The 288,358-nt window shown below is 42.8% G+C and overlaps 1 protein-coding gene across 1 annotated transcript; it reads left to right on the top strand.

The window, feature by feature from the left end:
* Positions 1-168,610: 168,610 nt before the first annotated feature.
* LOC124780500 (SPARC) lies at positions 168,611-268,165 on the top strand. Its single transcript, XM_047253784.1, has 8 exons — positions 168,611-168,683; positions 247,036-247,121; positions 260,698-260,908; positions 261,137-261,252; positions 262,255-262,401; positions 263,096-263,298; positions 267,499-267,646; positions 267,734-268,165. The coding sequence occupies exons 2-8, from the start codon at positions 247,050-247,052 to the stop codon at positions 267,773-267,775; spliced, it is 939 nt and encodes a 312-aa protein (XP_047109740.1). The 5' UTR covers positions 168,611-168,683; positions 247,036-247,049; the 3' UTR covers positions 267,776-268,165.
* Positions 268,166-288,358: the final 20,193 nt, after the last annotated feature.

Genomic DNA, 288,358 nt, shown 5'->3' with positions numbered 1-288,358 from the left:
ATAAGAGAGTACAGCAACAAGTTAGGATGGATTTTTTTTTAAATACGTGATCCTGTTTATGGCATCTTTAGTTGGTTGGTTGATTTGAGGGAGGGGACCAAACAGTGAGGTCATCGGCCACATCGTATTAGGGAAGGATGAGGAAGGAAGTCGGCTGTACCTTTTCAAAGGGACCATTCCGGCATTTGCCTGAAGCGATGTAGGGAAATCACGAACGTGTTTGAAACGTCGTCCTCCCGAATGCGAGTCCAGTGTGCTAACCACTGCGCCACCTCGCTCTGTGTGCGGCATCTTTTCCACATAAATTTTCGGGGTGTCCCACGATGACACTGTGAGTCTATATTGAGGGATACGACAGGAACGACCATTGGAAACAAAAAAAGTCTAGGAAACATGAGCTGTGAAGTACTTCTTACCTTGAGAGCTATGATCACTTGTTCAGTAGAAGAGACTGATGCGTTTGACTGATGTGTCTCACAGTAGCGAAGTGCTTTTTCAATAGAAGAGAGGTGTTTCACAGAAGGGGAGATGAACAAGTGATCATAGCTCGTAATGTACCCATTTTAGAGTTCATGTGTTCGAGACAATTTTTTCTTCTTTTCGACCATACTACCCCGTCCCAAAATGTGCAAAACAAAGAGGCTGCAGTAGAAGAGTTTTGTTTCCCAGTATCGAAGTAGGGTTGTAGGTAAAATATCGATATATCGACATTTTTTCTCAAAGATATCGTTGAATACTGGCGATGTTCTTAACCGCGATACATCGACATCAAAGGGAACATAGAGTTCGGATATATGTATTTTTAATTATACTTTTTTCACAATTTTCAGTACACATTTGAAGTAGTTCTTTTGAAATTGTCGTAGAGCATCATTTTACTTTCACTGTATTAAGGACTCTTACTACGTTTTGAACTTTCATCGCGTCCAGTCTTTCTCTTTGAATGTGCGAAGCAAGTGTATGTGGCACAAAAGAACAAGTCCGATTGCACTGGAGGTTGGCGATGTGAATGGGGAAAACAAGAATTCCGATGCGAAGAAATAGCACAACCGTTGCACTAAAAAATAATTTTTAATGTAGCTAGTGTGGTATTTCTTCACATTGGCATTCTTGAAAAACAGTTGCTGAAAATGATGCACAATAATTTAAATGACGAGATCGGTCTTTCCAGTGGATGGAGACGTGCGAGGGGAAATGCTGACGTAATTGGCCGCTTGGCGCTACCAGCACGCAATTTTCACGTTACTACTGCTAGGTCGGTGGCGTTCGTAGAAGTGAACAAAACAGGGAAGTCGACATGAAGTGTTCCGGACAAATCCGATACATGACGAAATCGACCGATGGACCTTCAGTTGTGCCACTCACACGCAGTTACCATTGTTAGCGAAGTGGTTATCGCCAAGCGTGAACGTGCGTAATTCTCCTTTCAATTCTTGCTCTAAGGCAGGTATGCAGGCTGCTAGTTTGTTGATATACAGAATATCTAACAATAAATTAATAATTAAATATACAGCTCTATAACCGGCAGTATATTTACAAAGTGAAACCAATATTTTTATGGGCCGGTACGTCGGTATCTTTTCCGTCGATACATCTATACATTTTCTCGATACGTCAGGGGCCAATATTGATATTTTTTTAGATATCGATATATCTGATTATATAATGGTAAGACAGAGATTCAGGAACCAGGTTTTAAATTGTAAGACATTTCCAGGGGCAGATGTGGACTCTTACCACAATCTTTTGGTTACGAACTGTAAATTAAAACTGAAGAAACTGCAAAAAGATGGGAATATGAGGAGACGGGACCTGGATAAACTGAAAGAACCAGAGGTTGTAGAGAGCATCAGGGAGAGCATTAGGAAACGATTGACAAGAATGGGAGAAAGAAATACAGTAAAAGAAGAATGGGTAGCTTTGAGAGACGAAATAGTGAAGGTAGCAGAGGATCAAGTAAATAAAAAGACGAGGGCTAATAGAAATCCTTGGGTAACAGAAGAGATATTGAATTTAATTGATGAAAGGAGAAAATATAAAAATGCAGTAAATGAAGCAGGCAAAAAGGAATACAAATGTCTCAAAAATGAGATCGACAGGAAGTGCAAAATGGCTAAGCAGGGATGGCTAGAGGACAAACGTCCGGATGTAGAGGCACATATCACTAGGGGTAAGATAGATACTGCCTACAGGAAAATTAAAGAGACCTTTGGAGATAAGAGAGCCACTTGCATGAATATCAAGAGCTTAGATGGAAACCCAGTTCTAAGCAAAGAAGGGAAAGCAGAAAGGTAGAAGGAGTATACAGAGGGTCTATACAAGGGCGATGTACTTGAGGGCAATATTATAGAAATGAAAGAGAATGTAGATGAAGATGAAATAGGAGATATGATACTGCGTGAAGAGTTTGACAGAGAACTGAAAGACCTAAGTCGAAACAAGGCCCCAGGAGTAGACAACATTCCATTAGAACTACTGACAGCCTTGGGAGAGCCAGGCCTAACAGAACTCTACCATCTAGTGAGCAACACGTATGAGACAGGGGAAATACCCGCAGACTTCAAGAAGAATATAATAATTCCAATCCCAAAGAAAGTAGGTGTTGACAGATGTGAAAATTACCGAACTATCAGTTTAATAAGCCATGGCTGCAAAATGCTAACACAAATTCTTTAGAGACGAATGGAAAAACTGGTAGAAGCCGACCTCGGGGAAGATCAGTTTGGATTCCATAGAAATGTTGGAACACGTGAGGCAATACTGACCCTACGACTTATCTTAGAAGAAAGATTAAGGTAAGGCAAACCTGCGTTTCTAGCACTTGTAGACTTAGAGAAAGCTTTTGACAATGTTGACTGGAATACTCTCTTTCAAATTCTAAAGGTGGCAGGGGTAAAATACAGGGAGCGAAAGGCTATTTACAATTTGTACAGAAACCAGATGGCAGTTATAAGATTCGAGGGGCACGAAAGGGAAGCAGTGGTTGGGAAGGGAGTGAGGCGGGGTTGTAGCCTCTCCCCGATGTTATTCAATCTATATATTGAGCAAGCAGTAAAGGACACAAAAGAAAAATTCGGAGTTGGAATTAAAATCCATGGAGAAGAAATAAAAAACTTTGAGGTTCACCGATGACATTTTAATTCTGTCAGAGACAGCTCTGAGCACTATGGGACTTAACATCTATGGTCATCAGTCCCAGAGACAGCAAAGGACCTGGAAGAGCAGCTGAACGGAATGGACCGTGTCTTGAAAGGGGGATATAAGATGAACATCAACAAACGCAAAACGAGAATAATGGAATGTAATCGAATTAAATCGGGTGATGCTGCGGGAATTAGATTAGGAAATGACACGCTTAAGGTAGTAAATGAGTTTTGCTATTTGGGGAGCAAAGTAACTGATGATGGTCGAAGTAGAGAGGATATAAAATGTAGACTGGAAATGGCAAGGAAAGCGTTTCTGAAAAAGAGAAATTTGTTGACATCGAGTATAGATTTAAGTGTCAGGAAGTCTTTCCTGAAAGTATTTGTGTGGAGTGTAGCCATGTATGGAAGTGAAACGTGGACGATAAGTAGTTTAGACAAGAAGAGAATAGAAGCTTTCGAAATGTGGTGCTACAGAAGAATGCTGAAGATGAGATGGGTAGATCACATAACTAATGAGAAAGTATTGAATAGAACTGGGGAGAAGAGGAGTTTGTGGCACAACTTGACTAGAAGAAGGGATCGGTTGGTAGGGCATATTCTTAGGCATCAAGGGATCACCAATTTAGTATTGGAGGGCAGCGTGGAGGGTAAAAATCGTAGAGGGAGACCAAGAGAGGAACACAGTAAACAGATTCAGAAGGATGTAGGTTACAGTAGGTACTGGGAGATGAAGAACCTTGCACAGGATAGAGTAGCATGGAGAACTGCATCAAACCAGTCTCCGGAATGAAGACCAAAACAAATAACATATCTGATACCCGATAATTTTACAAATATCAACAGTCCTATACCGAAGATGAAATAGTGCTTATAGCTCTCAGGATAGGCGTTTTAAGAGTCCATGTTTGCTAGACTTTTTTTGCTTCGTATGGTCGTTTGTGTCATGTCTCTGAATGTCCCTCCTGGGAAACCTTGTGTAGTCCATTCCGTATGCCACTTTCTACCGCACTGCAGAGAGTACTTCGCCGGTGTAGTGAGCTGGACGTCTGGTGATGGAATGCTGTTAGTTTTCCACCTATTCCACTGCCGAATGCTGCACAGGAAGAAAAAAGCAGCCGTCAGCAATGCCGCTGGTACGTGTCAGGCCGTTTCTAATTTTAGCGGCGCGACTTCTTCGCGATGTTATGTGTCGGCCAGTTATCTCGAGTCCCCTCGGAATGACTTCTTGGAATTTCAAAGTAGCTCTTCTGTGCGATGCGCAAAGTCTTTGTTCTAGTATCGGAGTTTACTGAGCATTGCAATGAAATTTCGGCGCTTCTTAAATAAAAAGTGGGACGAATTGTTCTCTCTTTTCTCTTAAGCCTATTTACCGATGATTCCAGACAAGGCAATAGTTCTGAAGAGTGCCGCAGAAAATAGGGTTAAAGTAGACTCTTTTGAAGCTGTCACTTTCTAAGAATTCTTCTGATGAATCTTAGGCAGCAAGCAGCTACTGCCACAGAATTTATGGACTTGTTCCAAAACTTGAATATTTTACTGAAATGACTGACTGAAAACTTATCGTAATGTCATCTGTCGTAAACGACTTTTTTTTCTTTTTTTGGTAAGATTGCAACTCGATCAATAATAATTTTGAGAATAAAGTTACTGCACCAACTGACAAGCTCCAATGCGAAGACTGGTTCGATGCACCTCTCCATGCTACTTTGTCCTATGCATACCTGCTTATCTCTGTGTAACTACGCGACCTACATCCCTATGGACCTGCTTACTGTATTCAAGACTTGAATTCCCCCCCCCCCTCTTCCCACAACCCCATCATTACCGAACTGAGTATTCCTTGACCTTCAGGATGTATGCTATCAATCATCCCTTCTTTTAGACTTTCTCCAGAGTTTGCTTCATAACCACTTCAGTAGTCATTCGGTCTACACATCTCGTCTTCAACATTCTTCTGTAGCACCACATTTCTCTTCTCACCTGAACTATGCATTATCCGCATTTCATTTACGTACAAGGTACACGGTACACAATCCCAGTTGCAGGCTGCTTATCTAAGGGCTTCCAAGGACAACATAAATTTGATTTTTAGTATTCCATACAATTATTTGTAATCGAATTAAAATTTTTAAATGCTGTAATAATCTACTTATGAAGAGGTATAATCTTACCTTAAAGATTTAACATACGAAGTCAAGGATTAAAGTTACAAACTGTGCACTCGGTTTTTGGTAGTCTGAACCACTGTGTGCAAGTTACTGGGACTATATTCATCCAGTATTCAAGAATGAGAGCAGTTAGTGACTTGCAACAAACCTTGCACATAATTTCGAACCTTTTCGGAACTTTTGTCGCTAACACACCCCACTAAATAATGATAACAAAATAGTATGCAGCTTACTACATTTTTGTTGTTTACGCAGTTTAGCTTCACTAACGGGCATGACGTTTCAGTTTATTTCTTCTCTACTGCTAGCTCTATCCCCAACGCATTTTTCAGTATTTAGATATTTTTGAAATTAACGAGCTTGTCTGTTTTGAGACAGATCAAGCCATTAGAACTAAATTTTATAATTGACAAAAAATTCAATCCCAAAGAATAATGGTTATCCAATCAATACATGAATAAAATCTCTGGAATCCACATTCCACTTGGAGGTGGGTGAAGTGTCCCCTGCCCCCCCCCCCCCCTTGCGGACGCCTGTGACACCGCAGAATGTACCCGCAATACCACTGTACGACACATAGTTCAAGAAGTATGAAGCCATAATCACTGAGATGCGTGAAAAACTGCAAAGTCGTAAACCAGAAAGGTTTTACCTGCTTAACGTCAAAGATAGTAAGAGAAAATGGGCGACAGTTCGAGATGCAGAAGGGATCAGAAAAGAGATGAAAAAATACTTCAACGCATTACTGAATGGCGAGGAGATAATAGAGGAGGAACAGGTAATAAAGACTTTACAAAAACCTGTAGAGGAACAACCACCTGTTACCTGCCCAAAGACAGAATGGCTCGAAGCAGATGAAAGGAAGCAAACCAGTAAGGCCAGATGAATTGACAGCAGACATGAAAACGCAGCAGGCATCCAAAGAATAGAACGGCGACATCGAACACTGGTAGTCATTTGCAAAGAAAATAAAGACCAGATGACTAGAAGAAGGGGATTATAACACCGCTGTCCAAAAAAGGAAGAAGGAGAATATGTTCCAATTATACAGAGTGAAAAGTATTTAAACCGACAAACTCTGGGAGGTTGTAGGGGACATCAAAACAAATATTTTTCCCTAATGTCATTTTGTCCTATGAGGATTATTTAAACCGGTGGAGGCCATATTACGCTCTTCGGTTGTTAGAGGCCGTATTACGATCTTCAGTTGTTAGAGGGCGTATTACGCTCTTCAGTTGTAGGCAACTGCTGTCCACCAGTGTAGTAGTGTACTGTCTCTGTTTACTAATGAAGCGATACACCTGGAGTGAGTACACTGATATGGTTGGTGCGTACTACGTAGCGCACCACAACGGACGAGCTGCACAGCGGGTTTATCAACAACAACATCCTAATCGCCGTATCACGCATCATACGACCTTCGCTGCTGTGTACCAACGTCTGCGTGGGACCGGGTCATTTAGCAGATTACCTGGACAGGGACGCCCTCGCACGGTAAGAACGCTGCAATTTGAGGAAGCTGTCTTGCAGCATGTGGAGCGGGATCCTTCAATCAGCACTCGTGCAATTGCACGTAACATGGGGACGAATCAGACGAATGTAAGAATAGTCCTTCGAGAGCAATTGTTACGTCCATTTCACTTACAGCGTGTCCACAACCTGGAACCAGTTGATTATCCACCCAGAGCACAGTTTTCGCAGTGGTACTTGGAACAATGTGAAATGCATCCTACATTTCCAACCTCTGTGTTGTTTACCGATGAAGCAACGTTCGGGCGTGATGGAGTTTTCAACACGCACAATTTATGTTTGGAGTGTGATAACCCACATGCCACAGTTACTGTGCGGTTCTGTGCGGTTCTTCGTTAATGTGTGGGTCGGTGTTGTTGGGGACTGTTTAATTGGGCTGTATCTGCTACCTAGGCCATTAAATGGCAGGCACTATTACAATTTTCTCGCCAGAATTGCTGGAAGATGTCCCGCTCCCTACAAGACAACACATGTGGTTCCAACATGACGGGGCGCCGGCACATTTCAGTCATTGTGTGCGTCGATTCCTGGACCGACGGTTCCCAGAAACGTGGATTGGCAGAGGTGGTCCTGTACCATGGCCTGCTCGATACCCAGGTATGTCTCCTCTGGACTTTTTTGTGTGGGGAGAGATGCGCAACCTTGTTTACGCAACTCCTGTTGCATCAGAAGAGGATCTGGTTGCCCGGATAGTAGCAGCAGCAGGAACAATTCAGGATACTCCTGGGGTTTTCGCCCGTGTCAGACAGAACATGATCTGACGGTGTAACCTGTGTTTACGTGTCAATGGAGGCATTTTTGAAAATCTACTGTAACTGAAATTGGGTTGTGTTAATGTGTTGTCTCTTGGTCATCAAAAAAAAAATGTAAAAGTTTTTGTTGGTTTAATTAATTTGCTGCCAGAGAAATCTTCCTCTACCGGTTTAAATACTCCTCATAGGAAAAAATGACATCGGGGAAAAATATTTGTTTTGATGTCCCCTACAACCTCCCAGAGTTTGTCGATTTAAATACTTTTCACACTGTAGAGAAATCACCCTGTTCTCACACTGTCTTCAAATACCGGAGAAGTTACTGATAAAAGATTACAATCGTTCAAGGCACAAAGGAATTAAAGTCATTAGCTGCCAGTAGGTACTGATTTACATCAGTGCGGCAAGTTGAAAATTTGTGCCACTTCGGAGTTCAAACCCGGGTCTCTTGCTTACTAGGCAGATGCGCAGACACTACGCCACCCGGAGACAGTGGGCACCAGAACTGCATAACTCCTGTCAGACCCAAATTCTTAACTTACACATCACACTACTGATGTAATGCCCCTGCCTAAGAGTTCGAGCTTGGTTTGCATGTGCACTGAAGGAATCATTAGCCGTCATCGCCAATGATCCCTTCAGTGCAGGTGCACAACAAGCTCGAACCCTTACGGGAAACGGCGAGATGCCGCGAGTAATGACGCTAATGAGCAGGGGCACTAGGTCAGTAACGTGTGGTATAGGTTGAGAATTTGGATGTGACGGGAGGTGTACGGCTGTGCTGACCACTGTGTCCGGATTGTGTAGTGATCAGCGCATCTGTCTCGCTAGCAGGAGACCCGAAAAAAATGGCTCTGAGCACTATGGGACTCAACTGCTGAGGTCATTAGTCCCCTAGAACTTAGAACTACTTAAACCTAACTAACCTAAGGACATCACAAACATCCATGCCCGAGGCAGGATTCGAACCTGCGACCGTAGCGGTCTTGCGGTTCCAGACTGCAGCGCCTTTAACCGCACGGCCACTTCGGCCGGCAGGAGACCCGAGTTTGAACCCCAATCTGGCATAAATTTTCAACTTGCCCCATTGATGTATATCAATGCTCACTGGCAGCTAATGTAATTAATTCCTTTATTTCTTGATTCGTAGTGGCTGCAGGATAAAAATGATGTCCCCCTTCTTTTGGACACGTCTGGAGGAACACACATTCTTTCGGACATGCCTGAAAAAACATAGCCGGCCGGTGTGGCCGAGCGGTTCCAGGCGCTTCAGTCTGGAACCGCGCGACCGCTACGACCGCAGTTTCGAATCCTGCCTCGGGCATGGATGTGTGTGATGTCCTTAGGTTAGTTAGGTTTATGTAGTTCGAAGTTCTAGGGGACTGATGACCTCAGATGTTAAGTTCCATAGTGCTCAGAGCCATTTGAACCATTTGAAAAAACAGACACCACACATATATTGAGATTTTTGTTAGAAAATCAGTTTGAAGAGGAACAATGTGGATTCAGATGCTGCAGACGAACAAGAGACCTCATATTTGCACTAAGACAGTTAACAGAAAAGTACGGGTAACATGATAAAGATCTCATAATCGTATTCCTGGATTTGGAAAAAGCACATTACAATACGCCAGGGTATAAGGTCTGTGAATTTTCAGAAGAACTAATGGTTCCAAACTCCCTGATAAAAAAGGCGCAAATGCCGTATGGAGACTGCAAAAGTTGTGTACAAGTGGGTAATGGCAGATCGGGTAGGTTCAGGGCAGAGAAAGGAGTGCACCAGGGCAGTGCACTTTCCCTCATTACGTTTTATTGCACTTATGGATGAGATTATAAAGGAAATCAACCACATAGGAAATGGTGATCTTCATGCTTTAGTCTTTGTGGAGAAACAGAGCTAGAGGTACAGGGAAGATTAGATGAATGGAAATCCAGGTTTAAAGAGGACCAGCTAGCAGCAAGTAAGAACAAAACTGTAGCAACGACAGTGAGTATGAAACCGCCCAAGGCATAAACACCCTACCTAGCTCGCTGGAGGGATACGAGACTGATGACGATGAACCTCAAATATTTAACACAATAATAAATTTGTAGTGGAACGAGACATTTTAAGCTGTCTTACACATAGGATTCTTTAAAGAATAGGGGATGGCTTTACTGACACTTCCCAACATTTAAATTTATATACGACGTAAACGAAGTTCTGTTTTGTTTGCCACGCTTGCCTTGCTGTTACCGATCTGCATTTCATATCCCCTCTACTTCGGCCATTGCAATCTATTTGGTACCGAAATAGCAAAACACATCTACAACTATTAGTGTCTATTTCCTAATCCAATTCTCTTAGCATCGCCTGTTTTAACTCTATCGCATTCAGTTGTCCTCGTTTTACTTTATTGTTCGTCTTACAACTCTTTTCAAGAATACTATCCACTATCAACTATTCTTGCAAGCCCTTTGCCATCTCTAATACAACTACAATGTTCCTCAAAAGCAAACCTTACATTAATTCTCTTTCCTGATTTCTTCTGGTTTCACTTGAAAAGGTGCGACCTGTGTACGCAAAACCAGTATTTCAGTTTTTAAAATTACGTATTGTTAACTGCAGGCAAAAATATTGCGTTGGGCAAACGCAAGATAACAAAAGGAGTGTAATAACAAAACAAATGTTATTTATACTGTATTTAATTCAACTACAGTATTTTCCCATACAATCAGTATTAAGGGCACCACACACGTCCAAATTCCCAATTTATCGGAACCAATTTGTTGGCCGTCCGATAAACTGAAAGCATGTAGGCACTTCCCGACCAATTTCTCTTGTCGGCCGGTTGGGTGAGGCTGACCATCCGAGAGCAGACCCCCCCCCCCCCCCCCCCCCCCACACACACACACAAATTCACCTAACAAATTGTGTCGTGTGCAGCGCTGTCAGATCAACTTCCCGACCGAGGATCTTCTGCTGTCTGTGCACATGTGAACATACGCTGTTGAAAATGCCTGGCGTAACAAATAGTCAGGCAGATAGACGTGTGATAAGAGAGTTCCTAGACAGAAATCTTATGTTTCTTTCTTTTCTATAAATTATTTCTACTATTTACGATACAAACGAACGATAACAAAATTTAGTTGAAAATCATTTATTTTACTTTTTAATTTATCTTGCATTGCTTTGACTTATATCCTCAGGCAACTATAGCTCATGCTGCAGGATTCAGTAAACATTTTGAACTATAATTGTGGAGTACAACAGTACTGATCTTGAAATCTTCGTAACTTCTTCCTGTGGCTAGAAACATAAATGTAGCTAACAGCCTCTCCTCGCGGATTAAAGCCTCTCTCATTACTATTTCTTTTTGTTGACAACGGTTTACTGATGTTCAGCAGTTCCGAAGAGCATTCTTGCGTAATTACGGAAATCATAAGCTCCCAGCTCTGTAAGTAACGGAGTGTGGGTGAATTTCTCTCTTATGCCACTTCGTTGCCCACAGCATCCTCTCGGCTATTATTGGCCTTGTTACCGCTGACATAGCGAAGGCAAATCCTAGTTTTTGTTTCTGTGTCCAAAAATGCGTCAGCTTGTCGAACACGCCCTTAGTCAATTTATTGTATACAATTCGCAACGAGCGATAGGAGTACGGCGGCGTTGCAGTCGCTGAGGGCAGTGAGAGTTTACGAGGTGCATTCAAGTTCTAAGGCCTCCGATTTTTTTTCTCCGGACTGGAAAGAGATAGAAACATGCGCATTGTTTTAAAATGAGGCCGCGTTCATTGTCAATACGTCCCAGAGATGGCAGCACCGTACGGCAGATGGAATTTTACCGCCAGCGGCTAGAATGAGAACTGTTTTAAATCATTAAAATGACGACGTTTTCCTTACTTGAACAGCGTGCAATCATTCGTTTTCTGAATTTGCGTGGTGTGAAGCCAATTGAAATTCATCGACAGTTGAAAGAGACATGTGATGATGGACTTATGGATGTGTCGAAAGTGCGTTCGTGGGTGCGACAGTTTAATGAAGGCAGAACATCGTGTGACAACAAACCGAAACAACCTCGGGCTCGCACAAGCCGGTCTGACGACATGATCGACAAAGTGGAGAGAATTGTTTTGGGGGATCGCCGAATGACTGTTGAACAGATCGCCTCCAGAGTTGGCATTTCTGTGGGTTCTGTGCACACAATCCTGCATGACGACCTGAAAATGCGAAAAGTGTCATTCAGGTGGGTGGCACGAATGCTGACGAACGACCACATGGCTGCCCGTGTGGCATGTTGCCAAGCAATGTTGACGCGCAACGACAGCATGAATGGGACTTTCTTTTCGTTGGTTGTGACAATGGATGATTCGTGGATGCCATTTTTCAATCCAGAAACAAAGCGCCAGTCAGCTCAATGGAAGCACACAGATTCACCGCCATCAAAAAAATTTCGGGTAACCGCCAGTGCTGAAAAAATGATGGTGTCCATGTTCTGGGACAGCGAGGGCGTAATCCTTACCCATTGCGTTCCAAAGGGCACTACGGTAACAGGTGCATCCTACGAAAATGTTTTGAAGAACAAATTCCTTCCTGCACTGCAACAAAAACGTCCGGGAAGGGCTGCGCGTGTGCTGTTTCACCAAGACAACGCACCCGCACATCGAGCTAACGTTACGCAACAGTTTCTTCGTGATATCAACTTTGAAGTGATTCCTCATGATCCCTACTCACCTGACCTGGTCCTAGTGACTTTTGGCTTTCTCCAACAATGAAAGACACTCTCCGTGGCCGCACATTCACCAGCCGTGCTGCTATTGCCTCAGCGATTTTCCAGTGGTCAAAACAGACTCCTAAAGAAGCCTTCGCCGCTCCATGGAATCATGGCGTCAGCGTTGTGAAAAATGTGTACGTCTGCAGGGCGATTACGTTGAGAAGTAACGCCAGTTTCATCGATTTCGGGTGAGTAGTTAATTAGAAAAAAATCGGAGGCCTTAGAACTTGAATGCACCTCGTATAGTAAGAGTTTCGAATAATCGTGTCGGTTAATTAGGTTGCTCCAACATTTCATACCGATGACGCTACGTACAGTGCCTTCAAAACTAAACGAAGCGAGAATGGTGAGCATGTCTAACACGGAGATTGGAGTGCCAGGTTTGAACAACTTCAATTTTGTAAATGACGTTTTTCCACTGCTGTTTGTGACCATTAGTTAGCGGTACATTCTTAGAGTGCTCGCGATAAAAGGAAACTCCTTGATGTTGTACTGGTCTTTGTGCCGATAAAATGAGCTTTCCGCGAAATCGAACCGATTTCAAACTGTCAAAATTCCGTTAACTGTCTTTTTCAAGTGGCATACCGATTTTGGCAACTGAAGTGACCTTTGACCGGTAGCCACTGGGAATTTGACGCGAAGGAGCGCGCGGTTTGAGAGCTGATGTTGATTTAATCATCTTAGCTGTACACGGAAAAATTCAGATGAATAGACCCACACAAAGTAATTAGGTTGGGTCTTTTATGAGGAGCCCGCAGTGCAGTAAAATGAAGACACTCTTTTTATTTTTGGTGGTGTCGGGCCAGTCTCCGCGTAAAGGCGGTCGGTTTAGCTTTCTCGACAGAAAAGGATCTCGCCTTGCTAAGCAGCGCCTTGCGGAAGTGACGCATATAGCCAGAAGCGCAGCTCGCCTGTCTGTGGTGGGGAGGCGGCGAGCTTCGGCCGCCGGCCACGTGGCGCGCAGCTGCGCCGGGGTCGGTCGCGCCCGTCTTCTGTTCGCCATATCGTCCGTCCGTCCACGTCCAGCCTGTTTGTGCGCGCCGCCAGTCCGCGTGTTTACGGACGTTCCGACAGACGGGGCAAAAAACGGCGTGCACGCGCTGGTTGCCGCTCCCTCGCCCCAGGCTACAGCAGCGGCCATCGCTTCTGAAACAAAGTCTTCTGCTGCAGCCCGTTTCTGACCCGCACACAAAACTGCTTGCACGTTCTCACACTCTGTAGGCTTGTATGGCCAATGCTGTAGGCCGAGTATTAAAATATCTCGTTACCATCACACAGCATACACCGTTGAAAGCACTTCCTAACCTTGTTTTTGTACGAATTGCCATTGGCGTCCTCGGTCCCATTGGAAACTACAGCAACTTGCCCTTTTCACTATTCCTTCCACATTTGCCACGCCGGACATTTGCCACGCCGGACATTTGCCACACTTCCCCCTTCGCCAGGTAGCGATCCCTCAGGTAAGGGACGCCTTTCCTCGTACTAGTTCTGTCCGCTTTCAAACCGCCGTCTCCACATCTTACTCGATACAACCAGTACGTAAGGGACCTTCTTCTTCGACATCTTGGCGAAACACAGCTTCTTTTCCGAAATCGAAATATTTATAACTTTTGGGAAACGAAAGCAATACCGAAGATTATGCCAGTATGTACTTAGTTCTGCCAAGCATAAATATAGATCCTTCTGTCTGTACGGTAGCTTCCTTTCACGCTTACTGATTGCGATAGAAACAGTCCATCGGCATGGGAGCAACAAGAAAGGAACGATGTAAAAAGAATGCGAATGTACGCTAACCATTTCTTTTTGATCACTGCATTTGTGCCTACTTTAATTAATACAACTGCATGCCCAAAAGACAATCAGGAAAGAAGAAATGGGTGTGTGAATGTTTGAAAAGAAGAACGACATACTCCATATTAATTTACTCTCTAAAATCCGATATCCCTTGCGGCGAAACATTAGTTAATAAAGTCAAAACATGACTGAAAATACGTCCACTAAATAGAGATACGAACATCTACGATTAACTTGTCATCTAAAGTCGACGTACAACTTTAAAGTGTTAGAAAGAAGGAAATGAAGTAATGCAGAATGCTATGCTTGTAACGTTCGTTGTTGTTCTATACTGTTTAGCTCTGGTATTTACAGGGACACAGAGAAAGCATCCTAGGTTTTGGAGGGAAAAGCCGTAAGTGTAATGATCTGCACTACAACAGAAACAAGATGCACAACTTAAGGAAAAATAATGTAAAGTGTCTTTCAGCTCACAAACGACATCGAAGCAGATAGTTCCTGTGACTTAGTATGGGCAGAGGTTATATTCGACAAACGGAATAAATTAATAACTGGCTCCTTTTACCGACCCCCGGTCGCTAAACAGTTCAAAGAAAACTTTAGTCTCATCACAAATAGATTACAAAATTACAGTTGGCAGTGACTTCAATCTACCTTCCGTATGTTGACAAAAATACATTTTCAGACCCAATTGTAGATATTAACAACTACCGTGATTGTTCTAAATGCTTTTTATAAATTATTTTTAATAGTCAGTTCACGAGGCCATTCACATTGTACATGGTTACGAAAACACACTTGACCTCTTAGCGACAAATAATCCTGAGCATCACGTCGGATAAAGGGATTAGTGAACAGGCTCAATTCCGTAACAAAGAAATTCACCAAAACTAAACGCGAAATATATCTATTTCTAAAAGCAACTAAAAATTCGGTTGACGTCTTTCTAAGAGACAGTCTCCAATCCTTCCAAAAGTGAAGACCATATGTGGCTTAAGTTCAAAGAAATAGTATCAACAGCACTCGAGAGATTCATACCAAATAATTTAATAAGAGACGTAACTGATCCCCCATGGTACAAAAAACACAACAGAAAGCTGCCGCAGGAGCACCGAAAAAGGCACGTATAATTTAGACGAACGCAAAATCTCCAAGAATGGCGAAGTTTTACTGAGGTTCGAAATTTGGTGCGGATTTCAATGCGAGATGCATTTAAAAGTTTCCACAATGAAAGTCTCTCTAGAAATGTGGCGGAAAATCCAAAGAGATTCTGGTTCTATGTTAAGTAAACCAGCGGAATGGCTCAGTAAGCGATGAGGAGGAGGAGGAGGAGAGGGAGACAAGAGACCCAACCCTTCTGAGCAGGTAAAATCGTGGCAAATGTCCGGCGTGGCAAATGTCCGCACACCCCACATTCAGCTGCACATTCATCCCCTAAATCTTCATCGAAGTGTACCATCTAGAGTACCTACAGGAAATCGGTTGACAACCAGTCTGTAAGTATCTGGCTCAGCTGCCAGTACGTCAACAATAAACCAGCACAACACCTCCCTGCGTATCCATGCAATTTCCAACAACGTGCATCAATCCCATCCGCCCCAAACTATCTCAATTTGCCCTGTTCCTACTCCTTGGGAAGTTATTGTACCGCTTTTCCGGCCATGTGGAAACTGAAACACTGGAGGTAAACCAGGAAAATGACAGCAGAACGTGAGTAACGCCTATAAGACAAATTGGTTTCGGTTAATGGGCTTGTTTCGCTGAATACACCAGTTCTCTTCCGTTTGCCTTTTCGCACGCTCGAATTCACTTGGGTCCGCCATAACGCACGCACAGGCCATTGTTCTGACCACTACTGACATTTAAAATGTATTGACGGCATTGCACACTTGCCCTTCGTGGTCAAATAGAACACCGAAACCTAGGCTAGCACCTGCATTTATGTTCAAGCACGCAGTTTCTCAAGTTATTTCCGTACTTTCGTCCAACACCTGTAAATTGCACGATTTTGGAGCATATACTGTACTCGAACATGATGAATCACCTTGATGAAAATGATTTATTGATACATAACCAACACGGATTCAGAAAATATCGTTCTGGTGCAACACAGCTACCTCTTTATTCCCATGCAGTAATGAGTGCTGTCGACAAGGGATCTCAGATCGATTCCATGTTCCTAGATTACCAGAAGGCTTTTGATACCGTTCCTCACAAGCGACTATTAATCATATTGCGTGCATATGGAGTATCGTCTCAGTTGTATGACTGGATTCTTGATTTCCTCTCAGAGAGGTCACAGTTCGTAGTAATTGACGGTAAATCATCGAGTAGAAAAGAAGTGATATTTAGCGTTCTGCAAGGTAGTGTCATGGGTCCTCTGCTGTTCCTGATTTACATAAATGATCTAGGTGATAATCTGAGCAGCCCTCTTAGATTGTTTGCACATGACGCTGTAATTTACCGTCTAGTAAATTCATCAGACAGTCAATTCCAATTAGAAAATGATCTAGAGAGACTTTCTGCATGGTGCGAAAAGTGGCAATTGATACTAAACAAAGAAAAGTGCGAGGTCATCCACATGGGTACTAAAAGAAATCCGATAAATTTTGGGTATACGATAAATCGCACAAATCTAAGGGCTGTCAATTCGACTAAATACCTAGGAATTACAATTACGAACAACTTAAATTGGAAAGACCACATAGATAATATTGCGGCGAAAGCGAAACAAAGACTGCGCTTTGTTGGCAGAACACTTAGAAGATGCGACAAACCCACTAAAGAGACAGCCTACATTACACTTGTGCGTCCTCTGCTGAATATTGCTGCGCTGTGTGGGGATCCTTACCAGGTAGGAATGACGGAAGAGATCGAAAAAGTACAAAGAAGGGCAGCTCGTTTCGTGTTATCGCGCAGTAGGGGTGAGAATGTCTCTGATATGATACGCTAATTGGGGTGGCACTCACTGAAACAAAGGCGGCTTTCTTTGCGGCGAGATCTATTTACGAAATGTCAATCACCAACTCTTCCGAATGCGAAAATATTTTGTTGACCCCCCCCCCCCCCTACGCAGGGAGAAATGATCATTACAATAAGACAATAAAATAAGAGAAATCAGAGCTCGAACGGAAAGATTTAGGGGTTCCTTTTTCCCACGCGCCATTCGAGAGTGGAATGGTAGAGAAGTTATATGAAAATGGTTCGATGAACCCTCTGCCAGGCACTTAAGTGTGAATTGCAGAGTAACCATGTACATGTAGATGTTACGGTGACACAGTGAGGATAAAGTTATCCAAACTATGTCGGCAGCAGTAGGGTTTTTACTTGATAAGAGCTCTCTCATCGTGCATTTCTAACTCATTTCCGTCCGCGAATGCTCTACCTTACGCCATGACGTCACCTCTAACGGAGAGAACGTGGTGGGCGTTAAGCTATGTTCTGTGGGTTCCTTCAAAAAGATAGGATATGTTTATTCTCAAGTTATCAGGAAAGTTGGAATTTAACGTAGTGTGCATGACGAGTTCATAACAAGCGAAACATGAGCTGGCATAGTGGAATCATATCGCCCGTGTCCTTTACAACGACGCATCTAAGATTATTTAAATTTATTAATGACTTCTGAACTTCACCCATACAGCCATCCTCAGAATGACTGTTATCATGTAACTGTGTTAGCAGCGTGAAACAGCTGAAATGAACATGTGATACAAGTGTCATTATAACAGTAATTAACAATTACATACATTTTACCTGAAATCAAGTCCATGATATCAGAAAATTAAAATAAATTCTTCGCTGTAAAAGGAAGTTTAACACAAAGCGCACTTACACATTTACTATATAAAGTAAAATAAAAAGACGCGCTTTTCCGATATCGTTATTTGTTCTTCTGCTATAGAATCGTATAGGAGTTTATGCACTTTCAGGTCTTCATTCATTGCAGTGTGCACAGAAGAATCGTTAAGCTTTCACAGACGCAGTGGTCGAGTCACAGCACTACTCACCAAGCGCGCGCTTACTCCTCTGTGTTAGCATAAGGGTGTAGCGATCGGTAAGATATTATTTTTGGCGCTGAAAGAGTCAAAAAAGTTGGTAACAGGTGGGTTTTTTAAATTAAAATACAGAACATAGGTTCGTTTGAACATTTTATTTCGCTTGTTCCAATGTGATACATGTACCTTTGTGAACTTATCATTTCTGAGAACGCATGCTGTTACAGCGGGATTACCTGTAAATACCACATTAATGCAATAAATGCTCAAAATAATGTCCGTCAACCTCAATGCATTTGGCAATACGTGTAACGACATTCCTCTCAACAGCGAGTAGCACGCCTTCTGTAATGTTCGCATATGCATTGATAATGCGCTGACGCATGTTGTCAGTCGTCGGCGGATCACGATAGCAAATATCCTTCAACTTTCCCCACAGAAAGAAATCCGGGGACGTCAGATCCGGTGAACGTGCTTCGACGACCAATCCACCTGTCATGAAATATGCTATTCAATACCGCTTCAACCGCACGCGAGCTATGTGCCGGACATCCATCTTGTTGCAAGTACATCGCCATTCTGCCATGCAGTGAAACGTCTTGTAGTGACATCGGTAGAACATTACGTAGGAAATCAGCATACATTGCACCATTTAGATTGCCATCGATAAAATGGGGACCAATTGTCCTTCCTCCCGCAATGCCGCACCATACATTAACCCGCCAAGGTCGCTGATGTTCCACTTGTCGCAGCCATCGTGTATTTTCCGTTGCCCAGTAGCGCATATTATGCCGGTTTACGTTACCGCTGTTGGTGAACGACGCTTCGTCGCTAAATAGAACGCGTGCAAAAAATCTGTCATCGTCCCGTAATTTATCTTGTGCCCAGTGTCAGAACTGTACACGACGTTCAAAGTCGTCGCCATGCAATTCCTGGTGCATAGAAATATGGTAAGGGTGCAATCGATGTGGATGTAGCGTTCTCAACACCGACGTTTTTGACATTCCCGATTCTCACGCAAATTGTCTGCTACTGATGTGCGGATTAGCCGCAACAGCAGCTAAAACACCTACTTGATTATCATCATTTGTTGCAGGTCGTGGTTGACGTTTCACATGGGGCTGAACACTTCCAGTTTCCTTAAATAACGTAACTATCTGGCGAACGGTCCGGACACTTGGATGATGTCGTCCAGGATACCGAGCAGCATACATAGCACACGTCTGTTGGGCATTTTGATCACAATAGCCATACATCAACACGATATCGACCTTTTCCGCAATTGGTAAACGGTCCATTTTAACACGGGTAATGTATCACGAAACAAATAACGTCCGCACTGGCGGAATGTTGCGTGATACCACGTACTTATAAGTCTGACTATTACAGCGCCATCTATCACAAAGCGAAAAAAGTGGTCGAACTAAAACATTCATATTTCTTTACGTACTACACGAATATGTAATAAGAAATGGGGGTTCCTATTTAAAAAAAAAAAAAAAAAAACGCAGTTGATCTGCGTTTGAGCTGTGAAAGCGCCATCTAGCGGGCCAACCATAGCGCCATCTGGTTTCCCTCTTCAAGCTAGACGAGTTTCGTTCTTTGTAATTTTTTTCGTTTGATGCTTATCTCGTGAGATACTTGGCCCGGTCACTATCAATGGACCACCCTGTATAGACGATTGGAAAAGCAAATTTAGGAACTGTTACATGACGATTAATTTGCCGTTCGGAAAACTAAAGACATCAGGGAGGTGTCATCTGCCACCTGATTTTGAGGCAAGTACTTCGGGAGGGAAACAAATGTATGATGGATTTACCCGATTTTGCCTCGTCAGATGCAGTACAAAACAGATCCTATTTCTGAGAAGTTCATAATTTCATTGCAACCTTCGTAACTGCGATTTAAATGAAAGAATGTTGCTGGGGTTGCTTACAACAGATAAGTTAGGGAACACAATGAATAACTTCAAATCGGAATTGTTTATTTATCAAAAACACTATAGTACTAGTGAATTCTGGTAAACTTAAGCAGCCAGCCAAATTCAGTTAGCATATTCCACAGATCATTTGAACGATTATTTTGTCGACACCATGTGGAACGAGTCAGTTTACGGGCGTACATGCTACATAATTAGTGTTAACTTTAATGAAGAGTATATTTTTATCCTATTTATGACACTATATTTAAAAACAATTTTTGCCAGGCTAACTGTTTTTAAATAGGAATTCGTTCATGGAATACAAAGAATTGTCCAGGAGAAATGACTTTGGGTTAGATTTAAAACTTGCTTTACTACCTGTCAGACATTTCGTGTTATTGGGCGATTGACCAAAAATTTTTGTTGCTGCATATTGAACTCCTTTCTGAGCCACTGTCAGATTTAATATCATATAATAAAGGCTACTTGTTTCCTCTAGTGTTGAAGATATAGACATCACTGTTCTCAATTTGTGATGGACTGTTTATGACGAATTTCCTTAGCTAATATATGTTTTGTGATGATGCAGTTAAAATTTCCAACTCATTGAAGAGGTAGTACCTACCTGAAGATTGCCGGTGGACACCAATATTACTCTTAATACTCGCTTTTGTGCAATCAATACTTTCTTTCTAACAATAAGTGATGAGTTACCCCGGATGATTGTTCCATAAGACATTAGTGAACGGAAATATGCTAAACAAGTCAGAAGTTGATTCGTTTGTTGGCAAGACCAGCAATTATACGAAGGGCAAAAGTAGCTGAAATTAACTTTTTGAGAAGCTCAGTAACATGTTTCTTCCAGTTCAAATTTTCATCAATATTTAGACCCAAAAATATGGATCATTCTACCCTATTTACTTACTATGGTTCAAGTGCTACATCAATTGTTGGTATGACTTTATTTATTGAACAGAATTGAATACAGTGTGTTTTCTCAAAATTTAAGGATAGTGCATTTTCAGACAGCCACTTGATAGTTCTTTGTAAAACATCATACTATTGTAACACTAACATCGTCTGCAAAAAGTATCAGTTCTCCTTGTTGAATTTTAAGTGGATGTAATTCACAGAAACAGGAGTGGATCCTAAATTGAACCTTGCAGGAATCCCTTTGTAATTTCTCTCCACTAACTAAAATTTCCTACTTTTGCAACACTGTCTGAATTATTCAGCGCAACGTTAAGTATGATTCAAACCAGTTTGTATTAAGTCATTAGTTCCATAAAACTTCAGTTTTTCTAATACTGTAACATGATCTACACAGTAAAATGCCTCCAACTTGCGGTCTTTTGTTATTTAAGGCTCTTAATATTTTCTGTTTTAACAACGCAGACTCAAAGTATTTCCAGCAATACCCGATTAATGGTTTCAACCGCTCATGTGTGCTAAAACATTACAATCCGTCTATGTCCCAATGTTTGAAAAAATTCGAATTCGCGATGTGCTTGCGAAACAACCACTCCCAACAACTCGGCCGCTTGCCACCCAGTAGTCAATCACAAACTATTCTACTCGCGTCTTGGAGCCAGAGCTCAATACTCTTTCAGCGCTGAATACGAAGTTCCAGACCCCTGCAGTCTAACCCACAGTTCCTCACATCTTCTCATGCAAGCCCTGCTTCCTATTGGCTTGCTCCCACTGCGTATTTAACTTTGCTTCCCATTGGCTGTTGCTATCGTCTCTTCCTTGGCGTGCCATTCTGTCTTCATGATGTTGATTTTATTACATTTTTCACGGCTTAGAATCGCTCGACCAACATTAATACGAGGGTTGCAACTTATATAGTGGCAACTATTCACAACCGATACAAAAGAGTTACATGTTTGTATCTGTTACTGTCCTTCAAAGTAGTCATCAGAGTTGTGTAGAGCCCGTTGCCAGCGATGTGGAAGGCGTGGTACACCGTTAGCAGAGCCTGTTCTGTTGATGGTGATTCTCGTGTACGACTGTGATGGTGTTGTTCTAACGCATTAGTTTCCTCCACAGCAGACCGTCAATGCGCAGTATTCCTGTTCGTTTTTGGAGCATCACCTGCGACCAGCTTTGCGAAAGAAGCGGCGACACCTTCTGCGCAACCCTCTCATCATTTTGCACGACATTGCGCGGGCGCATACAGCGCGAGCTGTGGCTGCTCTGTTCGGTCGATGGGACTGGGAAGTACTGTACCATCCACCATACTCCCCATAGTCCCAGTCTCCAAGAATGGTCGTCGAGCAGATGCGCAAAACTATAGACCTATATCTCTGACGTCGATCTGTTGTAGAATTTTAGAACATGTTTTTTGCTCGAGTATCATGTCGTTTTTGGAAACCCAGAATCTACTCTGTAGGAATCAACGTGGATTCCGGAAACAGCGATCGTGTGAGACCCAACTCGCTTTATTTGTTCATGAGACCCAGAAAATATTAGATACAGGCTCCCAGGTAGATGCTATTTTCCTTGACTTCCGGAAGGCGTTCGATACAGTTCCGCACTGTCGCCTAATAAACAAAGTAAGAGCCTACGGAATATCAGACCAGCTGTGTGGCTGGATTGAAGAGTTTTTAGCAAACAGAACACAACATGTTGTTATCAATGGAGAGACGTCTACAGACGATAAAGTAAACTCTGGAGTGCCACAGGGGAGTGTTATGGGACCATTGCTTTTCACAATATACAGGGTTATTCAAAAAGAATACCACAACTTTAGGAATTTAAAACTCTGCAACGACAAAAGGCAGAGCTAAGCACTATCTGTCGGCGAATTAAGGGAGCTATAAAGTTTCATTTAGTTGTACATTTGTTCGCCATTTCAGCCAATAAAGTTTTTGGTCCCTTTTTCTTCGAAGGTGCTACTGTAACTGGACTACAATATCTGGAGATGTTAGAGAATTGGCTGTTCCCTCAGCTCGAACAAGAAGCACAACAATTCATATTTCAGCATGATGGAGCGCCACCACATTGGCACTTATCTGTCCGTAACTACCTGAACGTCAACTACCCGAGGCGAAGGATCGGCCGCCAGGCAGCCCGTGACAGAGCACTTCATCACTGGCCTCCAAGAAGCCCTGATCTTACCCCCTGCGATTTTTTCTTATGGGGGTATGTTAAGGATATGGTGTTTCGGCCACCTCTCCCAGCCACCATTGATGATTTGAAACGAGAAATAACAGCAGCTATCCAAACTGTTACGCCTGATATGCTACAGAGAGTGTGGAACGAGTTGGAGTATCGGGTTGATATTGCTCGTGTGTCTGGAGGGGGCCATATTGAACATCTCTGAACTTGTTTTTGAGTGAAAAAAAACCTTTTTAAATACTCTTTGTAATGATGTATAACAGAAGGTTATATTATGTTTCTTTCATTAAATACACATTTTTAAAGTTGTGGTATTCTTTTTGAATCACCCTGTATATAAATGACCTAGTAGATAGTGTCGGAAGTTCCATGCGGCTTTTCGCGGATGATGCTGTAGTATACAGAGAAGTTGCAGCATTAGAAAATTGCAGCGAAATGCAGGAAGATCTGCAGCGGATAGGCACTTGGTGCAGGGAGTGGCAACTGACCCTTAACATAGACAAATGTAATGTGTTGCGAATACACTCCTGGAAATGGAAAAAAGAACACATTGACACTGGTGTGTCAGACCCACCATACTTGCTCCGGACACTGCGAGAGGGCTGTACAAGCAATGATCACACGCACGGCACAGCGGACACACCAGGAACCGCGGTGTTGGCCGTCGAATGGCGCTAGCTCCGCAGCATTTGTGCACCGCCGCCGTCAGTGTCAGCCAGTTTGCCGTGGCATACGGAGCTCCATCGCAGTCTTTAACACTGGTAGCATGCCGCGACAGCGTGGACGTGAACCGTATGTGCAGTTGACGGACTTTGAGCGAGGGCGTATAGTGGGCATGCGGGAGGCCGGGTGGACGTACCGCCGAATTGCTCAACACGTGGGGCGTGAGGTCTCCACAGTACATCGATGTTGTCGCCAGTGGTCGGCGGAAGGTGCACGTGCCCGTCGACCTGGGACCGGACCGCAGCGACGCACGGATGCACGCCAAGACCGTAGGATCCTACGCAGTGCCGTAGGGGACCGCACCGCCACTTCCCAGCAAATTAGGGACACTGTTGCTCCTGGGGTATCGGCGAGGACCATTCGCAACCGTCTCCATGAAGCTGGGCTACGGTCCCGCACACCGTTAGGCCGTCTTCCGCTCACGCCCCAACATCGTGCAGCCCGCCTCCAGTGGTGTCGCGACAGGCGTGAATGGAGGGACGAATGGAGACGTGTCGTCTTCAGCGATGAGAGTCGCTTCTGCCTTGGTGCCAATGATGGTCGTATGCGTGTTTGGCGCCATGCAGGTGAGCGCCACAATCAGGACTGCATACGACCGAGGCACACAGGGCCAACACCCGGCATCATGGTGTGGGGAGCGATCTCCTACACTGGCCGTACACCACTGGTGATCGTCGAGGGGACACTGAATAGTGCACGGTACATCCAAACCGTCATCGAACCCATCGTTCTACCATTCCTAGACCGGCAAGGGAACTTGCTGTTCCAACAGGACAATGCACGTCCGCATGTATCCCGTGCCACCCAATGTGCTCTAGAAGGTGTAAGTCAACTACCCTGGCCAGCAAGATCTCCGGATCTGTCCCCCATTGAGCATGTTTGGGACTGGATGAAGCGTCGTCTCACGCGGTCTGCACGTCCAGCACGAACGCTGGTCCAACTGAGGCGCCAGGTGGAAATGGCATGGCAAGCCGTTCCACAGGACTACATCCAGCATCTCTACGATCGTCTCCATGGGAGAATAGCAGCCTGCATTGCTGCGAAAGGTGGATATACACTGTACTAGTGCCGACATTGTGCATGCTCTGTTGCCTGTGTCTATGTGCCTGTGGTTCTGTCAGTGTGATCATGTGATGTATCTGACCCCAGGAATGTGTCAATAAAGTTTCCCCTTCCTGGGACAATGAATTCACGGTGTTCTTATTTCAATTTCCAGGAGTGTACATAGAAAGAAGGATCCTTTATTGTATGATTATATGATAGCGGAACAAACACTGGTAGCAGTTACTTCTGTAAAATATCTGGGAGTATGCGTGCGGAACGATTTGAAGTGGAATGATCATATAAAATTAATTGTTGGTAAGGCGGGTACCAGGTTGAGATTCATTGGGAGAGTCCTTAGAAAATGTAGTCCATCAACAAAGGAGGTGGCTTACAAAACACTCGTTCGACCTATACTTGAGTATTGCTCATCAGTGTGGGATCCGTACCAGATCGGGTTGACGGAGGAGATAGAGAAGATCCAAAGAAGAGCGGCGCGTTTCGTCACAGGGTTATTTGGTAACCGTGATAGCGTTACGGAGATGTTTAGCAAACTCAAGTGGCAGACTCTGCAAGAGAGGCGCTCTGCATCGCGGTGTAGCTTGCTCGCCAGGTTTCAAGAGTGTGCGTTTCTGGATGAGGTATCGAATATATTGCTTCCCCCTACTTATACCTCCGAGGAGATCACGAATGTAAAATTAGAGAGATTCGAGCGCGCACGGAGGCTTTCAGACAGTCGTTCATCCATACGTGACTGGAACAAAAAAAAAATGGTTCAAATGGCTCTGAGCACTATGGGACTCAACTGCTGAGGTCATTAGTCTCCTAGAACTTAGAACTAGTTAAACCTAACTAACCTAAGGACATCACAAACATCCATGCCCGAGGCAGGATTCGAACCTGCGACCGTAGCGGTCTTGCGGCTCCAGACTGCAGCGCCTTTAACCGCACGGCCACTTCGGCCGGCGTGACTGGAACAGAAAAGGGAGGTAATGACAGTGGCACGTAAAGTGCCCTCCGCCACACACCGTTGGGTGGCTTGCGGAGTATAAATGTAGATGTAGATGTATACTTAAGTCCTTCTGACTTTGATTTGATTATGACGGTGATGGAACCGCTCCGTGGCATTCACCTCAGAACTGTTCCAGAGATTCGACAGGCAGTAGACCGCTCCATTCGCACCATCAACAGAACAGGGTTTGCTAACGGTGCACTACGCCTTTCTCATCGCTGGCAACGGGTTCTACACAACTCTGATGACTACTTTGAAGGACAGTAACGGATACAAACATGTAACTCTTTTGTATCGGTTGTGAATAAATGGTTGGCTCTATTTAAGTTCCAACCCTCGTATTAATGTTGGTCGACTGGTTCTAAGCCGTGAAAAATGTGTTAAAATCAACATCATGAAGACAGAATGGCACGCCAAGGAAGAGACGATAGCGACAGCCAATGGGAAGCAAAGTTAAATACGCAGTGGGAGCAAGCCAATAGAAAGCAGGGCTTGCATGAGAAGATGTGAGGAACTGTGGGTTAGACTGCAGGAAGTCCGGAACTTCGTGTTTAGCGCTGAAAGAGTTTTTAGCTCTGGCCCCAAGACGCGAGTAGAATAGTTTGTGATTGACTACTGGGTGGCAAGCGGCCGAGTTGTTGGGACTGATTATTTCGCAAGCACTACTTAAGTTCCAACCATCGTAAAAAAGCGTTAAATAACAGATCGTGCTCAAACTGTCATCAAAAAGACATCAGACACTACATATTAAAAATGAGTTACGGATTATCAGATATTACACTAACACGAATTATTTTGTTACCACCTAAAACGCAAATATTCTTCACATTTTTAATTCCGTATTCAGAACTGTTATTGAAGTTTCGAAAATAAAGTGAATCAAACTGGCTTGCTGTGGTGTGTACATTAAATCTTGGTAAGAGCTGGGAATTCCACCCCAGTCAATGTTGGCTCGCTTTCCGTGCTGAGACCCGCTTGTGCCCGCTAGCTTGACCCTGTGGGTGTGGCCCACACCATTAGACGCTACCTGCTCCAGCCGTTAAGCATCTCGGCCAGAGCTAACGGCACACCAGAATGCGTCCCGGACAAGAGAACCTCTTTCAACTATCCGAACTGAGAATACCTCGCCCATTTGCAAACAGAAACGTCCTTTCCAGCAATAGGCCTACGTCTTAAGAAATTTTACTTTTCTAATGCCTCGCTCGGACCTTACACTTCAGATATGTGGGGGAGACCGGGACACGATGACCAGTTATTATTATTTCGTTAAATTGCCGTCAAATTACACCACCGAGCAAGGAGGTTGCTAGCAACAATGCCGTCGTCTTTCTACGTACACGTCTATGCAGTTAAATTGTCGAGCGGGGAGAGAATGGGTATGCATTTTAATAATTCACCGTCATAATATATTTTTTAAAGTCAGTACTGCTATTAGACTGTTGTTTATTTACTGTGTTACATTTACACTAACACAATCATGATTTCGGCTTCAAAGTGCCATTATCAAGTATTTTCTGAAAGCAGATTAGCCAATAACAATGAAATACATAACAAGTGATATAACCATATAAGAATCCATATTTATAATGCTTACTTACACGTGTTATACACTCACAAGTGTTATACATTGCCTAGCAACAATGCCGTCGTCTTTCTACGTACACGTCAATGCAGTTAAATTGTCGAGTGAGGAGAGAATGGGTATGCGTTTTAATAATTTTTTTCATAATGCGGGCCCACTGTCATAACATATTTCTTTAAAGTCAGTACCGCCATTGGACTGTTGTTTATTTACAGTGTTACATTTACACTTACACAATCATGATTTCGGCTTCAAAGTGCCATTATCAAGTGTTTTCTGAAAGCAGATTAGACAATAACAATGAAATACATAACAAGTGATATAACCATATAAGACTCCATGTTTATAATGCTTACTTACAAGTCTTATACATTGCCTAAGATGACATAGTGTCGTATTAAAATACACTATTAGACACATTGTCTAAGAGCCGATATTCTCGGCAGAGCCTACTGCTCTGTTTCATCACTAAGTATACCATCTTGACTGAGTGATAGTTGGCTAAGTGTCAAATTGTCTTGGTCAAAGAAATTCCTGTTACAAGCAAGTGACTTTTTCTTATCTTTGGGCTCAGTGTCCGGTAGGATAGAAAAGGTCAGGAGCAATTTATTCTCTTTGGTAGTTGTTACATCTTTGAAATACCTGTTTATCTTAGTATACAGTGAAGTTGCATGCTCATAAACATAAACAGTAACAAACGTCTCGATAATATTCGCTGCATCCATAAATATAACAGTCCAGCTAATCATTGACATTGTTTAAAGAACATTGTAATAGGTAAACATACAGCTTCGTACGTGAAATTAACATATGGCCAACTCTAAGTTGTGTAATTTTGCCTCAATTCAGAATTATTACAATACAGTGCAATTACTTATTCTACTCATTCATTAATTAACTAGTGAGGTTTGAAGTGATAGTTACGATGTATGTATCATCAGGCATGTAAATCCTGCCAGAAATATCGACTCTTAGACAATGTGTCTAATACTGTATTTTAATACATTACGACATCTTAGGCAATGTATAACACTTGTAAGTAAGCATTAAAAATATGGAGTCTTATATGGTTATATCACTTGTTATGTATTTCACTGTTATTGTCTAATCTGCTTTCAGAAAACACATGATAATGACACTTTGAAGCCAAAATCATGATTGTGTAAGTGTAAATGTAACACCGTAAATAAAAAAGTCTAATGGAGGTACTGATTTTAAAGAGGTATGCATTTTGTTGTGTATTCTAAGACAATGCTCTCATTAAACACGTAAGTATAACGATTGAAGTCCATAGTTTAAGTATTATTTTGACACTGTTTACGACGATAAATGCTTAAAACGTTTTCATAGGCGAACTGAAATACTTCCGATATGACGATGGGGCATAATGGTACACTTAATTAGGGCGAGCTGGTGAACATGGCTCACCTGACCTGCTATCTTTATGTAAGTGAGTAGTCTTATTTAATAGGTACACTGGTAATCAAAGTCTAAGTCATATCCAATGCAATTTTTACGTAAGCAATTTGTGTCTTGCAGTGATTTTTAAGCCAGTAACATGAATGCGATTTTCAGTTTTATTTCCATTTAATTTTTGATTTTACCAATATCTTCGTACATGACAGAGAGACCTAATCCTAATGCTACTGTTATGGTTTCGTTGCTGAAGCTGGCCCTTCATCTGCTCAAAAACACAATGTTAGACAATTGCTGTCAAAGCAACATCTCTTAAGTTGAACATCACTTTGCTGACCAACAGTGCTACCCAACGCCTGTAGAATCGCCATTTCAGAAGTGGCGACCAAGATAAAGACAGAAAGCTGACGATAAAGAACTTAACCATTACTGACAGACACTCCAGTGAAAGATGCATTACAGTGCGAACAACAAGCCTCCACAGACAGAAAAGAAAACACTTTAAAGGGAAATATGGATGTTGTGTGTAAAAACCTATTTTCTAAAAAAGTGTCTGTGGCCAAGCTAAATCACATGATAAAATTCATCAAATAAAATACAGTAAACAGGTAGACTTTGCTAAGAAGGTTCTTGAAGGTGAAGATAAGGATCCCCTGTGTTGGGTGGCTTCAACCATATTCTCACAGCAATCCAGGTGATGAAAGCATTCAATGGACAATATGTAAGCAGTGGGCACGTCCGTCATGTGTTAAACATGATGCGAAAGAACTTTTTTAAAGAATGTGTTAACTGTGAAGATCATATCGTTCAGACGAAGACTGATAAAAGTTCTGGACATACTTTTCCGTCAAACTGTTATTATAACATTGATAACACGCTTTATAATTATAGTTTTTGTCATAACGCTGTAGGAAGTTATGTTAAAATAAACTGTGAGTATTACAGTCCATATACTTTCATTGAATAAGTAATTTCGTGATAAAATGGACCAACTTGCCCCAACTGCTGGGCCAAATTGCCCTTTGGCTGGGGTAGGATGGCCCAAGTGGTATTACAGTATTATAATTTTTGTTGTAAAGACGCTGAAACAATGTACCAATGTTTCCACGTGAAAAAGATCAATGGGAACGTTTAAAATACGCTCTGGAAAAAATCAAGAAGAAAAAGTGAGCGAACCTGCTCCGGCTTCCGCTGCTCTTTAAGTTCATGCAGCGTCCCTCGCTTGAATTCTGCAACACATTGGAAAACTATAGTAAGGTGTTCACCAGCGAGCATTTACTTGTCATGGAATGCCTGTCCAAGCTGTTCAAACCTCTGTCAGCACATTGTAATACCAGCCCACTCAAAATGAACCCAAGTGTCTACTCCGTTATCTTTCAGAGGCAATTCTGACACTTCGATTGATTATGGGAGCAAGGTTTAAGAAAAATCAAGAAACCTCCATAGGATTTATCGACTGCGAATAAGCGTTCGACAACGTAGAATGGTGCAAAATGTCCGAATTTCCTTGAAAAAATGGGAGGAAGCTATAGGGAAAGACGGGCAATGAACAGTATGTACAAGAACCATGACTTAACAAGAAGAATGGACGATCAAGAACGAAGTGCCCGGATTAAAAAGGGTATAAGCTAAGGAAGTAGTTTTTCTCCCTACTGTTCAAACCTTACAGTGAAGAAGCTGCTGTGACGGATATACGAGGTGCATTCAAGTTCTAAGGCCTCCGATTTTTTTCTAATTAACTACTCACCCGAAATCGATGAAACTGGCGTTACTTCTCGACGTAATCGCCCTGCACACGTACACATTTTTCACAACGCTGACGCCATGATTCCATGGTAGCGGCGAAGGCTTCTTTAGGAGTCTGTTTTGACCACCGGAAAATCGCTGAGGCAATAGCAGCACGGCTGGTGAATGTGCGGCCACGGAGAGTGTCTTTCATTGTTGGAAAAAGCCAAAAGTCACTAGGACCAGGTCAGGTGAGTAGGGAGCATGAGGAATCACTTCAAAGTTGTTATCACGAAGAAACTGTTGCGTAACGTTAGCTCGATGTGCGGGTGCGTTGTCTTGGTGAAACAGCACACACGCAGCCCTTCCCGTATGTTTTTGTTGCAGTGCAGGAAGGAATTTGTTCTTCAAAACATTTTCGTAGGATGCACCTGTTACCGTAGTGCCCTTTGGAACGCAATGGGTAAGGATTACGCCCTCGCTGACCCAGAACATGGACACCATCATTTTTTCAGCACTGGCGGTTACCTGAAATTTTTTTGGTGGCGGTGAATCTGTGTGCTTCCATTGAGCTGACTAGTGGTTTGTTTCTGGTTTGAAAAATGGCATCCACGTCTCATCAATTGTCACAGTCGACGAATAGAAAGTCCCATTCATGCTGTCGTTGCACGTCAACATTGCTTGGCAACATGCCACACGGGCAGCCATGTGGTCATCCGTCAGCATTCGTGCCACCCACCTGGATGACACTTCTCGCATTTTCAGGTCGTAATGCAGGATTGTGTGCACAGAACCCACAGAAATGCCAACTCTGGAGGCGATCTGTTCAACAGTCATTCGGCGATCCCCCAAAACAATTCTCTCCACTTTGTCGATCATGTCGTCAGACCAGCTTGTGCGAGCCCGAGATTGTTTCGGTTTGTTGTCACACGATGTTCTGCCTTCATTAAACAGTCGCACGCACGAGCGCACTTTCGACACATCCATAACTCCATCACCACATGTCTCCTTCAACTGTCGATGAATTTCAATTGGTTTCACACTACGCAAATTCAGAAAACGAATGATTGCACGCTGTTCAAGTAAGGAAAACGTCGCCATTTTAAGTACTTAAAACAGTTCTCATTCTCGCCGCTGGCGGTAAAATTCCAGCTGCCGTATGGTGCTGCCATCTCTGGGACATATTGACAATGAACGCAGCCCCATTTTAAAACAATGCGCATGTTTCTATCTCTTTCCTGCCTGGAGAAAAAAATCAGAGGCCTTAGAACTTGAATGCACCTCGTAAAAGAAAGGTTCAAGAATGGCGTCAAAATTCAGGGTGAAAGGCTATCAGTGATAAGATTCGCTAACGACATTGCTATCCTTGGTGAAAGTGAAGAAGAATTCCAAGACATATTGAATGGAAAGATCATTCTAATGAGTATGGAAGATGGGTAGAAAGTAAATCGAGGAAAGACAGAAGTAATGAGGAGTAGCAGAAATGAGAACAGCGAGAAACTTAACGTCAGAATGGGATCACAAACCAGAGCTGACTTGGAAGCAAAGCAACCCATGATGGATGGAGCAAGGAGGACATAAAAAGCTGTTTGGCACAGACTTTCTGGCCAAAAGAAGTCTACTCGTATCAAACAACAACCTTAACACAAGAAAACAAATTCCTGAGAATGGACGTTTGGAGTGCAGCATTGTATATTAGTGAAACATGGACTGTGGCAAAAGCGGAACAGAAGAGAATCGAAGCGTTTGAAACGTGGAGCTACAGAAGGATGTTGAAAATTAGGTGGACTGATAAAATAAGGAATTAGGAGATTATCAGCAGATCGGCGATGAAAGGAACAAAGAAAACACTGTCAAGAAGGAGGGCCAGGATGACAGGATATGTTCTAGACATCAGCGAATAACCTCCATTATAGTAGATGGGGCTGTAGAGGGTAAAAACTGTAAGGGAAGACGGAGACTGGATACATCCATCAAACAGTTGAGGGCTTATGTTGCAAGTGCTACTCGAAGTTGAAGTGGTTGGCACAGGAGAGGAATTCGTGGCATTTGAATCAAAGACTGATGACTCAAAATAATAATAATAATAATAATAATAATAGTAATTAGAGAAGAGTTGTATCCTATGAACACCTAAAACGGCTAGATGAAAAGAGGATAACAGAAAGACTTTTTAACTTTTTTGGTTGAAACCCAATAACATCAGCGACATGGCTCAAAGAAGTTAAAGCAGACTTGAAAAAATGTAAATAACGGAGGAACAAATAAGGGAAGTTCAGAAAAGAAGCAAAAAGTTTCAAGGTCTTCCAGGCGAAAACAACGAAAATGACATGCGCGGTATGGACGGAAGAAAGAAAGAAGAGAAAAACATGGGGAAAGAATGAAAAACGTTTGGCAAAAAGAAAGAAAACATAAGTTATTTCATGTCGTCCTTAGTAGGCCAAACCAATTTAATAATAATAATAATAATAATAGTAAAGGTCACGTTTATGGTGAGAAGACGGATAACTAGTCGGCATTCACAAATACATGGGCGGAGAAACAACAAATAAACCATTCGGAAAGATAGCTGCGTCGGCACGCGGATTGGCTCCGTGACGGCCTTTCTCTCACTCGCAAACACGCTGTAAGCGTCATGATGCACGAGCGGAGACTAGTATCGCACTTCACGATCACGAAAATACAACTTCAAAAAAAAAAAAAAAAAATGTTTTGCGTCACCTCGGTTCCGAGAGTTCCGGAACCCACATAGAACCTTGGAATAGAGATCAACATAAACATCACATTGCTCTAAGCACTATGGGACTTAACATAAACATCATTTCCGACCGTTTTGTTGCTCATGAAAACCACACGTTGCATGTTGTACCACCATACGGCGGTCCTTCAGAGGTGGTGGTTCAGATTGCTGTACACACCGGTACCTCTAATACCCAGTAGCACACCGAGCGAGGTGGCGCAGTGGTTAGACACTGGACTCGCATTCGGGAGGACGACGGTTCAATCCCGCGTCCGGCCATCCTGATTTAGGTTTTCCGTGATTTCCCTAAATCGCTCCAGGCAAATGCTGGGATGGTTCCTTTCAAAGGGCACGGCCGACTTCCTTCCCCGTCCTTCCCTATTCCGATGAGACCGATGACCTCGCTGTCTGGTCTCCTTCCCCAAAAACAACCAACAACCCAGTAGCACGTCCTCTTGCGTTGATGCATGCCTGTATTCGTCGTGGCATACTATCCAGAAGTTCATCAAGGCATTGTTGGTCCAGATTGTCCCACTCCTCAACGACGATTCGGCGTAGATCCCTCAGGGTTGTTGGCGGGTCACGTCGTCCATAAACAGCCCTTTTCAATCTACCTCAGGCATGTTCGATAGGGTTCATGTCTGGAGAGCATGTTGGCCACTCTAGTCAAGCGATGTCGTTACCATGAAGGAAGTCATTCACAAGATGTGCACGATGGGGGCTCGAACTGTCGTCCATGAAGACAAATGCCTCGCCAATATGCTGCCGATATGTTTGCATTATCGGTCGGAGGATGGCATTCACGTATCGTACAGCCGTTACGACGCCAACCCATGACCACCAACGACGTGGGTTGCCTCCAAACACGTCTCCGACGATTGAAACTTCCTGGCAGATTAAAACTGTGTGCCCGACCGAGACTCGAACTCGGGACCTTTGCCTTTCGCGGGCAAGTGCTCTACATCTCCGACGATTGTCTGATTGAAAGCATATGCAACACTCATCGGTGAAGAGAACGTGATGCCAATCCTTAGCGGTCCATTCGGTATGTTGCTGGGCCCATCTGTACCGCGCTTCATGCTGTCGTGGTTGCAAAGATGGACCTCTCCATGTACGTCGGGAGTGAAGTTGCGCATCATACAGCCTATTGCGCACAGTTTGAGTCGTAACACGATGTCCTGTGGCTGCACAAAAAGCATTATTCAACATGGTGGCGTTGCGCTCAGGGTTCCTCCGAGCCATAATCCATGGGTAGCGGTCATCTACTGGAGTAGAATTCCTCGGGCGGTCTGAACGAGGCATGTCATCGACAGTTCTTGTCTCTCTGCATCTCCTCCATGTACGAACAACATCGCTTTGGTTCACTCCGAGACGCCTGGACAGTACCCTTGTTGAGAGTCATGCTAGCACAAAGTAACAATGCGGACGCGATCGAACCGCGGTATTGACGGTATAGGCACGGTTGAACGACATACAACACGAGCCGTGTACCTCCTTTCTTTTGGAATGACTGGAACTGATTGGCTGCTCAAGCATGGTTGTTTACTTCTTTGGGCGGGTTTTGTGACATCTCTTAACAGTCAAAGGGACTGTGTCTGTGATACAATATCCACAGTCAACGTCTATATTCAGGAGTTCTGGGAACCAGGTGATGCAAAACTTTTTTGATGTCTGTAATTTACTCCTTTTTCCATTTAGTTCCGGGATGGGTACAGCAACCAGTATGTGTAATATAAAGAACAAGCAGTTTGATTGCAGTGCAAAAATTTTTTATTTCATCCCAGTGACGCGTTTCACATTTATTTAGGCATCTTCGGATTGGCCTATAGTGGAAATACAAACTTTCTTAGTTTTGTATTCCAAGTCCGACTAGACAGACTATCGCAAAACTTTTTCCTTTCCTTCCGGGCTTGGTACAGCAACTAGTATGTGTGTCACATTTTGTATTTCTTCCGTAGGCCAATCGAAGATGCCTAAATAAAGGTGAAACGCCTCATTGGGAAGTAATAAAAAAAATTGTGTTGCTTCATAACTTACTCCGCAAAATAAGACAACACTAGCGTTGTTTTGTTGTTGCGAAACCTTGTTGACTAAATTTTGAGTACCAGTATTTTGCAAAGACTATACGACATTTCTGTTGCCAAATTGTATACCTTTCGTAGGGGAAATGAGAATAAGATAGGAGAGTGCACTATCCTATTGTTGTTCTTTTATTTTTAATTACTAATAACAGTGCATTATTTAAAGGCACTGACTGTTGTGCGACCGATAATTGTTGCTCCAAAGAATGAACTGCTAGTCCATTCTTACTTAATTACCACTTGCCTGTGCGGACAACTGTACAGTAACTTTCTCGCATAGGTCGTCCGTATTATTGCACACCGCAACGAAAAATCTATTACTAAATATTTAAATAGGAAATGCATTAAGAACAAAACGTTCAGACTAATAAGCTATAAGTGAAGGCTTCCAGAATGAAACTTTCACTCTGAAGCGGAGTGTGCGCTGATATGAAACTTTAAGGCAGATTAAAAGTGTGTACCGGACCGAGACTCGAACTCGGGACCTTTGCTTTTCGCGAGCAACTGCTCTAGCGACTTTTTAAAAAAAATTTTCGGTATTGTTAGTTTCGTTTGGTGTGGACGGACGTAACATGGCTTTCGTTCAAGTTGATAGTTGATTCCTTTACTCAGTTTTATTATTACAGAAGACAATCGGTCCTCTGCCCGAACACTCGGTGACCAACTGAGCTACCCAAGTACGACGCACAACTCGTCCTCACAGCTTTACTTCAGCGACGCGCAAACCATCCTCACAGCTTTACTTCAGCCAGTACCTCCTGTCCTACCTTCCAGACTTCACAGAAGGTCCCGAGTTCGAGTCTCGGCCTGGCACACAGTCTTAACCTACCAGGAAGTTTCAAGTGAAGACTATTGATTATTATTCTGTCATCGTACAACGGGTACAAATAACAAGCCTTGAGTCAATAGTCCAACCAATGGCAGGATAGAGTATCGTTTCTAGAGGACAGTGTAACTAGGAACACAGGATGTTTATTCGTTGGTACTTCAGTAAAGTGACTGACTTCGGAATCACAGGAAGGAATGACCACCAAATGCAGATTCCACTATTTTCTACAGGTTGGAAATAAAGTTGTATTTTGCGCAGCATTTGTAAATTCTTCGCGTTCTACACAATCAGTGCTGTATAATATATTAAAGCTATTTGGAATATATTGTTAGTTCTTCAGGCACAAAATTTTAAGGTGAGTAAAATGCAATATATTTTTTGAACTATTTATACAGGGTGTTACAAAAAGGTACGGCCAAACTTTCAGGAAACATTCCTCACACACAAAGAAAGAAAATATGTTATGTGGACATGTGTCCGGAAACGCTCACTTTCCATGTTAGAGCTCATTTTATTACTTCTCTTCAAATCACATTAATCATGGAATGGAAACACACAGCAACAGAACGTACCAGCGTGACTTCAAACACTTTGTTACAGGAAATGTTCAAAATGTCCTCCGTTAGCGAGGATACATGCATCCACCCTCCGTCGCATGGAATCCCTGATGCGCTGATGCAGCCCTGGAGAATGGCGTATTGTATCACAGCCGTCCACAATACGAGCACGAAGAGTCTCTACATTTGGTACCGGGGTTGCGTAGACAAGAGCTTTCAAATGCCCCCGTAAATGAAAGTCAAGAGGGTGCAGATCAGGAGAGCGTGGAGGCCATGGAATTGGTCCGCCCCTACCAATCCATCGGTCACCGAATCTGTTGTTGAGAAGCGTACGAACACTTCGACTGAAATGTGCAGGGGCTCCATCGTGCATGAACCACATGTTGTGTCGTACTTGTAAAGGCACATGTTCTAGCAGCACAGGTAGAGTATCCCGTATGAAATCATGATAACGTGCTCCATTGAGCGTAGGTGGAAGAAACTAAAATGAGCTCTAACATGGAAATTAAGCGTTTCCGGACACATGTCCACATAACATCTTTTCTTTATTTGTGTGTGAGGAATGTTTCCTGAAAGTTTGGCCGTACCTTTTTGTAACACCCTGTATAAGATGTAGACAGTTAAAGACATACTTCGTCGGTCGTGGAAGAAACTTGTATCTTGAAACAGAAGAAGATGTGGAACCTGTGATTCTTGCAAATGAACTAAGTTCCTTTAATCTATTAACAATTTCCGCCGGCCGGGGTGGCCGAGCGGTTCTAGGCGCTACAGTCTGGAACCGCGCGCCCTACTACGGTCGCAGGTTCGAATCCTGCCTCGGGCATGGATGTGTGTGGTGTCCTTAGGTTAGTTAGGTTTAAGTAGTTCTAAGTTCTAGGGGACTGATGACCGTAGAAGTTAAGTGCCATAGTGCTCAGAGCCATTTGAACCATTTTATTAACAATTTTCCCTGTCTCGAAAATGGGAATTTGTGTTATTTTGCTGAATTTGATTTCACTTACTGGCTACTGGCGTGTAGTAGTGTAACAGATAGACTATTAAATACGGTATTGGCAAGATTTTTTTCGACTGGAAGGCTTTCAGATTTGTGTAGAATATTTGTTCGTAGGTGCATGACAATGGGACATCTCTAGTACATTTGGAAAAACCTTAATTTTCCGAAGTAATTCTTGCAATTTCAGAAAAAAAGACTGCAGCACATAAAAATTGAATTACGCCATTTAAAAATGGAATAAGAAAATACATTAAACATCTGTTACAGGGCTAGCCAGAGGCAAAAGTATACCAAGGTACAAACAACACTTTCCTCTATAGAAAAATATGTGGAACTACGAGAGCGGCCAAATCCCGTAGCCGGCCGCGGTGGCCGAGCGGTTCTAGGCGCTTCAGTCCGGAACCGCGCGACTGCTACGGTCGCAGGTTCGAATCCTGCCTCGGGCATGGATGTGTGTGATGTCCTTAGGTTAGTTAGGTTTAAGTAGTTCTAAGTTCTAGGGGACTGATGACCTCAGATGTTAAGTCCCATAGCGCTCATAGCCATTTGAACCAAATCCCGTACTCCTCGCCAGCACTTAGAGGCAAGAGAACGTACAGCGACAAAATCCACTGACAAAACAAGCGCTTCGAGGCAAATACGCACCAGTCGATTTAATATCTTCATCGACAAGGATTATATTCATTGTAACCAGTGGTGGATACAGACGTGGGGAGCGCGGGGCGTTCCCCACCCCTTGTGGGGCCAGCCGCATTGCCGCCCCCGCCCCTCAGCCCGCACGCTATTTGTTCGTTTCTTAGGTCAGTCGACTCTACTGAATCGAGTTGTCGAGTAGTTGTACTTTCCTATGTAGCAGGCGCGTCCGCGTCATCGTATTTTATACGTTTCTGTCTGGCACATAGGTAGCTAACAAATACCTTCAAGAAAAGTCGCGGCCCTTCTAGCGATCTCGATACGTTATTCTGTCTGGCATTTGTTCGAGAAAAGTCGCGAATATTCTGCTGTTTTCTTGTACAGAGACCTTCGATATGTAGCGCTAAAAATACGGGATATTCGCCGAATAGGAATCTAGTTTACATTCAGAACCAGAAATATTAAGACTGAAGAATGGAAAATTTGGAAATTTGTCATAAGTTCCTACGGGACCAAGCGGCTGTGGCCATCGGTCCCTAGGCTTACACACTACTCAATCTAACTTACCCTAACTTACACTAAGGACAACACACACACACCCATCGGCGAAGGAAGACTCGAACCTTCTTACAGGGGCAGCCGCGCGAACCGTGGCAAGACGCCTAAGACTTCGCGGCTACACCGCGCGGCACTGAAGAATGAATAATTAAAAAGTCCTAGTTGTAGCAAGTACAAGTGTGAAGATTACTCAAGAATGAGAGTGATCAGCTGATTGTGAAGTATTAATAATAGTAGTTCATTGTAATTTCTCTGTAAAAATACTGTTACGAGACTCGTAACAATATTTCTACTAATAACGTAACAGTAGTTTCCTATACCTAACTAGTAATACGAGTAATATGGGAAACTATTGATGCGTGTATCTCCGGTAATAGTGATTTTCGAGAAGATTCCTCAAAACACATTGTTACTATATAGGCCCTCTATACTAGAAAGGAACGGAATCGACAATAAAAGTTCCACACACATAAATTTCCGGATGACGTCATCATTGGCAACTCGCCTTATACAAACATCAAAAAAAGTTTTGCATCACCCCGGTTCCCAGAACTCCTGAAGATAGACATTGACTGTGGTTATTGTATCACAGACACAGTACCTTTGACTGTTCAGAGATGTCACTAAACCCGCCCAAAGATGTAAACAACCATGCATGAGCAACACCTATTAGACGGAGGGGGTCCGACAGCCGATTAGTTTCAGTCACTCCACCAGGAAGGAGGTACACGGCTCGTATTGTCTGTAGGTCAACCATGCCTAGGAGTCAATATCGCGGTTCGATCGCGTCCGCGTTGTTACTTTGTGCCAGGAAGGCTCTCAACAAGGGAAGTGTCCAGGCGTCTCGGAGTGAACCAAAGCGATGTTGTTCGGACATGGAGGAGATACAGGAAATGTCGATGACATGCCTCGCCGAGGCCGCGCAAGGGCTACTACTGCAGTGGATGACCGCTACCTATGGATTATGGCTTAGAGGAACCCTGACGGCAACGCCACCATGTTGAATAATGCGTTTCGTGCAGCCACAGGACGCCGTGTTACGACTCAAACTTTGCGCAATAGGCTGCATGATGCGCAACTTTACCCCCGACGTCCATGGCGAGGTCCATCTTTGCAACACCATGCAACACGGTATAGATGGGCCCAAGAACATGCCGAATGGACCGCTCAGGACTGGAATCACGTTCTCTTCACCGATTAGTGTCGCATATGCCTTCAACCAGACAATCGTCGGAGACGTGTTTGGAGGCAACCCGCCAGGCTGAACTCCTTAGACACTTTCTACATCTACATCTACATCTATACTCCGCGAGCCACCTTACGGTGTGTGGCGGAGGGTACTTAGTGTACCACTATCTGATCCCCCCTTCCCTGTTCCATTCACGAATTGTGCGTGGGAAGAACGACTGCTTGTAAGTCTCCGTGTTTGCTCTAATTTCTCGGATCTTTTCGTTGTGATCATTACGCGAGATATATGTGGGCGGTAGTAATATGTTGCCCATCTCTTCCCGGAATGTGCTCTCTCGTAATTTCGATAATAAACCTCTCCGTATTGCGTAACGCCTTTCTTGAAGTGTCCGCCACTGGAGCTTGTTCAGCATCTCCGTAACGCTCTCGCGCTGACTAAATGTCCCCATGACGAATCGCGCTGCTTTTCGCTGGATCATGTCTATCTCTTCTATTAATCCAACCTGGTAAGGGTCCCATACTGATGAGCAATACTCAAGAATCGGACGAACAAGCGTTTTGTAAGCTACTTCTTTCGTCGATGAGTCACATTTTCTTAGAATTCTTCCTATGAATCTCAACCTGGCGCCTGCTTTTCCCACTATTTGTTTTATGTGATCATTCCACTTCAGATCGCTCCGGATAGTAACTCCTAAGTATTTTACGGTCGTTACCGCTTCCAATGATTTACCACCTATGGCATAATCGTACTGGAATGGATTTCTGCCCCTATGTATGCGCATTATATTACATTTATCTACGTTTAGGGAAAGCTGCCAGCTGTCGCACCATGCATTAATCCTCTGCAGGTCTTCCTGGAGTACGTACGAGTCTTCTGATGTTGCTACTTTCTTGTAGACAACCGTGTCATCTGCAAATAGCCTCACGGAGCTACCGATGTTGTCAACTAAGTCATTTATGTATATTGTAAACAATAAAGGTCCTATCACGCTTCCTTGCGGTACTCCCGAAATTACCTCTACATCTGAAGATTTTGAACCGTTAAGAATGACATGTTGTGTTCTTTCTTCTAGGAAATCCTGAATCCAATCACAAACCTGGTCCGATATTCCGTAAGCTCGTATTTTTTTCACTAAACGTAAGTGCGGAACCGTATCAAATGCCTTCCTGAAGTCCAGGAATACGGCATCAATCTGCTCGCCAGTGTCTACGGCACTGTGAATTTCTTGGGCAAATAGGGCGAGCTGAGTTTCACATGATCTCTGTTTGCGGAATCCATGTTGGTTATGATGAAGGAGATTAGTATTATCTAAGAACGTCATAATGCGAGAACACAAAACATGTTCCATTATTCTACAACAGATTGACGTAAGCGAAATAGGCCTATAATTATTCGCATCTGATTTATGACCCTTCTTGAAAATGGGAACGACCTGCGCTTTCTTCCAGTCGCTAGGTACTTTACGTTCTTCCAGCGATCTACGATAAATTGCTGATAGAAAGGGGGCAAGTTCTTTAGCATAATCACTGTAGAATCTTAAGGGTATCTCGTCTGGTCCGGATGCTTTTCCGCTACTAAGTGATAGCAGTTGTTTTTCAATTCCGATATCGTTTATTTCAATATTTTCCGTTTTGGCGTCCGTGCGATGGCTGAAGTCAGGGACCGTGTTACGATTTTCCGCAGTGAAACAGTTTCGGAACACTGAATTCAGTATTTCTGCCTTTCTTCGGTCGTCCTCTGTTTCGGTGCCATCGTGGTCAACGAGTGACTGAATAGGGGATTTAGATCCGCTTACCGATTTGTCCAGTCAGTGCAGCAAGGTGGAGGTTCCCTGCTGTTATGGGGTGGCATTATGTGTGGCCGACGTACGCCGTTGGTGGTCATGGAAGGCGCCATAACGGCTGTACGATACATGAATGCTATCCTCCGATATATCGGCAGCATATTGCCGAGGCATTCGTCTTCATGGACGACAATTCGCGCCCCCATAGTGCACATCTTGTGAATGACTTCCTTCAGGATAGCGACATCGCTCGACTAGCGTGGCCAGCATGTTCTCCAGACATGAATCCTATCGAACATGCCTGAGATAGATTGAAAAGGGCTGTTTATGGACGACGTGACCCACAAACCACTCTGAGGGATTTACGCCGAATTGTCGTTGAGGAGTGGGACAATCTGACCACCAGTACCTTGGTGAACTTGTGGATAGTATACCTTGACGAATATAGGCATGCATCAAGGCAAGAGGACGTGCTACTGGATATTAGAGGTACAGCAAACCGGACCACCACCTCCGAAGCTCTGGCTGTACGGCGGTACAACATGAAATGTGTGGTTTTCATGAGCAATAAAAAGGGAGGAAATGATGTTTATGTTGATTTCTACTCCAACTTTCTGTACAGGTTCCGGAACTCTTGGAACCGAGGTGATGAAATTTTTCTTTTATGTATGTATTATACGTCGTAAGGTACATATTGGTTTGTCGCTTTCACAGAAGGTATTTGTTCACACTCCATAAAAGTCTGGAAGTGAACATTCTGGCAGCGAATGTTCTCGAAACAACCGAGCCAGATATATAAGGGAAGCAGAGGCGCTGCTAGATAAGTCAGTTTGAAAGCTACAATCGTCGCGATAACTTGGAACCGATAAAAAGTGAACAACTGCAATTACTGGCTATTTATTTATTCTCGAATCAGAAACATACAAATTTACAGTAGCCATACACATCAATAAATATGTACATATGTATACACAAATTGTATTTATATTACATGTGCCCAGTACTTTGCAACCTCCAAGGCGCTTGGAGTGGCTTGCAGGAGATCAGTCTTCGTGCAGGATGTAGAGCACCAAAGGCACTGGAGCATGTGGCTTGTGGTTTGTTCTTGTCCACAATCACAGAACGTATCTTCTGTTATGAAGCCCCATCTGTCCAAGTTGTCTCTGGATCGTCCAACTCCTGATCGTAATCTGTTTAAAGATTTGCACACCAGCCAGCTACCGTTGTGTCCAGGTGGCAGTTCTTCAGCCTCTGGCGTCTGCAGGTGAGGCGTCGACTTCTTCCATAACTCCAGCCTTGCCTTCTCTGGTGAAATGGTGAGCTTCTCGGATGTTCTCAGGAAGCTCTTTCGCGATCTCAGCCATTGCTGTGGTGGATTATGTCCGTGCAGTGGATGGGCACTGTCCTGTTCCACTTCAGTCTCTCCTTGTTGGCAGCCACTGTTCTGCGTACCCATGGTGACGCTATTCCAGCCAGGCAGTAGAGCTTATCAGTTGGGGTAGGTCTTAAGCAACCTGTGATCAACCTGCAGGTTTCGTTGAGAGCAATGTCTACTCGTCTGGCATGAGATGACCTGTACCAGACTGGAGAAGCATATTCAGCGGTAGAAAAGCACAGTGCCATTGCAGAACAGCGAATAGTTTGTGATCCCCACTGTGTCCCCGCTAGTTTGCGAATTAGGTTGTTTCGAGCGGAGATTTTCATTTTGGTGTTCTTGCAGTGAGTTTTGAATGTCAGAGTTCTATCGAGAGTGACTCACAAGTATTTAGGTGCGTGATGATGCTGGAGTTGGATGCCTGACCATGCAAGCTCACGATTAGCTTCCCTGTTCCTTAAATGAAAGGCACACACATGTGTCTTCGAAGGGTTTGGTCTGAGTTGGTTCCGATTGTAGTAGCTTGACAGTGTTCTAAGTGTTGTTGTAGGTTTCTTTCCACTCTTTCAAACCATGAGCTCTGCGTATCAAGGGCTAGGTCATCTGCATATAAGAATCTCCTTGTGCCTGGGGCCAATGGCTGGTCGTTGGTATAGATGTTGAAGAGAAGTGGAGCCAAGACGCTTCCCTGAGGTAGACCATTTTTCTGCGCTCTCCAGCGACTGCGTTGTCCTTGGAATTCAACAAAAAGACCTGCGGTTTTGGAGGAGGGTGCTGAGTAGTCTAACGAGGTGGGCGTTGTTGATCATATTGTGTAGTTTTGCATGGAGTAACCGATGATGGACAGTATCATACGTTGCTGTGAGATCCACGAAGACCACGCCCGTTACTTGACGGGTTTCGAAGCCATCCTCTATAAACTGAGTGAGATTCAAAAGTTGCCCTGTGCAGCTTCTGTTTGGTCGAAATCCTGCTTGTTCGGGTATGAGAAGAGGGTCTATTACTGGTAGGATTCTATTCAGAATCATACGTCCGAACAGTTTATAAAGGTGACTCAAAAGGCTAACTGGTCTGAAATTCTTGGGATGATTTGCTTCCTTTCCAGGTTTCAGAAGAGCAATCACCCTGCTCTTTCGCCAGATCTTTGGTATTTGGCACTGGTTCATGCAGTTGTTGAAAAGCTGCAGGATACACTTTCTTGTTTCTGGGCCGAAATTCTTGATTTGCTCCATACGGATGTCATCTAGACCAGATGCTTTACCAGTTTTGCTCTCCTTAATAGCCTTGTTTAATTCAGATATCTCGAATGGGAGAGTCATATCCCTCGTTTGTTCTTGGGCCTCTTGCTGTACTTTCGGAACTTTGATTCTATGGCTTCCTTTCCCATTCATGAGCAGTTGGTGTGCTATCTGATCTGCAGTAATGTTGCAGTGTGCTGTGGATCTGGTTGGGTCATTATTGAGGCGTGTCAGTAATCTCCACGCTTTATGACTTTTTCTGATGAGATCAAGTTCTTCCATAGTTTTAACCCAAGAATTCCTTTTGGATTCTTTCAGAGATGCAATAAGTTTATTCCCAGCCGATAGTGTTGTACATGAAAGGAGCCGCCACGAAGATTGCAATGATTTCCGACCAAGATAAGACTTGCAGTCGGGGGTACCCTGGGCGTCAGGTTTCTCTGGCGGCTAATCCTTTCTAACCAGAAATATCATCTTGGTCCTTTCCAGGACCACAGTTGACCATCATATTACTGGCTATTACCACAAACTTCAGTCAGTGTTGTGCTTAGTGATATTAGAAATTCTCACCCCGACACTGATTGTCCTATTGACGATAAATAAACCAATTTCAGGAGGAATAGGCGCATAGAATTCCTCATTTAAAGAAGAGGACCACAATTGTAACTTTTTTTATCATAAGATGGCATTGTCCTTTATATTTGTGTAATCAGTTGAAACAAAACTTTCTTAAACCTCGCATGTGACTTGATTATTTTTTTGTTACGGTAAAAGTAAAGGTAGCTCAAAATATCTTTAGTGCCCCCTCCTTCATGCTTTTCTGTATCCGCCGATGTTTGTAACAGAGATGAAGTAGTCAAGCAAAAATTCCATAAAGTTATGTGGAAATTGCAATGGGTACTACAAGAGGTTATGACGCATACAGAGACACGTGGACTGTCATTCTTTATTTGTGTGGGCACATACTGAAAGGATCCATTTCCCCATACTGTAATGAGTTCGATGTTCTGAATGTCCTGGCTGATCTAGCTGCCAGCTATCACAAACCGGAGCCTGCGCTCGGTTTTTCTCGAGAAAATTTGCTTCCTCTGAAGGAAAGATCATCAAATGGAACTGAAAACACAATGTACGTGAATGAGTCAAATGAAAAACGTTAACACGTCATAAGTAATGAAGAAAGACAGCTTGCGCCGGGATGAGTTTTTATGTTTATTCGGATCATAAGTTCGGGTTTCGTTACAGCTCATTTCCAGATCCGCTTCGATTTACTACAACACGCAATTCATCATCAGAATGGGGCTTCAGTCAATTCTATAGCAGTGTCCTGCTTCTGATTAGTCTCTGAGACTTCGCCCTGATTACGATCTGCGGTTCTCGGTAGTTAGATGTGGATTTGAAGACGAGGTGTAACAAAGATCCAAACCGAGGATCCAAATAAACATAAAAAAGTGAACCAGACGTGGACTATCTTTCTTCGTTCTGCTAAAAGCGGTCACCCTGGCTTCAGACGTCATATCAACTGTTGTGGAATAGTAAGCAAGACAGAGTACTGGAAAACAGTTGTACAACGTATTAACAGAAGTGAAACAAAGGTAATGGAATGTTGTCGAAATAAATAATTAAATTAGGAAATGAGACATTAAAAGTAATGAATGAGTTCGCTGTTTGGGCAGAAAAATCCCTGTGATGACCGAAACTGTTGTTGTTGTGGTCTTCAGACCAAAGTCTAGTCTGATACAGCTCCCTCTGAGCAGTACTCTTCTTCTCTGCATAACTACTGTAACCTACATGCTTTGCTCTCCTTCCACAATTTCGACCTCCCCTCGCCCTTCCAAACTATCTTCCATTACCAAATCGACTTTCTTTCGTGGCACATGGTGTGTGTGTGTGTGTGTGTGTGTGTGTGTGTGTAACCGATCTCTTCTTTTTGTCAAGTTGTGAAATAAATTTCTTTTCTCCACAATTAGATTCAGTATCTGTTCAAGATTCAGTATCTGTTCATTAGTTATCTGATCTTCAACATTTTTCAATAGCACCGCACTTCAAAAGCCTCTGTTCTCTTCTTGTCTGAACTGTTTATCGTCCACGTTTCGCCTGCATACAAGAAAACACTTCCTAAAACTCAAATATATAAAAGATGTTAACAAATTCCTTTTTTTTTCAGGAACCGAAGCGGAGAGGATATAAAAATGCGAGTTGGCTCTACCATGAGAAGTGTTTTGGAAGAACAGGAATTTGTTAATGTCTAATATAAATTTCTGTGTTAGTAAGTCTTTTCTGAAGATATTTGTGTGGAGTGTAGCCTTATACAGAAGCGAAACTTGGACGTTAAGCAGTACAGACAAGAAGAGAATGCTGTAGATTACATAGGTGGGTTGAGTAACTAATGGTGACCGAGCGGGGTGGCGCAGTGGTTAGACACTGGACTCGCATTCGGGAGGACGACGGTTCAATCCCGCGGCCGGCCATCCTGATTTAGGTTTTCCGTGATTTCCCTAAATCATTCCAGGCAACTGCCGGGATGGTTCCTCTGAAAGGGCACGGCCGACTTCCTTCCCAATCCTTCCCTAATCCGATGAGACCGATGACCACGCTGTCTGGTCTCCTTCCCCAAACCAACCAACCAACTAATGGTGAGATACTGAATCGAATTGGGGACAAACGTGTTTTATGGCACAAGTTGAATAAAAGAGGTATCTGTTGATAGTATACGTCCTCAGGCATCAAGGAACAGTTTGGTGCTGGAGTGAAGTGTGGCAGATAAACATTGTAGAGGCAGACCAAAGAATGAACATAGTACAAATGGTTCAAATGGCTCTGAGCACTATGGGACTTAACTTCTGAGGTCATCAGTCCCCTAGAACTTAGAACTACTTAAACCTAACTTACCTAAGGACATCACATACATCCATGCCCGAGGCAGGATTCGAACCTGCGACCGTAGCGGTCGCGCGGTTCCAGACTGTAGCGCCTAGAACCGCTCGGCCACTCTGGCCGGCGAACATAGTACACAGCTTTAGATCGATGATTACTTACAATAGTGGGGCGGAGAGGACGAGGCATGGACTGGATAGTCTAGCTCGGAGAGCCGCATCAAATCAGTCTTCAGACTGAAGACCACAACAACAACAACAAGTAACCAGAGCTGTGCTGAATCTGGAGGTTGGTTTAAATACCGCAATGGTTCACTACACATGATCCTTATGGAGCTGGTATGCAGTTGCCTTCCTCCAATGTCTGAACTAAATTAACCATTAGGTTATTATTTTCAGAGGCGAAAGAAGCAGTAGATCCTAGCACCAAATGAGGATTGAACCCCAGATTTTGAATTTGTAGCCTGATACTTACTGAGTCGCACAAAACTTTAACAAGTTAAAACGATGCCACACCTTATAAATTAGTAAGTATATTCCGAACAGTTTGCCATATGTTCAGTAACTGGCAGCATCGTGTAAATGCACAAACGCTGGCACGGGAACACTGTAAAGATGGCCGCCACATTAGCAACGTGGATCAGTAAGTAACAGTGTTCCGATATCCATTTTCTGCATATTGACAGGTGGAACACCTGAGACCAACAAATATGTTGGATGTAGAGGATGTCAGACCGTTGACAGAAAATGTTTTGACACCGAACAGGCCAGTGGAGAGAATTTCTATGTCACCTGTGTGCTCTCCACTGCCCGATCCATATGCAGCTTTACTACGCAAATTGGAAGAACGTGATAAGGAACGTGATCGGTTACGAGCGGACAGAGATAGGCAGTTGTTGGAAAGAGGTGAAAAGTTAAAACGAGAATTAGAAGAACGTGATCGATTACAAGCTGAGAGGGAAAGGCAACTGTTATCACAGTTAGCTGAGCGAGAACAAACAAATAAAAAAATGCTATCAGATTACCTTGAGAAAATTTCTTCAGAGGTAACTGAATTAAATTATTCCTACCAGGGGCTGCCTGAACTAGTCAGCAACTTAACTTTGGAGGTAAAGGGTATACAGGCAGCACAAACGACTTTGAAGGAGGAGGTAGATTCAATCACGACTCGCATGGAGCAACTAGAAGTTTCACAGCGAGAATGTGTTGAAAATAATTTAGCCGATCAGGCTGACAAAATCGATAAAGAATTCCAGGAATAGCTGGAATCGAAAGAACAAACAATAGTACAACAGGTAGACGATAAAGTAAAAAAAAAATGGTTCAAATGGCTCTGAGCACTATGGGAGGCAACTGCTGAGGTCATTAGTCCCCTAGAACTTAGAACTAGTTAAACCCAACTAACCTAAGGACATCACAAACATCCATGCCCGAGGCAGGATTCGAACCTGCGACCGTAGCGATCTTGCGGTTCCAGACTGCAGCGCCTTTAACCGCACGGCCACTCTTTTTTTTTTTTTTCTTTGCATTTTGTTCGTTGTTGATCGTTGTGTTTGGTCGTTGCGGACGTCACATGACAGCCGGTCAAGTTCGTTTTGTTGATCCTTTCACTCAGTTTTTTTTATTACAGAGGCCAACCGACTCGCTGACCGAACACGCTGAGCTACCGTGCCGGCGCACACTTCGGCCGGCCGAAAAAGTAAACACTGCGAGACAACGTGTCTGGGGGCGTTGACCTTGCGAACAATCGAGTAACGGAAACGATGCAAACAGAAGTCGCACAGCTGAGCGATAAGTTCTGCGCAGAGCTGCCACACTGGCAGCGTGAAGTGACAGAGCGTATAGACAGCTTAGATCGCGAGGCGCTCGGCTGTGAAAACATTGTCAAAACATTAGAGAAAGTACCACGCCTACTCCTAAAGTGTGTGGTATCGCACCGAGTATGGTTACTAATTATGATCAACAACATGACAACGGCCGGAACAGCCACAGTCCTAATAGTGTGCCGACAACGCTTCCTAGCATTTGGGGGCGGCGGTACAGGCACCGAACCTCATGACAGAGGAAAGCCTACTTAAACATGGGCAATTCCAAATTTTTAGTAACGAAAAGAAATCGGTTCAACTAGCCATTTTCATTAAAAGTTTTACGAATATCTTGCCCAGTTTGTGGGCAGAAAAGCAAAAAGTTCAGTTTATTGTATCTCATATACAGGGAGATGCTGGACTACAGGGGAATTATGCAATGAACACGTGTCACAATACTCAGCAATTCGAAAAGCCTTTCTTAGGTAAGTATTAGTCAAATGTTTTTTATTCCGGTCTTTGATCACAATATCAATTCTTTTGACGATGACCAGGTTTCAGTCCGTAATGACCATCCTCAGATCTTTATTAGTCACCGAGTATTCAGGAGAGATCAAGAAATGAAGTCTATTGTTCAGAAATGTCTAATCCCAGACACGGTAGTCTAAGGAAATATTTTGAGAAATGCGTTAGTAAGACCAGGTATTGGGATGAGCCAATGGCTAGTAAAGATGTGATCCGGCTGCTAAAGTTGCGGCTGGGACATATCAAAGATAAGTTAATTAATGTTGCCGAGGAAGATTTAGACAAATACTTATCAGTATTACACCAAAACTGATTTGGCATTAGAGGAGACGAAGGCAGAAAAAAGTGATACAAATCATTTGTCTTCTCTCAGAAATATGGCAACAGAAATAACAAACAAGGCAACAATAATAATAATGGTAAGGGTTATAATCAGCCAACCAGTAATGGAAGGCAAGCGAATGGCGATGGTTACAGCAACTGAATAGGAAAAGAAAGTGGGATGACAGACCCAAACACTGGATACCAAAGCACTTCGAAGGGGCGAAATAGCAACAGTAACAACCGAAACCAGTGGCAGAGTAATTTCTCACCACAGTGGAATCAAAACACCGGGACCGAACATTGAACAAAGAAATGAAAATCGAGGACGAAACGTAAATCAACAACATTGGCCAGCACAGCAGTCCAGCGTTAGGGTTATTTCACATCTGCCAGGTAGCAGACAAGCCTTGGTTTTTGCCGGGCCAACAAGGGGCTTACCGCCTCTTTACATTTAGCCGACAGCCGCACGGCATGCCGTGCCGTCTTTCCGTGCCTTGTGCATATTCAGTTGACCTCGACTACAAAAGGAGCACGACCAGCTATTAGCGTGGTATCTCTTGCACAGACGTTTGAAAAACAGAAGAAGATGAAGAGTGCATTGGGTCCGTCCACTCAATATGAGAAGAGACGAAATGGGTACATTCTTTGTTCTTTTTGAGGAATTAAGTGGAGGTGAAGATAAGTTTTTTAATTATTTTCGGATGAGTTTACGAACCTTTGAAGATCTACATGCAACGCCTTAATACATCCTTCCGAGAATGTATCCAGCCTATACAAATGTAGGCAATTACAATCATGTGAGTGGGAAAGAAATGGAAATGAAGTCCCATGCTTCTTGACAGAGGGGAACGATGCAGGAGACCCGCACCGTCGTACTAGGCAAAGTCCTAATGCAGGTGGTTTGCCGTTGCCTTCCTCCGACCGTAATGGGGATGAATGATGATGATGAAGAAGACACAACAACACCCAGCAGAAAACAATAGCTAAAATTAAAAAAAAATATATTATCCTAAAGAATGTACATTTTTGTTATCACCTTAAAAAATTAAAACATTGGTTAAACATTTCCACAGTCAGTAAAACTGTCAGATGTGTGTGCCAAGCTATTTGGTCTCTGCGTTATGAATGTATGCCTCTCCCCACCAAAGATTACTTTGAAAACATTGCTGGAAAATTTGAGCAAAGAGCAAATTTTCCTCACTGCATTGGAGCTGTAGATGGAAAGTACATTCGTATCGTCCATCCATGATCCATGTAAATCAATGTACTACAATTACAAAGGATATTCATCTACAGTGTTGATGGCTGTGGCTGACTCTGACTATAGATTTATCTACGTAGATATCGGCAGTTATGGCAAAGAGACCTGAAGACAGGTGCCTTCGTAGTACAGTAAGTCCAAAGGTACCTTTTTTTTTATTGGTGATGAAGCGTACGGATTGCATCAACACCTTCTACAACATCCTCTGGGAACTAATTAACAGTTGGTACAAGAGTGTTCAATTATCGCCTGTCAAGAGCCCGGCGGTACATAGAATGTTCATTTGGGATACTGAGTGATAAATGGAGGATTTTCCACAGAGCTATAAATTTAAACCCCGATTTTGCTCTTGACATTGTCAAAGCGTGTGTTGTTTTGCACAATACCAACAAGGCTACAGCCCCGAGGATACTCTGTCCGTAGCGCTCTACTGTTCTGCACGCGCCGGTATTTCCGCAGACACCGATAACGGGCCGACGCAGTGGGGGCCGCCGACATACCACAGCCTCGGCCCGGCTGTCTGCTGTCTGCTGTCTTTTAGCCGTCCCCGTCGACTGTCGGCCTGGTGTGAAACGTCCCGTAAGCGCCTCGCCCTCACAACCGGCTAGCGCGCTAGCCGGTCCCAGCTGCAGGATAGATGTGAAATAAGCCTTAGGATAGTGGAGGTGGCAAACGGCAACCGTCCAGTGCCCTCCCAGACAACAAACTAGTACCAACCGCAATAAGCTCCCTATTGTTGGTCGGCGGGCGAAGTGGGGGCACATCAAAACAGACTCGAGAAACCATTGACATGATGCGATATAATGATGATATCGCAATGCATGATGAATTATTAAACGAACCTAGTAAGTGCAAACGTAACAATCCCGAACAGAAACAGGCTGCAGAATGAGATTTTCACTCTGCAGCGGAGTGTGCGCTGATATGAAACTTCCTGGTAAATTAAAACTGTGTGCCGGACCGAGACTCGAACTCGGGACCTTTGCCTTTCGCGGGCAAGTGCTGTACCAGCTGAGCTACCCAAGCACGACTCAGCCCCGTCCTCACAACTTTACTTCTGCCAGTATCTCGTCTCCTACCTTCCAAACTTTACAAAAGCTCTCCTGTGAGCCTTGCAGATCTAGCACTCCTGAAAGAAAGTATATTGCGGAGACATGGCTTAGCCACAGCCTTGGGCATGTTTCCAGAGTGAGATTTTCTCTCTACAGTGGAGTGTGCGCTGATATGAAACTTCCTGGCAGGTAGGAGACGAGGTACTGGCAGAAGTAAAGCTGCGAGAACGGGGCATGAGTCGTGCTTGGGTAGCTCTAATGGTAGAGCACTTGCCCTAGAAAGGCAAAGGTCCCGAGTTCGAGTCTCGGTCCGGCACACAGTTTTAATTTGCCAGGAAGTTTCATATCAGCGCACACTCCGCTGCAGAGTGAAAATCTCATTCTGGAAACATCCCCAAGGCTGTGGCTAAGCCATGTCTCCGCAATATCCTTTCTTTCATGAGTGCTAGTTCTGCAAGGTTCGCAGGAGAGCTTCTGTAAAGTTTGGAAGGTAGGAGACGAGGTACTGGCAGAAGTAAAGCTGTGAGAACGGGGCGTGGCGTGAGTCGTGCTTGGGTAGCTCAGATGGTAGAGCACTTGCCCGCGAAAGGTAATGGTCCCGAATTCGAATCCAGTACAAAACTGACGGGTGTCTGGAGCTATTTGGACACAGGCACAAATAGTTAAATTCCACGTGCAGGTTGACCTGAAATTTAGGGAAGGAGCGATCAAATGCACTTTCCTACTAGTAAAAGATTTATCAGTAACTTGTATCCTCGGTTGTGATTTCCTGACGAGCACAAAGGCAAATGTTGACCTTTCCACCGAGGAAATTAGTTTAATGTATGGTGGGAGGAGAATTGTACCAGATATGGTCAGAACAAAAGAAGTACATGGCAGAGTATTCAAATCAAACGCCGCGGTTTAAAAAATTTACAAGCTAACTGATTTAAAAGGGAAGGAACACTATTATCCTGAAAAGGGAATAGAGAACACTACGCAAATACAGGAAATGGTTTACAACAAGATCAAGGAACCGGGTTATTTGAACAGTAGCCGGCAACATGAGCTAACCTGTTTGCTGTCAAATCACATAAATGTTTTCTCGGAGAAACCTGGAGTAATAAAGGATTACGAATACAACAAAGAGGTGTTGCCCCATGAAACCTTCTGTCACACCACATATTCTGTAGCGTTATAAAGACATCAGATTGTATATAAAATGATTCATAATGACAATGTAGATATAAGGTTTTCTTTCCGTTTTTGATGTATTTTTCATGTATATAGTAGTATGGAAATGTTTTCCATGGCATATTTTTCTGTATTTAGGACATAGTTTCATCCATCTGAGTGTACTTGACAAAAAAACAATATTACTTGCTTTTCAAAGAAGCATAGGGAAGACATTAGTTACTGAACAGTGTAACTGAGGAAAACAAGTTTGTGAAATTGAAGTACAATAGTGAATATAAAGTGACATCTATTTTTAATGAGAACATTTGATTTAAACCCATACTGTAAAGTTAGGACTATTATTTCATTGGAATGTTCAGCTTGTGAAAGATTTAATAGAGATGTAAGTTCAGTTTTCTTAAGTATATAATACTCATTTATTTGGTAATATTTCAACTACTAGAGTAAGAAAGATGACCATGGGTAAAAACCCATGTTAAAGGGAAACACCATGGGTCATCAGCAAAACAGATTCCGATGAAACAATTTTAGAATCAATCGAGCAGGGATATGTCATGCCATTTTACCGCATGATTTTGCTAGATTTTCGGATCCATGGCTAAACTCAGTTTCGGCTTGAGAAGCGAGTATTAGACACCGTTTAACACAGGAACATGCACAGCAGTCCTGATAAAATATAAAAATATAGGCAATTTGTTGAGTATAATATGCTAAAGCCATTATGATTGTAAGGCCAGGCCAGAGTCTGAGTACAAGTAATGATGATGTGTTGGTCAGACGAACATGACATGGGGTGCAGGAACGTAAGCAATGAATTGTGTATTTACCAAATTGTAACACCTGCCTCTAAACAAAAGACAGATAATGGAAGTGACAGAATCTGTGGTTAATTTGTTCTGCGGAGAAAATTTGTACAGTCGCAGAGGCGATAAAAACCTTAACTTGGTTCAAATGGCTCTAAGCACTATGGGACTTAACTTCTGAGCACTATGGGACTTAACTTCTGAGGTCATCAGTCCCCTAGAACTTAGAACTAGTTAAACCTAACTAACCTAAGGACATCACACACATCCATGCCCGAGGCAGGATTCGAACCTGCGACCGTAGCGGTCGCGCAGTTCCAGACTGAAGCGCCTAGAACCGCTCGGTCACAGCGGCCGGCACCTTAACTTCAACTATATGGAACTGTGTAATTCGCAACCTGTAGTATGAGAAAGTGTTAAGTGAACGATCGCCGTACTTTGTACAGACTTTGGCGGACGTCCTTAATGAACAGATGTTCTTAAGTACATACAGTGCGACGAGTATGGAAAAACTGTATAATTTCGTCTCGTGCAACCTGTGCGAACGATGTATTTGGAACAGACAGCGTTTCACGCGCGACAACAGTCAACATTGCAGCGCGGAGCGGGCACTTGGTCGGCGAGTGACTTCCGGCGTTCAGAGTGACGGTTTTTACAAGAGGCTATAAACAATGAATAGTCATCGTTCTGAGACACGATGAAGTTAGGAGCGTGTGACGACTTTAGGACGCTTATATAGCGCGTAACAGTAAGAATATCATAAAAAGTGAAAAAAGCAACCAGGTTTGCAGTACTATGTAATTAATTGAATTACGCACGTGGGGTGTAATAAACAAGTTACAGAGCTGGCCGTCAACTATACAATAGCAATAACTAATAATGTGTGCATTTTTTCCCATAGCGAATTCCCATCCGTTTATTAAACAAATTATACGGCGTAATCGAACTTGTTTCATGCTCACTCCTTTGCGTTATTGCGTTACGAGCGGTTACGCGGGGGGGGGGGGGGGATGAGGGGGGGCGGTGCCTGTCTCCACGACGACGCTACGTACGTTCACACCGGGCGTATCCATGATGAAGCAGCATCGACTACGCGACGCTGTACCTGCGAAGTCCCACGAACATCCGACGGCGCCTACCAGCTGGCGACACCGTCGACCAACGGCATCGTCATACAACTGTCAAATTATCTAAACAGATAGAGATGAAGGATAGTCTGTTTCGCTTCGCCCACGATTTCTACGGTTTCCCTTAGGGCCCTCGTCAAAATGGAGAGCGATAATAAGTAAATGTCCGCAGCTTCAGTTAATAACAGACTATATCTGGTAAAATAAAATATATTGCTTAAATATATGTACAAATGATGTTGAAATTTTATAAACTAGTTGAACGATGTAAAATGTATTGACGTGAAATCAAGTTATCAGACAATCATAGAAATCTATGACTGGAATTATGTTAAATATTATAATGCGAAATGAAAACTTTAGTGAAAGTGCTTCATGTGACGTAATGTAGAATGCCAGGACATTAGAACATGTGGCCATGGCATTCCAGGGGGCTTTATGACGTCCCATGGCCCACATTAGGCAAACTATAAATTCTTAAATATTTTTCCACGATATTGAGCAATTATATGTGGCATCTATGAAAGAAACTCTACCGAAAGTCAAGGAATAATGCGATTACAAAGAAAAACTATTATCTGTAACGTAAGTATTATTATTATCTTTGTTCTTTTTGGTATCGGCGTGAAACAAGAAGCGCCAGATACTCTCTTGCTTGTTCTTGTTCGGATAGAACGCCGGTGTGAGCAGTATAGATAATGAGGTGTGTACGTGTTTTATTATTTGAGCAGTGAGCTCCAATAGATATCTAAAGTATCGCTGTTGTTAATTTTAACTGTAACCTGCGCCACATATCCCGTCTGCTTGTCCCATCATTTTTAAAAGAATTCCAGACGCCGCGCCGGCAGCAAGCTGAACATCGCTGGACGGCTACAGTTGGCCGCCATTAAGCGGCAATTTCAAACTATCGTAATTATCATCCCGTTCTTTCCACAGGCAACGCTGGAGATCGGCGATATTATTTCTTTCATCCATGATGTGTAGGAAACTGACATTTTCAAAGTACTTAACGATTTAATCAGACGATTTATGCTAGTGCAATAGGACACAGTTTTGGCCTGCACTACGACGTAATTAAATCACACGTAGGTCCTTACGTAATGAAAATGATGAAATACTTTTTTGTATGTGTATATAACCTGTAATTATTAACTGTTTCTGAGCATGGATTCGTTTAAGTAATTTTAGTAACTATTCAGGATACCACGCTACATTTTTGTGTCAGTAAAATCTAAGAACGATCCGTGCTTCGCATATCTTTGCAGTGGAACCCAAAATCAATTTTAAAAATAAATATAAAATATAAATTAAAGTAAATTAAATAATAAAACACACACATTAATAGGTTATAGACAGATACACAACAGGTGGTAGACTTCGATTCATTGGTAGAATACTGGGATGGTTGATATGGGAGAAGGGGCCAAGCAGCGAGGTCATCGGCCCCAAATACTGGGAAAGTGCAGTAAGTCTACAAAGGAGATTACTTGCAAATCATTATTGCGACCTATTCTAGAATACTGTTCATGCGTGTTGGCCTGTACTAAATGGGGCTAACAAGGCATATTGTACATAAACAGAGAAGGGCAGCACGAATAGTCATAGATTTTTTTTTACCTGTGGGAGAGTGTCACAGAGATACAGAAGAAACCGGACTGGCAGACTCGTGAAGATAGACGCAAAATATCCAGAGAAAGCATTATTACAAAGTTACAAGCGCCAATTTTCAGTTTTCGGTTTTGATTCTCCCCATGGGGATCATGAGGACAATATTAGATTAGTTACAGCATGGAAAGAGGCACTTAAAAAACATCATTCTTCCCGCGCACCATACGTGAATAGAACGAGAAAGAACGGGTGCAGTGGGATGCACCCTCTGCCATACACTTCACAGTAGTTTGCAGATTACAGATGTGGATGTAGAGTGTTTGAACTGCGCTTATTGCTACAGCGAGTCCATTGTCACTACCTCTACACCACCTTCCCCGATCTACTATAGTAACAGTTTCCATCGTTGGACTATGATAACAGCTCGACGGTTTTTCACACTTACAAACACGGACTATACGGTTTAAGAACCCCTCGGCGGCTGGCTGTGGCCTCCCCTGCTCCCAACACAACTCACTGAGGTTCTGAATTCGTCACAGTTCCCTGTTCAAACCGTTTAGATTCTCCACGAAGTCCGTGAATTACTTATACTTTTCCCGAACACACCAGTAAACGCCGATAAAACTCTGTCGTTAATTGGGAAGGGTGTAGCAGACAACTTGTACATCCGCGTCGAATCCGGCGATAACGCCGTATGAGGGAGCAACGACCGCGATATCGCCCAGAAGTACTGCCTCCTGCGATGCGGTGTGAAGAAACGTGGCCGTTAGTGGATGCTCCAGCTTCCATTTTCACAAATACAGCTCACAAAACTCGACGGATCAGGCAATCCGACGGTCGTTACATTCTTGCTTACAGTGAATTTCAGAACTAATAGCATTCTAAAGGACGCAGTTGATATATAAAGTGTTCCAAAATTACATAAAAGGTGCCCCACGAAGAGTGGTCAATATTCAGGGATATGACAGGAACGATCATCGAAGCAAAAAGGTCTGGTAAACATGGGCTCTAGAACCTATACCTTAACAGCTATGAGTACTTCTTCAGCCTCGATGCTGTGAAACCAATTCCTCCTACTGCAAGAGAAGTCATACCTAATTTAAAAAAAGGTTCAAATGGCTCTAAGCACTATGGAACTTAACATCTGAGGTCATCAATCCCCTAGACTTAGATCTACTTAAACCTAGCTAACCTAAGGACATCACACACAACCATGCCCGAGGCAGGATTCGAACCTGCGACCGTAGAAGCAGCGCGGTTTCGGACTGAAGCGCGTAGCACCGCTCGGCCACAGCGGCCGGCTTCCTAATTTCCCACACAGCCAGCACAGGCCAGTAATCCTCGATATGGGGCTCTCTTTCCCAATGGCGAGATCTGTAGCACAACCCATATGGAACTTCTGCAGGGCTGATTGGCGGAGTTTTGCAGACAACCTAGATAAATATATCCGTTTTATTCCACTAGAACCTAAAAACTACCCTCGTTCGTCGGGGCTGTTCTTACTGCTGCTAAGAAGTATATCCCTCGTGGGTACAGAAAGAAATATATACCAGGCTGGAATGAACATTGTAAGCAACTTGTGAACAGTATAGCGAAACTGGAGACAGCAACATTGCAGACGACCTCCTCCAAAGTCTTGACGCTGCTAGAAGAGTACGATGGTGTTAGATGATAGAAAATGTAAACTTCAGACATTCAACTAGAAAGGCATGGAGCCTTCTACGCAAGCTTGGCGGAGCCTCCAATAAACCCAGGCAGCAACCTGGTACTTCAGGTAAACAAATCGCTAACCATATAGTTGAAACATCTAGATTATACCGTGGCAAATAACATACTTCTAAATTATAACAAGATCTCACGTCTCTAAAAGCTGTGTACCCAAGCGAATCCAATTTCTCTTCGCTATTTACACTGACTGAAATGGATGAGGCCTTGAAATAAACTAAACATGGAAAAGCACCTGGTCTGGATAATATACACCCGGAATTTCTGATAAACGTAGGTAATGGTGGAAAAAAAGAGCTCCTCCGCTTCTTCTCCAGTATCCTAGGGAGTGGATCACAGCCCAACAAGCTAAAGAGAAGAAAAGTAGTGGCAATTTCGAAACCAGGTAAACCAGCTGACCACCCTCAAAGTTTCAGAGCAATTTCTCTTTTGAGCTGTACTGGTAAACTCTTGTAGGAGTCTCCTTAATATAAATCCTTTCATCGTAAACTAGGGACTCAATTTGCATGCCCTTCGGAGGCATGCTATTTCCTACGCAATGGAACTCGGCCAATCAATGTAAGCGTAGGTTTCAGCGGCCATTATGATAGTCAATAAAATTCTTCTGGGTCTGTGACCACAATGACAATGCAGTCACAGACCTGGAAGAATTTTACTGACCCCGCTAATCAAGTTTGACAGTACATATCAGCTTAAAAACTGTCGGAAGCTATGCACCTCACATTTGTGTAGAAACCCATTGCATATCAAATTACATCCACTGACTTACTGCCCAGACGCTTGATGGTCCACATAGAGCAAACCACAGCTGGTACTACATTCACAATCTTCAGTCTTTCATATGCCTGCAAAAGACGAAATGTAACCTTAACAGTGCTTCAATGTCTCATATTTCATCTCAGAGTGTCACGACTTTTTCCCCGAGGAGGAAACTGTAGCTCATAGGGACGTAATGACGTTCATCCGAGACGATGTCCATAGCCATATCGTTCTGTTGAAGAACCAGATGCAAGCTATTGCTGTTCGTATTCCTCTTCTCGGAATTATATATCCTTCCTAATTGTATGTATCTCTGTCATTCGTTCTTACCTGGGCAGACATGTTACAACTTATCACCGAGCTCCCTACATCTTTCTTGCTACTTGATGACTTCAGTGCCTACCATCCCATCTCAGGCTCTTCTAGAGCCTGTGCAGCGGCGTTCTCCTGACGGATGTTCTGAACCAGCTTGATATCGTTTCCCTCAACGCAGGCGAACCCATATTTTCTTTCGGGTACCATACATCCATCGTCGCTCCTGTATATCTCCTTCGCTCACAGTTTGCTCGCCATCTCGAGTGATTTGTCGTCTCAGACACACAGTCGAGCGACCATTTTCAGTATGTAATTCGCTTCCTAAACTATGCACAATTCATGCGTAAGACGATTTAGTAGCTTTGTAAAGTTGACTGGAGCTTTACTCGTAACTGGAGACCTATGGAAAACAAAAATTCCACAGCAGCAGGATATCTTGCGAATGTCATCCACTCCACTGCCGAACGTTTCATGCCCAGTCCATTGGCGGACAGAGTAATGGCGGGACGCGATTCGCATTCAGAGATGTACTTTCCATGTCTTTGTGCATCACTCCACAATGGAGAACAGTCTGTGTTCGAGATAATCAGATGCATACAAAGAGTTTTAGAATTCTCAGACTTAGCAAAAAAGCCTCCTGAATCTCTGTTGTTAATTTTCTTAACTGTGTTACTCCCCCTTCTGTCGTTTGGTTTCAACATCGTTGTGTTGCTGCCGAAAAAGCCTATATTCCAATACCTGGTCTGACTACTGTAAACGATGTTACAGTGGATTTTGTCGCTATCCCCAATATCCTGGGCTAGCACTCAGCAGAGATCTCAAGCTCTGCTTGTTACCGTCCCACCTCCATACCTCCCTAGCGAGAGGTGGAGCACAGGACGTCTCTTTCAGTTGCCATAATCGTGAACGTTAGACTATTGACTTAACTGCCAAAGGGCTCTATAACGGAATTAGCGGCCTCGTTCTGGAACATAACCCAGTTGAGCACGCAGGTTTCAGGCCACACAGAAGTTTCTGCGACCATGTACTGGACTTTCATAGAGGCTGGTGAAAACATCTGTTGCGCTCGTAGATCTAACCGTGGCATGTGACACAGTCTGGAGAGAAAGAATGATATATAGATTACTAAAAACAATCCGATGCCGAAAAAGTGTAACTCTCTTGAACACAATGATAAACAGTAGAAGTGTTTACTTGGGAGAAAATGTGAGCAAGGACAGGAAATTAAATAATGGTCCACCACAGGGGTCCGTCTTAGCCCCCTCCCCCCCCCCCCCTATTATTCAACCTATACAAGTATATCTCTGATCTCCCCATTACCAAGCCAATAAAATTCTGCTACACGGACGATATCGCTCTTGCTTGTAGAGCCAAGGATCGTGGACGAACGGAGATAATTCTCACAGAAGATCTGACCGTTATGAGGCCTATTTTATAAAGTGGCGACTTAAGCCCAGTACAAGTAAAACTGAAGTATGTACATTCCATCTGACAAACAAACAAGCTAACGCGGAGCTCAGAGTGAAACTTAACGGAAACACTCTTTGCCATGACGAGTACCCGAAGTACCTTGGTGTTACCTTTGACTGCACTCTCTCATATAGAAAACATCTTGAAATTACTGTTGCCAAGATAAAAACTCCTGACAATGTTATTCAAAAATTGTGTGGAATGACACGGGGAGCTTCAGCAGATTCATTGCGCACATCACCCATTGCGCTGGTCTTCTCAGCAGCCGAGTATTGTGCCCCAGTGCGGCTAAACAGCTGTCACACCAACTTGATCGACCCCTCAGTTGAACCACACTATGCGGTTAAAAACGGGGTCAATCCGACCAACACTCATTTATTGGCATCCTCTGCTGAGCAACATCTATCCACCCGCAATCCGCAGAAGCGAGGCCTTGCTTAAGGAATACCGCAAGCTACAGGAGAACCTGGAATTACCCATACAGGAAGACATACCAAGTCAACGACGAAATAGACTCCGTTCAAGAAACCCATCACTACGACAAGCAGAACAGCTAGATGCCAGTAATACGATGGTGAGACATCTGTGGGACCAGAAGAGCCAGAAGAGTGGTTCCGAAAGTATAAGTGTGATATTGCTGGCACACAACTCGACAGGAAACTGTGGGTCAAACTGAACAAGAGCTCGCATTGCGCTTGGCCGACGCGCAGACTCTTTACAAATGGGGTGCTGCAGAGTCTCTGGTTTGTGGCAATGTGGCTCCGATCTAGGCAATCAAGCACGTTGGAGATGAAGGCCCCTTGCGTTCCTGCCAGGGGGGGTTGGAGTAACCTCAAGAAAGCTAATGACACGGCTCTTATATGGATTAGGAAACTAGATATTTACATTTAGTTCATTTTAAATGTAGTTTTGTATTTTTACATTCCTGTTACATATAGCATTACTAATGTCATATACCTGTAATTTTAAACCGCATATGAGACAAACGAATAAATTATAAATAAAAGATTTTTGCTTTCCACATTTTGAGAGGAGATACAATGGACCAAAACAACAAAAACTTGTCCAGTAAGCATGACCTCTAATACTCTTATCTTACAAAGAGCTATGAGCACTTTTCAGTCAGTGGAAGAGATTTGTTTCACGGTAGCAAAGATGAACAAGTGCTTATAGTTTTTTTTTTTTTTGCTTCGAATGATCGTTCCTATTATATCCCTGAATATTGACCATCTCTCGTGGGATTTTCAGCGGATCTACGACTCCACTTTTATCCATAGCATTTCATGTGGTATAGTCAGGCGATCAAAAGGAGTACAGGTAGCAACGCATGACATCGTATCCTGGGGTACCTCCTCATTCAGGAAGACAATGTAAAAAGGGTTAATATGTGGTGTCATGTGTCAAGCTTTGAACAGACGGATATAGATATGCCTGCCGAAGCTGCCATAAAAATGAGTGAATACTTTATTTATTGAAACAAAACATAAAAGAGGTTACTTCTTGAGATAAATCAACGATTCTTCTGGCAGCTGAAGGCTCATTAGAGTGTCATTAAGTATAAGGTCATTAAACACACACCTTATAAAATTCAATGTCCCTTAGAGGCTTAGTGTTAAAATACAAACTGAATGAGCGAAATTTGAATCCTTCAGGAAGCAAACTTGGCTAAGTCCGTTTGACAGGTAAAAACGCAAAAATTTACAAGTCCACAAGTCCGCTGAGATGACAGAGTCCCCAGTCCTCTTCGTCGAGGAGCACACAAGCACTCTAAGCCCACAGGTGGTACCTCCCAGGGTGCGAAGTCAGATGTGAGCAACAGTGACGTCGTGGAAGCGGCTCTCGAGTGAGAGTCCTGATTGATGGGATCCTTGTGAAATTGGCGTCTGGCCCAGGAAACTCACTCGGAGCGAACGGGTCTGGTCTGGTCTATCAGCTGCCCTAAATACCATTCGGCGCTAGGATACAGCCGGGCCTATTTTCGATCACGTGTCTTCTGGAAGATAATAGGTCCATGGGGCCTGCGGCCTCCAGCAGTGCATGGGTCACCTCCTGGTGAATGGTCGGAGCATGGCCGTCGTCTCCCGGAAAACTGTTTACTGAGTCTTAGGTATCCTCCAGGCGTTTGGCTTCTGTACAGCAGATGTACATTTACTACGTCATTAATATCGTTGCCAATAATGAAATCAGCTCGAAAACAACGTTGGCATAAGTGCCCCACAAAGAGAAATGACCTACACTATCCATCGTAAAGTCTTGGTGTGGCACGGAAAGGATGTATATACGGCCATAAAAATTTTGCACTGCCTACCCAGGAATGTGAAAAGCTAATTTGCACATATTATAAATTAATGTCCGCTACAAAGTTTTTTTGTCTGAATGTGAATGCTAATCTCACGATCTACTGTAGGGATTAAGATAGAGTTTTCTCTAAAACGACTGATTCATGAGGAAGGTTCATGTATATAGACTACTACTCGGAGAAAACGAAACACCAAGACCGAGAGAAAAAATTAGAATTATATATTAATACCTTCAGCTGCTGACGGGTGTTGATATATATCAATGGGGACTGGTGAAATCGTGCGCCCCGACCGGAACTCGATCCCGGGGTCTTCTGCTTACATGGCACATGCTCTATCCATCTGAGCCACAGAGGACACAAAGGATAGTGGGACTGCAGGGACTATCTCACGCACACTCCCACGACACCCACATTCTCACCTTATATGTCCACACACTACATTTGTAGTGTCCCTACTCAACACACTCATTCATTACTCGTGGAAGACATTCTTACCAAGTCCCGTAAGAGTTCGGGTAAATATGTGTGCATCTGCACAGAAGAGGACGGTCATGGCCGGTATTGCCAGAGCTATATACTTATATGGATATGGTGTCTGTTCTTTTGGACATGTACGACAGAACAGACACCATATCCGTATAGGTATAAGACCGAGAGATGTGGTCACAATGAAATTTATTGCATGGTTAGGGACATGACTCTAGGCAAATGATGGCATTACACACCTGTACATGCACTGTGACTGTGAAAAGTCAATATGGAGTAGCACGATCATGTACTGCAGTCAGAACTACTAGACGTCGGTGGCATAGAATGAAAGAGCACCTGAATATGCTGCTGGGGAATCTCTGCCACACGGTTTGTAGCCGCATCAAATGGTTCAAATGGCTCTTAGCACTATGCGACTTAACTTCTGATGTCATTAGTCGCCTAGAAGTTAGAACTAATTAAACCTAACTAACCTAAGGGCATCACACACATCCATGCCCGAGCCAGGATTCGAACCTGCGACCGTAGCGGTCGTTCGGTTCCAGACTGTAGCTCCTAGAACCGCACGGCCACTCCGGCTGGCGTAGCCGCATCGACAAAGCATCAGAGTGACTGTAGGAGAATCTGAAGAAACAAGTTGCTGACCGACCACATCCCATATATGCTCGATGGGTGATATGCCAGGTAAACAGACAAGCGTGGCAAGCAGCGCTACCGGTCATTCTTCAAAGGTGGCTTGCACAGTCCTCGCCACATGCGGCTGGGTACCGTCCTATTGAAATACGGCATGTGGAATGGCCTGCAGAGGGGCAGCATCTGTGGCTGTAAAACCACCATGATCTAGTGGTAGCTGTTCAAATTGCCCTTTAGAGGTATGAAGCGAGATCGCTTGTTATAGCTAATGGCATCCTGAAGCTTCACACTTGGTGTCTGCCCACTATGCCGCACACCAATACTGTCTGCCCAACTGTGTTCACCATGGTAGGGTAGAACGTGTATGCGGCCGTCACCGTAGGACAAGCTGCAGTGGGACTCGTCCGAAAACATTACATTTTGCCACTCTGCACGTTGGTGTTGGCGTTCATGAGGCCATTGCGTTGGTGTTGGCGTTCATGTGGCCATTACAGTTTGCGGCGTTGGTGGGCTCTGATCAATAGAAACTGACACAACGGCATGCTTGCCACCAGTCCAGCCCATAGATGACGTCATCGAACTGTCGTCGATGAGGACCAGTTTGCCTCAGAAGAGGATACAACGGCTTGATGACACCCTTCCCAGCAGGATCAGAGTATTCATCCAGGACAGATAGGGTCGAAGCAACGTCATACTGATATGCGGTCAGTTATTTGTAAATTTGGCCCGATATGGTAATCACTGAGACAACATCACATACCCCTCAACCCGCAGAACTTCGTCTCCTCCTCCCCCCCCCCTTCTGTGTGCTTAATTTTTTTGTTAGCCAGTATACAATAGCATCATACACAAACAGCTTCATGGAACTTTTTTCATTCGGTCATTTATAACTTGACGTTAAGAGTCCTGTAACACTTCCTTGAACTTATAACGAGTCACCTCCTATAACATTACCTTTTTTATAGAAATAACTGATACCACGTATATTATCGATTAATGCATAGGTTAAAATTATCTCATCTGTTTCATTAAAAGAATTCATGTGATTTTGCATTTGATGTATTATGTTTCAGGCTAAAATGTATAAAAAGAAATTAATGTGTTACAATCGATATGTACTAACAGTTAATATTACTCTACTTTTAAAAATATTTGAAATTATGAAATTTCTGGCACATTTAAAATTCATATTATTAACTGTACAATGACATAAATTATTAAATTTGTTCTGGACTCACTTACAAAATATTGTTATATCTTGGTGGTGATTTTTCTTTTGTCGATAAAACTTGTAGCCGGTCGGAGTGGCCGAGTGGTTCTAGGCGCTACAGTCCGGAACCGCGCGACCGCTACAGTCGCAGGTTCAAATCCTGCCTCGGGCATGGATGTATGTGATGTCCTTAGGTTAGTTAGGTTTAAGTAGTTCTAGGCTCTAGGGGACTGATGACCTCAGAAGTTAAGTCCCGTAGTGCTCAGAGCCATTTGAACCATTAATGATCACGCTTGTAAACTCTTTTGCTTTGTAAAGTCTTTGGAATATTACGACTACCGCAGAATGTAAGTAGTGGTGGGCATGCCTTTAATGGGAACGCACATATTTTACCAAACTTGTCAACAACAATGTAATTATTGGTTTTTTGAATGAGGAAATTGTAAAGTCAGTGTGATTTAGAAGAATGGGATAAAATGAAAACATATTTATAGCAACTGGCAAATCTTTATCAGTTATTTAGTGCAACAAGAACCCGTAACGTTAAATCAAAATCTCAGCTGCAAAGATTTTGAGCCACCGACGACAACAACAAGATAACGAAGATAAGTAAACAGGTATTATTTTGTATATCTTACACCTCTCGAAGCTTTTAAAAACAGTGAAGATACTAAAACAGTGAATTTAATAGTGATGTGTGGGAAGGTAGGATTACAAACTGTTACATTTAAGTCTGAAGATTTCTGTCCGTCAAGAATAACATGCTGTGTTCGTTTCGCTAGGAATCTTTTCAGTCGAGTCACTAAAGCCTGGATTGCTAAGCAAAATACATAGTTTTTTCAACACTTTTAGAAATAAGCAGGAAGCTTGTACTTCGTTAGGCACACCCAGATAAGCAGTTTTAACTAAGTTTATCTTGCAAGAAAACGTTTTTTTCTTATTTATTTTATCACCTTTAATTGAAACATATTTCACCGAAAACTGTGATTTTAAAAGTGCATATTTCATTGCTAGACATCATTTATCAATCAGCGATTCTCTGTTTTATCGATTTGTAAAAAATAACTTCGGTCGAATACGTAAGAAGGCAATGCTAAGGTATACTCAGCATGTTGGGAAAGAATACTGCAAGAAGAAAAATTGGAGGCGGTTGGGCAGTTATCGCACCGGAATGTCGTCACTGGCATGGGCGGTGACTCCCCGAGTTCCAAGATGCAGTGTGCTGTATAACGCTCTTTAGTTTAAGTGTGCATGATTGCTCGCTGTTTCAGTTGGGAAACTTGAGCGAGTTTGAAAGAAATATTTTATGTGAAGACGGCAGTCTCTTATTTTGTCTGGTGTGCGAAAAGAGTGTTTCTTCAAAGAAAAAAGAAATGATATTGTTCAGCACATTAATGCCGCGTGGCATAAGGGGAGGTTTTCAGAATGAATCTAAGTTAATCCAGCAACAGACTGAAAGCAATGTTGGCGAACAATCGAGTTGCAGTAATACATTTTTCGAAGGCTTGTTCTTAGCATTAATGCCTTGCCATATCCGGTTGTGGAAATTGAATAATGTGTATCTTTGAGTATTTTTAGAAAAAAATACACTAACATAAGGGTACTAGAAGAACACAAATTGCATAAAAATTACATGCTAGAGTATTTGCAAGAAGTAATTTTGTACTATTGGGAATACAATGAAGCACGAAAACATGTGCATTTCTATTGAGGAAACCACAGATGCATCGGGACAGGGCGTGTGTACTGCCTTAGTTGGTCCTATGAAAGCAGCGAGCAAGTCATTTCTTCTTAACATATAAATACTCGACCGAGCAAATCATTCGACAGTTGCCAATTTTTTCAATGACTCGTTAGCTTTATTTTGGCCTGAAGGGATACGGTACGACAGTGTGTTCTAATCTTTCAGTCAAACTGCTCTATATATCGTTAAGCGGAACTGGATTAAAAGTTCTTCACTCTAAATTAGTTCACCTGATGTGCGTTATTCACGACTTACATCGTGTCGCTGAAACTGTCAGAAGTCAGTATAACGACGTGAGTCTTCTTGTTTCTAATGTGAAGGAAGTGTTTGTCAAGTCACCAATCAGACTTCATAAATTCCGTGAACTCCTTCCAAATCTGTCTACACCACATCAGCCAGTTCTAACTCGTTGGGGAACGTGGTTAGAGGCTGTGTCATTCTGCGAGCACCATCTCAGTGAACTGAAAAATGCTTTGAATTCCGTAAATGCAGAAGATGCAGTGAGTATTGCCACAGCCTAAGATTGTTTTTCAAAGAAAGTCATCCAAAAAAGTTACAGTACATCCATAATCGTTTTTCCAAAATATCTGATATTTTAAAACAGCTGGAAGCTCGAAACAATTCGCTGAAACATTCAGTTCCTCTGAAGGACGAGATTTTAGTAACGCTGTCATCAGAAACAGAAGGGGTTGCAAAAATTGGGTTCGAAAAACTGAATCAGGTGCTAGAGAAATATTCCATTTACAAAACACTGTGTCACATTTTTAAAAAATGTTCTAGTTAAGAAACAAATGTTGGATACGAATTCACCAAAGAAGAACTGTGGCGCTTTTCACAAACACGTGTGACGTCATGCGGCGTCGAATGAACGTTCCACTGTATATATCATTTTTCACTGATAGACGCAGGCGGTTTACAAAGCTAAATCTCAGGATGACTGTACCTGTGTACCATAACGACCTTCAGTAATGTAAGAGTTCTGTGAAACTATCATATTTGCACGTATTCATTTACACTTTGTTTGGTGCTTAAAAATGTGTGTGAAATCTTATGGAACTTAGCTGCTAAGGTCATCAGTCCCTAAGCTTACACACTACTTAACCTAAATTATCCTAAGGACAAACACACACACCCGTGCCCGAGGGAGGACTCGAACCTCCGCCGGGACCAGCCGCACAGTCCATGACTGCAGCGCCTACGACCGCTCGGCTAGTTTGGTGATTATTTTCACCATTTTTCCTGCTCATTTGCTTACTTATTTTACTGTCTTATTGTGCTTAGAAATCCGGGCGTTACTTATCTCAAAGAGTAGATACTCCATACTCTCGTATTTTGTTATTAGGATACAGTATCAAACGCCATATGAGACTCAAAGGACACGGTAGCTCCACGGTAAGTTTTCTTAGCCACCAGTGCTAATAACTCTAACGTCGATCAGTTGCAGAATTTTGGAACACGTATTATGTTCGAGTATAATGACTTTTCTGGAGACTAGAAATCTACTCTGTAGGGATCAGCATGGGTTTCGAAAAAGACGATCGTGTGAAACCCAGCTCGCGCTATTCGTCCACGAGACTCAGATGGCCATAGACACGGGATCCCAGGTAGATGCCGTGTTTCTTGACTTCCGCAAGGCGTTCGATACAGTTCCCCACAGTCGTTTAATGAACAAAATAAGAGCATATGGACTATCAGACCAATTGTGTGGTTGGATTGAAGAGTTCCTTGATAACAGAACGCAGCATGTCATTCTCAATGGAGAGAAGTCTTCCGAAGTAAGAGTGATTTCAGGTGTGCCGCAGAGCAGTGTCGTAGGACCATTGCTATTCACAATATATATAAATGACCTTATGGATGACATCGGAAGTTCACTGAGGCTTTTTGAGGATGATGCTGTGGTATATCGAGAGGTTGTAACAATGAAAAATTGTACTGAAATGCAGGAGGATCTGCAGCGAATTGACGCATGGTGCAGGGAATGGCAATTGAATCTCAATGTAGACAAGTGTAATGTGCTGCGAATAGATAGAAAGAAAGATCCCATATCATTTAGCTACAATATAGCGGGTCAGCAACTGGAAGCAGTTAATTCCATAAATTATCTGGGAGTACGCATTAGGAGTGATTTAAAATGGAATGATCAAATAAAGTTGATCGTCGGTAAAGCAGATGCCAGACTGAGTTTCATTGGAAGAATCAGAAGGAAATGCAATCCGAAAACAAAGGAAGTAGGTTACAGTACACTTGTTCACTCACTGCTTGAATACTGCTCAGCAGTGTGGGATCCGTACCAGATAGGGTTGATAAAGGAGATAGAGAAGATTCAACGGAGAGCAGGGCGCTTCGTTACAGGATCATTTAGTAATCGCGAAAGCGTTACGGAGATGATAGATAAACTCCAGTGGAAGACTCTGCCGGAGAGACGCTCAGTAGCTCGGTACGGGCTTTTGTTGAAGTTTCGAGAACATACCTTCACCGAGGAGTCAAGCAGTATATTGCTCCCTCCTACGTATATCTCGCGAAGAGACCATGAGGATAAAATCAGAGAGATTAGAGCCCACACAGAAGCATACCGACAATCCTTCTTTCCACGAACAATACGAGACTGGAATAGAAGGGAGAACCGATAGAGGTACTCATGGTACCCTCCGGCACACACCGTCAGGTGGCTTGCGGAGTATGGAGATAGATGTAGATGTAGAACTCTTCAGTAGATTTACACCACATTCATTCAGAGGTGTTTATCCTTATGAGAAGAAACGCTTGCCGTACCGAGCTCCGGGTCTTCTGTCTCAGAACGCAGTTTTAACTGCTTAATCACAAATCTCTTTTTCTCACTTAAGGATACCCAGTGTAGTGGGCAAGGCAACGACGCATAGTAGCGGAGATCAGCAGAGCGGTGGAAGCCGAGAGCCCGGCACATAGAGACAGCAGGCGGGCACATCTTGCGCCGTTCCCACCACTGTATACAAGCAAGCTGTCTAGAAGTGCACGCCCTCACACCACGCGTTCCATTTTCAGCCCGGCCTGGCGCTGTTGACCGCAGGCAGTGCCTCAAACTCAAACACATGACGTGTTCGCACCATTTTTGTTACTGAGTCGCCTCGCAAAAAGAATCACCGCCTCATATGAGGAGTCTTACAGGTTAGATGTTATAAGCGAGTGCGGCGCTTGTACTAAGTACACCTGTGTTTTGATCTAGAGCTCCTACACTATGTGATCAAAGGTATCCGGACACCCCCAAAAACATACGTTTTTTCATATTAGGTGCATTGTGCTGCCACCTACTGCCAGGTACTCCATATCAGCGACCTCAGTAGTCATTAGACATCGTGTGACTTCGAACGTGGTCAGGTGATTGGGTGTCACTTGAGTCATGCGTCTGTGCGCGAGATTTCCACACTCCTAAAGATACCTAGGTCCACTGTTTCCGATGTGATAGTGAAGTGGAAACGTGAAGGGACACGTACAGCACAAAAGCGTAAAGGTCGATCTCGTCTGTTGACTGACAGAGACCGCCAACAGCCGAAGAGGGTCGTAATGTGTAACAGGCAGACATCTGTCCAGACCATCACACAGAAATTCCAAACTGCATCAGGATCCACTGCAAGTACTATGACAGTTAGGCGGGAGGTGAGAAAACTTGGATTTCATGGTCGAGGTGCTGCTCATGAGCCATACATCACGCCGGTAAGTGCCAAACGACGCTTCACTTGGTGTAAGGAGCGTAAACATTGCACGATTCAACAGTGGAATAACCTGTGTGGAGTAACGAATCACGGTACACGATGCGGCGATCCGATGGCAAAGTGTGAGTATGGCGAATGCGAACGCCCGGTGAATGTCATCTGCCAGCGTGTTTAGTGCCAACAGTAAAATTCGGAGGCGGTGGTGTTATGGTGGGGTCGTGTTCTTCATGGAGGTGGCTTGCACCCCTTGTTGTTTTGCGTGACACTATCTCAGCACATGCCTACGTTGATGTTTTAAGCAACTTCTTCCTTCCCACTGTTGAAGAGCGATTGCATCTTTCACCACGATCAAGCACCTGTTCGTAATGCACGGCCTGTGGTGGAGTCGTTACACGACAATAACATCCCTGTGATGGAGTGGCCTGCACAGAGTCCTGGCCTGAATCCTATAGAACATCTTTGGGATGTTTTGGAATGCCGACTTCGTTCCACTCCTCACCGACCGACATCGATACCTATCCTCAGTGCAGCACTCCGTGAAGAATGGGCTGCCATTCCCCAACAAACCCTCCAGCACCTGACTGAACGTATGCCTGCGAGAGTGGAAGCTGACATCAAGGCTAAGGGTGGGCCAACACCATATTGAATTCCAGCATTACCTCTGGAGGGCGCCACGAACTTTTAAGTCATTTTCAGCCAGGTGTCCGGATACTTCTGATCATATAGTGTATGTAATAGTCTGAATCTTCCGCCATGTTTACTCTAACTCTGAAGATACGGCAATATTTACTTTATAGGTGGTTAACCTATTCACACAACTTTTTACAATATTTCTTATACGTTTTACGTATTATTTGTATGAACTGTACCAAACGGAATTAATGAGTATGGAGATATTTACAAGGGCTGCCCAGAAAGTAATGCACCGCATTTTTTTCAACAGCTCTTTATTGAACATAATGAGAATTACTCACATGAAAGAACGGTGTCTACACACCCTATTTTTCCACTTAATCTCCATCCCATTCTATTACCTTCCTCCAGTGCGGAACAAGGAAGTGTATGCCCTCCCGGTACCAATCCTTGTCCTGGTGGCGGAGCCCGTGCGAAACTGCGTGAGCGACTTCCTCATATCCTAAAAATGTCTTCCACGAATGGTATCCTTCAATGGCCCAAACAAGTGGAAGTCCGAGGAGGCTAGGTCAGACCTGTAGGGTGAATGGGGTAACACTGTCCAACCCTATTTCGCGATGTGTTGAGCAGTTCTCAGACGTGTGTGGGGCCGAGAGTTATCGTGTGCAGCAAAACATCTCCAGGGTTGCTTCGGCGCCGAAGTCACCGGAAGTGTGTCTTGAGGTTTGTTAATGTGTTGACATACGCTTCTGAATTAATGGTATCGGCTCTTGGCATCACATCAATGACAATCACACCTTCACAGTCCCAGAACACAGTGATCATGGCCTTACCGGCGGAAGCAGTAGCCTTGAATTTTATTCTTCTGTGGGGAGTGGGAATGTCGCCACTCCATCGACTGTCGTTTTGTTTCGTGCTCAAAGTGATGAACCAGGTTTCATCAGCTGCCACAACCCGGGACAAGAAGGTCTCCCCATCAGCTTCAAAACGTTGCAACAAATCAAGGCTTTTTTTATCATCTATGTGAATTGTGGTCCACCGTTGACACTACAGGACCCATCTTGCACACACTTTTGAATATCCAAGAGTGCGAGTAATTGCAAAATGGTTCAAATGGCTCTGAGCACTATGGGACTTAACTTCTGAGATCATCAGTCCCCTAGAACTTAGAACTACTTAAACCTAACTAACCTAAGGACATCACACACATCCATGCCCGAGGCAGGATTCGAACCTGCGACCGTAGCGGCCGCGCGGTTCCAGACTTTAGCGCCTAGAACCGCTCGGCCATTCCGGCCGGCGGGTAATTGCATCCACACTACGTTTGCTGAATGATAGAAGCAGCGTCAACTGGCGAGTCATAATGCATCTGTCCTGGCGAATGACATCAGCTCGTTGCAGCATGTCAGATATGACAGCCGTGGATGGTTTTTTTTTTTTTTTTTTTTCATTTATTGAATTTCAATTCCCCCCGAAGGGGGCGGGCTGGCAGCAGCATAGTATGCCGCTCTTCAGCCGACAGATTTTGTGACAAAGATCAAGAGAACAAATAATAAAAAACAGGCGATAAAATCGGAGACTTAGAGAGTAATAAGGCGAAAAGAAATCGTGGAACTTAAAACAACAACACAGGGATGATGACGCTAATAAAAATACATACGAAGCAGACAGGGAAAACAATAGACAATTAAAAAAAAACACGGCGACAGTCTGGATTCTGTTCGCAAAGGACATAAAATTCACACCGAGCGACAGCATGGTTTCTGTTCGCAACACGAGAAAGACAAACAACACTGAATAGTCATTTTTTTTTTTTTACTTTGTTGTTATTTTAAAACCTGTACAACAGGCAGGCTGTCAGCAGCACACTACGCTGCTCTTCAGCCAGAGAAGACACAAGCAGCAAAAACAGTAAGAAGACACATAAGTCACAGAGCGGTGGGCAATAAAACAGGAGACACATAGGGACAATCACGGAGCCGTTCACACTCGTCGATAATCCACACTGCTAGCTGATGAGACGACGCACAACCACTGAAGAAGATGATGGCACTGGTGAACGACGGAGGGGACGGTGACCACTAAACACTAAACACTAAACACACAAAACACTGATGGCGGCGACCTCCGGCGCGCGAATGTCCACGTAACGTGTGCGAGTCCGGGAACCTGCCAAGAGGGGTAGAAGGGGGAGGTGGGGGAGAGGGGAGAAAGAGGATGCCAATGGCTGAGGAGTCGGGGGCAGGAGGAGAGGAACAGGGGAGGGGAGGCCCGGGGGAGGAGGGGGGGAGAAAAGGAGGAGAGAGGGAAAAGGGAGAGGAGGGAGGGAGGGTGCCCGGAGGAATAAGTACAGGAGGAGGGCGGGAGGATCAAAGTTGGTAGGAGGGGTAAATGGAAGGAAGGAGGGCATCATCAGGGAGGGGGAGCTGGCGGAAGCCACCTTGGGAGAGGGTGAGGAGGGTGGAGAGATGGAGACCGGGTGGGACGTGCGAATACAGGCGCGGCAGCGGGCGGGGGTGGGAGAGGATCGGGGAGACGAGCGGGTGAGGAGGATCGAGTTTGCGGGAGGTGTACAGGATCCGTATCCTTTCAAGGAAAAGGAGGAGGTGGGGGAAGGGGATGAGATCGTAGAGGATCCGCGTGGGGGAGGGGAGACGGATGCGATAGGCGAGGCGGAGAGCATGGCGTTCAAGGATTTGGAGGGATTTATAAAAGGTAGGGGGAGCGACTGAATAGTCACTGGAACACTGCACTAAAAAGTTGGCAAATGTGACACCACAGCCGAGAGCAGGTGGGGGACCATGGATGGTTTCCCCGATCGATGCAAACCTTGGAGCCCTGGCGAACCGCCTTCTGATGACCTCACCCACCGAGCCCCAGCGACTAACTAATTCTATCGACAGCAGATACTCCATAGACTTTCCAGAAGCGTTTGTGAATATTCGCCTCTGCTTCTTTCTCTGCAGTGAGAAATTCAATGACGGCACGTTGCTTGTCACGTACATCATCTACAGACGCCAATTTGAAACTGTCCTGCAGCTACGCTATCTGTCGGAAGTAACGGAAACTTGGCGCGCTCACTCAGGAGACTTCAAATAATACTTACGTGAAGTTTCCCATTCGTAGCATTGTTTTCGGCAAAGAAAAAAAAAATCGATGCATTGCTTTCTGGGCAACTCTAGTTAATGGCCTTTCCATGTAACAGAATAACTGAAATGTAATATGCGGCTATATGGTCTCGGAACTTAGGTAGTAGTTTGTAAATATTAAATGTAATGAGTTAAGAATTAATCGGTGCAACGTTTTCAAATATGAGTATTAGACAGTAACAACCTGTGCGTATTTCAGTTCAATTGTGTGTGAAATCTTATGGGACTTAACTGCTAAGGTCATCAGTACCTAAGCTTACACACTACTTAACCTAAATTATCCTAAGGACAAACACACACACCCATGCCCGAGGGAGGATTCGCACCTCCGCCGGGATCAGCCGCACAGTCCATGACTGCAGCGCCTGAGACCGCTCGGCTAATCCCGCGCGGCGCTGTGCGTATTTATTTGTTTTACCCCGCATATACGTACTTGCAAAAGTGGTGTTCATTTTTTGATCATAAGTAGCTACTATAAAAAATGAGACATTTTTATTATACAGAGGGGGGAAAAGATAGTTTCATGTTATAGTGAAACGAATTTTATACAGCTTCATCTATCATTTAACCAGTATTCATTTTATGTACCTCGTGATACGTTTGTTGCTTCTTGAGATGTGGTAAAAACTGTATTCTTTGAAGGCTATGATATTTGGGCAGGTTCCGTCACAATGACCACTCCATTGTGAAAATGTTTCAGTTATCACTCGCCCAAACGTATCTCTGTAAGAAATGAGGGTAAGTATTATTCAGGTTGTGTTTTTATGTTTACGATAAAGATGTACAAATACATCACAATAAATATTCCTCTTCGCTTTGCTAATTGTGAAAATATCTCAGGAATCGAAAAATTTTGAGACGAACTGCTTCAGTATGGTTTTCGACTGGGGAGAGAAACGTAGTTGTATACAGTTAGTTCCATCGTCATTTTTTCTGTTTTCCCGTCTTTCCTTAGTTGCTTCAAAATTGGTGGAGATATATTCCGTCTATGCTACTAATTGAAGGCAGTTTGTTTATTGTCATACGCTTTTCGCTTCTTTTATTAGTGAAGCATCTTAGCGGTGATTTCCAGTGCTGTTAGCCCAATGTGTGGTCCTGGAGATGTGTTCGTTAGTTACCATGCTCCAGATGGCCGATATCCAGCGTTCTTTCACCCACATTTGATTCAATACATCGTATACGTCGCTTGCACTTTATATTTTGTACCTCCATGAAAGTTGGCTTCGTGTTTATAACTACATTTATTAACGTGTAGATACAACGCACAATTGAGCACCAGGTCCTGATTCCAAATGGTTCAAATGGCTCTAAGCACTATGCGACTTTACTTCTGAGGTCATCAGTCTCCTGTACTTATAACTACTTAAACCTAACTAACCTAAGGACATCACATACATCCTGCCCGAGGCAGGATTCGAACCTGCAAACGTAGCAGCAGCGTGGTTGCGGACTGAAGCGCCTAGAACCGCTCGGCCACAGCGGTCGGTTCCTGATTCTCAGTTGTGTCTGCGGCAATTTACGGCCCACCTTTTCCTTCGTTCAGGGTCACTTAAAATGCATAAACCATTGTTGCAATGATTAGTGCAGTCAAAGCTGAGAGCAGCCATCTATATTTACGACGAATTCTTCACTGAATCTAATTGGAAATCTCCTCTCAGATCGTGACTCTCATGTAAACTAATATGAATACCTTACGCTTTACGGAAAACATGGCGGACATTACAGGTTATAGGAGTCTTATTTTGAGCATAAGCGTCACACACGCTTACAACAGCCGAGCTAATCTGAAGCTGAACAAAATTGCCTTGGCATTGGTCATCCTATGGAATACAACAACACAGAAATCCTGGCGTGCACTTCCAGCCGTAAGAATAGTCCTTGATGATTTTTCCTTTATGGGCATTAGGCCGCGGTTCAAGTCATATTTCTCTGCGTAACGTTTCGTCTTCCAATGTTGGAGACTACAGAGGCTACACCGACACAGAAATCGCTCACAGTTTCAAACAAACTCAGCAAGCCGAACATTTTTCACGTACTTACGCTGCTATCGGGTCGTGAAGACATCATACCACTGCGTAAAACCGGGTTGACACAGGTAACTGATGGGTCTTTCTGTGCTTGTGTCGTGAGCTACTATTCACACAAGATGCCAAAAATTCAGTGTTGTTCCACAGCTTTCAGTGCGGCGTCAACTGGAATCTTATGGGTGGATATTGATATCATAGTGCTGGTTATGGGATTATAGCTGAGACATTAGGTAAATGCAAGGAAGACGAAACCCAACAGATTTCGCACAGGAATAATCAGGGGCTACAAACTCATTTATAACACAAATAACACTCTACATCGACATATGTACTCTTCTAGCCACTAAGCGGTGTGTGACGGAGGGCACTATTCGCGTGAAAGTCATATCCCCCCCCAATCTGTTCCACTCGCGGATCGCGCGAGGGAAAAACGACTGAAACTTCCTGGCAGATTAAAACTGTGTGCCCGACCGAGACTCGAACTCGGGACCTTTGCCTTTCGCGGGCAAGTGCTGAAGTAAAGATGTGAGACCTGGCGTGAGTCGTGCTTCGGTAGCTCAGAAAAAAAAGTGGTAGAGCACTTGCCCGCGAAAGGCAAAGGTCCCGAGTTCGAGTCTCGGTCGGGCATTGAGTTTTAATTTGCCAGGAAGGGCACACTCAGCTGCAGAGTGAAAATCTCATTCTGGAAAAACGACTGTCTGAATGCCCCTTATCTTTGAATGGTGATCACTGCGCGATTTGAAAGTTGGTGGTAATAATATATGCTCTACATCGTCGGCGAAGATCGGATTTTGGAATTTAGTGAGCAGCCCCTTCCATTTAGCGCGTCGTCTATCTGCAAGTGTGTCCCACTTCAAACTTTCTATGACATTTGTAACGCTCTCGCGGTGGCTAAATGTACCAGTCACGAATCTTGCCGCTCTTTTTTGGACCTTCTCAATCTCTTGAATCAGATCCAACTGGTAAGGATCCCATACAAACGAACAGTACTCTAAGACTGGACGACTAAAGTACTATAAGAAATTTCCTTTGTTGAAGGACTGCATTGCTTCAGGGTTCTACCAATAAACCGCAATCTAGAGTTGGCCTTACCCGTTACTTGTGTAATATTATCGTTCCATTTGAGATCATTTCGAGTAGTCACACCCAGATACTTGACGGATTTACCGCTTCCAAAGACTGGGCATTTATTTTGTACTCGTATATTAATGGGGATTTTCGCCTTGTTATACGCAATATGTTACACTTACTATTATTGAGAGACAACTGCCAGTCATTACACTACGCATTTATTTTCTGCAAATCCTCACTGATTTGTTCACAATTTTCGTGTGATACTATTTTCCTGTGGGTTACAGTATCATCGATCGGCAACGAAATTTTTGTATGTTGTGGCAAAGTAACCAACAGCTGGCCTGTAAATATCATCCGCACACACGCCACTCTTCCAACATTTTAGAATCTTATTATATTCGCTGATGTAGACATTTCGAATAGCTAATTTTTAGAATGAGATTTTCACTCTGCAGCGGAGTGTGCGCTGATATGAAACTTCCTGGCAGATTAAAACTGTGTGCCCGACCGAGACTCGAACTCGGGACCTTTGCCTTTCGCGGGCAAGTGCTCTGCCAACTGAGCTACCGAAGCACGACTCACGGCCGGTACTCACAGCTTTACTTCTGCCAGTACCTCGTCTCCTACCTTCCATCCCTCAGGCTGTGGCTAAGCCATGTCTCCGCAATATCCTCTCTTTCAGGAGTGCTAGTTCTGCAAGTTTCGCAGGAGAGCTTCTGTAAAGTTTGGAAGGTAGGAGACGAGGTACTGGCAGAAGTAAAGCTGTGAGTACCGGCCGTGAGTCGTGCTTCGGTAGCTCAGTTGGCAGAGCACTTGCCCGCGAAAGGCAAAGGTCCCGAGTTCGAGTCTCGGTCGGGCACACAGTTGTAATCTGCCAGGAAGTTTCATATCAGCGCACACTCCGCTGCAGAGTGAAAATCTCATTCTGGCAACATCCCTCAGGCTGTGGCTAAGCCATGTCTCCGCAATATCCTCTCTTTCAGGAGTGCTAGTTCTGCAAGTTTCGCAGGAGAGCTTCTGTAAAGTTTGGAAGGTAGGAGACGAGGTACTGGCAGAAGTAAAGCTGTGAGTAGCGGCCGTGAGTCGTGCTTCGGTAGCTCAGTTGGCAGAGCACTTGCCCGCGAAAGGCAAAGGTCCCGAGTTCGAGTCTCGGTCGGGCACACAGTTTTAATCTGCCAGGAAGTTTCAGCTAATTTTTAGTTTAACAGCTGCCACATCACACTCGGGGGCTACTTTCCGCATATAACCCACAATTTATACAGTGCTTGGACTAGCAGATCGTGAAGTTTATACGACTCACTTTTTTGGTTTTGTATTAAGTTTATTTATTTACTCAAACAAAAATCTTTCAAGATTGTGAGATAGGCCCTAATCATTGGTTTACACACACACACACACACACACATACATACACATACACACACAGGCGCATACATACACATACACACACAGACACACACACACACACACACACACACACACACACACACACACACACTGCTACAGAAATTTAGTCATAGGTTGTTGTTTCTGTAGTTCCAGAAGCTGCGAAAGTGTACCACTATTTTGAGGCTTTTCAGTTATAAAATGTGAACACACTGGAATCGAATGGAGTACAGCAGCACTTAATTCTACAACTGCGACAGAATGCTCGCGTTTCGACATAGAGCCACGAGGGAGCAGTGGTGGAAGGAAAGTGGCGTAACAAAGTACAAGAAAGTTGAACTTTTTGTGGTATAACTAAACTTGGCAAGTTGCGCCACAGAAAACTGGGAGTTCACACATGCAACTGCAGCATGCTGTTAGCTGTCGCGACACTTTTTTGCGTGTGTGAACCCGGCCTACGGACGCAGAGTCCCGCCGGCGTGCGTTACGCAGCTAATAGCGGGGAAGAGGTCGACCTGTTTGCGATATTTGGCACTAGGATCCACAAATTGTCTAGTTTCAGTCATTCGTATTTTCTGTTAAAGTTGTTTCCGTTCCTTTGAATTTCTATGGCCTCGCTGTACATCCCATCACTGTAATCATTCTATCTTGATAAAAACATATCATGGGAGAAACGAATTTGTTGGTTCACTATACCCAGCACAGTTCAGTAAAAAAGTCACATTTGCTGACACATCACCTCCTGTACGCTCATAAATCGCTTACTCTGCCATGTTTCTAAATTCATCTTAATAATTTCCGGCTTTGTGAATACTAGTTGGCTAATTATAAGTCTAACTTTGTAGAATTTCCCTTTTTTAATCATTTAAAATTCAGCTTGTGCCGAATTACGAAATGCCATTGGCATAGCTCCAGAACACTTAGGTGGTAGCGACCTAGGTTACGGAACAACAAATCAAATGGCTCTGAGCACTATGGGACTTAACTTCTGAGGTCATCAGTCCCCTAGAACTTAGAACTACTTAAAACTAGCCAACCTAAGGACATCACATACATCCATGCCCGAGGCAGGATTCGAACCTGCGACCGTAGCGCCTGCGACCCCAGGCTGAAGCGCCTAGAACCGCTTGGCCACCCCGGCCGGCGTGCGGAACAACAGCTTGTGTGCAAATAAAGAAACTAAAATGATGGAATTATGACGGATAAAGTGCCTCCCCCCCTCCTCCCGCAGAAAAAGTAACATAAAAATAAAAAAATTCTTCCCTTACGTTCATTCCATAATGTCATACGGGATATGTTTTGGGGGTAAATCATTGGCCTAAACTACATTTTTCAGAGACTAAAAGCATGTAATGCTAATTTTTTGTGGTGTGCACTCAACATCATCCCAAACAAGCCTGTTTAAGGAACTCAAAATACTAACTACTGCTTCCCAGATTATACAGGGGTTGAACATATGGGATTGGGTCCCAAGTATGTGAGTGGCTCGAAGACTTCTTAAGTAATAGAACCCAGTACGTTGTCCTCGATGGCGAGTGTTCATCGGAGGTGAGGGTATCATCTGGAGTGCCCCAGGGAAGTGTGGTAGGTCCGCTGTTGTTTTCTATCTGCATAAATGATCTTTTGGATAGGTTGGATAGCAATGTGCGGCTGTTTGCTGGTGATGCTGTGATGTACGGGAAGGTGTCGTCGTTGAGTGACTGGAGGAGGATACAAGATGACTTGGACAGGATTTGTGATTGGTGTTAAGAATGGCAGCTAACTCTAAATATAGATAAACGTAGATTAATGCAGATGAATAGGAAAAAGAATCCCATAATGTTTGAATACTCCATTAGTAGTGTAGCGTTTCACACAGTCACGTCGATTAAATATTTGGGCGTAACATTGCAGAGCGATATGAAGTGGGACAAGCATGTAATGGCAGTTGTGGGGAAGGCGGGTAGTCCTCTTCGGTTCATTGGTAGAATTTTGGTAAGATGTGGTTCACCTGTAAAGAAGATTGCTTATAAAACACTAATAAAACCTATTCTTGAGTACTGCTTGAGCGTTTGGGATCCCTATCAGGTCGGATTGAGGGAGGACATAGAAGTAATTCAGAGGCGGGCTGCTAGATTTGTTACTGGTAGGTTTGATCATCACGCGAGTGTTACGGAAATGCTTCAGGAACTCGGGTGGGAGTCTCTAGAGGAAAGGAGGTGTTCTTTTCGTGAATCGCTAATGAGGAAATTTAGAGAACCAGCATTTGAGGCTGACTGCAGTACAATTATACTGCCGCCAACTTATATTTCGCGGAAAGACCACAAAGATAAGATAAGAGAGATTAGGGCTCGTACAGAGGTATATAGGCAGTCATTTTTCCCTCGTTCTGTTTGGGAGTGGAACAGGGAGAGAAGATGCTAGTTGTGGTACGAGGTACCCTCCGCCACGCACCGTATGGTGGATTGCAGAGTATGTATGTAGATGTAGATGTAGATGAACAGAAATGCATGCTTGAACAGAAATGCATGCTTGAACAGAAATGCATACTCGAACAGAAATGCATACTCGAACTGAAATGCATACTTGAACAAAAACACATACTTGAACAGAAGTGCATACTCGAACAGAAATGCATACTCGAAGAGAAATGCATACTCGAACAGAAATGCATACTTGAACAGAAATGCAGATGCTAGCCATGCGCACATGCTGCGCTTCTGTTACTGACCAGGAACAGGACCTGTGCAATGCCCTCAATTCGTTGCAAGCATCAGTCGTTTTCAGACCATTGTTCTGTGTAGTTGTGAGTGCATTATATCCGAGCTAAGTGAATTCGAACATGGGCAAATTGTTGGTGCTGGTATGGTCAGGCCTTCCATAAACAAAGTAGCCGAAGTCTTTCAAGAGGCACCGTATCGAAGGATAGTACGCATACACGAAAAGTGGAGAAATGTCTTCCGCTAAGTCACAACGCAAACAAAAGTTGTGTTGAGTGACAGTGACAGACCATCATTGAACAGGATTGTAACGGAAAATAAGAGAACGACAGCTGCAAAAGTCACTGCAGGGCTGAATGTCGCTCTTACGAACCCTGCGAGCACCAAAACAGCGCAAAGGGACCTCCATAAGCAGGGAAGTCCAAAACCACACATCAGTGATGAAAATGCCCGTAACAGGAAAAAGTGCTGCAGAATCCATAAAAACTGGACTATGGAGCAACAGAAGAAAGTCATTTGGTCCGATGAGTCTTGTTTCACAGATTTTCCAACTTATGGGGGACTTGACGCCCTAAGAGTGAAACATGCCGGGGCGTTCGGTGACGATATGGGCAACCATACCGTGGTATTCCATGAGACCCACGGGTACTATGCAAGGTCGCATTACTGCCATGGACCATGTGACCGTTTTGGCTTATCAGGTCCATTACACGGTACAGTATTTTTTTCCCAACGGGGACGCTGTGTTCCAAGAAGACAGGGCCGATGCTCAAACAGTTGCATCGCCCAGTACTGGTTTTGTGAGGACCAGGATGAAGCGTAGCGTCTCCCTTGGTCACCGCAGCCGCCAGGTCTAAATACTACTGACCCTTTGTGGTCTACTTTGGAGAGAAGAGTGCGTGATCGCTATTCACCTACGTTTCCGTTACCTGATCCTGTCAGTATTTTCAGGAAGAATGGCATGAGATGCCCTTGAAAACTACGCAGGACCCGTATTTATCCATTCCGAGACGACTAGAAACTGTTTTCAATTCCAACGGCTTTCCTACTACGTATTAGCCAAGGTAATGCGTTGTGTTTTTGGTGTTCCCATATTTTGTCCACCCCATGTACTCGTATTTATGCCTCTATGAAATTTATCATAAATATTAAATCTCTTTTTCAAACCAGCGTATCAGATCATGGAAGCAGTTCTAGAAATAGGAATAATCTACATGGAGATTTAAGTCATTACCTTTTGTCGAGGATAGTGTGCATTATGCAATAAAATTCCAGGAGATATACACTACTGGCCATTAAAATTGCTACACAACGAAGATGACGTCCTACAGACGCGAAATTTAACCGACAGGAAGAAGATGCTGTGGTATGCAAATGATTAGCTTTTCAGAGTATTCACACAAGGTTGGCGTCGGTGGCGTCACCTACAACGTGCTGACATGTGGAAAGTTTCCAACCGATTTCTCAAACGCAAACAGCAGTTGACCGGCGTTGCCTGGTGAAACGTTGTTGTGATGCCTCGTGTAAGAAGGAAAATTCGTACCATCACGTTTCCGACTACGATAAAGGTCGGATTGTAGCCTATCGCGATTGCGGTTTATCGTATCGAGACATTGCTGCTCGCGTTGGTCGAGATCCAATGACTGTTAGCACAATATGGAATCGGTAGGTTCAGGAGGGTAATACGGAACGCCGTGCTGGATCCCAACGGCCTCGTATCACTAGCAGTCGAGATGACAGGCATCTTATCCGCACGGCTGTAACGGATCGTGCAGCCACATCTCGATCCCTGAGTCAACACATGGGGACGTTTGGAAGACAACCACCATCTGCACGGACAGTTCGACGACGTTTGCAGCAGGATGGACTATCAGCTCGCAGACCGTGGCCGCGGCTATCCTTGACGCTGCATCACAGACAGGAGCGCCTGCGATGGTGTACTCAACGACGAACCTGGGTGCACGAATGGCAAAATGCCACTTTTTCGGATGAATCTAGGTTCTGTTTACAGCATCAAGATGGTCGCATCCGTGTTTGGCGGCATCGCGGTGAACGCACATTGGAAGCGTGCATTCGTCATCGCCTTACTGGCGTATCACCCGGCGTGATTGTATGGGGTGCCATTGGTTACACGTCACGGTCACCTCTTGTTTGCATTGACGGCACTTTGAACAGTGGACGCTACATTTCAGATGTGTTACAACCCGTGGCTCTACCCTTCATCCGATCCCTGCGAAACCCTACATTTCAGCAGGATAATGCACGACCGCATGTTACAGGTCCTGTACGGCCCCATCTGGATACCGAAAATGTTCGGCTGCTGCCCTGGCCAGCACATTCTCTAGATCTCTCACCAACTGAAAACATCTGGTCAATGGTGGCCGAGCAACTGGATCGTCACAATACGCCAGTCACTACTCTTGATGAACTGTGGTATCATGTTGAAGCTGCATGGGCAATTGTACCTCTACACGCCATCCAAGCTCTGTTTGACTCAATGCCCAGGCGTATCAAGGCCGTTATTACGGCCAGAGGTGGTTGTTCTGGGTACTGATTTCTCAGGATCTATGCACCCAAATTGCGCGAAAATGTAATCACATGTCAGTTCCAGTATAACATATTTGTCCAATGAATACCCGTTTATCATCTGCATTTCGTCTTGGTGTAGCAATTTTAATGGCCAGTAGTGTAAAAAGGTTAATAAGTTGTACAGTTCAGTTTAAGATGAGCCTAAAAGATTTATTCTTTGTCAGCTCGTTCTACCAGTTTCTTAGTAGAGCCAGGATGTCTCGTAATTAATGGCGTAAACGCAACACTACACTACAAGCAAAAAGGATCTGTAAACACAAGACGGCAAACGAACCGTTCGTGAGGTAATAGTGCCTTTGTGGTTACCAGCCACTACTGATGTGACTGTGTGTAAACACCGCATGCAGGTCTGTGGTGTTCTCTTTGTTTACATTTTCGAGGCACGGATTTGTAAACAGGGTGGATACCACAGCACAGTACACAGCCAGAGAGTCACTCATGTCAGTTGTTTGGGGAGGGTCAGTTGTGTTGCACAGATGTTGGTGGTGACGTGCAACGCTACAGTAACGACGGGTATGCAGATAAGCATTTCATGTGCGGTAGGGCTAGCGGCAATACACGGGAGGCTGCACGCTTAGGCACCGAGATGCATATCCTGCCGAAAGTCGAACGTTTACGAGGGTGCATCGACGTCTCTGTTAATGTGCCAGAATTGGCCAGGAGGGAAAAGCAGTAGGCACCTGTTGAGGTGAAGAATAAAACATAGTTTAACCTGTATGAAGTTTTAACGCTGTAAAGAAAGGCAGGCCTGGAGAAGCCGCCGAGACTGAATGTGTAGGTAGGCTGTTTATGTTTTCTTATTGGCAACGTTACGTAGCGCTCTGTATGAAAATCACTGGATGTGCTGTGTGCAGTCTGTGGCTAGTTTGCATTGTTGTCTGCTATTGTAGTGTTGGGCAGCTGGATGTGAACAGCGCGCAAGAGTTGCGCAGTTGGAGGTGAGCCGCCAGCAGTGGTGGATGTGGGGAGAGAAATGGCGGAATTTTGAAATTTGTAATACTGGATGTCATGAACTGCTATATATATTATGACTTTTGATGACTATTAAGGTAAATACATTGTTTGTTCTCTATAAAAATCTTTCATTTGCTAACTATACCTATCAGTAGTTAGTGCCTTCTGTAGTTTGAATCTTTTATTTAGCTGGCAGTAGTGGCGCTCGCTGTATTGCAGTAGTTCGTGTAACGAAGATTTTTGTGAGGTAAGTGATTTGTGAAAGGTATAGGTTAATGTTAGTCAGGGCCACTCTTTTGTAGGGATTATTGAAAGTCAGATTGCGTTGCGCTAAAAATATTGTGTGTCAGTTTAAGGACAGTCATGTATAATTGTTCAAAGGGAACGTTTCATATGTCGACACTTAGCCGAGGATACCTCACTGGAATCTTCTGATTTTTTTTCTTGTAGTTTGTGTAATTAGTGTAGCTGTTGTTTATTGCTAGCGCGTTATTGTAGAGAGAATCTCCTTTGTAGTTGCAGTCTTTCATTGTTGTTGTGGCATGCATGTAGATTTGCACCAAGTATTTCGCAGCTATGGTTGCAGTTAACTAGATATTATTTTCAGTGCTATGTTAATGTGTTCTCTTATTTTTGCTCTTCAAATTGTGTTTTCCTGTGTTGTCGTGTGAAATACTGTGACAATAATGGCGTGTGAAAAACGTAATACTAGGCTCCAAAGTAAACTGAGAAATGACAGTGAAGACGAAAGCAGTGTGTTAGCGCCACCATGTAATGAATTAACTAATGTTCAAAGTAGTAATTTAGTAATTGTGCATAGGGAAATGGAGCAGGCTGCAAATAATGGTGTAGGCAGTGAAACAATTAGGGAACAGGGTAGCATTATCGATCGATCGGTCGGCAACAGCTCGCCTCAGGATTCCGAAATGACAGGACACAATCTTGCAAATACTGTAGATTCAGGTTTTGCGTCCTCACCGTTTTCTCAAATAAATCAAGACACATTTGCTGCTTTTCAAAATGCGAATATTGCCGGCTCAAATGCACTGCCGAATAGCACTGAGGAACATGTTTCAGACACCAGTGCACTGTTATTACAGTTAGTACAACAAATGGGACAAAGGCTACAAAAGTTAGACACAACGCTTGAACAAAATCAGAAACAAATGGGACAAAATCTTCAAAAGTTAGACACAATGGAACAAAATCAGAGACAAACACAGCAAAAGCTTCAAAAGTTAGACACAATGGAACAAAATCTTCGGAAGTTAGACACCACGCTTGAACAAACATGTGAAGATTTAACTACTGAGTTACATAAAATCGAAGCGAAATGTCAAAAAGTCTGTAATGACGTAAAAACACAAATTTGTGAGCATTTCCAACCTATTTTTTCGCGGCATGAAAATGCATTACAGAATCACGAAGCAGCCATAAAAGAACTGCAAACTATTGTTCATGAAAATCATGAGACCTTGCAAGCTAAAATTGACTCAGTGGCATCTACCGATTCGTTTACGCAACTTGCAAAATCTCAGGAAAACTTAAAAGACACAGTAGAAACTCTGAAAATTGGTTCAGAAAGACACATGGAGGAAATTAGTTCATTATCAGAGGAAGTAGTTGAACTTTCGGGTCAACTAAATAATTTATCTACGAAGGTAGATGATAATCTGAATGACACAAAACCGGTAGTCTTTAATGACACAGAAGAGTGCGAACAAACTAGGAAATTCAAACAAAATCAGAATCAAATTAATACGCAACACCAAAGAGAAATCCGGGAAGTACAAGATCAGCTGACACAGGTAATACAAGAATTACGTATTTCAGAGGACACTCGTGCCCCAATGTGGGAAGAGGGACATAGAAATACGGAACAGCCACAAAATAATAACACAGCGCATTTCGGAAATTATGAAAGAAATGTGCAAGGTGCACCGAATTTTGAAATGGAACCGCCGAAACGACGTAACAATGTATAAAGGCACATTTGCATGCCGATCGTGAGTTTCCTCGGAAACGCGAAATATTAATTAAATAAATAATCAGTGACAAATAAATAAAGCCTATGGCACACAACTGCAGCGCTGTGTCGCTGATAAAACAAAAGCACAATTACGTTACTCTTATGTTTGATTAAGAAAGGGAGAGAGCTCTGGTTGAAGTGGTGCGAGAAGCACGTATTTTATTTTTTTGTCTGGCACACCGCCATATTTCATGTTATAGAAGAATACTGCGAGTTGCAACCACACTAGGCACTCGATTCTGTAAAGAATTTATATTTATAAAAGTAAGTAGGATTATGAACTGTAGGCTTATTCATTGAATATATCTGATTTAACTAACTGTGTAACTTTTTTATGTTTAGTAGACAATCACCTCTGTACGACGTATTGGCATGGCTGGCAAATTATTGTAATATTGAGATTTAGATTATGAGTCCGCACCTACCGCAGCAGTCTTTGGAAACGATTTAATTACGAAGTCCGATTATTCAGTTTTATTTCTCGGTCAACTACGAGTAACATTGCCTTTATGAAAAAGCCATTGTCAAGCGTCTGATATCGAATAATGAAACGTCCACGTTCCAGATAAGCAAATACAATTGCAATCACAATCACCATCATACAGATAGAATAATCAATATCTAAATAACAATATATTTATTTATTTATTTATTTATTTTATTTATTTTATATTGGCGACCATGACAGGACTTGTTATTTTGTCATTTGTTATGTTGTTCTCTTTGTTTCATGTAAAAAAATCAACTTTCTGGACCTGGACGTCAATGTATGAGAGATAACAAAATCTGAAGATATTTTCCAATTCTGAAATTTTGCGGGAAGACGCAATGAAACTTCCAGCAAAATAAGGTAAGACGCAGCATCTTTGCATTGGTGGGCTTGACCAGACGTATAATTCAGTGTATTAGCTTTTCAGTAAATTCTGTAGTGTTTCTTTTCTGCATAACAGTTTCAGTGATAAATTTCATTCTCAGTACTTTTCCTTAAACAATAACGTATGCAACAATACCAATACACGAGTGTACAATATGGCCGACTTCTGTACGATATCATGTAACATGGCTAGCAGCCATTACCAATAATCTCAAATTCAGTTTATATTTTTAAATTAACAGACAGCCATTGTTGCTACGAGCGATTCATGCTCAACTACATTTTATTTTAAAATCAGTGTCAAAAATTTTCTTGAAACATATATCACGTGTGGCATGGTAATAACTAGAAAACAATACGCAAAAATGGAACAGCAAGGACGTACTATTCAGACGCAATCCGACTCGGACGTGAGACAAGTGTTAGAAAATGACTTTACGACAGCAACCGGTAGTGACGATTCATCAAACATTGACGCAAGTGTTGACGAAAATTTTGACGATAGGCCGTCCACTACAAAAATTTCAAAATCTCAATCAGAGCCCATGTTAATGCATGACGTCAGGTCTAATGACGCGGCGGGGGCAGAGACCTTGCAAACGGTAAACATTGCCGACATGTTACAAATGCTAATGAAACAAAACGCAGAAAATATGGCAACCATAAGGAAACAGAACGCCGAAAACATGGCAACCTTAAAGGCACAATTAGAGACACAAAATGAACAGTTAAAAACACAAAATGACGAAATCAAATCTGATCTCATAGCAATCAAGATAGGTAATGACACTTTGTGTAAACGTGTGGAACTTATAGACGCCACACTGACCAAACAGATGACTGAACTCAGTACTAAATTTTCCCAGCTTAATACGAGACAAGAAAAGACTACAACTGACGTAGCACTTTTACAGACACAAGTAAAAAACCTTAATGTCACGTGTGAAGTTCTTACTGAACAAATTCAAACATATCCTTCAGTACATGACAACCTTGAAAAACGAATTACTGACGTACAGAATAAATTTGACAATGTTGAACAACACCTGACTGACATCTTACAATCAGATGCCACAGCTCATTTTCAAAATATTAATAAAGAATTTCATGATTGGGTTGAGAACAAAGACAAACATTTTGATAGATGCTTACGTGAAAATTTACCAACAATTGTGCACGACTCCGTAGCGCAATACATTACTAATAACAAACAGCTGATCAGTGACGCAGTACAATCCGTCACTGCACCCATGAGACAATTCACCGATCAACTACAGTCTGAATGTAACGAAAATATCAGTCAAAATGTACAGTTCAGAAATCAATATACATTCGAGTATGATACACACATTCCGCACACGACAAATACACAAGAACAAAACACACCACGACTACAACACATACCACGATGTGGAAACACAAACACAAGCTATTATCATGGTAAACCACAGCAACATTATCGTAATTACTCGCCAGCTGAACATACCAGTAATTACAGTGGAATAAATCCATATCACAATGCGAAGGAAGATGAAAGCTTAATGAAACACAGGCAATTTCAGATTTTTATCCCAGAAAAACGAACCATTCATCCGGTGATTTTTCTTAAATCTTTTAGTAACGCATTTCCGCGCACTTGGAGTGACCGGAAAAAGATTTCATATATTGTCGGTTACATCCAAGGCGATGCAGCTGTCTGGGCATACAGTCAAGCTGACGTATGTACCACGTACAGTGAGTTTGAGCGTGCTTTTCTGAACAAATTCTGGTCGCAATCCGTCCAGGAGCGACTCAGAAGACAAATTTTAGAACCTGAAACTTTTAACAGTAAAAATGGTAACTTACGCAGATATTTTGAAAAATACTTGAACATGGGACACTTTTTAGAGGAACCAGTCGCAACGCGTGATATACTCCGAGCGTTGAAGGCCAAATTGCCTTTCAACATTAAAGAAAAACTCCTACATATCCCGGATGACGATTCAGATTATTTTTTAACAGCTTTAGATTCGGTTGACATGTTACTTGAAGATCAGCGCTTCGCGCGGCAAAACAGCAGCCACAATGTTTACACTAGTGGTATGCAAAACATGCAGGCTTGCCAACACAATTCTGGCGCGCCCACAGTTGGATACGCGATACAACAAAAACAGCAAACTCACATGCCGTCTCAGTACGGAAATCAAAATCAACACGCGTATTCCAATACAAACAATAGTTACAACAGTAATAACATTTCATGCGGCAATCCATACAAAAGGCACCGCGGTAATAATTACAACGGTAACAACGGATACAAAGGTAATAACAAAAACACAAACAGAAATAGAAATAATAATAACTACGAGCCAAGACAGCATCAAGGTTGGACTCGTAATGATCAGTACTTTCATTCAAACTCTGCTTTACCACAGCAGCCACCAGGTCAAAATTGGAGCATACCTTACGACCGACAGGTAAGTTATAATGCGCAACAGCAACAACAACCGCAAAAGTTTGGAGATCATAATAGGCAATATCCGAATGTGAATATAATAGAAATGACACCTGATGCACAACCTCAATCTGTGTCAGTACCTAGTACAAATGCTAATCCAACAAACTAGAAACAGTCACTACTTTGCCCCAGGTCGTGGCTGAAGAATTCTTGGGGGGCGACTTCAATGTTAATCAGTTATTTGACACCACACTTGAACAACAGAATAATGATATGCCGAGTAATTCTAAACAAAAACTACCTGTTTTATTTATAAGATACAACCACAATAACAATATATCAGATGAACTTTTACAAGACAGTACACAATGTCGTTTAAACACAAATGAAATTGTTTTAGCATCTACTACTGGTGTAGTAGGTGGGATTCCAACTACTATTATCCTAGATACAGGTGCAGCTGTGAGCGTTTTGTCTTTTAATTTCTATAAAAAGATGTGTGAATTGGAACCTGTGCCTGAGTTTCCTGCCCAAAACTGTAAAATAACTACTGCACTAGGTAATAAGTCATGTAGGGTTACGAAGCAAGTTTTTGTATACGTTAAAATAGGTAATGGAACCATACAATGGCCATTCCTGGTTGTACAAAACCTTGTGACAAATTGCATATTAGGAATAGATATTATGAGCGAGAAGGACTGCATTATAGACTTCTCCAAAGGTAAATGTATTTTAAATGATAAAGGCAGTGTAATTATTATTGATTTGGACAGGAGAACTCTAAAGCATGACAAACACTGTACAGGGTACAAGGTTCAGTTAGTACTTGACAATGACATTCAAGACATGCAAACACACTCATCTGACACAGAGATAATGGACTTGAAAACATTGCTTGATCATAAGATAAGTGAAGCTACAGCTCTCAGTGTACATGAACGTATAAAACTACAGGAAGTGTTATCCAAATATTTACAAGTTTTTACCAAACGATTAGGTGTTATCAACACGTATGTGTACAAGATTGAAGTTAAGCCTCACAAGATCTTCTACCATAAGACATATAACGTACCGTTATCTCAACGACCTGCTGTGTGGCAAGAATTAAAACAAATGTTAGACTGGAAGGTCATTGAACCATCCACCTCACCTTATTGTAGTCCTCTACTTGTTGTCAAAAAATCAAATGGAAGCATTAGGTTAGTGTTAGACGCACGAGCTATTAATGAAATAATTTTACCGGTTCACACAAAACCTGAAAATTTAGAAGAGCAATTACAGAAATTTCTAGATGCAAAATATTTTTCCACAGTAGATCTCGCTAATTCGTTTTGGCAGGTGGGTATCACTCCTGATTCTCGGAAATATACTGCATTTATGTTCGGGGGGCGAACCTATCAGTTTTGTGTTCTACCCTTCGGTCTGAATGTCAGCTCTGGGGTATTCATTACAGCCCTGGATACCGTGCTTGGCGACGATTTAGTTGAGACAGTCACACACTATGTAGATGATATACTGATAGCTACACAATCTTGGAATGAACACGTTGACACTCTTCAAAGAATTTTAGAAAAATTTGCACAAGCTGGAGTCACAGCCAACCTAAGAAAATCAAAATTTGGTTGCAGTGAGATAAAGTATTTAGGACATATCATTAATTCACAGGGCATACGTCCGAATCCCAGTAAATTAGATGCTATCAGAAACTTTCCTAGCCCTCGAACTAAAAAGCAGTTAAAATCATTCCTTGGGCTATGTTCATTTTTCAGACGTTTTTTGCCACAACCACTTTTGAACAGTAAACATCTGCTAGATCTACTCAGAAAGAATCAAGTTTGGATCTGGTCGGAACAGTGCCAGAATGACTTTAATACAATTAAACATGCTTTAGTGAATGCTAACATATTGAGCCATCCAGATTTCAATTTAGATTTTTGTGACGCTTCACGTACTGGCTTGGGCTGTTGCTTATTTCAAGTTGTAAAGAATAAAGAGGAGGAACAGATAAGAATTATTGGGTTTGCGAGTCGCACTCTAACTGAATGTGAGCATACATACTCCACTACTGAGTTAGAAACACTTTCCATAGTATGGGCATTCAAGAAATTCAATTATTATTTATTTGGAAAACATACGGTAATTTACACCGATCACCAGGCCCTGACATTTTTGTTAACTTGTAAACTTGTACATCCTAGACTATCACGATGGGCAGTTACACTTCAGAACTACTCTTTTGAAATTAAGTACATAAGAGGTAAGGACAACACCATTGCAGACACTTTGTCTAGACTTCCACAAGGTATGAATGATACCAACAGTGACTTAGAAAATATAAATGACTACGGGATTCTCTTAATGCAAGACAAGCAGTATCTTCAATATTATATTGATATGTGCAGAAACATGGCTGAATTACAAAAATCTGATCCTCACTGGTATAAGATAATAACATTACTGGTAGAAAAACACAATCATCCTTTGACTAAGTATTACAAGTTACACAATGATGTGTTAATTTACCGCCGACATCCAAATGCTACTAACTGGTGTGTATGCATTCCCAAAGAGTCTGAACGTAATCTAATTTGGCACACACACTTAGTTTGGGGTCATTGTGGGACGTAAAAGTGTTTGGCAAAGCTCAGTACATACTGTTATTTTAGCAATATGAGAAGGAAAATTTACAGGGAACTAAAAACATGTGTCATATGTCAAAAATCAAAACCTCAGAATTTATCCACAAAAACAGATTTACATTCTATTTTACCCAGTAAACCCCTGGAAATTCTGTGTACTGACATCAGTGGACCGCATCCAGCAAGCTCTGGAGGCGTCAAATATATCTTAGCTTTTTACGATATATTTTCTAAACATGTAAAACTTTATGCTTTAAAATCCGCCACTGCAAATGCTATAATACGAAGATTCTCAAGTGATTACCTGACGCACGTGGGAAAACCTAAAGCAATTCTATCAGATAATGCAGCATACTACTCTGGGTACAAATGGAGAAATTTCTTGAAGGACAATAACATTAAAAGTATATTTATTTCGAGGTTTAGTCCACAATGTAACGCGACTGAGAGACTTTTCCGAGAATTAAATCGATTCATGAGGACCTATATTTCATCAAAACATACTAATTGGGTGTCCTACCTAAGTCTTTTCGAAGACGTACACAATAACTTAAATATTTACGATACGAATTACACACCTAACGAGATCATGTTCAATTGCAAACAGAACGATCAGTGGATAGAACCATTACCTAAGTTGTCAGACAAGGAAATCACACCTGAACAGAAAATAAAAGAAGTATTGACTACATTGACACATCACGCACAAATACGAAACAAACATCACAGAAACATAATAAAAAAGAAAACAAAAATTCGAGGTAGGAATGCTTGTACTACTTCGTACTCATCATAAATCTGTAGCACTCATACGACGCAACGCTAAGTGGCGTCTGCTATATGAAGGACCTTATATAATTGTTAACATACCGCATCCTGGTGCGTATCTGCTACAACATCCTAGAACTAACAAAATTATTGGGCTATACGCACACCGAGATCTTAGAGCATTTCATGCTGAATAATGTCAAAGTCATACCCATCAAAATATTGCTAAGCAACTCGAAAAACTCTGTTGTTACAACACAGATAATAAGTAGTATAGAAATTTTCATTTCAGCGGTTCCAGTGACGCAGTTGAAGACAGAAGAACTCTTCTTTCAGCGCGCGCCTCCACCTGAAAGACGGAATATTAAAGTAAAATTTATGATTACGTAGCAGTGGATGACATATTAATTTTCACGGAACATTTGTTACTGAAGGTACCACTGACTTGGTGTGACACCTGACGAACTGACAGACGTCATCTGTGAAGCGATCTTTTACTTTGAGAAATAGATTAGACGCACATCTCTCAACACGAAAAGCATCTATCAGTAGTCAAGGCCACACAGACACTCTACACACACGCACAAAACGCGAGGAATCGAACATTTTCTCTCTCTTACTATTTTGAATATTTATTGAGTAGTGAAAACGCCTGGTCTTGCCTACTGATGTAATGAATGTTGTGTCTAACCTATCTTAATTTCAGATGACATCACAAAAAAACATCGATAATATCCCAGCGAAACCGCTAAAGAGGATGTAAATATCTGCAATTCATGTGATCAAATGTGACACAATGTAATAACCTATAGCGATGTAATGATGATGTAAACATGTTTATGTGCAACTATATTATGTTTATGCTAAGAAAATATGTGACGTGTGTATGTATAATTACTTATTTTTTTAACTGATGTATAGTGCAACTGTTACTATGTAAAAATTTGAACAAAACGAGTGCCAAAAAGACATTGCATAGTGAACCACTGTTCACGGACATTAACGAACATTACTAACTCTGCAACTACGCAGAAACCTATGTGAAAGAAACTGTTAATGCCATTCATTATGCAGCGTATCTATGTAAACGCGATGAACGATTTCCTTGATTAATAACTACGAACATTTAGGTGAGCTATATTCAGCAAAAAAAACTGAAAATGTGAAGTGCATAATTCGTGCATCGTCTAGTGACATTACTACAGTACCCGACTTCAAGATGTTAACTGGATTAAATGGACACAAAGTGCCTGTCCAGAAAACAACACGACGGGTGGAAGAATTTTGGTTGGAACTTCAGGGAATGAAATGTTCTCGAAATGTGACGGACACTCTTACCTGGACTGTCCAAGGATCGACGCCAGCTATGTGCCGTCCGAGGTTCTGCAGCCAAGCTTCCACGGAATGTAAAAAACGAACTGCACGTGGACCAATTACTCGACGGGTCACGTCTGATCTGTAATAAGCAATGCTTTTAGTCACAACGAACTGCATCACTACGACTATAATGGAAATGAGAAATGGACACACTTATGTATTAATCACGTTGTTATACAACGATGTTACGGTGATCAAAAAACTTTACCACGACGATACTAACCTGTAAAAAAATTATTGTGCAGCGGATGAATATGAACTGTAATAACGACACGATGTGTATAGGTCAACGCACCTGAAAAATACGGACATTTTTCTTTGAAGTATTTCAAAACAATACTATGTAACTAAGAACATTCAACAATCTAAGTTGTATTGTGTTATAACAAATATTGTAAATTTAAAACTAAATTACCTGTCATAGAATGTAGTCTTCATATGTAATCTTGGTTGAATATTTTCTTTGTGCAACGACTGAAAAACGCGCGCACACGAACAATATGATCTGCAATACTGTGCCGCGTGATCTAACTGTACGATATAACGGCAGTGCCACAGTTACACAGACGCTTCTGCGCATGCGCGCACTCTATCTGCCAACATTAGAACTTTTACGGCGCACCCGCGTCAATCAAATTTTGTATATAATGTGTAATGTAAGTCATGTAAATAGTTGTAGATAACTTAGATTTTCTTGTGCCTTTAGGTGAATTGCTCGCCTGCAGGTGTGTCCTTTCGCCTCGCAATTCAGGGGGCGATATAAAGGCACATTTGCATGCTGAGCGTGAGTTTCCTCGGAAACGCGAAATATTAATTAAATAAATAATCAGTGACAAATAAATAAAGCCTATGGCACACAACTGCAGCGCTGTGTCGCTGATAAAACAAAAGCACAATTACGTTACTCTTATGTTTGATTAAGAAAGGGAGAGAGCTCTGGTTGAAGTGGTGCGAGAAGCACGTATTTTATTTTTTTGTCTGGCACACCGCCATATTTCATGTTATAGAAGAATACTGCGAGTTGCAACCACACTAGGCACTCGATTCTGTAAAGAATTTATATTTATAAAAGTAAGTAGGATTATGAACTGTAGGCTTATTCATTGAATATATCTGATTTAACTAACTGTGTAACTTTTTTATGTTTAGTAGACAATCACCTCTGTACGACGTATTGGCATGGCTGGCAAATTATTGTAATATTGAGATTTAGATTATGAGTCCGCACCTACCGCAGCAGTCTTTGAAAACGATTTAATTACGAAGTCCGATTATTCAGTTTTATTTCTCGGTCAACTACGAGTAACATTGCCTTTACGAAAAAGCCATTGTCAAGCATCTGATATCGAATAATTAAACGTCCACGTTCCAGATAAGCAAATACAATTGCAATCACAATCACCATCATACAGATAGAATAATCAATATCTAAATAACAATATATTTATTTATTTATTTATTTTATTTATTTTATAAATGACCGATATGCGACTCGCCGACATGATGATTTTGACTATAAGCTGTTCATTACTTCACGTAAATTTAAAACATTTAAGAATTCTGGCAACGACATTCATCCACAAGCGTGGCTCCATCAATTCTCTCATTGTTTTCCTCCCAACTGGTCATTAGAGCACAGATTAGAATTTATGTGTGGCTATTTAGAGAATGAACCAGCTGTAAGAATGCGATCGGTCATTCACGATTGTCACTGTGAAAGAGAATTTGACCATGCCTTCCTCTCAGCATATTGGTCTCAAGCTACAAAAGACCGAGTAAAACATAGCATCATAATGATGAAACATTTCAAACAATCTGAATTTTCCAGTCTTGTGAAATATTTTGAAGACATGTTGCATAAGAATCAATATCTTTCAAACCCATACAGCCCTTCAGAACTCACCCGAATTTGCTTAATCACATTGCCTGAACATTTACGACATATTATTTTAGCAGGACATTGCAAAGACGACATTGAAGCTTTTCAGGGACTGTTACAAGAACAGGAAATTGACACTGACAATCACGGAACGCGAAAACAGGAGCACAACAATTACAGGTCACATCTGTCACAATTCCGCGATGACAGAAGTAATACACAACGAGGCTATTCTTACAACATAAATCGTGACCAAAACAGACACCACCCGTATGACAACCGTTGGCAGAGTAGTAATAATTACAGGGAAAGATCACCTCTCCGTGGTAGTGACTATCACAGAGACAATCAGAGAAACAGACAATATGGGAACCAAAATAATTATTATCAAGGGAGACAGAATAACTTTAGACGCAACGGTCGAGCGTGCAGTTACGATTCCCGGAGAAATTCTCCACCAAATGACCGACAAACAAGAAACTATGTAAACTACCAACAAAACGACAGACCTGAATTCCATCAGAACTGGCGGGATTCAAACAGAGCAGGGCACTATCGACAAGGTGAATTTGTAGAAGTTAGGTCTCCTAATCCCAATAACGACGTGCGCCAACAAAAGAACAGACAATGACTCGCACCGCAGGCAGCCGCATGCGCCAGCTGGCTCAGAGAAAAATAACATAGACGCTAACCTTGAGAAAAATTCCAGTATTCCTTACCGATGTACACCGCATGATAATTCCGTTCAAGTTGAACCTCTGCGTACTAGGAAGAGTAAAGGATTGCACCACATTTCACATGTAAAACCATTTATTGAGAGAGAATCTACTTTTTAACTTTGTCTTTGCCATAAAACTTTTCATTTCACGTTACTAGTACTCTTTGTCACACTTACAAACTGTTAACATGCAACTATGTTTTAAAGCTAACTAACTATCCAGTCAAGAACATAGGTAACTTAGAAAAGTAATTGCGAATGCATTGTTATAGTGAACAGACGACACAGTGGTTAGTTTATGTGACAGCTACACGATTTTATCACGACGCTACTAATGAGTGACCATTTACAATGTTGCTTTTGTGGTGTTTCTGTTTTATTTCTGCACAGTTTTTCTGAATTATTCTGGAAAGTAAAACATGTTTTAGTAGTAACTTTTGTGGTATACCTACAATGAGACTGCCTTTTCTGTAGCACAACAATACGTTACAGCACAGTACTTTCTTCATCACGGCAATAAGCGTAATAACTAAGATATCTATACGCATAGCATTTCACTTTTGTTTATCATGAGGTAAGTACATTGGCTTCTGCAGAACTTAGCTTTCAGAGGACGATAACTACGACACTTCCACAGAGATTATCTTACAACAAGACGCACAGTTTAACGCTACAGTATACGTATTTGAGTAATTAATTTTGTACTTAAAACATTTATTTTTAAAGATTTTTGAATTACAATGATACAAAGGTTTTCCCTGATAATTTCATTCCATTGCTGTAATCTGCAACACCTGAGGGTTTAAGTACATTAATCCTCAGGGGGGTACACGCCTACTTTGTGTATCATGTGTTTGGCAAGCACAAGGAGCCCTAGCTAATATGGTATTTGCTTATACAACTTTACACATCGGTACCATATTCCTCTAACACATAAATTACACAGCTATCTGATCATTTAACAGAGAAACAAACTTTTTTTTTTACCACATCAGTGACACATGTTTACGCAATTACACAGTTGGGTAACTTCACACTTATGAAATTGTATTTTGTCTGTACTTTGTGAACTGTTCATATTTTTTCGGAACCATTGTGATACTATGAGAGCTTTGAATGATGTATTTGGTATGGGATCATGATTTTTAAAGTACGTTTGAGGTAGATGACACTATTGAAATGAGCAGAGAATTTGTTTTAGGTTTTGACATTATTGCAGAAAGCTACGACGTTTTTGAGTTTTCACTGAGGTGTTATGATGTTATTATTATGATGACAATGTGTATTATGCTGTTGAGGTATGTTTATGATCAATAAGCTGATGCTGTATGAGGGATTTGATTATGCTACATATTTATTATGGTGAAATATTGAAGAAGTGTCGACAAATATGTATATGTGTAATAAGGTAAGGAATAATGAGTAGGGGTTAGGGACTCTGATTTGTGTAAAAGGTTGTTGGAAACCAAGAATCGTACTTTAAGAGCTATGAAATGTATGTAAATGCGTGAGTATTACAATGACGATAAAAATTTTTTGGACACTGTTATATCACTAGGATTTTGTTTCTACACATTTGTAACGCAAATTCTCAACCTGTGAATTTTTTTATATGAGACTGCCACTGTAGCGGAAACTGCTGTCGTAAATATTTCAGTAAGAAAGGTAAGTGACCTTGACGTAATGCGTTTTGGGCGCCCAGCTGAGAGGTAGTTGTCTGACAAAAGAAAGCCATTAGGTGCAAAAAAAAAAAAAAGAGGCCATTATCGTCGCTATTGACATTTCTTTGTCGAAAGCATCGCAAATATGATACGCTCAAACTTGAAAACATATGATTACACTGTGGAGCTCGTAATTTATGATATTTACTAAAATGCCTAATGAAATGATGAGAAACATTTTATATCTATTGTCTTTGTACTTGAGAGATTGCTCACTTTGTTTAATATCTAGTATCTAGCTCCACGGCAGCATTGGTTAAAATAAAATTTTATAGATGTACTAATATAAATATTTTATGCCTACAGATCCAGTAAATAATTTTATGATCTATTCAAAAAAACGAAGGAGCATAAAAAGACATTTCCCTTCACAGGAATTGCATACGGAATTTTCTTTTCCACTACTTGGTAATTTTTTTGGTAGGATAACTTCTTGTGGTGCACCACTTTAATTACATTAACATTGAGATGTGAATATACATTTCCCTTATATGCATTGTTGTTTTTAGTGTACTATTTTTTCTGCATGTGGGTTTGTCATGTTTAGATATAAGTTAATGCATTTGCTGCTGCTGTTTACCAGGCATAGTGCTACTGAATTTCACTTTGTATTACTCTGTTAAGCCAGTTTTACTACTGATTTATTTTTCTTGTTCCTGCACATTGCCTCATATTAGTTGTAATGTTGCATTTGCTTGGTAATTTAGATTTACTGTAGCTTGCTTTGACAATTTCCATTTTTTTCATTGCTGTTTGTATTAATTGTTTTGTGCTGCTGCATTGCCTCGTCCCTTAGTTTAGCATTTGAGCTCAGTAGATTTAAGTTAGCTTAAGAGGGGGTAGACTATATAAGAGAATGAGTTATGATGAATTGGAAGAAATGCATTGAGAAGCTATAAGAAAATGGTTTGGGCAAAAAAGTAGTGTACAGTGCAGAAAAACTATGTTTGAAAGAGGATATGAACAAAAAAGTAGGGTTTAGTGACAACAGGTTTAGGTAGGATTTTCTTGGAAATAAATGATGAGGTAAGATAATGGAAAATAAATAATGAGGTAAGAAATACGTGAACATATAAATACAGAAAGCATGCTTGGATAGGATTTTTTTGGTGGAAACAAATGTTGAAATAAGACGAAAGATCTATGGAATGAAGTTTTGGGTTGGACTGCAGTATCAAATTTTACACTAAAAACAAACCCTGTCCTTTCCTCCTGTGTTATTCTGCTATGTGTTTGTGTACTCTTGTGTATTTGTGTTTTTCCTGTCTTTATGTGTTTAGCTAATATGATTTATGTTGTATAATTTTTCTGGTACTAAGCTACATTCACTATGACGAGGAATACTGTTATCCTCAAATATAATTTGCATTTGTAATATGTCATTTTCTTTGTAAAGATGTTTACACATTATTAATTCTGTTCTGTTTCAATTCTCATGTGTGAAATTAATGTTTCGAAAACTATTCTCATTATTCTATTTATTTACTTATGTCATAATTCTTGTAACACTGATGTATATGTTTATTTCTATTCTTTTGTAAAGTCTGTGTTACTACAAATGTTATATTTTTAATTATGTATTTTGTACCACTATTATTGTATTCTTATGTTATAAAATTGTAATTGACACCAGTTCATCAAATTAAGTAACTTGTAAGTTACATTTCACTGCACACCTTTCTGTTGGTCATAGTATATGGACAATATGTGAGAATTAGGGACTGATAGTGTTTGCACGTGTGTTAATAATACAGCAAGGGACTGGTTAACAGCATTGCTGGTTCTAAGGACAATTAGAAAAAAAAACTTTGTGAGTGCACAAGTGGTGTTTTATGGACTTGCTATATTGTCCACAAGACTCTTCGATGGTGATTGTGCACCTGCACAGTCGCAACAGATGGCTGCTGGCCGTCTCTACACGGACTACAGTGGGTCTACACCTTTGATGACTCACCAATACCATTATTTCTACAAGGACTGCAGTGGGTCTGCACCTCTGGTGGCCCACCAATACCATACTCTCTACCAGGACTACAGTGGGTCTGCTCTGTGATGACCTACCTACCAATATTCTTCAAAACTTCGACTGACTCCGCTGTGGGTTTGCTCTGTTGTGGCCCATTACCTGTCTGCATGTCAAGAGTCAGCACAGGCTTTCCATTGGAAGGACAACACTACTTCTTCACGACGAAATGGCAGCAAGAGAGGGGAAGAAAACCAATGTGCACTCCGTGTGCATACCGGGGGGAGTCATTCCAGATGTGGAAAGGGTCCTTCCGGATGCAATGAAGGGTACAGGGTGCACCCATCTGCAGGTGGTCGCTCATGTCGGTACCAATGATGTGTGTCGCTATGGATCGGAGGAAATCCTCTCTGGCTTCCGGCGGCTATCTGATTTGGTGAAGACTGCCAGTCTCGCTAGTGGGATGAAAGCAGAGCTCACCATCTGCAGCATTGTCGACAGGACTGACCGCGGACCTTTGGTACAGAGCCGAGTGGAGGGTCTGAATCAGAGGCTGAGACGGTTCTGCGACCGTGTGGGCTGCAGATTCCTCGACTTGCGCCATAGGGTGGTGGGGTTTCGGGTCCGCTGGATAGGTCAGGAGTCCACTACACGCAACAAGCGGCTACACGGGTAGCAGGGGTTGTGTGGCGTGGGCTGGGCGGTTTTTTAGGTTAGATGGCCTTGGGCAAGTACAGAAAGGGCAACAGCCTCAACGGGTGCAGGGCAAAGTCAGGACATGCGGGGACCAAGCAGCAATCGGTATTGTAATTGTCAACTGTCGAAGCTGCGTTGGTAAAGTACCAGAACTTCAAGCGCTGATAGAAAGCACCGAAGCTGAAATCGTTATAGGCACAGAATGCTGGCTTAAGCCAGAGATAAATTCTGCCGAAATTTTTACAAAGGTACAGACGGTGTTTAGAAAGGATAGATTGCATGCAACCGGTGGTGGAGTGTTCGTCGCTGTTAGTAGCAGTTTATCCTGTAGTGAAGTAGAAGTGGATAGTTCCTGTGAATTATTATGGGTGGAGGTTACACTCAGCAACCGAACTAGTTTAATAATTGGCTCCTTTTACCGACCTCCCGACTCAGCAGCATTAGTGGCAGAACAACTGAGAGAAAATTTGGAATACATTTCACATAAATTTTCTCAGCATGTTATAGTCTTAGGTGGAGATTTCAATTTACCAGATATAGACTGGACGGGTGGTAGGGACAGAGCATCGAGTGACATTATACTGAGTGCACTATCCGAAAATTACCTCGAGCAATTAAACAGAGAACCGACTCATGGAGATAACATCTTGGACCTACTGATAACAAACAGACCCGAACTTTTCGACTCTGTAAGTGCATAACAGGGAATCAGTGATCATAAGGTCGTTGCAGCATCCCTGAATATGGAAGTTAATAGGAATATAAAAAAAGGGAGGAAGGTTTATCTGTTTAGCAAGAGTAATAGAAGGCAGATTTCAGACTACCTAACAGATCAAAATGAAAATTTCTGTTCCGACACTGACAATGTTGAGTGTTTATGGAAAAAGTTCAAGGCAATCGTAAAATGCATTTTAGACAGGTACGTGCCGAGTAAAACTGTGAGGGACGCGAAAAACCCACCGTGGTTCAACAACAAAGTTAGGAAACTACTGCGAAAGCAAAGAGAGCTTCACTCCAAGTTTAAATGCAGCAAAAACCTCTCAGACAAACAGAAGCTAAACGATGTCAAAGTTAGTGTAAGGAGGGCTATGCGTGAAGCGTTCAGTGAATTTGAAAGTAAAATTCTATGTACCGACTTGACAGAAAATCCTAGGAAGTTCTGGTCTTACGTTAAATGAGTAAGTGGCTCGAAACAGCATATCCAGACACTCCGGGATGATGATGGCATTGAAACAGAGGATGACACGCGTAAAGCTGAAATACTAAACACCTTTTTCCAAACTGGTTCACAGAGGAAGACCGCACTGCAGTTCCTTCTCTAAATCCTCGCACAAACGAAAAAATGGCTGACATTGAAATAAGTGTCCAAGGAATAGAAAAGCAACTGGAATCACTCAACAGAGGAAAGTCCACTGGACCTGACAGGATACCAATTCGATTCTACACAGAGTACGCAAAAGAACTTGCCCCTCTTCTAACAGCCGTGTACCGCAAGTCTCTAGAGGAACGGAAGGTTCCAAATGATTGGAAAAGAGCACAGGTAGTCCCAGTCTTCAAGAAGGGTCGCCGAGCAGATGCACAAAACTATAGGCCTATATCTCTGACATCGATCTGTTGTAGAATTTTAGAACATATTTTTTGCTCGAGTACCATGTCGTTTTTGGAAACCCAGAATCTACTCTGTATAAATCAACATGGTTTCCGGAAACAGCGATCGTGGGGGACCCAACTCGCTTTATTTGTTCATGAGACCCAGAAAATATTAGATACAGGCTCCCAGGTTGATGCTAGTTTTCTTGACTTCCGGAAGGCGTTCGATACAGTTCCGCACTGTCGCCTGATAAACAAAGTAAGAGCCTACGGAATATCAGACCAGCTGTGTGACTGGATTGAAGAGTTTTTAGCAAACAGAACACAGCATGTTGTTATCAATGGAGAGACGTCTACAGACGTTAAAGTAATCTCTGGCGTGCCACAGGGGAGTGTTATGGGACCATTGCTTTTCACAATATATATAAAAGACCTAGTAGATAGTGTCGGAAGTTCCATGCGGCTTTTCGCGGATGATGCTGTAGTATACAGAGAAGTTGCAGCATTAGAAAATTGTAGCGAAATGCAGGAAGATCTGCAGCGGATAGGCACTTGGTGCAGGGAGTGGCAACTGACCCTTAACATAGACAAATGTAATGTATTGCGAATACATAGAAAGAAGGATCCTTTATTGTATGATTATATGATAGCGGAACAAACACTGGTAGCAGTTACTTCTGTAAAATATCTGGGAGTATGCGTACGGAACGATTTGAAGTGGAATGATCATATAAAATTAATTGTTGGTAAGGCGGGTACCAGGTTGAGATTCATTGGGAGAGTGCTTAGATAATGTAGTCCATCAACAAAGGAGGTGGCTTACAAAACACTCGTTCGACCTATACTTGAGTATTGCTCATCAGTGTGGGATCCGTACCAGATCGGTCTGACGGAGGAGATAGAGAAGATGCAAAGAAGAGCAGCGCGTTTCGTCACAGGGTTATTTGGTAACCGTGATAGTGTTACGGAGATGTTTAATAAACTCAAGTGGCAGACTCTGCAAGAGAGGCGCTCTGCATCGCGGTGTAGCTTGCTCGCCAGGTTTCGAGAGGGTGCGTTTCTGGATGAGGTATCGAATATATTGCTTCCCCCTACTTATACCTCCCGAGGAGATCACGAATGTAAAATTAGAGAGATTAGAGCGCGCACGGAGGCTTTCAGACAGTCGTTCTTCCCGCGAACCATACGCGACTAGAACAGGAAAGGGAGGTAATGACAGTGGCACGTAAAGTGCCCTCCGCCACACACCGTTGGGTGGCTTGCGGAGTATAAATGTAGATGTAGATGTACATGTAGACTGCATGGAAATCCACTACTTCCGTGTGCATTTTCTTGTACTGCTCAGACTTTTGAGAAAAACACTGCAATTTTACTGTGATGAATGATCAGGACTGTCTTTATGGACTGTGAGAAAATTTTAGCTTTTGACCAACATTCTATCAATAAGTGTGTGCATTTGATATCTTTGTTATTGTAATTATGAAAAATTTTATCAAATCATTATTGGCCACTGCCCAAAACAATTTGTAAAATTTTTTGTGGGGAGCATGGGGGCTATGTAAGTAGGCTGTTTATGTTTTCTTATTGGCAACGTTACGTAGCGCTCTGTATGAAAATCACTGGATGTGCTGTGTGCAGTCTGTGGCTAGTTTGCATTGCTGTCTGCTATTGTAGTGTTGGGCAGCTGGATGTGAACAGCGCGTAGCGTTGCGCAGTTGGAGGTGAGCCGCCAGCAGTGGTGGATGTGGGGAGAGAAATGGCGGAGTTTTGAAATTAGTAAGACTGGATGTCCTGAACTGCTATATATATTATGACTTTTGATGACTATTAAGGTAAATACATTGTTTGTTCTCTATAAAAATCTTTCATTTGCTAACTGTGCCTATCAGTAATTAGTGCCTTCCGTAGTTTGAATCTTTTATGTAGCTGGCAGTAGTGGCGCTCGCTGTATTGCAGTAGTTCGAGTAACCAAGATTTTTGTGAGGTAAGTGATTTGCGAAACGTATAGGTTAATGTTAGTCAGGGCCATTCTTTTGTAGGGATTTTTGAAAGTCAGATTGCGTTGCGCTAAAAATATTGTGTGTCACTTTAGTGAATGTTTGAGAACGTTCAGTTTTGCTCAGCTGTTTGAAAAGCAAATAATGTAAGAGGTTTATCAGCATAGTAATTAATTAATTTTTCTAAGGGGACTTTCAAATGGACAGCCGCCCAAGAGAGCAGGTGAGGAGGGCCTCTGATCGGTTTGGAAGCTGCCAGCAGAAGAGAGCGAACGGCGTGTCCGCTCCCGGCAGCCGGCCGCGGTTCCACCCCCACTTGACCACCTCCAAGCCTCCCTATTGGTAGGTCAAATCGTAAGACGCGTAGTTCGGTAGTGTTACATCGTCAGCAACGTGTGAGTTTTGCTGCTGATGGTTCAACACGTGAGTTTCAGGGTGGTTCTATCCGGTTCTGGGCAACGTAACTGAGACGCTGCAACTTACCGCCAGGAACATCAAGTGAAAAAATAAAAATCAAACTTTATACTAATAAATCTATTCAGTATTGGCCCTCACTGTACATCTCTGACAAGGAGGCAGCTTTGTACATGCTGTAGGAGCACGTAGATATGTACAAATCACACCCGTGCTTGAAGGTGGTGGAAACAGTCTAACACTCTCCAGGAATCTGCACAAGGAGACTTGCCACATAAATTCTTGGAGTGGGCTGTAGTAGTGTTTGGAGAATAATGCATCGTGATGTAATGTAGCCGTACCATCTCCAACGAGTTCCGTGTTTCAGTTCTGTCAATTGACACGACAAAAAGGTGTAGTCTACCCTATGTCTTACAATCACGCTTCATTTATGGATGAAGCAGGGTTCATTCGTAATAGTGCGTTCAAATGGTTCAAATGGCTCTGAGCACTTTGGGACTTAACATCTGAGGTCATCAGTCCCCTAGAACTTAGAACTACTTAAACCTAACTAACCTAAGGTCATCACACACATCCATGCACGAGGCAGGATTCGAACCTGCGACCGTAGCGGTCACGCGGTTCCAGACTAAAGCGCCTAGAACCGCTCGGCCACACCGGCTGGCAATAGTGCGTTCAGTTATCATGATTCTCAGGATTGGTGTCATCTGGACTCTAAGCAACTCGTTATGCACGAGTCTCCACATCAGTGACATTTTTCAATGAATGTGTAGTTATGGGTGATCGTCGTATTGGACTGAACGTGCTATCAAACAAATGCAGTGGCCGGAATTACCTTCAGTTTCTGCGGCACGATCTTACAGAATTGCTTAAGAACATTCCATTAGAGTAACACCAGAGGATGCGCTACGTGGATGATGAAGCAGCGGCATATTTTGCTGCTATGGAGAGACGACATCCAACAAGCCTATATGGCCAAAGGTGAATTGGACAAGGAAGACTTGTAAAGTGGCCTAATCTGAACCCCAGGGATCTCTGCGTTTGGGGGCACCTTGAAAGTGTAGCGTACGCCTGTCCGATTAATACGCTTGAAGAATTGGAGCAGAGACTCGTCAGTGCTCGTCAAGAATTTCGAAATGATCCAGGCGTGTTTGAAATGATTCGAAACTCATTGGGACGACGGGTACAGGCGTGCACCTGCGTATAAGACGACACTTAGAACACCTCGTTTGACTACAGTCATGTAAACTACTGTTGTATTTATTCATAACACTTGCACTTCTACCAAGTACTTCTAATAACTTTCCTTAATGTTGTACACTGTAAGTAGGCTGTTTAGGTTTTTGTGTTGGTAACGCCATGTAGCGCTCTGTATGAAAATCACTGACTGTGCTGTGTGCAGTCTGTGGCTGGTTGTGCATTGTTGTAATACTCATTATTGTAATGTTGGGCAGTTGGATGTGAACAGCGCGTAGCGTTGCGCAGTTGGAGCCACCAGCAGTGGTGGATGTGGGGAGAGAGATGGCGGAGTTTTGAAATTTGTAAGACTGGATGTCATGAACTGATATGTATATTATGACATTTGAACACTATTAAGATAAATACAATGTTTGTTCTCCATCAAAACCTTTCATTTGCTAACTATGCCTATCAGTAGTTAGTGCCTTCAGTAGTTATAATCTTTTATTTAGCTGGCAGTATGGGCGCTCGCTGTATTGCAGTAGTTTGAGCAACGAAGATTTTTTTGAGGTAAGCTGTTTGAAAATCAAATAACGTAGAAGTTTTCAAGCACTGTCATTTATAATTTTTCTAAGGGGACCGCTACCTTTTACTGGCTAGATGGCGTGTACCCGGAATCACGTCAGTGGTGGCTGGTAACCACAAAGTTGCAATTTCCTCAGAACGGTTCTGTTGTAGACTCATGTCTGCAAAACCTTTTTGCTTCCATATTGTGCATTTCCTGCTGTATGCGTTTAAGCCATTAGTTATAATACACGTTTCATATTATTAATAACATTAAATAATATGAGTATTATGAAAAACCAGACCTCAGGAAATAGTCAGTGCAATAATGTGATAACTGTAAATAAGTGTTGTAAGCTCTTTTTCTATTTGATGATGCGTAGCTAAAATAAAATTAAAATAAAATGCAACGGGGGGGGGGGGGGGGGGGGTGGATGGAAGAAAATACGGAAACGCCAAAAACTTAACACATTACTATGCCAAAATACGGTGTAGAAAACTTGTTGGCATTCAAAATAGCTTGCAGTCTTGTCAGAATGTTTTCAAATGAATCTCATACGGTTCTTCCTGGAAAATAGTGGCAAGTTCAGATATCGATGATGGGGTGGATAGTAATCACATAATACCCTGAAGTAGACCACGAAGGGTCGATAGTATTCAGACGTGGTAACTACGGGGGCACTCCAAAAGGATTGCACACTATTTTTTAAAAAAAATCCATATTTTATTCTACATGTTTGAAAGTTTTACAGTGTGTAGATAAATCCTTTAGGAAGAATATTTTCATTTCTCCACATAATTTCCATCCCTCTCAACTGCCTTACGCTGTCTTGGAACCAGTGCCTGTATACCAGCACGGTACAATTCTGGACCAACATGTTGGAGCCATTGTTTGGCAGCGTGCACAAAGGAGTCATCATCTTCAAACCTTCTTCCACGAAGAGAATCTTTCAGTTTCCAAAAGAGATGATAGTCACATGGAGCCAGGTCAGGACTGTAAGGCGGGTGTTTCAGTGTTGTCCATCCGAGTTTTGTGATCGCTTCCACGGTTTTTCTACTGACATGTGGCCGTGCATTGTCATGCAACAGCAAAACATCCTGCTTTTGCCGATGTAGTCGAACACGACTCAGTCGAGCTTGAAGTTTCTTCAGTGTCGTCACATATGCATCAGAATTTATGGTGGTTCCACTTGGCATGATGCCCACAAGCAAGAGTCCTCCGGAATCTAAAAACACCGTAGACGTAACTTTTCCAGCAGAAGGTGTGGTTTTGAATTTTTTTTCTTGGGTGAATTTGCATGATGCCACTCCATTGATTGCCTCTTCGTCTCTGGTGAAAAATGATGAAGCCAAGTATCATTACCTGTTCATAATTCTTCCAAGAAATTCATCTCCACCATTCTCGTACTGTTCCAAAAGTTCGCTGCATACCATTTTTCTTGTTTCTTTGTGAGCCACTGTCAACATCCTGAGAACCCACCTCGCACAAACCTTTTTTAACGCCAACACTTTCAGTATTCTGCAAACACTTCCTTCCCCTATCCCAACTTAGTGTGACAATTCGTTCACTGTGATGTGTCTGCCAGCAGTCACCAATTCGTTAACTCTCTGTACATTGTCTGGAGTGTGTGCAGTACGAGGCCTGCCGCTGCGAGGACAATCCTCAATATTGTCGTGCCCGCTTTCATCACGTAACCTGCTTGTCCATCGACTAACTGTACTGCGATCGACAGCAGCATCTCCATACACCTTTTTCAACCTCTTGTGGATGTTTCCCACTGTCTCGTTTTCACAGCACAGGAATTCTATGACAGCATGTTGCTTCTGACGAACGTCAATGTAGCAGCCATCTTGAAGACATGCTGTGACGGCGCCACTCACGGGAACAGGTTGAACTAAGTTTGAAAACAAGCAGGAAGGATGTATCTACACACTAAAAAACTTTCACACATGCAGAATGAAAACTGTATTTTTACAAAAGTAGTGTGCATTTCTTTTGGAGTGACCCTCATATGATGGCCAGGGAAGATGCGACATTTCGTCCTGATGGTCACAAAACAAGTAATGGACGATGCGAACTGTTTGACAAGGGCCCTGTCATATTAGAACACAAATATCACCATTGGGTAACAAATACTGTACCAAAGTATGAACTTGATCGGCAAAGATTGTCACATAACCCTTGGTGGTAATACGTCCTTGCAGAGTAAGAACTGGGCCCATAGAATGCCGCGACATGGCTGACCGAATCATCACCGAACCTACGCCATATTTCTGTTTTGGGACGTAAACTCGCCCATTAAGTTTGGAAACAGTGCGAACCAAGACTCATCAGACCAAACGACCTTCTTACGTTGCTCCACAGATCTTCTTTTAGGGCTTCTGCGGCAAATGATTACCAGTTACAGACATTTGCATCACTGATGTGTGGTTTTGGAATTCCCTACTTACGGAGGAGCCTTCGTGTTGTTCTCGTGCTGTCAGGAATCGCGAGTGCGGCATTCAGCTCTGCAGTGAAATTTGCTGTTGACGTCCTCTCAGTTTTCGTCCCTATCCTTTTCAGTGCCTGTCTGCAACTATCACTCTTTCGTACACATTGTGATTTAGCGGATGATGTTTTCCGGCTTTCCTTCTGTGATTGTAAGTATTCGATACGGTGCCTTTGAAACACCAGACACTTTGGTTATCTTGGTTGTGTAGGGATCAACGATACGAGGACAGAGGATTTGCCCATGTTCGAATATACTTAGCTCCGACATAACGCACTCACAACTACACGAAACATTGTTCTGACCACGACTGACACAACTTATTGAGGACAATGCCCAAGTGCCGTTCGCCGTCAGTTACAGCAACGCAACCTGGAGGTTTGGCTGCTTCTGCATTTATGTTCAAGCATGTATTTCCCCTGGTGTTTCCATATTTTTGTCCAAGCCCTGTATTAATTATCTTATATACCTCACTTTATACAGGGTGTTCCATTGATCGTGACCGGGCCAAATATATCACGAAATAAGCATTTCAGGATCGCAGTTGCCCTGTTTCCGAGTCCCCAGTAGACGGAGCTGATAACGAGACTGCTGTAAGATGTACACGCCGTGACTTATCTCTGAAGTATTCAGGGGTCGTAAACAGAGGAATGCAGATAAACCGCAAAGACGCATCCGCAGGCAGCTCGGTGTCAGAATGGCTGTGACATCTGCGATCGGAATTCTAATGACTCGAGACGGATCTCTGCACACGCAGCCGTTTGTCATCTTTCTTCCAACTTCCGCTCCGGCATCGTTCTGGCGTTGGCGTTTGTGGGGACACCACGAGACAGGAATTTGCTCGTTCTGGATTTGACAGTTTTATCTCTGCTGGCGGAAGCGCTTCCTCTTGCCACGACGTCACCGTAACTGAAGCCAGATAATTTCTGTGGCATTTTGTTCTGAGATGAATGTCTTTGCAGCGGCAGTACGCTGTTTCTGTAGAGTAAGCGTTTCGTTCTTATTTCATTACACGTTTTTTTTTTCATTTAAATTCGGCTGGATATTACTTCACCGGTCGAACTTCAACAATTTAAGTTCGAATCCACTGCACTGCGTTAAATACATCCTTACCTGTTTAATAATGCATTATAATGTATTTAGAAGACACGAATACAATAGAACACTTAAGACTCACAACCGTGCACGAAACAGGACTCATTCCGTGTAGTAGGGCAGGTAACTTAGCCCGACACCGACGGTACGGATAATGTTACTAAGCCCCATGTGTCTCTACAGGGCACTATACCTCATATGTAACAGTAGACCCACATTTAATTCTGAGCCGGCCGGAGTGGCCGAGCGGTTCTAGGCGCTACAGTCTGGAACCGTACGACCGCTACGGTCGCAGGTTCGAATCTTGCCTCCGGCATGGATGTGTGTGACGTCCTTAGGTTAGTTAGGTTTAAGTAGTTCTAAGTTCTAGGGGACTGATGACCTCAGCTGTTAAGTCCCATAGTGCTCAGAGCCAATTGAACCATTTAATTCTGTTTAACTTACCCATGACGCATTCTCGAAATAGAAAGGAGGCTAGAATTTAACGCATGAACGCGTGAATCATGGTCCTTGTCGTGGACGGGTGACTTGCACGCCTCAACGGTACAGATATCTACTATTTTATATGCAGGGCATTCGCAGCTGGTGAGGGTTATGATGACAAAAACACCGCTGACAGCTGCCAAAACTTGGTTTCAGCTGAACGCACTACCGGTTTCACAGCTTACAGTCATCTTCAGGTGCAACCTACATACTTAAGACCGGAAATATAATTATAAACTGTAATTGCAATTTGTGGTATTATGTAAAGCTTATTTGACCTGTGTCATGAGCCAAGCACGTGGATCCTTATAGCGACTGTGACTCCAGTGGATGGGGCTCGTGTGAGAAAGTTTTTCAGATATGTTTAGTGCGATCTGTGACAGGACAGTGTAATTACACCATTCGGAATTTAAAAAAGTGCTGCAATTCCACACACTGCCTTGTAAATTTGGAAATTTGTGGTAAGGTATTACGGGACCAAACTGCTGAGGTCATCAGTCCCTAAGCTTACACACTATTTAGTCTAACTTAAATTAACTTACACTAAGGACGGGGGGGTGGGGGTGGGGGGAGCCGCGCGGACTGTGACAAGACGCCTGAGACCACTCGGTTACTCGGCTAGACTGCGCGGCCACTGCCTTGTATTCCATAAATTGCTGTATCAATATTCCACACATTGTAGTTGATTTCCTGCCAATCAAACAATGTTTCCAACTTCCACCACGGAAAACTAAAAGATATCGATTTAATTAATTAGTCAATCACATTAATAGAGTGGGAGGTGGGCTATTCGAACAAGCTGAAGCACCACGTGAGTAACAAAAGTGGCACAGTAGGCTATTTCCTGCCAATTTTTTTGATCAATTTAATTAGTCAATTAATTTTGTATCAAAAGGGGCCCAGGGTTTCTGGGATCTTCCAGAGGGGTGGATGACAATGAAAGGCGCCCCCGAAACCCCACTCAAAAGCGCGTGAAACTCAAAAAGTGGTGCAGAAACCGGTGGAGGAGGGGGGAGGGGGAAAGCCCATGATGACATCATGGGGGGTGAGGGTGATTAATAAATTAATCTGATATCAATCTGATATAAAGTGGCATATAAAAATAGTTTTACGACCTTTTAGTCAAAAGAGAACAATAGTTTACGGGCAGAACAACAGGTTTGCCCCTGAATGTAAGCTTGCCACCGATGTAGGCAACCCACACTAACAAAACACCCTGATACCCGCTTTGCCCTACTATTACCGTTTTCAACCGCCAGGTAGTTCAGTTACTTCAGCATCTCAGTGACGCTGTCCGATGGGTGAAACACACCGGCAACCATTCCTGCTGCACTTCTCTGTATACGTTCAATATCCACCTTTAGGTATATTCGGTGTTGGTCCCACACACTTGGGCCATATTCTGCGATGTGTGACACAAGTGTTTTGTAAGCAATTTCAGTTGCAGATTGATTGCATTTCCCTAGTATTCTACCCATAAGCTGAAGTCTGCCAACTGATTTACTTCCAACTAAGCCTATTTGATCATTCCATTTCATACCCCCACAAATTGTTGCACCCAGATAGCTGTATGATTTTGCCGATTACAGTTGTAGTCGTAATTTATATTTTAGTCGTAAGACACTAGATTTTTCCTGTTTTGTGTAATACACAATTTTACATTGTTAACATTTCAAGCAAGTTGCTAACCTTAACACCACTTTGAAATCTTGTTAAGATCCGACTGAATATTGGCGCAGATTTTTCCTGACAGAACTTCATTCTACGTAACTGCATGGTCTGTAAAACGTCTGATGGTACTGTTAATATTGTCCGAAACATCATTAATATACAGCATGAACAACAGGAGTCCCAACACACTTTACTGGGACACACCCTAGGTTACTTCTACATCTGTCGACGACGCTCCTATCCTAGATAACGTGCTGTGTCCTCCTTACGAAGAAATCCTCAACCCAGTCACAAAATTTCGTTTGACGCCCTTTACGATCGTACTTTACACATTAGGCATACGAGTGATGCTCAGTCAAATGCTTTTTGGAAGAGAGGAAACACTGTATACCTTGATCCTTAACTTCCAGCGTGTCTTATGAGAAAATGCGCGAGTTGCGTTTCGTGTGACCGAAGTTTTCAGAATCCCTGCTGTGTGGTATGGAGGAGATCATTCAGTTCCAGATGCCTCATTACGTTTGAGCACAGAATATGTTCTAAGATTCTAAAAGAAATGGATGTCAAGGCTATTGGACGGTAGTTTTGCAGATCACTCCTGCTACTCTCTTTGTAGATGGGAGTGACCTGTCATTATGCTTATCCATTACGGATATTTTAGAACCGTGACTGTATATTGAATGTAAATAAGTTATACACAACTGCAACCAGTCACTTTTTTGAATAATAATGCTTTATTCCATAAACCGGTTTTCAAACCTTTTCAGGTTCATCTTCAGATGGTTTCGGGAGGATCCGGGAAGTTACATCATTACTGGTAGTAGCATAATGCTGGGTGCTGGTCACAAACCATCACCCAGCATTATGCTACTACCAGTAATGATGTAACTTCCCGGATCCTCCCGAAACGATCTGAAGATGAACCTGAAAAGGTTTGAAAACCGGTTTATGGAATAAAGCATTATTATTAAAAAAAAGTGACCTGTCATTTCTTCGAATAACTGGACACAGTTATTTGTTCGATTCATGTACTGTATATTACCGTTAAATTGGAGCGACGTGTATACATACCACTAGAAAAAATTATGGAATAAATCCACTGGCACCAAAAATTAAAGCAACAAACGGAAATTTTGCAATGTTGCGTTTATTTTGCTATAAAACAATATAAACAGTTCATAGCAAAGCAGAAACAATGTAAAGAATACAGAACGTAAACAGCTGCAAATGCATAACAGTAGACGAAAATGTTCTTCGTTTTTTCCAATTTGGCAGATTCGCACACACATTCTGACAACTGGTTAATGTGCTCACTATAGAGTGTGACCACCTCTGGCAGCAATACAGGTCTGCCAACGACAGAGCATGCTGTGAATAACGTCACGTTGTGGCAATAACGCCCATTTTTCCTGCAGAGCTGCTCGCAAGTCTTGGAGAGTCATTGCTGGATTCTGAGGTGATGCAAGACGTCTCCCTAGTGCATCCCAGACATGCTCTATTGGATCCAAATCGGGACAGCGAGCAGGCTATGCTGCGCGTGCAAATTCTTCTGTTTCCAAGAAAACGTCAACCACCTGTGCTCTATGAGGTCGAGTATTATGGGCCATCAGTATGAAGTCTAGGCGCACAGCACCTCATCACAACCCTACACGAGGTCCCAAGATCTCGTCACGATACCAGACAGCAGTTGAACCTTGCCGATTCACCTGTATAGTTTCATGAAGAGATGTTCGAGTAGTCAACATAATCCCTCCACTCACCAATAGCGACCCTAATCTATGTCGGTCTGGTTCCACAATGTTCGGGTCTCGAAATCATGTTTCACATTCCCTTCAGATGCGAATCTGTCGAGAACCACTCTCCAGACCAAATCGGGACTCATCTGTGAATATAACATAGCCCACTCTTCGACTATCCAGGTGGCACGTTGACCAGTCCACTCTAGACGTTCCCTTCTGTGAAGACGCGTCAGAGGTACACATACAGCAGGTCTCCGGCAATAAAGGCCACTCTGTCGAAGCCTTCTCTACAACATTTAGATCGATACAACACGTCCAGTGGATGCTGCAGGGTCAAATGCGAGTTGCCAAATAACGGTCCTCTCTTTCTGATGTCACACGTGGTCGGCCCTGCCCTGGTCTTTGGGATACGGTTTTGGTCTCTATAAACTGTCGCCACATCCGAGAAACAACGGAACGATTCGCGTTAAACCATCGAACCACATCAGTTTGCGATTATCCTGCTTCCGTTCTTCCTGTGGCCCTCCACCGCAGATTGTTCGGTAGGCGTCTTCCGTGTGCCATAATGCACTGTGTGTGACTGTGTACACAGCAACTGTGGATGTGGGACTACATCTACATCTACATATATACACCGCTAGCCACTAAGTGATGTGTGACGGAGGGCACAATTCACGCCAAAGTCATATCGCGGATCGCGCGAGGGAAAAACGACTGGCTGAACGCCTCAGTACGAGCTCTAATTTCCCTTAACGTTAATGGTGATCATTGCGCGATTTGAAATTTGGTGGTAATAATATATGCTCTACATCGTCGGCGAAGATCAGATTTTGGAATTTAGTGAGCAGCCCCTTCCGTTTAACGCGTCGTCTATCTGCAAGTGTGTCACACTTCAAACTTTCATTGACATTTGTAACGCTCTCGTAATGGCCACCAGCCACGAATCTTGCCGCTCTTCTTTGGACCTTCTCAATCTTTTGAATCAGATCCAACTGGTAAGGGTCCGATACAGATGAACAATACTCTAAGACAGAACGAACCAACGTATTGTAAGCAATTTACTTTGTTGAAGGACTGCATTCTACCAATAAACCGCAATCTAGAGTTCGACTTGCCCGTTACTTGTGTAATCTGATCGTTCCATTTGAGATCATTTCGAATAGTCACACCCAGATACTTGACGGATTACCACTTTCAAAGACTGGGCATTTATTTTGAAATCGTACATCAATGGGGATTTTCGCCTTGTTACACGCAGTAGGTTACACTTACTAATATTGAGAGATAACTGCTCGTCATTACACCACGCATTTATTTTCTGAAAATACTCACTGATTTCTTCTCAACTTTCGTGTGATACTGCTTTCCTGTAGACTACAGCATCATCAGCAAACAGCCTAATGCCGTTGTCAATACCATCAACCAGATCGTTTATGTAAATCGTAAAAAGCAGCGGAGCTATTACGCTGCCTTGGGGCACACCTGATGTTACGCTTGTTTCTGTTGAAGTCACCCCGTTCAGGACGACATACTGCCCCCTGTCTGTTAAAAAACTTTCTATTCAACCGCATATGTCATCGGATAGACCGTAAGCACGCACTTTTTGGAGTAAGCGACAGTGCGGAACTGAGTCGAACGCCTTTCGAAAGTCGAGAAATATCGCATCAACCTGGGAGCCGGTATCTAGAGCCTGTTGCATATCATGCACAAAGAGGGTCAACTGTGTCTCGCATGACCGCTGTTTCCTAAAACCGTGCTGGTTTCTGCAGATGAGCTTCTCAGAGTCTTGAAAGCTAATTATGTCTAAACACAAAATATGTTCCATGATTCTACAACAAATCGACGTCAGTGAAATTGGCCGGTAATTATGTGTATCCGATTTCCTACCCTTTTTATAGATTGCTATGACCTGGGCCTTCTTCCAGTCCCGTGGAACTTTCCGCTGTTCCAATGATCTCTGATAGATGATGGATAAGAATGGTGCTATATTTGTAGCTTAGTCAACATATAATCTTACGGGGATACCGTCTGGGCCAGATGACTTCCTGGCGTCTACGGATCTTCCCAGATACACTAACGACTATGTCAGCCATCCTTGCGTTTGTTTAACAGTTGAAAGGGGGAATGATGCTGCAGTCCTCACCGTAACTGATTTTTGAAAGCTAGGTTTGGAATTTCGGCCTTCTGTTTATCTTCATCCGTTACATTACCTGTACTGTCCGACTACCCAACAAATACCACTCCGTTTGATAAGTGCCCTCAAATCATCGTTAATGTGGTTGTCCGTGGACCGGGCTGGCCGGAGTGGCCGAGCGGTTCTAGGCGCTACAGTCTGGAACCGCGCGACCGCTACGGTCGCAGGCTCGAAGTGTGTGATGTCCTTAGGTTCGTTTGGTTTAAGTAGTTCTAAGTTCTAGGGGACTGATGACCTCAGAAGTTGAGTCCCAGTAATATCAGAAATTGAGGCCGCCTTGATGCTAAGCACCTTGTTATTCCTTTATTTCTTTATTATCCCAAACTAGTTTCGGCGACAAATATCACCATCATCAGTGTTTTTTTTTAAATCTAAAACATGCAGAAAATGGTATGGTTGTACAAACACAGTAAAACATTATTACATTTTTACAAATCGTCTTTTGAAATATAGTTTTATATTGATACTTTCATACTACCTTAGTTATTGTATGTTACAGCATGTTTTAAGCAAATATTGGCGCTGTTTGTGACATATTTTCTGTGCTCTTTTTATTCTGTTGCCGTCTTTTTACTTAGCGGACATCATGTCATCGGCAGCCATGTGAGCGGCTTAGTAAACAAATACAGGGCTATTACAAATGATTGAAGCGATTTCATAAATTCACTGTAGCTCCATTCATTGACATATGGTCACGGCACACTACAGATACGTAGTAGAAAAACTCATAAAGTTTTGTTCGGCTGAAGCCGCACTTCAGGTTTCTGCCACCAGAGCGTTCGAGAGCGCAGTGAGACAAAATGGGAACAGGAGCCGAGAAAGCGTATGCCGTGCTTGAAATGCACTCACATCAGTCAGTGATAACAGTGCAACGACACTTCAGGACGAAGTTCAACAAAGATCCACCAGCTGCTAACTCCATTCGGCGATGGTATGCGCAGTTTAAAGCTTCTGGATGCCTCTGTAAGGGGAAATCAACGGGTCGGCCTGCAGTGAGCGTGCGGGCAAGTTTCACGCGTAGCCTGCGGAAGTCGACGAATAAAGCAAGCAGGGAGCTAAACGTACCAAGCCGACGGTTTGGAAAATCTTACGGAAAAGGCTAAAGCAGAAGCCTTACCGTTTACAATTGCTACAAGCCCTGACACCCAATGACAAAGTCAAATGCTTTGAATTTTCGGCGCGGTGGAGATCATGATCAGCAATTCATGTCATGGCCTCCACGCTCTCCCGACTTAACCCCATGCGATTTCTTTCTGTGGGGTTACGTGAAAGATTCAGTGTTTAAACCTCCTCTACCAAGAAACGTGCCAGAACTGCGAGCTCGCATCAACGATGCTTTCCAACTCATTCATGGGGACATGCTGCGCCGAGTGTGGGAGGAACTTGATTATCGGCTTGATGTCTGCCGAATCACTAAAGGGGCACATATCGAATATTTGTGAATGCCTAAAAAAAACTTTTTGAGTTTTTGTATGTGTGTGCAATGCATTGTGAAAATATCTCAAATAATAAAGTTATTGTAGAGCTGTGAAATCGCTTCAATCATTTGTAATAACCCTGTACTAAAAGGTGAACTTCGTATGTCAGCTGTATATACTTGTGGTTGTGGTAGTGTTGTGGAAACCAGTTATTTTGGTGGTTTCCACAACACTACCTTCCACAACCACACGTATATACTGCTGACATACGAAGTTCACCTTTTAGTATTTGTTTACTAACAGCCGTTCACATGGCTGCAGATGACATGATGTTCGCTGAGTAAAAAGACGGCAACAGAATAAAAAGAGCACAGAAAATATGTCACAAACAGCGCCAATAATTGCTTAAAACATGCTGTAAAATACAATAGCTAAGGTAGAATGAAAGTATCAATATAAAACTATATTTCAAAAGACGATTTGTAATAATGTTTTACTGTGTCTGTACAACCATACCATTTTCTGCATGTTTTAGATTAAAAAACCCGCTGATGATGGTGATATTTGTCGCCGAAAGTAGTTTGGGATAAAAAAGAAATAAAGGAATAACAAGGTGTTTTGGATCAAGGCAGACTCAATTTCTGATATTTCTGTTTTTCTATGCAAACACGGACCAAATGGAAGAGTTCCAAGATGATATTATTATTATAAGTCCCATAGTGCTCAGAGCCTTTTTTTTTTATTTAACCGTGGACCGGAAGTGCCATCTTCCGTGCAGTACACGATCGTACAGACATCCGATGACAGTTTGTATGATTATATCGTGAATTAGACACAGGAAGGAGAAATAGCGATTTGTTGCTTTAATTTTGGACACCAGTGTAGTTTTTCTCGCTAGATTTTCAGTACACACCTAGTTGCACGTATACTGAATATGTCTGAGGGTTAGGTGTCGGTTATAGCAGCGCGCCAAAAATGAGGCAACGCGCCCTACCTCTGCCACGTTCGCACGGTCTCCCGTGGGGTGGGGGGCAGGTCTCACATCAGCAAAAGATCCCCTCCCTAAACTGCACCTCCCTACTGCCCGAACGTACGTTTGACTGAAAAGCGCTTTTTCACCGCGATTGTGAACTGATCAGGGCACGAGGAAGGGAAAGAAGAAGCAGCTTGCGTTGCGCCAGTTATCACAGCTTACTGTAGCCGTTTCTTGAGCATGCATCGTCAGCTGTTGTAGCAGCGGCGCTGGAGCAGGGCTTAGTAGAGAAATGCATCTGTACTTGTCTGTTGTTCCGCACCTACCAGCCAACAACTGATCACTTCATTCTTCTATTCTTTATTTCAGTACCGCCAGAAAGTTGAGGAAGCGGCTGTCCGATAACAGAACCTCCTCGAAACAGATATGTCAATGGAAAAGGAAGTGACGTAAATGACGTTTTGGGGCATGATTTTCCTACGCTCAATTTGTTCCTCCAGAAAGCCTCTACAATATCTCAGAGTCGTCCAACAATATTTTTAATCATCCTTTATCGATCGCATATCACTTGCAACTTATACCGCTATCTGCCTTCGCAAAACTATAAATTCACATCTACACATACAGGTTGGTCAGAAACAGTCTGAAAAGCTTGTAAGGGTGTTGTAGAAAGGTTGCGCTGAGAAATAATTATTAAGAAAAACATTCGATACCTTGCGCCGTTAATTGTCATTAATGAGCATTGCAGTTAGTCAGTCAGGCCGTTCCGCCCACAAATTCAAGCGGCCCGCCAGAGACTGTCGCGAAACATGTTCTTCGTTTGTTTCCTAAAACCGAACAAGAGAGCGATACAAAAATTGGTCCTGGGCCGATAGTAAGGATCGAACCCGAGCCAAAGGCTGAGCAGTCTCGTGCGCTGTCATTTACGCCAATGGTTCCCAACCCTTCTTGGACCATTACTCCTGAGTGCAATTAGACATTAGCTAGTAACCCCCTCCCCTGCAGTCTGTTGCCCCTCCCCTCTCCCATTTTATCACCAACTTTAGCATCTAACTAAACTGTAGAATCAAAGCCAAGCCTTTTTTGGAACACTTATTTTTAAAATGATGAAAGATGAATAATATTTAATTTGTGCATTTGTATGTGTTAGAATGAATAACGAAGGAATGCGAGGTGCATCAAATGGTTCAAATGGCTCTGAGCACTATGGGACTTAACATCGATGGTCATCAGTCCCCTAGAACTTAGAACTACTTAAACCTAACTAACCTAAGGACAGCACACAACACCCAGCCATCACGAGGCAGAGAAAATCCCTGACCCCGCCGGGAATCGAACCCGGGAACGAGGTGTATCGAAGTGGTACCCACAACTCCTTCTCAGATAACAAAGTTAGCCATCCACAGCGAGGGTAGACACTTGTTGCAAAACGTACCTTTCCTGTATTACTCCTCTCCATGGCGGCAATTGCTTGACCTGCACACAACTCATTTTAAAATCAACCAAGTTAAAACGTGTGCGCTATACTTCCTGTTCGTAAATCACTTGATTGCTGCACTCCTTACTTCTGAATTATCAGAAATTGTAAGACTTCAGCCCGTTAATGCTTAGCCAGCAACAGTAATAACAATAATAATAATAATAATAATAATAATAATAATGTACACAGCCCCACAGTAGCCCTTGTGTAGTTACTGCTGTGTCGTGCTGTCAATTAATTCATTTACCTGTTTCAAAGCGGGTAATGAAACAATTTCTGGACTACTGCACGTGCTATCTACAACTTGGAGAAGAGATTTTCTGGAGATGTTTAGCAATTGTTACGTGTATGCCTCACTTCTATTATCAGTAATGTATGGGACAAAGCACAACATACAGGGTGACAATTACAAACTACAGCGTGCACACACTTTATCCAACATGTAAACGACACTACAGATATTCTGATTTATGTTATGGCATGTTCGATACGCCTGCCATCATTAGCTATGATGCGGCGCAGGCGAATAGCGAAATTCTGCGTGACCTGCTGAGGTGTCGGAACATAGCTCAGCAGTGGTTTTTGGGTTCTTGCTGTACAACTTGTCTTTAATATAGCCCCACAAAAAAGAGTCGCATATATTCTGATCTGGAGAACATGGCGGCCAATCGAGGCCCATGCCAGTGGCCTCTGGGTACCCCATAGCCAGAATGCGGTCTCCAGAGTGCTCTTGCAGGACATTAAACGCTCTCCTTCTCCAGTGGAGTCGAGCTCCGTCTTGCATGAACCATACCTTGTCGAAATGAGGGTCACTTTGGATAATGTGAATGAAATCGTTTTCCAAAACCTTCACGTATCGTTCGGTAGTCACTGTGCAACCAAGGAATATCGCACCGATTATTCTATGTCTGGACACTGCACACCGTACAATCACCTATTAATGGTGAAGACACTTCTCGATCGCGAAATGCGGATTCTCGGTCCCCTAGAAGCGCCAATTTTGGTTATTGACGAACGCATTCAAATGAAAGTGGGCTTCGTCGCTAAACCAAAACCATATTCGCATCAAAGTTCTGTTCGTTAATTCTGTGGAGAATAGTGTTCTCGAAACGCAACCGCTGTTCCACGAACCCGGGGCTTAATGGCTGAGGGGTTTGATTTTTGTATGTGAAGAGATGCATGTCTTCAACAACAATTTGTCGCAGTGTCTCCCAGTTGATTCGCACGTGTTGTGGAGCTCGTCTGGTCGATTTCCTGGGGCTGGTTTGAAACACAGCGCGTATCTTCTCGATGTTTTCAGGCGTTTTCAACCTTTTTGGAAGACCGACATTGCCATCACTGTCATCACGAACACAACCCCTTCTATCAAACTTGCGAATCAAATTCTTGATTGTTAGCACACTTGCAACGGTTGTCTTCAGCTTGGACTCGGTCGAAAATTTCCTTTAAGCCGCAGTTGGGCTGTTATTGCTCGCATAGTTGGCCTTTACAAGCGCTATACGCTCAGGCACGCTGTAACTTTGACATTTTCATGTGCAAATGACCGAAAACAACAAAGCGCATGAGCATGTTAGTATTAATTTCCATCAAATGCCCCAAACGTGCAGTTTGAACGTCCTAACGCAAACCGTTCAGAAGCTACGACGATTTTATTCCATACAATTCAATAATTGTGACCCTGTAAGTGTGTAGTGGGTGGACTATGTGAGGAACTAACCTCCACCGCGTTGTCTTTCGCACCCATCTGAATTAACTTACATCTTTCTACACTTAGCGTAACCTGTGATTCATTGCACAGAATTGAAGCTGTGTCGAAGTCATTCTGTATGCTCCTACAGTAACTAATCGTTCCGCAATCAGCCAAAAATGACGGTTCTCTAAATTTCCTCACTACTGTTTCGCGAAAAGAACGTCGCCTGCCCTCCAGGGATAACCATTTGAGTTCACGGAGCGTCTGTAATATTCGCGCGATGTTCTAACCTACCGGTAGCAAATCTAGCAGCCTTCCATGTTTCCTTTAATATCACCTGTTGGTGTTGTAATACTATTATTCAATCAGTTATTTTATATATATATATATATATATATATATATATATATATATATATATATATATATATATATATATATATATATTGACTTTAAAGTTTGTCGTAATATAACCGATATGCGAAGACTATATGGAAAGTGTGATATATGTGATGTTAGAGCGCTTTGCTAATGTATGTTTGTAACTTATGTAAATATGTAGAATGTATTATTTACTAAGTAATATTTTGTGATGGATTAATGAAATGAAAATGTTCGTGTATGTAATTGTATGAATTTGCAACATCACGCCTAGGTATTTAATCGACGTCAGTGTCAGACTTTGAAACATTGCGGGATTGTCTTTCCTACCCATCTGAATTCGCTTGCATCATTCTACATTTAGCGTAACCTGTGATTCATTGCACAGAACTGAAACTGTGTCCAAGTCATTCTGTATCCTCCTACAGTAACTAATCGACGACACATTCCTGTACACTATAGCGTGCACTTCAGGAACGTCATAACGGGTGAGCTTGGAATGTTCTCGAGGACCCTGCAACAGACGCACTTCAACGATTGGTGCGTCATTCTGTGCATACGATCTTTTACACTTTTTTCTAAACAGTAATGGTATTGTATTGTACGTTAACGAGGGACCTAGAAACGACAGAGAGGCTCCGACCCCGCCGCAGCCGTAGTGGTCCACAACCCCACTTCACCCCTCTGCCGCCCCACACCGAACCCAAGGCTATTGTGCGGATCCCCCCAGGGAACGTCTCACACCAGAGGAGCGTAACCCCTATGTTTGCGTGGTAGAGTAATGGTGGTGTACGCGTACGTGGAGAACTTGTTTGCGCAGCAATCGCCGACATAGTGTAGCCGAGGCGGAATAAGGGGAACCAGCCCGCATTCGCCTCGGCAGACGGAAAACCGCCTAAAAACCATCCACAGACTGGCCGACTCACCGAACCTCGACACAAGTCCGCCCGCTGGGCGGATTCGTAAACAGTAATAATCTGCAATCTTTTCCTCTCATGCGAACACTATCGCTGTGCAAAAGATTCTCGGAAAATATGAGGAAATATGGAGTTAATTCCATGCGGTATTCAGTGTAAAATCTAACTAGTAATCCTGTACGAATAGCGACTTTTTTGCTGTAAACAGCCTTAACTGTTTTTCAGTACCGAGGTCGTAAAAATATCTCACATGTCAGCCTGTTAAGCTGTCAGACTTTGGTATGGTAGTATCCTCGCGCGTTAATACATTTTTAAATCCGGAATTTAATGCAATCTGCTTTCTTTCTGCCGCCGCCTTTCTCCGTTCTAGAGTAAACAGATCCATGAGAAACAGAAAGGAAGGTTGGGATCCGTTCACTGACCTTACATTCGCCAGTTCAAAAATGTTCAAATGCGTGTGAAATCTTATGGGACTTAACTACCAAGGTCATCAGTCCCTAAGCTTACACACTACTTAACCTAAATTATCCTAAGGACAAACACACACCCCCATGCCCGAGGGAGGACTCGAACCTCCGCCGGGATCACCCGCACAGCATTCGCCAGAACTTCCTAGGATTTTCTTATAAATCTTTCAGCAGGACCCGATTGTGAATGTTATTGTAGGCTTCATGCATCTCCCTCGTTACGAATGAACGAGTTTCTATTTTCTTTGTTTCCCTGCAGTCTCTTTTGCAGCGAGAGTGTGGTAGCCTGTTTTCGCAACATTCTCCAATTAGTACCATTACACCAAGGTAAGCCGTATCGGTCTTTTATTTCTTTAGTTGGGACGTACTAACGTAGAAGGTGGTTTAAATGTAACGTATTTCTACTTTTGCCATAATCGTTCTGCGTTTGCCAGATCTGACCCGATTGTTGTCAGTTCGTCCACCTCGTAAGTTGTAGTATCACTTCGACCAAGGTTTTTTGGTAATCCTTTTGCCTTTGGCGACCATGTTTCCCGTAATAAGAACATCGTCGCTAACCCCTCTCTCGTCTCTGGCACACTCGAAAAGATCGCCTCTGTTTATGGCCAGGAGATCTAAAATATTTCTTCAGAACTAAAGCCATTGAAATGTAAAGTACACCAGTGGCAAAAAACAGCCAATACCGTCACTGCGCGATAGCGATGGAAATGTTACCGACGATGGTGCCACTAAAGCGGAGTTACTAAATACAGTTTTCCGTAATTCCTTCACGAAAGAAGACGAGGTAAATATTCCAGAATTCGAAACAAGAACAGCTGTTAGCATGAACGACATAAAAGTAGATATCTTAGGTGTTGCGAAACAACTCAAATCACTTAAGAAAGGCAAGTCTTCCGGTCCAGATGGTATACCAATCAGATTCCTTTCAGAGTATGCAGACACAATAGCGCCTTATTTAGCAATCATATACAACCGCTCACTTGACGAAAGGTCTGTTCCTAAAGACTGCAAAGTAGCACAGGTACACCAATATTTAAGAAAGGAAATAGGAGTAACCCACTGAATTACAGACCCATATTACTGACCTCAATTTGCAGTAGGATTTTGGAGCATATACTGTACTCGAACATTATGAATCACCTTGAAGAAAATGACTTATTGATACATAACCAACACGGATTCAGGAAAAATTGTTCTTGTGCAACACAGCAAGCTCTTTATTCCCATGAAGTAATGAGTGCTGTCGACAAGGGATCTCAGATCGATTTCACGTTCCTAGATTTCCAGAAGGCTTTTGATACCGTTCCTCACAAGCGACTATTAATCAAATTGCGTGCATATCGATTATCGTCTCAGTTGTGCTACTGGATTCGTGATTTCCTCTCAGAGAGGTCACAGTTCGTAGTGATAGACGGTAAATCATCGAGTAGAACAGAAGTGATATCTGGCGTTCCGCAAGGTAGTGTCATGGGCCCTCTGCTATTCCTAATTTAAATACACGATCTAGGTGATAATCTGAGCAGCCCCCTTAGATTGTTTGCAGATGACGCTGTAATTTACCGTCTAGTAAAATTATCAGACGCTCAATTCCAATACAAAATGATGTAGAGAGTAATTCTGTATGGTGCGAAAAGTGGCAAGCAATTGACACTAAACAAAGAAAAGTGCGAGGCCATGCACATGGGTACTAAAAGAAATCCTATAAATTTTGGGTATAAAATAAATCGCACAAATCTAAGGGCTGTCAATTCGACTAAATACCTAGGAATTACAATTACGAGCAACTTAAACTGGAAAGACCACATAGATCATATTGTGGGAAAGGCGAAACAAAGACTGCGCTTTGTTGGCAGAACACTTAGAAGATGCGACAAACCCACTAAAGAGATAGCCTTCATTACACTTGTGCGTCCTCTGCTAGAATATTGCTGCGCAATGTGGGATCCTTACCAGGTAGGATTGACGGAGGACATCGAAAAGTGCAAAGAAGAGCAGCTCATTTCGTGTTGTAGCGCAATAGGGTTGAGAGTGTCGCTGATATGATGCTCGAGTTGGGGTGTCAGTCGCTGAAACAAAGGCGGTTTTCTTTGCGGCGAGATCTATTTACGAAATTTCAATCACCAACTTTCTCTTCCGAATGCGAAAATATTTTGTTAATACCCACCTACGAAGGGAGAAATGCTCATCATAATAAAATAAGAAATCAGAGTTCTAACGGAAAGATTTAGGTGATCCTTTTTCCCACGCGCCATTCGAGAGTGGAATGGTAGAGAAGTAGTATGAAAATGGTTCATTGAACACTCTGCCAGGCACTTAAGTGTGAGTTGCAGAGTAATCATGTAGATGTAGATGTTCCGGTGCGGGGCAGATTTCGTATTACGTAACAGTCATGGGGACTCGCAGTGAAAGGGCATTTTTACCACTGACTTCTGTATTTGCAGTACGGATTCACCGTGATTCAGCACGGTATATCATCAAATAGTAAATTGCGCAATCACTGCCATTGATCATTTTCTCTATTCTGTCGTATAAGTTTGCGAGCAAAGTTAGTAATTTCTGGAACACACGACCCGGGTACAACAGTGAGTCTGTTTCGCGCCCCAGGTATGCGGAAGCAGACTGTTGGGGCACACTGTATTACAAGCGAGCAGTCCGCCCATTGTGTGGCAGGTAACCACCCCGAGACGGAAGTGGGGACCCTCAAGACGAAAACAAACTCTTTACAGACGAGAACATAGGAATGCAGCGGCACAGCACGAAGTCGTAGAAAGCATTTTCATGTGCTCCACGCTGCTCAGGAAGACCAGCATTTAACGTCACACAGGTGACTACAGCGGGAGCGCAGGTTTGGATCCGGCAAAGACGGGAAGGAATCGAGCTGTGTATTTTGAAAACCTAAATATGGATGGGCGGGCTCACCTCGCGTATTCTGAATAAAACAATCTGCCTATTTTCCCCGCTGGCCAGGAAGCTCCTTCCGTGATTTATAGAAAAGTACAGTGTCGCGATCAAATTATAAACGAGAGCAAGCGTTATATCTCAGATGAACTTTGCCCCCATTATCTCTTTGTCAAAGCCACGACAGACACAACAGTACCCAAAACCTCCTAGCGCTCGTTATACTTTCCACACGTTTGGATGAGATTTCTACTGACAACTTTTCAGTTAGTTTTTAACGGTTACGTTGTATCCGTTTATTTCTCCTCTAAAATATTAATTCCAAATTTGACGCTAGGATAATGAGATTCAAACGTTTGCTGAGTGATAGGAGAAAGGTAGCAAGTGCGGAACAACTTTTATTGGTCATCTTGAAAATTTGTGGCATGCAAAGAAAATGCGAGCGCCTACGAAGGAGCACACAACCCAGGGGATGGAACACCCTCAGGGAGACGTTAGGGGTTAGGCCTAGTTTCTGCCGTTTGGGATATCCATCGATTTCTGTGGTCGTATCGAGTTCTGACAAATAAGAACTGTGCGAACATCCGCCGTACCATGATCATGTTGATAGAACGATATTATCTGAGGAAAGTTTTCATAATAGCGGTTTACCGGTTTATACCAAGTATAGCAGGAAAGTAACGTGACTCATCTCTGCCGCGACTTAATGACTCTTACAGATAATGTAACTGGTTGCTGTTTCAATACCTAGTTATTCCCAAGCATAGAAGTAATGTGTGACTAACGAGGTTATCAAACTTCTGGGCAGATTAAAACTGTGTGCCCGACCGAGACTCGAACTCGGGACCTTTGCCTTTCGCAGGCAAGTGCTCTACCAACTGAGCTACCCAAGCACGACTCACGGCCCCTCCTCAAAGCTTTTCTTCTGCCAGTACCTCGTCTCCTACTTTCCAAACTTTACAGAAGCTCTCCTGCGAACCTGCAGAACTAGCACTCCTGAAAGAAAGGATATTGCGGAGACATGGCTTAGCCACAGCCTGGGGGATGTTTCCAGAATGATATTTTCACTCTGCAGCGGAGTGTGCGCTGATGTGAAACTTACTGGCAGATTAAAACTGTGTGCCAGACCATGAAGTTTCATATCAGCGCACACTCCGCTGCAGAGTGAAAATCGCATTCTGGAAACATCCCCCAGGCTGTGGCTAAGTCATGTCTCCGCAATATCCTTTCTTTCTGGAGTGCTAGTTCTGCAGGTTCGCAGGAGAGCTTCTGTAAACTTTGGAAAGTAGGAGACGAGGTACTGGCAGAAGTAAAGCTCTGAGGACGGGGCGTGAGTCGTGCTTGGGTAGCTCTGTTGGTAGAGCACTTGTCCGCGAAAGGCAAAGGTCCCGAGTTCGAGTCTCGGTCTGGCACACAGCTTTAATCTGCCAGGAAGTTTCATATCAGCGCACACTCCACTGCAGAGGGAAAATCTCATTCTGGAAACGAGGTTATGTTCATTTCAGAAATGCTGTCTGCGATGCATAATCATTGTGTGTGCCTCTTTAGTATTAATAAATGGAAATGAATTTATAGATTTAGCATCAACCGATAAGTCATATCTTGCCTCACTTTATTCCATTTGACCTGTTTGTTGACTTCATTTTAATTGATCCACATATCCATTCGAGGGCTATATATATGACGTAATGTCTTTGCCGCCCATGAAAGAATTAAAGAGGTCTTCGGATAAGAGAGAAGCAGGTGTATGAATATCAAGAACTCAGACGGAAAACCGGTCCTACGCAAAAAGGGAAAGCTGTAAGGTGGAAGGAGTATATAGAGGATCTGTACAAGGCAGATGAACTTGAAGCCAATATTATAGAAAGGGAAGTGGACGTAGATGAAGATGAGATGGGAGATATGATACTGATCTAAGTCGAAACAAGGCCCCAGGAGTAGACGACATTCCATCAGAATTACTGAGCTAGCCATGACAAAAATCTTCCATCTGGTGTGCACTATATATGACACATGCGAAATACCCTCACTCTTCAAGAAGAATGTAATAATTGCAATTCCAACGAAAGTAGTTGCTGACAGATGTGAAAATTACCGAACTATCAGTTTCATAAGTCATGGCTGCTAAATACTAAGACGAAATCTTCACAGAAGAATGGAAAAACTAGTAGAAGCCGACCTCGGGGAAGGTTAGTTTGGATCCTGGAAAAATATAGGAAAACGCGAGGCAATATTCATCCCACGTATTATCTTAGAAAATAGATTAAGGAAAGGCAAACCAACGTTCGAAGCATTTGTAGAGTTAGAGAATACTCCCTTTGAAATTCTGAAAGTTGCAGGGTTCAAAAACAGGGAGCGAAAGGCTATTTACAACTTGTACAGAAACCAGGCGGCAGTTATAAGTCGAGGGGTACGAAAGGGAAGCAGTGGTTGAGAAGGGAGTGAGACAGGGTTGTAGACTCTCCAAGATGTTATTCAATCAGTATATTGAGCAAGCAATAAAAAAAAATTTGGAGTAGAAATTACAGTCCAGGGAGAAGAAATAAAACTTTGAGTTTTGCCACTGACATTGTAGTCCTGCCAGAGACAGCTAAGGACTTGAAAGAGCAGTTGAACGGAATGGGCATCGTCTTGCCAGGAGCATACAAGATGAACACCAACAAAAGCAAAACGAGGATAATGGAATGTAGTCTAATTAGATCCGTTAATGCTGAGGATTAGGAAACGAGACACTTAAAGCAGTGGGCGAGTTATGCTGTTTGGGCAGCAAAATAACTGATGATGGCCGAAGTAGAGAGGGTATGTATGTTGACTGAGAATCACAAGAATAGCATTTCTTAAAAAGAGAAATTTGTTAACATCGAGTGTTGACTTAAGTGTTAGGAAGACTCTTCTGAAAGAATTTGTATGGGGTGTACCCATGATTGGAAGTGAAGCATGGACGATAAACAGTCGAGACAGAAGGGAATAGAGGCTTTTTTAATGTGGTGCTGCAGAAGAAGTATACAAAAATAGAAATTATAAGTGCTTTAGACTAGAATAACTTGTTTTACCAAGACACTGATCTGAATATGTAAAAAGATTGTAAATACAGAATATGGTTGTGACTGTGGTATCCATACTTAAACACTAATTAAAGCAACAACTCATTACACTTCAGTTGGTAAATTCGCTGAAATTAGGGAACCTATTGCTGCCTTTTCTTTCTTTGAAAGTGAGAACCTGCCAACTCATACTCGTTATTTATATATGTATTACGAAAAGTATTAACAAGAAGTCGCGGCTCCCCTGCCCCCCCCCCCTCCCAATGTTAAAGATGTGCCGTTTGTGTGAAGCACGTTCTAATTTGTTCTAAAATGATAGTGCAGATGTCACTGGTGATTAGGCAGCCAGTAAGAAGTAATAATGCTGAAACCAACAGCTCTCCTTCGCTAAAGCAATTAAGGCTGACGCATTTTCTGCAGTGGAAAGGATAATGGCGACCTGCTTCACCGTGCTATAGTTGGAGTCACGAACGATAGCGGTCCGGTCCAGTTTAGGCTTGTTCTGCGCACCTACGTCACGCATTCTCCAACAGCCAATGCGCGTTCAGTGGTGTCCTGAGCGCTCTGCTCTGAATACTGCAGCTAATGCGGGCAATAAACGTTAGTCGTAGCGAGTTGTTTAGTGAACTTTTTATTGCATTTGTTGCCACTTATCATGGCTGATGGTGGTGGTATGTGATACTGTCCGCATAAGCGAGCGAGAGACATTTTAATGTGCAGCACACATACTTTCTTCAAGCGGAAAGCATGCGCGTACTGTAACTGTCGCTTGGAATCGGCAACAACGCAATCCTCGTCGGTGCCCCGCCATGATCCGACCGCCATCGTTCGTGAATGGGACTATAGACCAATCCGAGTCTGCGCTCTGTATCTAACGACCGTGCCGTCGACAGAGCGTTGATCCTCATCACATCTGCGATAGCGACTGCCTGAAGCACCCCTGCCCACACCGGCGTGTCACGATCCAAGCGAATGTCCCAGTGTGCAACAAACATGAGCACCATTAATGCTCTTCGTTGTCACTGCACGTACTCTGGGACGGACTAAAGGCTTGCGTCCGGTTCCTCGGGCCGCAGTGGTCTCCATTAACAGCGCTGCCGGCCTTGGCTCGCACTTTCCTTTATTCCTCACGTCGAACGACGATTAGCCAGTGCACGGGGCACGCTCTGAACGCGGAGGTATAAATCACCATCAGCCCCGCCGGCTGCGGCGGGCGGCGACAGCGACAATTGACCCGCCGCGGAGGCGACTGGACTGTCGGGGCAGTGATGCCGCTCCCTATAATAGACTGGCGGCGTCAACACGGCGGGCCAGCGCCGCGTCCGCCACGCAAGCGATTCCTCTGCAGCACGACGAAACCAGGCGTGGTCAGACTGGACATCTTTCTCCAAAAATAAAGCAAGCTGACCAGCAAATTACGCTCATGCCCAGAAAAAAAAATTGAATACCTTGAACGACTAGAGATAGGACGTTCATGTTCTGCAGAAATGATTAGCATCTCAGTCACTTCGGTTCAGAAAATGTCCTATTGGCTAGTAAGCACAGCGTCCCCCATGGGCTCTGATAACTTGTTTCATGTGTGTTGGCACCGACACGTATAAGGCGCGACACCAAGAAGGCACGTGTTGGTGCAGCAACATGTGGACGTGCATTGTCTTGCTGAAAAATGGCGTCCAGGGTGTTGTGCAGAAAGGGTATGGCTATTGGTCGCAGGATGTGATTCACGTAGGTCAAACTGATCACAGCGTCCTGGACATGCACCAGCTGTGATTTGTGGTTGTACCCAATAGCACTCCACACCATGCGGCCTTTAGTTGGCGCCGCATGTCTTGTGCGAATGCAGTGACTGTGATGCCGCTCCCACTGTCTACGGCGAACCAAAATGCGGCCATCATTTTCAAACAAACACGACCTGGATTCATCCGAAAATAACACCTGATGCCATTCCTTTCCCCGGTGACATTGTTCCATATACCACTGCCGTTTATCATGTTTCTGCACATTCGTCAAAGGTAGGTGGAGAAGTGGACGACGCGCATGTAACCCATGCCGGAAAAATTGGCGACGGTTTGTCACCCCTGGTAGTGTACGAAGTTTTAGACTGCTCCACTGTCGCGGAGGAGGACGCAGATCTGTCCTGGAATCCCATTCGGATGAGGTATCGATCCTCTCGGGGATGGTGCGACCTGACCCAATCTCGTCGTGTTCTACGGCCTCCCGTGAACCATTCTGCACACATCCGTTGCACTGTCGAAACACTTCGTCCCACACGAGCAGCAATTTCCCAGATAGATGCAACACATTCTCTTGTGCCAAAAATGCGCCCTCTTTCAAGCTCACTGATTTGACGGTACGGTTCGCACATACGTCTACGAGGCATCCCGCAAGTTTGCTCAAGTCACATTGATCCATTACCTTCGGTTTATAGCGACAACGAGAGACACAGGCTCATTTTCCCAGTAGGTGCTGTTGCGCCCCGAGATAGATGCTGACCTAGAACCCGCGGGGCGACGTGGTTTCAGATGCTAATCATTTCTGCAGAACTCACTAATGTACATGTCCTGTGAACATTAACGTCCCATTTATAGTCGTTCAAGGTATTCTGCTTTTCCTGGACATGAGTGTACTATAGAACGAAATACGAGAAACTTAAGGACGAAAGTAACTTCGGCAGGATGTGTCACTGCCAAGTAACCTAACTCGACGAAACTTGGACCACACATAGGAAGAACTGTTACAATATAGCGCAGAAGATAACTGAAAGAAATACGCAGAGAGACGCACATATCTGACATATTTATTCAAAGATAGTACAAAGGGCATTCAAAAGGTTTTGCACACTCGTCTCTAATTTTTCTATTTTTTCCAGGAGGAGAATGAAAATTTTTGTGAACATACTTGGAACATTTAGCTATACATTGAGCCTACTCAATGTAGCATCCACCAGCTGTGACGCACCTGGCCCAACGTTCTTTCCATGATGTAAATGCACTTCGGTAAAATTCTGGGGATTGTCTTTTACACCATCGCTTGACACAGGAATTACGGTCTTTCTCACAATCGAATGTTTTACCGCGCAGGTGGGCCTTCACACGACCAAAGAGGTAAAAATCAAATGGAGCCAAGTCCGGACTGCAAGGAGGATGAGGAACAATTTTTCAACCCATTTTCCTGATTTTTTCGTGCGCCTAAAGGGCTGTATGGGGTTTAGCATTGTCATGGTGTAGTCTGATGAGCTGACCCTGAAGCTGTGGTCTGTGGGTTCTGATGGCACATCGCAGCTTGTCCAGTGACAAACTGTAACGGTTCCAGTTAACTGTGGGCCAGATTCCAAAAAGTCAACGAAAATGGCACCACACTGATCTCTGAAGGAGGCCGTCACCATTCGGCCTGCAGTTCGTGAAAGTCTTTGTTTCTTCTTCCGAGCGGTATCCGGGTGACGCCACTCCATGGATTGGGTTGGGGTTGGGTTCTTTTGGGGGAGGAGATCAGACAGCGAGGTCATCAGTCTCATCGGATTAGGGAAGGACGGGGAAGGAAGTGGGCCGTGCCCTTTCAAAGGAACCATCCCGGCATTTGCCTGGAGCGATTTAAGGGAATCACGGAGAACCTAAATCAGGATGGCCGGACGCCGGATTGAACCGTCGTCCTCCCGAGTGCGAGTCTAGTGTGCTAGCCACTGCGCCACCTCGCTCGGCCCATGGATTGGGTTTTGCTCCCAGGTTTGGACAAAAACAACCATGTTTCATCTTGGGTAATGATGCCGTCAAAACACTGTTTGCACTCTTCATTAAAGGTCTTCATGAGACCCTCGCACACATTCTTCCTCATCGTTTTCATTTCTCTTGTCAATAATCTAGGCACCCAACGTGCACAGATTTTTCTGCGCCCTAGTGACTGTACCACACTACCCAATGACAAACGAGTCATTTCAGCAAGCTGTCGTGTCGTCACACATCTGTCATTTTGGATGATTTGACCAATGGTCTCCTTATTCACATCACTCACTGCCGTTGATGGTCCACCACGTCGTGGATTGTCCAGTAGAGAGAAATCACCTTTTTTAAACCTCTGAAACTACCGCTGGATACTGCTGCGATCCACTGTATCCTCCCCATAAACAGGGAGCAACTTCCTGCGAATCGATATGGCAGAGACATCGCCGGACAAGAAGAGGAACTCCATCACCGACCGTCGTCGCATCCTGGCATCTACTTCACGGTCCATTATGGCTCACCTGTAAACAAAAGAAAATACTTTTATTCACCAACTTATAGCTAAATGTTACAAGTATGTTCAAAAAAAATTTCATTCTCCTCCTGCAAAAAATTAAAAAAAAGTAGAGACGACTGTGCAAAACTTTTTGAACACCCTTTGTATAAAATGAAACCACCGCGGTTTTTCGACGGTTCTCCGGGCATTGGTACTTAATGGAGTGTGTGATCACCACGGGCGGCAGTGCATGCGCTGGAACGTGCTCCAACGCTGGCCACATGGCTGGTTACGAGTTCTTGTGGCAGGGCTTTCCATTCCTCCACCAGCGCCGTTGACGATTTCTGGACCGTCCTCGGTGCATGTGGAAGTGCAGCATTACGTCTCGCCCAGACATCCCTCGCGTCCTCCATGGAATTTAAGTCGCGGCGACGGGCACGCCAGTCCATTTGCCGAATAACATTTCGTTCCAAGACATCCTCCACCTGCACAGGACGGTGCGGTCGCGCATTGTTATCCATAAAAATCAAGTCACGGCTGAATGCACCCATGAGCAGACGCACATGGGGAAAGACTACAGTGGAACAAGAACGTTGACCAGTGATTGTACGGTTTTCAAAGATCTGAAGTCAGTACGCGCATCCAACGTTATGTCTCCCCACACCATAGCATCTGGACCACCAAAACGATCATCTTCGACAGTCCCCCTGCATCTACACTACTGGCCATTAAAACTGCTACGCCAAGAAGAAATGCAGATGGTAAACGGGTTTTCATTGGACAAATATATTATACTAGAAATGACATGTAATTACATTTTCATGCAATTTGGTTGCATAGATCCTGAGAAACCAGTACCCAGAACAACCACCTCTGGCCTTAATAACGGCCTTGATACGCCTAGGCATTGAGTCAAACAGAGCTTGGATGGCGTATACAGTTACAGCTGCTCATGCAGCTTCAACACGATACCACAGTTCATCAAGAGTAGTGACCGGAGTACTGTGACGAGCCAGTTGCTCGGCCACCATTGACCAGACGTTTTCAGTTGGTGAGAGGTCTGGAGAATGTGCTGGACAGGGCAGCAGTCGCACATTTTCTGTATCAAGAAAGGCCCGTACAGGACCTGCAACATGCGGTCGTGCATTATCCTGCTGAAATGTGGGGTTTAGCAGGGATCGAATGAAGGGTAGAGCCACGGGTCGTAACACATCTCAAATGTAACATCCACTGTTCAAAGTGCCGTCAGAGCGAACAAGAGGTGACCAAGACGTGTAACCAATGGCATCCCATACCATCACGCCGGTGATAAGCCAGTATGGCGATGACGAATACACGCTTCCAATGTGCGTTCACCGCGATTCCGCCAAACACGGATGCGACCATCATGATGCTGTAAACAGAACCTGGATGAACCCGGAAAAATGACGCTTTGCCATTCGTGCATCCAGGTTCGTCGTTGAGTACACCATCGCAGGCGCTCCTGTCTGTGATGCAGCGTCAAGGGTTACCACAGTCATGGTCTCCGAGCTGATAGTCCATGCTGCTGCAAACGTCGTCGAACTGTTCGTGCAGTTGGCTGTTGTCTTGAAAATGTCCCTATCTGTTACCTCAGCGATCGAAACGTGGCTGCACGATCCGTTCCAGCCATGCGGATAAGATGCCTGTCATCTCGACTGCTAGTGATACGAGGCCGTTGGGATCCAGCATGCCGTTCCGTATTACCCTCCTGAACCCACCGATTCCATATTCTGCTAACAGTCATTTGATCTGGACCAACGCGAGCAGTAATGTCGCGATACGATAAACCACAATCGCGATAGGCTACAATCCGACCTTTATCAAAGTCGGAAACGTGATGGTACCCATTTCTCCTCCTTACACGAGGCATCACAACAACGTTTCACCAGACAACGCCGGTCAACTACTGTTTGTGTATGAGAAATCGGTTGGAAACTTTCCTCATTTCAGCACGTTGTAGGTGTGGCCACCGGTGCCAACCTTGTGTGAATGCTCTGAAAAGCTAATCATTTGCATATCACAGCATCTTCTTTCTGTCGGTTAAATTTCGCGTCTGTAGCACGTCAGCATCGTGGTGTAGCAATTTTAATAGCCAGTAGTGTGTGTGTATATATATAAACGCAAAGAAAACTGAATATGTGATACTGGATGGTGGCAAACAGCACGATGTAGACGGTGGGAATTTTAGTACAAACGTTTCTCTTCATTTAATTACCTAGTTGTGACTACACCTGCGTATGAAAGGTGTGCGGAAGATATTAAAAATAAGTCTGGACAGGAAACACATAATTCAGCAAATAAACTCAACATCTTGGAGTAATAACATCACAAATGAAACTAAAAAGATTATTTAAAAGACAACAGTAGTAGCTATACGTATATGTGGGTCAGAAATTTGGAAAATCAGAAAAAGAGGAAAGGATTAACTGCTGTCCATGGAAATAGATTAACGAGGACAAAGTGCTGGAGTCTCGGTAATAGACACCACAAATGATAAAAAATGGAAATGGAAGGGAACATGATGGAAACTATTGAGGAGAAGAGCTTAAAATGGTATAGTCTTTTAGAACGAATGGATGATAACAGACGACCAAAGAAGGTATGGAGTGGGATCCCAAATGGAAATAGTGAAGAAGGTCGACATTCTAGAAAATGTGTAAAAAATTCCGCGTGTCCTTACTTAGAAACCGTCAGGCGTATTTTCGCTGATGTTTCGGTATATATTACTTATTTAGTTGTCCACCCCCGGTAGCTGTGTGGTTTATCCGGTGTGTAAATGCAGTCAGCCTAAACATATACTGCTCGTCACATCTTTCATACCCGGTTCGTTTCCCGTTACGAGCAAAATGCTTTTTTAATTGGAATTTTACGTGCCTATTCGTTAGAGGGTCCCCAAATTAGTCTGCTGCGATATTCGGTTTAACGATACGTATTAACAGCGACAGCAACACGAAGGGTACCAGTACTGCAGCTGCGACAGCAACGACCGGGCCCTCGCTTCGTGCTATCGCCATAAAGCAGCGCTGCTCAGTCGCTGCTAGCGTACTGGTTATTCCTCGTGTTTTGCTGTCCCTGTTAATATACGTCGATAAAAACGTCACACGAGACTATCATTTTGTTTGTAACGGGAAACAAAGATATGTAAACAGGCAGAATACGGCGCTGCGGTTGGCAATGCCTATACAGGGTAGTCCATTGATAGTGACCAGGCCAAATATCTCACGAAATAAGCATCACACGAAAAAACTACAAAGAACGAAACTCGTCTAGCTTGAAGGGGGAAACCAGATGGCGCTATGGTTGGCCCGCTAGATGGCGCTGCCATTGGTCAAACTAATATCAACTGCGTTTTTTTAAATAGCAACCCCCATTTTTATTGTAAGTAGGCTGTTTAGATTTTTATATTGGTAACGCCACGTAACGCTCTGTATGAAAATCACTGGCTGTGCTGTGTGCAGTCTGTGGCTGGTTTGCATTGTTGTTGGCTATTGTAGTGTTGGGCAGTTGGCTGTTAACAGCGCGTAGTGTTGCGCAGTTGGAGGTGAGCCGCCAGCAGTGGTGGATGTGGGGAGTGAGATGGCGGAGTTTTGAGAGCGGATGATCTGGGCAGAGACAGTAAATTTATAAGACTGGATATCATATAATGACTTTTGAACACTACTAAGGTAATTACATTGTTTGTTCTCTATCAAAATCTTTCATTTGCTAACTATGCCTATCAGTAGTTAGTGCCTTCAGTAGTTTGAATCTTTTATTTAGCTGGCAGTAGTGGCACTCGCTGTATTGCAGTAGCTTGGAGCCCTAGCTAATGTGGTATTTGCTTATACAACTTTACACATCGGTACCATATTTCTCCAACACAGAATTACACAGCTACCTGATTATTTAACAGAGAAACAAACATTTTTTTACTACGTCAGTGACAGATGTTTACGCAATTACATAGTTGGATAACTTCACACTTATGAAACTGTATTTTGTATGCACTTTGTGAACTCTTCATACTTTTTCAGAACCATTGTGATACTATGAGAGCTTTGAATGATGTATTTGGTATGAGACCATGATTTTTAAAGTATGTTTGAGGTAGATGACACTATTGAAATGAGCAGAGAATATTTTTTAGGGTTTGAAATTATTGCGGAAAGCTACGACGTTTTTGAGATTTGGCTGAGGTTTTATGATATTATTACGATGACAATGTCTATTATGCTGTTGAGGTATGTTTATGATCAATAAACTGATGCTATATGAGGAATTCGATTATGCTATGTATTTATTATGATGAAATATTGAAGTATCGACGAATATGTATATAGGTAATAAGGTAAGGAATAATGAGTAGTGGTTTGGCACTCTGATTTGAGAAAAAGGATGTTGGAAACCAAGAAGCGTACTTTAACAGTTATGAAATGTGTGTAAATGCGTGAATGTATCACAATGCCGGCGAAAATTTTTTGGACACTGTTATATTTATAGGATTTTGTTTCTACACATCTCTACTGTAATTTCTCGACTTGTGAAATTTTATTTGTGTCAAACTGTCACTGTAGCGGAAACTTCTGTTGTAAATTTCGGTAAGAAAGCTAAGTGACCTCGACGTAATGCGTCGTTGACGCCCAGCTGTGCGTCGCCTGGAGAAAAAGCCATTAGGTGGAGAAAAAAGAGCCCATTAACCTCGATATTGACAGTTCTTTGTAGAAAGCATCGCAAATACGACACGCTCAAACTTGAAAACATGATTACACTGTAGAGTTCTTAATTTATGATATTTACTGAAATGAAATGATGAATAACATTTCACGTCTATTGTCTTGCTAGTTGAAAGATTGCTTACTGCATTATGAAATGCCATATGGCTAGTGAATGACGTTTCACGCCTTGCTTTGCCTCTTTTGTTTAATATCTAGTTTCTAGCTGCACTGCAGCATTGGTTAAAATAAAATTTTATAGGTGTACTAATATAAATATTTTATGCCTACAGATTCAGTAAATAATAACTTTATGATCTACTTAAAAAAAAAAGAAGGAGCACAAAAAGACATTTCCCTTCACAGGAATTGCATGTCATAATTCTTGTAACACTGATGTACGTGTTTATTTCTATTCTTTTGTAAAGTCGGTTTTACTACAAACGTTATCTGTATTGTAATGTTCTTTAATGATGTATTTTGTACCTTTGTTATTGTATTCTTATGTTATAAAATTGTAATTGACACCAGTTCATCAAATTAAGTAACTTGTAAGTTACATTTCACTGCACACGTTTCTGTTGGTCATAGTGCATGGACAATATGTGAGAAGTAGGGACTGCTAGTGTTTGCACGTGTGTTGATAATTCACCAAGGGACTGGTTAACACCATTGCTGGTTCTAAGGATAATTCCATAAACTTTGTGAGTGCACAAGTGGTGGTTTATGGACTTGCTATATAGTACAAGACTCTTCGATGGTGATTGTGCACCTGCACAGTCGCAACAGATGGCTGCTGGCCGTCTCTACAAGGACTGAAGTGGGTCTGCACCTTTGATGATCCACCAATACCATTATTTCTACGAGGACTGCAGTGGGTCTGCATCTCTGGTGGCCCACCAATACCATACTCTCTACCAAGACTATAGTGGGTCTGCTCTGTGATGACCTACCTACCAATATTCTTCAAAACTTCGAATGACTCTGCTGTGGGTTTGCTCTGTTGTGGCCCATTACCTGTCTGCATGTCAAGAGTCAGCACTGTCTTTCCGTTGGAAGGACAACACTACTTCTTCAAGACTGCATGGAAATCCACTACTTCCATGTGCATTTTCTTTTACTGCTCAGACTTTGAGAAAAACACTGCAATTTTACTGTGATGAACGATCAGAACTGTCTTTATGGACTGTGAGAAAATTTTAGCTTTTGACCAAATTGTATCGATAAGTGTGTGCATTTGATTTCTTTGTTATAGTAATTACGAAAATTTTTTTCAAATCTGTATTGGCCACTGCCCAAAACAATTTGTAAAATTTTTTGTGGGGAGCATGGGGGCTATGTAAGTAGGCTGTTTAGGTTTTTATATTGGTAACGCCACGTAACGCTCTGTATGAAAATCACTGGCTGCACTGTGTGCAGTCTGTGGCCAGTTTGCATTGTTGTTGGCTATTGTAGTGTTGGGCAGTTGGCTGTTAACAGCGCATAGCGTTGCGCAGTTGGAGGTGAGCCGCCAGCAGTGGTGGATGTGGGGAGTAAGATGGCGGTGTTTTGAGAGCGGATGATCTGGACAGAGACAGTAAATTTGTAAGACTGGATATCATGAACTGATATATATATATATATATATATATATATATATATATATTATGACTTTTGAACACTATTAAGGTAAATACATTGTTTGTTCTCTATCAAAATCTTTCATTTGCTAACTATGCCTATCAGTAGTTAGTGCCTTCAGTAGTTTGAATCTTTTATTTAGCTGGCGGTAGTGGCGCTCGCTGTATTGCAGTAGCTTGAGTAACGAAGATTTTTGTGAGGTAAGTGATTTGTGAAAGGTATAGGTTAATGTTAGTCAGGGTCATTCTTTTGTAGGGATGATTGAAAGTCATATTCCGTTGCGCTAAAAATATTGTGTGTCAGTTTAAGCACAGTCATGTATAATTTTTCTAAGGGGACGTTTCATTATTACATATTCGTGTAGTACGTAAAGGAATATGAATGTTTTAGTTGTACCATTTTTTTCGCTTTGTGATAGATGGCGCTGTAATAGTCACAAACATAGAAGTACGTGGTATCACGTAACATTGGCTCAAATGGTTCAAATGGCTCTGAGCACTACGGGACTTAACATCTGTGGTCATCAGTCCCCTAGAACTTAAACTACTTAAACCTAATTAACCTAAGGAATCACACCCATCCATGCCCGAGGCAGGATTCGAGCCTGCGACCGTAGCAGTCGCGCGGTTCCGGACTGCGCGCCTAGAACCGCTAGACCACCGCGGCCGGCCACGTAACATTCCCCAGTGCTTCGTGATACATTACCCATGTTAAAATGGACCGTTTACCAATTGCGGAAAAGGTCGATATCGTGTTGATATATGGCTATTGTGATCAAAATGCCTAACCGGCGTGCGCTAAGTATGCTGCTCGGTATCCTGGACAATATCATCCCAGTGTCCGGACCGTTCGCCGGATAGTTACGTTATTTAAGGAAACAGGAAGTGTTGAGCCACATGTGAAATGTCAACCATGACCTGCAACAAATGATGATGCCCAAGTAGGCGTTTTAGCTGCTGTCGCGGCTAATCCGCACATCAGTAGTAGACAAATTGCGCGAGAATCGGGAATCTCAAAAATGTCGGTGTTGAGAATGCTACATCAACATCGATTGCACCCGTACCATATTTCTATGCACCAGGAATTGCATGGCGACGACTTTGAACTTCGTGTACAATTCTGCCAATGGGCACAAGAGAAATTATGGGACGATGACAGATTTTTTGCACGCGTTCTATTTAGCGACGAAGCGTCATTCACCAACAGCGGTAACGTAAACCGGCATAATATTCACTATTGGGCAACGGAAAATCCACGATGGCTGCGACAAGTGGAACATCAGCGACCTTGGCGGGTTAATGTATGGTGCGGCATTATGGGAGGAAGGCTAATTGGCCCCCATTTTTATCGATGGCAATCTAAATGGTGCAATGTATGGTATTGTCGTATGTAATGTTCTACCGATGTTACTACATGATGTTTCACTGCATGACAGAATGGCGATGTACTTACAACATGATGGATGTCCGGCACATAGCTCGCGTGCGGTTGAAGCGGTATTGAATCGCATATTTCATGACCGGTGGATTGGTCGTCGAGGCACCATACCATGGGTCGCACGTTCACCTGATCTGACGTCCCCAGATTTCTTTCTGTGGGGATTGTTGAACGATATTTGTTATCGTGATCCACCGGCAACGCCCGACAACATGCGTCAATGCATGTGCGAACATTACGGAAGGCGAACTACTCGCTGTTGAGAGGAATGTCGTTACACGCATTGCCAAATGCATTGAGGTTGACGGACATCATTTTGAGCATTTATTGCATTAACGTGGTATTTACAGGTAATCACGCTGTAACAGCATGCGTTCTCAGAAATAATAAGTTCACAACGGTACATGTATCACATTGGAACAACCGATATAAAATGTTCAAACGTACCTACGTTCTGTATTTTAATTTAAAAAACCGACTTGTTACCAACTGTTCGTCTAAAATTGTGAGCCATATGTTTGTGACTGTTACAGCGCCATCTATCACAAAGCAAAAAAAGTGGTCCAACTAAAACATTCATATTTCTTTACGTACTACACGAATATGTAATAAAAATGGGGGTTCCTATTTAAAAAAACGCAGTTGATATCCGTTTGACCTATGGCAGCGCCATCTAGCGGGCCAGCCACAGCGCCATCTGGTTTCCCCCTGCAAGCTAGAGAAGTTTCGTTGTTTGAATTTTTTTCGTTTGACGCTTATTTCGTGAGATATTTGTCCCGGTCACGATCAAGGGACCACCCTGTATAAGACAAGTGTCTGGCGCAGTTGTTAGATCGGTTACTGCTGCTACAATGGCAGGTTTTCAAGATTGAAGTGAGTTTGAACGTGGTGTTATAGTCGGCGTACGAGCTATGGGACACACCATCTCCGAGGTGGAGATGAAATTTTCTTGGTAATTTGTGGTAAGGTCTTATGGGACCAAACTGCTGAGGTCATCGGTCCTAAGCCTACACACTACTTAACCTAACTTAAACTATCTTACGCTATGGACAACACACAAGCCGGCCGTTGTGGCCGAGCGGTTCTATGCGCTTCAGTCCGGAACTGCGCTGCTGCTACAGTCGCAGGTTCGAATCCTGCCTCGGGCATTGATGTGTGTGATGTCCTTAGGTTAGTTAGGTTTAAGTAGTTCTAAGTCTAGGGGAATGATGACCTCAGATGTTAAGTCCCATAGTGCTCAGAGCCATTTGCACCATTTGACAACACACACACCCATGCCCGAGAGAGGACTCGAAGCTCTGACGGGGGCAGCCGCACGGACCGTGACAAGACGCCTCCGACCGCGTGGCTACCCCGCATGGCGGTTGAGATGAAATGTGTATTTTCCCGTAGTGTATTTTCCCGTACGACCATTTTACGAGCGTACCGTGAATGTCACGAATACGGTAAAGCATCAAATCTCTGACATCGCTGCGGCCGGAAAAAGATCCTGCAAGAACGGGACCAACGACGACTGAAGAGAATAATTCAAGGTGACAACAGTGCAACTCTTCTGCAGATTTCAATTCTGGGCCTCCAACAAGTGACAGTGTGCGAATCAATCGACGGAAAATCATCGATACGGGCTTTCAGAGCCGAAGGTCCCCTCGTGTGCCCTTGATGACTCCAAGACACTAAGCTTTACGCCTCGCCTGGTCCCATCGACGCCGACATTGGACTATTGATGACTGGAAACATGTTGCTCGTTGGACGAGTCTCGTTTCAAATTGTATCAAGCAGTTTGATGTGTACGGGTATGGAGACAACCTCACGAATCCATGAACCCTGTATGTCAGCAGAGGACTGCTCAAGCTGGTGGAGGCTCTGTAATAGTGTTGGGCGCGTGCAGTTGGAGTGATATGGGACCCCTGATACGTCTGGATACGACTCTGACAAGTGACATGTACGCACGCCTCCTGTCTGATCGCCTGCATCCATTCATGTCCATAGTATATTCTGACGGACTTGGGCTATTCCAGCAGGACAATGCGACACCCCACACGTCCAGAACTGCTACAGAGTGGCTCCAGGAACACTCTTCCGAGCTTACACACTTCCGCTGGCCACCACACTCCCCAGACATGAACATTATTGAGCATATCTGGGATGCCTTGCAACGTGCTGTTCAGGAGATCTTCACGCTCTCATACTCTTACGGATTTATGGACAGCCCTGTAGGACTCATGGTGTCAGTTTCCTCCAGCACTACTTCAGACAGTAGTCGAGTCCATGTCAAGTCGTGTTGCGGCACTTCTGCGAGCTCGCCGGAGCCCTACACGATATTAAGCAGGTGTACCAGTTTCCTTGACTCTCCAGCGTATTTTCTATCCAGTTTTAAAAGGACGCTAACTTCATTTTCTTTTTCATTTCTCAACTAGAATTTTGAAATGTTTCTGGGACTTTAAGACAAATATTTTTCTAATGGCCTTTTGTCTGCTATTCATCTTTTTTATTTTACACGTCTAGTTCCTCAGAAGCAAATCTTCATTGTTACGGGACAAACCAGTTCATGTAATTAACATAGATAAAATAAAACGTACACACGAATCCCACGCAGATGACAAGCTGTGAGTATATGCAACCACAATCAACAATATGACACAGAGATTAGTTGTTTTTTTTTTTTCAGGAACTCCCCGACAGAACAGGTGTGGTGTTTCACGAGGAAATTCTTTAGTTTAGAATTGAATGTGCAAGGATTACTGCTAAGATATTTTAATTCTTGTGGTAGCTTATCGAAAATGGGTGCAACATAATACTGTACGCCTTTCTGGACATTAGTCAAGGAGGTGCGATCCAAATGCAGGCGGGATTTTTGCTTAGTATTAACTGAGTGAAAGCTGCTAATTTTTGGGAATAGACTCATACTGTTAACAACAAACGCCATTATAGGAAATATACAAGTGTACCAAAACGAACCATCAGATTAAAACAAATCGTAACTATTACGTTATCTGAGATATGGGCGTGAACAACGTACTGTTGCAAAGGGAAAATTCTCGAGTTTTACAAGGTTCCCGCTATGTAGCAGCAGTGTGCGCCCACTTCAGTTCTAGTAAAAATGGTGTCGGAACAACAGAAAGCGTTTCGTATATTACTTTTGACGTAGTGCGGGTTATAATAACTGTTCAGCGTGACTTTCGTACTAGATATGGTGTGGATCCTCCTACAGCACAAAGCATTAGACGATGACATGAACAATTCTGAGAGACCGATTGTTTGTGTAAAGGCAAATCGCCTGGCAGTCCCCGAGTGTCTGACACAGACGTCGAACGTATCCGCCATGGTTTCACAAGGAGTCCGCAGAAATCTGTTCGCCGTCCAGCTCGACAGCTCAACATGCAGCCGATGTCCATCTAGCATTTGTTGTGTCGACGTCTACACATGAAACCATACAAAGTTCAGCTACTGCAAGCTCTTCGTGAGGGTGACGAACAAAGTGTGGAGTTCTGTAATTTCGTTCTTGGCAAGATGGAAGATGACAGTTGTCTTCCACGCTTGATGTATAGTGACGAGGCAGCATTCCACTTAAATGGAAAGGTGAACCGTCATAATGTGAAAATATGTGGTACGGAAAAACCACATAAAGTTGTACAATATGAGAGGGATTCTCCAAAATTTAATGTGTTTTGTGCAAGGTATGGTCCATTTTTCTTTGCCGAGAACACTGCTACAGGAAGCACAGATCTCTAAATGTTCGGGAACTTCCTTTTCCCACCGTTGGAGTCTGATCCGAACGACTTCATTTACCAACAGGATGGGACAACGCCACACCGACATCTGCATGTGCGGGAATTTTTAATTCCGTGGATTATTTAACGATGGAGCGGTCGCACTCGACCAAATGATTCGGCCTTACATTACTGGCCTCCAGTGTCACCGGTCCTGACTGTATGTTATTATTTTGTGTGAGTTAGTGAAAGACTCTGTTTATGTGCCTCCGTTACCAACAACAATGAATGAACTGAGACATCGCATAACAGCAGCTGTGGAAGCTGCAGTGTGGGAACAATTTGAATACCACATTACAAATGCTGTGCATCTCAAGGGGGGCATATTGAACACCTATGAAACGGTATTCAGGTGATACTGGCGAAAACTTCCTGAGCTCTGGTATTTAAGGCCCCTCCGGCGTGGCGGATTCACTTGGTGTTGCGCGTGCGCTACTTGAGAGCGTTCGATTCTGCTGCGCCGCGCGCCCTCCGTGGTGAACACTCGCCGCATCGATATCAATTCGATTGTCTTCCCGCGGTTCCATCACAGAACTACGCCAAGTGAATCCACCACACATGTGCCGGAGGGGCCTTAAATACCAGAGCGCAGGAAGTTTTCGCCAGTATCACCTGAAGGTGACCAGAAGACTCTGCGCCGAAACATTGGGGCAGGAAGTTGCAAACATTGATTTATATGTTTATTAGTTTCAGAAAGATATATGTACCAAGTCGGATGATTCGCTTTGGTATATTCTGTATACTGAGAAGCCAATGTCGGAACTCCCAGACTCCTGAACAAAGGATCGACGAGAGGCGCGAACTTACATCCCATATTGCTCGAAATGCCTGTTTATGAGCCAAAAATCCTTAAGTCCGTCTCCGTAGCGCAGCGGTAGCCTTACCACCTACCACGCAAGGGGGCCCGGGTTCGATTCCCTGCAGGGGACCGGATGTTGTGTGTCCTTCATCATTATAGACACGCATACGCCGAAGTGGCGTCAACTAAAAAGACTTGCAATGTGGTGGCCGAACCCCGAAGGGGATATTCCGGCCAATGAATGCCACACGATGATTTTTTTTATCTTCCTGAACACATAGAGGTATTAATTGTAGGGACTCAATATTCAGATGTCCATTCTGTGTAATCAAAATGTCGGGTTTAGTCGAATTGCATGTCAGAAACTGTAAAAAATGTGTTTTATTCTGATTCAGCATCAATTTGTTTTATACAGGATACAAATTTATTCCATAAATACCTGTATTTGACTCATTGTCAATGTTGCACTCAATATTCTTCTGTACCAAATTAGTGTCATCAGCAAAAAGAAATATTTTAGGATCATCTCTCATACTAGAAGGCATATCATATACATATATAAGGGACAGTAGTGGTCCCAGCACTGGCCCTGGGGCATCACACCACCCCTGACCCTACTTACCCGTGCCGCAATCACACGCCAACACATAGCCATTCTCATTACTGTGGAGAATGACCTTTTGCTGTCTGTTCTTAATGTATGAGAAGAACCAATCGTGATCTACTTCTCTAGTTCCATAATGGTCCACCTTCTGCAGTAACATTTTGCGATCAAGACAATAACAAAATATTAGTATACACGTATGAACCGTGGCGCCTTATTTTACTTCCCTTGGATAATTTCTGGCGCCACTGGCTCGAGTTTGCTATCGATTTACTATTTGTTCAGTAAGCATCTGTGGTCGAAGTCGGCCTAGGTGGAAGTGCTGAGGGTGTGGTGTGTCTCTGGGTGGGAAGACAGTTGATCTGAGACAGTGAAGTTGCACGGTTACAGCCGAGTTGTTTGTGACCTCGGGTTCCTGTGTGAGAACTGAGTTGGGCTGTTTGAGCCAAGTTGGTCTGCGAAAGCCGCATCCGTCCGACACAGGAAACTGGCTGCTGGACGAGTGGTGTGTGGAGCGTGCCCGTCGGTTGGTGGGGTCTGCCTTCCTCGCGTCCGCCAGCTAGTGCGGGCTTCCGGCTGTGGAAAGGGGCAACTTTGTGGCCGCCCGATCGTTGGTTACGAACACCGCAATTAATCGGGTTGTATGGATTGGTTCGTCTGCTTCACCCTGGACCGATCTACCGAATACGCCATCCGACTGTTTGCTTAAAAATTACCATCTCAAGGCACCTCCTGCATCCATGCAGCGCCGACACCTTACACAAGATGAGTATTAAGTGTGGCCTCGTTTGACTACAGTAGTCTGAAAAGAGTAACTTTGTGGTCATATTTCTCCAAACTGTGGCCTTAATATTTATACTGAAGTATTTATTTCTTTGATTTTAAGTTAAATTGTAACGTATCAGTAAATTGTTAATTGCATGAAATAATAACCAGTTGGCCGGCCGATGTGGCCGAGCGGTTCTATGCGCTACAGTCTGGAACCGCGCGACCGCTACGGTCGCAGGTTCGAATCCTGCCTCGGGCATGGATGTGTGTGATGTCCTTAGGTTAGTTAGGTGTAAGTACTTCTAAGTTCTAGGGGACTGATGACCTCAGAAGTTAAGTCCTATAGTGCTCAGAGCCTTAATAACCAGTTGATTGCGGGCCTGGTCCTTCCCGTTTTCCGCAACTCCCGATTTTCCGTTTCAACGTATATACTAACAAATACTGTAAACGTAAAACTTTTTATTGCTGTAGTTCACAGTAGTTGTAATTGTAGGTGAAACATTACTTTTCTTCCGATGCTGAAAATGTGTATCTGTTCAATGAAATTTTAAGGTCAGAAATGTCCAGGTAGCCACACATTCAGGAAATAGGTGTAGGGGAGGAGATGCAGGAATAATACATCGCCTTTCTAGGCGAGCTGCTTGTGGAGATGGTTTGCCATTGCCTTCATTCGACCTGATATGAAATGTCAAACGTGTAGGCTATATGTGTCGTGAGGATGCGTGCGATGTGTAGTGTCGGGTTTGTGGTGTTACGCATGAAGGGAAGGGAGAAGGTGCAACTCAGTGTCGGCACATAGGCGCCTACTCATGGAAGCCGACGAGCTTAACGTCCCTAGCCGACAGACGGATCAACGCCGACAGCTTAAAGCGCCCTGACTTCGAGAGACACTACGCAGATGTTTGGAATTAAATGAAGGACTGTAGCGCAGAGACTGGTGGTCAGCAGCTTTACGCCACCATCTCTCCTCCGCTTGCCGGCCAAATACTGATAGTGAAAACTTCATCCACCACCGGGACTCGAACCGGCTTACCTCCGAGTCGGGAGCCACCGTCCTCGCGTACGAAGATAGAATGAAACTGTAAGGTAGATCGTTCCACCAAAAACAGTTTTTTTTAAACAAACTTATTCTGTAAAAAAGGATTTCACATCTAAACATCGTTCCACAAAAACAGTTTTTTCTTAAAAGAAAGCGATTCTGTAAAAGAGGATTCAGGTGCTCAGACAGGTGTCCTAAGATCGGAGATAAACTAGAAGGACTACAGCAGCTGACTACACGGTAAAGCATACGGAAAGTATGACTTATCTGTACGTAGCTATACTGAAATTCTATTTCACTCGAGGTAGGAATTAAAAAACGCCTTCGGTCACAATTTTTCGTGTTTTATTCAGTACACGATGCATTTCGGAACCTGTGGGTCCATCTTCAGGTGTATACATTATTTATTTGTTCTCTTGAATGATATGAAATGCATATTCCTGTCACGAAAAGGTTTGATGTTAGGTTACGAACTTCGTAAGTCAGTCGCTGAAAATGTGTGAAATAGTAGAAAAGATGAATATTGTAAACTTACCAAATAATCCAAGAAAAGCCTTTTTAGCGTTTTAGTAACAGTATAAGTTTTTTCTTCCATCGTTTTTTCCTCCATCAATCGATACTGTTACTAAAACGTTAAAAATGGTTCAAATGGCTCTGAGCACTATGTGACTTAACATCTGAGGTCAAAAGTCCCCTAGAACTTAGAACTAATTAAACCTAACTAACCTAAGAACAACACACACATCCATGCCCGAGGCAGGATTCGAACCTGCGACCGTAGCGGTCGCGCGGTTCCAAACTGAAGCGCCTAGAACCGCATGGCCACTGCGGCCGGCCTAAAACATTAAAAACGCTTTTCTTGGATTATTTGGTAAGTTTACAATATTCATCTTTTCCACTATTTCACACATATTTTCAGCGACTGACTTACGAAGTTCGTAACCTAAGATTAAACCTTTTCGTGACAGGAATATGCGTTTCATCTCATTCAAGAGAACAAATAAATCATGTATTAAGACGAATTACACCTGAAGATGGACCCACAGGGTCCGAAATGCATCGTGTACTGAATAAAACACGAAAAATTGTGACTGAAGGCGTTTTTTAATTCATACCTCGAGTGTATTGAGTACAGTCACGTTTGAAGCTGCAAAATATGGATAAAATTAAATTCTATTTCAGCCATGAACTATGCAAATGTTTCACATCAAAACACTACAACTGTCACCGTTCCCAGAGCTATTCAAGAAATGAAGCACATCTAGATAAAAGCTGGCATGCTTTGCGCTTCCTGTTATGCCGTGTTTAACATAACTGCTAGTGTCCGCTTCGGTACCACTATAGTGCTGAAATGGCTAAATAATGATAGGGAACTGCGTGCTAGCACCTTGCCGAGTACGATTATGGCGGCTGCTGTTGGTAAATATGTATGAAACAAACATAGTAGCGACGCATTTTCGCAAAACAGTTTCAAACGGGTTCCTGGAACACAAACGCCGCAGCAGGGAAACAGGAATGTGAAGTGTGAAGGGTGTTTGCAAGCTCGGTGATAAGAGAGCGTGGTTGCGGCTGGAGCAAACACAAGATCCTGAGCACCGCAAAGGTTGCGCTTTCCCGCTGACTCACGATAAGAACTCTCGTCGCTGCCTCAACAAAGGAATGGCAGATAAATAATCAGCCCTCGCAGTCTAACTGGGTCGCGTTCCCTGCGCCGTCCTTCCGTTGTTATCCAGGAAAACAGCACAGGCAGTCATGTGCACCAGTAAAAAAACTGTGGCAACCAAGTATGTAGACTGGCATGAAGCTTGCGATTAAAAAAAAAAATCAGCGCGCAATTTTGTTTCTTCTCCTCTGTCTCCACACAGTTGCATACAAGTCTTTCACTGTTCAAGTCAATGCTATAACTCATTACATAGCGTCCATTGCAGTAACAAGTGTGTCATTGTTGTTGTCAGCACTTCCACCGACGGAAAATCTGTTTCTTTGACGCAGTTTTCATTTGGTGGTGAGTAGATAAAGGTTGCATGCGGACAAGATCTGGCGAATATTGTGAGTGCCCATGAAGAGAAAGTCACTTGGTTCTTAAGGCCTGCTTCTGAAAGAGAAATGTCTGCACTAGTGTGTTCTTCAAAGATTGAGCACACATTCGAGAGAAACATATCTTTTAAATCTCGTTATTTTTTCACACACACTCTCTTGCAAATAGTCTATGCAAGTAAACAGGTAAATACCGTGTTCTATAATTACCGGGGGACGAGCGACACTACAACATTATCTACTGATAATCAATCATACGAAGTATCTTTACAAATATTTGAATTTCTCGACCAATTTTTGACTAATGGTGGGTTATACTGGACGGTGAATGTAAACAGAAATGAAAGTAACATCCAGTGAACCTCAAGTGTTAATAATAACACTGCATATATTTACAATGTAAATAAAAGATTTATCAGACAAGGTCCACAACACCTCGATTGTTTGACGACAATGCTATTTACTTTTATTTACTTTATTTATTAATTTAACATGATCAAATTAAGACCCTCAGGCCCTCTCTTACGTAGGACCAGAGTTTCACACATACAGTTACCTAAGAAATAACAATAAATTTTATGTGACAAATAGTAGTAAAATAGCATTAATCGAATTGAAAATGATTTCAGTGCATGTAGAAATGTGTGCGAATTCCTAAGGGACCCAACTACTGAGGTCATCGGTACCTAGACTTACACACTACTTAAACTAACTTATGCTAAGAAGAACACACACCCCCATGCCCGAGGCAGGAATCGAACCTCCGACGGGAGGGGCCAGGCAATCCGTCACATGGCGCCTCAAACCGCGCGGCCATTCCGCGCGGCGGTGCATGTAGAGACAATGTGACTAAACAGTACTGTCTAAGAACAAATGAAGTTAATACTGGCAGTACTTCCACCACAGCTATTGCTGTCACTAATAATAGTGATAGTGGTAGATACAAAAAGTATTTATACGTGTAGGAAACTGATATTATCTGATGTAGCGAATTCTGAGGGAGCGAACTTTAAGTTGACTGCACCAGGTACGAGCACTGGGAAATGGGGAGGATCTGATTGTGAAGGGGGAAACAAGTGCGTACAAAGACAATGGTAGACATTGTTGTTGCTTCACTAGATACGTCAGTAATGCCTTTTGCAGCTGGAGATGATGTTCAGTTCTCTGGTATAAAGATGGACGTTACTCCAGAGTCACCTTCCTGCTGCTGAAAAGCACTTTGAGAGAGTGGTTGAGTGATTGCACGGCACGGAGGATTTTGCTCTGATGGGAACGAGGATTTCTGCCACGTTCTTCGGGCAACGCGTCAAGATCGCGGAGAGATACACTATGTGATCAAAAGTATCCGGACACCCACAAAAACATACGTTTTTCATATTAGGTGCATTGTGCTTCCACCTACTGCCAGGTACTCCATATCAGCGACCTCAGTAGTCATAAGACATCATGAGAGAGCGGAATGGGGCGCTCCGCAGAACTCACGGACTTCGAACGTGGTCAGATGATTGGGTGTCACTTGTGTCATACGTCTGTACGCGAGATTTCCACACTCCTAAACATCCCTAGGTCCACTGGTACCGACGTGATAGTGAAGTGGAAACGTGAAGGGACACGTACAGCACAAAGCGTACTGGTCGAACTCGTCTGTTGACTGACAGAGACCGCCGACGGTTGAAGAGGATCGTAATGTGTAATAGGCAGACATCTATCCAGACCATCACACAGGAATTCCATTCTGCATCAGGATCCACTGCAAGTACTATGACAGTTAGGCGGGAGGTGAGAAAACTTGGATTTCGTGGTCAAGCGGTTGCTCGTCAGCCACACATCACGCTTGTAAATGCCAAAAGACGCCTCGCTTGGTGTAAGGAGCAAAACATTGGACGATTCAACAGTGGAAAAACGTTGTATGGAGTGACGAATCACGGAACACAATGTGGCGAAACAGTAAAATTCGGAGGCGGTGGTGTTATGGTGTGGTCGTGTTTGTCATGGAGGGGGCTTACATCCTTTATTGTTTTGCGTCGCACTATCACAGCAGAGGCCTACACTTATGTTTTAAGTATCTTCTTACTTCTCACTGTTGAAGAGAAATTCGGAAATGGCGATTGCATCTTTCAACACGATCGAGCACATGTTCATAACGCACACCCTGTAATGGACTGGCCTGCATAGAGTCCTGACCTGAATCCTATAGAACATTTTTGCGATGTTTTGGAACTCCAACTTCGTGCCAAGCCTCACCGACCGATATCGACACCTCTCCTCAGTGTAGCAGTCTGTTAAGAATGGGTTGCCATTTCCTACAAAACCTTCCAGCACCTGATTGAACGCATGCCTATGACAGTGGAAGCTGTCATCAAGGCTACGGGTGGGTCAACACCATATTGAATTCCAGCATTACCGAAGGAGGGCGCCCTTTCCAGGACGACAATGCGACAGCAGCGGCCCCTATGTGAAGAGGATACAAGTGCCACAACCGACTGGTGACGCTTGAGTTCAATAGCAGCTTCAAGATAAGCCACTTGGATAGCAGCGTCAACGTTAGGCAGTCCGACGGCACTTATGGAAAGACTTTTGTCAGTTAGAGATCAGCAGTCACTGCAAAGACTGATTATTTCGTATGTCACCCTTTGCTTGCGACACATCTGTGTAATTGCTAAAGTTAAGTATGTGTAATTTTCTTATGTAATGAAACTCATTAATACGACTTGTTTGATTTTTTTGTCTAGCGAACCGAGTAATGCACGATTCCTAGGTACAACACTAATTTTGGTGAGAGGAAGGGGGATGGGGTAGTAGGTAACATCTGCTTGCACTCAGGGATAATGATCGCAGAAATGTTGGAAACCACTGGTCTACAAGCTCGGTAACGCGCAATCATGCTCCACTTTTGCTCTTTGTTGACAATATTTCTCTGTCTAGCTCATCTCAGTCTTGTAATGGCTCTATTAATTGTAATTTTGTAACTTTTACTTCGTTGCTCATAACCTGTGAGCTTGATATTGAATACTTCTCGATACTGAACATTCTTTCCTCCCGATTTCAGTGCTTAATATTCGCTTTGTTACCTTGCAAACCTTGAATGCAATATATGTCGCAATTATGGAGTCGAATTGGGGTATTCCCTTTGTTATGACTGTGATACCGTCCTTCCTGTTCACCTACATCCCCATGATTAGCTACGATTAATCGGTAGCCTGGAACTGGGCTGCCCACTGCAAGTGCACTGAACATCCAAAACTCACAACGACAACGAAATTCTGCTCAAACTGTCGCACTGCCCCCCCCTTAACGTAAGTAACACCTCTCGCCGATTTAAAATCCGAAACAGATCATTTACTGCTGCGCCACTCCTACAGATTCGAAAGTGTTTAAAACTTATTAATGTTAGGGTCGTGTTCTTGGAAATAAAGATGTAGTCTCGGAATAAAAACTCTCCTATCTTTCTTCACTCAAAGTAGGTCACTGTAAGAAAATGTGGTGCGTACCCGCTCCTCCCTTGAAAAGTATCGACTGTTTTTTCCATAACATAGGATAAGTGTAATGCCTATTTTGTGGCGTCAGTGGACGCTACAGTCTATTCAAAATTGTTGTCAGTGACGCTTCACGCGTGAAATGGGAACGTTGTCACGACAAATACAGCACCCAGCCAGTTGTCACATCTCTCCCATCTCAGCGGCGATGAGTTAAGTGGGGCTTACTGGCAAAACAATCTGAGGTCTTCGGATCTGCAGACTGGCACTTGGCCGGGAACCCAAACTGCACATCACGGCATTAGTTTCTCATCAGGTACAGCGTCTTATGCACTGAATGAGAGATTCTGTTTACGATGTGTGTACGTCCACTGCTGAAATCGTAGCACGACAGGTCTATTAGTAACGAGACTGTGCCTTTTTTTCCTGCTACAAACAAACAAATTGCACAACGCAACGTTGACAAATCTTTGACAAGTAGTACATAGACCGAAATGTCACACACATTACAAATGGTATATGACAGCAAGAAAGAATTAAAAAAAAAATGTCGCCTTCACAATTCCCACCTTCCCAGTTAACTTTCGCTGGCCGCTGTCGGCGACGTTCTGTATTTCTTGCAAATAATAGCATCGTAAAGCAACATTATATTCGATTTTTACAGTCAGTACCGGAACAAACTGGCACTGCACTTGATTGACATTAAAAATTACGTAAGTCATATCAGTTTCGTTCAATCAAGATCTAGTCTACAAAAATTGATGTGGAAGTTTATTGTGAAAATTATCGCCACAGATCCGATTTATAATACGAAACTTATAGCTACAGTGAGTCCAAAAAGTATTCGTTTGGTTGTAATTTTTTTAAAGAATTAAGTATATGTCACGTGAAAGGAAGGAAACATAAAATGTGAACATCCAGCCATATGCAATCAACCTTGGTAAGTCATTTTCAATGATGGACAAGGAAATAAATATATCCATAGCAATTACAAATTTGACAAAATGGACAATTTATTCAAGGGCTACTTCAAAAAGTATTCGTCAGCTCATATTTTTTTTAAATTTTCAATCTGAAAATATGTTTTCAATTACAAAAATTAATATTTTGTGGGGTTTCCCTCTGCAGCTATTACTGCTTGAAGTCGTCTGGGCATCGACTTGATCAAGTTTGCCGTCAGAGAGGCTGGAATTTTGTCCCAGTTGTCTTGAAGTGCTTCTTTTAGGTCTCTCTTGTTAGAAATGTGTCTTCTCCTGATGCTGTCTTCCAGTACTTTCCAAGATGTTCAGTAGGATTAATGTCTGGGCTCTGAGGAGGGGTGTTAAGTTGTACAGGAGCCACAGCCTTGTATTTAGAGCCGTGTGCTTTGGGTCGTTATCTTGTTGAAAAATTTAATTTCCTTGCAGACCTAATTTTTCGGCGCTAGGATTCAGATTGTCCTTTAAGATGTTGATATACATATGGTGATCCATTGTACCTTCTATGAAATGTAATTTTCGAACACCTTCAGCATTCATACAGCCCCACACCATCAGGGAGCCACCACTGTGTTTAACCGTTGGCAAGATTGCGTGGCAACATCTCCACATTCTTCTTACGCCACACCATTCGCCTGCCATCCGACCCGAATACGTTATATTTACTCTCATCAGAAAATATTACTCTATTCCAGAAGTCTTCCTTTTTGAATCTATGTTCCATCGCAAAATAAAAACGTTCCTGTTGTATTCTGTTCACTGACCCAAAATTTCTTGCACGCTACCCGACCGTAATACCCATACGTTTTCAAGATATTTCTGATTGTGTTGGCACATACCTTCTTTCCCCTAGACTCTGACTCCCCAGCCAACTTAAAGGCGCTGATTTTAGGTTTCTTCTTCATTTCCCACTAGATAAATCTCTATGTCTGCATCAGTCAAAGTGTGAGGGCGTGCGGTACGTGGTTGGTTTCTTAATGATTTTATTGCTCAAAATCGATCTAGAATCGACTGAACCGTCGATCTAGGTCTACCGACTACTTTAGCAGTCCCTTAAGAAGAAAACCATGGCGCTAATTGCACTGTATCGGCGCCTTTCAGAAACACAACTGGCGATAGAATGGGGCCGCGCACGGTTGACTCTAGTGTGTGCCGTGGGTCAGCGTTATATTTAATCACTGCGCGCAGAATTTCGGCATGTTCACATGGTGGACGAATACTTTATGAACTGGCTCTTGTATTACTTTTCTATTTTGTTAACCTTGCTGTCGATTTGGATGTATTTCTTTCCATGCTTTTCAACAAAAATGTCTTACCGAGGTACTTCTTACACGACTGCCTCTTTAGATTTTGTATACATTTCTTTTCATTTTACACAGACTTTGGTTTCTAAATGATATGCAGCTAGACGAATACTTTTTGGACTCACTGTATGTTAAATTACGTATAATGGACCGACGAAGGATACGCAAAGGTACATCAAGAAGTGCCTCGCCGGCCGGAGTGGCCGTGCGGTTCTAGGCGCTACAGTCTGAAACCGAGCGACCGCTACGGTTAATTAGTTCTAAGTTCTATCGACTGATGACCTGGGAAGTTAAGACGCATAGTGCTCAGAGCCATTTGAACCAAGAAGTGCCTCGTTTCAAGCTACAAATAATTACGCCCCGGAACAGCCACTGGGAACTTTAAAAAGGTCTGAAATAGCACAGCAGTAACCAAATAGGGAACAAGACATGCGTCTTGATCTCTGAACGTCGTGGGCCCTGCAAGTCCTGGGTACCATCACCGATAGGAGCGGGCGACTTTCCCTCTTTCCAGTCCTACAGGACGGCCCCAGGTCCATTCATTCTCCTCTCAAATCAGTACCGACGATCTATCCCCGGGGGAGCGGTGGAGGGCAAAGAGGGGTGAGGGGGAGGGGGAGCACGGTATTGGAGCGATGGTCCCCCACCCTCCCGCTCCTAGTGTCGCTGTGAAACAAGACTGCATTCTTCTCGCAGTTCAAAAATGGTTCAAATGGCTCTGAGCACTATGGGACTTAACTGCTGAGGTCATCAGTCCCCTAGAACTTAGAACTACTTAAACCTAACTAACCTAAGGACATCACACACATCCATGCCCGAGGCAGGATTCGAACCTGCGGCCGTAGCGGTCGCGCGGTTCCAGACTGTAGCGCCTAGAACCGCTCGGCCACTCCGGCCGGCTTCTTCTCGCAGTCTAGCAAACAGTCCGGTCACGGGCTTGCAGCACAGACTTAAGTTTTTTGTTTTACGTACATGGCGTCCCATTTATCTTTTCCACCCGAAATAACTTTTTCTCCAGGAGCAAAATAAAGAAAAAAATGTATGAAGAAAATGTTGTTTAGCTACCACAAGAACGTTAACCAGCATCATTTCATTGCTTGTAACTTGGTTCGTACGTTGATATGAACAGCAGTAAGTGTTTTTTAAATAGCATCCTACGTTTTTATTCAGTTATTCATTCTGTGCATTGAAGAAGCAATGAAAGGTTCAGGAGTGGAATTAAAAGTCAAGGTGAAAGGATATCAGTGATACCATTCGCTGATGACATAGCTGTCCTGAGTGAAGGTGAAGGAGAATTACATGATCTGCTAAATGGAATAGACAGTCTAATGAGTACAGAATATGAATTGAGAGTAAATCCAAGAAATACGAAACTAATGAGGTGTAAAAGAAATGAGAACAGCGAGAAACTTAACATCAGGATCGATGGTTCAGATGGTTCAAATGGCTCTGAGCACTATGGGACTTACCATCTGAGGTCATCAGTCCCCTAGAACTTAGAACTACTTAAACCTAACTAACCTAAGGACATCACACACATCCATGCCCGAGGCAGGATTCGAACCTGCGACCGTAGCAGCAGCGCGGTTCCAGACTGAAACGCCTAGAACCGCTCGGCCACAGCGGCCGGCCAGGATCGATGGTCACGAAGTAGATGAAAATAAGGAGTTGCGCTACCTAGGCAGCAAAGTAACCAACGACGGGCGGAGAAAGGAGGACTCAACAGCGAACTAGTGCTGGCAAAAAGGGAATTTTTTGAAAATTTGTGGTAAGGTCTTACGGAACCAAACTGCTGAGGTCATCGGTCCCTAAGCTTACGCACTACTTAATCTAACTTAAACTAACTTATGCTAAGGACAACACACACACCCATGCCCGAGGGAGGACTCGAACCTCCGACGGCAGCAGCCGCGCGGACCGTGATAAGGGGCCTTAAACCGTGCGGCGGCAAAAAGGGCATTCCCAGCCAAGAGAAGTCTACTAGGCCTCAATTTGAGGAGGAAATATCTGAGAATGTACGTTTGGAGCACAGCATTATGAAACATGGACGGTGGGAAAATCGGAACAGAAGAGAATCGAAGCATTTGAGACGTGGTGCCACAGACGAAATGTTGAAGATTAGGTTGAATAATAAGGTACGGAATGAGGAGATTCTGCGCAGAATCGCACAGGAAAGGAATATGTGGATAACACTTACAAGGAGAAGGGCCTGGATGATAGGATATCTGTTAAGATATCAGAGAATGATTTCCACGGTACGATAGGGAGCTGCAGAGGAAAACAGAGATTTGAATACATCCAGCAAATAATCGACGATGTAGGTTGCAAGTGTTACTCTGAGATGAAGAGGTTGACACAGGTAACGAATTCGTGGCGAGCCGCGTCAAACCAATTAGAAGTCACATCATTAAAAAAAAAAAAATTATTCCCTCTCCTCAAGATCGTTCAGATATGTATCACAGTCTGCCATTTATGTAAATATGACGTTATTAAAAACGTAACACAAAACTGACTATGACTCTCGTGTACTAGCGTATACTGAAGGTCCCAGGGTAACGTAACTCGTCCACTTGCTTGAGTTTGTAAATAAATTGAAACACAATTTTGACCACCCAAAATGAATAGCATTTCTACCTTCTCTTCTTTGGTGTACATTATCCTGACACGGAGCTTCAACTAAAGATGGTTGACAGGATGGCCGGTGATTAGTGTTTCGATTTCTATTTTCTAAGGCAGAGATTGGAAACCAGCCCAGCGTTTGCCTAAGCGAGCGTGGAACACTGCCTAAAAACTACATTCAGGCTTACCAGAAGTTTCAGAACAACAGTTGTTAATTCGCCGTGTTGATCCAATCCAGGAACAGTCATATCATGATAAGATTTCAAAGTGGTGTAAATATTGTCAACTTGCTTTGAAAGTTAAAAAATGTAAAACTGTGCACTTCACAAAACGAAAAAACGTGGTATTCTACTCATATAGTATCAACCTCCCCCCATGAACCATGGACCTTGCCGTTGGTGGGGAGGCTTGCGTGCCTCAGCGATACAGAGGGCCGTACCATAGGTGCAACCACAACGGAGGGGTATCTGTTGAGAGGCCAGACAAACATGTGGTTCCTGAAGAGGGGCAGCAGCCTTTTCAGTAGTTGCAGGGGCAACAGTCTGGATGATTGACTGATCCGGCCTTGTAACATTAACCAAAACGGCCTTGCTGTGCTGGTACTGCGAACGGCTGAAAGCAAGGGGAAACTACAGCCGTAATTTTTCCCGAGGACATGCAGGCTTACTGTATGATTAAATGATGATGGCGTCCTCTTGGGTAAAATATTCCGGAGGTAAAATAGTCCCCCATTCGGATCTCCGGGCGGGGATTACTCAAGAAGACGTCGTTATCAGGAGAAAGAAAACTGGCATTCTACGGATCGGAGCGTGGAATGCCAGATCCCTTAATCGGGCAGATAGGTTAGAAAATTTAAAAAGGGAAATGGATAGGTTAAAGTTAGATATAGTGGGAATTAGTGAAGTTCGGTGGCAGGAGGAACAAGACTTTTGGTCAGGTGATTACAGGGTTATAAATACAAAATCAAATAAGGGTAATGCAGGAGTAGGTTTAATAATGAATAAAAAAATAGGAGTGCGGGTTAGCTACTACAAACAGCATAGTGAACGCATTATTGTGGCCAAGATAGACACAAAGCCCATGCCTACTACAGTAGTACAAGTTTATATGCCAACTAGCTCTGCAGATGATGAAGAAATTGATGAAATGTATGACGAGATAAAAGAAATTATTCAGGTAGTGAAGGGAGACGAAAATTTAATAGTCATGGGTGACTGGAATTAGTCAGTAGGAAAATGGAGAGAAGGAAACATAGTAGGTGGATATGGATTGGGGGGAAGAAATGAAAGAGGAAGCCGCCTTGTAGAATTTTGCACAGAGCATAACTTAATCATAGCTAACACTTGGTTCAAGAATCATGAAAGAAGGTTGTATACCTGGAAGAATCCTGGAGATACTAAAAAGTATCAGATAGATTACACAATGGTAAGACAGAGATTTAGGAACCAGCTTTTAAATTGTAAGACATTTCCAGGGGCAGATGTGGATTCTGACCACAATCTACTGGTTATGAACTGCAGATTGAAACTGAAGAAACTGAAAAAAGGCGGGAATTTAAGGAGGTGGGACCTGGATAAACTTAAAGAACCAGAGGTTGTAGAGAGTTTCAGGGAGAGCATAAGGGAACAATTGACAGGAATGGGGGAAAGAAATACAGTAGAAGAAGAATGGGTAGCTCTGAGGGATGAAGTAGTGAAGGCAGCAGAGGATCAAGTACGTAAAAAGACGAGGGCTAACAGAAATCCTTGGGTAACAGAAGAAATATTGAATTTAATTGATGAAAGGAGAAAATATAAAAATGCAGTAAATGAAGCAGGCAAAAAGGAATACAAACGTCTCAAAAATGAGATCGACAGGAAGTGCAAAATGGCTAAGCAGGAATGGCTAGAGGAAAAATGTAAGGATGTAGGGGCTTGTCTCACTAGGGGTAAGATAGATACTGCCTACAGGAAAATTAAGGAGACCTTTGGAGAGAAGAGAACCACTTGTATGAATATCAAGAGCTCAGATGGCAACCCAGTTCTAAGCAAAGAAGGGAAAGCAGAAAGGTGGAAGGAGTATATAGAGGGTTTATACAAGGGCGATGTACTTGAGGACAATATTATGGAAATGGAAGAGGATGTAGATGAAGATGAAATGGGAGATAAGCTACTGCGTGAAAAGAATTTGACAGAGCACTGAAAGACCTGAGTCGAAACAAGGCCCCAGGAGTAGACAACATTCCATTAGAACTACTGATGGCCTTGGGAGAGCCAGTCATGACAAAACTCTACCATCTGGTGAGCAAGATGTATGAAACAGGCGAAATACCCACAGACTTCAAGAAGAATATAATAATTCCAATCCCAAAGAAAGCAGGTGTTGACAGATGTGAAAATTACCGAACTATCAGTTTAATAAGTCACAGCTGCAAAATACTAACGCGAATTCGTTACAGACGAATGTAAAAACTGGTAGAAGAGGACCTCGGGGAAGATCAGTTTGGATTCCGTAGAAATGTTGGAACACGTGAGGCAATACTAACCTTACGACTTATCTTAGAAGAAAGATTAAGAAAAGGCAAACCTACGTTTCTAGCATTTGTAGACTTAGAGAAAGCTTTTGACAACGTTAACTGGAATACTCTCTTTCAAATTCTGAAGGTGGCAGGGGTAAAATACAGGGAGCGAAAGGCTATTTACAATTTGTACAGAAACCAGATGGCACTTATAAGAGTCGAGGGGCATGAAAGAGAAGTAGTGGTTGGGAAAGGAGTGAGACAGGGTTGTAGCATCTCCCCGATGTTATTCAATCTGTATATTGAGCACGCAGTAAAGGAAACAAAAGAAAAATTCGGAGTAGGTATTAAAATTCATGGAGAAGAAGTAAAAACTTTGAGGTTCGCCGATGACATTGTAATTCTGTCAGAGACAGCAAAGGACTTGGAAGAGCAGTTGAACGGAATGGACAGTGTCTTGAAAGGAGGATATAAGATGAACATCAACAAAAGCAAAACGAGGATAATGGAATGTAGTCAAATTAAATCGGGTGATGCTGAGGGGATTAGATTAGGAAATGAGACACTTAAAGTAGTAAAGGAGTTTTGCTATTTAGGGAGTAAAATAACTGATGATGGTCGAAGTAGAGAGGATATAAAATGTAGACTGGCAATGGCAAGGAAATCGTTTCTGAAGAAGAGAAATTTGTTAACATCGAGTATAGATTTAAGTGTCAGGAAGTCGTTTCTGTAAGTATTTGTATGGAGTGTAGCCATGTATGGAAGTGAAACATGGACGATAACCAGTTTGGACAAGAAGAGAATAGAAGCTTTCGAAATGTGGTGCTACAGAAGAATGCTGAAGATAAGGTGGGTAGATCATGTAACTAATGAGGAGGTATTGAATAGGATTGGAGAGAAGAGAAGTTTGTGGCACAACTTGACTAGAAGAAGGGATCGGTTGGTAGGACATGTTTTGAGGCATCAAGGGATCACAAATTTAGCATTGGAGGGCAGCGTGGAGGGTAAAAATCGCAGAGGGAGACCAAGAGATCAATACACTAAGCAGATTCAGAAGGATGTAGGTTGCAGTAGGTACTGGGAGATGAAGAAGCTTGCACAGGATAGAGTAGCATGGAGAGCTGCATCAAACCAGTCTCAGGACTGAAGACCACAACAACAGTATCAACGAGTCACTGTTGGATTGACCACGTCATTCAAACATCTGGGTGTAACAATGTGTAGGGACCATAGGCTCAGCTGCAGGTAAAGCAGGTGGTAGACGTCCGTTTATTGGTAGAATACTGGAGAAATGCAATCAGTTTAGAAGGAAAGCTGCTTACAAATAACTCGTGTGATCCTTCCCACAATATTGCTCAAATGTGTGGGACCCATACCGAAGGGTACTAACATGGAATATTGAATGTATACAGAGGAGGGCAGCATGACTGGTCACAGGTTTGTTTGAGCCATGGGAGAGTGTAACAGATACGCTGAAGGAAACTGAATTTGCGGACGCTTGAAGATAGACGTAAGGTACCCTGAGAAAGGCTATTGACTAAGGTTCAAGAACTGACTTTAAATGATGATTCTAGGAATATACACAGAAGCGCCAAGGAAATTGTTATAGGCATGTGCATTCAAATACAGAGATATGTAAGCAGGCAGCATATGGCGCTGCGGTTGGCAACGCCTATGTAAGACAAATGTCTGGCGCGGTTGTTGCATAGGTTACTGCTGCTACAACGTCAGGTTGTAAAGATTCAAGTGACTTTGAACGTGGTGTTACAGTCGCCGCACAAGCGATGGGACACAGCTTCTCCGAGGTAGCGATGAAGTGGGGATTTTCCCGTACGACCAATTCACAAGTGTACCGTGAATATCAGGAATTCGGTAAAACAACAAATCTCCGATACTGCTGTGGCCGGGAAAAGATCGCGCAAGAACGAGACCAACGACGACTGAAGACAATTGTTCAACGTGATAGAAGTGCAGCCCTTCCACAAATTGCTGCAGATTTTAACGCTGGGCCATTAACAAGTATCAGAGTGTGAACCATTCAACATCACTGATATGGGCTTTCGGAGCCGAAGGCCCGCTCGTGTATCCTTGATGACTGCACGACACAAAGCTTTACGCATCTCCTGGGCCCGTCAACACCTGCATTGCACTGATGACGACTGGAAACATGTTCCCCGGCCGAGCGGATGGACGTGTAGCGGTATGCAGACAACCTCATGAATTCATCGTCCCTGCATGTCAGCAGGGGACTGTTCAAGCTGGTGGAGGCTCTGTAATAGTGTGGGGCATGTGCAGTTGGAATGATATGGGACCCCTGATACGTGTAGATGCGATTCTGACATGTGACACGTACGTAAGCATCCTGTCTGATCACCTGCAACTATTGTCCGCCCCCTTTAGCTGAGTGGTCAGCGCGACAGAATGTCAATCCTAAGGGCCCCGGTTCGATTCCCGGCTCGGTCGGAGATTTTCTCCGCTGAGGGACTGGGTGTTGTGTTGTCGTAATCATCATCATTTCATCCCCATCGACGCGCAAGTTGCCGAAGTGGCGTCAAATTGATAGACTTGCACCCAGCGAACAGTCCACACGACGGGAGGCCCTAGTCAACTATTCATGTCCGTTGTGCGTTCAGACGGACTTGGGCAATTCCAGCAGGACAATGCGACACCCCACACATCCAGAATTCCTACAGAGTGGCTCCATGAAGTTTCTTCTGAGTTTAAACACTACCGCTGGCTACCAAACTCCCCAGACTTGAGCATATATGGGATGCCTTGCAACGTGCTGTTCAGAACAGATCTCTATCCACTCTTACGGATTTATGGACAGCCTTGCAGGATTCGTGATGTCAGTTCCCTCCAGTACTACTTCAGACATTAGTCGAGTCCCTGCCACGTCGTGTTGCGGCACATCTGCGTGCTCGCGGGGGCCCTACACGATATAAGCAGGTGTACCAGTTTCTTCGGCTCTTCAGTCTACTACAACGTCCTACGTATCGCTCACATAGGGATCGCGAGGACAAGATTAGATTAATTACAGTACTCACACAGGCATGCAGACAATCATTCTTCCCGCGCTCAGTACGTGTGGACGGGCAGAAACCCTAATAACTGGTATAATGTGACGGTACTTCAGTTGTCTGCAGAGTAAGAATGTACACTACTGGCCATTAAAATTGCTACACCAAGAAGAAATGCAGATGATAAACGGGTATTCATTGGACAAATGTATTATACTAAAACTGACATGTGATTACATTTTCACGCAATTTGGGTACACAGATCCTGAGAAATCAGTAACCAGAACAACCATCTCTGGCCGTAACAACGGCCTTGATACGCTTGGGCATTGAGTCAAACAGCTTAGATGGCGTGTACAGCTACTGCTGCCCATGCAGCTTCAACACAATACCACAGTTCATCAAGAGTAGTGACTGGGGTATTGTGACGAGCCAGTTGCTCGGCCACCATTGACCAGACGTTTTCAATTGGTGAGAGATCTGGAGAATGTGCTGGCCAGGGCAGCAGTCGAACATTTTCTGTATCCAGAAAGGCCCGTATAGGACCTGCAACATGCGGTCGCGCATTATCCTGCTGAAATGTAGGGTTTCGCAGGGATCGAATGATGGGTAGAGCCACGGGTCGTAACACATCTTAAATGTAACGTCCACTGTTCAAAGTGCCGTCAATGCGAACAAGAGGTGACCGAGACGTGTAACCAATGGCACCCCATACCATCACGCCGGGTGATACGCCAGTATGGCGATGACGAATACACGCTTGCAATGTGCGTTCACAGCGATGTCGCCGAACACGGATGCGACCATCATGATGCTGTAAACAGAAGCTAGATTCATCCGAAAAAATGACGTTTTGCCATTCGTGCACCCAGGTTCGTCGTTGAGTACACCATCGCAGGCGCTTCTATCTGTGATGCAGCATCAAGGGTATCCGCAGCCATGGTCTCCGAGCTGATAGTCCATGGTGCTGCAAACGTCGTCGAACTGTTCGTGCAGATGTTTGTTGTCTTGCAAACGTCCCCACCTGTTGACTCAGGAATCGAGACGTGGCTGCACGATCCGTTACAGCCATGCGGATAAGATGCCTGTCATCTCGACTGCTAGTGATACGAGGCCGTTGGGATCCAGCACGGCTTCCGTATTGCCCGCCTGAACCCACCGATTCCATATTCTGCTAACAGTGATTGGATCTCGACCAACGCGAGCAGCAATGTCGCGATACGATAAACCGCAATTGCGATAGGCTACAATCCGACCTTTATCAAAGTCGGAAACGTGATGGTACGCATGTCTCCTCCTTACACGAGGCATCACAACAACGTTTCACGAGGCAACACCGGTCAACTGCTGTTTGTGTATGAGAAATCGGTTGGAAGCTTTCCTCATGTCAGCACGTTGTAGGTGTCGCCATCGGCGCCAACCTTGTGTGAATGTTGGGAAAAGCTAATTATTTGCGTAATACAGCATCTTCTTCCTGTGGATTAAATTTCGCGTCTGTAGCACGTCATCTTCGTAGTGTAGCAATTTTAATGACCAGTAGTGTAGATGCGCATGCCTAACCCTAGTCCCTGTAGCGCAAGCGAGTACGTTGCGCGTCGAGCTACGCGAGCTGGTCGAAATGGAGGGATCAGTTGACTTGGTGTAAAGCTGGCGGCGGTGACAGAGCTGATAAGGAGTTTCGCAGCATCCTCGAGCCGTCGGAGAAGCGAGCGACGCGAAAACTGGGCTACGCTTCTAGAAGGGGCAGAGGTCGGCCGGCAGGGAGGGTCGTGTGGGCAGCGCGCGATGGCATCGCGTCCAGCATTCCCGGAGGCGGCGGGGGCGGGAGGGGGGCGGCGGTGGTAGGGGCGGAGGCGGCTGCGGCTGCGGCTGGACCAGCGAGCGGCCGTCGGGCGGGCGGCAGTCGGCGGCTGGAAGCGGCGCGGCCAACACGCGCTATCGTCTCCGTCCCCGTCACAGGTCAGTCCCCGTCTCTCTGCCCTACTAACAGCCCCAGGGGGCTCATCTCGCACTAACAACCACTAAGCGTCCCCACTAGGGACTGCTCTCGCCAGTAAACGCGCAGACCCCTCTAACACTCTTGGCGTCTAACTGGGCAGTTGACACGTAAGCACAGGCATGCACAAGGCGGGGCAATTGTATCACTTGTCATCTACATTTACATCTACATCCATACTCCGAAAGCCACCAGACGGAGTGTGGCGGAGGGTACCTTGAGTATCTCTATCGGTTCTCCCTTCTATTCCAGTCTCGTATTGTTCGTGGGAAGAAGGATTGTCGGTATGCCTCTGTGTGTGCTCTAATCTCTCTGATTTTATTCTCATGGTCTCTTCGCGAGATATACGTAGGAGGGAGCAATATACTGCTTGACTCCTCGTGAAGGTATGTTCTCGAAACTTCAACAAAAGCCCGTACCGAGCTACTGACCGTCTCTCCTGCAGAGTCTTCCACTGGAGTTTATCTATCATCTCCGTAACGCTTTCGCGATTACTAAATGATCCTGTAACGAAGCGCGCTGCTCTCCGTTGGATCTTCTCTATCTCTCCTATCAACACTATCTGGTACGGACCCCACACTGGTGAGCAGTATTCGAGCAGTGGGCGAACAAGCGTACTGTAACCTACTTCCTTTGTTTTCGGATTGCATTTCCTTAAGATTCTTCCAATGAATCTCAGTCTGGCATCTACTTTACCGACGATTAACTTTATATGATTATTCCATTTTAAATCACTCCTAATGCGTACTCCCAGATAATTTATGGAATTAACTGCTTCCAGTTGCTGATCTGCTATATTGTAGCTAAATGATAAGGGATCTTTCTATCTATGTATTCGCAGCACATTACACTTGTCTACATTGAGATTCAATTGCCATTCCCTGCACCATCCGTCAATTCGCTGCAGATCCTCCTGCATTTCAGTACAATTTTCCACTGTTACAACCTCTCGAAATACCACAGCATCATCCGCAAAAAGCCTCACTGAACTTCCCATGTCATCCACAAGGTCATTTACGTATACTGTGATTAGCAAAGGTCCTACGACACTCCCCTGCGACACACCTGAAATCACTCTTATTTCGGAAGACTTCTCTCCATTGAGAATGACATGCTGCGTTCTGTTATCTAGGAACTCTTCAATCCAATCCAGTCACCTGGAAGCTGGGGGTGTACCCTTTTTATTTTTTGCAACACGATCTCGCTTTCGTAGCAATATTTGTATGCCATTCTATTAAACTACAGATTTCGACCTACTCAGCGCTACGGGACATTCTGTGGTTTTAGCAATCACTATACTACTTGGATTTGTTTGGCTATAACGCGGTTCTCCAAATATTAGACCGTTTCCTTGCACGGCGGCAATTTCGTTACTGTGCTGCAGTCAAGGTAGATACTAAACTTTCCAGAAAAGGGCCTGAATAAAAAAAAAAAGAGTTGCCGATCTTTTCTGTGTAAACCCCCCCCCCCTTTCCCGTACAGGCCTCATCGAGCTAAAGAGAAGTATCTGTCCAAGATCCGATAAATCCCAGCATTTCATGAACATGGTACCCCCGGCCACCGTCCTTGCCTAGTGCCCACAACGACGTCCCTCCTCTTGCCGCACTACGTAATCACAACAGTAGTTTACCATTTGTCTGAGGACAAAGGGAACCCGTAAAGGCTTGCTGAACCTGCAGTCTCTATGCGACACAGCCGTTGTTGGAGGCTCCGAAAAACACGTCTATGCTTTCAATACGTACGTACACTTATACATCCAAGGACCGAAACGAACCACTCGAAAAGACAGCAGAACAATGTTGAATTTCGAGCTCGGAAAAGTGCCTTCTCCAGGAACAGGGACCTTCTCGTAGTCTATCCCGTATAACAAAGCGCAACATCTAGTCATCGACTTACGAATCCTGCAGTCTAGTTGGTAGGGATCCCAAATAGATTGTATTGCCCGATTTCAGGATGATTTTAAGACATTTCTCATGTTTATACAGCCAATGCTGATCCTAGGTTACGGCTTACCCAAAAGACCCGAAAAAAGCACCTTTGAAAAGACATTGGATTCGGCCTTGGCTTAAATCTTAAGAGAATGTAATGTCATATCATTGTATTGTAAATCTGGCATTCATATTCAAGTTCATAATATAAAAAAATGAAGTTAGGAACCTAAGTAACCTACCTTCACAAAAATATTCGTAGGATACAAAAATGGTTGAAATGGCTCTGAGCACCACGGGACTTAGCATTGGAGGTCATCAGTCCCCTAGAACAGCCGGCCGCGGTGGTCTCGCGGTTCTAGGCGCGCAGTCCGGAACCGCGCGACTGCTACGGTCGCAAGTTCGAATCCTGGCTCGGGCATGGATGTGTGTGATGTCCTTAGGTTAGTTAGGTTTAAGTAGTTCTAAGTTCTAGGGGACTGATGACCACAGCTGTAAAGTCCCATAGTGCTCAGAGCCATTTGAACCCCTAGAACTTAGAACTACTTAAACCTAACTAACCTAACGACATCACACACACCCATGCCCGAGGCAGGATTCGAACCTGCGACCGTAGCGGTAGCGCGGTTCCAGACTGAAGCGCCTAGAACCGCTCGGCCACTCCGGCCGGACGATAGGATACATATCAGTCGTTTGAAAATTCTAGTGCTCACTAAATAATAAAAGGCATGAAAATAATGTAATAAGTCCATTAAGATGCTCAAATGTGCAGTTGTGTAAGCAAACAGTGTTACATACAGATGGAATCACAGTTGTATAAGAGTTTCCTTTTTTTAAAATTTTGTTCCCCATTTCTTTCCTGTGACTACCATTCAGAAGAATTAATGCGGCATTTTTTGATGGTATTTTTTTTGTTTTTTTTCCCTGTCTAACAGCATTTCCTCGAGCACTTCGATTTTTTTTCTGTCTCGGATTCGTAATTTTCTATGTTAATCGTAACATAATTAGTTTACAAATAAAAATATTGTTCTGTTACTAACTCCTTGGATACCTTGGATTAAATCGTAAGAGAATGTAATGTCATGTCACTGTTTTATAAAGATGTCATTCATATTCACGTTTATAATAAAAAAAACAACACCTTCACAAAAAGTTATTGATAGGATACTTATCAGTCGTTTGAAGTATAATAAGATTCGTGAACGTACTGTCAAATTTAGTTCACACGGCAAGACAAGTTCTGAGATTCTCCGAAATACACTGCGCAACAGAATTAAAGCACCACTTTTTGGAATCCTGCAATTGCATCCCATTGAGACGCGTAAGTTTGACATTTGGCTTAAAGGTGCCCACAACCCTCCTCTGTAATGGAGTGTAAAAGCGTGGCGCATTACGACGTCGCTTCAAACAGTAAGGTGCCGACACGCGCGAAAGAAAGGCCAAAGATCGGAAGTTCTTGTGTGCTGTTAGGCGGGTTAATAATATCACATTGGCACCAAATTTCAACACAATTCTGCCCAGTGCCACTATGGACGTCTGAGACCATGGGGACGTCGTCACAGGGCCTCTTACCCACATTTCCCCATTTCTTTTGACGTCTCTGCGAACTGTCAAAAAGCTCGACACCAATTCAGCCTGGCAGGTGCTCTAGCGTCTGAGGGCAACACTTTCGCCAGCCGTTGTCTGGGGTTTGCCTAGCCTCAAGCGCTAGAGCAGCTGCCCGGCCGAAATGTGTTCGAAATTTCTAACAAGTACATTTGTACTGCCTGGGTGGGCTGAGGGTGTTCCCGAACTGGAGAGTCCTAGAAGAACCCTCTGCCATTTTATTCACGCACATCTTAACGTTGCATTCCCGCGTGATCATGCCACAGAAGGAAGGAAAAATAGGGGGGGGCGAAAAACTATGAGCACCCTTTCCTGCTTCGAATCACGTTCAAATTCGCTAGATGGTTTTGAACGGCCCCTACTCGTTCCAAAGTGTACGACGGTGCCAGCACTGTCAAAGGCTGTCAAGAACATCTACCTGTTGCTCGTCACACTAAGAATTGTTGTTTGCGACCACGAAATGTGTAGGAATCAACGACCCATGAAAGTGGTTGTTCCACTGACACCGATTATACCATCCCCAGAGGCTTTTCACGTACATTCGGTGTGCCTGAAATGCGTGATTTCAAAACTAGATGTCGCAGTTGTAAACACCATCGCAAAGACGTCAAAAGAAGGGATGAAATGTGGGTCAGAGGGTCTCTGATGACATTCTCATAGGGTGACGCGTCCACGGTGACGTTGGGCAAAGTGGTGGTGAAGCTTGATGCCAAATTGGCAGCATTAATCGCTTTACAGCTCACGTGAACTTCCAGGCTGTCGCCTTTTTTTCGATGTGTCGACATCTTGCTGTTTGAAGCCTTGCCGAGCCAAACGGTTACATCGCATGGCGCCACGTTTTTGCGCCATTACAGAGAAAGGTCGTGGGCGCCTTTGAGCGACATTTCAAACTTAGGCTTCGCAACGGGGGACAATTACGGAATTTCAAAAAAGAGATCCTTTAATTTTGTTGCAGAGTGTAGTTTTACAAAAAATGTCAGTGTTATAATCTTGTCCCCTCTCGAATCACTTTCTGCCGTCGACACTGTCCGTGAGTTGCATTTTGTTATTCCCATATTCAATTATTTACCTTGGTCGTATTGAAGCCTGTCTTGTCCTCTGTGCTATATCAGACTGGATATCGTATATTTTATAGTGCGGGCATGCATACCGAAAAGACTTTCCGCCCTGGAGCGGAGTGTGCGCTGTTGCGAAACTTCGTGGCAGATTACGAATCAGTATTCGAACCCGGGACGTTGCCTTAACGTCTTTACCCGACTGTAAATCACGGTCTGCCGTCACAGCTCCACTCCCGCCAGTACCTCACAGCCTAAACAATGTATGTCATGTACTGGCTACACGCCCACGTGACGCTGCTAAATTTTTAGAACTGATAATGGCTGCTAAACGGAAACCGGTAATCAGTTTCAATAAAGTATTACGTGACTGAGACGCTGAGTTTGTCATATAGATGATACCTGCTTAATTATACTATTTCAGTGGGACTGCGAGCTCGCAACAGCTCAAGGTGGTTGTGGAGGAGAAGATTAGTGTTTAACGCCCCGTCGACAACGAGGTCATTAGAGACGGAGCACATACTTGGATTAGGGAAGGATGGGGAAGGAAATCGACCGTACCGTTTCGAAGGATCTATCCCGGCATTTGCCCGAAGCGATTTAGGAAAATCAGGGATGGCCGGACGCGGGTTTGAACCGTCGTCAGCCGGAATTCGAGTCCAGTGAGCTAACCACTGCGGCACCTCACTCAGTTTGATGGTTGTATAATATGAAAAATTTGGGGAAGAGATGGAGATTTACACTATTTTAAGAGCAGGGTTAGTTACAAGTTAGCCGGCTCTTGTGACCGAGCGGTTCTAGGCGCTTCTTTCTGGAACTGCGCGACCGCTGCGGTCGCAGTTTCGAATCTTGCCTCGGGCATGGATGTGTGTGATGTCCTTAGGTTAGTTAGGTTTAAGTAGTTCTAAGTTCTAGGGGACTGATGACCACAGATGTTAAGTCCCATAGTGCTCAGAGCCATTTGAACCAGTTACAAGTTAAGCAGAAGAACGGAAAGTACATTAACATGTTAGCTGTTGGTTCCCATTGCAGGAGCCTAGGCTGACGGTCGTTAAGTGGTTTTTCTGACGTTTTACCAGCACGAGGGGCTGGCACTGTCAAAGATTCACCTCCGATTGGTGGTATCGAACATTGGAGCGTGAATCTTTCACATTGTGCTGGCAGAATTTCAAAGAAACCACTGAACGACAGTCGGCCGAAGATCTCGAGACGAGCGCCAGCCAACCACATCAAGAAGTGGCCGTGATAGCGCCAACAGTTTATAAAATGTGCATTACATAAAAATCGCGTATGTTTTGTGGCTGTCACGGACGCTTCGGCACTCCATTTTGTAACTTCAGTTTATCTGAGTAATGCTCTCCGCATAACATACTGCACATTGAATGAGACTTTCACTCTGCAGCGGAGTGTGCGCTCATATGAAACTCCCTGGCAGATTAAAACTGTGTGCCGGACCGAGACTCGGACTCGGGACCTTTGCCTTTCGCGGGCAAGTGCTACCAATTGAGCTACCCATGCACGACTCACGCCCCGTCCTCACAGCTTGATTTCTGCCAGTACCTCGTCTCCTACTTTCCAGACTTTACAGAAGCTCTCCTGCTAACCTTGCAGAACTAGCACTCCTGGAAGAAAGGAAGTGCTTGGGTAGCTCAATTGGTAGAATACTTGCCCGCGAAAGGCAAAGGTCCCGAGTTCGAGTCTCGGTCCGGCACACAGTTTTAATCTGCCAGGGAGTTTCATACCGCACGTGGCTCACTGGCCCTCAGGTCTGCAGTTATACTACGTGGTACGGCCCAGCCGGGCTTAGACCGCGCCGCAGCCGCTGCTTTGCGCTGCCGGGGCGTGGCAGCGGGAGCGGCGTTCACTATATCACAGTCACTCGGCGACAGCCACGGTCGTAGTCGCCCACGCAGGCAAGCAGACGTAAAAGGCGCTGTGAGCCCAGGCGAGCAGCTTTCCCCCTTGCAAACACCTGCGCCGCAACGTCCCACGAAACATACAGCGCTTCTACCTGCGCGAGCAGATGTGTCTTAATAACGCAACGACGATGATCGCCTAGGGGCGAGTGTAGGCCTATAACTCAACTGCAGCTAGATCTTGCCCCACCGTTGACACAAGTAAGACCCATGAGACCAGGCCAAGTCTTGTGCAGAGGCGGTTTGCTGCAGCATGTTAGAAAGTACAAGGAGATCAAAAAGTCAGTATAAATTTGAAAACTGAATAAATAACGGAATAATGTAGATAGAGAGGTACAAATTGACGCACATGCTTGGAATGACATGGGGTTTTATTAGAACCAAAAAAGTACAAAAGTTCAAAAAATGTCCGACAGATGGCGCTTCATCTGATCAGAATAGCAATAATTGGCACAAAAAAGTAGGACAAAGTAAACATGATGTTCTTTACAGGAAATGCTCAATATCTCCACCTTCATTCCTCAATAATAGCTGTATTCGATGAATAATGTTGTGAACAGCACTGTAAAGCATGTCCGGAGTTATGGTGAGGCATTGGCGTCGGATGTTGACTTTCAGCATCCCTAGAGACGTCGGTCGATCACGATACACTTGCAACTTCAGGTAACCCCAAAGCCAATAATCGCACGGACTGAGGTCTGGAGACCTGGGAAACCAAACATGACGAAAGTGGCGGCTGAGCACACGATCACCACCAAACGACGCGCGCAAGAGATCTTTCACGCGTCTAGCAACATGGGGTGGAGCTCCATCCTGCATAAACATCGTACGTTCCAGCAGGTGTTTATCATACAGGCTGGGGATGATGCGATTCTGTAACATATGGGCGTACCTCTCACCCGTCACGGTAGGAGTTTTACTGTCCAGCGCCACCTGTCGGACATTTTGTGAACTTTTTTTTTTTTTTGTTCTAATAAAACCGCATGTCATTCCAAGACTGTGTGACAATTTTTACGTCTCTATCTACATTATTCCGTGGCTTATTAAGTTTTCAAATTTATACTGCCTTTTTGATCACCCGGTACATCCAGCACTGCGGAAAGTGAACTGTATAACGAGACATTGTAACATGCCACTTCTGTGAGCATACAGACATGTGTTCGGAGGAGAAATTTTTCTGATTTCTTCCCGACTTTTCTCGTTATAGGATGGGCAGTACAATGCGTAGTCATAAAGATGTATAAAAGGCTCACTTATTCGAAAACATGTAACTGCCTCCCATTTCGTTCAAACGTACTTATCTATATCTACATCTCGCACATCCACATAGATGCTCTGCAAGTCACCGTCGTACTGGGGAGTACCCTGTACCACTACTAGTCATTTCATTTCCTGTTCCACTCGCAAATAGAGCGAGGGAAAAACGACTATCTGCATGCCTCCGTATGAGCCGTAATTTCTCGCATCTTATCTTCGTGGTCCTTACGCACAATGTATGTTGGCGGCAGCAGAATCGTTCATCAGTCAGCTTCAAATGCCGATTCTCTAAATTTTCTCAATGGAGGTTCTCGAAAAGAACGTCGCTTCGGCCTAAGGCGCTGCAGTCATGGGGTGTGCGGCTGATCCCGGCAGAGGTTCGAGTCCTCCCTCGGGCATGGGTGTGTGTGTGTGTTTGTCCTTAGGATAATTTAGTTTAAGTAGTGTGTAAGCTTGGAGACTGATGACCTAACCAGTTAAGTCCCATAAGATTTCACACACATTTGGACATTTTTTGAGAACGTCACCTTCCCTCTAAGGATTCCCATTTGAGTTCCCAAAGCATCTCCATAATACTTGCGTGTTGTTCGAACCTACCGTTAACAAATCTAGCAGCCCGCCTCTGAATTGCTTCGATGTCTTCCTTCAATACGAGCTGGTACGGATCCCAAACACTCGAGCAGTACTCAAGAATAGGTCGCACCAGCGTGCTACATGCAGTCTCCTTTGAAGGTGAACCAGTCTTTCCTATAACTCTTCCAATAAGCCGAAGTCGATCATTTACCTTTCCTACCACAGTTCTCTCATGCTCGTTCCATCTCATATCGCTTTGCAACGTTATGCCCAGACATTTAAACAATTTCAGTGTGTCAAGCAGAACGCTAGTAATACCGTGTCTGAACATTACAGGTTTCTTCTTCCTACTCTTCGGCATTAACTTACATTTTTACAAATTTAGCTTTTGCTGCCATTCATCACACCAACTGGAAATTTTGTCTACGCATTGTATCTTTCTATAGTCACTCAACTTCGACACCTTACCGTACACCACGGCGTCATCAGCAAACAACCACAGATTGCCGCCCACCCTGTCGGTCAAATCATTTATGTATACAGAGAACAACAGCGCTGCTATCTCACTTCCCTGGCGGAGGTTCGAGTCCTCCCTCGGGCATGGGTGAGTGTGTTTGTCCTTAGGATAATTTACGTTAAGTAGTGTGTAAGCTTAGTGACTGATGATCTTAGCAGTTAGTTAAGTCCCATAAAATTTCACACACATTTATTTTCACTTCCCTGGGGCACACTCGAGAATACCCTTGTCTCGGATGACCACCTGCTGTCGAGGACAACATACTGGGTTCTACTACTTAAGAAGTCTTCGAGCCACTCACATGTCTGTGAACTTATTCCATTTGCTCGTACCTTCATTAACAGCTTGCAGGGAATCTGCTTGTTGCCCTTCATCCACAGTTCGCAGGGTATCATGTGAGAAAAGAGCAAGCTGAGTTTCCCAAGGGTGATGCTTTCTAAAATCATGCTGATTCGTGGACATAAGCTTCTCAGTCTCAAGAAAGTTTATTATATCGGAAGTCAGATTATGTTAAAGGATTCTGCAGCAAACAGAAGTTAGGGATACTGATTTGTAATTTTGCGTGTCCGTTCTCTTACCCTTCTTGTACACTGGAGTGACCTGCGCCTTTTTCTAGTCGCTTGAGGCTTATTGTTGGGTGACAGAATCACGCTAAATGTAAGCTAGGGAAGGGGTCACTGCCGTAGAGTACTCTTCGTGTAATTGAACTGGGATTCCATTCGGATCTGGTGATTTATTTTGTAGTTTTATAATCTTCCTCTACAATATTGCAAAAGCGCGGCGCCCTGTGACTTCACCCTCGCGCTCGGCGACGCTTCAAAAGGCAATGTGTCGACACAAAAAAGGCCACAGTTCAGACGTTCATGTGCTTCTTTCGACATCTGTGCAGTGCAGGTCATAACTGCGACGCCCAGCGTTTAAATCGCACGGTTCTATCATGGGTGGCCGAGGCCAACATATCAGACACACCGCCACTCGGTCTGAGTAGCCATCTGGAGGTGACAGAAAGAGGGCCAGTGAAACCACTCCTTCCATTAGGGCGTTGATTCCGGCACCTCTCGCGTTCGGGAAAGCCAGTTCGCAGGTTGATGAGCAACAGGACAACGTTCTTGACAACTTTCGACACTGCTGACACCCCGTGGGTGCTCCAACCCTACTCTAAGGGCATTGTGCGACTGCAACCCCATTGAACGTCTTCTTTGGATTGTACTGCGATCGCAATTTTTGCTCTGCTATACAGGGCGGAACCCCTAGGGACCGTTCAAAAACATTCGACGAAATTTGAAAGTGATCTGATGCAGCAAAGACTTCTTATGATTTTTCAAACCTTCTGTTTCGCGTCCTCCTGTGTTGTGATCCCATGAGGATGCGACATCGACACATGTGTGAATAAAATGGCACAGTGTCACTCTGAGACCACCCAGTGTGGCAACACCTTCGATGCCATCCACCTCTCTTTGAAGAGGACTTAAAATGTGCCTCTACAGATGGAGAGCTAGGTGCCTGCAGGCAGGCTATGCTGCTGGTCTAGCCCTTTCTAGAGGGCATGCGGAATTTGAGGGGTGTCAGGCAGCCCAAAGAAGCAGCTCGTATGATTGCGTCCTCTCCAGACCGTGCAGCGGAGCAAAAACACCACCTTGGCCTGCTTCCCACAATGTTTTGGAAGGAAGGAAGGAAGATTAAACTTTAATATCCCGTACATAATGAGGTCATTAGGGATGGAGCACAAGATCGGATTGCGAAAGGTTGGGGAAGGAAATCAGCCGTGCCCTTTTCAAAGGACCTATCCCGCCATTCGCCTGGAGCGATTTAGGGAAATCACGGGAAACCTAAATCTGGGATTTAAACCGTTTTCCTCCCGAATATGAATCCAAAAAAATGGTTCAAATGGCTCTAAGCACTATGGGACTTAACATCTGAGGTCATCAGTCCCCTAGAACTTAGAACTACTTAAACCTAACTAACCTAAGGACATCATACACATCCATGCCCGAGGCAGGATTCGAACCTGCGGCCGTAGCAGCCGCGCGGTTCCAGACTGGGAGTAGGCTTGTCAGTCTTTTTCTGCACATTTATTCCGTCGCCGATTTTCTGGGGAACCCCTCATGTCTTACCTTATTAGTCTACTAAATTTTCTAAATTCTTCTATTGCACCACGTCTTAAAAGCTTCGATTTCGCCACTGTCATACAATGCTGTGCTCCAGTCGCAAATTCTCAGAAACTTCTTCCTCAAATGAAGGCCTACGTTTGATACCACCAGACTTCTTTTGGCCAGAAATGCCCTCTTTGCTGTGCTAGTCTGCATTTTATGTGCCCCTCGCTTCGTCCGTTGTATGTTATTCTGCTTCTTGGGTGTCATGGCACCTTCCTGGTCCTCAATTTTGTTGGTAAGTTTCTCAATAATCTCGTTACTCCTACTCCTTATTACTTCTGTCTTCCTTTGATTATCTCCCAATCTATATTCTGTCCCCAGTACACTGTTCATGCCACTCAGTATGGCCTGCAATTCTTCTTCACGTTCAGTGAGGATAGCAATGTCATCAGCTAATCTTACCACTGATGTTTTTTAACTATGAATTTTAATCGCGCGAATGAACTTATATATTTTAATTCCGTCATTGCTTCTTCGACTCAGCGTTTGAACAGTAGTGGAGCATAACCGCATTCCTCTGTTACACTCTATGCTCCGTCAAATAAGACATAAAATGTAACGAAACTGTTGTACGGTTAAGAGATGAGTCGCTTCGACTAAACTATAAGTATGCAGAGTTTTGTATCTTTTTTTTAAATTCTGAAACTAATTCCCCTACGATGATACAACAGTGATGTAAGCATTAAAAAAACACTATATTTCTGCCATCAAGGCGGACCATGAGAATAAGGAGTCCTTGTCCACTATAGTGAAGCACTTTCCTCGGAGATAATCTCATCAAGCAGGTCTATCTTAGAACGAACTCTAAGAGTTATCTGGAGCTATTCGCAGTACGGCGCGTCTTTCTATACCCGAGAGAGCGGCGACTTCGCAACTAGGTCGGCGCAGCACTCTTTCGCCCTCGGGATATCCTGCTTAAGTACTCGCAGTGGAATAGCCGTCTGTGTGCAATTGCCGGGGTCAGCTCTTTACACTGGCGGCCTATTACACGGTAATCAAAAGTTGAAGAACTGCCAGCCTGCTTAACAGTGCATGAGAAACACAGAACAATTCACGGCAGAATTCGTGAGGCAAGTGTACGCACAGACGCACTTCCTTACGCAGACGCTCACCTCATTGCAGCCACGCAAATATCTCTGTTGTACTCAAAATTCCTCAAACGCCTGGCGTGTGCTCTATTTTACCACAGATCAGTTCAAAAATGGCTCTGAGCACTATGGGACTTAACTTCTGAGGTCATCAGTCCTCTAGAACTTAAAACTACTTAAACCTAACTAACCTAAGAACATCACACACATCCATGCCCGAGGCAGGATTCGAACCTGCGACCGTAGCGGTCGCGCGATTCCAGACTGTAGCGCCTAGAACCGCTCGGCCACCCCGGCCGGCACAGATCAGTGTGTTCTCGTACACCAGAGGAGCAAAGAAGGAAGATTAGGTTTTTACGCCCCGTGGACAACGAGATGATTAGAGATGGAGCAGTAGCTCATATAGAGCATGGATGGCAAAGGAATTGTTCGTTCCCTTTTCAAAGGGTACACAAGAAGAAGGTGATGGAACACAGGAATCTGCAGTTATTCCTGCCTCCTAATTCGCTCTCACTGATCGATGTAATTGTCGGTTCTGATGAGGACGACTCGTATGATACAGGTTGGGATGCAATTGTGCGTTGATGTTCGTGGTAAAAATCGTGTAAAATCGCCGGTCGCGGTGGTCTAGCGGTTCTAGGCGCGCAGTCCGGAACCGCGCGACTGCTAGGGTCGCAGGTTCGAATCCTGCCTCGGGCATGGATGTGTGTGATTTCCTTAGGTTAGTTAGGTTTAAGTAGTTCTAAGTTCTAGGGGACTGATGACCACAGATGTTAAGTCCCATAGTGCTCAGAGCCATTTGAACCATTTTGTGTAAAATCGTGCTTCTATGAGGAAAAAGCTGTTCAAAGGGTTTCAAGAGCATCTTGTCAGCTAGCTTGCTGTATACTATAAATTATGAAACTGACAAGGGACGTGGTCTATGTCCAACGGCTACAGTCGATTAAAAGTTTTCAAAATACGGAGAAGTCTCAATTGCATCAGAGATGAAGGTCGTTCATTCGTAAAAAAATCTGCGTTTCTGTACAACCGATGTTGAACAGCTCGCAGCAAAGAACTGCACAATGCAATGACTTCGAATCAAACAGACCGGAAACACCGAAAACGATGTAGCTTGTCTACATGTTTACGCTGTACGTATTGCAGGTACGTACATATTGTTTCTCACACCTGTCTAATTTTCTGATAAATGAAGCCTCATTTACGACACCTCTGAAACCGCTGGTCATAATTGTCTTTTACACCGTACTGTTTCTTCGGCGAGTTGGCTGCCTGTTCTCAAAAATTTCCTCTAGGCTATTTGGAATCTACGATGCGTTCTAGAGCTCATAGCCTAGTTTTCACTTCCGTACAGTCCACAAGAAACAGCCATAACTTTATAAAAGTTTAGCATCGAGTCCTTTCGTACTTTTCCCCTGAACGTTCCTTTAATGGTGGCACTCGTGTTATCAATTTCTCTCTCTCTCTCTCCATATTGTTTTTTTTTTTTTCAATATCAACTTGACATGTCACAACCCAAAAGTCTGGAGGTGTTAACTTACTCACGGTTTTGTTTTCTAATATGAATGTACATCTTAAAGGTTGCGAGCCTTTGAATGCCATGGACTATGCTTAAATTATGTCCAATTCCTATTTTATGCAGTTCATATATCACTCTCTGCAAATTATCTTCCTTATCTGCAACTAGAATCTGGTCACCAACCATAAGACAAAATCTCTCCATTTGAAGCTGTCCTCTACATTGAATTTTATAGCCCGTTCTTTCCATTCCTTCGCAACGCTGTGTAAATATAAATACACAGTAACGGTGATATACAAAATTCATGTCTGGCCGCTTTGTTGACATTTCGTTGGCCGACGTTCCCAGGTTTCGCTTTGCGGTACATTCATCTGTTTTCCTCTGTATAGCAGATGTAGTGGTATTCCTCTTTTTCCGATAATACTCCACAGTCTTTAAAGACTATGATGCTGTTGTTGTTGTAAGGTCTTCAGTCCAGAGACTGGTTTGATGCAGCTCTCCATGCTACTCTATGCTGTTCAAGCTTCACCTCCCAGTACCTCCTGCAACCTACATCCTTCTGAATCTGTTTAGCGTATTCATCTCTTGGTCTGCCTCTACGATTTTTACCCTCCGTGCTGCCCTCCAATACTAAATTGCTCATCCCTTGATGCCTCAGAATATGCCCTACCAACCGATCCCTTCTTCTAATCAAGGTGTGCCACAAATTTCTCTCGACCGAGCGAGGTGGCGCAGTGGTTAGCACACTGGACTCGCATTCGGGAGGACGACGGTTCAATCCCGTCTCCGGCCATCCTGATTTAGGTTTTCCGTGATTTCCCTAAATCGTTTCAGGCAAATGCCGGGATGGTTCCTTTGAAAGGGCACGGCCGATTTCCTTCCCCATCTTTCCCTAACCCGAGCTTGCGCTCCGTCTCTAATGACCTCGTTGTCGACGGGACGTTAAACACTAACCACCACCACCACAAATTTCTCTTCTCCCCAATTCTATTCAATACCTCCTCATTAGTTATGTGATCTACCCATCTAATCTTCAGCATTATTCTGTAGCACCACATTTCGAAAGCTTCTATTCTCTTCTTGTCCAAACTATTTATCGTCCATGTTTCACTTCCATACATGGCTACACTCCGTAAAAATACTTTCAGAAAATACTTCCTGACACTTAAATCTGTACTCGATGTTAACAAATTTCCTCTCTACATCGACCTTCATCAGTTACGTTGCTCCCCAAATAGCAAAACTCATTTACTACTTTAAGCGTCTCATTTCCTAATCTAATTCCGGCAGCATCACCCAATTTAATTCGACTACATTCCATTATCCTCGTTTTGCTTTTGTTGATGTTCATCTTGTATCCTCCTTTCAAGACACTGTCCATTCCGTTCAGCTGCTCCTCCAGGTCCTTTGCTGTCTCTGACAGAATTACAATGTCATCGGCGAAGCTCAAAGTTTTTATTTCTTCTCCGTGGATTTTAATTCCTACTCCGAATTTTTCTTTTGTTTCCTTTACTGGTCGCTCAATATACAGACTGAACAACATCGGGGATAGGCTACAACCCTGTCTCACTCCCTTTAAAGACTATAAAGGTTGTTAAATTGTATTATCTTCATTTTTGTTATTTGTTTTAGTGAGAAAAAGTTGTCTATGCAGGAAACGTTGTATGCACTGTGTAGATGGAATCACTCTTACCTAATATTCGTGCAGCTGCGCTGAAGCGCTAATCACTTGTGAATCCAAAAACCCGTAACACATTTCGTGCCAATTAGTCGTTCGTCGCCTCCAACCTTCACGGTGATGCCGTCAGTGTACGCTTGACACCTGCAGCGACTAGAGACCAGTATATCGAGAGAAGTGGGTGTGGGGTAGTCCTACTTGCACGCACTGAGCGGCAACAGATGTAGCAGGCACTGCCCAGAGCCGGTGGCGCCGGGTGCAATGACCGGCCCAGCCAGGCTATCGCCGCCAGATGTACTGCCTGCTCCCCTTCCTGTGCTTCTCTGTCTCGGCTGCAGCTGCAGTACGCCACCTGCTGCAGCTGCCAGCCTCAGCTACCAGCAATTCAGCAACTGAGCGATTAGTGTCTCCGACTGCCATCACCATGTGCCGGGGTTCCATCTCTCATTCATCCGCCTAGCAAACAGAACACAGCATGTTGTTCTCAATGGAGAGACGTCTACAGACGTTAAAGTAACCTCTGGCATGACACAGGGGAGTGTTATGGGACCATTGCTTTTCACAATATATATAAATGACCTAGTAGATAGTGTCCGAAGTTCCATGCGGCATTTCGCGCATGGTACTGTAGTATACAGCGAAGTCGCAACATCAGAAAATTGCAGCGAAATGCAGGAAGATCTGCAGCGGATAGGCACTTGGTGCAGGGAGTGGCAACTGACCCTTAACATAGACAAATGTAATGTATTGCGAATACATAGAAAGAAGGATCCTTTATTGTATGATTATATGATAGCGGAACAAACACTGGTGGCAGTTACTTCTGTAAAATATCTGGGAGTATGCGTGCGGAACGATTTGAAGTGGAATGATCATATAAAATTAATTGTTGGTAAGGCGGGTGCCAGGTTGAGATTCATTGGAAGAGTCCTTAGAAAATGTAGTCCATCAACAAAGGAGGTGGCTTACAAAACACTCGTTCGACCTATTCTAGAGTATTGCTCATCAGTGGGGGATCCGTACCAGGTCAGGCTGACAGAGGAGATAGAGAAGATCCAAAGAAGAGCGGCGCGTTTCGTCACAGGGTTATTTGGTAAGCGTGATAGCGTTACGGAGATGTTTAACAAACTCAAGTGGCAGACTCTGCAAGAGAGGCGCTCTGCATCGCGGTGTAGCTTGCTGTCCAGGTTTCGAGAGGGTGCGTTTCTGGATGAGGTATCGAATATATTGCTTCCCCCTACTTATACCTCCCGAGGAGATCACGAATGTAAAATTAGAGAGATTCGAGCGCGCACGGAGGCTTTCCGGCAGTCGTTCTTCCCGCGAACCATACGCGACTGGAACAGGAAAGGGAGGTGATGACACCGTTGGGTGGCTTGCGGAGTATAAATGTTGATGTAGATGTAGAATTGAAACTGAAGACAACAGCAACAGCAAATTCTGCATAAGCGATTGGCTCGAGAATTCCTTAACTATTAGCTGTTACCCGTGGCTACGCTCCCATATCTTATGATAACGTCAGCTGCTCTCACGTATCTGTCAGTTTGGGTAAGCGTAGCACGAAGCATACATGCGCCGATCCCTCCCACGGGCCTCTCCTTCAACTTACACTCCGGAATGACGATGTGGCACACACACAGCGTTGTTGTTGAGCAGTGCATGCGGACGGGCGCCGACAGGTGGGCACATCTATGCATCATGCTGTTGAAGTAGCTACACATGATGCATGATTATGCAACAAATTTAATAAATTTTTAACACGGTTTCTGTTCACTTATGTAAAAAAATTATTCCATCTCCAACTTCACACTTTTAAGGGTCGACTTTTGCCTCTCTTATTTTATAAAGTAGTCTACCTTCTTCCTGCCAACGGCCTTGCCGCAGTGGTAACACCGGTTCCCGTCAGATCACAGAAGTTAAGCGCTGTCTGGCTGGGCTAGCAATTGGATGGGTGACCATCCGGTCTGCCGAGCCATGTTGGCAAGTGGGATGCACTCAGCACTTGTGAGGCAAACTGAAGAGCTGTTTGATTGAGAAGTAGCGGCTTCGTTCTCGTAAACTGACATGCGGCCGGGGAGCGTTGTGCTGACCATATGCCCCTCCATATCCGCATCCAGTGACGCCTGTGGGCTGAGGATAACACGGCAGTCGGTCGTACCGTAGGGCATTCGTGCCCTGTTCGGGCTGAGTTAAGCTTAATTTTACCTTCTTCTTTCGGGTTCAAGTTATCTCCATATCAAGTTTCATCTAAATTAATTCAGCGGTTCAATCCTCAAAACGTAACAGAGATACTTCCGCACACTTGGTACGGAAGTATGGATTTAACATCCCGAGGACTGTATAAGCATTTCATTCATTATGCTCAATCTATTATGCAGAACGTATCAATCAATAAAAGCATTTTCACAAATATGATAAAGTTCAACAGTCAAAGAATAAATAGCATTTTCAAAGAGTAAACATATTTCGCTAATTCGCGTAATATTCTGCAAACCAATAAATATCTTCTACTACATACTTTCTAAAGTAGCCTATGTTCATTCTTAGCGCTCAACCTACCTCAACAGCAAATTTCATCAAAATCGGTTCAACAGTTTAGTCGTGAAAACGTAACACACTTTCGCTTTTATAAAGCTTTACATTACGATATTTTTTTTCTTTTTTTTCCGTGATCATATTTTCATGAAATGAAGCCTAAATTTTGCCCAAACCCATGCTCACATTACCTATGAAAATCCCATGAAAAATTGTCTATTATTTTTGGAGATTTCGTGTTCAGACACGATGGTTTTAGATAAAAAAATTTATCACGGTATCTTTTTTCCGTGATCCAATTTTGATTAAATACAGGTTATACGTTGCCGTAAGCTACGTTCAAGTCACCTATGGAGACCTCATCAAAATTTGTCTAATACTCTTGGAGGTAGCGTCTTCAAACAGACAAACTTGACGGTTTTACATTTTTATTATTAATATAGAATACGTAGAAAACAGAAGAGAAGCCAGTACGCCATACTGCACGGCGAATGTTGCACAGAAGTGAAAGTAAAATGGCGTGCATCCGAAAGAAGCGTAACACGACCTCTCGTGTTCTCAATACACGAGTAAACGATTTGTCAGACAGGATCTGCGGGAGTATAAGACTGTTTGCTGGTGATTGTGAGCAGTTGCAGAAAGACGTCGACAAAATTTCTTCTTGGTGTAAGGGGTGGCAGCTCTCTTTAAATGTAGATAAATGTAAGAAACACTTTTAACAAAGAGGAACAACCCGAAGATACCTGATCACACGACCAGCTGTGAGCATCAAAAAAATGTTCAAATGTGTGTGAATTCCTAAGGGACCAAACCGCGTAGGTCATCGGCCCCTAGGCTTACACACTAAACTAAACTAACTTATGCTAAGAGCAACACACACGCCCATGCCCGAGGGAGGACTCGAACCTCCGGCGGGAGGGGCCGATAAAGCCAATAAGAAGAAAAATCTAGATAGAGGGAAACGACACATGCTAAACTACTAAAGGTAATACACCTCCGTCCTCCACAGAGGTGTGACCGCAGCATGCCGCATAATGACATGGAGCGTCCAAGGCCGTGAAGGATTGAAATCTCGCCTACGATCAGAGTGGGGCGAGAACGTGTGATCTTTGGAATATCACCTACTCGTCTTAGCAAGCAAAGTTGCTTATGTGACCGTTCCCAAAGTATTTACTGTTTAACAGTACTGATGGTTCTACTTTGGCTTCCAGTAACACAAGGAAGCTTAGAGATTTAGGCAAGAGCTAACAGATTAGGTTGCGTTTCCGACATCCATGCCTGCAAATTCCATCCCTGCCTCCCTTCTCCAATATAATACTTTGCCTCCTCGGTCGCTGATAAGTTGGTAGGTTACTCTATTAATTGTTTGAATTCACGATGGAAAAACTTGGCAACCAGAACCGTTCTTTCGTAACAGTCTCACAGTGCAGTATAGGTCCTAGGATTTATGATCATTTCTCTTCCGCAACAGTCAAGGAACTGAACAATACCTTATTGTTCCCTGTTACTGAGACAGCAGCAGAACTAGCTACACTGAATTCGTATCTTTTGTCACGTCTTTTTACGCGTTGGAAGGATGGGTTCAAAAAAGTGAGTAAAATGCAGGCGGTAAAAACGTAGTTCTTCAGAAACCATTAACAGAATACCAAGAAGGGTAGAATTATGAGTAAGTCACAAAGAATAGAAGCTAGCATTAAAATTTATATTGTTGGTGTTACAGCCGGTCGTAAACTTCAGTGTCACTTGTATGTGAAGAGAATGACAGAAAAAAATTAAAACTGGTTGTAAAGAGAAATGAAAGCGCGAAAGATCAACGAAAGGATGCTCAAAAACTGTGGAAAGAAGATGCTTGAAGCAGGAGAATATACAGGAAGGATGTAACGCAATCTTCGTCAGTTCCTTTTTTTGTGATTTTTGGACTATTCTTTCTAATTGACGCCACTTCGGCGGCTTGTTAGTCGAATCTAACTGTGCACCAAAGCGACTTGTGACGATAACTGTGGCATAGAAAGTGATTACCACAACTCTCCCTACGTCAATGACGGTTTTCGAAACCGCATCCGATGCTTCTCCTCCTTGTAGTTCTTTAATTGTACTCGCCAAACTGACAGGATCCCTTTCCACTGCTCCCACCAGGAAAATACCTGGCGGCACTGGAGACAGAACTAGAGCCCTCCGTGTTGCAGTCAGACACTCTGACCACTCAGATAAGGGGGCGAACTCAATTAAACAAATAAATCCATGCATATTATATAAATGTATGTGCACTGATGAGCCAAAACATTATGGCTACCCGCTTCGCAGCTTGTTTGTCCACCTCTGGAACGGAATACGTCACTGATTCTGCGTATCAGAGATCCGACAGTTTGTTGGTAGGTTCGTGGAGGTATGTGGCATTAGATATCTACGCACAGGTCATATAGTTTTCGTAAATAACAGGCCGCTGATTTGCGTACGCGGAAATGGTGCTCTTTAGCGACCAAATAGTTCGCACAGGATTTAGATGAGGCGTATCTGGTCGCCGAGACATCAACGTGAGTTCACTATAACGCTCCTCGAACCACTGTAGCACGGTTCCGACTCCGAAACACGGACAATTATACTGCTGAAAGATGACAACGCCGTCGGGAAGACGTCAAGCACGTAGGGTTGCAGCTGGTTCGCAGCTGTCAAGGTGTCTTCGATTACTATCACAGATCCCATGCAAGCGCAGGAGAATTTCTCCCGTAGCATCTCCCAGCAGCCTGTGTCCGTGGCGCGCTGCATGTTTCGAGCCGCCGTTCATCTCGATGACGGCGTTTGGATAACAAAAATGTGATACACCCGAAAAGCCGACACGTTTCCTCTGATCGAAGGTTGAGTCCCGATGATCCCGTGCCCACTGAAATCGTAACTGACAATGTTTGTGGATCAACACATAGGGGTGGTCTGCTGCAGAGCTCCATGTTCGACAATGTGCAATGAACAGTGTGCTCCGAAACACTTGTGCGTGCAACAGCATTGTGCTCTTTAGGCAGAGACGCCACAGATAACTAACTATCTATCCTACTTTACAGGACAGACAAGCCTTCAAACCCCACATTCTGTGAAAAGACATGGTCGCCCAACCACTTAGCGCCACTGTCCTACTGCCTCTTTCCGTAGATGGTCAAGACAGTAGCACGTGAACATTCGACCAGCTTCGCCGTTTTGGAGATACTCGGTTCGGAGGCTCTGCGTAATAATAGTCTGTCCTTTGTCAAAGTCGCTTATCTCAATGGATTTCTCCATTTGTAGCCCATATCTTCACTAGGTTGATCCCCCGTCCGTGTCTATTCCAATTACATACTTTTGATACCGCGTCAGTTGCCCGCAACGCCACCAGCGGGCATCCAACGTCGCGGTAGGCAGTGGTCGTAATGTGTTTGTATGTGTTTGTCCACGTCTCCTCCTAAACCACTGGCCCGGTTTCAACCAAGTTGGAACAGGCAACAATCAGTGTGCTGGTAAGAACCACATGCCTATCATAATCCATGAGGTATGACATCATAAACAATGAGATGAGAGAAAAACTGCCGCCTCATATATGACTTGCAAACTTATTACTTCTGTGCTAAATTCCATCCCCAATACATTTCGCAGGCAGTAACCACATATGCCGCTAGAAGCACGTACAAAAGTATCTACATCTACATCCATAATCCGCAAGCCACCTGGAGTATCTTTGTCGGTTCTCCCTTCTATTCCAGTCTCGTATTGTTCGTGGAAAGAAAGATTGTCGGTATGCCTCTGTGTGGGCTCTAATATCTCTGATTTTATCCTCGCGGTGTCTTCGTGATATATACGTAGGAGGGAGCAATATACTGCTTGACTCCTCGGTGAAGGTATGTTCTCGAAACATCAGCAAAAGCCCGTACCGAGCTACTGAGCGTCTCTCTTGCAGAGTCTTCCACCGGAGTTTATCATCTCCTTAACGCTTCTGCGATTACTAAATAATCCTGTAACGAAGCGCGCTGCTCTCCGTTGGATCTTCTCCATCTCTCCTATCAACCCTATCTGGTACGGATCCCACACCGGTGAGCAGTATTCAAGCAGTGGGCGAACAAGTGTACTGTAACCTACTTCCTTTGTTTTCGGACTGCATTTCCTTAGGATTCTTCCAATGAATCTCAGTCTGGCATCTGCTTCACCGACGATCAACTTTATATGATCATTCCATTTTAAATCATTCCTAATGCCTACTCCCAGATAATTTATGGAATTAATTCTTCCAGTTGCTGACCTGCTATATTGTAGCTAAATGATAAAGGATCTTTCTTTCTATGTATTCGCAGCACAATACACTTGTCTACATTGAGATTCAGTTGACATTCCCTGCACTATGCGTCAATTCGTTGCAGATCCTCCTGAATTTCAGTACAATTTTCCATTGTTACAACCTCTCGATATACCACAGCATCATCCGCAAAAAGCCTCAGTGAACTTCCGATGTTATCCACAAGGTCATTTATATATATTGTGAATAGCAACGGTCCTACTACACTACCCTGCGGCACACCTGAAATCACTCTTACTTCGGAAGACTTCTCTCCATTGAGAATGACATGCTGCGTTCTGTTATCTAGGAACTCTTCAATCCAATCACACAATTGGTTTGATAGTCCACACGCTCTTGCTTTGTTCATTAAACGACTGTGGGGAACTGTATCGAACGCCTTGCGGAAGTCAAGAAACACGGCATCTACCTGGTAACCCGTGTCTATGGCCCCCTGAGTCTCGTGGACGAATAGCGCGAGCTGGGTTTCACACGATCGTCTTTTTCGAAACCCATGCTGATTCCTACAGAGTAGATTTCTAGTCTTCAGAAAAGTCATTGTACTCGAACATAATACGTGTTCCAAAATTCTACAACTGATCGACGTTAGAGATATAGGTCTATAATACATTTATTCTCTACTCCTAAGACACTCCTACAGCCCAGTCAACTTAGCAAAATCCGTGACGCCTGGCAGCGCTTTTGACAGCTTTCAACCGCGAAGTGCAAACGGCTGTAGGCGAAGACGATACACATCTGTAGAGCTCCGAAGAGGCACTGCCATAGAGGCGTTTACAAAATAGTGTTCTAGACACGCGAAGCAAAAACTGCCCGGGATTTTTTTTAAGGACTTCATATTCGTCGTTGACTGAAGAAATTACACTCCTGGAAATGGAAAAAAGAACACATTGACACTGGTGTGTCAGACCCACCATACTTGCTCCGGACACTGCGAGAGGGCTGTACAAGCAATGATCACACGCACGGCACAGCGGACACACCAGGAACCGCCGTGTTGGCCGTCGAATGGCGCTAGCTGCGCAGCATTTGTGCACCGCCGCCGTCAGTGTCAGCCAGTTTGCCGTGGCATACGGAGCTATATCGCAGTCTTTAACACTGGTAGCATGCCGCGACAGCGTGGACGTGAACCGTATGTGCAGTTGACGGACTTTGAGCGAGGGCATATAGTGGGCATGCGGGAGGCCGGGTGGACGTACCGCCGAATTGCTCAACACGTGGGGCGTGAGGTCTCCACAGTACATCGATGTTGTCGCCAGTGGTCGGCGGAAGGTGCACGTGCCCGTCGACCTGGGACCGGACCACAGCGACGCACAGATGCACGCCAAGACCGTAGGATCCTACGCAGTGCCGTAGGGGACCGCACCGCCACTTCCCAGCAAATTAGGGACACTGTTGCTCCTGGGGTATCGGCGAGGACCATTCGCAACCGTCTCCATGAAGCTGGGCTACGGTCCCGCACACCGTTAGGCCGTATTCCGCTCACGCCCCAACATCGTGCAGCCCGCCTCCAGTGGTGTCGCGACAGGTGTGAATGGAGGGACGAATGGAGACGTGTCGTCTTCAGCGATGAGAGTCGCTTCTGCCTTGGTGCCAATGATGGTCGTATGCGTGTTTGGCGCCGTGCAGGTGAGCGCCACAATCAGGACTGCATACGACCGAGGCACACAGGGCCAACACCCGGCATCATGGTGTGGGGAGCGATCTCCTACACTGGCCGTACACCACTGGTGATCGTCGAGGGGACACTGAATAGTGCACGGTACATCCAAACCGTCATCGAACCCATCGTTCTACCATTCCTAGACCGGCAAGGGAACTTGCTGTTCCAACAGGACAATGCACGTCCGCATGTATCCCGTGCCACCCAACGTGCTCTAGAAGGTGTAAGTCAACTACCCTGGCCAGCAAGATCTCCGGATCTGTCCCCCATTGAGCATGTTTGGGACTGGATGAAGCGTCGTCTCACGCGGTCTGCACGTCCAGCACGAACGCTGGTCCAACTGAGGCGCCAGGTGGAAATGGCATGGCAAGCCGTTCCACAGGACTACATCCAGCATCTCTACGATCGTCTCCATGGGAGAATAGCAGCCTGCATTGCTGCGAAAGGTGGATATACACTGTACTAGTGCCGACATTGTGCATGCTCTGTTGCCTGTGTCTATGTGCCTGTGGTTCTGTCAGTGTGATCATGTGATGTATCTGACCCCAGGAATGTGTCAATAAAGTTTCCCCTTCCTGGGACAATGAATTCACGGTGTTCTTATTTCAATTTCCAGAGTGCATAACGCTTCACAAGCGATGTCAAGCCAACAAAGTATACGAGAACACTCTGTGGTTCATTTTTCCATTCTTTCAGCTTTGGCAGCACCACTTCACAATGGCCCAAAGGCCGAAGTTGCAACTGTGAAATGAATAATTACTGTCAACGGCGAATATGAATTCAAATGGTTCAAATGGCTCTGAGCACTATGGGACTTAATAGCTGAGGTCATCAGTCCCCTAGAACTTAGAACTACTTAAACCTGACTAACTTAATGACATCACACACATCCATGCCCGAGGCAGGATTCGAACCTGTGACCGTAGCGGTCGCGCGGTTCCAGACTGTAGCGCCTAGAACCGCTCGGTCACCACGGCCGGCGAATATGAATTCCTTTAAAAATATTCTACTTGACTGTGAACCTCGACCGTGAGAAATTAGTCTGTGCGGGGTCATGTTTCTTAATTCGGACACTGTGCTTATACATTTATACATTATACATATTTTTCGATACTTTTTTCGATACAAACACAGTGCATTTGTTGTTTTCGTTTCGAATAGAAAATTGACGAAATGAATAACCGGCAATGCCGAGTTTGTCAGCTAGTAGTAATATAAAGCGAAGAGTGGAATGAATAACCGGGCAATGCTGAGTTTGTCACCTAGTAGGAATATAAACCGAAGAGTGGAATATACAGCATTTGAAGTAGTACTTGGTGTGGTGTGCGAAAATGTTTGTGCTGAAGTCAGCTGCTTGTGGTAACACTAAAAAAAAAATCTTTTGCGAACCGGTCTGAGTAGGCAGGGAGGGCGACGAGCGCAGTGCAGTTTCCGGAGTCCTGTTTCTGCAGCGGCGTGAGGTGGCACGTTCTCGAGTTCTGCAGCGTCTGCTGGCGGCTGCTCCGTGACCACGAAGGCCACACCACGAAGCTCCTCGCTGTCAGCTCTCCGGTAACGCCGTATCCCACGTGCGTGCTGCGGAATAACATGCAGGCGCCGGCCTCTGGCTTCGTGGAAGGTGCAGCTCTTGGGACCAGGCTGTCTCACTCCACACACTTTGCTTTCACCAACCGTACGTCTACGTCTATATACAAACTCCGCAGGCCACCTTTCGGTGCATGGCGGAGGATACCTTGTACCAGTACTAATCATTCAATTTCGTGGTCGACTCCATAATGGAACCAATAAAAACGAATGTCTGTATGCCTCCGTACGAGCTCTAATTTCTCATATCTTATCTTCGTGCTCGTTGCGCGGAATGTACACTACTGGCCATTAAAATTGCTACACCAAGAGGAAATGCAGACGATAATCGGGTACTCATTGGACAAATATATTATACTAGAACTGACTTGTGATAACATTTTCACGCAATTTGGGTGCATAGATCCTGAGAAATCGGTACCCAGAACAACCACCTCTGGCCGTAATAACGGCCTTGATACGCCTGGGCATTGAGTCAAACAGATCTTGGATGGCGTGTATAGGTACAGCTGCCCATGCAGCTTCAACACCATACCACAGTTCATCAAGAGTAGTGACTGGCGTATTGTGACGAGCCAGTTGCTCGGCCACCATTGGCCAGACGTTTTCAATTGCTGAGAGATCTCGAGAATATGCTGGCCAGGACAACAGTCGAACATTTCTGTATCCAGAAAGGCCCGTACAGGACCTGCAACATGCGGCCTCCGAATTGTTTCGATGTCTCCCTTCAGTCAGACCCGATGGGGATCCCAAACACTCGACCAGTACTCAAGAATGCGGCCCACTTGCGTTCTATACGCGGTCCACTTTATAGCTGACCTATACTTTTGTCACATTCTCCCAATGAATCGAAGTCGACCATTCGCCTTCCCTACCACCGTCCTTACGTGCTTGCTCCATTTCATACCGCTTTGCAACGTTCCGTCTAGACATTTCATCATTGTGACTGTGTCAAGAAGCACACCGCCAGGACCAGTACAGTATTCGATCATAGGGTTACGTTTATCTTGCTCATCTACATTAACTTGCATTTTCCTACAGTTAGCACTCGCTGTCATTCATCACACCAAATACAAAATCTGTCCAATCACCCTGTACCCTCCTGGAGTTGCTCAACAACGACACTTCCTGTACACCATAGAGTCATCAACGACCAGTCCCAGATGGCTGCCCAGCCTATCCGCCAAATCATTTATGTATGTAGAGAGCAACAGTGGTCCTACCACACTTCCCTGGGGCACTCCTGACGATACCCTTGTCTCTGATGAACACTCACCGTCGAGGACAACATACTGGGTTCTGTTACTTAAGAAGTCTTCGAGCGGCTCTCATATCTGCGTACCTGTTCCACATGGTCGAACCTTCGTTAACTGTCTGCAGTGGGACACTGTGTCGAACTATTTCGTGAAATTTAGGAAAGTGCAATCTGCGTGTTGCGTTCATCCACAGTTCGCAGCAAATCGTGAGAGAAAAAGGCAGTCTGAGTTCCGCGGGAGGGATCTTTCTAAATACGTGCTGATATGTAGACAGAAGCTTTCGTGCCTCAACGATACTTAGAATACGCTGAAGAATTCTGCAGCAAACCACACCATTCGCATTAGTAGGATGATAGTATTGGAGCTCGCACGTTATCTCTCCGTCCCATATGAGTACTAGTGCGACTATACGGCGATCTGACAGAAAATTTGCTTCGCTTGTTGCGACATCTATGAATGCTCCAACGGTAGCACCATGTCTGACAGAAAAACCTAACCGGACTCGATTCCGAGAGCGGCAGACAGACGTGAAGAAGAACTGCAGGATGTGTTGGACGGTTCAAATGGCTCTAAGCACTATGAGACTTAACATCTGAGGTCATCAGTCCCCTAGACTTAGAACTATGTAAACCTAACTAACCTAAGGACATCACACACATCCACGCCCGAGGCAGAATTCGAACCTGCGACCGTAGCAGCAGCGCGGTTCCAGACTGAAGCGCCTAGAACCGCCCGGCCACAGCGGCCGGCGCGTTGAATGGAATGAACGGTCTAATGAGTACAGAATACGGATTGAGAGTAAATCGAAGAAAGACAAAAGAAATGAAAATTAGCAGAAATGAGTAAAGAGAGAAACTTAACATTAACATTGCTCTTGTTATGGTCTTCAGTCCTGAGACTGGGATGTAGGCCTCCATGCTACTCTATTCTGTGCAAGCTTCCTCATCTTCCAGTACCTACTGCAACCTACATCCTTCTGAATATGCTTAGTGTATTCATCTCTTGGTCTCCCTCTACGACTTTTACATTCCACGCTGCCCTCCAGTACTAAATTGGTGATCCCTTGATGCTCAGAACATGTCCTCCCAACCGATCCCTTCTTCTAGTCAAGTTGTGCCACAAACTCCTCTTCTCCCCGATTCTATTCAATACCTCCTCATTAGTTATGTGATCTACCCATCTAATCTTCAGCATTCTTCTGTAGCACCACATTTCGAAAGCTTCTATTCTCTTCTTGTCCGAACTATTTATCGTCCATGTTTCACTTCCATACATGGCTACACTCCATATAAATACTTTCAGAAACGACTTCCTGACGCTTAAATCTATCCACGATGTTAACAAATTTCTCTTCTTCAGAAATGCTTTCCTTGCCGCTGTCAGTCTACATTTTATATCCTCTCTACTTCAACCATCAACAGTTATTTTGCTCCCCAAATAGCAAAACTCCTTTACTACTTTAAGTGTCTCATTTCCTAATCTAATTCCCTCTGCATCATCCCACTTAATTCGACTACATTCCATTGTCCTCATATTGCTTTTTTTGATGTTCATCTTATATCCTCCTTTAGTGTCTTGAAAGGAGGAAAACATCAACATTAGGGATCACAAACTAGACGAAGTTATGGAATCTCTGCTACCTAGGCAGCAGAATAACCTGTGGCGGACGGAGCAAGGAGGACATCACAAGCATACTAGCACTGCCGAAAAAGGTATTCCTGGCCAAGAGAAGTCTATTAGTATCAAACATAGACCTTAATTTGAGGAAGGAATGTCTGAGAATGTATGTCTGGAGCATAGCATTGTATGGTAGTGAATCGTGGACTGTAGGAAGACCAGAACAGAAGAGAATCGAAACCTTTGAGATGTGGTGCTACACACGAATGTTCAAAATTAGGTAAGGAATGAGGAGGTTCTACACAAAATCGGCGAGGAAAGGAATATATGGGAAACACCGACAAGAAGAAGGGATAGCATGATAGGACATCTGTGAAGGCATCAGGGAATAACTTCCATCGTGCTTGAGGGAGCTGTAGGTGGTAAAAACTGTAGAGGAAGACAGAGATTGGAATGCATCCAGTAAATAATTGAGGACGTAAAACTTCCTGGCCGAGTGAAAATGTCATTCTGGAAACATCCCTCAGGCTGTGGCTAAGCCATGTCTCCGCAATATCATTTCTTTCAGGAGTGCTAGTTCTGCTAGGTTCGCAGGAGAGCTTCGGTAAAGTTTGGAAGGTAGGAGACGAGGTACTGGCAGAAGTAAAGCTGTGAGGACGGGGCGTGAGTCGAGCTTGGGCAGCTCAGTGGCAGAGCACTTGCCCGCGAAAGGCAAAGGTCCCGAGTCCGAGTCTCGGTCCGGCACACAGTTTTAATCCGCCAGGAAGTTTCATATCAGCGCACACTCCACAGCAGAGTGAAAATCTCATTCTGTAATTGAGGACGTAGGTTGCAATTGCTACTCTGTGATGATTGGGTTGGCACAGGAGAGGAATTCGTGACGTTTTGCCATCTAACCAGGCAGAAAACTGATGATTCAAAAAAAAAAAAAAAAAAAAAAAGTGATTTTGGAACAACGAGAAGGACGGACTTGTGAACCAACACTAACATGAAACGCAGCTCGCTCCCTTCATAAATAATTTTACATTGCAAATAGTGAACCCAGGGAAATAGATATTCTCGTCTTTGTAATTTCCGTAAGGCATTGCAAGCTGTCGAGTGATACGAAATTTGCGGTGTTTTTTTTTTTGTATTTTTAAAACAGCTTTATCTGTGGAAGGAAATGTTATATGCTTTCACATGTCTTTCTGCGCAACCAAAAGCTGCACATGATTTCACCATTGCAATAAAGAAATCTTTATTGAAAATACTACAACTGAGGCAAAAATGAGTTGAGCGATATTCCAAATTCCTTTGCAACTGGCTGCCGCCACTAGACAGCTGATCGAGATGTTGGTTTCAATTTAATGACGTCACGCGTGGTCTATATCATCTCTGGTCCGAGGCTTGGAGCTAGAACGTGGCTGTACCTAACCACGTCACAAACTAAGATCCCGTTTCGGTCGCGGTACACAGATAACTTTTTAGAGCAATACACCGTTTTTAGGACCTTGCTCACTTGTTAGCTACTGTTCCTTCCTTTAAGTGAACGAACTTCCACCCTTCTGAGTTTAAGGTTACTTCTTTGTGTGGCTCTGCTATAGGATACAATTCTATACAAGAACTTGCACAGTTTTATTGTGCAGAATACTGAACTCGCATTTTCTGTTACTCGTTTGCCTCCCAACAGCTGACAGGTCGTACGAGTGTTCACCGCAGTCCCAACAGACAGACAATGCACGTTTTAGAAGCCTGCTGCAGAGGCTAAGCTGACCCACTCCGTAGGCAGCACACAGCGCCCGAGCGTGCCCACACACACATACACACGCGCACAGGCCTGCTAGGGAGCGGCGAGCCAGCTGGAATGTGCGCCGCCGCCTCCACAAAAAAACAAAACCCCTCCGCCTGCCGACTCGCAACGTTTACACAGTTCCATGTGGGACGAAAGCACTTCCTCGGTTCTCAAAGTAACTCGCCGTCGGGAAGCGCATCGTGAGCTCACAGATGGTGAGAGATGAGGCAAGCCGAGTTCACATTTGTTTGGCATTCATTCTCCGGCCGCTTAAGAGGCAGCCACGACCGTGGCTTGTGACTCAAGCACAGTTACAGAGCCTGGTATCTCAGTGGTGACATCACTGACAAAACGTATTAAAGTTTGCCTAGTAGAAGCCCATATTCTCTACCGATTGCCCTGTAATAGATTGTATAATCGTCCCAACTAGCGGTGTTACTTGAGATACGAAAGTCACAATACTACCGTCTGCCATTTTACAGGTTGTGATCGCAATGTGAACATCTAACACCCTGTAAAAGACTGAAGATCCAGAACCAAAGTTCGATAAATTTTTGTAGGCTAAGGAACGAGTATTCTTCTAGTTTTTAGCTAATAGTCTTAACTATTATTATTGTTGTTGTTGTTGTGGTCTTCAGTCCTGAGACTGGTTTGATGCAGCTCTTCATGCTACTCTATCCTGTGCAAGCTGCTTCATCTCCCAGTACGTACTGCAGCCTACATCCTTCTGAATCTGCTTATTGTATTCATCTCTTGGTCTCCCTCTACGATTTCTTTTGTCGGTCTCTTTATCCAGATCCCCTTTTTCTAATCGAGCCCGTAGATCTTTCTCAGTATTTTCCTCTCTTGTTTTTCCAGCTCCTTAATTTTCGTTCTTCCCTTGATTGTTGCTGTTTCTGAAACATACTTGGCCCTTGGTAAGACTACTATACTGTAGTGTCGTAATTTGGCATTGGTGGAAATACTGTTTTCTGTATAATCTCTCCCAGGTATTTGAAACTATCTATTTATGTCAGCTTTCCATACTTTATTTCCAGTGGGTGGATTTTGTATCCGTGTTTTGCGTTTTTTCACACGAGATTCGCAGTGCTGTTTTGGCTGAGATTTCATACAGTATCTCTAGAGCTTCCTTGCATTCTTTTCCGTTATTTGTTATGATGGCTGTATCATCGGCAAAGGCCAGATATTTTATGTTGACGGTTATATACTTGTCTCCCCATCTTTACACCATTGACTCCTTTGTCCCATGCCCTGATTATTTTCTCCAAAACCGATTTAAATATAACGGGTGACAGGTCATCGCCCTGCCTCACTCCTGTCTTGATTTCGAATCGTACCGAACTCTCTCCCATAAACTTCACTTTGGATTCGTGTTTCTGGTTTCGTTGTCCACTTTCATTTCTTCCAGTGTGCTGTAGAGTGTTTCTCCATCCGTGGAGTCGTAGCCCTTGTCGAAGTTGACAAATGTTATTGTGGTGTTCCTTAACTATTATGGTTCAAATGGCTATAAGCACTATGGGACTTAAACATCTGAGGTCATCAATCCCCTAGACTTAAACTACTTAAACCTAACTAACCTAAGGACATCACACACAACCATGCCCGAGGCAGGATTCGAACTATTATTATTATTTCATTTAGTTCTTTAAAGAGCACATAATAAACCACTAGTTAGTTTCCTTGCTCATTTTATCTTTCCAAAACTTCATCTTATCGCTATGAGCAGTCGTCGTTCAAGTGTCCATTTGTTTTTTAATTTCAGACTTTTTTTCTCATGGCTGTTTGGGGGTGAGGTCTGTCGTAAAACTTCACACACAAACTGCCACACTTTGTCAACAAAGTGACAATTTATATGTGATGTATTACGACAGAGAAAGGCGCCTGTGGCCAGTGGAGATAGGTGCCACAGGTTACCCCAAATTTTGTTACACAACAAAGACATGTCATATTAATACGTATAATTCCATTCGATAATGGAGTTTTAAACCACTGAAACTCGTTGTGGGAATAAATTAAAGAGCTCGAGAGTAGTTACCAGCTGACCCAGTGAGAGTGACAATGGGCGAGACAGACGTCATTGTAACGGACCACTAATCAGTCGATAAAAGGCCTCATATTTTTAAAACAAATTTCGATAGCTGCTTGGAAGTTGTGAAATCTGAAAATCGGTCACGGACACTCGTGGAGAGATACCGGCAGATCCAGCGAGACCAGGACGCAGAGTTTTCATAGTCTCATTTTCGCGCATGCACGTATGATTTGCACGTTAATTTATTCCAAGTTGTTGTTATTATTTGGCGCCGGTTTTTATTATGTAGTGTCGTTAAGTGCTGATGCAAGTGCTGGTTGAAAGAAAGGATTTAATGAGAATAAGCAATAAACCATTGTACAAAGGATATTTTGATTTTGATCTGGCCCTCGAACCTTCACACCGTTGAGTTCCCATCTTCAGACGTTTTTAATTGCGAAGATTTCCGAAGACATTGCGAAGCAACAGTCGTAGGTTCAACGGCGATTACGTTTGAAAGCTGGCAACAGCGCTACTAGATGACGAAGATCTTCCGTGGAACGCAGTATAGGGGTAATTATTAACGGTAGAGGGAGCTGAATCAATATGAATTCTTGTACGCGAGAAACAAGCTAGTAATTCTGAAGCCCTACTGTTAATTCCTTAACGCGTTTTAACTTAAGAAATTTCGAAAGTTGCTGGGAAGTTGAGAAATACGGAAATGGTCACGGGCCCTTTTGAGAAAAGGAGGCAGGTCCGTCTAGACGTGAACACGGAATGTTATTGGCATTCCCGAATTTCGAAGCTTCATTTTAGCGCAGATACAAATGATTTTACGGGAGCAGCTGTGCTGAAATAATAAATAATTGGCAGTTGTATCTTCCAAAGTCGAGTGGCTGTGTTTTCGTTTAAACTGATGCTATTATATTCTGCAGCAATTTTTGTTAATCCATGGATCGAAGAAACGGACTTGGTGAGATATTACGAGTTTGTTTAATGATTTTTTCTAATGTTTCGGCAGCAGGAGTGGCTTGTTCAGGTTCACCCCACATTACTAGTGGCGCACTGGGGTCGAGATCGCGGACGGACATTATACAAGGTGGTCCTCGACAGTCTGAAAAGCTTGTAACCTCTGGCGTGCCACAGGGGAGTGTTATGGGACCATTGCTTTTCACAATATATATAAATGACCTAGTAGATAGTGTCGCAAGTTCCATGCGGCTTTTCGCGGATGATGCTATAGTATACAGAGAAGTTGCAGCATTAGAAAATTGCAGCAAAATGCAGGAAGATCTGCAGCGGATAGACACTTGGTGCAGGGAGTGGCAACTGGCCCTTAACGTAGACAAATGTAATGTATTGCGAATACATAGAAAGAAAGATCCTTTATTGTATGATTATACGATAGCAGAACAAACACTGGTAGCAGTTACTTCTGTAAAATATCTGGGGTATGCGTGCGGAGCGTTTTGAAGTGGAATGATCATATAAAATTAATTGTTGGTAAGGCGGGTGCCAGGTTGAGATTCATTGGGAGAGTCCTTAGAAAATGTAGTCCATCAACAAAGGAGGTGGCTTACAAAACACTCGTTCGACCTATACTTGAGTATTGCTCATCAGTGTGGGATCCGTACCAGATCGGGTTGACAGAGGAGATAGAGAAGATCCAAAGAAGAGCGGCGCGTTTCGTCACAGGGTTATTTGGCAAGTATGATAGCGTTACGGATATGTTTAGCAAACTCAAATGGTTCAAATGGCTCTGAGCACTATGGGACTTAACATCTGAGGTCATCATTCCCTAGAACTTAGAACTACTTAAACCTAACTAACCTACGGACATCACACACATCCATGCCCGAGGCAGGATTCGAACCTGCGACCGTAGCGGTCGCGCGGTTCTAGACTGTAGCGCCTGGAACCGCTCTGCCACTCTGGCCGGCAGCAAACTCAAGTGACAGACTCTGCAAGAGAGGAGCTCTGCATCGCAGTGTAGCTTGCTGTCCAGGTTTCGAGAGTGTGCGTTTCTGGATGAGGTGTCAGATATATTGCTTCCCCCTACTTATACTTCCCGAGGAGATCACGAATGTAAAATTAGAGAGATTCGAGCGCGCACGGAGGCTTTGCGGCAGTCGTTCTTCCCGCGAACCATACGCGACTGGAACAGGAAAGGGAGGTAATGACAGTGGCACGTTAAGTGCCCTCCGCCACACACCGCTGGGTGGTTTGCGAAGTATAAATGTAGATGTAGATGTAGATGTAAGAGTGTTGCAGGGTAAGTTGTGCTGAGAAGTAATTGTTAAGAAAATAATTCCATGCGGTGCACCGTTCCGGAGTTAATTACCATTGAAGTTAGCCAATCATGCCGCTGCGCGCACAAATTCATGCGGCCTGTCAGATACAATTAGTGTCAGTTGCTCTCGAAGCGTAGATGACAGCGCACGAGACTGCTCAGCTTTTGCTCGGATTCGATCCTTACTACCGCCCCAGGACCAATTTTCGTATCGCTTTCTTGTTTGGTTTTTTAGGAAAACAAACTAAGAATTCGTTTGGAGGCACCGTCTCTGAAGGGGCACTTGAATTTGCGCCTGCAACAGTCCGATTGGCAAACATCAATGCTGATTAACTCGGAAACGGCATAACGTATCGAAGTTTTTTCTTACAAGGGAACCTCCCCATAGCACCCCCTTCAGATTTAGATGTAAGTTGGCACACTGGATAGGCCTTGAAAAACTGAACACAGATCAATCGAGAAAACAGGAAGAAGTTGTGTGGAACTATGAAAAAATAAGCAAAATATACATACTGAGTTGTCCGTGCGCAGGAAAGGCAACATCGAGATTGATGTCAGGTCAGGAGCGCCGTGGTCTTGTGGTTAGCGTGAGCAGCTGCCGAACCAGAGATTTTTGGATCAAGTCTTCCCTCGAGTGAAAAGTTTCATTTCTTTACTTTCTCAAAGTTCTGATCTGTCCGTTCGTTCATTGACGTCTCTGTAAACTGTAATAAGTTTAGTGTCTGTGTTTTGCGACCGCACTGGAAAACCGTGCGATTAGTAGACGAAAGGACGTGCCTCTCCAATGGGAACACAAAAACATTTGATCGCAAGGTCATAGGTCAACCGATTCCTCCACAGGAAAACACGTCTGATATATTCTATACGACACTGGTGACGGCATGTGCGTCACATGACAGGAATATGTTGTCGACCCACCTAACTTATACACTTGGCGAATGGGTAGAAAGATTCTTCTACCTTGCCCGATTTCGGTTTTCTTGTGGATGTGATAATCACTCCCAAAAAAGTGATGAAAACATAAGAGTTTGTCACATAAATTGAAAATAAGAAATTAAACTTTTTACTCGAGGGAAGACTTGAACCAAGGACCCCTCGTTCCATAGCTGCTGACGCTAACCACGGGACCACGGCGCTCCTGAGATTATTTCGTCCTTGATGTTGTATATCTTGCGTATGGACTACTCAGTTTGTATATTTTGCTTATTTTTTCATAGTTCCACACAACTTCTTCCTGTTTTCTCGATTGATCTGTGTTCAGTTTTTCAAGGCCTATCCACTGTGCCAACTTATAACTAAATCTGAGGGGGGTGCGATGGGGAGGTTCCCTTGTTAGCAATTATTTGCCGGCAGAACCCACCCTGACTACCACTTCTACAGAATAAGTCAGAACTCCACTGACAAGAGACAGTGGGGTAGCGCAGTGGTTAGCACACTGGACTCCCATTCTGGAGGACGACGATTCAAACCAGCGTCCGGCCATCCTGATTTAGGTTTCCTGTGTTTTCCCTAAATCGCTTACGGCAAATTCCGGGATGGCTCCTTCGAAAGGACACGGCTGCTTTCCTTCTCCGTCCTTCCCTAATCCGAGCTTATGTTCCGTCTCTAATGACCTCGCTGTTGACGGGTTGTCCTCCTCCTCTTCCACCGACAAACTCTCAGAGGCTGTCCAAGGATACGTTCTGGTATTTTGGTATAACGGATCCACGGTGTCTGGTGGCTATTTACACAGTTATTGCGTTTCGTTTGCTTCCTTATCCCAATTAGCTTTGTATCTGTATTGCACTGAAAATAGTGCGCAACAGTGCAATTTTCGGCGGTACGCGCTGCATGTGTTGTTTCTGTTCGCTCACAGAACTTGCTGTTGACAACAATGATGCCCTCCTTGTCTCGTTGCCCTCAAATTTGCATTCGGTACTGCTCGGTTCTGTCCATGGTTTTGTTTCCGGCTGTGTTAGTTGTACGTTAACAGCGGTACACAGCAGTACTGTGGACAGGTTTACTGATAAAGAGTTGGCCGATATGCACCTCGTGTATGGGAACACTGAATGCAGAGGAAATCAGCACGACGACGCTGTTCTGAGCTGTTTCTGTTACTACAGCACAGCACCTTAGCGGACAGGAGTTGTTGCATTCCCCCATCACTACACCTCCACATCCTCCATGTCTTCTCCCAACGAAATTTTAATCGCCTTTCCTTACCCGACCACGAAATCCACCCTGGTAATTACCCGTCCTATCAGATCTAAGAGATCCCTATCACCCCCTTCACCTTCCCCTTCTCAGGGCTCCCATCCCCTGCACTCACGTTTTGGTTCGGAACGTCATCCCTCTCCACTCTTCCCCCATCCTTCCTCCAACATCCACCCACAAAAACGCCCTCCTACGCACAAAGCTTGAGCGCGAAGTTCCCATGTACCCTTCTCCCTTGCAGCATACATCCACTCATCGCTTCCCCCATCTACGTATTCATTTTAAACCAACCAACGCAACGGCCTTTTCGTTTCACCTTATGCAAATGTATATCTGTTTTTATGTATTCGTGTGCAAAACTCATTTTCCATTTCATTTGTGTCTATAATTTGATTAATCCACAAATCAGCCTTTTACATTTGTTAACTTATGCAATTGAAGATCTGCGTTTTTACTGTGCAAAAAATTCATTTTCGTCAACCGCCATGTCCAGTTTTTAGATCATGTTTTTAAAATTGTTACGCTTCATGTTGCTGAAGAGCGGAAAATTGTATTCGCTGACAGACCGAACCCCCCCGCCCATTTGGGACAAGGGGAATGAAATAACAATAAAGAAAAAAATTGTATTACTCTCTGTTTTGTGATGTACGTCTTAATTATTGCATATTGCAGGCTTCTCCACTGTCGTTAAGGTATTTTCACAGAAACTAGATGACTGTGGTAACAAACCGAATAAATCGCAATTACATTGTTACTCTGTAACGAGCCAACAGTTATTACAGGTCCCTTATACCAAAATACTCAGAAGGTATCCCTGGAGAACTCTCGGAACTTTGTCGGTAGAGCTGGGGTTATACCTGTCGCACCAATGTCCGAGGAACTCTCCCTGGTCATTACCGCCGTGATTCTCCCACTCTCCCCTTGATACGTGCGACGGTCGTTTGCTGTGGTACGACAATCAAGATTCCGATTACGCTGAGAATTCATTCTTTCTTGTTTGTGAATCTCTATGGCTTTCCTTAGCAAAGGGCGTAGTAGCTCTCCTAAATGGTGAGAACCTTCTTGGCGGCGGATTTTGTTATGTGACCGGCCTCACATTGCGCATGCTTCGCGACGACCGAATTCATCACCTATTCTAACCTGCAGTACTAGAGTCACCCAACACCAACGGCATATATTACTGAAAAATTGCTATTCCGGATCCACACTAGACAGGACGCCCGCTGCAACTGGCTGAGTATGTCAATCCGAAGGTCGGGAGAAAGCAGCTGCATAGAACATTCAACAGGGCAATGCCTAGTCAAGTGGCAATCTCTGGGTCGAGGACAACTTCGTACGGTGACTTGCGAAATACAAAGACATATGAACGTGACTGCCTTCCGATGTGTGCCCAATGGGCGAGGCTATCCGTAGATTCTAGGAGGGTATGGAGCAGCTACGTACTGTGCGCATGCCAGTAGAAGTCGCAGCAGCTTGTAGGAATGTCACGTGGTGTCTAAGATGCAACGTGAACCAGCACGATAAATCGCTGGCAGTCTCGGAAACGACACTGATCGCATTCTAGCCGCCGCCACAGACGAGCGATTTACCAAGCAGTTTCAAGCAGTATTTCCAACGCCACGTTCTGCTGCGGAAAATAAACTTTATTGAGCAGCAGCTCTAAGCATTTCTCGCTTTTTAATTTATCGGATATTCTTTGGAGTTAGTTTTCGAGTCAAGTGTAAAATCTTTATGGCCACACTGAGCGAACCATCCTATACAGTACAGTACATTAAGCATTACCGACTGTCAGCTAGTAGAACACAGCTTTATTTTCAGCCCTAATCGCAGACAAATTGTGGAACATCAGAGATTGTCAGATTTTGTACACTCTTCAAAAAAAATTAGAGGGACAACTTTTTCAACCACCTGCATTATTCTTGCAGGACGTATGAAGTAAAACAGAATTTTTGTTCTGGTAAATCAAATATTTATTTAACAGAAATATATGTATCCTATTCTCTTCTCATTACACATGTTTGTTCTATGACCAGAAATTCAATACGCTGTCGTAAACCAATGTGGAAACTCCTTCACTTAAATCATATAAGGCGCATAAAGAAACATTTCAGTATCTGGTAGGCCCACCATGTGCCCGTACTACTGCCTCACATCTTCGAAGCATGCTCCTGAGACGTCCAGAAACATTTTGTTATGGAATTTTTTCCACTTCTCATTAAGGACCTCTGCAAGTTATTCAAGTCTGAAGTACAATGGGCATAACTTGATCAAGCAGAATCTCGTTGATGTACCACTGAGCCTCAAGTCGGCGTTTGAGCATTTGAAAGTCCGATCAATTGTGATGCCACACCTCACCACGAACGAGCCGCAGCCAAATCTGTCCATTTCTTCGACTGCTGCTTCGTCGTGACGTTCATCGCGGCAATGATATACACGTAGACGTCCGTCACACCATGGTAGACGAAAGCAGGACTAGTTTGGAGACAATACATAGCGCCAGTGACGCAATTGCCAGCGCCTATGCTCCTGAGCAAATCGAAGTCGATCTCTTATGTGCCGAGCAGTTAATCGAGGGACATGATGGTGTTTTCTTAGTCTTAATCTGGTCTCTCAGAGTCTGTTGCGTATTTTGTGGTCACTGGCACTGCAACCAGTTACTGCTCTTAGCTATTTTGTAGGTCCCAGCCAGTCACAGTGGGCCGGTGGCCAGAACAATTACCTCATATTGGTCGTCACTGGCCGATGTTTTCCGTTTTAACCCTTGCCCTGGCTTTCTTGTGTGTGTACCAGTTTCACGAAATCGTTTCCAGACCCACCCAAGAACGGATGAAACAACATTAAGCTCTGTAGACGCTCCACTTCGCGCGGAGTGGCCGCGCGGTTAGAGGCGCCATGTCACGGATTGCGCGGTCGCTCCAACCAGAGGTTCGAGTCCTCCCTCGGGCATGGGTGTGTGTGTTGTTCTTAGCGCAAGGTAGTGTAAGTAGTGTGTAAGTCTAGGGACCTACTACCTCAGCATTTTGGTTCCTTAGGAATTAACACACATTTGAACATTTGAACACTGCACGAATAGTCTATCGTTCCCGCAGTAATGTCACTGCCCCAAGGCGTTCTGCCTCAGTTACATGCCTCATGGTGACTGATGAAACCTACACAGAGAGTATACTTACACACACGAGATGACAGCGTAAGACATTACTCATTCATTTCATTCTTAGGGATAGCACGATATACTATTTGAATACTGCCACTAAGCCATGACACCCAAACGTATTGTGGAGGATTTTTCTCATTATTAAAACACGTCGGAAGACGAAGAACAATAGTAAATAACTTAATCACAAGTGTGTATATATAGATATACTGGGTGATCAAAAAGTCAGTATAAATTTGAAAACTTGATAAACCACGGAATAACGTAGATAGAGAGGTAAAAATTGACACACATGCTTGAATGACATGGGGTTTTATTAGAAGAAAAAAAAAACAAAGTTCACAAAATGTCCGACAGATGACGCTGGACAGCAGGTAACTGCTACCGTGACGGGTGAGAGGTACGCCGATATGTTACAGAATCGCATCATTCCCAGCCTGGCTGATAAACACCTGCTGGAACGTACGATGTTTATGCAGGATGGCGCTCCACCCCATATTGCTAGACGCGTGAAAGATCTCTTGCGCGCGTCGTTTGGTGATGATCGTGTGCTCAGACGCCACTTTCGTCATGTTTGACTTCCCAGGTCCCCAGACCTCAGTCCGTGCGATTATGGGCTTTGGGGTTACCTGAAGTCGCAAGTGTATCATGATCGACCGACATATCTAGGGATGCTGAAAGACAACATCCGACGCCAATGCTTCACCATAACTCCGGACATGCTTTACAGTGCTGTTCACAACATTATTCCTCGACTACAGCTATTGTTGAGGAATGACAGTGGACATATTGAGCATTTCCTGTAAAGGAAAATAATGGTTCAAATGGCTCTGAGCACTATGCGTTAACTTCCGAGGTCATCAGTCGCCTAGAACTTAGAACTAATTAAACCCAACTAACCTAAGGACATCACACACATCCATGCCCGAGGCAGGATCCGAACCTGCGACCGTAGTGGTCGCTCGGCTCCAGACTAGCGCCTAGAACCGCACAGCCACTCCGACCAGCTCCTGTAAAGAACATCATCTTTGCTTTGTCTTACTTTGTTATGCTAATTATTGCTATCCTGATCAGTTGAAGCGCCATCTGTCGGACATTTTTTGAACTTTTGTATTTTTTTGTAATTTTTTTTGGTTCTAATAAAACCCCATGTCATTCCAAGCATGTGTGTCAATTTGTACCTCTCTATCTACATTATTCCGTGATTTATTCAGTTTTCAAATTTATACTGACTTTTTGATCACCCGGTATATTAATCATGCACTACGAACATGGTGCACTAGGGCAAAATCTTGCCCATGTAATTGTTTTGAGAAGCGTTAAACATTTTTATTTTCAGTCCCAGTTTGCGAATGTGATAGATGATAAAGTTGTTTGTGCATAAGTAAATGGGTCACTGCTACCCAGCGACACTCTGACTATTTGTAGCCGGCGCTTCATCAGATTACTTCGGAATCACGACCGATCAGCGCTCCATCGTAGTGATTTGCCCGACACGTTGCATGGGGGCTTAATTATAAAAATGCAATAATTTTATTCGCTGTGTGTCCGGTTACGAAGTCTCGTAACCGGTTGGCCCTGACTAGTATTAGTACGCAATCTGACTGAATAAAATAACAAGAAAGTCTGAAAGGAAATTTCCGTTAACACAATAGATTAATTAAGTCCCCTGCAACTATAGAAGCTACGAAAGAACAAAGCACAAGTGTAACTGTTCTGTGTGTGGTAGTGTAATTCAACATATATGTATCTGGCACGGTTCTTCCTCAATACGACAAGATATTTTAAACACCATTTACAATGAACTAATTGAAAAACCAGAAATACTATAATTGCACATAGAAACCAGAATTACAAGTCTAATACATGAACACGAGCCAGATGCTTTGTTGACTAAACCTGTGACCAAGAGGCATTGTCATTAAGGAAATGTGAAATAATTATTTTTTTACCTCCATTTATATTGACGAAAAATACACTGTGATCATTGCAACATCTTCCATCTATACATTACACCAACCGAGCAGCATCTACTGTCTCGTCCAACAGAACATCAACTCCACACGACATCCTCTGAACTAGTACTGCTCTCGACATCCTCCCAACAAGTACTGCCCACGGCAACCACTGAACTACTACTGCCCCAGTGGAGGCGGCGGAATAAGAATCTTTGGTGCAATCTCTGGCGCTGTGACTCAGTGTAGCCACCTTTCAACGTGCGGGTCTGCTTACTGATCGCAAGACAGATTGCCACGATTCGTCGCTGGTATTTGGGGACCTTTACAATGAGACGGCTGATCTTTACCGCTAGGAGGGCCCATCAGACACTAGCGATAAACTCCTGGCGTAATCGCGAGCCCTACACGGATATGTCGTACGACCTGGCGACGGACTGTTGCGATCTGCCGCTCGTGCGTGCAGCGATACACGAGTTGCGCATGCGCAGAGGACGGGCACTTTTTTTTCAATCGCGTCCCTCGCCCCTGTGACAGCGGACAACTCGTGGCAAAGGCCCAACGTACATTGTAGGGAGGTCAGGGCCCGTGCTATGCCGCGAGCAGAGGGAAGCAGAGGCATCGTTCTCAGACGGCAAGGAGTGCGTGCGCGCCTCGATAGGCAGTAATGAGGTTCATGCGGTGATGTCAGCGGCCGGGCCCGGAATAGCGGCGGCGGCAGAGTGAGCTCAGCGTTGCGCAAACCGCCGCCGCCGCCTCCAGGGCGTGACCTCAGCCGCTGACGCCGCCTCCGTCTCCGTGACCACATGGGCCGCGCCCTGCGCTCCAGCCCGCACGCGTCGCCGCAGCAAATCTGAAAAGGTCGCCCCGAGGGGACCGCATCTCAGTTAGCTACACTTCCCATCCCTTCTTCCCAGCGTGTCACGGAAAAGACGCTCTCCACCGTCAACCGTGTGACACGCTGAGGGTAAAACAAAACTGGCTCGGCAAATAATTACAATAGGACTGACGTGGCATTGTCATTTGTTAATCAATGCCACAGAAGACACTAACGTCGATGTCATCGAGCCCCTCATGATTCCACATCAAGTAGGCTTCAGACAGGGCAAATGCTGCACGTCACAGGTGCTAAAATTAACGCAACACATTGAGGATGGGTTCGAGAACAGGATGATCACCGGGGCTGTCTTCCTAGACCTATCAGCAGCCTACGACACAGTCAACCACCGACTGCTCCTGGGGAAAATATACACAATGAGTAGGGACTACAGACTAACCTTACTGATTGGAAACCTACTCCAGAATCGAAGATTCTGTATCGAAGATACAGAAAAATGGCCTCCCCCAAGGAAGCGTACTGGCCCCAACACTTTTTAATATACGAGGTGCATTCAAGTTCTAAGGCCTCCGATTTTTTTTCTAATTAACTACTCACCCGAAATCGATGAAACTGGCGTTACTTCTCGACGTAATCGCCCTGCAGACGTACACATTTTTCACAACGCTGACGCCATGATTCCATGGCAGCGGCGAAGGCTTCTTTAGGAGTCTGTTTTGACCACTGGAAAATCGCTGAGGCAATGGTAGCACGGCTGGTGAATGTGCGGCCACGGAGAGTGTCTTTCATTGTTGGAAAAAGCCAAAAGTCACTAGGAGCCAGGTCAGGTGAGTAGGGAGCATGAGGAATCGCATCAAAGTTGTTATCACGAAGAAACTGTTGCGTAACGTTAGCTCGATGTGCGGGTGCGTTATCTTGCTGAAACAGCACATGCACAGCCCTTCCCGGACGTTTTTGTTGCAGTGCAGGAAGGAATTTGTTCTTCAAATCATTTTCGTAGGACGCACCTGTTACCGTAGTGCCCTTTGGAACGCAATGGGTAAGGATTACGCCCTCGCTGTCCCAGAACATGGCCACCATCATTTTTTCAGCACTGGAGGTTACCCGAAATTTTTTTGGTGGCGGTGAATCTGTGTGCTTCCATTGAGCTGACTGGCACTTTGTTTCTGGATTGAAAAATAGCATCCACGTCTCATCGATTGTCACAATCGACGAAAAGAAAGTCCCATTCATGCTGTCGTTGCGTGTCAACATTGCTTGGCAACATGCCACACGGGCAGCTGTGTAGTCGTCCGTCAGCATTCGTGGCACCCACCTGGATGACACTTTTCGCATTTTCAGGTCGTCATGCAGGATTGTGTGCACAGAACCCACAGAAATGCCAACTCTGTAGGCGATCTGTTCAACAGTCATTCAGCGATCCCCCAAAACAATTCTCTCCACCTTCTCGATCATGTCGTCAGACCGGCTTGTGCGAGTCTGAGGTTGTTTCGGTTTGTTGTCACATGATGTTCTGCCTTCATTAAACTGTCGCACCCACGAACGCACTTTCGACACATCCATAACTCCATCACCACATGTCTCCTTCAACTGTTGATGAATTTCAATTGGTTTCACACCACGCAAATTCAGAAAACGAATGATTGCACGTTGTTCAAGTAAGGAAAACGTCGCCATTTTAAGTATTTAAAACAATTCTCATTCTCGCCGCTGGCGGTAAAATTCCATCTGCCGTATGGTGCTGCCATCTCTCGGACGTATTGACAATGAACGCGGCCTCATTTTAAAACAATGCGCATGTTTCTATCTCATTTCAGTCCGGAGAAAAAAAAATCGGAGGCCTTGGAACTTGAATGCACCTCGTATAAACTAATGACCAGCCCCTCCCCCAAGGCACCGAAAGCTTCATATATGCAGATGACTGCGCCATTAGCGCTCAAGCAGACAGCTTTGAAACTGTTGAACAGAATCTGTCAGAAGCCCTCGAACAGCTTACCACCTACTATAAGGGGAACCATCTCAAACCCAAACCAGGGAAAACCCAAACCTGCGTCTTCCACCCAAAGAACAGACAATGAGCAAGACTACAACTTAACTGGGAAGGAGTGCCCCTGGAACATTGCGAAAACCCAAAATACTTAGGCATCGCCTTGGATAGAGCACTCAGCTATAAAAAGAACTGCATGAACACTAAACACAAAGTAGCCGCGAGAAACAACATTGTGCGCAAACTAACGGGCACTACCTGGGGGCACAGCCTGAAATAGTGAGAACCACAGCTCTTGCTTTGTGCTATTCAACAGCGGAGTACGCGTCCCCGGTGTGGTACAATTCTAGCCACGCCAAGCAAGTGGACATACCGCTTAATGAATCCTGCCGCATCATCACAGGCTGTCTGAGACCAACCCCGACTGATAAATTGTACTGCCTGGCAGGCGTGGCCCCACCAGATGTTTGAAGGAAAGTAGCGGCCAGGAAGGAAAAGACAAAGGCGTTGACCTCACCAGCCCACCCGCTGTACAAACACCAGCCAGCTCGCCGTCGACTAAATCTAGAAAAATCTTCCTGCACACAGCAGAAAACATCGTCGGGACATCGCAGCATGTGAGGCTGGCAATGTGGCGAGAAGAAAACGCGCACCTTGGGAAATGGAGATAGTGCCACAGGTTACCCCAAATGACCGCTACGGTCGCAGGTTCGAATCCTGCCTCGGGCATGGATGTGTGTGATGTCCTTAGGTTAGTTAGGTTTAAGTAATTCTAAGTTCTAGGGGACTGATGACCTTAGAAGTTAAGTCCCATAGTGCTCAGAGCCATTTGAACCATTTTTTGAGGAAACGATGAATTAAAACGGCATGCTTGGTATAAAAGTTTTGCCGCGTGAACTACATATATTTAGTAATACTCACACTGTTTTCCTTTCCTTTTTATTAATTTTCTTTTTTTGGGAGGTGGAAGTGGGGGGGGGGGGGGGGGGGGCGCTCGCCAGCGAGAACAAGTGTCGAAAATGTTTGAAATTGTGTGTAAAGTTTGTTGGAAGTCGGTAAGTGGTCTAATTCTCAAATACTACAAGAATATAGTCCGCTGACTCAAGACATACAGACAGTTTCTAACTTTAATACTTGATGCCTTGTTGTTCAAATGCGTGTGAAATCTTATGGGGCTTAACTGCTAAGGTCATCAGTCCCTAAGCTTACACACTACTTAACCTAAACTATCCTAAGGACAAACACACACACGCATGCCCGAGGAGGACTCGAACCTCCGCCGGGACCAGCCGCACAGTCCATGACTGCAGCGCCTAAGACCGCTCGGCTAATCCCTCGCGGCTGATGCCTTGTTGTGTTAAAGCTTTAATGTGAGGTTCTACTTGTTAATGAGAAGATCGTGACGGCGTTTTAAATTTTTAAAATCGGTCAATAATTACGTGAATTATTTAAAATTAAATTTTGTTTGCCCCGGTAGGCGTTAGGTAGGTAACCTGCAACTCTGACTGTGCATCATTTTAGTCTTTTCGTAGTACAGATCCTCCATCGGATCACATTCGAGCTAATCATTTATTACAGCTGGTGGCTACATTCCGTACGGTTACTCAGCGACGATTTCTTCGTGATGTAGCGTGCAGTGCAGTGCGGTGTGGCAGGCCACTCGGCGACGGAGTGGAGCATTTTGCAGGCAGCGCACGCTGCGCTGTTTGCTTTAACAGGCCTTCCCTCCCGCGCCCCTGCCAGCTTTGCTGCCGCAGTGACGTCATCACGTCAGCGTGTCACAGCAGCTGCAGCTGTGCGCTGCTAGCAGGCCAGGCGTGTGCTGCTGCCACGCTGGCACTCGCGACTTGGCCACGTCACCAAACACTCTGTAGAGCCTACTTCCAAAGCCTTGCACCTCTCAGTTACACTGGACCGGTTGGAGAACGTTCTCTCGCACAATCGCCCTCCCACACCCTCCATCCTCTCAGACATCAGTTGCGTTTCCTTGAGACCTTGGAAAGAACTCTTACAAATAAATCTAATTCCTGTGATCTTGATAATGGGTTGTTTATTTTCGCTTTTAATATAAGTACTATATAAACATAACTCTGCAACTGAAATAAATTCCTGAATCTCAATCCAGTGCTAAATACTAAAATCCGAAAAAAATTATTTCCATTTAAGGTATTTCCTGAGATCTTCAAAACCTTGTAGTGAAACCAGAAAGAACTAACCCTATTGTATTGAATAAAAACGTGCTTTCTATTAAACTGAATGAAACGAATAGAAATTTAAGATTTTTGTTATTATTCTACTTTAATTATGAAACATTTTAATTCTCTAATTTACGAATTATTTTAAAAAAATGGCTCTGAGCACAATGGGACCTAACTGCTGAGGTCATCAGTCCCCTAGAACTTAGAACTACTTAAACCTAACTAACCTAAGGACATCACATACATCCATGCCCGAGGCAGCATTCGAACCTGCGACCGTAGCGATCGCGCGGTTCCAGACTGTAGCGCCTAGAACCGCTCGGCCACTCTGGCCGGCCGAATTATTTCATTTTCCATCGGGAAATGCCGGTTAGAAATACAAAAAAAATCACATAATTTTTCTAGCGAGGTGTTAAACGTAACACACTGTTTAACTGCGTACGCTGTGTGTTGGGTATGAAGAAAACTCATCAGTTAGTTTAAATGCGAACATTTTAGGTTAGGCTTTACCGTGACTGTAATTGTTATCGAATGGAACAACAAGTTTACTGTTTGTTTATATCCACAATGCGTTTCGAAGTTTTAAACCTCCATCATCAAGTGGATTTACATGTGTTAGTATGACATGTGTGCGTTTTGGAAGGAAGTAAGGAAAGAAAATTGGGTTTAACGTGTCGTCGACATCGAGATAATTAGAGACGGTTCAAATGCCTCTGAGCACTATGGGACTTAACATCTGAGGTCATCAGTCCCTTAGAACTTAGAACTACTTAAACGTAACTAACCTAAGGACATCACACACATCCATGCCCGAGGCAGGATTCGGACCTGCGACCGTAGCGGTCACGCGGTTCCAGACTGAAGCGCCTAGAACCGCTCGGTCTATAAAGCCGGCTATTAGAAACGGAGCACAAGCTCGGATTCCGATAAGGATGTGGAAGGAAACTGGCAATGCCCTATCAGAGCAACCGTCCCGGCATTTGCCTGGAGCGATTTAGGGAAATTACGGAAAACCTAAATCTGGATGGCCAGACACGGGTTTGAACCGTCTCCCTCCTGGATGCGAGTCCAGTGTGTTAATCATTGCGCCACCTTTCTCAGTATGTATGTGTTGTGTTACTATTGGAGTAATGCATGATACTGTCTAGTGGAGAAACAAAAACACTATTTCAGAACATGCTGTTGGGTTTCTTTTTCACTAAAAATTGAACGTATAAAGGTGAAAATAAAACAATTAAATAGAATACCTACAGTGACCACAGGCTCCTTTCTCTGAGGTGACACATCACATGTAAATTGCCACCATCAGTACGAGGTTAAATTTTAGAAAAATGTACCGTAGAAGTAGTTGAAAACTCTTAAACATGGTCAAAATTTTAGATATGTGCAACTGAAAAGGAAAACACGTATTTGTGTTTCACGTTGTTGTTGGTGTGGTCTTGTCCAAAGACTGACTTGGTGCATTTCTCCATGTTAATCTATCCTGTGCACGCCTCTTCATCCCCGAGTAACTACTGCAGCGTACATCCTTCTGAATCTGCTTAGTGTATACATCTCTTGGTCTACCTCGACGATTTTATACGCCTTCCCCCCCCCCCCCCCCTCACCGCCGCCGCGCTTCCCGCTTCCCTCGAGTACTGAACTGGTGATCCGGTGATCCCTTGATGCCTCAGAATGTGTCCTACCAACGGATCCCTTCTTCTATTCGGGCTGTGCCACAAATTCCTCTTCTCCCCAATTTTATTCAGTACTTACTCATTAGTTACGTGGTCTACCATCTAATCTTCAGCATTCTTTGTAGCACCACATTTCAAAAGCTTCTGTTCTCTTCTTGTCTAAACTGTTATCGTTAGGGTTGCCATACGCCACGAATTTCACGGACAGTCCGCGATTTTAGGGTAAATGAAAACGTCCGGGCCGAAAAGGCAAATGTCCGCGATATATGCTGGATTTGAAGTCAACTTCCAGTAATTTCAAAAATTGCTGTCAAAGAAGCATAAATATGTTATCTCTTTGGCTTCACATTATATAAAATCCAAACAGAACAGAACAGCTCTCGAGATATGGAAACAATGGGCAGTCAGGCTCAGGCGTACGGTACATCCTCTTCGATTTGCGAGACTGCGAGTTGTCGATACAGTGAGCGGTCAGTCATCTCTGGCAATGAAGAGTATTATCCTCTTTGATTAGCTTGTTGAATGTTCGCATGGTCTGTTGTGCTTGCGATTTCGTTGTGTTATATTGTATTAAATAGTTGTTATTATTTGCCTGGTGGTTTAATAATGTCGGCTAGACGGAAGGTTAAGTACAGGGAGGAATATACTGAACAGTTTTTAGTGACTCGAAAGTTGCAGTAAACTTCTCCAGCGGCAAAACTAAAACAAAAGCCATCGTTAATATAGTGATATCACCGTTCATTGAAGACAGAACAAGGAACAGTCTATCGAAGGCCAATTATGTTAGTATTAGCACTGATGCTAGCAACCTCAAGTATTTGAAAATATTTCCTGTTCTTGTGCAGTTTTTTTGATTATGACGAAGCTGTCCAAAGTAGATTGTTAAATTTAAATGAATGTGACAGTGAGGATTCTAATACAATAACTGAGTGTGTATACAGTGCCATTTTACAACATGGGCTTAGTGATAAGGTATCTGCTTTTGGTGGAGATAACACAAATACTACCTTTGGGGGTGTTGCGAGAAAAGGAGAAAACAATGTGTACAAGAAACTTCAGAAGAAACTGAATAGGGAAATTTTAGGAGTAGGTTGTCCAGCTCATATTTTGCATAATGCAATTCATACTGGTGCAGATGTCCTCTCTTATGATATTGAGAGCATTATCATAAAGGTTTTTAATTATTTCTCCATATATACTGTTCGTGTAGCATCACAAAAAGAATTTTCAGAATTTGTTGAAGTGACACATCAGGACCAACCAGGTGGTTCACCATGTTTCCTGCTATAGAGGTTCATCCACATGTTTAAGGCACTAAATCTTACTTTCTTTCACTTGATACATGTCCCACCCTTCTCAAGAAATTCTTTTCTGATTCTGTTGGTGAAATGTATCTGCTCTTCTTGTATGCACAAATGAATCCTTTCCAGAGGGCAGTTAGCACATTGAGAGAGAAGACATATCAGTGAATGAGGTAAGACTGGAGCTAGAAAATATTCTGCAAATTTTAGGAGAGAGAAAACTGTGTTTTCGTTACAGCTAAAGACTGTACCTTTATGGGAAAATGTTGAAAAGACATTCAAGTGGATGCATGAAAACACAAGCTGTAAATTGAATGAGTCCCTTCTCTTTGACCAAGTACTGAAATTAAAGTGTGTTTTGGGGGAGGTCAAAGATGAAAGTTTTGAGAATATGATGTCACATAAGAAATGGGTGTTCTTCATTCACAATTGTGTTTCTAGTGAGCAGTATTCAGAGTTGCTGAAAATTGTGGAATTTTATTTCTCCATTCCCAGTCATAACGCCAATGTAGAGAGAGTCTTTTCCCTCACTAATTCTCAGTGGACAAAAGAAAGGAATAGGTTAACAGTAAAATCAGTTAATGCAATGATGCAAATACAGTACAATATGAAAAATGTAAGTTGCAGTGAATTTCATAAACTGATTGAGAACCAGATTTAGTTCCTTTCATCTATTCAAGGTTCTGAGAAATACGATCGGTAAAAGAAAAGCTCAGACAATAGAACTTCGTGTACTGAATAATGTAATACATATTCTTATTTTTTGTAATAAATGCTTTCTTAATGAAGCAGTCCTTCCTAAACTCTGGATCATTAATTAAATGCACATTTCCCTTAGCTTATGGGCATGAGGACTCCTTATTCCTCTTATTTCCTTCGATCGGCTACGGTGACCGTAAGTTTTGTCCTGGTTTTGGATTCCGAGATTATGGCAACGATAAATTATCGTCTATGTTTCAATTCCATACATGGCTACATTCCTTAAAAATACTTTCAGAGAGAACTTCCTGACACTTAAATGTATTATCGATGTTAACAAATGTCTCTTCTTCAAAAACGCGTTTCTTGCCATTGTCAGTTTACATTTTATATCCTCCCTATTTCGACCATCATCAGTTATTTCGCTTCCCAAATAGCAAAATTCATCTTTGAGTGCCTCGTTTCCTAATCTAATTCCTTCAGCATCACCTGATTTAATTCGACCACATTCCATTATCCTCGTTTAGCTTTTGTTGATGTTCATGTTGTATCCTCCTTTCAAGACACTGTAAATTCCGTTAAACTGCTCTTCCAGGTCCTTTGCTGTCTCTGACAGAATTGCAATGGCATCGGCAAACCTCAAAGTTTTTATTTCTTCTCCATGGATTTTAATTCCTATTCCAAATTTTTCTTTTGTTTCCTTTGCTGCTTGCTCTTCTTGTGACGTCATTGTATCACTGTAGGCGCATGCTCTTCATTGTTACGAGTTAGCTTGATGTAAAGTTATAAACTGGTCTTTCGTGGAAACGCGTCTAGTTGTAGGATTCTGGTGTTTAGACAACAGCGCTACGAGCTTTCAGGGATCCAAACTGAGACAATAAAAATATTGACCAGAATATAAATGAAAATTGGTATTAAATAGTAAATTACAAAATAACGGAAGATGTCGTCTCATGTAACTCGTAAACATGTTAGGTATTATCAATACTCAAATCAGTGGAATGCTCGAGTGCCGAGTTAATTGGAAACAGAATTTACTTTATTCGCAATAACAAGTACGCGAGATACTCTCTTTCTGCAGTTTTTTCGATTTCATAGACGTATATAACTGCTGTCGGTACTAATACAACTTCCCTGTACCAGTAAATAGCCCCTCTTACAGCGTAATTGCAGAGGAAGCAATTACTGCCGGCATTCGCTTCCCCGGACACGGGGCGCACCCTACAACCAAGTGCAATGCCGTATATCAACAGCTGCAAAGCCAAGCAGTCGCTGCGATTCCACGAACTCTCGCCAGAAATAGAAATCGTGAGCTGCACCGGTACTGACTTTACGACTTCCCGAAAAGTGAAAGTTACGTACCCTCCATGCAGCCTAAGATGACTTCTTGCCCACGGTGGCTCCCCAGACCTTTTCTTTCTTTCCATCTTTCTGAGAATAATCTGTTAACGACAGTTAAGTTTGACATTTTTAATGGCTCCTCCACTGAGATGGCAATATACGATCGGACATATGGACTTCTGGTAGATTTCCAAGATGTTCGATTGTGCAGAATAGATCATAAAATTCTAGTAGGGAACTTAAAATTGTTTGGGGTTAAAGGCGTTCCCCTTACGTGGTTGCAGTCTTATCAAAAAATAGAAAACAGACGGCTACACAGCAAATGAAACGACGGAAATAACACAAAATTGAGAGTGGGGTAACGTTAAATGTGTTCCGCGAAGTTCAGTACTTGGCGCGCTAGTTCTCGATCTAAAAAAGTAATTTATCCGGAATATTGGAAGACTGTTCAAAAAACGATTAACTTTGCTGATGACATAAATATATTCATTAAGCATCACACCCATAAAATACACAGCCAGGCTGGCTTCATCTCAAAATATCGAGCACAGTTAAAGTGTTGCATACAGTAATCTGTACACCACAATCAACTGAGACTGCTGAATGCCCACATCGTGGTTCCTTGAGTTGTTAGCTGTGTTGGAAGGAATGTCGAGATGATTTCATCCCTTTGAATTAGAGGCAGGGACGTACACCATCGTGTTACAGCTGATTTTCCCGACAGCTGTTGTTTTCTTTCACCTCCTGGCAATCTTCCTCCATTCAGAAATGACAGGCCTCAACTACAAGATTACAGGACGCTTAACAATAGCAAAACCAAACAAACACCGTCTGGACAGGTCTTGAAGGCCCAACGATCCGACCGGCCGCCGTGTCATCCTCAAATCTTAGGCGTCACCGGATGCAAATGCGGAGGTACATGTGATCAGCACACCGCTCTTCCGGCAGTTTTCGTGACCGGTGGCGCTATTTCTCGGTCAAGTAGGTCTTCAATAGGGCTCACAAGGGCTGAGTGAACCCCTCTTCCAACAGCACACCGCGACACTTAACAGTAGCACACCGAGTCCCATTATGCATGACTACTGCCTCTTCAGCTCTGATATCTGCAGCTTCGCCCTCACTGATTCATTCATAACCCTGTTATGTATAATCCGTTCACCATAAGAATAAACCTGATGTAAACATTGCACTATCTATTCTTCCGCGTTTGCTGGAACCTCATTGGACTTCACGTGGGACTGCAGCCAAGCTATCTCGAGTACTGTCAAGTACAACAATGAGGGTATGTTTTGTGCTGTGCGTTACCCGCACATCGACTTGGCGACAATACGGGACAACACAGCTTTACCGATGCATTTAACTTGGACAGCACTGGCCGGTCAGCCTGCAGTGACGTGGCCAGCTGTAGTTCACACATAAAAAGAGACGAGCAGAGGAGCAATACAGCTTTGAATGTCATATAGTTTTTAAGCAGAATGAAATAATACACTTTAAATCTCCCACAATACGCTCCTTAGACGACTAGACGAAAACCGCAACACGGTATCGTTTTTATCTAAAGTACTATTGTAATTAAAAACAAGAATGATGAAAATTCCTGACTTAACCACATGGTAATTTTTCTGCATAAGCTGTGTGTAGCGTAAGAGAGTATTGAAGGACTTCGCCGTATAGTTAAATACTGAAGCCACTGAAGGTATTTCATACAAGTCAGTCGTCTGGTAATCTCTTAGCTCCTTCCTTATCCGAATCCGAGAAATACATTTCAGTTCTGGAAGTGTTACCTGCTACGTTGATAACGAGCCTATCAACAACAGAATCCATGAAGCCAGCCAGGCGCAGCATTTTCTCTTTTTTTACGACGAGCCGTTCTATATCCCGCCAGCGTTCGGCAGTGACATGTGAAAAAGCTGCGTGCGTTAGTTCCAGTACGTCTGGCAGCATAACAATCTTGTTACTTCTCGGGCCAAATCCGGCAGCTTGGCTCAAAAAATGGTTCAAATGGCTCTGAGCACTATGGGACTCAACTGCTGTGGTCATAAGTCCCCTAGAACTTAGAACTACTTAAACCTAACTAACCTAAGGACATCACACACATCCATGCCCGAGGCAGGATTCGAACCTGCGACCGTAGCGGTCGTGCGGTTCCAGACTGTAGCGCCTGTAACCGCTCGGCCACTCCGGCCAGCAGCTTGGCTCCAAATCAGTTCTGCAGGGTTCATATTGTGATGGTATAGTAGTAAACGTAAAAATGCAGCGTTTGTATAACGTGCTCGATGCTGTGAAAATGATTGTTTTTCATGTTACTACGATACTTATCTATCTCTGCGGTATAAAACGATGGACATAGTCCAAATAAAGAGGATTTGGTTTCTTATTTTTGCCTTACAAAATTAAATTATGTTTTCGTAATTAAAAGAACTTTTATGAACATTCTTTCATAAAACATCGATAATTGAAAATGGAAACCGGAAATTCGCGTCCAATATGTAATTAGAAACAATAAGACATGCATTATTCATAAAAAAGTGTGATGAGTTTTACAATTACGAGATGTAGGTGTTTCAAATTGAACGAGAAATATAAAGTGGCACCAGGGAGATTTGAACCCACGCACGAAAAAACCGCAGTTAGTTTACTTTCCATTACGCTACAGACTGCACTACACATGCAGTATGAGTAATTCGTCAACTGCATTGTATACAAGGCTCGGAAAACTTCAAAGCCGAATATCTCCGTAAATTTATGGAATACATTAAGAACAGCCTATTTCTCGACGCTTTTTAATCGTGTTCCACGCGCGTGTCTCACTACGGAACAGAAAGCAGCCTCAGCCATTTTCATACTGCGCATTAACAGCGCGTCAATCAGATTACAACCATGCAGAGGCTGTAACTGTGCACGATTTTTGAAATAAAAACTACGTAGCTAAAGCGTGATTAAGAAAAACGTTGATAGCTGTTTATACATTAGAATAGCTTAAAGTTTCATTTAACGTAACTTAGTAATAAGATACCTCTTACATAAGTAGGACCTACTTCCAAGAGCGTAACAACACCAGTGTACCTGTGCTACAGCTTCTGACCAATCATCGCGTTTGTGTTTGTTTACATCAGGTTTATTCTTATGATGAACGGATTACAGTCTACATGCCTTCGGCTGTGGCAACTGCTTCTTGCTTCATTCCTACTGACTCTCACATACCCCTGTATCCATCAGAGCGTCTCCTTTCTGCAGTACAATTGGAAAAAATGAAATGTGTACTGGGTATCCCAGACACTGCTTTGCCGGCCACAAATGGTGGATAGTCTGTAGACCACTGAATAGAAACAGATGAGGAATTTTTAACTCCTGACCATGCCTCACCAAATTTAAGGCCATTAGATTTCCGTACAATACGCTAGAGGAGTTGCAACACGGAGAGGTTTACTGTTAAAATTCCTGGAGTGTACTGGACTCAGGCGACGTATTAGGTACTGCCGCGTACATTTCTAAATACCACGACGAGAAAATCAGAGAAATTTGAGCTCACAGGGGGATTCGCCGACAGCTGTTCAACTGTTCAACCTCCTCCCCTCCCCCACCCCCAAACACCATTAGCATTTGGGACAGGCAAGGGCATTGTGGTATCCGAAGTACCTTCTGCCAGACACCGAAATGTAGCCTACAGTACCACACCAGCCTAGCACCGGTCGATTGTTATTCCACGTCGAATCTGCATGCATATGTTTTATTTACTGTGCATTACTAGTGATAATGTCTTTCATTATCCAGTGTCCCCACGTCATTCAATGGTCTCTATAGACGATTAGGGTATTTTTAAACTCCGCTTTCTGCGAAACACTATGTATTTCTTTTTGTGTTTACCCACACGTGTATCGACATCTGTGTGTCATCTTCCATGTGTCTCTATTTATTTGTGCAAAATTATACTAAGTCCGTGTTTCTTTTTATTTTCAGCCTAACAATTATCACATGTGCATTTTGCAAACACGAAAAGAACGTGATCTGGAGCTTCCAACCCCACCACGGCGATCATCTCTTGGCGGTGTTGTTGGGCTCTTGTGTTACTCATATACCTAACCAGAACTATTCACAGAAGAGCAATTCAGTTATGTACTGGGATTGTGCAAACAATACGCGCGAGCCGTTTGACTGATAGCTTGAACCGTTACGTGCCCGCATAGAAACGCGAAGAGGCTGTCGTAGGGGAAGGCCGGAAATTTCCTTCGTCTTACCAGTTAACTGCCAAACTGCGCTATAAATAGTTCGCCCTCAGCAAGCACTTCTTGCCACCGTGCGGCGAAGTTTGCGTTGAGTGAAGCTCTATGAACGTCCCTCCGAATTCTACCTTCGCAGTCCATACCCCCACGCCCTCCAGCGACCAAAGATAAATAAACGATCCGTGGAAGATTTACTGTGTGCTAACTTTGTATTTATTAACACGGAAACGGTTCTCACAGAGATGATATATTCTCGAAAACGTGGTCTATAAACGAAGTGACCACGCTTCCAAGGTATAAATGTGAAAGAAGCACAGAAGCAAAACTTTAGCAGAAGCAAGAGAGTATGAAATGATGTAGAGCTACTATAAAGCTTTTTATTTCCAATGCGAATGATCATGTTTCACTTTCGTCTCAGATAATCCTTTTCATTGTTTCGTTATATTATTTGGGTGGGGAGCGGGGGTAGTGGCGCTTCGTTGTTCCATTAAATAAAACAGTCGTTATGTTTTGTCTCGTCTGAGAAAGTTTTCAAATGTAATGATTACACTGTCGACCCGAATTCCCAATATCTCGCCAGCTTTTCATCGTACGGAAAAGTGTGTTGTGCCAGGAAGGGAGACTGGAAACAAAGTTCAAAACTCAAGGTATACATTGGTACTAATAAATTATTTTATCCACACTGGACGAACTCTGTAAGTAATTACACGAAAAAACTGGTAAATAAAAATGTAACTAGTCAGTTTTACGCAATAAATATAAGCACGCTGTTTCTAGGCACTACTCCTGTCTAAACTTCTAACGTACTTCCCAGAACGTGTCAATCTTCTAGACCATAAGTTTGCTATTCTGTATACAAATAGGAGTATTTTTCTTACTTCTGTGGAAAATAAAATCATTTTTCACACAGTAACATCTGCAGCCGACTTTTGCGTGAAGTATAATTAATTTTACTACTATTTCTGAACACCACACATTTCAATTAAGTTTTGCTGCAGGTAACACTGAGGTGAGATGAAGATGTAGGAACCTCTACACAAAACAGATTTTCTTTTTTAAATCTAATACAGTGTTAATGAAAATCGCAATATTCAACGTTTTCGCAATGATTATCACACTTTGCGAAAGTGTACTACCACTTGGAATGTAGAAAAAAAAATCAACTTATTTCGTGCACTAAAGAGGCTGATTACGTTGCTTTTGCATTACCGTTGTGATGTGTGCTGCCGCCTGGGTAGTGTTAACACATGACCAAACTTTACTGAAAAGATGAGATGAGAATACGGACAAGATGACATAAGGTCAGCCAGAGATGGCACTGATATCAATGAAATTCTGTTCATATATGCAGCTCAATAACGTTAAGCAGAGTACTTGGTCAGCGGCTTATTGATAAAAAATGCCTGAATACACATCCAAAAGTCTCGACTTCGACTCCGATCAGTTCTATGATATTTACAAGTCGCTTATCACTTCTTTCACCTCTGTCACTGAAATACCGAGTTGCACCTTGGTTCGGAATCTTACGTTAAACTGATGATCCCACTATAAGTGGGGGCGGGGTAAGTCAGTTGAAAGGTCAGATGAAGGCAACGGCATGTCACCTGCAACAGAGCCATTCACGCCTACTAAAGCACTGTGGTATTCAAAATAATCTTCGGACTGATGAGCTACAGTACCTGATATGCAGAGCAGCTCTGTTTAAAGGGCTTTAAAATACTTATGTGAGATTCTTATGGATACCATATCTTCATAAAATTCTTTCTTTTTGTGGTTTTACTGCCAACAAGAATTTATTTGCAGATGTCAAAGGTTTGTTAGGAGTCTGTTCTTCATATTCGCTATTTAATTAACAAGGGACTGAATTCAAATGTGACTTGTCTGTTGAGATATTCCGAAGGACGTCCCAAAACTAAAACAATAGATGAAAACATCGAAGGAGTATCCAACAGGGAAATGGACTTACGGTACTGAAGGTCTACGAAAAATAAAACCATTGGTGTATCAGGAGAAAGAGTACAATACTCCACACAAAACAACTAAGTAAGAACTTTGGTGCTCGATGTGTGCCATTTTGTCAAATTCTGATTCAAAGCAAAAGCGAAAATGAATTTCTCAGCGATGTCTGGATCATTTTTAAAAGAATCAGACTTATTTTCAGCTGTGAATCGCCGTTCTGGATGACACACGGGTCCATGTCAGCTCACAGGGAAACGCTAATCAAAACAATGGCTCAAAAATGGTTCAAATGGCTCTGAGCACTATGGGACTCAACATCTGAGGTCATGAGTCGCCTAGAACTTAGAACTACTTAAACCTAACTAACCTAAGGACATCACACACATCCATGCCCGAGGCAGGATTCGAACCTGCGACCGAAGCGCCTAGAACCGTTCGGCCACACCGGCCGGCCTCAAAACAATGGATGGAAGCCATAAAAAGCTTATGGCTGGTGTCTTCTGGGATGATCCTTATTTGCTGTCTTACAAAAAGTAAAACAACAAATGGCAGACAATACGACTGTCTTCTAAACATGCTGCTCGAAAAAACTTGTAAGAAAAGGCTTGTCTTGTAAATGAAAAAGAAAAAATCTTCCATCAAGGCAATCAGGCCACAAAAATGTTTTGGTAATATAAAAAAAAGAAATTTGAAATTCTAATTCTGGGTCATTTGTCCTGTCTGCTAGATTTGGCACCCTCTGAGTTTCACCTGCTCCCACATCTAAAGCAATTTGTGGCTGGACATCGTTCAATAAAGAGGGTACCGCAGCCTTGGTTGGCAATTTTACATACTTTCCAGAGACAATTCTTTGCATGCTTGTGCAGATAAACCACACAGAAATGTGAGACTATATTTAGTGACGATAAATCAGACAGTTTTATCTTTACAGAGTCACGAACAAACACTGGTGTGAATTGTAACTTATCAGCCGGGTCTGATCGCTTGGCGAGATAGCTTGGTGGCTGTTCGTAACTGCTCATGACCACAAACATTTTGCTGAATACTAATGGCATACCATTCATCACTGGTCGCTTTTTACTGTCCAACTTGAACGAAACTTGAGTAAGTTGTAACTACAATGGCCAATGAATTACTAATTGTCGTTGTTGCTTTAATGGGATACAAACTTCCGAACAAAAGGAAACAAGCTAAAAATCTGCATACTTCCCATACTTGGTTGGAGAACTTCAAACATAAGTAAGCAACTCACAGCCCGGCAAGCGTGGTTTGTAAATATCAACAGCACTTCTACTCTGTTTCGTCTTTTCAGATTTCTTCATTACGAAACATTTTCCTAAGACTGTGAATCTGTTTTATGTTGTTCACATTACATTCTTTCTCACATTTGACTTACTTTTCATAAGCTACGTGTTTAAAGTTCTTCTTTGTATAGTCCTTGTTTGTAATCAATCACAAATACCAACACCATTCAATTTAATTAAACCACTCACAAATTTCTGAAGGTAGAAAACGCTATATAATGCACGAGTTATGTTTACCAGCTAAGCGGGACACATTTCTCGCTGTGACTCAGTCAACAATAAATAAGTCCGGCGTGTTTTTCGCGTTATCGTTAATGGACTTACGTCTCGTTCGTGAAATATTTCACTACTAATTGACGTACATATTTATCAGCCGATAGTAAGTTCACTAATTACAGACTGATCATGTTTGGCCAAGGATTTGTGTATAAGTTGTCATCAAAAATCCGTCTAATTCTCTATAATGAGGAGCGCCGTTGTCTTAACACAGTAATTTATCTATCCTATCGATAGCCAAATTAGGGACATCTGCATGTGGAGCGCACATGGTACTATTGAGCTGTATTAAGCGAAAACATGTTGACAGAACGCTCTCCACAGCCTACATCTTGCCTTGACAACCGAAGCGATTTCTTAAGCAGAGCTGCCACAACCTGTTTCACAGATAAATATTTGATACGTTATGAATATTATTACAAGCAAAACACGGAAAGATTTGTTATGCGCTGAATTCAACGAACTAGGGAGAGCAGAACTTTGCGCCATTCCCATGTTGCCCTTGGCCGTTAGGTGAAGTTGGCCCGCTCCACAACTCCCGGTTATTAACGGCTTTTTAAACGCGAAAGCGGTAAGGTAGCAGATCGTTTCGTTTGAAAAGTGTTTCGGAAGTTTATCAACATGGCAGGCGTAAAGTTTATTTATTTCGATTAGGAAGACAGTTTTAAGCCACTATGAAAACTAAGCAACGGATATCTCGCAAAGAGAAATTGCATTGCTCTTACGAGAACTGGGGATTATCGTATTAGATATGGATGCACTGTCGCTCTTTCTAACACTTAATAAAACTTGAAAACAAAATCGGTAATGTAAATAACATCATATTTCAGTGCAAGCGCTATGAAAAAGAATACTAAATATTTTAAAGAAGCTTTGGAAACTTGGTCACTGCCTGTCGCTTTGCACTACCCCAGCTGTTAAGAGATAAAGCAAGGAGTGCACAATTATGACGCCATAGCTAGGTGCACAACAAGGTATAATGTGCTGAAAATGTATCTATGAAGATGGTCTAATGTTACTTTGATGTATTTTCAAATTCTTTCAATTTGTGAGGGCTAAAAAGTGTGTATCCTAGAGGCCAAAAATAAATTAATAAAAACTTAAGAAACCGTCGACAAAGAAAAAGTTGAAAATTGTCTTGCATTCCGCCCGCCTACCTCCCAGTCGCTTGTGTTTTAGTGATATTTTTCTTACAGCTCGCTCAGTTTGCAGCACATACTGTAGCTTGCAATCCACTATAACCGAGTTCATCCACACTTTTCGCTTTAAAAGAGTTATATTCGCAGTGTCGTAATGCTAACAGAGGCTAGAATATGCACCTTTCGGCTCAGTCGCAGTTAGAAGGGGAACGGAATTTCATGTTGTTGTTGTTGTTGTGGTCTTCAGTCCTGAGACTGGTTTGATGCAGCTCTCCATGCTACTCTATCCTGTGCAAGCTTTTTCATCTCCCAGTACCTACTGCAACCTACATCCTTCAGAATCTGCTTAGTGTATTCATCTCTTGGTCTCCCTCTACGATTTTTACCCTCCACGCTGCCCTCCAATACTAAATTGGTGATCCCTTGATGCCTCAGAACATGTCCTACCAACCGATCCCTTCTTCTGGTCAAGTTGTGCCACAAACTTCTCTTCTCCCCAATCCTATTCAATACTTCCTCATTAGTTATGTGATCTACCCATCTAATCTTCAGCATTCTTCTGTAGCACCACATTTCGAAAGCTTCTATTCTCTTCTTGTCCAAACTATTTATCGTCCATGTTTCACTTCCATACATGGCTACACTCCATACGAATACTTTCAGAAATGACTTCCTGACACTTAAATCTATACTGGATGTTAACAAATTTCTCTTCTTCAGAAACGCTTTCCTTGCCATTGCCAGCCTACATTTTATATCCTCTCTACTTCGACCATCATCAGTTATTTTGCTCCCCAAATAGCAAAACTCCTTTACTACTTTAAGTGTCTCATTTCCTAATCTAATTCCCTCAGCATCACCCGACTTAATTAGACTACATTCCATTATCCTTGTTTTGCTTTTGTTGATGTTCATCTTATATCCTCCTTTCAAGACACTGTCCATTCCATTCAACTGCTCTTCCAAGTCCTTTGCTGTCTCTGACAGAATTACAATGTCATCGGCGAACCTCAAAGTTTTTATTTCTTCTCCATGAATTTTAATACCTACTCCGAATTTTTCTTTTGTTTCCTTTACTGCTTGCTCAATATACAGATTGAACAACATCGGGGAGAGGCTACAACCCTGTCTTACTCCCTTCCCAACCACTGCTTCCCTTTCATGTCCCTCGACTCTTATAACTGCCATCTGGTTTCTGTACAAATTGTAAATAGCCTTTCGCTCCCTGTATTTTACCCCTGCCACCTTTAGAATTTGAAAGAGAGTATTCCAGTCAACATTGTCAAAAGCTTTCTCTAAGTCTACAAATGCTAGAAACGTAGGTTTGCCTTTCCTTAATCTTTCTTCTAAGATAAGTCGTAAGGTCAGTATTGCCTCACGTGTTCCAGTGTTTCTACGGAATCCAAACTGATCTTCTCCGAGGTTGGCTTCTACTAGTTTTTCCATTCGTCTGTAAAGAATTCGTGTTAGTATTTTGCAGCTGTGACTTATTAAGCTGATAGTTCGGTAATGTTCACATCTGTCAACACCTGCTTTCTTTGGGATTGGAATTATTATATTCTTCTTGAAGTCTGAGGGTATTTCGCCTGTTTCATACATCTTGCTCACCAGATGGTAGAGTTTTGTCAGGACTGGCTCTCCCACGGCCGTCAGTAGTTCCAATGGAATATTGTCTACTCCGGGAGCCTTGTTTCGACTCAGGTCTTTCAGTGCTCTGTCAAACTCTTCACGCAGTATCATATCTCCCATTTCATCTTCATCTACATCCTCTTCCATTTCCATAATATTGTCCTCAAGTACATCGCCCTTGTATAGACCCTCTATATACTCCTTCCACCTTTCTGCTTTCCCTTCTTTGCTTAGAACTGGGTTTCCATCTGAGCTCTTGATATTCATACAAGTCGTTCTCTTATCTCCAAAGGACTCTTTAATTTTCCTGTAGGCGGTATCTATCTTACCCCTAGTGAGATAGGCCTCTACATCCTTACATTTGTCCTCTAGCCATCCCTGCTTAGCCATTTTGCACTTCCTGTCGATCTCATTTTTGAGACGTTTGTATTCCTTTTTGCCTGTTTCACTTACTGCATTTTTATATTTTCTCCTTTCATCAATTAAATTCAATATTTCTTCTGTTACCCAAGGATTTCTACTAACCCTCGTCTTTTTACCTACTTTATCCTCTGCTGCCTTCACTACTTCATCCCTCAAAGCTACCCATTCTTCTTCTACTGTATTTATTTCCCCCATTCCTGTCAATTGCTCCCTTATGCTCTCCCTGAAACTCTGTACAACCTCTGGTTCTTTCAGTTTATCCAGGTCCCATCTCCTTAAATTCCCACCTTTTTGCAGTTTCTTCAGTTTTAATCTACAGGTCATAACCAATAGATTGTGGTCAGAGTCCACATCTGCCCCTGGAAATGTCTTACAATTTAAAACCTGGTTCCTAAATCTCTGTCTTACCATTATATAATCTATCTGATACCTTTTAGTATCTCCAGGGTTCTTCCATGTATACAACCTTCTTTCATGATTCTTAAACCAAGTGTTAGTTATGATTATGTTGTGCTCTGTGCAAAATTCGACCAGGCGGCTTCCTCTTTCATTTCTGTCCCCCAATCCATATTCACCTACTATGTTTCCTTCTCTCCCTTTTCCTACACTCGAATTCCAGTCACCCATGACTATTAAATTTTCGTCTCCCTTCACAATCTGAATAATTTCTTTTATTTCATCATACATTTCTTCAATTTCTTCGTCATTTGCAGAGCTAGTTGGCATATAAACTTGTACTACTGTAGTAGGCGTGGGCTTTGTATCTATCTTGGCCACAATAATGCGTTCACTATGCTGTTTGTAGTAGCTTACCCGCATTCCTATTTTCCTATTCATTATTAAACCTACTCCTGCATTACCCCTATTTGATTTTGTGTTTATAACCCTGTAGTCACCTGACCAGAAGTCTTGTTCCTCCTGCCACCGAACTTCACTAATTCCCACTATATCTAACTTCAACCTATCCATTTCCCTTTTTAAATTTTCTAACCTACCTGCCCGATTAAGGGATCTGACATTCCACGCTCCGATCCGTAGAACGCCAGTTTTCTTTCTCCTGATAACGACATCCTCTTGAGTAGTCCCCGCCCGGAGATCCGAAATACACTTTACGAACATCGTATTTCTCTGGAAAAAATGGGTCATCAGATACGTTCTTAGTATGTTCACTTGTTTTTCCTGCAGATACTGCAACTTGACGCACTTTCGAATTTAGTTGCAACTAAAAGAAATTTAGGTAACAGCTTTCTTTGTTTCTCATGAGGACGAAATTTCTCGTTGGGGACGAACCCACGGTCATCAATAGCATTCACTGCAGATGTCCACTCGGCATATGCTCACGGAAACTAGGAAACACGATGAGGCCTGGATTGAAAAACCTTTCTTTTGATTCTTTACGTATGATATGTCCTGCATTAGCCGATGAGCTTCGTGCCTAAATCTACGAAGGCACTTGGGAAGCCATGGTGTGGCGTCCATTTCTTTTGCTCAACGAAATGGAAAACTGAAACGCAACTAACATAATACAATAATTCATCTAGTAAAATTTTAATAAACATAGCCAATAATGATACTGCAGGCATTTCATTCTGAATGACACGAATCTTCCATTTAAATTGCCAGGAAAACAAGGCTGATAGAGACGAAAACTTCAACCTGAAAGAGGCTGAAATCCTAATTCGAGAAAGAGAAGCAACTTGCGTTATGGCTTCACTATAGAAAATTTTTCTTATACTGACTAGTTTTTAAATTTAATTTTTTTTCCGTTTGGTAACCACCAGAGACTACTTTGTCATATCCCAGGCGCCAGTGGTAAATACGTGTTTTCAGAGTCATACAATATTTTCATGTTAGAAACGCTAAACAAATATTTTAAAGTCGTAAATCCCGAATTAATTGTCGATTTACATAGTACTGTAATTAACGCCATCCATATTTCAGTGCCACGAATGAAAGCTCGTAAACTTTGTAGTTAAAATGAGTGAATTCATGAAGAATTACGCAAACATGAATATGATAATGTTTGAAATCTAACCTCAAAAGCAGTTTCTCGATCAGCTCTGTTGTCTTACTCTTTCACTCTCGAAACAGGCATAATACATGATGAATGTCTACAAGAAGAGGCCAATAACAACCATCAAGAACAGTATGAAACAAAATATTCACTGACAATAATTATTCTGAAGTTGCATTGAACAGTTACGTTCAGCGCTCACAGAGATTCAATAGATCATAGATGCTACGTCACCAGGAAGTTCGCAGAAGTTTATCCAAAAGATGACAAATTTCTAATATCGCCTGTTTTTTGTGCAACTGATTCAGGGAGTCAGAGAACATATAAGTGCCTCAAAAAACTAAATTTGACGAAAATTACGCAAAACTTACTGTATCTCAAACGGCTGATAGGGATCGACTCAATGATTTTTAGGTAAATTATTTTGATACCGGTCGATCGGAGGTGCCAGCGGTTCTAGGCGCTTCAATCTGGAACCGCGCGACCGCTACGGTCGCAGGTTCGCATCCTGCCTCGGGCATGGATGTGTGTGATGTCCTTAGGTTAGTTAGGTTTAAGTAGTTCTAAGTTCTAGGTGACTGATGAACTCAGAAATTAAGTCCCATAGTGCTCAGAGCGATTTCTGAACTTTGATACCAAAATGGTATGCATATTTTTTAGCTCGTGCTATGTGCATATTTTTATGTTATTAGTATCAATACAATCATTTTGATTCAATGAACTAAAATTACAGTTTCCTTATGATTAAATACAGGGTATTCAACGACTTATTCACAAGACAAAAATTTCATTCACGTACCATACTAATAATGTTAAGTACGGTATTAGCTGAAAGTTAAAAATCTGAGGCAAAAATATTTAAACGAGTGAAGACAATCGTTTAGACAACAAAAATGAAAATCTGGAAAAAATGTCAAGTTAATAGCCCTCAAAGTGAATTAACAGAAATAAACTACTACTATGCGCGTCAGTCTTCACATATAATTTGGCCTTCTCTGTGTGATATAAGTCATTCCAGCTGTACCGCAAGGTACACCATTTCATTGAAATATTTGCAGTCACAGTCCATTGTGCGCCTTATGCACAGAAGCTACATTTCTTGAGGATCTCTTGTGTTCACGGTGGCAGCCCATGTGTTGCTTAAATTTGGTAACATGTGAAGCGCGCGAGAGGGGGGTTGATAAGGGAATGGAACGGTTCCTTTCCGTTAAACACACTTTGCTGAAAGTAAACAGGGCATTAATACCACTGTCTGCTTTCTACCATACAGCTGTGTGAAAGAGACATATCATTTCTGAATGAGAGCCCCTTAAGAGGATGGGTCTCCATGAAAGTGGAGCGTGCAGCAGCAAATAATGGCCAGCGTGTGACGTCCTTGCTCCCACGTGCCAGATACAGGCAGGCGCCCACGTTCTCTGCCCACATGGTTGCCAAACATTAACGCCAACACCCAACGGCCGTCGCGAGATGACCAAACACGACAGCAGTTACTTGACGGAATGGAACCGCCTCAGGCGTTCCAACGAGCAAGTGGCGCATATGTTTAGACAACTAATTCACAATCTACCTAGGGTGTGATCCGCGTATGACCATTATGACTCTGGTTCTTCATGATTTTTCTCGAAATGACTGTAGGAGAATGCTTGAATGGTTACTGAAAAAGCCACACAGCCTATTCTGTTTATCTTAAGACACTGCTCGTCTCCTCTATGTAAATAACGATAATATGGAACTTGTGTTCCAATAAATATATTATATTATTGTCTTTTGTTATTTAATCTTTCTTTTCTATAAAAACAAAGACAGATTAAATAATATAATAAATTTGATCTTCACGTTACTAATATGTCACAAATACACGCTTCTCTGAGTCCCATTTACAGGACTGCGTATGTAGGTCTTCACGTTTTCCCAGTGGGACGTTGTCATCTTGGAAAATCGGGTTTTCTCCAGTAATCTGCATTGTACTTGCACGATATTTCGACCGAGGGAGCACATGATGAAGATTGCGAGTTATGCGTTGTGGATGGGGCACACTTAGTCCCTTTCAGGCACGTAAATCTCAATGAGGAAGAAAAAACTCGTGAACTGCTCATTGAACACGCCCTCAGCAGAAGCTGATCGTGTGCTTCTGCCCACAGCAAGCACGTTCCTTACCGATTTGCTAAGGTTATGACGATACTGAATCAGAAGTAGTTTCCTGCCTTTCTTGTGCGTTATACATCACTGGTAGAGAGTTCGTGTCAAAAAATTAGTCACAGGAGACGAAACGCTAATACCATGTATACTGCCTCTCTCCTTAATGGCGTCAGTTTGGGGAGGAAGAGGGTCCAAAAGATTCTGTAGGTATTCCATGTCCAGCTCGCTGATGACTTGAAGCCACTGAGCTGCCAATAGTGAGGATGTTGATTTCTACATTGAACCCGGTGTTCCAAAGAGTTCCAGACATTTTCTATGCCCAGAGGCCTATGAACATGGATCCTGTTATCTTGGAAGACAGAAAGTCTCCACAGCACCAGTCTAAAAGAGGCAAACTCGCCACTCGTTGGACCACCAGTGATCTATTGTCCACTTTCTGTGATGTTTAGCCCAGTGAAGACATCCAGCTTCATGTGCCGCTGTAAGTAAAGGCTTTTTGCGAGCTGCCTGGTTCCAAATGTCAACTGCATGCGTTTTCCTCCGCAATGTTCGCTCAGAAACCGATTCGGATAGACCTACATTCATCCGCAGCAATTCCGGCCGAGTTTGAAAACGATTGTCATTGATACAGCCTGAAATTCCTCTCTGGCTCGTGTCATTTAAGATTCTTTTTTTTTCCTTTTTTTACGACCTCTGCTCTTATGCTGCGTTTTCGATTGGGAATGGAGCACCATTCCTTGTAGACATATTGAACAGCCTGCTTCACTACACCGACAAGTTGGGAAAATCCTTTCACAGTGTTACCACGAGCACATCCAAGCACGATGGCTCTGTTCTGCCAACCGTCACGTCTTCTCGTCCACCCTGTATACTGCACTGATTCCATACAACCGAATGTGCTGTCCACACGTCTTCACTGCCAAGACCTATGCCAGTGGTGGATGACCACTTGATCGCCTCGTACCAATTCTACACCATCTACAGTCCTCCAAAATGAACAGTATTCTCCGTTAAGGGGGTGAGAAACATTATGACCATCTGTTTAATAGCCTGCTGGGCAAGCTTTAAATACAATGCAGCAGTGATTTTGCATGACGTGGATTCGACAACTTTTTGGTAGTTTCCTGAGGCACGTGCCAGTTCTCACAAACCATTGGCCGGAGGTTAGTGGGCGTGGAGTTGGTGCTCAGTAGAGTCCCAGATATGCTTATTGAGGTCACATCAGACCATTTTGATTGTTAAGACATCAATATGAGTTCACCATCATGCCCCCCCCCCCCCCCTCCGCCGAACTGATGTAGCACGGCACATTCTGGCCTTGTGACAAGGACAGTTGTCGTACTGGAAGATGCCATTGCTTTTGGGGAAGCCATAGAGCATGAAGGGATACAAATGGTCCGCAAAAACGTTCATGTGGTCCGCATTTGTCATGATGCCTTCTACAGGGTGATTAATTATAATTAATTAATTAATTATTTCCCTACTTGAGCCAATGTAGATGAAAGACTATTTACTATATTTGACTTCGTAGGCCATATGGGTACACAAGTTTGTGTGAAAGATGTTCAGCCTGTGTGCTGCATGATTTGCTTTGATAGCAGTGTTACCGCAATGGCTTGCTGTTATGCGTTGGTACTGGTGCGGCGATGTAGCTTTGAAATACAAGCACCAGTGTGGATTACAATTGCAGAAACTGAAAGTGGGTCTGGATAACGTAAGCAGGACCTTACTAATAACCCTGTTTTATCACAGCAACAGCAATAATGTTGGCACTTTTGTGAGTACCGTCACATTGCTCATGAAGTCACTCGAAAAGTCTGTAACACATTTGGAGAAAACCGAATGATTTGCTAATTGTTCCAAACCGCGAGGCCACCACGAACACCAGATTTGAATCTGTGTGGTTTTTTTGCTGTGGGGTTACCAGAATGACAGAGTTTATCAATGGGACACTAACACACATCGGAGGTTGAAGATCAGTATAGTGACGGAAGTAGCCAACACCCCACCTGAGATGTTTCGAACAGCAGTAGAGCAATCTATAACGCGATTCCAGGCTGTCTTGGATGCAGATGAAAGAGCAACGTTTGTAATCTGGAACGTAAACAAGGTACAATTAACAAATGTTACCTTCTCATGTGGAAATTAAAATGCGTTTGTTTGGGTTTATTCGTTATTCCTCTTTGCATCTCCTTACAAATGTTTCCAAAAAGTTTCATTGTCCTACAGTCAATCGTTTATCATGGGGGTCCTCTCCAGTAGCAAAAGTTTAATTGTAACCACCGTGTATTATTATTACCACAGGTGTCACGGAGGTCCAATGTGGGCTGTAATTATCGTATAGCAGCGAAACTTTGTAATTATGCTAATCTTTTAATGCAGAACCGATTTACGCTGGAAAAAAATTAGTTCCAATTTTCGCCACCAGCTGCAAATCTGGCGCTGTACATCATCTCGTGATTTAAGCTGCTTCGTTACTCCGAGAATATCTACTTCTATGTTTCTCGTCTTGGCAGTTGTTCTTGATTGGAATTCAGGAATATTTAGTTCGTGTTCTTTTGCGAAGGAGTTTCGAGAAACCGTGTTTAATAACTGCTTTAGTGGCAATTTCATCAGTGACTTCACCGTTGTCATCGCGCAGTGAAGGTATTGATTGCGTCTTGCCACTGGCGTGCTTTACGTATGACCAGAATCTCTTTGGGTTTTCTGCCAGATTTCGAGACAGAATTTCGTTGTGGAAATTATTAAAAGCGTCTCGCATTGAAGTACGCGCCACATTTCGAACTTCTGTAAAACTTTGCCAATCTTGGGGATTTTGCGTTCTTTTAAATTTGGCATGCTTTTTTCGTTTCTTCTGCAGCAACGATCTGACACGTTTTGTGTACCGTAGGGGATCAGTACCATCAGTTATTCATTTATGTGGTATATATCTCTCAATTGCTGTCGATACTATCTCTTTGAAAACATTCCACAACTTTTCTACACTTACATGATCAGATCGGAAGGAGTGAAGACTGTCTCTTAAAAAGGCGTTAAGAGCATTTTTATCAGCTTTTTGAAATAGATGTACTTTGCGTTTCTTTTTGATGCTTGTGGGTGTTACGGTATTCAGCCTAGCAGCAACTGCCTTGTGGTCGCTAATCCCTGTATTCGTCATGAATAATTTGGACTCTAGCTACCAGAACCGCTTTTTGGTCAGAAGTACATTCGGAAAAGACCACGCTCATATGGCCTTAATTAGCTGAAAAGCTTAGAAGGTGTTGCAATTTATGAACGACATAATAATTCCATTAAATAAAAGCAAAAAAAATCTTTGCATGCCATACAGTCTACGCGAGTAAAGCAGCAGGAACTAAGCTAGGCCATTACATATGGAAACATTTGTATATGTCTTTCTTGCATTCAAAGCGCCAGATTTGCACCTGATGGCCAAAATTGGAATTAATTTTTTCCAGCATAAATCGGTTCCGCATTAACGCATTAAAGTATCTACAAGTTTCGCTGGCGTGCGATAATTACAGCACATACTGGACCTCTGTGAGTAGCTGCACTTTAATTATGACCACCCGGGAGATTGCGAGAATTTTGAAGAAGGAGGGCGTCTTGTACGAGGAGTCGGGCTGAAACTAGCGTCGGTGGCGCATTTATGTGAGCGGAAGGCAGAACTCGCGTTTGGCGCCCGCTGTCGACTCGCGGCCGGCGACGGTCCAGAAGTCGGTTTGGTGTGCCAGATGAGGCGCGGAGAGCAGAGAACAACGCGGCGTCGCGGAAGTGCGGCTCCAGATACGGGGCAGCGCGGAGGCGGTCTGGTTTCCGCCGGAAGGCGGGGGCGGACGGCCGATCTCACTGACTCGAGGCAGCGCACTCACGCCGCAGCGGGCTGCTTTCGCCGACGGAGAAAACCTCCGTAACCTCTGTTATTCGACTTTTATGGACTCACATTTTATACGCACCTGAAGATGGGGCACGTGTCCCGAAACTGGGTTGTGCTTTCCTTTCAGGTAAAGAAAAATATGACTATAGCGCATCATATCGTTGATGATGACTCCACACACACTTCATTATGTATATAGATAATAATAACAATAATAATAGTGGTCTGGTGCAAGCCTTTCTAATGGCCGCCACTTCGGCGACTTACACGTCCATAAACTACCCCAGTTGTCCAACTGGAGAAAGGGGGCCCACAGTTTAACTTGGAATTCGAAACACTTGTTGTGTGTGTGTGTGAAATCTTAAGGGACTTAACTGCTAAGGTCATCAGTCCCTAAGCCTACACACTACTTAAACTAAATTATCCTAAGGACAAACACACACACCCATGCCCGAGGGAGGACTCGAACCTCCGCCGGGACCAGCCGCACAGAAACACTTGTTGCTTCTGGTGACTCCTCACATCGCTGAGAAGCGAAGGCTAGGTTATAAAGAAAATTGGAAGATCTGTGATGCGACCAAGATTCGATTCAACCACTTTCTTTTTTATTCCTCGCTTCGTTTGTCGTTGTTCTCGTAATTTGGTCTGGGCGGACGTCACAGGACACCCCTTCAAGTTCATCGCTGAATACCTGATACAGGTTTATATATATATATATATATATTACAGAATATGCAGCCCTCTGAACAAAGACGCTGAGATACCGTGTCAGCACCGTTAGGCCCAACTTGTACGAGGGTCACTCCAAAAGCAATGCACACTATTTTTTTATTAAATCCATATTTTTTTCTACATGTTTAAAAGTTTTACAGTGTGTAGATACATCCTTTAGGAACAATATTTTCATTTCTACACATAATTCCCATCCCTCTCAACTGCCTTACACCATCTTGGTACCAGCGCCTGTATACCTCTACACGGTAAAATTCTGGACCAACGGCCACTGTTTGGCAGCGTGCACAAGGGAGTCATCATCTTCAAACCTTGTCCCACGCAGTGAGTCTTTCAGTCACAATTCTTCCAAGAAATTCATCTCCACCATTCTCGTACTGTTCCAAAAGTTCGCTGCATACCGTTTTTCTTGATTCTTTGTGACCCACTGTCAACATACTGGGAACCCACCTGGCACAAACCTTTTTTAACGCCAACACTTTCAGTCTTCTGCAAACACGTCCTTGCCAAATCCTAACGTATCGTGACAATTCGTTCACAGTGATGCGTCTGTCAGCAGACACCAATTCGTTAACACTCCGCACATTGTCTGGAGTGTGTGCATTACGAGGCCTGCCACTGCGAGGACAATCCTCAAATATTGCCGTGCCCGCTTTCATCACGTAACCTGCTTGCCCACCGACTAACTGTACTGCGATCGACAGCAGCATCTCCATATACCTTTTTCAACCTCTTGTGGATGTTTCCCACTGTCTCGTTTTCACAGCACAGGAATTCTATGACAGCACGTTGCTTCTGTCGAACGTCAAGTGTAGCAGCCATCTTGAAGACATGCTGTGACAGCGCCACTCACGGGAACAGGTTGAACTAAGTTTGAAAACAAGCGGGAAGGATGTATCTACACACTGTAAAACTTTCACACATGCAGAATGAAAACTGTATTTTTACAAAAATAGAGTGCATTTCTTTTGGAGTGACCCTTGTATGTAGATACTTAACCCATAGGCTTTGATAATTTGTCTATGAGTACCAAAATATGTGATATATATATATATATATATATATATATATATATATATATATATATATATATATATATATATATATATATATATATCAGAATCTTTCGATTGCGTTGGCTTACAGGTTTAAATTATTTTCACCGCCATGGGACCATTGATCATCGTATTTGACACAAATTTCAATTTGATAACTCTGCCCATTCCTGAGAAAAATCTACATCTACATCTACGTAGACACACTGCAAGCCACTCTCAAATGGAGTGAAGGAAAAACGACTCTATGTATGCCTCTGTATGAGCCGTAATTTCTCGTATCTTATCTTCGTGGTCCTTACGCGCAATGTATGTTGGCGGCAGTAGAATCGTTCGGCAGTCAGCTTCAAATGCCGATTCTCTAAATTTCCTCAATAGTTTCCCGAAAAGAACGCAACCTTCCCACCAGGGATTCCCGTTTGAATTCCTGAAGCATCTCCGTAAGACTTTAAGTTTTATTCGAATCTATTGGTAACAAACCTAGCAGCCCGCCTCTGAACTGCTTCGATATCTTCCTTCCATCCGACCTGCTACGGATCCCCGAATACTCGAGCAGTACTCAAGAATAGGTCGCACCAGCGTCCTACATGCGGTCTCCTTTACATGTGAACCACTCTTTCCTAAAATTCTCGCAATAAACCCAAGTCGACCATTCGCCTTCCCTAACACAGTGTTCACATGCTCGTTCCACCCCATATCGCCTTGCAACGTTACGCCCAGATATTTAAACGACTTGACTGTGTCAAGATGGACATTAGTAATACTATATCCGAATATTACAGATTTGTTATTCCTACTCATCCGCATTAACTTACATTTTTCCACATTCATCATACCAACTGGAAATATTGTCTAAGTCGACTTGTACCTTCCTACAGTCACTACACTTCGACACCTTACCATACACCACCATATCATCAGCAAACAACCACAGATTGCTGCCCATGCTGTCGGTGAAATCATTTATGTATACAAAGAACAACAGCGCTGCTATGACACTTCCCTGGGGCACTCCCGAGAATACCCTTGTCTCGGATGACCACTCGCTGTCGAGGACGACATACTGGCTTGTATTACTTAAGAAAGTCTTCGAGCCACTCACATATCTGTAAACTTATTCCATATGCTCGTACCTTCGTTAACAACCTGCAATGGGGTGCAGTGTCAAAAGCTTTCCGGAAATCTAGAAATATGGAATCTGCCTGTTGCCCTTCATCCATAGTTCGCTGTATATCATGTAAGAAAAGGGCAACCTGAGTTTTCAAGGGCGATGCTTTCTAAAACCATGCTGGTTCGTGGACATAAGCTTCTCAGTCTCAAGAAAGTTTATTATATTCGAACTGGGAATATGTTGAAGGATTCTGCAGCAAACAGAAGTTAAGGATATTGGTCTGTAATTTTGCGGGTCCGTTCTTTTTTCCTTTTTATGTATTGGAGTCACCTGCGCTTTTTTTTCAGTCGCTTGGGACTTTGTGCTGGGCGAGAGATTCGTGGTAAATGCAAGTTGGGTAAGGGGCTAATGCTATGTAAAGAACTCTTTGTAACATCGAACTCGTAATTTTAATCGACACATACATCTTGAGTTGAAAGGGAAAATTTACGGGTGTACAAACCTTCGTTTTACATCAAGGACAGCACAGAAAATGAAAATGTGCGCAGAGAGAATTTTTTATACATTCATTTGCAATTATCAGAATTCGAAATACAATCCTATACGGCTGTTGTAAAAATAGCGCTGATATTGCGTCCAAATGGCAGGGGAAATGTACCATTAATAAATGTGGGATTCACTGAATTCGCCTTAACAGACGAGGACGTTGCTTACAACAACCAACAACTCCATTTGCGTGACTTGCTTTTATAGGTTAAATGTATTTATTGGATTAAATTCACGGATACGTGTATAAATGTTCTAATTTTGGCAATAAAAGGCTTTAAAGTTTCCAATGTTTGCTTTATGTTTGTATTCATCTTCCGAGCCCAAAAGCGGTAAGCTGGCCTCGTTTGATGGCGCGAATTTCGTGAACCGCAACGATCCTTCAAAAGCTTATCTTATTTCGTTGAACTCTGCTCCCCCCAGAGGTTAACGGCCGAAAATGAGAACTTGCAGTCTCAATCTGGGGCCTTCAAAACAACCAAACAAAATCTACCAGAAGAATTAGGGAAATATACATACATAGGCCTGTTCCTGTAAATGTTCAGTAGAATGTAACAGCGTTTTTTTTTTTTTTTTTTTGTTTTTTTTCCACTGGAGTGTACTACGTAACTGTCGGAAAATTCATTTACCCTTGCATATTCACAAGAAATATTACAGGTACAAAAAAATTACATTACTAGTGCGTTTATGGTAGCAGCAACGAATATTATAGGAAATATAGGTGTATTTAACACAATAAACGTCGGACAATCTTGTGGATTTGCATTGAAGGAGTGCAGCATTGTCAATGTACTCCCGACTGCTCGACTGACATGGGATCAACCCACGTAAGGATATAAAAAGTCAAACACATCTCGCTCTTTAGCAACAACTGCAAGGCACAACCTGCTCTATAATCTTCAAAGTTCACAATGCGAGTTACGGGCTGCTTCGCCAAACACTATCTGGCACGTGACAGGGGCCAACAAGAGTTCGTCGGAGACACAACACACGGTTTGACATCTCGTTTGACCTGACCATGTCCACCCGACCAATCCAAATTTTTCTGCCTTGTCTTCGCAAGTCGCAGTTAATTTTTTGATTGCAACCATCTTCATGGTCTTCTCGCAACCACTCATTAAAGTATGCATGTGAACTTGCTGACAGTTCCGGTCGTTTAAAAATTAGCTATGAGCTTCTTTTCCTTTCCTCAGCTTGATTAATCTCTATGGTGCCAAAATAGGTAACTGACCCTAAATAGCGAAAAGTGTGGGGTCATCCACAATAAGTGCTAAAAGGAATCCGTTAAACTTCGGTTACATGATATTAATATGTCAAATCTAAAGGCCGTAAGTTTAACTAAATACTTAGGAATTACATTTACGAACAACTTAAATTGGAAAGATCACGTAGAAAATGTTGTGGGGAAGGCAAACCAGACACTGCGTTTTATTGGCAGGACACTTAGAAAATGTAACAGGTCTACCAAAGAGACTACTACGCTTGTCCGTCCTCTTTTAGAGTTTGCTGCGAGGCGTGGGCTCCTTTCCAGATAGGATTAACTGTGTGCATCGAGAAAGGTCAAAGGAGGGCAGCACGTTTTGCACCATCGCGAAATAGGGGAGAGAGTGTCACACATGATACAGGATTTGGGGTGGACATTATTAAAACAAAGGCGTTTTTCATTGTGTCGGAATCTTTCACGAAATTTCAATCACCAACTTTCTCCTCCGAATGCGAAAGTATTTTGTTGATGCCGACCTACATAGGGAGAAACGATCATAATAAAATAAGGAAAATTAGGGCTCGCGCGGAAAGATATGTGTTCGCTTTTACCGAGCGCTGTTCGGGATTGGAATAACAGAATTATTGTGAAGGTAGCTCGATGAACCCTCTGCCAAGCACTGAAGTGTGATTTGCAGAGTATCCTGTAGATGTAAATATAAGTTTCAAAACATTAATTCAGGCCGGAGTTCCAAAAATCGTGGTTTTTCTATTGTTCACACACTATTGTGTGTCACCTCGTGTGAACCTTTTCACTTCTGGTGTCCCGAAAGCAACGAAAGTTTCAAAAACTGACGGCACATTTTTCACGTTGACACGATTATTGGTGCGCTGCGATTCAGATTTCATGATGAACTCCTATTCGTCCAGGCTTCGAAAGAAGACGAGGGCTAACCAATAGTCCGGCTGAAGACTCTCTCAATTGACGTAGTTACTATCACTGCAGAAGCGATGGACAGTATAATTGTAGTTTCAGTTTTCGCTATATTTCCTGTTTTTCAACCAAGGCGACACTTGTCTGTTTACGTCGTAAATCAAATTACTGCGCGTTTTTAACTGCCCCTAAACCTACAATGTGTAATCCCTGTCCTTTCATTTGCGTTTTAACGTGCAAGCATGAATGAGAAGACCCATTTTCTGTTACGGCTTGCGCGTTTATTACGTCAACGTGTGCCTCGGCCGTAAGATTCTTGCGTTAAGATCAAATTGTTGCATCTTGTTCTCATTGAGCTTCTTCAATTCGGGGCGTGAACTTCATTTCTGAAGCTCCATTTTGTTGTAGAGCCTACACAACATATGCAGTTTTGTTGTGATTTTTTGCGTCTGCAAATCAGCCGTTAGGGCCACATACGCGCCGTTTTTCCCAAAGGCCCTACATTTCGATGCCGCTTCTGAGGGTGTTTAGATCCTGAGAATTTCTGTTCACATCGATACGGTACTTCCGTTGTTACAGGTAAACACGTAAATTAGTCAGCCACTATATTTCAGTTATATAGCGCTTCTAAGCCGTATTTAACTGTCAATGGTGATATTTAACTGTCAATGGTGAACGACCTATTAATAATGTACGCAGCTGTACAGTTTCAAACAAGGCGGGAGTTTGTAGATAATTTTGGACCTAAAAACGTAGGCTGTGGCACGTTTTGTCGCGACAGAAGCATGGAGCGAACGAATATTGGGGAATGGACTACTGCTACCTCTTACTTGACAGCTCTGTAATGCCTAATGGTATTCGGTCTTTTGCACTACTCTTGACGAGTGCAGGCGAGAACTTTGAAACTAGTATAAGCCCCTATTTGTTAATCAAGAGACTTATATGAAGGTAGAGAGGCGTAACTTGCCAAACTATGCAGTCACGAAATTGGTTACACGTTTCTGTTGATTGCTATCAGATTTATATTTCCACTAATACTACTCTTTGCACGGTTATGTGCGTCTACTAGCGAACACCAAGCGTTACATAGAATACCAATGGTGACATTTTTTGGTCAGAGTCCCTGAGTCTGAGTCATTTGAAGTGTCAAATTTCTCCGGCAGAGAAGAAGAAAGTTTTGCACTGCAGACGCTTGTGGCTACCTTATTAAATTCTTAATATCAAGCATTTGTATCATATGTCCATTTTCACCTCAGCAAAAAGAAAATAACAACACTGCAGTATTGAATCGCTTTTAATCCATAAATTCAAAGCATTCTGATATCAGCCAGTATGTTCCTCTAACATCGCAAAGAGCTATTTCTGTTGAGACATGTACACAGTCTGAATTGTAGCAGTTGATCAAACAGAGGGGTACATTCACTCGTTCACACATTGTCTTTCATAAATACCGTCACGTAGGAAAGCCTTCAGAGATGTGGAACGCTCAAGTTATACATTAACAGGCAAAAGCAACCACCACTGGGACAGTGTCACTGATGCTGTAGAAACTGAACTGACAGACTCTTGATGGAAAACGAACTATCCAGAGAAAGCATACTTATAAAGTTTCAAGAACCGGTTTTAAACGATGACTGTAGGAATGTACTGCAACCCCATACATATTACTCGCATAGGGATCGTGAGGCCAAGATAACTAGTACAATGGGATGTACCCTATGCCATGCACTTCTAGGTGGTTTGCAGAGCACAGATGATGACACAAGATTCTAGTTGTCAAACAAGGTATTCTGAAAAGTCCTACATTTTGTCTGCACCTCTGATTGGTTTCTCTTGTATAAGTGCAATTTGGGATGAAAATTTAACATTAAGGTCAGTCACTAAATAATAGGCCACCAACACGAGCAAAAGAGGCAACAGAAAATGATAGCATCAAGGTAGTAATTTAGACTTTATTTTTCGAAACTCAATAACAAAACATTGCTCATGCTTTATCAACTGCAATATCTGTATTTCATTCTGCCACTCAAATTTTTTATGTGTATGATTGCATCCTTTCATTACAGTCTGCTTCTTTACTGTTACAGACCCAGTGATCAAGATGAAGTCACATCTTCTACTACTGGCTCTTGTATTTTGCCTTTTGGTTTCTGATGCTTTTGCAGATAAAGTGGTAAGACAACCGATTACATTATTCTTTTCACTTCTGTTCGCATTTAAGCAGCACTAGAAGGGACAAGATTTCTGGGTGTGAAATTTAAAGATTAGGTAAATGAAGAAGAGATCTCCTGGCGATCGTAATAAAATTGCCATAGTTCATATTGCAGTATAATGGCAGCCTCTGAACTGTCTGAGATTATGTACTAGTGGCAGGTCACTGGAAAGATACAAACACCCTCCAGAAGTGGTCCTTGTATCTAAATATATCAACAAGTGTGCCTCACAAACCACAATACGAGGTCTATTCAAAAAATTCCGAAACTTTTTTCTTCGTTTATCTTTTACTTATTCTGCATGGTATCCTTCGAAATTCTTTTCTCCACAATTGATACACCGCTCCCAACTACGTTTCCACTTCCGGAAGTAGTCTTGGCACAAGTCTTGATGGATTGCGCGAAGATGGTTCAAATGGCTCTGAGCACTATGGGTCTTAGCATCTATGGTCATCAGTCCCCTAGAACTTAGAACTACTTAAACCTAACTAACCTAAGGACAGCACACAACACCCAGCCATCACGAGGCAGAGAAAATCCCTGACCCCGCCGGGAATCGAACCCGGGAACCCGGGCGTGGGAAGCGAGGACGCTACCGCACGACCACGAGATGCGGGCGATTGCGCGAAGACCCGACTGCGAATTTTCTTTTATCTAATCTATCGTCGCAAATATTCGTCCTTTCAACGGGGTTTTCAACTTTGGAAATAACAGATCCGCAGGGGCCAGGTCTGGAGAATACGGAGGATGAGGCAGCACAGTGATTTCGTTTCTTGTGGAACAGTCACGCACTAACAGGGATGAACTTGCGGGTCCGTTATCATGACGCAAGAGCCATGAATTGTCTCGCCACATTTCAGATCGTTTCCTTCTCACATTTGCTCGCAGGCTCCGCCACACATCCCCATAATACCATCCATTATCAGTTTGTCCCTGTGGGACGAATCCAAGATTAACTAATCCTTCAAAGACAACTAATCCTTCAAAGAGAAAGAAAACTATCAGCGTGGCTTTGATATTTGACCTGACCTGACGAGCTTTTTTTAGTCTTGAAGAACCTTTCAGGACCCATTGTAGTTGTTGTTGTGGTCTTCAGTCCTGAGACTGGTTTGATGCAGCTCTCCATGCTACTCTATCCTGTGCAAGCTTCTTCATCTCCCAGTACCTACTGCAACCTACATCCCTCTGAATCTGCTTAATGTATTGATCTCTTGGTCTCCCTCTACGATTTTTACCCTCCAATGCTAAATTTGTGATCCCTTGATGCCTCAAAACATCCATACCAACCGATCCCTTCTTCTAGTCAAGTTGTGCCACAAACTTCTCTTCTCCCCAATCCTATTCAATACCTCCTCATTAGTTACGTGATCTACCCACCTTATCTTCAGCATTGTTCTGTAGCACTACATTTCGAAAGCTTCTATTCTCTTCTTGTCCAAACTGGTTATCGTCCATGTTTCACTTCCATGCATGGCTACACTCCATACAAATACTTTCAAAAACGACTTCCTGACACTTAAATCTATACTCGATGTTAACAAATTTCCCTTCTTCAGAAACGCTTTCCTTGCCATTGCCAGTCTACATTTTATATCCTCTCTACTTCGACCATCATCAGTTATTTTACTCCCTAAATAGCAAAACTCCTTTACTACTTGAAGTGTCTCATTTCCTAATCTAATCCCCTCAGCATCACCCGATTTAATTTGACTACATTCCATTATCCTCGTTTTGCTTTTGTTGATGTTCATCTTATATCCTCCTTTCAAGACACTGTCCATTCCGTTCAACTGCTCTTCCAAGTCCTTTGCTGTCTCTGACAGAATTACAATGCCATCGGCAAACCTCAAAGTTTTTATTTCTTCTCCATGGATTTTAATACCTACCCCGAACTTTTCTTTTGTTTCTTTTACTGCTTGCTCAATATACAGGTTGAATAACATCGGGGAGAGGCTACAACCCTGTCTCACTCCTTTCCCAACCACTGCTTCCCTTTCATGCCCCTCGACTCTTATAACTGCCATCTGGTTTCTGTACAAATTGTAAATAGCCTTTCGCTCCCTGTATTTTACCCCTGCCACCTTCAGAATTTGAAAGATTGTTAAGATTAAACCTTGGTCTCAACATCATAACCGTAGACCCAGGTCTCATCACCAATTTTGATTCTCTTAAGGACCATCTCGTTCTCATTTGCGCGATCCAAAAGCTCTTCACAGATTGCGAGGCGGTCTTTCTGATTTATTTATTTACATTTTCTTTGCGTGGAGCCATCGTAATGATGGCTTTTGCAAACGCCAGACTTAATACTATGGTTATATTTACACATACAAAATACTCTATATTCTGTAGCTGTTGCTTCTTATGTCTATTTTTTACATTTATCACATTACAACTGATATGCTAATGCCTCATGCAAAATCACTACCTTAAAATTCGTTGAAACAGTATAAACATTTTTCTATTAGAAAAGATTTTAATTTTATTTTAAAAACATTTCCCGTGTACGTTCTTAGAGAGTTTGGGAGCCTGTTATACCAAATCAAACCACTGATATATGGACTTCTATTAGTCATTTTTAACGTTGTTCTGTTACGGAAATAGTTACACTTTGTTCTAGTATTGTGATCATGTACATCACTGTCCTTGATAGCTTCTGTTGGTTGACTTACAAAAAATACAACTGTTTTGAAGATGTACAGAGAATATATTGTCAGATATTTGTGCTGCACAAACACTTCACGACATGAATCCCTATGTCCCATCCCATGTATATGTCTTATTGCTCTTTTCTGTAGTTGTAGTATTGTTTTTAAATGTACATCATCTGCACAGTCCCATAGTTCAATTCCGTAATGAGAAAGGGGTAAAGTGTTCCATAATATACTAATTTCAGTGCTTTGCTGGGAACTATCTTTGCTAGCTGGCTGGGAGACATATGGCACTACTGACTTTTCCGCATACGAAATTAATGTGGTATGTCCACCGCAAATTTTCATCAACATACGCACCCAGGAATTTACAGTTACCGTTTTCTGTTGCAGAGATATTACACACACTATTCATATTGTTGTGGTGAGACCTGCCTGTTTTAAATGTCAGTAATTGAGATTTGGTGACATGCACCTTGAGTCCCTGATCATTGAAGTATTTTGTTACTTCTGTTACACCACTAGTAGCAAGAGATTCTAGCTCATTAGATTCACTCCCATAGAATAAGACTGACGTGTCGATCTTGACTCGCGAGTCTTGGGACGAACGTGGCGGCGACACGATGGATTCCAAGATGCTGTGTCAGGATTTCATGATATGATCCAACTGAAATGTTACATTCTTCTGCAATATCTTGTTCAGTCAATCTTCAATTGGCACGCGTAATTTCGTTGATGCTCGTGACATGAGCGTCGTCGGTAGACATCGAAGGGAGTCCTCAACAAGGATCATCTTTAATTTCTGTCCGGCCGTTTCTAAACCGTGTGAACCATTCGTAACGCTGAGTGCGGCTTAACCCTAGGACTCACTCTGCTAAAATTTCCCTAGTACTCCATCTGGGGTCATACATGACCCCAATCAATATATAATTGACTGTGTGTACTAATCATTCAGAGAACAACGTACTGTCGTTTAATACTGTTTGTTTACATTTTATTTATTATTTAGACACATTTCACAGCTTTTTTTTAACAGGTATGTACATAGTAGAATTAAATTACATATGGCAGAGTAATTACATATCAGAAGTTACAATATTACTCTAAGTCATAATTTGTTTCACTCATAAATGTTTCACAATGGCTTCAAATTTACAGAAAATGTGATGAACAACTCAACAGGAAACATAATTCTAACCGGAATCCGTACCATAGTCATCTGCACGTATTTTGCAAGTAGTAACTATTTCAGAATGTTCCTTGCAAACAAATTTGTTACACTTTTTGCATGTTGAACTGTATTTTGTGTCCTTTGATCGGGGGCAAACGGAGCATCTGCCTCGCTTTCTCTTCTGATTGTCAGGTGTTACGTCTGGATGTCCATTGTCTAACAGATCATCAAATCTATACCGTATGATACTGCTAATAACATCCTTGTTCCTTGCTTGTGGTAAACTCAAACGACGTTCCACTTGGGGCTTTGCCATTTCTTTGGCCAACTTCATTAGAAAAAGACGTCTCTCTGTTTTTTCAACAGCAACACAGAAGAGTCTGCAGGCATTGAGTGCAGCTAGATCGACAAGATCATAAAATACTGCTAATGGCCAACGTTTTGTACCCTTTTTCACAGAATAGTAAGAGCTCAGTTGATCTAGCGTATCAACACATGATTTTGTTGAGTTGTAATACAACACTACTTCTGGTTTTCGTTTCAAGTTGTTTTCTTTGGGCACTTCAAATGATTGATGTTGTGTTCACAGGAGTAGCACAGCCTTATTTTTTTTGGAACATACGAAACTAATAGGGTTTTACCACTGTATGCAAATCTGGTAGTGCATTCTTCCCTAGTTTTCGAAGGCAAAAACTCTTTTGGGACTTCTTTTCTTGTAGAACGTAGAGTACCTACAAGTGCCAACTTCATTTTCAACAATTCTTGGCCAAGGTCATAGCTCGTGGAAAAATTGTCAGTGGTAATACTCCTACCACTGCCAGCCAGATGATGCACTAAATCTAAGACCACTCTCTTGCCTTGATTCACTTCTCTCACATTACCACTCCTTCCAGTGTACATTTGAAGATTTGTCAGATAACCATGTACACAGTCTACTGCGCACCATATCTTGATGCCATACTTTCCTAGCTTTGAAGGAATGTAGACCTTGAAACTGCACCGACCTCTGTATACGCAAAGATGTTCATCAACAATAATTTTGCTGGAAGGTATAAATGATGTTTGACATTGCACGGCAAACAAATCAAATATTTCCTGTACAGCTTCAGCCTTATTTCCAGTCCTCACTTTCCTTTCAAGTCTTGTGATGCGGTCGTCAAAACGAAGTGAATGCAGAATGTCCTGATATCGCCTCCTCAACATAGTAGCACGGAATAGAGGAGTGCCATATTCAGAGTCCCAAAATTCGTCAATAGGTTTCCCCCGGCTCTTCAGTACGCCATACAGAATCAGCAAGCCTAAAAATGAAAGAAGCTCGCATCTGTCTGTATCATGCCAGCCAACTAATTTTCCAGACACTTTCAATTCATTTCCTCGTTGATTTGTGAACTGAACTATTATATCCAGCAATTCATTAGTAATAAACTGCCTGAAACAGTCAACAGCTGAGCTAACACTAACTGTACTAGGAATACCTGCTGAAAATCGTTGTATGTTGCGGATTGGAAATCTACGAATTGATGGTTCTTTTGTACTCCATGCAATATCCCGACCCCTGCTTACCAGTACTGCACTTTCATCTTCTCCACTGTCGTCATTTTCAGCAAGAATATCATTTTCTTCTAATTCATGTAAACAAATTTCATCACTTTGGTCTACCTGTGTCTCTGTTCCATCATCTTCGGCGTCACTACCTTCTGAATCACTACTGCAACGAAATAAGTCTTCCATAGCTTGTTCTACACTATAGCCAGGAGCAAAACGTATTCCATCCATGCTGAAATTACACTGCAACAACAAACGTACAAACGAACTTCCAGTTTGAGGTTAGTTCTGAGTAACACCTGAATTCAGTGTTACCAACTCAAAATACCTAAGAAAGAGATTGATAGTTGATAATCTATACATTCTATGAATGTTACATATAATCTATCTGGGGTCATAATTGACCCCAACAGTAGTTTTTGTTAATTATAGATTTAAATGTTGCGTCAAGCGCTCTAAAAATTTTTGTGAGAGAATTACAATACTGTGTGGTAAAAGTCATAAAATTCTGGATTTTTACAAGAAATAGAAATATTATTTTATCCATAGTCAAGATGATTGGGGTCATACTATGACCCCAGAGTGAGTCCTAGGGTTAAGCACTCCACCGAATGGTTCCTGTATCACTTGCTGTGTCTCTTTAAAGTTTTTCTTGATTTTCACGCAAAATTTAATACAGATGCGTTGCTCCTCTAATTCTGCCACCTCGAAATTCGCAAACTGTGCGACCCAACGTTCCACTCATTACAACACTGAGAAAAACTGACAATGAAACTTGGGCAGTTACACATTAACTACATGCATGTGCAGGGATGCCAACTGTATTTCGCTCCAACACACCATTGGCGCAAAATTACGAATAGTCCAGAATTTTTTGAACAGACCTTCTATGACATGTGACAGACGAAGCATAGTGAATTACTGCTATTTCATCCGCTTCTCCCTCTATTTACAGATACTATTTTGGATGAAAGGCTATTGTTTTGTGTCAATATAAGCCCCGAATTCTCTTATTTAGTATCTTGATCATTCCATGTGATGTAACTCAGAAATAATGTTTTTCTTCGTCTTTTAAACTGTGGTCTCTCAAACAATGGAAAATCCATAATGCAATGGAGCAATATTATGCAAAACATAGTTGCTACCCACCATATGGCGGAGAAGCTCAGTCGCAGATAGGCACAACAAAAAGTGAGCGTTTGTCCACCAAGGCCATCGGAGCAAATAAACAACAATCACAAACACACCCTAACGCAAACCACGGCCTCAGCACTCAGAGACGGTGGTCATAAGTGTGTGTGTGTGTGTGTGTGTGTGTGTGTGTGTGTGTGTGCGTGATAAAGGGCTTGTTGGCTGAAACCTCACTTTCTGACAGTCTTTTTATAGTACCTAACTGCGACTCAGCAGCTCCCTTATATGGTAAGTAGCAAAAAATGTCGTCTCTGGATTTTAAGTGAAAATCTTTCTAATCAAAATCTTTTCTGTAGTATCTTCCACTCTCTTGCATATATGATAATTCTTCCCTTTCAGGTACAAGTTGCTCTTATGCTAGTGGTACATTTGAGCCGCGAACAATTAATGGCAGACAAAAAAAAGAGGCTCTCAGAAACAAATTAATGTAGAATTTCAGTGCTCCTAATTATGTCACTACTGATTACTGTGTTTTATATTCATAACATTACATAACTGAATCTGCAAAAACAATATTAGATATTCAAATAAAGATACACAATCAAAAATTTTATGATGGGACAGGTTTTGTACTTGGTCCTCCCACATGGATATGATCTATCCAGCTGGGTGTCGAGAGCATTGAGGGTGCTGGGGCGGACACATTTGTTGCCTAGATTTGATGGGCAACAGAATATCACTTTGGGAAGGATAGCAGTATGGCGAGAATCTTCCCCATTTCAAGGCCGGATGGGAGACAGAGAACTTGATTCAGTTGTTCTATGCTGTACTCAGTGACAAATAGAGCATTTGTTTGTGTGATCAGTAGGTGAGCCAAGAGTGGTGTGTGTGTGTGTTAGAAGAGATAGAGATAGAGAGAGAGAGAGAGAGAGAGAGAGAGAGAGAGAGAGAGAGAGAGAGAGAGAAGGCAATGGTTATCAGAACCTCTTCTTTTTGATGAATAGTGATCTGTCCTCATACAACTATTGTAAATGTGGAAGTGCTATTTATCATGCTAGCAAGACATTTTAAAGAATGTTTTATGGATGGATGTCACATTAAAATTCAAATTGTGAATAAAATTGAGTTACAGGTTGTGTGTTTAAGAAAAATGATCAGAGAATTAGAGAAAAAATTATACTGGTAATGCAATAAGAAATTATTTGACAGAATTGCTAGTGAGTACTTACCTTCAGAAGGTTGAATGTGTAGTAGCCTACTGCCAACAGAAATGTATAAAAGTAAAAGTGATACACTTTCTAGCTCTCAGGGCTAATAGTTCCTTCTTTGCACAGCAGAGGGACAGGTCAAAGAAAGTAAACAAGAAATGGCAAGTCACTCAGACTATAGGATCAGAAGGATCTGCCTGTAGTCAGGATGGTAGTAGGCAAAGATGAAGGATGAGGTGTTAGAGAGAATTTTTATTTGGATGAATGATGGGTGGAGAGGGTTGTATGGGCGCACGACGGCAAGGTCTTCAGCACCCGCTCAGTAACAGATTGAGACGGGTGTCAAGAAAATACTCAGAACAGTAAGATAAAACAGAATGTAAAACACATGTTTTTTATTTGGGTTGGGCTTGTTGAACAATACTGCCAACAGCTTGTTATAAATATAAAACCACTTATGCAGAGAAATCACAATATAAATATTTTGATAATGATATTAAAGTATTTTACAATTTCCACATAGGTTGATACTAAAAGTTAATGAATCTTGACATATCAACAGTGGAAAAAATAGAATATAGAAAAGAGAATTCACCAGAGATTGTAAAGCATACACCTGCAACCACACATAGAACACCAAGTTTCACATAGGCATGCTACTACCTTTTTTTTAAAAAAAAAAAGAAAAAAAAGAGGGATTTTATAATTGAGGATCTTCCTGGTAAGCAGTTTTTATGTGCTTCGAAGTAACGGCAGGTAAACAGTCACAGAACAGTTATCCTCAATGCCTACCCAATGTAAATGGGAAGGAGTTGAACTATGGTTGGTACCTATGCATATCAAAGTACGAGGGGTGACTGAAAAGTAATGTTCCACCTTCGGAACTCTTCAACAGCTGGCAGCATTGATATGTGGCAGGTTCGGTAGCCTCTTCTCTACAGCTCCAGTTGGCGGGGAGCCTTAGCATTGAATGGTCGTATTGTTACAGTGTATAATATGGAACCCTGCACAGACAGTCGGTCAATGTGATTTAAACAACATGCAGTCTTTGAATTCTTGACAGCAGAGGGTGTCACCCCAAAGAAGATTCATCAGAGAATGAAAGAAGTTTACGATGACTGTGTCGATGTGAGTACTGTGCGTTGTTGGGTGAGTAAGTTTAAATATGTTGAGGTGGGAACATCTGACCTGCGTGACAAACAAAGAGTTGGATGTCCTATGACAGCAACCACCGAGTTCCATGAGCAAAATGTTGACAGACTGATTCAGGATTATTGCCGTATCACTCACAGAGAAACTGCAAGCACAATCGGCATTTCATAAGAACATGTGGGTCACATTATTGCTTTGCTGAGATATCAGAAGATCTGTGCACTCGGTGGTTGCTATCACAGGATGTCCAACTCTTTGTTTGTCACGCAGGTCAGATGTTCCCGCCTCAACATCTTTAAACTTACTCACCCAACAATGCACAGTATTCATATCAACACAATCACCATAACCGTATTGACTGACCGTCTGTGCAGGGTTCCATATTTCACACTTTAACAACACAACCATTCAATGCTAAGGCTTCCCGCCAACTGGAGCCATAGAGAAGAGGCTACGGAACAAGCTAGTACCTGTGGCATACCAATGCTGCCCACTGTTGAAGAGTTATGAAGGTGGAGGCATTACTTTTCAGTCAACCCTCATAGTAATCAACTTCCTGCTCACCTGAAATTTTCAAAGCTAGGGGAGCTTTTAACTACCAGTTGAATCACCTTTGCAGGATTGACTTTCCTGGCAAATTGAAAGATGCCAATCCCCTGCCAATTCTTCCTCACCGGTTCTGCATCCAAAATTTGAAATCAGGAAATGGCAGACCGAGGTTCATTACAGGGCCAGAAACATTGTCCTCCTTCACCATCTGGTCAATCTTGTCATGTTAAGTCAATCCAAAATGAGCTGAGGCCCATAGAAAGGAGAGTCTCACACCTATTTGTTTATTTAGCAATGGTTCTTGTATAATGTCCAGTATTTGAATATTCATTTACGCTTCCTTTTTGAGTTTCCAGTAGACTGCAATATGTTTTTTGAGACTGATACTACACCAGGCTCTGGAGCCCTGTACAGCAATCAAATTTGATAGCCTCTTGAACCACAGTAAAAACTGAACAATATGGAGGCAAGACGAAATTGCTGGAAATATTTCAGCTCAGGGGACAAGAAATGCACATTCTGGTGCTAAAGTCTCTTTGAATTGATTCCAAAGCAATTTTTCATAAAACTATAATTGTCGATACTGAGGTTCTTCAACAGATATTGGAATGGAATTCCTAATGGGGTTATATAGCTATCTATTTGAATCCAACAGTTGATGGTACACCCGAGTCTAATGCTACCACTATGAGGTGGCAAAAGTTCAGCATTTCCAATGTTCACCCTATGAGCAGAACTCTTGTTTCACACTGGGTGATTAGTCTATTACTGGACTGTTGACTGTTCTGGCAAAAAAAAAAAATTCCGCAAAGTGCTGAAGTTGAAGATGCAGCAGAGGTTCAGCAGCTTCTACTAATAAAGGTGTTTCTTGGAATCAATTGCATTGCTTCAAAGCATTTCACTGTCATTGAAATTGTACTGCGTCACGTTCATGAAGTGCACGTTTAGCAGCATTGTGATATGAAAAGCTCCACAATCAATACCTGAGTGGACGACACCCTTGTACACTATCAAAAAAATGTTGGACCTGCACTTCACCAAGCTCCAGGAACAGATCTTATTGACATCTTCAACTTATTGTGTTAATATTGTTTCTTATTTTCTTGGTTACGGGTAATATGTGATCAGCCCATGTGAAGCACATGTCAGATACCATACCTAAAATTTTTAATTTCGTCATCAGTGTGAAGGAGATACCTCCTATATAAAATGCCTGAGCTGGTTGATCATATCCCTTTACAACTGAAGTTAACTACACCAGTTTTCTCAGTTGAAACTGTTGGGCTGTTAACATCCAACCAGTGGGTTAATCTGTAAATTACCTAGTCTAAAAGTAGGACAAGAGATTAAAGATGTTCATGGGTAGAGAAAAGCCATAATCATGTACTTACCATACAGGCCTGGTGATATGATAGTGTGCATTATCTCATGTCTGTATTAAAAATAGAAGAGGGCTGAGAATTGAGCCTTGAGACAGTGCTCATGACGACATTGTATGAGGGCTCAGTAATTTATTGTGGAATTTTACATATATAGTTCTGTGCTCTAGAAAGGTTTGAATGCCAAACACAGAATCTTTTGAAATCCCATATTGCTTAATTTTTGTAGTAGAATCAGAATTTGAAATTTTCATATGCACTCTTAATGGCAATGAAGGCTACTGTAAGATGTTGCCTATTCTTGATGCCCAAAGAATTTCAGACTACAGGATCCCTTTACCCTTTCAAAATGCAAATTGGTTTTCTGAATGTAAATTCTCGGATTCCAGCCACCACTCTAAATGAGCCTTAATAAGCCTTTCATGCATTTTTCCAATACATGCTGACAACACTGTGGGTCTGTATAACATTGAATTTGCATGTGTTGCTTTCTGTTTGGAAACTGGAACAATTATTTGAGTTATCAAGTCAGGAACAAGAGTTTCTTCAATCCAGATACCATTAAAGGTTTGTAGAAGTGCCATCAGCCAAGTTGCCAAGAATAACTTCCAAGTTGACTTCCATACTGCCCTAATCCAGATTGCTGTTATGGTTTCTGAATTTACTTATTGTATTTCATACACCAGATTTCTTTGTATCTCTGTTCATATTTTCACAATAATTTAGCTAGTTGAGACTTTTTTTTAAGCCTCTTAGTTTAAGCGTCTATTTTCTGGTATTGAAGATAATTGTCCCAATATGAGATCTTATACCATCTTCTGGTATTGAAGATAATCTTCCCAATATGAGATCTTATACCGCTTACAGGCTGGTCAGTGGTGGGTAATGACTTGAGAGCATTCTGTATTGCACCATATATGGAGTTTCAAACGTGTAACAAAGTAGAATGTTTCTGGGAATAGAGAGGCCTACTCCCTCATTTAATACTTTTAGGAATGCATAGACTATAATGTGCACTAGGCCTCTTGGCAGTGGTTGGGAAGGGAGTGAGACAGGGATGTAAACTCTCCCCGATGTTATTCAATCTGTATATTGAGCAAGCAGTGAAGGAAACAAAAGAAAAATTCAGAGTAGGTATTAAAATCCATGGAGAAGAAATAAAAACTTTGAGGTTCGCCGATGACATTGTAATTCTGTCAGAGACAGCAAATGGCTTACAAGAGCAGTTGAACGGAATGGATAGTGTCTTGAAAGGAGGATATAAGATGAACATCAACAAAAGCAAAACAAGGATAATGGCATGTAGTCGAATTAAGTCGGGTGATGCTGAGGGAATCAGATTAGGAAATGAGACACTTAAAGTAGTAAAGGAGTTTTGCTATTTGGGGAGCAAAATAACTGATGATGGTCAAAGTAGAGAGGATATAAAATGTAGACTGGCAATGGCAAGGAAAGCGTTTCTGAAGAAGAGGAATTTGTTAATATCGAGTATAATGTCAGGAAGTCGTTTCTGAAAGTGATTGTATGAAGTGTGGCCATGTATGGAAGTGAAACATAGACGATAAATAGTTTGGACAAGAAGAGAATAGAAGCTTTCGAAATGTGATGCTACAGAAGAATGCTGAAAATTAGAAGGGTAGATCACATAACTAATGAGGAAGTATTGAATAGAATTGGGGAGAAGAGGAGTTTGTGGCACAACTTGACTAGAAGAAGGAATCGGTTGGTAGGACATGTTCTGAGGCATCAAGGGATCACCAATTTAGTATTGGAGGGCAGTGTGGAGGGTAAAAATCATAGAATGAGACCAAGAGATGACTACACTAAGCAGATTCAGAAGGATGTAGGCTGCAGTGGGTACTGGGGGATGAAGCAACAGGCACAGGATAGAGTAGCATGGAGAGCTGCATGAAACCAGTATCAGGACTGAAGACCACAACAACAAGGCCTCTTTCTGGTACTTTAGCAATTTTATTCTTCAGTGCTTTGTGGAAGAAATGTTAGTTTGCTCTGCTGATGTTCCACAGGCCATTAGGAACAAATTTCACAAGTCTTCCTATCACTTCTATTGTCAGAATAACAGGGACATGATCTATTCCTAATGTGTCATGCAGTATCGACCAGATAGAAACACTGGGAATTAGTGTCAAGTATAAGGAGAGATCTACAGCAGAGCCACTTTTGTGAGTAAGAGATACCAGGGTAGGAGACCCATCATTGATGATTAGAACATAATTATCTTCTATTACTTTGGCTAAGCTTTGTTCCAGACAGTCTTTATACAAATTCCCCCGTCTTTTGCTGTTGGCGCTGGAAACCTCACTGAGTACTAGAAGTGGCTCTAGTTATGACAACAGTGCATTCCATTCTGCTTCACTTATCTTTCTTCTCAGGGAACAATATTCCAATAAAAGGATGAATGATAGCATGTCATGCAATTCTTTGGAATCTTGTGGCATAGTACATTGTTAAGCAAAATGTCAGCTTCCATCTAGAGATGATAAGGATGGAGTGAGAAGTAAAGATAGGTTAGGGTGAAGAAGAGAAAGGCATAGTGCAATTAAGAATCAGGGAAACATTGTATGTGATAAAAAGTGTACTGAGAAAAGAGGGTGGGGATATGCTAATAGAGATTAAGTCCAGAAGGGTGTTTTGAGAGATCCAGTTGGAATCTATTTTGTTTGTTTATCATTAATAAAATATAATAATCCATTACTAATTGACTCAATGTACAAAATTTTCATTATTTTTAGAGGAAACACAAGAAATACCGGCGAGTCCGCACTACAACTACTACCACAACAGAAGCCATTCAAGGAGCAGAGGACGGTGATGTTTTTTCAGTACTAGCACAGGATGAAGAAGAAGAAGAAAAAGCACAGGAGAATGAAGATTTAAAAAAGACACCAGAAGAGGAAGAAGAGGAGCCACAGCAACCAGACGATAATGAAGTCATAGCCATTGGTATGAATTTTATATGATGAAATATCAAATTCTAACTTGTCTGATCACGTTTTGTGTATGAATGACAGAAACCGAGATACTAAAATGTAAGCTTTCATATACAATACTTTCCATGTGACATTTTACAGTTTTGCTCTACAGAATCACTCTTGAGTAGTTATTTTTACTTTTATACATGCATAATATCTCTATAGTTTTGTAACAATTCCTTACTCTTGCCTGGTGTAGATCCTTGTGCAGAGAAGCACTGCGGAGCTGGTCAAGTGTGTGAAGTGAATGAACAAGGAGAAGGGCACTGTGTGTGTATTCCTGACTGTCCTGTCGAAGTGGATCCTCGCAGGAAGGTATTATTAGATGCTATTTAAAATTAGTATTTCACTTACTACATACTGTAGCAATGGTTGTTCTACTACAGATAGCTAGGAAGCTACATCGTAACACATTCATGACCATTCTCTGCCAAACAATTATTTTGCTTCATGCTCAAACCCACAATGATCTAGTACACAAACACATTTAGTAGAACTCTTATGTAACTTTCGTTTTAAGAGTGAAATTTATCAGCACATTATGTTGCTCAATGACCTTCTCAAGACTACATACACACTGAAATACAAAATACTCAGAGAACTGATAAAAGCACACTGCTGGAGCATCTACAGATCTTATGTAAACAGAAAGATGGACCTTCTATTGTTGATTCACAGATTTAAAAGACACTGTTGAATGGATAAATCTAGAACCTGCAATGCTAATGAGTCTCAGTGTTCCAGGAACAACGACAGCCATGCCATTAATCCTGTATTCTGAGTAAGAGACCTGTCTGTTGTTTCCACAAGTAGATGGTGTCGTTTTCCCATCATAAAACTTTTATGTACTGTACAAATATTGGTTCTAGTGCCCAAATGTTTGACACTGAATATGGTTTCCTCTATGTGATTATGTGACTCGTTCCTCCTTTTCTGTTTGTCATGTTCCTGTTCCACAAACTTCTATCTAGTTAACTGATATGTCACATCTGCCTGTAATATTTGTCACAGCTCTTTCCCAGTTTGATAATAAATTGCTTTATTTTCTTGTGGCATATTTCTGGAAGTTGCAACAATTTGCTTGTGTGTGATTCGAAATTCATCACAATACCTAGAGTACTCAAACATCTTTAGTATACTTCGGTACCTTTTAAACTAATATGCCATCTCAAAATCATTCTTTACCTGACTGGATACTGCCTGTGTTATGAGACACTCAACCAGTTTCATGAAATTTTTCTTACAGTGCATGAATGTACACCTAACAATATGTGTTGTTTCCTTTGTTCCCAAATTATTTACAATATGTGTTAACAGGTGTGTTCCAATCACAATGAGACTTGGGGCTCAGACTGTGAGGTCTACCAGATGCGTTGCTGGTGCAAGCATGGCATGGATGGCTGCCGGGGTGATGAATACTCTCATGTCCACATTGAATATTATGGTGAATGCAGAGACATGCCTGTGAGTTTACTTTATGGTTCTACAGTGAAAAATATATACTCTTCTTGAAACAAATAACAACAGACTGATGGAGTTTCCATCAGTAGCTTCGGTTTTGTGAGGATCATTTGTCCATCACTTCAGTTTCCTGATGCTTTGTGAGATTTGCCAACTCTTACTCTGGAGGTGACAGTCACTGAATTTCTTCGCACTGCCATGTCAGTTGATCCAGAGCACAATGAAGTAACCGTGGATGATTCTGAGTTCATGAAACGACCATCTGCAGTTGACCTACAGATCTCTCCCACACAATTACCTCCCAGTAGCATGAATTACAGGAGCACACTAAAACTCGTAATCCAAGGAACTCGGAGGCCATTGTGTGGGAGAGATCTGAAGATCAACTGCAGATATGGTTGTTATGTGAGCTTAGAAGTGACCGCAGTGCCTTCATCATGCTCTGGACCAACCCAGATGGCAGTGTGAATAATTTTGGTGACTATCAGTTCCAAAGTTAGAGAAGACAATCTTTGCAAATCTTCAGGAAACTGAAGCAATGGGAAGGATGATTCTTGGAAAACCATAGCTATTGACAGAAACCCCATGACACAGATAATGTAATTATCAGAATAGACTGCAAAAAACTGATTTTTCATAAAACCCATGGTTTGATTGAAATAATTAATAGTATTGTATCTAAAATTGTGTTAAATAGGAATGCACACCTGATGAAATGGCTGACTTCCCACGCCGAATGCGTGACTGGCTTTTCAACATAATGCGTGATTTGGCTGACCGTCGTGAACTGACACCTCACTACCTGGAAATGGAACGCGAAGCTGAAAATAATATGACCCGGCGATGGACCAATGCTGCCATCTGGAAATGGTGTGACTTGGATGGACACCCACATGACAGGTAGAATATTAATATTTGATTCACGTTGTTTCATGAATACAAGCACTAAAGTCACATTAGCTGCAGTAAAATATATTTTTTCAGCTAAATATTTTTTGGTTCACAATTTAAAATAATGAATTAAAATTATTCTGTTGTGATAACATCTTAACTAAAATACAGAAGGAGACTTCCATCACTCCAGTAGTGTCTTCGTTCCCTCTGTCTCTCTCTGCTTTTATTACCACCTCTGCTCTCTCTTTTATTTTATTTTCTTTTTTTAACCTACAAACAAATAAATGCTATACAGATAAGTAACACACTGTAGAGTAAGAATGAGTGACAGAATTTAACTCACATAGTTTGGTCATGTACTGTCCTCTATAATCATGTGATTCGCTCTTTATACAGTAATGAAACACTTCTTTCTACATATATGAAATAACTACACAGTTCACACACAACATTTATAAGTTTTTCTGTCTCCTAGATACATAACTGGCACTGCTTTAATTATTAAAGATATTTTTGTCACTGGATGATGTGTTGAGGGAGCCTGGGCTGTATCAAAACATAAGTAATTTAAGAATCAGCTATTTGCCACTAAACACACGCAGCTTTTAAATAATTTTATTCTCCATCACCAAGTGCACTTCTGAACTTGGACAGCATCATTAGATTTTATCTACGCACACACACACACACACACACACACACACACACACACTCACTCACCTATCTATGCCTCTACATAGTGTCGGCTAGATGCACATTTCTGCAATTCAGCAGGTGGATTATGTTGTAGCGGGGTTTGTGTTGGGTGGGGTGGGTAGAGGAAGAGAGAGGTGGGAGGTAGGGAGAGGGGTTGGGTGTGGGTGGCTAGTGGTTCACCAGTTTGCTGGCTACAAATGTGGGAGGGGTGGCAGGTGCATGAGCTAGCCCTAGGCGGTGGGGAACAGTGCACACTGAAGGTGATGTCAACACGTGAATTTGGGAGGGAGTGACACGATGGAGGAAGGGGAAACTGTTGGGTGGAGGGTTTGGGGTAGTGGCTTACTGGAGATTAAGGCCAGGATGATAATGGGAGTGAAGGACGTGTTGCAAGGATCACTTCATCTGCATAGTTCAGAAAAGCTAGTGATAGAGGAAAGGATCCAGATGGCCCAGGCTGTGAAGCAGCCACTGAAACTGATCGTGTTATGCTTAGGTGCAAGTTTTGCCACCGGGTAGTCAGCTTTGTCCCTGCCAACTGTTTGGTGGTGGCCATTCATCCTAGTGGACAGCTGGTTGGTAGTCATACCAACATAAAAAGTTGTGCAGTGCTTGCAGCAGAATTGGTATAGGACAAGGTTGCTTACATGGGTGTCCTCGCCTCTGATGTGGCCTGACTTAGGTCTTTGATCAGTTACTTACTTATGTCCTTGATCACTGAAAGACATCTCAACTGATAAAAAGATACTTCACAAGATAACCAAAATCAACAGAGAGGAGCTAGTGTATTTTTTTTTTTTTTTTAAATTCAATAGCTGAAGTGATTTAGAAATGTAAAGGTTGACTTGAATCAGGAGTACATAATACATAAATGAAAAAAAGCAGCAGTAGTAGTAGTAGTAGTAGTAGTGATGGTGGTGGTTTTAATCATTTGTAGATCACTTTTACAATCTTATTGGATATGTCTTGTTGATGTTACACTTTAGGAATAACAAAATAAAGTCATTCATATGTACAGTCATTTACATACTTAGAGGTCTACTATGACAAGTATGGGACAGTTAATTGGTCTTGGCATTACAGAAGGACCCATCCCAGCATTTGCCAGAAGTAACTTGGTGAAGTGATGGAAAAAATCCTGCAGAAGTTAATTCTAGTACTCATCAGTATGTGAACAAATGAAGTCAGTAGAAAATGGATCCACTTTCTGTATCTAATGAATCACTGTTACTTGTAACTCTTTCAAATAATTTGTGTGTATCTCCTGATACAAGACACTGCACTACCATTCTGCAACTACACAGTCTGTACTACTTTTTAACCTATTTCCTTTCTTGCCTTACAGTTTGCTTCCTGCAAAAGAACTACCCATTTTTGTTGCTCTAGTTTTCAAATTCAACCAGCCCATCATGTTTTTATCAGATCTAGACCAGTTGATTTGTCTTTTTTATATGTAGGAATATTCAATGAAGGTTCATCACACCATTCTAATGTGAAACAATTTTTAATATGATGATTTTAAGGTACAGGAATAATATATACCATGAATGTTCAGCATCATTCACCTTACCAACAGCAAGTAAGTTGGCAATTGTTGAACAACAGTGTAGGTTCAGTATTGACATAATTATCTTCATATTCAGTATTTAATATGCAATTGTCAGATGTTTTTATATGCATACCGAATGTGATTTGCATAGATAATGTCCTACCTTATCCCATATTTAATTTGTATCTTTGAAAAACTAAGAACGAAGGAAGCATATGAAACAAATTACAAGTGATTGATATTACATTTAAGGGATAATGGCCATAACTGGACTTCCTCATATAATATGCTAAATTTTTGTAAATTAACTGACAACACAGCACTGACATACAGCTGGGACAAAACTCATTTAGAGCAGAAATTGTTCAGGTGGCCCTATCTGGGGAAGTTCAGCCGCCAATTGCAAGTCTTATTTCATTCAACGCCACATTGGGTGACTTGCATGCTGGTGATGAAGACAACATAACACCCAGTCCATGAGTGGAGAAAATCTCCAATCCGGCCGGGACTCGCACCTGGGCCCACTTGCATGGGAGGCAAGCATGTTACCATGCAGCTAAGCAGGCAGACTGTTTTGTACAAATATGACAGGTTACATAAGACATATTCAAATACTGGTCCAGCAAACTAGAGAAGATGATAGATTTGAGACACAGTATAACTGTAATGTGTGACTCTGCTAATATTTATGAAGAGGAGGGAAATATATAACATCACTTTTGGGAAAAAGAGGTGCGCGCACACGCACACACACACACACACACACACACACACACACACACACACACACACACACAGAGAGAGAGAGAGAGAGAGAGAGAGAGAGAGAGAGAGAGAGAGAGAGAGAGAGAAAGAGAAATTATAACTTCTTTGTACTATTTGTCAAACCTATTTTATTGTTAGCTTACCACTTCTGAAATGGCAGGTGTCAGGAGATTATACACTGAATGTGCTGTCGGTCCTTTGCTTAAAAAAAAGTAAGGGAACAATTTTGGGTCAGTCATAAGTGGCAGAGTGGTTTACAATCTGTAGTGAAGGATGAGTCTTCTCTACTTTTGTATTGATACTTGCTGCAAAGCACATACATAGTACCAAAGCACATACACTGCATGCATGAGGAAGGGTTGCTTGTGCCTCCAACACTGGTTGTCTCCCTGTGGTAGCTTATGAACTTCGCAGACCTCACTTTCACCATTCCTTACACATCATGCTATTAGTGGCTAATGATCAAGAAATTGTAGGCACTCTAGTTCTTTTGATTGTACTGCATCACAGAATACAGCATTATAGGAGAGATGAAAATACCACTTCAGTTGTAAATTACTTTATTTTCACATGACTGGTTTCAGACTGTTATAAGCCCATCGTCAGGGTTCGTAGCTGTGCTGTGGTTCCTGAGTGCCGCATGTACCAGGCACAGTGTGCTGCCTATGAGCACTCATAGGCAGCACACCGCGCCTGGTACATGCGGCACTCAGGAACCACAGCACAGCTACGAACCCTGACGATGGGCTTATAACAGTCTGAAACCAGTCATGTGAAAATAAAGTAATTTACAACTGAAGCGGTATTTTCAACCTCTGCTATAATGCGCAGTTGCGGATGTTCTTCCAACGGGATTGTTTGGAACACAGCATTGTTATGGAGAACTAAAAGCATGCAACTATGGTTATTTTAACTTGTGTCATTCTAACAGCATTTCAATCGATTTTGGCTGGCTTTCATATTAGAGATGTACTCCCAATTTAATGCAGTAATATCTTTTCTTCTGTGATTCAGCAATGTACTTCCTGTTGCACTGTTCCTTCATATTCTGTTAAAAAATACAGTCCTCTGTAACTCTTATGGAAAATGGTTGCTCATATAAGTCATGTAATGGTATTATTTAGTAACATAGTTTTTATTGAGAAATATGGGTTAGAGAACATTTTTTTTACTTTGAAATCTATGTCTGTCTGCAGGAGTGTGTCAAGGCATGAGCTGTTCCCAATCCGTGCTCCACTTATGGCTCTTGAGCACTGTATAGCACCTTTCCTTGACAGCTGTGATGTTAACGACGATCACACCATCTCCCTGGTAGAATGGGGGAAATGTCTTGAATTGGATCAGGTAAGGCACTTTCAGTCAGCATATCAATCTTAATAAACTGTCCTTCATGTGGAATGAAATAAATAAGTACATTTTCTTTTCCTTTAGGATGATCTGGATGAAAGGTGTGATGAACTGAGAGAAGGCTAAGGAGCTATACTCCTTGAAAGCTCCAATCCTGTTTGGCCTTTTTGTTTGGAGTAAAGTGTGGTACAAAGTAACTTCACACTTTTGAAATTGATAATACTTGCATTAGTACTATTCAGTACTTTGTGAAATCAAACATGTGGTGCTAAGCTTTTAGTTTTGTAAGTTAACGTGTTTTTAACTCTATATATTTAAGATGTGCAACTGCCGTACTACTTCCGACCAACTAGACAAAAATAAAAGTGCAGCATTGTGAAATATTTAGTTTTAGTGTTAAATGAAAACTGATTTAATTATTGTGATTATTATCTGACAACACTGCCATAGGTTTTAATAATAAGTTTTTTATTATTATACTGTACATTTGAAAATAAAATGTCAACAAAATACTTATACTTTGTTATTTACTGTATTACAACAAAAATTCTAATTACTTTCAGTAACCATATAGAACAAATGAGATTATCTTCAACACACCACAACATATGGGACTTCGTGAACAAATTTAATAATAGTTGTCTATTCTGCTGCTGTCATTTTTATTGCTTTCTTGGTGGTTTCTTGCATTTAAATATCCTTAATTTATTAGGATACTATCTACACTTTCACTCAAATTTATCTTCTTTATGCTTCTTTTTTTCATTTATGTTTCTCTTAATGTAGATTCTCATTTTGTCAACAAAGCTTCAGAGGTTTAGCTGCAGAGGGGTTGACAGCCAAAACAAATTTTCTGGATGATAAGAAGCTGTCACATTAGCTATCATTGATTGGATACAAAATGTCCTTTTATTTTGCAATCAGCATTTCTGTGCACTTTTGGTAGTTATCACTGGATTGCAATTTCATGTACATGAATGAAAGGAAAATTAGATAAATTGATTTCTGGATATCTATGATCAGCCATTTACAGACAGTATGAGTGAAAAAGAGATGAGAAAACCAAAATTATCTCTGCTTCCCATTTTCTACTCCCCATTTTTAATCATTTGTCTTCTGATTCGTTTGATGCAGCCCATCACGACTTCCTCTCCTGCACTAACTTTTTCATTTCAGAGCAGCACTTAGGCCTAATGTTCTCAATTATTTGTTGGATATATTCCAATCTCTGTCTTTCCCTACAGTTTATGCACTCTATGGCTCCCTCTAGTTCCATGGAAGTTATTCCCTGGGTCTCAGTACATTTTCTATTACTCTGTCTAATCTTCTTGTCAGTGTTTTCCATATATTCCTTTCCTTCCTTTTCTTGCTGATTCTGTGGGGTAACTTCATTTCTTATCTTATCTATCAACTTCATTTTCAGCATTTTTCTGTAACAATACATCTCAAATGCCTCAGTTGTTTTCTTTTACAGTTTTCCCATAGTCCGTGATTCTCTTTCTTACAATTCTGTGTTCCAGACATGTACATTCTCAGAAATTTCTTCCTAAAATGTTTGTTATGATCAGGCTTATTTTATAGAAGAATGGCCTCTTTGCCTGAACTAGTCTGCTTCTTATATCCTCCTTGCTTGGCCTGTCATGTGCTACATTGCTTCCACAGTAGCAGTGTTCTCTCACTTTGTCTCTTATGCTATCTCAGTTTTTCTCTCAGTTTATTGCTAATCTTATTTCTGATATACCTTATTACTTTCATCCTCCTTTGGTTTACTTTCAATCTTTATCCTTTTCTAATTAGACCATACATTCTATTCAGTATTCAGCAGGTTTGTCACTTTCATTGAGGATAACAGTGTCATCAGTGAACTTTATCATTGATACCCTTTCGCCCAGAATTCTAAATTCACTTCTAAAACTTTATTATAATTCCATCATTCTTCATTGCATAGGTTGAACAATAGGGGAGAAAGATTGCATCTTTGCCTTATGACCTCTTTAATTGGAGCACTCTTGGTCTTTGATTTATATTGTTCCCTCTTGCTTCTTGTAGATATTGCATACTACATTCATCTTTCCCTAAAGTGTGTGTCAATTAATCAGAGTTCTTCAAACATCTTTCAACATTTTACACTGTCAAATGCTTTTTGTGTTGTGTTTGATGCCTCAGAAAATGTCCTACCAACCGATCCCTTCTTCTAGTCAAGTTGTGCCACAAACTCCTCTTCTTCCCAATTCTATTCAATACCTCATCATTAGTTATGTGAGCTATCCATCTAATCTTCAGCATTCTTCTGTAGCACCACATTTCGAAAGCTTCAATTCTCTTCTTGTCTAAACTGTTTATCGTGCACGTTTCACTTCCATAGATGGCTACACTCCATACAAATACTTTCAGAAACGACTTCGTGACACTTAAATCTATACTTGAAGTTAAAAAATTTCTCATCTTCAGAAATGCTTTCCTTGCCATTGCCAGTCTACATTTTATATCCTCTCTACTTCGACTCTCATCAGTTATTTTGCTCCCAAAATAGCAAAACTCATTTACTACTTTAAGCCTCTCATTTCCTAACATGGGTCAATAAATCCTAGAAAGTGTCTTCATTTTTCTTAAATCTTGCCACCACCATCAAGTAAAAAATCAGAACTCTCTGTCTGGTATCTTTACCTTTCTAAAGTCCAAATGACAGTCCTCTAATAGATCTTCAATTTTCAACAGTGTTAAGAAAAGGATAGATTGCTTCTCACAGTAAAGAAGACACTTTCAGCATTTTCTTTTCTGAAGAATGCTATTGCCAAAAGTTATATGAGTAACAGGTTTTTGGTTGTTCCTCAAGTCAGTGTGTCATTTTTAAAGTAAGTAGAAATCTATCCTTTGTATAATATTGCTGATATTCCAGCCTGGACATTCCTTTGTTAAATCTTCAATTTTGTTTTATATTATTCTTGTCAGCAATGCGAATCCATGAGCTGTTAAGCTGATTGTGCAATAATTCTTGCATTTATTTGCCTTTGATATGTTTGAGATGGTGTGGATGATATTCTTATGAAAGTCCAGTGGTATACCTCCAGTGTCACAAATTTGACACACTAACTTGATTGACTTTTCCCAACGATTTTAAAAATTCCAATGGAATGTGATCTTAGCCTTCAGCCTCATTTAATTGCAAGCCTTTCAAAATCCTTTCAGACTATGGCTCTAATATTGTGTCTTCCAAATCTACCCATTTCTTCTTCTATCGCATCAGCAGGCAATTCTTCCACCTTGTAAAAGCCCTCAATGTACTTTTTCCACCTGTCTACCCTATCTTCTGTGTTTATGAATGGAATTTCTTTTAATCTCTTGCTCTTTGACGCTCTTGCTTTTAATGTCACCAAAAGTTGTTTTGAGTTTTCTACATGCTGAACTTGTGCACCTAATGAAAATTTCCTTTTATGTTTCTTCTCAGTTTTCCTGCAGTCATTACTTTTTTTCTTCCCTGCACTTCCTCTTTTGCTTCCCAGCAAACTCTATTTGTTTCATTCCAAAGTGGCTTGTAGTGGCATATTTCTACCTGAACAATTTTTTAAGTATTTCTTCTGTCATCCAAGATTTCTTCCCATGTTGGCCCCTATTACCTGATCACTGTCCTCATATACTTTCTTTACCTCTTCATCTTCTGCTTCTGATGTTCACATTACATCTGAGCTATATAACTTACTCTGTCCTATCTTCCTACTCATAATGAGTCCTACTCCCATTACACCATTTGTTGATATGATCCTATATTCATCTGACCAGAAATCCTCATCTTCTTTCCATTTCACTTCACTCACCCCGCACTATATCTAGATTGAGTCTTTGTGTTTCCCTTTTCAGATTTTTAAGCTTCCCTAACAAATTCACATTTTTAACATTCCACACTCTTACTCACAGAATGACAACATTTCATTGATTTTTCTCATGGTCACTCTACACTTCACAGTCCCCTTCCAGAGATCTGAATGGGGGACTACTACAGAATTTTTTTATTTATCTGTATTTGCTGTAACTGCTCGTTTGCACATTTCTGACATGGTTTTTGCATTTTTGTAAATACCATTTTTGACCATGTTACTATGATTTGGAAATGGGTCACGGCCCGAAATTAGTTATCGAGTGAATAAAAAAAGTGCAATTTGCAACTTTGACTGGTTTTTCATTGTATTGATTAACAGAAGTTGTTGACTCACACCTATTCCAACATGCTGCAAGTTCCCCACAATTTTTTGCCAACAGAGAGATTATCAAGATACCTGTCCAGTTACATCTCCTGAGGATACACATTGTTTATCTTTAATGCAATAGTTTCCATTACCTTCTGTATCTCTTAGAAGGCTGACAGGCTTTCTAAATAAAGAAAACATAATAAGTGATGCGCAACATGGATTCAGAACTGGCAGATCAACACAGCTATTTATAGCTTCTCAAATGAAATTCTAACTGCAGCAGACAACAAGCAACATGTGTCTGGGATATTTCTTGACCTTAGTAAAGCCTTCGATGTAATTGATCATAATACTCCGTTGCAGAAGCTAGGTAATTATGGAATACGAGGCCTGCCAAACAAATGGATACATTCCTACCTTCATGGCTGTCAACGGATCACTGAGATACAATACAGAGACACAAAAACACAAAAAATTTGTAATTTTTACAGTAATGCACAAAACATTACATATGGAGTTCCTCAAGGGTCAGTCCTTGGGCCAATTCTTTTCATTCTTTTTGTTAATGATTTGTAAGAAAATAACTGAAGGGAGAACAGCATTTTTTGCAGATGACACAAATATCCTAATCAAATCATGTGATGAGGAAAGCCTACAAAAACAGCTACAGGTATAATACAAAATTTAAGACAATGTTTCAGAACAAACAAGCTAACAATAAATAATAAAAAAACAGTGACAGTCAATTTCCACAATTCACAGAAACTACACCCTTGAAGACCGATTTTTAAAACTGATGGAAAAACTGTCTCATCTGTGAGCGACTCAAATTTTTTAGGTATACATATTCAGCAAAATCTAAAATGGGAGACACATCTTAATCATGTACATAAAAAGTTAAACACAAAATACAAGCCATGTGTCAGTGATCAAAATGTACCATGGCAGTATTCAGTCACTGCTGATGTACGGCATTATCTTCTGGGGAAACTCCGTAGGTACAAACAAAACATTTAGGCTACAGGAAAAGATTGTTAGAATAATAAACCATGCTAAGTATAGAGACTCTTGCAGACCAATATTTAAAAATCTCAATATACTGCCTCTTCCTTGCTTATATATGTATGAAATACTAAATTTCACAAAAGGAAGTATTTTAAAAGATGGAAATATCTTCAAGTATAACTGTGATTTCCACCCTCATGATACTAGGCAGAAGCATTACTTGCTTGTCAATACAGTAAGTACAAACATTTGTAAGAGAGGAGTGTATCATACTGGCATAATGCTATTTGAAACAAATGCAAAACTTACAAAAGTTTAAAGTGAAACTGATAGAGTACCTGCTTGACCACTGCTTCTATTCTGTTTCTGAGTGTTTAGAGTACCAGGAAAGTATAGTGTAACTTCTCAAATATTCTTAACCAATCTATCATTTTATTTCATTATATTAATTTTGTCATCAATATTCAACATGGATTGAATAATTTGTAATTATTTATGTTGTCAAAATAACAATGTGTATGATGTTGTATATACCGTACCAACCTGACTTGTCCTACATCATTTGTGCAAAATATGTACCAAAACACTATTTACAGGACCAATAAAGAAATACAAATACAAATATCCTCCTGCTGTTGATGATTGCTCACTCTTCTGCCATCAGGGACAGTTTCCTACCACAGGGGTGAGGAAGTGATCCACTCCGCTGCCATCTTTTACAAGACTGTTGGCAGAATAAAGGTGACTCTTTATTCCGGAAGTCTCTACCCGTCATTGCTGATGACTTTTATTCAAAATCTAACCAGAAGCCTCTATCACTACCAGCATGTAAAGCTACAAATTTCAGTTATAATAAATCTCTCACACTGAAAGTAACGCTTACTAGATGGCATAAAAAAATAACTCTCCAGACATTTTACAGACACAGTGTTTAATCAAAATATGCAGTAAATAAAAAATAACATGCAACAATTTGAAGTTGAGCCCCAATCTTTGAAATGCACTACAGTGTGATTACCATATCACTAGTGTAAAGACAGAAATCCATCATACAGTATTATCACTGTATAAAAGGACAAACTTGTATGAATTCTTCAGACTGTGAGTACAATTTAGTTACAATCAATGACGACAACAACTCTGAAGTATCACCTAGTGGACTGACAGGGAATTTTGTTTGGAGACATAAACATAAACACAAATATTACACATGAAATGAGTTGTCCCTCATAAACATTCTTCACTGTTTAGGCACGTCCTGGTTGTCAACAATGTAACAGTTACGGCATTGATAACTGACCGTGTGATCATGAGTAAAGATGGGATCAAAGTGTGATGTAGCTATATAAGATCTTGCACTTTCAAATAATTTCTTATAAGTAACAACTGTCTTTGCAACAGACCTCCAAAGGGGAAAACATTGCTTTTACAGTAATTTTACTCCTTCAGAATGATGTGGTGTAACACCCAAAAGGATTTTATTCATATTCAAACTATGGTCTGTACTGAACAAATAAGTATCTTCCTTCAACATATCTCAAGGAATTGGTTCCTCAGAAAGCAATAGTATCTAATCCCACAGATCACCATCCAGGTTCTATATGCACTGGGCATCAGAAGGATCTAGTTTGTTTGGGATGATAAAGGTAGTCTTACACTTTGTGACTTCTGTTATTAGTCTACTTTCTAATATGGTTTAGCTCTAATGATCTTGAACTTAACATTAAAAAAAATAAGTTTATTCAATCAGAAACAGCAAGAGAACAACCGTAAAATTGTTGAAGGAATAATTTCAATGAGTACAGTCATTATACTGAAAGCAAAAGTTCCTGGGCACCCCGCAATAACAAAAAGAGAAACTAGTCTTGTCATATTCATGTTCTGTGCTGTTAAGAAACCCTTGCTGTCAGTAAAATTTCATTATTTGGTGGCTGAAATCTCAACAATCCTGCTTAATTTGGGTACTCACCATCCCACCAGCTCTCCATCAGTAGCATCATTGACTGGACCATCTGCAGAAATTTGGTGCAGAGCACATTGGACGGTCTGAATCAGAAGCTGAGATAGTTCTACAACCATGCAGGCTGCAAATTCCTTGACATGTGTCATATGGTATGGAGCCTACGGGCCTACTACACACACATGAGGTGGTTGCACTGGTAGCAGGGGCTGTATGGAGTAGATTTCGCAGTTTCTTAGCTCAGAAAATTGTTAACAGGAGTACAGTCTGAAAGCATGCAGGTCAAATACAGGACGAGGGTAGACCCAGGGAACATTGGTATTATAACTGTAAATTTTTGGAGCTGCATTCGGAAACAATGAGAACTCCAACCAATCACAGAAAGTACTGAAGCAGAAATTATTATCCGTACTGCCAGCTGGCTGAAGCCAGAGATAAATTTACTTTAAGTTTTTTTTAAAAAAAAAAAAAAAAAAAAAAAGACATCTTATGGGACCAAACTGCTGAAGTCATCGGTCCCTAAGCTTATGCAGTACTTAATCTAACTTAAACTAACTTACACTAAGGACAACACACACCCATGCCAAGGGAGGACTCGAACCTCCGATGGGGGGAGCTGCGCAGAACGTCACAAGGCGCCTCAGACAATGCGGCTTTAAGTTTTACCATGAATCTAACGGTGTTTAGAAAACACACATTTAATTCAGTTAGTGGTAGCAAGTTTTGTTGCTTTTAAAAGTAGTTTATCTTGTAGTGAAACTGAAGTACACAGTTGCTGTGAGTTGGTGCGAGTAGAGGTTATATACTCTCAACAACCAGAATAAATTAATAATCGGTTCCTTTTTGCTGACCCCCACCCCCCACCTCAGAGGATACAGTAGGAGGGGGGTGTGGGGGGTGTACAGTTTGTGGTGAAATTCAGAAACTGCAGTTGTTGCGCTAAAATATTTCCTGAAGCCATGCTGAGTTTATGTTAACAATTTGTTTTCTGTAAAATAAGCAGAGAGCTGAAAAAGGATCACTGTTTTAAAAACCTTAATGAGAGCAGAGATCAGTGATATTGGGCATTAGTTTGGAGCCTCTTCTGTATTTCCCTTCTTATGTACTATTTTAACAGTGCTTATTTTTAGACTACTAGGGGATCACTGTTTTCACTAATACAACAGTTTATGAGATAAGTTAGTGGTTTAACTATTTCTTCTATGTATTTTTAACTACAGCACTCAATGCACCATCCTATCCATCTGAGTATCTGTTCTTTAATGAGAGGATATCTTCCTTTTTTTCATTTCCCTTAACCTCCTCAAATTCATAATCTGCTGTTTGAGTGATGTAATTCGGTATCTCTTTGTGTCTTTCTTTAGTCATTGGTGGATTTCCTGTTGGTGAAATGAAATGTTAATTTAAAAGGCTACACACTGCTTTCAGGTCTTTTACAACATTACCATCCTATATAATGCATAAGGGTTTGCTATCTAAATTTGTGAAGGTTTTTCGATTCTTATTGATAGATTTCTAGGAGGCCTTGCTTATATTAATATACTATCATATTTCATTACCTTGGATCTGTTTTCTAAGGCTCTGAAGTTCTACTTTAAAGGTTTTTTTAGCTCTGTTACATTTTTATTACAAGTTCAATGCCTTTACACCCAGTTTTGTGACAAACAAACCGTGACTCTTGATCACACTTTGTTGCCTGTAAGTGAATTTTTGGCCAAAAACAATACTGTCATGAAGCCCCATCTTCCCAGGCATAGCCCTATTTGAATTTTTTCTGTTTTGCAAAAATAAAAGAAAACCTTAAAACATTGTTGTTTTATTAGCATAGAGGAGACTTAAAAATACATTCAGGAAGAGCTAAAAGCTATCCCAAAGATCAAGTTCCAGAAGTGTTGCAATGATTGGAAAAAGCGTTGGTATAAATGAATAATATCTACTGGGGAATATTTTGAATGGATTAACACTGATGTAGAGAAATAGATAAAATTATTTCTACAAAACAAATTGTCCCATTATTTGTTTAACACACCTCGTACATGAAAATATAATTTTTTTTTGAGGGGATCCACACCTGGATAAATTCACAGTTGTTTAAACATGTAACTGCAAGAAATACATGCATTAATCCAACATATGATTCAAGCTGCTTTCTTTCTTCATGTATAGTCTAGAATATTGCTCAGTAGGTCACCAGTGAATGAAAATATCCTAAATACATTACTAGTGATTTCTATGTCCCCAAAGTTGGCAATTATTCTATTGCCAAAAGTAACTGAACTTAAACGTTTTAGTAGGTATGGTTTCTGGGGTTTCAGTTTTCATTCATTGCACACTCAAAGATGTAGAACTTTTCACCCTATTAATTATTTTTTTCAGTTAACTATATTCCATGTAGTTTGGGGTATTTATGATAATACAAAACTGATAAAATACTGAATAGCAGTGTTTGTTCAAAGTTTAAAGCTACCAGTAGTCCATATGTACAAAACCAGTTAAAAACAAAGACTACAGATAATATTTTCTGTGAAGAAGTGTTATACAAAGCTTGACAGCAATGGTAAAAAAAAAAGTCTCCTTATTCACACAAAAGGTATCATGCGTCATGAACAGTAATAGGCCCATGATCGTACTCAGCTTAAATCTTTAGACACACATATAGCTCGATACTTCAGACCTATGGCTGCAAACACCTGGAACACTTGATATTTTGATGTTGCAGAATAAGAATCTACTGATGGCTAAAAAGCTGAAGTGCAGTCATGAAGGACCTAGTGCCAAAAACTGATCTCTGAAAGAAAAGTCAGAAACTAAAATTAATTCAACAAACAGTCAGTGGGGTCTATAAAATTTTTTGCAGGGGTGAAGAGGATGGTGGGGGAAGACACTAAAATTTCCTTTTCTGCTGTAAATGAGTTAGTCAGTTCCGAGATATGTCATCCAATAAGAATTTAACTTTATAGCTGACACTAAAACTTTATTATATGCCAGAGAATTGTTGGTTATCAGTAAATATATACACAAAAATCCTTTACTCTTGCCTATGCATACAAGGAAAAAGCTGTGATGTATTATTTGAACGCAAGGGTGCCCATATCCGCAGCAAGTCCCCATACAAATATCCCCCCCCCCCTTGCTCTCACGGAAAGGAAAAATATAGTATAGTCAGGCAGGCGTTTTTCTTTTAAGAAAATGATTTAAAAGTCGATAATAAACTGGTATTTAACAGGGGCGGAACTGGATCTTTATTGTGACTACTAACAAGTCACCATTCGTCTTCCTAAACGTTAAAAATACTCCGTAACACCAGATCTAGCATCGCGCCATGGTAGAACGAAAGCAGGAAGTTAAGTAAGCCATAGTGTTGGTACCGTTCAGATATTGGCAAGAACTGCGTCTAGAAAGATCATAAAAATCGTATCGACAAATATGTTGTAAAAATAAAGAATTCAAACGGGAGTGCTCGAAGCTTTTGTTACTCGAGGCGACTGCGCAGCCCATGACTGCATTCATACGTTCAAACGCAACAATGCCCTTGATCGGTACCTCCTTAAGAAAAGATAAATTATCTGAACAGAAAATATTGTGAAGGGCTCATCGACGTACGGCAAAGAAAAACATTATATTTTTAATGTGTCATGCTTTTCTTTCGGTTTGTGGAATCAAAACCCTTCTTCCGGATTCATAGTCAGTTAATGAAAATTCTCAATCACTATCAGCCGCGAATATCACCCATACAAAGAACTACATCTCCAGTTACTTCTGATTCAACTTGGTATAACAAATGTACTTCAATAGTTTGCGGACAAATCGTCCGTCAAAAGCATTTTACTTAACACTCACAAAGGAAACCGTTATGGATAGATCGCTGCAATTTTTAATTTACCACCGTCACAAAATTCATGAGATTCAATCGATAATACAGTATCAGTTTTTTCTCTCCGCGTAAAACCTGGCATTTGACCGGCCTCATTCCTAACTCCTGCCCACGGTTATCCCGCAAGCTCCTGCTCAAATGTGTAAGAAAATGCCGAAAGTCTGTCTACGAATCACAGGACTGTCCAAATATCGTCCTTAAGGGTGAGTTCACAGCGCAAAAAAAAACTATTGCATCAATATTTCGTACTCAGGCAATAATTATAATAAATCCAGTTAATGTCGACCTGCTACATATCTTGCATTTATTTGTTTATATTCCTGGAACTAACGTAATAAGTTGTTTTCCCCGCTCTTTCGTTCTCCTTCAGTTGGCTGAATTGGCGATTCAGTGTTCGCCTCGGTAGCCAATGGAATAATAGACAAGAGAACAGCGAGTAGCGTAGTGCGAGAATTCAGATGTGATCTATGATCAAGTTCAGTGCCATACAGCAGGTAGTTTCAAACCCGTAAAACATGTGAGAAATGTCATATTTCACAGTTTTGTTAAACTTTTTTCCATTTCATGTCGGCAGATAACGTTTTGCACATGGCATTTTTGCACAGCTAACTAATGGTGATGGAAAAATAAAAACAGCTTCTGAAATGACAATATGAGAACGAATAATGTTTCTCGCAACACGACAGTTATGAGACTCATAATTTCAAGATTACTATTTGCTCTTAAGGTATAGTTTGAAAGAAAACGATCTTGATGGCTGTATAAACAACAGACACTGAGTGACCTTTACTTTTAATTTCTGGCTGGTATTTGAAACATTAATTTGTTACAGCTCTTCTTCCTTCGAATAAGCGCGTTTTATTTTGCAATGCAAATGATGGGAAATTCAGTATATATTCTGCTGCTTGCGAAGATGATGTGTATCGGCCTTTTATTTGCCTCTCAAATTTATAGCTATCAGCCTATCACTCGGCAATACAGCAAAACAATCAGCCAGGCACTATACATACGTCGGTAACCGCCAAATTTTGCAGAAAACTATTAGTTTAGCCTAATAGCAGTCATACAGTCGGTGTTAACACTTCTCTAATTTACATTTTTTTGTGAGCAGATTTTTATATTGGGAGAATTAGAGCATTATATGTATGTGTCCACTTAAAGAAGATCTTAGCTTCGAATGTTAGAAACATTTGAGTTGTCGACTTTTCTGTGTGTTAAAGTCAACTACTTTTACAAGTGGTCGGCACAAGAAACAAAACAAGGGTCCATTGCTCTTGTTGGAAACAATCTTTCCCCCTCGCATCCCCGCGCAACACGCATGGGTCAGGATCACTTGTCTGTCTGCAAATTTCTACACCATATCTCACTATAGCATTCAAATATGAAAGAACACAGTAGTTTAAGGTTTCAGTGAATAAAAATAGCTATACTTGGTTTGCAACTTGTGGTATCGAACAGGTCCCTCAGCATTAAGCAGTTGTCTACGTTGAGCCGCAACAGTATTGTAATTTGAATATATATTCACATCTAGTTCTTGCAACTGAAAAAAGTGTAATCTAAAAGCAATTCATGAAATGAACGACATGAACGGATTAGCACAAATTGGCATTGGTTGTCACTCCATTTTACTGTAACGTTTCCTTCTACCTATTAAAATTTAAACTGACTCGTACCAAATCTCTAAAAGGGATTTACAGAACGCGATGTGTGTAGATGGCGTAAATGGAAGAAGCCGTCTATGTTTTTCTACTGTTTCTGGGTAGCACTGTTTCAGTTTTCTTATAATTAACAATTAGTATATTAGTTCTCATCTAATGAACTTTTCTTTACGACTTAAAAAGTGCAGCTGCTTCAATTCTTAAAGATTACATGTGAACAACTAATAACACTGCGGAGCCATTACAAATGGACAGCAGAAATTACTTCTGTAGTTGGCGAAAGAATGTCCTTGCCTGACAGTTGCACAGGGCTTGGCGCAGCTGATTAGCGCTTCCATCTCAACCAATCACCTAACGCCATTCTGTATACGTCTCTATGGCAACGCTTCAGTGTTGTCGCAGCTCTTTAGATTACGGTTGTTTCCGCCTGCACACGTTTGCGCTTCGCAGCCGAAAACTGGCAACAGCGCTGCCAGTAGTCTGGGATCTTATTTCGTCGACCCTACTACTGGCAGGAGGAGTGATAACGCAGAGCAGAGCACTCTTGTGACTGAGAGGATGCTCCCCACGTAAGAAATGAGACCCGGTGTGAATTGTAAAACATACTGTAGACGCGCATTCAAACAGGATGTCGTCTACACGTGCGTGCAGAATTGACGCACTGCCCGGCAGAGGCGCTGTATTGCACGTGATTGCATCATCTCGCTTAAGCAGAGTGCTGAAGCGAGCGCCAGGCCGCCAGCTCAATACAGGCGGCCGCGTTAAAGGCGCGGAAAGAAAGGTTCAATGAGCAAGGGAAAAAAAATGACGCTGGCCGCATCAGGCCACTGTTTCGGAGAGGGCTGATTGTCATTTTCCACTGACGTTGCAGTAGGAAAGAATACAAAACGCCGGAAGAAACTGAGAAGGCACCGGTAAATGATATGGGCAGGAAAATGCATGTTCGTAGTATACCCAAAATACAAACATGGGTCGAAGAAAGCGACAATGCCAGTCTGGATCGAGCGTGTGTTACTTTCTTTAATAATTTATATTAGGTTGGTGCATAGATTCGTAACGTTTTCTGTAAGTTCAATAAACACAACAAATACACATAACAGAACCGAGCGAGGTGGCGCAGTGGTTAGCACACTGGACTCGCATTCGGGAGGACGATGGTTCAATCCCGTCTCCGGCCATCCTGATTTAGGTTTTCCGTGATTTCCCAAAATCGTTTCAGGCAAATGCCGGGATGGTTCCTTTCAAAGGGCGCGGCCGATTTCCTTCCCCATCCTTCCGTAACCCGAGCTTGCGCTCCGTCTCTAATGACCTCGTTGTCGACGGGACGTTAAACACTAACCACCACCACCACACATAACAGAGACTACTAGTCGTCATTAATATGTTCACCTTCACTATTTACAACAGTCTGCCAACGCTGGGGTATTTTTCGATTCCGCGACTATAGAAATCACGTGGTTCTGATGCGAATAACTCGTCGAGCCATGTTCAGGGCGCATTTTCATCCAGGAAGCAAGTTGCCTGAAGTTGTCCGATAGTAAGCGGAAAAGGTGAAAATCTGAGGACGCAGTATCAAGTAAATAACGTGGGTGCGAAATGACTTCCCAACCCAACTCCTGTATGGTGGTTTTTGCGTCTAGCAGAATGCTGTCAGGCGTCATCGCGGAGTAGCATCCTTTCACGCAGTCTTCCTGGTCGTTGTTCTTGGATTGTCTCTGCAAGACTTCTCAGTTGTTGACAATAAAAATAAGCAATGATGGTTGCACCTTTTGTGAATGCGCCCAGGTCTTGGCACGGGGAGTTCTGGTTTGTTTGGGCTCAAGCATTCCTTTCTTTTCCTTGTGTTAGCATAAAGACATAATTCCTCGTCACCGGTAACGGTACACGATAAGAATGGTCGGTGTTGTTTAAGAGCCAATTGATGACGAGCAATCAGAGATGCTCAAACGGCCACTCGCAGATTTTTGCGATTTTGGCTTAGAGCATGCGGTACCCCTACACCCGATTTTTGAACCTTTCCCATTGCATGCAAATCTCGTAAGATGGTGGAATGATCATCAATCCCCGAATGTCTTCCTGAACTTGGAGAGTCACAAATGTCAAAACGATCGTCCTTAAAAAGACAAAACCGTTTTCTTCCCGTGCTCTGTGCAATGGCATTATCCTGTGGCAGTGATATTTTTCATGTCTGGTGCAAAGTGATATCAAAAGTGCGCGAGAGTTTTTTTTGGTCATGTGTTGCTTTTTATCTTTGCCGTAAGACTATAGAGTCTCCTAGTTTTTGTTACTTCTCTGTTGTTTTTTTAGTTTCCTCTCATTGTGAGTTTTTGCGAATAAATATTTTTTCTTTAACTCATTATACCGGACGGCTATGCAATTATTTGTTGTAGGCAAGTCGCCAACACAATTAGTGACCCCGACGTGATTTGAACACGCAACCTACTATCTGTGGGAGAGGTCCAACCAGGTCCACGTGAACATGTGCGAATCTTCATGTCACAACTGACCAAGGACGTCAGTTCGAATCTACGTTGTTCCTCGAGCTATCCAAAATGTGCGGTTTCGAACGCCACCACACGACTAGTTATCACCATGCCAGTAATGGTATGGTCGAACGATGGCACAGAACACTCAAAGCAGCATTGATGTGTCATCAAGAGAGATGGACGGAAGCATTACCATTAGTGTTGTTAGGCCTGCGGACAGCTCACAAACCCGATATTGGTGCATCAGTTGCCGAGATGGTTTACGGCGAGCTGCTACGGCTCCCTGCAGATTATTTAGTACCATCCTCACTACCTGGATCAGAGGGCCTCACACACTGGATGCAGTGCTAATACGTCACTGCACAAATATACGTTGACCGCCACCTTCTCGCCATGGCAACCGTAAGGTGTTTGTACAGAAAGACTTATACAATTGCTCTCACGGAATGTTGCGAACAGACTCAGTCAAATCGCCTTTACAACCACCATATACGGGCCCATTTCAGGTGCTGAGTAGAAATAAGCATACCGTGGACGTAATGTACAATGGTGTTCCGACAAAGGTATCGATTGAACGTGTCAAGCCAGCATGGGTTTTACCCTCTCCGACCTCTGACACCACGCCTGTGCATCAACACATGATGGACGCAGAGCATACCGAAACACCGCTCAGCACATCGTCCGAGACAGGTGAATCACCACCACAAACAACAACGTCACCGCCCCCGGGACACCCGACGCACACCAGAGCTGGACGTCGAATAAAATTCAAGTATCAAGTTATCCCTGGGGCTCCGCACTTTAAGGGGAGGGGGGGGGGGCTGTGTGGCAGTGATATTTTTCGTGTCTGGTGCAAAGTGATATCAAAAGTGCGCGAGAGTTTTTTTTTGGTCATGTGTTGTTTTTTATCTTTGCCGTAAGACTATAGAGTCTCCTAGTTTTTGTTACTTCTCTGTTGTGTTTTAGTTTCTTCTCATTGTGAGTTTTTGCGAATAAATATTTTTTCTTTAACTCATTATACCGGACGGCTATGCAATTATTTGTTGTAGGCAAGTCGCCTACAATCCCCTTACACGGCGTAAAATGTTTATGGTTGCCTCCGCTACTGTCACACCCCTACTGAACTCAAACAGAAGTATATGTCGAAAATGTTCGATTTCTCCACATGCATTCGAAGTTTTATCGGTCACAGTTCCGCTCACTAGAAATAAAAATGACAATCGATAAATAAACCCGTAGCAACCGGAATACGAACATGCAAAACAAAAATGCTACGAATTTACGCACCAAACTAATAAATATACATTTCCATATTATACGTTTCCAGCACAACATTAAAAGTGTTTCTACGATGTTCATATAATGCTAGAGTAGGGCCTAATACTCTACCATAAACATCAATCCCTTCCCTTCCCCTCCACTCGTAAGATTGCGCTGTTGATATTATCGAAGGCTAGAAACATTATCGTTTTTAAAAAAGTGTTATTATAATATTTTATAGCTTTTTGCTGAAATGGAAATGAGCGTATGGCATCCGTGGCCGGGAGGCCCCTATTCGGGGAAGTTCGGCCGCCAACTGCAAGTCTTATTTCATTCGACGCTGCATTGGGCGACTTGTGCGCCGGTGATGGGGATGAAATGATGATGATAACACAACACCCAGTCCTCGAGCGGAGAAAATCTCCAATCCAGCCGGGAATCGAACTCGGCCCGCTTGCATGGGAGGCGAGCACGTTACCACCCAGCTAAGCAGGCGGACGCTTTTTTTGCCGATATTATCTGTAACATAACATTCAGGTACAGATTATGGAATTATTTTGAACAAGTACAGCAGGTTATTATGTAGCGGGGGAGTACATATGTATAAAAAAGGATGAAAATAAAAATGTAACTAGAAGAGACAGCACACAGGACAAAAATATTTGTCAGAAAAGTGAGGACACGTAAGTGAAGCTGCCCTCAAACCGGTTAGTTTGAACATCACAGTGCTCCATTAGGCATGGATCTGTTAAGAGGTGGTGTGGCCTTATTTGCTCACGACCTTCGAACTGATTTACTAAGCCAGTTGTGGGTGCACTTACCAGTTAACGTAAATTCCAAATTACGCTGAAACTTTGCATTCCCAAATACACATATCATTGCGAGAGTGAAAAATGACACGAGAAGTTCTAGTCCTCACAGGGATAACATAACGAACATGATTTTCATGCACTATCAACACACGAAACATGAACATATTTATGTAATGAAAATGGATAAAATATGTAAGAAAATATGTACTATCACGAAAAATTTTTATCAAATATTTAATATAATTTCAATTGAAATCAACTTATGAATTGGACCACAGTCTAATATATTACCTTAATACTTAACGTACCATAAACACAAAAACTAAATTAAGAAGGTACATATTACATGATTGGCACTTTTTTTTTTTTACTTTTGAGAGTCTATTTCACGCTATTAATAATTTTTTTGGTCACATCTTTATGCTAAAATGTCCATCTTCACTGCAATTACAAAGGTGCCTTACCTTTCCTGTCATTTAGAAGCGCAATGAATAACAAGATAATTTACCGTACTTCAAAGACTCTGCAGTCATAAAATGTCGCCGATCAGCAAAAACGTTTTTGCTGGAGGAAAATGATCTCTGTAAATGATAGGACGCTGATAGTGCAAATCTGAGGAGGTGAAGTATTCCTGGATAGATGCCTTCTTCGCCGCCACGCCTTATTGCAGACTGTAGCAACCTGAGTTTTATAGACAAAACAGCGACAGATTTATTCGCTACCCTCTGCCCAATACTACCCCATTTCTCAGTCAGATTGCGTATGACTTTCTCAACAGTTTGTAACGATTTCTACAAAAGCAACCGGATAGTTTCTAATTCTTTAATGCTGCTGGCAAGGAAGCTGATGTTGCTTTGGATGTACGCCAGAGCATACTCGATTTAGGTTCAGTAAAGCATTTTGTGCCTCTTGTAATGAAATTGAAGTTTTCTTCGAAAAGGAATCAGTCACAGCTTGAAAATGTTCATTATAGAAAGACATCAGCACCACGTCATTAGGGCTGGCTCAATTCTTTATTGAGCGACACACAATGCGAGGCTTTGAGAAACACTTTCTTGGTGCATGGAATTATTTTATTTACTTCTGGTAGCTGCTGTGCACTTATTTGGCGGTATCTCACAGTGTGTGAGCCAGAAAGGTGGAGTGTATTTAATGAGGACAGAATACGTATGGAGCAGTTGACACCTTCAGCATGTAGGCCGCAGCATCCGAATACGTAACAAAAAGTTCTTCTTCTTTAATTGCCATAGACAAGACAGTCATTCATAATATTAGTTACTGTTGAATGATTAAACGCGTTTCAACTGTTTGTAATATTTCTGGCTTTACAGCCATCATATATAGGATGACGTAATGTGGTATGAGGTACCGACGACAGGTGATTTGTTCGGTACGGATATCCTGAGAAATACCGCCTAAAAGGTGGTCCTTCTCCGCGATTGGCTGCTACGTTCGGAAGTTGGGCGCCAAAATGATAATCTTCTGTTATTAATATTAGAAAAACAAAAACAACATACACTCATGCTCATAAATTAAGGATAATTGCAGAATGTGGTGCCACACAACGTGGCACTACATAAAATTGGCGCTAATAGCATAGGCACATGGGGAACACACACGACACAGATCTGTAAGTCCACGGTATTGGTGATAAGTTGAGAAAACAGCCCCGACACACATGTGCTACAAAACGCCACTGTTTCCTGCCCATGTACCCCGACATCAATGTGAGATATGATCACCATGCACACGTACACAAGCCGCACAACGGGTTGGCACACTCTGGATCAGGTGGTCGAGCAGCTGCTGGGGTATAGCCTCCCATTCTTGCACCAGTGCCTGTCGGAGCTCCTGAAGTGTCGTAGGGGTTTGAAGACGGGCGGTGATACGTCGACCGAGTGCATCCCAGACGTGCTCGATGGGGTTTAGATCTGGAGAACAGGCAGGCCACTCCATTCGCCTGATATCTTCTGTTTCAAGGTACTCGTCTACGATGGCAGCTCGGTGGGGCCGTGCATTATCATCCATCAGGAGGAAGGTGGGACCCACTGCACCCCTGAAAAGGCAGACATACTGGTGAAAAATGACGTGCCGATACACCTGACCTGTTACTGTTCCTCTGTCAAAGACATGCAAGGGTGTACGGGCACCAATCATAACTCCACCCCACACTGTCAAATCGCGACCTCCATCCCTTTGAAGAACATTAAGGGTTCCTGGTTCACGCCAGATGAAAACCCGGCGAGAATCACTGTTCAGGCTATGCATGGACTCGTCCGTGAACGTAACCTGGGACCACTGTTCCAATGACCATGTACTGTGTTCTTGACACGAGGCTTTACGGGCTCTCCTGTAACCAGGGGTCAGTGGAATGCACCTTGCAGGTCCCTGGGCGAATAAACCATGTCTGTTCAGTCGTCTTTAGACTGTGTTTCTGGAGACAACTGTTCCAGTGCCTGTGGTAAGGTCCCGAGTAAGGCTACCTGCAGTACTCCGTGGCCGTCTGCGGGCACTGATGGTGAGATATCGGTCTTCTTGTGGTGGTGTACACTGTGGACGTCCCATACTGTAGCGCCTGACCACGTTTCCTGTCTGCTGGAATCGTTGCCATAATCTTAAGATCACACTTTGTGGTACACGGAGGGCCCGTGCTACGACCTGCTTTGTTTGACCAGCCTCCAGTCGCCTTAGTATTCTACCCCTAATAACGCCATCAATACGTATTCTTTGAGCCATTTTCAACACACATTCACCATTAGCACGTCCGAAAACGTCTGCACACTTACTGCCATTTTCAACACACATTCACCATTAGCACGTCCGAAAACGTCTGCACACTTACTCGCTGCACCGTACCCTGACATACACCAACACTCCTCTGCGTATGTGGACTGCTGCCAGCGCCACCGTGCGACGACCGCAGGTCAAATGCGCCACATGGTAATACCCCGAGGTGATTTAAACCCGCAAACCGCCCACCAGAGCGTTGTTTCACCATGTATCAGCATTATCCTTAATGAGTATATTTACTTGCATTTTATTTTAAAGCATCTTTCAATACGGCGCTATCGTTCCATTATTTCACAGGTATTAATAAACAGCAGAATAACTGCTAAACGAAAAAAAGGCAGACGAAGCACATCAGTGATCTTCGGATCGTGCATAAGTTGGACAGCGGGCGAAGTGGTTTGGCTGTAAGATCATAGCTGGTTCGGCAGTCTCAAAGGACGGAGATGTCTCCCGCGGAATCAGATACAGTTAAGACTTAATTTGCAATGTTTAGTTCGTAAATGTGAGAGCTGGACTGACAGTCTTCGAGGACAGACATGTTGTCTGCCGCGGTCTGCATCTACATCTACATTTATACTCCGTAAGCCACCCAACGGTGTGTGGCGGAGGGCACTTTACGTGTCAGTTAAGACTTTATTAGCAGTTTCTGGTTATTTTGACATTTAGTTAAGAACAGT

Source organism: Schistocerca piceifrons, chromosome 1, assembly GCF_021461385.2.
Source record: "Schistocerca piceifrons isolate TAMUIC-IGC-003096 chromosome 1, iqSchPice1.1, whole genome shotgun sequence".
In the NCBI taxonomy this organism is placed as follows: domain Eukaryota; kingdom Metazoa; phylum Arthropoda; class Insecta; order Orthoptera; family Acrididae; genus Schistocerca; species Schistocerca piceifrons.
This window is presented reverse-complemented; position numbering and strand designations above follow the sequence as displayed.

Excerpts from the sequence above, each read along its gene's own strand:
- LOC124780500 (XM_047253784.1), top strand. The coding sequence starts at position 247,050 with ATGAAGTCACATCTTCTACTACTGGCTCTTGTATTTTGCCTTTTGGTT. Across the intron at positions 247,122-260,697 it reads ATGCTTTTGCAGATAAAGTG|AGGAAACACAAGAAATACCG; the intron begins GTAAGACAACCG and ends CATTATTTTTAG. Across the intron at positions 262,402-263,095 it reads GTGAATGCAGAGACATGCCT|GAATGCACACCTGATGAAAT; the intron begins GTGAGTTTACTT and ends TGTGTTAAATAG.